The sequence below is a fragment of the Pseudophryne corroboree genome, chromosome 5, assembly GCF_028390025.1.
Source record: "Pseudophryne corroboree isolate aPseCor3 chromosome 5, aPseCor3.hap2, whole genome shotgun sequence".
NCBI lineage: Eukaryota > Metazoa > Chordata > Amphibia > Anura > Myobatrachidae > Pseudophryne > Pseudophryne corroboree.
Window position 1 is genome coordinate 75,418,336 of NC_086448.1, and position 288,358 is coordinate 75,706,693.

The window sequence follows — 288,358 nt, forward strand, 5'->3', positions numbered from 1 at the left end:
GCACTTCAAAAAAATAGTCCACAAACAGCACATGATGCAAAGAAAAAAAGAGGCGCAATGAGGTCGCTGGATGGATAAGCTAAGCGACCCAAGTGGCCGACACAAACACCTGGCCCATCTAGTAGTGACACTGCAGTGTCAGACAGGATGGCAGATTTAAAAAATAGTCCCCAAACAGCACATGATGCAAAGAAAAAAAAAAGGTGCACCAAGGTCGCTGGATGGCTAAGCTAAGCGACCCAAGTGGCCGACACAAACACCTGGCCCATCTAGGAGTGGCACTGTAGTGTCAGACAGGATGGCACTTCAAAAAAATAGTCCCCAAACAGCACATGATGCAAAGAAAAAAAGAGGCACAATGAGGTAGCTGTGTGACTAAGCTAAGCGACACAAGTGGCCGACACAAACACCTGGCCCATCTAGGAGTGGCACTGCAGTGTCAGACAGGATGGCACTTCAAAAAAATAGTCCCCAAACAGCACATGATGCAAAGAAAAAAAGAGGCGCAATGAGGTAGCTGTGTGACTTAGCTAAGCGACACAAGTGGCCGACACAAACACCTGGCCCATCTAGGAGTGGCACTGCAGTGTCAGACAGGATGGCACTTCAAAAAAATTGTCCCCAAACAGCACATGATGCAAAGAAAAAAAGAGGCGCAATGAGGTAGCTGTTGAACTAAGCTAAGCGACCCAAGTGGCCGACACAAACACCTGGCCCATCTAGGAGTGGCACTGCAGTGTCAGACAGGATGGCAGATTTAAAAAATAGTCCCCAAACAGCACATGATGCAAAGAAAAAAAGAGGTGCACCAAGGTCGCTGGATGGCTAAGCTAAGCGACCCAAGTGGCCGACACAAACACCTGGCCCATCTAGGAGTGGCACTGCAGTGTCAGACAGGATGGTACTTCAAAAAAATAGTCCCCAAACAGCACATGATGCAAAGAAAAAAAGAGGTGCACCAAGGTCGCTGGATGGATAAGCTAAGCGACACAAATGGCCGACACAAACACCTGGCCCATCTATGAGTGGCACTGCAGTGTCAGACAGGATGGCACTTCAAAAAAATAGTCCCCAAACAGCAAATGATGCAAAGAAAAATGAAAGAAAAAAGAGGTGCAAAATGGAATTGTCCTTGGGCCCTCCCACCCACCCTTATGCTGTATAAACAGGACATGCACACTTTAACAAACCCATCATTTCAGCGACAGGGTCTGCCACACAACTGTGACTGAAATGACTGGTTGGTTTGGGCCCCCACCAAAAAAGAAGCAATCAATCTCTCCTTGCACAAACTGGCTCTACAGAGGCAAGATGTCCACTTCCTCCTCATCGTCCGATTCCTCACCCCTTTCACTGTTTACATCCTCCTCCTCACAGATTATTAATTTGTCCCCACTGGAATCCACCATCTCAGGTCCCTGTGTACTTTCTGGAGGCAATTGCTGGTGAATGTCTCCACGGAGGAATTGATTATAATTCATTTTGATGAACATCATCTTCTCCACATTTTCTGGAAGTAACCTCGTACGCCGATTGCTGACAAGGTGAGCGGCTGCACTAAACACTCTTTCGGAGTACACACTGGAGGGAGGGCAACTTAAGTAAAATAAAGCCAGTTTTTTGCAAGGGCCTCCAAATTGCCTCTTTTTCCTGTCAGTATACGTACGGACTGTCTGACGTGCCTACTTGGATGCGGTCACTCATATAATCCTCCACCATTCTTTCAATGGTGACAGAATCATATGCAGTGACAGTAGACGACATGTCAGTAATCGTTGGCAGGTCCTTCAGTCCGGACCAGATGTCAGCACTCGCTCCGGACTGCCCTGCATCATCGCCAACGGTTGGGCTCGGAATTCTTAGCCTTTTCCTCGCAGCCCCAGTTGCGGGAGAATGTGAAGGAGGAGCTGTTGACGGGTCACGTTCCGCTTGGCTTGACAATTTTCTCACCAGCAGGTCTATGAACCTCTACAGACTTGTGTCTGCCGGAAAGAGAGATACAACGTAGGTTTTAAATCTAGGATCGAGCACGGTGGCCAAAATGTAGTGCTCTGATTTCAACAGATTGACCACCCGTGAATCCTGGTTAAGCGAATTAAGGGCTCCATCCACAAGTCCCACATGCCTAGCGGAATCGCTCTGTATTAGCTACTCCTTCAATCTCTCCAGCTGCTTCTGCAAAAGCCTGATGAGGGGAATGACCTGACTCAGGCTGGCAGTGTCTGAACTGACTTCACGTGTGGCAAGTTCAAAGGGTTGCAGAACCTTGCACAACGTTGAAATCATTCTCCACTGCGCTTGAGTCAGGTGCATTCCCCCTCGCAATTTTTCGGGCCACCGACAGCATCTCTTGCACGCCCCTGTCGTTTTTTAAATAATTCTGCACCACCAAATTCAATGTATGTGCAAAACATGGGACGTGCTGGAATTTGCCCAGATGTAATGCACGCACAATATTGGTGGCGTTGTCCGATGTCACAAATCCCAAGGAGAGCCCAATTGGGGTAAGCCATTCTGCGATGATGTTCCTCAGTTTCCGTAAGAGGTTGTCAGCTGTGTGACTCTTATGGAAAGCGGTGATACAAAGCGTAGCCTGCCTAGGAACGAGTTGGCGTTTGCAAGATGCTGCTACTGGTGCCGCCACTGCTGTTCTTGCTGCGGGAAGCAATACATCTACCCAGTGGGCAGTCACAGTCATATAGTCCTGAGTCTGCCCTGCTCCACTTGTCCACATGTCCGTGGCTAAGTGGACATTGGGTACAACTGCATTTTTTAGGACACTGGTGACTCTTTTTCTGACGTCTGTGTACATTTTCGGTATCGCCTGCCTAGAGAAATGGAACCTAGATGGTATTTGGTACCGGGGACACAGTACCTCAATCAAGTCTCTAGTTCCCTGTTAATTAACGGTGGATACCGGAAACACGTTTCTCACCACCCAGGCTGCCAAGGCCTGAGTTATCCGCTTTGCAGCAGGATGACTGCTGTGATATTTCATCTTCCTCGCAAAGAACTGTTGGACAGTCAATTGCTTACTGGAAGTAGTACAAGTGGTCTTCCGACTTCCCCTCTGGGATGACGATCGACTCCCAGCAGCAACAACAGCAGTGCCAGCAGCAGTAGGCGTTACACTCAAGGATGCATCGGAGGAATCCCAGTCAGGAGAGGACTCGTCAGACTTGACAGTGACATGGCCTGCAGGACTATTGGCTTTCCTGTGTAAGGAGGAAAGTGACACTGAGGGAGTTGGTGGTGTGGTTTGCAGGAGCTTGGTTACAAGAGGAACTGATTTAGTGGTCAGTGGACTGCTTCCGCTGTAATCCAAAGTTTTTGAACTTTTCACTGACTTCTGATGAATGCGGTCCAGGTGACGTATAAGGGAGGATGTTCCTAGGTGGTTAATGTCCTTACCCCTACTTATTACAGCTTGACAAAGGCAAAAAACACGGCTTGACACCAGTTGTCCGCATTTCTGTTGAAATAATTCCACACCGAAGAGGTGATTTTTTTTGTATTTTGACCAGGCATGTCAATGGCCAATATTCGTCCCACGGACAACAGGTGTCTCTCCGGGTGCCTGACTTAAACAAACCACCTCACCATCAGAATCCTCCTTGTCAATTTCCTCCCCAGCGCCAGCAACACCCATATCCTCATCCTGGTGTACTTCAACAGTGACATCTTCAATTTGACTATCAGGAACTGGACTGCGGGTGCTCCTTCCAGCACTTGCAGGGGGCGTGCAAATGGTGGAAGGCGCAACCTCTTCCCGTCCAGTGTTGGGAAGGTCAGGCATCGCAACCGACACAATTGGACTCTCCTTGGGGATTTGTGATTTAGAAGAACGCACAGTTCTTTGCTGTGCTTTTGCCATCTTAACTCTTTTAAGTTTTCTAGCAGGAGGATGAGTGCTTCCATCCTCAGGTGAAGCTGAACCACTAGCCTTGAACATAGGCCAGGGCCTCAGCCGTTCCTTGCCACTCCGTGTCGTAAATGGCACATTGGCAAGTTTACGCTTCTCCTCAGACGATTTAGATTTTTGGGTCATTTTACTGAGCTTTATTTTTTGGGATTTTACATGCTCTCTACTATGACATTGGGCATCGGCCTTGGCAGACGACGTTGATGGCATTTCATCGTCTCGGCCATGACTAGTGGCAGCAGCTTCAGCACGAGGTGGAAGTGGATCTTGATCTTTCCCTATTTTACCCTCCACATTTTTGTTCTCCATTTTTTAATGTGTGGAATTATATGCCAGTAATATATCAATAGCAATGGCCTACTACTATGTATAATGCGCACAACTGAAATGCACCACAGGTATGGATAGATAGTATACTTGACGACACAGAGATAGGTAGAGCAGTGGCCTACTGTACCGTACTGCTATATATTATATACTGGTGGTCAGCAAACTGTGCAAAACTGAAATGCACCACAGGTATGGATGGATAGTATACTTGACGACACAGAGGTAGGTAGAGCAGTGGCCTACTGTACCGTACTGCTATATAGTATATACTGGTGGTCAGCAAACTGTGGAAAACTGAAATGCACCAAAGGTATGGATGGATAGTATACTTGACGACACAGAGGTAGGTAGAGCAGTGGACTACTGTACCGTACTGCTATATATATAGTTATACTGGTGGTCAGCAAACTGTGCAAAACTGAAATGCACCACAGGTATGGATGGATAGTATACTTGACGACACAGACGTAGGTAGAGCAGTGGCCTACTGTACCGTACTGCTATATATTATATACTGGTGGTCAGCAAACTGTGCAAAACTGAAATGCACCACAGGTATGGATGGATAGTATACTTTACGACACAGAGGTAGGTAGAGCCGTGGCCTTCTGTACCGTACTGCTATATAGTATATACAGTACTGGTGGTCAGCAAACTGTGCAAAACTGAAATGCACCACAGGTATGGATGGATAGTATACTTGACGACACAGAGGTAGGTAGAGCAGTGGCCTTCTGTACCGTACTGCTATATAGTATATACTGGTGGTCAGCAACTGTGCAAAACTGAAATGCACCACAGGTATGGATGGATAGTATACTTGACGACACAGAGGTAGGTAGAGCAGTGGACTACTGTACCGTACTGCTATATATATAGTATATACTGGTGGTCAGCAAACTGTGCAAAACTGAAATGCACCACAGGTATGGATGGATAGTATACTTGACGACACAGAGGTAGGTAGAGCAGTGGCCTTCTGTACCACACTGCTATATAGTATATACTGGTGGTCAGCAAACTGTGCAAAACTGAAATGCACCACAGGTATGGATGGATAGTATACTTGACGACACAGAGGTAGGTAGAGCAGTGACCTACTGTACCCTACTGCTATATAGTATATACTGGTGGTCAGCAAACTGTGCAAAACTGAAATGCACCACAGGTATAGATGGATAGTATACTTGACGACACAGAGGTAGGTAGAGCAGTGGCCTTCTGTACCGTACTGCTATATAGTATATACTGGTGGTCAGCAAACTGTGCAAAACTGAAATGCACCAAAGGTATGGATGGATAGTATACTTGACGACACAGAGGTAGGTAGAGCAGTGGACTACTGTACCGTACTGCTATATATATAGTTATACTGGTGGTCAGCAAACTGTGCAAAACTGAAATGCACCACAGGTATGGATGGATAGTATACTTGACGACACAGACGTAGGTAGAGCAGTGGCCTACTGTACCGTACTGCTATATATTATATACTGGTGGTCAGCAAACTGTGCAAAACTGAAATGCACCACAGGTATGGATGGATAGTATACTTTACGACACAGAGGTAGGTAGAGCCGTGGCCTTCTGTACCGTACTGCTATATAGTATATACTGGTGGCCAGCAAACTGTGCAAAACTGAAATGCACCACAGGTATGGATGGATAGTATACTTGACGACACAGAGGTAGGTAGAGCAGTGGCCTTCTGTACCGTACTGCTATATAGTATATACTGGTGGTCAGCAAACTGTGCAAATCTGAAATGCACCACAGGTATGGATGGATAGTATACTTGACGACACAGAGGTAGGTAGAGCAGTGGACTACTGTACCGTACTGCTATATATATAGTATATACTGGTGGTCAGCAAACTGTGCAAAACTGAAATGCACCACAGGTATGGATGGATAGTATACTTGACGACACAGAGGTAGGTAGAGCAGTGGCCTTCTGTACCGTACTGCTATATAGTATATACTGGTGGTCAGCAAACTGTGCAAAACTGAAATGCACCACAGGTATGGATGGATAGTATACTTGACGACACAGAGGTAGGTAGAGCAGTGACCTTCTGTACCCTACTGCTATATAGTATATACTGGTGGTCAGCAAACTGTGCAAAACTGAAATGCACCACAGGTATAGATGGATAGTATACTTGACGACACAGAGGTAGGTAGAGCAGTGGCCTTCTGTACCGTACTGCTATATAGTATATACTGGTGGTCAGCAAACTGTGCAAAACTGAAATGCACCACAGGTATGGATGGATAGTATACTTGATGACACAGAGGTAGGTAGAGCAGGGGCCTACTGTACCGTACTGCTATATATATAGTTATACTGGTGGTCAGCAAACTGTGCAAAACTGAAATGCACCACAGGTATGGATGGATAGTATACTTGACGACACAGAGGTAGGTAGAGCAGTGGCCTACTGTACCGTACTGCTATATAGTATATACTGGTGGTCAGCAAACTGTGCAAAACTGAAATGCACCACAGGAATGGATGGATAGTATACTTGACGACACAGAGGTAGGTAGAGAAGTGGCCTTCTGTACCGTACTGCTATATAGTATATAATGGTGGTCAGCAAACTGTGCAAAACTGAAATGCACCACAGGTATGGATGGATAGTATACTTGACGACACAGAGGTAGGTAGAGCAGTGGACTACTGTACCGTACTGCTATATAGTATATACTGGTGGTCAGCAAACTGTGCAAAACTGAAATGCACCACAGGTATGGATGGATAGTATACTTGATGACACAGAGGTAGGTAGAGCAGTGGCCTTCTGTACCGTACTGCTATATAGTATATACTGGTGGTCAGCAAACTGTGCAAAACTGAAATGTACCACAGGTATGGATGGATAGTATACTTGACGACACAGAGGTAGGTAGAGCAGTGGCCTACTGTACCGTACTGCTATATATTATATACTGGTGGTCAGCAAACTGTGCAAAACTGAAATGCACCACAGGTATGGATGGATAGTATACTTGACGACACAGAGGTAGGTAGAGCAGTGGCCTTCTGTACCGTACTGCTATATATATAGTTATACTGGTGGTCAGCAAACTGTGCAAAACTGAAATGCACCAGAGGTATGGATGGATAGTATACTTGACGACACAGAGGTAGGTAGAGCAGTGGCCTTCTGTACCGTACTGCTATATAGTATATACTGGTGGTCAGCAAACTGTGCAAAACTGAAATGCACCACAGGTATGGATGGATAGTATACTTGACGACACAGAGGTAGGTAGAGCAGTGGACTACTGTACCGTACTGCTATATATATATAGTTATACTGGTGGTCAGCAAAATTCTGCACTGTCCTCCTACTATATACTACAATGCAGCACAGATATGGAGCGTTTTTTAGGCAGAGAACGTATAATACTGGTGGTCACTGGTCAGCAAAACTCTGCACTGTCCTCCTACTATATAATACTGCTGGTCCCCAGTCCCCACAATAAAGCAATTAGCACACTGAGCACAGATATTTGCAGCACACTGAGCACAGTCAGATATGGAGCGTTTTTCAGGCAGAGAACGTAGATATTTGCACTTGCAGCCAGGGCCGGTGCTACCACTAGGCAGCTTTAGGCAGCTGCCTATGGGCGGCGACCACTGGAGGGCGGCACTGCTTAGCCTCAGCCAAGCCAAACTCCTCCTTTTCTTTAAAAGACAGAGGAGCAGCTTGTGGGCGCCCACTAGCTCAAGGAGTGAGTTTACTATGTGTGATAGTCCCTGATTGATTCAGCAAATCTGCCCCCCCACACCTCTCTGCGACAGTGTCAGTGTGTGTGGGATGTGTTTGAATTGTGTTCAGGCTGCCGCCTGTCTGCCGCATGTTGTGATCCTGTCCTGAGTCCGGGGTCCGGGGTGGGGTCCATACCGTTATTTATCACATATGAGCTCTCACGTCTCTCACCGCAGCCTCAGGTCCGACCGCAGCTCCCCGATGGTCTCCGGCCGCCCGCGTCATGCCCCGTGCCCGGCGTCCCCCGCCACCCCCACCACCCCTGCATTTGGCCACATCGTGAAAGAGTGACTCGCGGGCTGCGGCAGCTGGCCTGGTCCGCTCCGCTCCCGCACTGTTACGGAGTGCTCCGGCGCCGCCTCCCCACTACGTTCGCCTGCAGCCGCAGGCTGCAGCTTGTCATCTGCGCTCCCCCTCCCTCCATTCATTCCCGCGACTGGCCTCTTGTGAACCGCTCCCCGGCTCCCCGGCTCCCCCGGCCCCACAGTTATATTCAGCTCCCGCTGCCCCTTCCCCCCCTCGCCTTCTGCACCTTGCCCCCTCATCTCCCCCCCCTCCCCCGCAATTGGACTCCCGGCCCCGGCTACCTGGCAACTGGTGAGCAGAGGGTAACTGATGGAGGAGAGTGTCAGGGTAGGGACAGTGTATGTGTGTAAATGTGGCTGTGTGTGTAAATATATTATATATGCGTGTGTGTATACTGTATGTGGCTGTGAGTATGTAGATATGTGGCTATGTATGTGGCATAATGTGAATTTCGGCTCATACTGTGTGCTCTAATGTGATTTTCAGCTCATGCTGTGTGGTATAATGTGAATTTTGGCTCATACCATGCGCTATAGTGTGAATATCAGCTCATTCTATGTGCTATAATGTGAATTTCGCCTCAAACCATGTGCTATAATGTGAATTTCGCCTCAAACCATGTGCTATAATGTGAATTTCGGCTCATACAGTGTGCTATAATGTGAATTTCGGCTCATACAGTGTGCTATAATGTGAATTTCACCTCATACAGTGTGCTATAATGTGATTTTCGGCTCATACCGTGTGCTATAATGTGATTTTCGGCTCATACCGTGTGCTATAATGTGATTTTCGTCTCATACAGTGTGCTGTAATGTGAATTTCGGCTCATACAGTGTGCTATAATGTGATTTTCGTCTCATACAGTGTGCTATAATGTGAATTTCGGCTCATACATGTGCTATAATGTGAATTTCGGCTCATACAGTGTGCTATAAAGTGATTTTCGGCCCATACAGTGTGCTATAATGTGATTTTCGGCTCATACCGTGTGCTATAATGTGATTTTTCGGCTCATACAGTGTGCTATAATGTGATTTTCGTCTCATACCGTGTGCTATAATGTGAATTTCAGCTCATACAGTGTGCTACAATGTGATTTTCGGCTCATACTGTGTGGTATAATGTGATTTTCGGCTCATACTGTGTTCTATAATGTGATTTTTGGCTCAAAGTGTGTGGTATAATGTGAAAGGGGCACCAGTATAGCACCTTAGTCAATTTGATTTAACCATCTGTGCTGTGCCATGGATATACCTAAAACCTGGACTGTTGGGGTGCCTTGAGCACCACGTTTGGGATCCTCTGCCTTAACACAAACTGCTAAAACAACCCTAATATCCAATCCATAAATTTTACCAGAGGGCTCTGTATTTTGGCAGGGGGGGGGGGGGGGGCTGCACACTGAGCACAGATATTTGCAGCACACTGAGCACGGATATTTGCAGCACAATTTGCAGCCCACTAAACATAGAAACTGAGAGGACGCCAGCCACGTCCTCTCACGATCATCTCCAATGCACGAGTGAAAAATGGCGGCGACGTGCGGCTCCTTATATAGAACACGAATCTCGCAAGAATCCGACCGCGGGATGATGACGTTCGGGCGCGCTCCGGTTAACCATGCAAGGCGGGAGGATCCGAGTCTGCTCGGACCCGTGCAAAAAAGGGTGAAGTTCGGGGGGTTCGGATCCCGAGGATCCGAACCCGCTCATCACTAATAGATATGGCTGGATCAGTCTCTTGTCTCCAACAGAATGCTGATTTTCTAGGCATTAACTAGAATTCTGTTCTGTGTTAGGGCTACTGTTTTGATGGTTGTTCTGTCATTTCAGTAAACTTTTGATTTTATTAGTGTGAAACCCCTAGTGGCGGGTATTCGTGTGTAGTGTGGATCACACCTTGTCTTCCTTCTGTCACGGCACGGCAGAGGAACAGAGTACTCCAAATCCCAAATATAAGGTAAAGACCAGGAAATGAAGTGATGTTTAGATTAATTAAACTGCGCCACTGTAACTGTTTAAATGTAAAGGAGCGATTAGCAGATGTAGGATAAAACAATACTTAAATTTTGCAAATCCGTATAGGCCACAGCTACTGTGATACCTTAATACTTTAGCACTGGGCCTTGTTTCGACACAAAGTGCAATGTCAATTATGCAATATTTAAAACAGTTTCTGCAGATTAATACACTTGATACTGTACGCATAGCATACATTTATTAAAGAAATATTAGCAAACGCAATAAAGGTTGAAAGTGCAATAATTCAAATGCATTCAACAAACAGTGTGAATAACATTCACAATAAACAAGGGAATGAAGGCAAACAAGCTACTCATTAACCTTATGAGTGCAATAGTTCCGTAAGGATATCTATCCATAGTCTAATTAGTCCTGGCATAATGACTGGGTTAACCTAAGAATTTTTGCTGGCCATCTCTTTCCTCAGTGCACATAAAAAGGGGGTAGGCGGTAATGGAGGATTAATGTGGCTCAGTATGGACTGAGTGTCTCTATATAGATGCAATGGCATACAATTCCAGGGATGATGCAACTTTACGGGGTATCAGTGGTGCTGACATAAAGCTTAATACAACTCTTTGAAGAAATACTGCACAAGAATACTGTTTATTTATTAATGCTTCCAGGCTGCAACAGCTTCAAAATAGGATTTTAATTACTTACCGGTAAATCCTTTTCTCGTAGTCCGTAGAGGATGCTGGGGTCCATTTTAGTACCATCGGTTATAGACGGTTCTGCAGGAGCCTTCGGCACTTTAAGACTTTTCAACAGTGTGAACTGGCTCCTCCCTCTATGCCCCTCCTCCAGACCTCAGTATAGGAACTGTGCCCGAGGAGACGGACAAAGAAGAATTTACATTAAACTAGTGGCAAGATTCACACCAGCTCACACCATACCAAAAACGTGTCACCTAACATGGCCTTTAACATAACCCATGCTAACGTGAATGTATAACATAACAGCAACTGCTGTAAAACATCTTAACACATGAGAACCTGTGTAAAAAGACAAAACGTAATTTGCAGGAAAAATGAGCACTGGGCGGGAGCCCAGCATCCTCTACGGACTACAAGAAAAGGATTTACCGGTAGGTAATTAAAATCCTATTTTCTCTTACATCCTAGAGGATGCTGGGGTCCATTTTAGTACCATGGGGATGTACCAAAGCTCCCAGTACGGGCGGGAAAGTGCTAATGTTCCTGCAGAACTGACTGACCAAATTGAAGGTCGTCAGCAGCCAAGGTGTCAAACCTGTAAAACTTAGCAAACGTGTTTGCCCCTGACCAAGTAGCTGCTAGGCAAATCTGCAACGCCGAGACACCCCGGGCAGCCGCCCAGGAAGAATACACTTTCCTTGTAGAGTGGGCCTTTACCGAGCTCGGTAACGGCAATCCTGCCGTGGAATAAGCGTGCTGAATGGTACCTCTAATCCAGCGCGCAATAGTCTGCTTAGAAGCAGGACCTCCAATCTTGTTGGGGTCATAGAGGACAAACAAAGATTCTGTTTTCCTTATCCGAGCCGTTCTTGCAACATAAGTCCTCAACGCTCTGACAACATCCAAGGACTTTGAAACGGCTGAGGTGTCAGAAGCCACTGGCACCACCACAGGTTGGTTGATATGGAAATAAGACACAACCTTTGGAAGAAAATGCTGACGCGTCCGCAGTTCAGCTCTATCTTCATGAAAAATCAAATAAGGACTCTTGTGTTACAGAGCCCTTAATTCAGACACTCGTCTGCCTGATGCCAAGGCCAACAGCATGACCACTTTCCAAATGAGAAACTTCAACTCTACCTCTTAGAGAGGCTCAAACCAGTCCCATTTAAGGAACTGCAACACCACATTAAGATCCCATGGCGCTGCAGGAGGCACAAAGGGAGGTTGGATGCGCAGAACCCCCTTCACGAACGTCTGGACCTCAGGGAGGGAAGCCAACTGTTTCTGAAAGAAAATGGACAAGGCTGAAATTTGGACCTTGATAGAACCTAATCTCAAGCCAACATCTACACCCGATAGTAGAAATAGGAGAAGACGTCCTAATTTAAAATCCTCCGCAGGAGACTTCATGTATTCACACCAAGATACATATTTTCTCCAAATACGATGGTAATGTTTGGACGTTACCCCTTTCCTGGCCAGAATAAGTGTGGGAATGACTTCATTGGGAATACCCTTATGGGCTAGGATCTGGCGCTCAACAGCCATGCCGTCAAACGCAGCCGCGGTAAGTCTTGATAAACAAACGGCCCCTGCTGAAGCAGGTCCTCGTGAAGAGGAAGAAGCTGAGGATCTTCCAGTAATAACGCCTGAAGATCTGGATACCAAGCCCTCCTTGGCCAATTTGGAGCAATGAGAATTGCTCGAAACCTTGTTCTTCTGATGATCTTGAGAACTTTTGGTATTAGTGGAAGTGGAGGGAACAGATACACCGACTGAAACACCCACTGAGTCACCAGTGCATCCACTGCTATTTCTTGTGGGTCTCTCGAGCTGGAACAATATTTCTGAAGCTTCTTGTTGAGACGTCATGCCATCACATCTGCTTGAGGAACGCTCCAACGATCTGCTCCCTCTGCAAAGACTTCTGGGTGGAGGCCCCATTCTCCTGGATGGAGATCGTGTCTGATGAGGAAGTCTGCTTCCCAGTTGTCCACTCCCGTTATGAAAATTGCCGACAGAGCTTTTGAATGTCTTTCTGCCCAGAGGAGTATCTTTGTCACCTCTGCCATTGCCGCTCTGCTTTTTGTTCTGCCCTGGCGGTTTATGTAAGCTACTGCCGTTACATTGTCTGACTGGATCTGTATGGGACGACCTTGAAGAATGTGTGCCACTTGATGAAGGCTGTTGTACACAGCTCTCAATTCCAGAATGTTTATGTGAAGTACTTCTTGACTTGACCATCTTCCTTGGAAGCTTTCCCCTTGCGTGACTGCTCCCCAACCTCGGAGGCTTGCATCTGTGGTCACCAAGATCCAAGTCTGAATTCCGAACCTGCGTCCCTCCTGGAGGTAAGAACTTTGAAACCACCACAAGAGTGAAATACTGGCTTTTGTTGACAGGATTATCCTCCAGTGCATGTGTAGGTGCGATCCGGACCACTTGTCCAGTAGGTCCCATTGGAACACCCTGGCATGGAATCGGCCAAATTGTAGAACCTTGTAGGCCTCTACCATCTTCCCCAGCAGGCGGATGCACTGATGAATCAATACGCATGCTGGTTTTAAAACTTGTTTGACCATCCTCTGGATCTCCAGAGCCTTTTCCACCGGTAGGAATACTTTCTGTGCTTCCGTGTCCAATATCATTCCCAGAAATGATAACCTCATTGTGGGTTCCAATTGTGATTTTGGAAGGTTTATGATCCAACCATGCTCTTGAAGCACCGTCAGGGAAAGTGCAATGTTCTGCACTAGTTTCTCACTGGATCTCGCTTTTATGAGGAGACCGTCCAAGTATGGGATGACTTTGACTCCTTTCTTGCGAAGAAGAACCATCATCTCCGCCATCACCTTGGTGAATATTCTCAGAGCCGTGGAGAGCCCGAAAGGCAATGTTTGGAACTGGTAGTGGCAGTCCTGCACCGCAAACCTCAGGTATACCTGATGCGGCGGGTAGATGGGAACATGTAAATAAGCATCTTTGATGTCCATCGATACCAGAAATTCCTTTTCCTCCAAGCTGGAGATCACCGCTCTCAGGGATTCCATCTTGAATTTGAACCTTTTCAAATAAAGGTTCAGAGTCTCTAGGTTTAAAATTGGTCTGACCGAGCCATACGGTTTTGGCACTACAAACAGGCTTGAATAAAACCCTTTTTCCTGTTGTGACACAGGAACTAAGAAAATTACGTTGTCTTGACATAATTTCTGTATTGCTTTCAGCACTTTTGCTCTGTCCTGTACAGAAGCTGGTAAGGCTGATTTGAAAAATCGGCATGGGGGAAGGTCCTGAAATTCCAATTTTTTTACCCTTGGGATACTATCTGCAATACCCAAGGATCCAGAGCTGAGTGAACCCAGACCTGGCTGAAAGACAGTAGACGTGCCCCAACCCGATCGTACTCCCACAGGGGAGCCCCAGCATCATGCTGAGGTTTTAGCAGAAGTAGCTGTTGACTTCTGCTCTTGTGAGCCTGATGGTGTTGTAGATGTTTTACCTCTTCCTCACCCTCTTCCTGCAGAGTAGGGGGTACCCTTTGCCTTTTCGGACTTGTTGGGCCGAAAGGATAGCATCATATGAGAATTAAATCCTTTCATAGGTGGAGCAGCTGCGGAAGGCAGAAATGCTGACTTGCCTGATGTAGTTGTTGAAATCAAGGCATCCAGCTTGTCTCCAAAGAGGACTTCTCCATTGTAAGGAAGCGCCACAATATTCTTTTTTTATTCCGCATCAGCATTCCATTGGCGGATCCACAGCGCCCTGCGGGCTGAAATCGCCATAGCGGATGATCTTGAACTCAGCAACCCAATATACTTCATAGCTTCAACTAAGTAACCTGCAGCATCTTTGATATGGCCGAGAGTTAGGACTATTTCATCCCTGTCAACTGTGTCTATGTTAACAAGCAAGTTGTCAGACTATTTTTCCACAGCGATACCTACCCACGCACTAGCAATGGTGGGCCTGAGCACCGTTCCTTTAGCCATATATATGGATTTTAGGGTTGTTTCTAATTTACGGTCAGCTGGATCTTTTAAATAGGCTGAACCAGGGGCAGGCAAAACTATTTTCTTAGACAGCCGAGAAACTGAGGTTTCTATCATTGGGGGTGTCTGCCATTTGTGCATGTCTTCCTCAGGGAAGGGGTACGCTACACGTATCCTTCTGGGAAGGGTAAATTTCTTCTCAGGGTTAGCCCAGGATTCTTCAAAAAACGCATTCAAATCCTTTGAAGGAGGAAAAGTCACAATCTTTTTATTCAATTTAAAATAATCCTTTTCCTCTGGGACCAGTGTTGTTTCAGGAAACTCCAACACTTCCTTTATAGCAACTATCATACCTTGTATGCTTTTGGCTAATTTGGGGTCTACCCCTCACAAATCCCCAGTGTCGACGTCAGAGTCGGAATCTGTGTCTGTGTCCTCTTGCATTATCTGGGCCAGAGACCTTTTCTGGGAACTGGATGGGACCCGAGTGAATGATATGGAGGGGTCAGTAATCAGTGCATCCTCCACAGACTGCCTCCAATATTTATGGGCCCTACACACTGGCTGACATCACTGCACGATATGAACGACCTCGTTCATTAATGAACGAGATAACGTTCATATCGTGCAGTGTGGAGGCACCAGAGATGAATGATGCGTGGCCCCGCGCTCGTTCATCGCTGGTGCCCTGTCGGCTGTGCATGCAGGCCAATATGGACGAGATCGTCCATATTTGCCTACATGTCTACGGAGCCGAGTGACGGGGGAGTGAAGAAACTTCACTCCCCCGTCACTGCTTCCCCGCCGCCGGGTCGCCCGTCGGCCGTATCGGCAGTCGGGCTGCTCGGCGGAACATCACCGAGTGTGTAGGGCCCATTAGTCTGTTGTTCAGACTCAGAGAATTTCTTTGCAAGCATTGACATATTCTTTTGCAACATTCTCACCCACTCCGGCTCCTTCTGAGAGGGAAGGGCCACCACATTACCCTCTTGTGCATCTAAAATGGATTCTTCCTGGGAAGAACCCTCCCCAATGTCTGACATGTTACACACTTTTACACACTTGTGTACACACACACACACACACACACACACACACACACACACACACACACACACACACCCCTATCACACAGGGGAGCTATTGGGGACAGACCCACACTAAAGTCTGTTAGAGAGACACAGAGGGATTGCCAGTCCACACACTGCGCCTTATTGTGAATTGTGTGAATTATTACCCACTTACAGCGCATATACCAATACTAGGACCACAGACCTAATTATAATGAACACTCTCTGCCCCTTCTATAACACCCTTTACTTGTATCAGCGTTGTCATGAGGAGAAACAGCGTTCAGTAGCTTCACACTGGAGTTTCTGCAGGAGAAAATGGCACCCAGTGAGTGTTCTGGCAAGTCTGAGGAGAAGCCCCGCCCTTCAGCCTCAGCAATGTAATACTGGCCGGGGATGGCACATCAGCGGCTGTACATGGATGTACCCTTTTTGCCAGTGAGAGTAAGGTTTTAAAACATGCCCTCAGAGCGTGACCTCCCCCCCCCCCCCCCCCCCCCGCTCTGCACCCTTGTACTGAAAGACATGGCGCGCAGCGTCTCGCCGCTGCACGTGTACCTGTATGCCGCCAACGATAACCAGAGGATCCACTCTCTGCAGGACTCCGGTAATATACTCACCAGCCTTCTGACTTCTGGCTCTGTTAGGGGGTGTCGGCAGTGCTGTGGGAGTGAACGCTGGCCAGGCTTGGTCTGTGTTCAGTACCCTTCAGGAGCTAATGGTGTCCTGTCTGTTTTGTTCATATGTTTGTAAATCCAGTCATAAGAACAAAGAGACATGTGAGTTCACTGCTGTGCTGTTTTATTCTATCTCCAACTCCAGGCACACTGCACACTGGACCACCCACTTCCCAGCATCCCCCTGGTCCCATGGACCATCACTGAAGATTCAGGCTTACACATGTTAGTAAGGGAGTGTCTACAAATATTAAGCATTCTAATACATTAACATCACATCCTCTTTTCTTTAAAGATAAGCCCTGTACGCTTCAATGCAACAATTAACAACGTCATATTAAGAACATTATCTAACACGTTTCAATGAGTCTCTCAAGTCTGCGTATTTCCCTTTTGGGTCTTTCATACACAGTCTGTGTTTCATCGACCATGTTGGACCTTTCTAGAATCGTGGTTTGTTCACCATTATGAGGATCATCATACATGTCAGATGAAGGGTATTCTTCAGTCATGTTGTCTTCATTATGGTTAGGTTGAGACCTTAAATCCACCCGATTTCTTCTTACTTCCGTATACTTTACGACACAGAGGTAGGTAGAGCCGTGGCCTTCTGTACCGTACTGCTATATAGTATATACAGTACTGGTGGTCAGCAAACTGTGCAAAACTGAAATGCACCACAGGTATGGATGGATAGTATACTTGACGACACAGAGGTAGGTAGAGCAGTGGCCTTCTGTACCGTACTGCTATATAGTATATACTGGTGGTCAGCAACTGTGCAAAACTGAAATGCACCACAGGTATGGATGGATAGTATACTTGACGACACAGAGGTAGGTAGAGCAGTGGACTACTGTACCGTACTGCTATATATATAGTATATACTGGTGGTCAGCAAACTGTGCAAAACTGAAATGCACCACAGGTATGGATGGATAGTATACTTGACGACACAGAGGTAGGTAGAGCAGTGGCCTTCTGTACCACACTGCTATATAGTATATACTGGTGGTCAGCAAACTGTGCAAAACTGAAATGCACCACAGGTATGGATGGATAGTATACTTGACGACACAGAGGTAGGTAGAGCAGTGACCTACTGTACCCTACTGCTATATAGTATATACTGGTGGTCAGCAAACTGTGCAAAACTGAAATGCACCACAGGTATAGATGGATAGTATACTTGACGACACAGAGGTAGGTAGAGCAGTGGCCTTCTGTACCGTACTGCTATATAGTATATACTGGTGGTCAGCAAACTGTGCAAAACTGAAATGCACCAAAGGTATGGATGGATAGTATACTTGACGACACAGAGGTAGGTAGAGCAGTGGACTACTGTACCGTACTGCTATATATATAGTTATACTGGTGGTCAGCAAACTGTGCAAAACTGAAATGCACCACAGGTATGGATGGATAGTATACTTGACGACACAGACGTAGGTAGAGCAGTGGCCTACTGTACCGTACTGCTATATATTATATACTGGTGGTCAGCAAACTGTGCAAAACTGAAATGCACCACAGGTATGGATGGATAGTATACTTTACGACACAGAGGTAGGTAGAGCCGTGGCCTTCTGTACCGTACTGCTATATAGTATATACTGGTGGCCAGCAAACTGTGCAAAACTGAAATGCACCACAGGTATGGATGGATAGTATACTTGACGACACAGAGGTAGGTAGAGCAGTGGCCTTCTGTACCGTACTGCTATATAGTATATACTGGTGGTCAGCAAACTGTGCAAATCTGAAATGCACCACAGGTATGGATGGATAGTATACTTGACGACACAGAGGTAGGTAGAGCAGTGGACTACTGTACCGTACTGCTATATATATAGTATATACTGGTGGTCAGCAAACTGTGCAAAACTGAAATGCACCACAGGTATGGATGGATAGTATACTTGACGACACAGAGGTAGGTAGAGCAGTGGCCTTCTGTACCGTACTGCTATATAGTATATACTGGTGGTCAGCAAACTGTGCAAAACTGAAATGCACCACAGGTATGGATGGATAGTATACTTGACGACACAGAGGTAGGTAGAGCAGTGACCTTCTGTACCCTACTGCTATATAGTATATACTGGTGGTCAGCAAACTGTGCAAAACTGAAATGCACCACAGGTATAGATGGATAGTATACTTGACGACACAGAGGTAGGTAGAGCAGTGGCCTTCTGTACCGTACTGCTATATAGTATATACTGGTGGTCAGCAAACTGTGCAAAACTGAAATGCACCACAGGTATGGATGGATAGTATACTTGATGACACAGAGGTAGGTAGAGCAGGGGCCTACTGTACCGTACTGCTATATATATAGTTATACTGGTGGTCAGCAAACTGTGCAAAACTGAAATGCACCACAGGTATGGATGGATAGTATACTTGACGACACAGAGGTAGGTAGAGCAGTGGCCTACTGTACCGTACTGCTATATAGTATATACTGGTGGTCAGCAAACTGTGCAAAACTGAAATGCACCACAGGAATGGATGGATAGTATACTTGACGACACAGAGGTAGGTAGAGAAGTGGCCTTCTGTACCGTACTGCTATATAGTATATAATGGTGGTCAGCAAACTGTGCAAAACTGAAATGCACCACAGGTATGGATGGATAGTATACTTGACGACACAGAGGTAGGTAGAGCAGTGGACTACTGTACCGTACTGCTATATAGTATATACTGGTGGTCAGCAAACTGTGCAAAACTGAAATGCACCACAGGTATGGATGGATAGTATACTTGATGACACAGAGGTAGGTAGAGCAGTGGCCTTCTGTACCGTACTGCTATATAGTATATACTGGTGGTCAGCAAACTGTGCAAAACTGAAATGTACCACAGGTATGGATGGATAGTATACTTGACGACACAGAGGTAGGTAGAGCAGTGGCCTACTGTACCGTACTGCTATATATTATATACTGGTGGTCAGCAAACTGTGCAAAACTGAAATGCACCACAGGTATGGATGGATAGTATACTTGACGACACAGAGGTAGGTAGAGCAGTGGCCTTCTGTACCGTACTGCTATATATATAGTTATACTGGTGGTCAGCAAACTGTGCAAAACTGAAATGCACCAGAGGTATGGATGGATAGTATACTTGACGACACAGAGGTAGGTAGAGCAGTGGCCTTCTGTACCGTACTGCTATATAGTATATACTGGTGGTCAGCAAACTGTGCAAAACTGAAATGCACCACAGGTATGGATGGATAGTATACTTGACGACACAGAGGTAGGTAGAGCAGTGGACTACTGTACCGTACTGCTATATATATATAGTTATACTGGTGGTCAGCAAAATTCTGCACTGTCCTCCTACTATATACTACAATGCAGCACAGATATGGAGCGTTTTTTAGGCAGAGAACGTATAATACTGGTGGTCACTGGTCAGCAAAACTCTGCACTGTCCTCCTACTATATAATACTGCTGGTCCCCAGTCCCCACAATAAAGCAATTAGCACACTGAGCACAGATATTTGCAGCACACTGAGCACAGTCAGATATGGAGCGTTTTTCAGGCAGAGAACGTAGATATTTGCACTTGCAGCCAGGGCCGGCGCTACCACTAGGCAGCTTTAGGCAGCTGCCTATGGGCGGCGACCACTGGAGGGCGGCACTGCTTAGCCTCAGCCAAGCCAAACTCCTCCTTTTCTTTAAAAGACAGAGGAGCAGCTTGTGGGCGCCCACTAGCTCAAGGAGTGAGTTTACTATGTGTGATAGTCCCTGATTGATTCAGCAAATCTGCCCCCCCACACCTCTCTGCGACAGTGTCAGTGTGTGTGGGATGTGTTTGAATTGTGTTCAGGCTGCCGCCTGTCTGCCGCATGTTGTGATCCTGTCCTGAGTCCGGGGTCCGGGGTGGGGTCCATACCGTTATTTATCACATATGAGCTCTCACGTCTCTCACCGCAGCCTCAGGTCCGACCGCAGCTCCCCGATGGTCTCCGGCCGCCCGCGTCATGCCCCGTGCCCGGCGTCCCCCGCCACCCCCACCACCCCTGCATTTGGCCACATCGTGAAAGAGTGACTCGCGGGCTGCGGCAGCTGGCCTGGTCCGCTCCGCTCCCGCACTGTTACGGAGTGCTCCGGCGCCGCCTCCCCACTACGTTCGCCTGCAGCCGCAGGCTGCAGCTTGTCATCTGCGCTCCCCCTCCCTCCATTCATTCCCGCGACTGGCCTCTTGTGAACCGCTCCCCGGCTCCCCGGCTCCCCCGGCCCCACAGTTATATTCAGCTCCCGCTGCCCCTTCCCCCCCTCGCCTTCTGCACCTTGCCCCCTCATCTCCCCCCCCTCCCCCGCAATTGGACTCCCGGCCCCGGCTACCTGGCAACTGGTGAGCAGAGGGTAACTGATGGAGGAGAGTGTCAGGGTAGGGACAGTGTATGTGTGTAAATGTGGCTGTGTGTGTAAATATATTATATATGCGTGTGTGTATACTGTATGTGGCTGTGAGTATGTAGATATGTGGCTATGTATGTGGCATAATGTGAATTTCGGCTCATACTGTGTGCTCTAATGTGATTTTCAGCTCATGCTGTGTGGTATAATGTGAATTTTGGCTCATACCATGCGCTATAGTGTGAATATCAGCTCATTCTATGTGCTATAATGTGAATTTCGCCTCAAACCATGTGCTATAATGTGAATTTCGCCTCAAACCATGTGCTATAATGTGAATTTCGGCTCATACAGTGTGCTATAATGTGAATTTCGGCTCATACAGTGTGCTATAATGTGAATTTCACCTCATACAGTGTGCTATAATGTGATTTTCGGCTCATACCGTGTGCTATAATGTGATTTTCGGCTCATACCGTGTGCTATAATGTGATTTTCGTCTCATACAGTGTGCTGTAATGTGAATTTCGGCTCATACAGTGTGCTATAATGTGATTTTCGTCTCATACAGTGTGCTATAATGTGAATTTCGGCTCATACATGTGCTATAATGTGAATTTCGGCTCATACAGTGTGCTATAAAGTGATTTTCGGCCCATACAGTGTGCTATAATGTGATTTTCGGCTCATACCGTGTGCTATAATGTGATTTTTCGGCTCATACAGTGTGCTATAATGTGATTTTCGTCTCATACCGTGTGCTATAATGTGAATTTCAGCTCATACAGTGTGCTACAATGTGATTTTCGGCTCATACTGTGTGGTATAATGTGATTTTCGGCTCATACTGTGTTCTATAATGTGATTTTTGGCTCAAAGTGTGTGGTATAATGTGAAAGGGGCACCAGTATAGCACCTTAGTCAATTTGATTTAACCATCTGTGCTGTGCCATGGATATACCTAAAACCTGGACTGTTGGGGTGCCTTGAGCACCACGTTTGGGATCCTCTGCCTTAACACAAACTGCTAAAACAACCCTAATATCCAATCCATAAATTTTACCAGAGGGCTCTGTATTTTGGCAGGGGGGGGGGGGGGGGGCTGCACACTGAGCACAGATATTTGCAGCACACTGAGCACGGATATTTGCAGCACAATTTGCAGCCCACTAAACATAGAAACTGAGAGGACGCCAGCCACGTCCTCTCACGATCATCTCCAATGCACGAGTGAAAAATGGCGGCGACGTGCGGCTCCTTATATAGAACACGAATCTCGCAAGAATCCGACCGCGGGATGATGACGTTCGGGCGCGCTCCGGTTAACCATGCAAGGCGGGAGGATCCGAGTCTGCTCGGACCCGTGCAAAAAAGGGTGAAGTTCGGGGGGTTCGGATCCCGAGGATCCGAACCCGCTCATCACTAATAGATATGGCTGGATCAGTCTCTTGTCTCCAACAGAATGCTGATTTTCTAGGCATTAACTAGAATTCTGTTCTGTGTTAGGGCTACTGTTTTGATGGTTGTTCTGTCATTTCAGTAAACTTTTGATTTTATTAGTGTGAAACCCCTAGTGGCGGGTATTCGTGTGTAGTGTGGATCACACCTTGTCTTCCTTCTGTCACGGCACGGCAGAGGAACAGAGTACTCCAAATCCCAAATATAAGGTAAAGACCAGGAAATGAAGTGATGTTTAGATTAATTAAACTGCGCCACTGTAACTGTTTAAATGTAAAGGAGCGATTAGCAGATGTAGGATAAAACAATACTTAAATTTTGCAAATCCGTATAGGCCACAGCTACTGTGATACCTTAATACTTTAGCACTGGGCCTTGTTTCGACACAAAGTGCAATGTCAATTATGCAATATTTAAAACAGTTTCTGCAGATTAATACACTTGATACTGTACGCATAGCATACATTTATTAAAGAAATATTAGCAAACGCAATAAAGGTTGAAAGTGCAATAATTCAAATGCATTCAACAAACAGTGTGAATAACATTCACAATAAACAAGGGAATGAAGGCAAACAAGCTACTCATTAACCTTATGAGTGCAATAGTTCCGTAAGGATATCTATCCATAGTCTAATTAGTCCTGGCATAATGACTGGGTTAACCTAAGAATTTTTGCTGGCCATCTCTTTCCTCAGTGCACATAAAAAGGGGGTAGGCGGTAATGGAGGATTAATGTGGCTCAGTATGGACTGAGTGTCTCTATATAGATGCAATGGCATACAATTCCAGGGATGATGCAACTTTACGGGGTATCAGTGGTGCTGACATAAAGCTTAATACAACTCTTTGAAGAAATACTGCACAAGAATACTGTTTATTTATTAATGCTTCCAGGCTGCAACAGCTTCAAAATAGGATTTTAATTACTTACCGGTAAATCCTTTTCTCGTAGTCCGTAGAGGATGCTGGGGTCCATTTTAGTACCATCGGTTATAGACGGTTCTGCAGGAGCCTTCGGCACTTTAAGACTTTTCAACAGTGTGAACTGGCTCCTCCCTCTATGCCCCTCCTCCAGACCTCAGTATAGGAACTGTGCCCGAGGAGACGGACAAAGAAGAATTTACATTAAACTAGTGGCAAGATTCACACCAGCTCACACCATACCAAAAACGTGTCACCTAACATGGCCTTTAACATAACCCATGCTAACGTGAATGTATAACATAACAGCAACTGCTGTAAAACATCTTAACACATGAGAACCTGTGTAAAAAGACAAAACGTAATTTGCAGGAAAAATGAGCACTGGGCGGGAGCCCAGCATCCTCTACGGACTACAAGAAAAGGATTTACCGGTAGGTAATTAAAATCCTATTTTCTCTTACATCCTAGAGGATGCTGGGGTCCATTTTAGTACCATGGGGATGTACCAAAGCTCCCAGTACGGGCGGGAAAGTGCTAATGTTCCTGCAGAACTGACTGACCAAATTGAAGGTCGTCAGCAGCCAAGGTGTCAAACCTGTAAAACTTAGCAAACGTGTTTGCCCCTGACCAAGTAGCTGCTAGGCAAATCTGCAACGCCGAGACACCCCGGGCAGCCGCCCAGGAAGAATACACTTTCCTTGTAGAGTGGGCCTTTACCGAGCTCGGTAACGGCAATCCTGCCGTGGAATAAGCGTGCTGAATGGTACCTCTAATCCAGCGCGCAATAGTCTGCTTAGAAGCAGGACCTCCAATCTTGTTGGGGTCATAGAGGACAAACAAAGATTCTGTTTTCCTTATCCGAGCCGTTCTTGCAACATAAGTCCTCAACGCTCTGACAACATCCAAGGACTTTGAAACGGCTGAGGTGTCAGAAGCCACTGGCACCACCACAGGTTGGTTGATATGGAAATAAGACACAACCTTTGGAAGAAAATGCTGACGCGTCCGCAGTTCAGCTCTATCTTCATGAAAAATCAAATAAGGACTCTTGTGTTACAGAGCCCTTAATTCAGACACTCGTCTGCCTGATGCCAAGGCCAACAGCATGACCACTTTCCAAATGAGAAACTTCAACTCTACCTCTTAGAGAGGCTCAAACCAGTCCCATTTAAGGAACTGCAACACCACATTAAGATCCCATGGCGCTGCAGGAGGCACAAAGGGAGGTTGGATGCGCAGAACCCCCTTCACGAACGTCTGGACCTCAGGGAGGGAAGCCAACTGTTTCTGAAAGAAAATGGACAAGGCTGAAATTTGGACCTTGATAGAACCTAATCTCAAGCCAACATCTACACCCGATAGTAGAAATAGGAGAAGACGTCCTAATTTAAAATCCTCCGCAGGAGACTTCATGTATTCACACCAAGATACATATTTTCTCCAAATACGATGGTAATGTTTGGACGTTACCCCTTTCCTGGCCAGAATAAGTGTGGGAATGACTTCATTGGGAATACCCTTATGGGCTAGGATCTGGCGCTCAACAGCCATGCCGTCAAACGCAGCCGCGGTAAGTCTTGATAAACAAACGGCCCCTGCTGAAGCAGGTCCTCGTGAAGAGGAAGAAGCTGAGGATCTTCCAGTAATAACGCCTGAAGATCTGGATACCAAGCCCTCCTTGGCCAATTTGGAGCAATGAGAATTGCTCGAAACCTTGTTCTTCTGATGATCTTGAGAACTTTTGGTATTAGTGGAAGTGGAGGGAACAGATACACCGACTGAAACACCCACTGAGTCACCAGTGCATCCACTGCTATTTCTTGTGGGTCTCTCGAGCTGGAACAATATTTCTGAAGCTTCTTGTTGAGACGTCATGCCATCACATCTGCTTGAGGAACGCTCCAACGATCTGCTCCCTCTGCAAAGACTTCTGGGTGGAGGCCCCATTCTCCTGGATGGAGATCGTGTCTGATGAGGAAGTCTGCTTCCCAGTTGTCCACTCCCGTTATGAAAATTGCCGACAGAGCTTTTGAATGTCTTTCTGCCCAGAGGAGTATCTTTGTCACCTCTGCCATTGCCGCTCTGCTTTTTGTTCTGCCCTGGCGGTTTATGTAAGCTACTGCCGTTACATTGTCTGACTGGATCTGTATGGGACGACCTTGAAGAATGTGTGCCACTTGATGAAGGCTGTTGTACACAGCTCTCAATTCCAGAATGTTTATGTGAAGTACTTCTTGACTTGACCATCTTCCTTGGAAGCTTTCCCCTTGCGTGACTGCTCCCCAACCTCGGAGGCTTGCATCTGTGGTCACCAAGATCCAAGTCTGAATTCCGAACCTGCGTCCCTCCTGGAGGTAAGAACTTTGAAACCACCACAAGAGTGAAATACTGGCTTTTGTTGACAGGATTATCCTCCAGTGCATGTGTAGGTGCGATCCGGACCACTTGTCCAGTAGGTCCCATTGGAACACCCTGGCATGGAATCGGCCAAATTGTAGAACCTTGTAGGCCTCTACCATCTTCCCCAGCAGGCGGATGCACTGATGAATCAATACGCATGCTGGTTTTAAAACTTGTTTGACCATCCTCTGGATCTCCAGAGCCTTTTCCACCGGTAGGAATACTTTCTGTGCTTCCGTGTCCAATATCATTCCCAGAAATGATAACCTCATTGTGGGTTCCAATTGTGATTTTGGAAGGTTTATGATCCAACCATGCTCTTGAAGCACCGTCAGGGAAAGTGCAATGTTCTGCACTAGTTTCTCACTGGATCTCGCTTTTATGAGGAGACCGTCCAAGTATGGGATGACTTTGACTCCTTTCTTGCGAAGAAGAACCATCATCTCCGCCATCACCTTGGTGAATATTCTCAGAGCCGTGGAGAGCCCGAAAGGCAATGTTTGGAACTGGTAGTGGCAGTCCTGCACCGCAAACCTCAGGTATACCTGATGCGGCGGGTAGATGGGAACATGTAAATAAGCATCTTTGATGTCCATCGATACCAGAAATTCCTTTTCCTCCAAGCTGGAGATCACCGCTCTCAGGGATTCCATCTTGAATTTGAACCTTTTCAAATAAAGGTTCAGAGTCTCTAGGTTTAAAATTGGTCTGACCGAGCCATACGGTTTTGGCACTACAAACAGGCTTGAATAAAACCCTTTTTCCTGTTGTGACACAGGAACTAAGAAAATTACGTTGTCTTGACATAATTTCTGTATTGCTTTCAGCACTTTTGCTCTGTCCTGTACAGAAGCTGGTAAGGCTGATTTGAAAAATCGGCATGGGGGAAGGTCCTGAAATTCCAATTTTTTTACCCTTGGGATACTATCTGCAATACCCAAGGATCCAGAGCTGAGTGAACCCAGACCTGGCTGAAAGACAGTAGACGTGCCCCAACCCGATCGTACTCCCACAGGGGAGCCCCAGCATCATGCTGAGGTTTTAGCAGAAGTAGCTGTTGACTTCTGCTCTTGTGAGCCTGATGGTGTTGTAGATGTTTTACCTCTTCCTCACCCTCTTCCTGCAGAGTAGGGGGTACCCTTTGCCTTTTCGGACTTGTTGGGCCGAAAGGATAGCATCATATGAGAATTAAATCCTTTCATAGGTGGAGCAGCTGCGGAAGGCAGAAATGCTGACTTGCCTGATGTAGTTGTTGAAATCAAGGCATCCAGCTTGTCTCCAAAGAGGACTTCTCCATTGTAAGGAAGCGCCACAATATTCTTTTTTTATTCCGCATCAGCATTCCATTGGCGGATCCACAGCGCCCTGCGGGCTGAAATCGCCATAGCGGATGATCTTGAACTCAGCAACCCAATATACTTCATAGCTTCAACTAAGTAACCTGCAGCATCTTTGATATGGCCGAGAGTTAGGACTATTTCATCCCTGTCAACTGTGTCTATGTTAACAAGCAAGTTGTCAGACTATTTTTCCACAGCGATACCTACCCACGCACTAGCAATGGTGGGCCTGAGCACCGTTCCTTTAGCCATATATATGGATTTTAGGGTTGTTTCTAATTTACGGTCAGCTGGATCTTTTAAATAGGCTGAACCAGGGGCAGGCAAAACTATTTTCTTAGACAGCCGAGAAACTGAGGTTTCTATCATTGGGGGTGTCTGCCATTTGTGCATGTCTTCCTCAGGGAAGGGGTACGCTACACGTATCCTTCTGGGAAGGGTAAATTTCTTCTCAGGGTTAGCCCAGGATTCTTCAAAAAACGCATTCAAATCCTTTGAAGGAGGAAAAGTCACAATCTTTTTATTCAATTTAAAATAATCCTTTTCCTCTGGGACCAGTGTTGTTTCAGGAAACTCCAACACTTCCTTTATAGCAACTATCATACCTTGTATGCTTTTGGCTAATTTGGGGTCTACCCCTCACAAATCCCCAGTGTCGACGTCAGAGTCGGAATCTGTGTCTGTGTCCTCTTGCATTATCTGGGCCAGAGACCTTTTCTGGGAACTGGATGGGACCCGAGTGAATGATATGGAGGGGTCAGTAATCAGTGCATCCTCCACAGACTGCCTCCAATATTTATGGGCCCTACACACTGGCTGACATCACTGCACGATATGAACGACCTCGTTCATTAATGAACGAGATAACGTTCATATCGTGCAGTGTGGAGGCACCAGAGATGAATGATGCGTGGCCCCGCGCTCGTTCATCGCTGGTGCCCTGTCGGCTGTGCATGCAGGCCAATATGGACGAGATCGTCCATATTTGCCTACATGTCTACGGAGCCGAGTGACGGGGGAGTGAAGAAACTTCACTCCCCCGTCACTGCTTCCCCGCCGCCGGGTCGCCCGTCGGCCGTATCGGCAGTCGGGCTGCTCGGCGGAACATCACCGAGTGTGTAGGGCCCATTAGTCTGTTGTTCAGACTCAGAGAATTTCTTTGCAAGCATTGACATATTCTTTTGCAACATTCTCACCCACTCCGGCTCCTTCTGAGAGGGAAGGGCCACCACATTACCCTCTTGTGCATCTAAAATGGATTCTTCCTGGGAAGAACCCTCCCCAATGTCTGACATGTTACACACTTTTACACACTTGTGTACACACACACACACACACACACACACACACACACCCCTATCACACAGGGGAGCTATTGGGGACAGACCCACACTAAAGTCTGTTAGAGAGACACAGAGGGATTGCCAGTCCACACACTGCGCCTTATTGTGAATTGTGTGAATTATTACCCACTTACAGCGCATATACCAATACTAGGACCACAGACCTAATTATAATGAACACTCTCTGCCCCTTCTATAACACCCTTTACTTGTATCAGCGTTGTCATGAGGAGAAACAGCGTTCAGTAGCTTCACACTGGAGTTTCTGCAGGAGAAAATGGCACCCAGTGAGTGTTCTGGCAAGTCTGAGGAGAAGCCCCGCCCTTCAGCCTCAGCAATGTAATACTGGCCGGGGATGGCACATCAGCGGCTGTACATGGATGTACCCTTTTTGCCAGTGAGAGTAAGGTTTTAAAACATGCCCTCAGAGCGTGACCTCCCCCCCCCCCCCCCCCCCGCTCTGCACCCTTGTACTGAAAGACATGGCGCGCAGCGTCTCGCCGCTGCACGTGTACCTGTATGCCGCCAACGATAACCAGAGGATCCACTCTCTGCAGGACTCCGGTAATATACTCACCAGCCTTCTGACTTCTGGCTCTGTTAGGGGGTGTCGGCAGTGCTGTGGGAGTGAACGCTGGCCAGGCTTGGTCTGTGTTCAGTACCCTTCAGGAGCTAATGGTGTCCTGTCTGTTTTGTTCATATGTTTGTAAATCCAGTCATAAGAACAAAGAGACATGTGAGTTCACTGCTGTGCTGTTTTATTCTATCTCCAACTCCAGGCACACTGCACACTGGACCACCCACTTCCCAGCATCCCCCTGGTCCCAGGGACCATCACTGAAGATTCAGGCTTACACATGTTAGTAAGGGAGTGTCTACAAATATTAAGCATTCTAATACATTAACATCACATCCTCTTTTCTTTAAAGATAAGCCCTGTACGCTTCAATGCAACAATTAACAACGTCATATTAAGAACATTATCTAACACGTTTCAATGAGTCTCTCAAGTCTGCGTATTTCCCTTTTGGGTCTTTCATACACAGTCTGTGTTTCATCGACCATGTTGGACCTTTCTAGAATCGTGGTTTGTTCACCATTATGAGGATCATCATACATGTCAGATGAAGGGTATTCTTCAGTCATGTTGTCTTCATTATGGTTAGGTTGAGACCTTAAATCCACCCGATTTCTTCTTACTTCCGTTCCACGCTCTGTACGTATAGTATAAGATCTTGGTGCTACTTGTGCTTGCACAATACCTTTCTGCACCCAAATACCTTTCTCGTGATCTCTGAGACGGACTTGGTCACCTGATTTTAGATCAGATAAGCTTTTTGCTTGCCTGTCATGGAACAGTTTCTGTTTCGCCTGTTGACGTTCCTTACTCAGTCTGACCAACGCTGAGTTATGTGTATTAAGCAGTTCATCATGTATAGGGAGATTTGCTCTAATCCTCCTTCCCATCAACATTTGTGCAGGAGAAAGTCCATTCTGTAAAGGTGTACTGCGGTAGATTAAAAGACTTTTGTAGAAATCTTCTTTACCTTCTTGAGCTTTTTTCATGAGACTCTTTACAGTTTTTACTGAACTTTCCACCAACCCATTTGAGCGTGGACAGTGGGGACTTGACATAGTATGGACAAATTCCCACTCATCAGCAAATTGTCTAAATTCAGCACTGGAAAACTGAGGACCATTGTCAGTGAACACTTCCATAGGAACACCATGCCTTGCAAAGATTGACTTCATGCAATTGATTACGGCTTTACTAGTAGTTGTATATAGTGTCTTCACCTCAGGGTAGTTAGAGTAATAATCAGTCACGACAATGTACGTTTTCCCATTACAATCAAACAAATCTGCGCCAATTTTCTGGTACGGTCTCTCTGGCACTGCGTGAGGACTCAGTGGCTCGACTTGTTGTTTCGGTCTATACGTAAGACATAATTCACATGTAGCTGTAGTCTGTGCTATGTCTTGGTTCATTCTTGGCCAATACATAACTTCACGCGCTCTCCGCTTACATTTTTCTTCTCCTAAGTGGCCTTCATGTATCTTGCACAGCATAGTTTTTCTTAGTCGTGCAGGTATGACAAACCTATTGCCTTTGTAAATAATACCATCGACAACTGTAAGGTCACTGCGGTACATCCAATAATCATGGACAGACAGTGGGCACGCATGTTTTTCTGCTGGCCAACCTTTCAGAATGATATCTTTCATCACTTTCATTGTGTCATCTGTCTCAGTTTCTTTCCTAATCTGTTCTTGTCTTGCAAGAGACACTAGTAGAGAAGCTACAATCAAATTAACATAGGCTTCTATCTCTTCATCCATTAGACTTTTGGAACCTTCACTTTTGTCCACAGCATGAGAAAGTGTATCAGCAATGTACATGTATTTGCCGGGACAGTACAGCAAGTGTACATCATATTTCTGTAGTCTGATAAGCATTCGTTGAATTATCATGGGACAGTCATGTAATGATTTAGTCATGATAGCTACCAATGGCTTGTGGTCAGTTTCCACTGTAAATGTTTGACCATACACAAACTGATGAAATCGCTCACATGCATATGTGATCGCTAGAAGTTCTTTTTCTATCTGAGCATACCTTGTTTCAGCACTTGTCAGTGCTCTTGATGCATAGATTACTGGTTGCCATGTATCCTCATGTTCTTGTAACAGCACTGAGCCTAGGCCAAATTGCGAAGCATCTGCTGAAATTCTTGTTCTTTTCGCAGGATCAAAGAATTTTAGCACTGGTTGCTCTGTAATGATCTGTTTCAGGTTTTGACAACTTTCTTCTTGTTCATGTGACCACATCCACTCGTTGTCTTTGTCCAACAACCATCTAAGAGAGGCTGCTCGTTCAGAGAGTTGAGAAATAAACTTTCCTAAGTAAGTAATCATTCCTAGGAATCTTCTGATGTCGTCTTTGTTGTTAGGATGTTCCATGTTCACTATGGCTGATATTTTCCTTGGGTCTGGTTTTACACCTTGATCCGAGACCACGTCGCCCATAAAGGTAAGTGTATTCACGCCAAATTCACATTTGTTCTTGTTTAGCTTTAGATTCACTTTCTTGACAAGTTCCATTACTTGTCTCAGTCTAGAATCATGTTCTTCCTTTGTAGATCCCCACACAATAATGTCATCGATCATTGTTTCAACACCTGGAATATGTTCAAAAATCATGTGTATCTTTTTGTGATATACTTCTGGAGCAGACAATATACCATATGGTAGTCGAAGAAATCTGTATCGACCTTCTGGTGTATTAAATGTACAAAGCTTTGAGCTGGCCTCATCTAGCTTCATTTGCCAGAATCCTGAAGATGCGTCCAATTTACTGAACCATTTTGCTCCCGCAAATTGCAACATGATTTCATCTCTGGTTGGTAGTTTGAAATGTTCTTTTTAATAGCTTTGTTTAAATCTCTGGGGTCTAGACATATTCTGAGTTGTCCATTTTTCTTTTCAACAATTACAAAGGAGCTTACCCATTCAGTAGGCTCATCAACTTTCTGTATCACACCCAAGGATTCCATGCGATTTAACTCTTGTTTCAGTTTTTCTCTCAGCGCTGTTAGGATCTCCTGCTCTGTGCTGCCACGTCGCCATGGCAACCGGGAGGCAAGTGTTAGCGAAGTAACCTGAGCGCAGCGGATACTCCGGTCCGGGTTTTTACTGTGTAGTGGTTACAGGCTCTGTGCACGGCAGGGAATCCGGCGCTGGTTTTGTGCTCATAGTCTGTGAGGTCTGAGTGGGGCGTGGACAGCACCTGCTATATAAACCATCCTCTCAGGCTAGGCAAATGCTGCTGAATCTTTGTTTGTTAGTTAGTTCCAGAGAGTTAGCTAGTACTTTATGACTTTGTATTTACTTGTTGCTTACTGCGAATAGGCCTTGGGATTCGGTACTTCATTCTGCCAATCCGGACCTAGCAGTAAGACTGGAGTCAGTTATTTGACCTGCTGGGGTTCTTTTGCTATTCTGTGAACCCAGCAGGTTTGCGGCTGTACTCTCAGACCTGCTTGCTTAATCCTCCCTCACTGTGCAGGGCGTCCAGGTGTCAGTTTAGTGGCAGTAAGCTGAACCTGTGCCCTGCAAGTGGGGGTTAGGATTGTGGCTACTCTCCTTGTGTCTATATTTCTATCTCTGACCAAGGAGTTTATTCCCACACCCGTTAGTAACCCTTTGGGGTTTTCTCTGTTGCTCTTAGCAACATCATTTCAGGTGCTCCACATGTTAAATCACTCTCTGTATTCTGTAAACATCGATTTGCAGTCATCTTCTACTTGTGATGTCACCCTAAAAAACTTTCTTTAGCAAGCTTAGTTTCTCACAGGAGCTTAATCCTAGAACTTAATCCTAGAATTGGTTGCACATTTTTATCCACAATCAGTAGAGATGTTTTAAACTGTTGTCCCTTATATTTCAGTGTCACTAAGCATGTACCTTTCACAGGAATTTCCTCCCCAGTGTACCCTATAACTTTCACTTTGGCTGGATGAATTTTAGGTTTTACTCTAAAAGTCTTATAGTCTTGAAACAATATTAAATTCACCTGCGTGCCAGTATCAAGTTTAAAGGGAATGACAACAGTTAAAGGGACAATCCATTCTTTCTTATCTGCACTGCAAAGTTCAATGCAATCCACAAAGAATTCCTCTGTTTAACAGCATGCACATTGGTTGTTCCACTTTTCATTTTACAGCATTTGGTAAAGTGATTAAGTCTACCACATTTCATGCAGGTTTTACCATAAGCCGGGCACATTTTAGGATTGTGAGCATTTCCACATCTACTACACATTTCCTTATAAGACTGTGGCTTACACTGCTTCAATCTTGAGAATGGAGGTTTGCTTGGCTCTGTTCTCTGCACTACATGTACATCAGCATCAGCTTCCTTGTGTAACTTTTTGGCTTGAAATCTAGTTATTTCTGCAGATCTACACATAGTCATTGCCTTTTCTAGTGTTAGGTCTTGCTCTCTCAGCAGTCTCTCTCTGAGTCCATTATCAGGTATTCCACAGACAATACGATCTCGAATCAGTGAATCCTTTAAATCACCAAACTCACAGGTTTTACTGAGTGATTGCAGCTCTGTAACATACTGATCAAATCCATCTACAGACTTCTGATCACATGTGAAAAACGTATATCTTTCATATGTCACATTTTTCCGTGGCACAAAGTATTCTTCAAACTTTTGCATTATAGAAGATAGCACCATATTCTGCCCCTCAGCAAACTGAAAACTATTATAAATGTCCAGCACATCCTCTCCTATCACATGGAGGAAAATGGATGCCTTAGTTTTGTCAGCCTCTGTATCAGCTCCACATGCAGCAAGATATATATTAAACCTTTGCTTAAATCTTTTCCAGTTTTCAGACAAGTTACCAGACATCAGCATGCCGGTTGGAGGAGCCAGTTTATCCATGGTTACTCACTGTTTGAAGAGAGGAGCACACGGCAGGCTTTGCAGACACTGAGTATCACAGCCTTACAGACTTCTGCAAGATTCTTTCACACTCTGAGAGCACTAGCAGTCCAAGTTAAACATCTTCTGACACCATGTTTTGTTCATATGTTTGTAAATCCAGTCATAAGGACACAGAGACATGTGAGTTCACTGCTGTGCTGTTTTATTCTATCTCCAACTCCAGGCACAATGCACACTGGACCACCCACTTCCCAGCATCCCCCTGGTCCCAGGGACCATCACTGAAGATTCAGGCTTACACATGTTAGTAAGGGAGTGTCTATAAATATTAAGCATTCTAATACATTAACATCACACTGTCAGCGGAAGCAGAACCGGCATTAACTAATTGAGAAGTTGGTTCCTATTTCCCCCCTAAGTCCCACGAAGCAGGGAAGCTGTTGCCAGCAGCTTCCCTGTAAAATAAAAAAACCTAAGAAAGTATTTTTCCAGCAAAGCTCTGTAGAGCTCCACTAGGGTGCATCCAGTCTCCTGGGCACATTTTCTAAACTGAGGTCTGGAGGAGGGGCATAGAGGGAGGAGCCAGTTCACAATGTTGAAAAGTCTTAAAGTGCCGAAGGCTCCTGCGGAACCGTTTATACCCCATGGTACTAGAATGGACCCCAGCATCCTCTAGGACGTAAGAGAAATACATTCTATGCACTTTGTGGGGTAATGAAAGTGTCTGGACTTGCTGCACAACTTGTTAACCCACTGTTTACTGTAGCTGTGTCCTTGACTGTTAGCTTAGTGTACATGTGATAGCTGGGCAGCGGCAGGTCCATCAGTGATTCTAAAAGCATTGCACGCCAGGCCGTTTCATCACATAAGCAAGCAGTTTATTCACAGTTCAGTCAGAGTTATCATGACAATAACATTTAACACCTTGTTCTCTCCAGCGTAATATTCATATGGGTTACATCAGGTTACATCTCCTTTTATTTGCTTCACTGGCAATAACAGCATAAACAATGATGTGACAGCATTACAGTACAGTACATACCAGCGCAGTCTCTGGGAATCAGTAGTGCGGCATCCGCAAACTGAGATTAATTTCAGTGTGCTCTCCCCCATTCGCTATGGGCTCTATCTAAATGGGATCTCTCATGGACACGTTACTGGGGGCCTTCCGCCAAACGTGGTTTCCTACCACTCACCCAGCTCGTCCTCTCCCGCAGACTCACACCTCCCATCCTGCTTCTTGGGTACCCCTGAAGGTGAGGATCCCCTTTATTTCTTCCACTGATTGTTCATGCTGTAGCTGCTCTCACACTGCAAATCTGGATATCTCTTGCTCTTCCTAGCAGCACCTACATGCTGTTCCATAATGCCAGGGACTGTGGAGTACCATGCTTGTTCCACAGTCCCCAGACTGCGTTTCTCCTGGACACTAGCCTGTGCCCTCCATCTCAGTCCTCAGCTCACACTGAATTCTAGCCTGTGTCTTGTTCCTTCTACTAAAACCCCCTACACTTCCTGTCCTAACTCCTTACATGTCACAGGGTCTGCAAGTAACTGGTTTTGGGGCCATAAACTCCCCCACTCACTGATAAGAATCAAAAGGCTTTTGGAACTTTCCAAAATCTGTTGTCTCCTAACATTCCAGTATGCCACATACACTGTGTGAGGTAACAGCTTAAGGGGGTCATTCCGAGTTGATCGCTCGCTAGCTAGTTTTAGCAGCCGCGCAAACGCTATGCCGCCGCCCACTGGGGAGTGTATTTTAGCTTAGCAGAAGTACGAATGCATGTGCAGCCGAGCTCTGCAAAAACACTTTGTGCAGTTTATGAGTAGCTCTGAACTTACTCATCGCTTGCGATCACTTCAGCCTATTCGTGTCCTATTCATGTCCAGCGAACGCCCAGCCACACCTGCGTTTTTTCAGACACGCCTGCGGTTTTGCAAACACTCCCTGAAAACGGTCAGTTGAAACCCAGAAACGCCCCCTTCCTGTCAATCTTCTTGCAGCCGTCAGTGCGACTGAAAACTTTACTAGAACCTGTGCAAAACAACAACGGGCTTTGTACCCGTACAATGCACGTGCGCATTGCGGTGCATACGCATACGCAGAAAAGCCATTTTTTTGCCTAATCGCTGCGCTGCAAACAACGGCAGCTAGCGATCAACTCGGAATGACCCCCTAAGATGGTTACACATGTCAGTTGGATACACATACCTGTTTACTCGTTGCTCTGTTGGTTGTTCATGGCAACTCTGCCTCTGTTGTGCTCCTGCTGTCAGCACCAGCCTGCAACTCTGCCAGCATAGCTTTACAGCTCACTCTGCTGACTTCTCTTTATGGTGCCCAGCTCTGCCAGCGCCTCACAGTGCAGCACTCCCCAGCTTCTTGGTTCCACATGTGCCTGCAAATGGGATGCTGTCAATTTATCTACAATCAAAATCCCGACGGTCAAAAACCCGACAACCACTGACCGACAGTCAAAATCCTGAAATGGTCAAAATACCGACATTTAAAATGTCGACAGGTCAAAAAGTCGACATGAGTTTTTCATTATTTTTTTTATTGAAACTGACTTGTTCATACTTTACCAACCCAGTGGAGCTGGAGGGGGAATATAATAGTGTGCCGAGCATGCGAGGGGACGTGGTACACTTATATGTTGTCCATGTCGACTTTTTGACCTGCCAACATTTTAAATGTTGGTATTTTGTCCTTGTCTGTATTTTAAATATTGGTATTTTGACCTTATCAGTATTTTGACCCAGTTGGGATTTTGACCGTCGGGATTTTGATTGTAGTTATTTCACACTGATCCCCTGCAAACAGCCTCAACTCACAACATGTCTCCCCTTGTCTAGGGATGGCCATCGACCACCGAGGATTCTTAATCATCGGTGGTTTTTGGCCGATGTAGAATACTTTTACCATCGATGGGGGAGAACCAGATGGTTTCCCTCCATCGATGGCATGGCATAACCAAATTAATAACGAGTTTTATGGTAAGAACTTACCCTTGTTAAAACTCTTTCTGTGAGGTACACTGGGCTCCACAAGTCTGGACAATGGGGTGTAGAGAAGGATCTTGATCCGAGGCACCAACAATCTCAAAGCTTTGACCTTCTTCCCAAGATGCATAGCGCCGCCTCCTATATCACCCCGCCTCCCAGCACAGGAGCTCAGTTTAGTTAACCAGCCCAATGCAGTAGCAGGAAAAGAGACGACAACGGTTAGTAGCCATATACACCACACTCTCACAACAAGAGAAGTGTCAGCGGCTAATGCCATATCAACCCAAAGAAGCTAAGTGCGTCAGGGTGGGTGCCTTGTGGAGCCCAGTGTACCTCGCAGAAAGAGTTTTAACAAGGGTAAGTTCTTACCATAAAACTCGTTTTCTGCTGCGGGGAACACTGGGCTCCACAAGACTGAACAATGGGGATGTCCTAAAGCAGTTCCTTATGGGAGGTGACGCACTGTAGCAGGCACAAGAACCCGGCGTCCAAAGGAAGCATCCTGGGAAGCGGCAGTATCGAAGGAATGGAACCTTATGAACGTGTTCCCGGAGGACCACGTAGCCGCCTTGCACAATTGATCAAGGGTCGCACCACGTTGGGCCGCCCAAGAAGGTCCAACAGACCGAGTAGAATGGGCCGTAATGTGAACAGGAGCTGACAGACCAGCCTTCACATAAGCATGCGCAATCACCATTCTGATCCACCTGGCCAGGGTCTGCTTGTGAGCAGGCCAGCCATGTTTGTGAAATCCAAACAAAACAAAGAGAGAATCAGACTTTCGAATAGAAGCAGTTCTCTTCACATAGATACGGAGAGCCCGTACCACATCCAAACACCGCTCTTTGGGAGACAAATCAGTAGAGACAAAAGCTGGAACCACAATCTCCTGATTAACTTGGAACGAAGAAACCACCTTAGGCAAATATCCGGGACGAGTCCTAAGAACCGCCCGGTCACGGTGAAAAATTAGATATGGGGAACTACAAGACAAGGCACCCAAATCCGACACTCTTCTAGCAGAGGCAATAACCAACAGAAACACCACCTTAAGGGAAAGCCACTTAAGGTCAGCTGAACCAAGAGGTTCAAATGGAGACTCTTGTAACGCCTCCAAAACCACCGACAAGTCCCAAGGAGCCACAGGCGGGACATAGGGAGGTTGGTTATGCAACACACCCTGAGTGAAAGTATGAACATCAGGTAAAGTCGCAATTTTTCTCTGAAACCACACCGACAAGACAGAAATATGAACCTTGAGGGAGGCCAGACGCAGGCCTAAATCTAGGCCGTGCTGTAGAAAAGCCAAAAGTTTGGCTGTACTAAACTTGGAAGCGTCATAATGGTTAGATGCGCACCAAACAAAGTAGGAATGCCAGACCCGATGGTAAATCCGAGCAGAGGCCGGTTTCCGGGCCCGCAACATAGTTTTAATGACCTCTTCAGAAAAACCCTTAGCTCTTAAGACGGAAGCTTCAACAGCCACGCCGTCAAAGACAGCCGGGCTAGGTCCTGGTAGACACAGGGGCCCTGAACGAGGAGGTCTGGGCGTTGTGGAAGTAGAAGTGGACGCTCTGACGATAGGCCTTGCAGGTCTGAGAACCAGTGCCGTCTGGGCCAAGCCGGAGCTATGAGAAGCAGATTTCCTTTTTCTTGCTTGAACTTCCGAATTACCCTGGGCAGGAGTGACACCGGAGGGAACACGTACGGCAGCCGAAACTTCCACGGCACTGCCAGCGCATCCACGAATGCTGCTTGAGGATCGCTTGTCCTTGCTCCGAAGACCAGAACCTTGTGATTGTGTTGAGACGCCATCAGATCCACATCTGGAAGACCCCACCTTTCCATGAGGAGTTGAAACGCTTCTGGATGGAGGCCCCACTCGCCGGCATGCACGTCCTGACGACTGAGAAAGTCCACTTCCCAATTCAGGACTCCCGGAATGAATATTGCCGATATTGATGGCGTTCTGCCCAACGTAGAATCCGTGAGGCTTCCTTCATTGCCAAACGGCGTTGAGTGCCGCCTTGATGATTTATGTAAGCCACTGTGGTGGCGTTGTCCGACTGTACTTGAACAGGATGGTTCTGAATCAAATGCTGGGCTAGGTTGAACGCATTGAAGACCGCCCGCAATTCCAGAACGTTGATCGAGAGGAGAGATTCCTCCTTGGTCCACCGACCCTGCAAGGAGTGCTGGTCCAGCACCGCACCCCAACCTCTTAGACTGGCATCTGTCGTCAACAGGACCCAGTTGGATATCCAGAAGGGACGGCCTGTGCACAATTGTTGGTCCTGGAGCCACCAGAGCAGCGACAGACGGACCTCCGGAGTCAAAGAGATCATTTGAGACCTGATCCGGTGAGGCAGGCCATCCCACTTGGCTAGAATCAGCTTCTGGAGGGGGCGAGAATGGAATTGAGCATACTCCACCATGTCGAATGCTGATACCATGAGGCCCAGCACCTGCATTGCCGAATGTATCGACACTTGCGGACGAGAAAGGAAGCAACAAATCCTGTCCTGAAGTTTCAGGACTTTCTCCTGAGACAAGAACAACTTCTGGTTGTGAGTGTCCAACAGCGCTCCCAGATGCACTATGCTCTTAGCAGGGACCAGGGAGGATTTCTTCCAGTTGATGAGCCACCCGTGGGCTTGTAGAAACCGGACCGTCATATCCAGATGACACAGGAGAAGATCTGGGGAATTTGCCAGGATTAACAAGTCATCCAGATACGGCAGTTTCCTGACCCCTTGACGGCGGAGTACCACCATCACCGCCATAACTTTGGTGAAGACTCATGGAGCCGTTGTTAAAACAAAAGGTAACGCCCAAAACTGGTAATGGAGGTTGCCAATAGCGAACCTCAGGTATTGTTTATGTGACACTGCTATAGGAATATGCAGGTAAGCATCCTGTATGTGCAGGGAGAACATGTAGTCCCCAGGTTCCAAGGCCAGAACTATAGAGCGAAGGGTTTCCATACGGAACTTGGAAACCTTCACAAACTTGTTCAGTGCCTTGAGGTTGAAAATGGGCCGGGAGGACCCATTCGGTTTCGGGACTAGAAACAGCAGAGAATAGTACCCCCGGCCCCTCTGAGCAAGAGGCACCTGTACTACCACTCGTGTGTCCAGAAGGGTCTGTATCACCGAATGCAGAGCGTTTGCCTTTGTCTGGTCCGACGGGACGTCTGTCTGGCAAAATCGATGAGGGGGTCGGTTTTTGAAGGCTATGGCATAACCTCGAGTGACGACTTCCCGTACCCAGGCATCTGAAGTGGTCTTCAACCATTCCTGGGTATACCCTAGAAGCCGGCCCCCCACCCTGGGATCCACCAGGGGGAGGCCCACCCCGTCATGCAGCAGGCTTATCGGTCTTGGCTGCTGGCTGACGGGCAGCCCAGGCTCTTTTGGGCTTCGGCTTACCAGGTTTGGAAGTGCGGGCCTGCTTATGGTACGCCTGACCTTTTGCTTTACCTGAAGGACGAAAGGGGCGAAAGGACGTGCCTTTGGCCTTCGACACAGAAGGAGCTGTATTAGGCAGACAGGCAGTTTTGGCAGTAGCCAAGTCAGCCACTATCTTATTTAAGTCCTCCCCAAACAGAATATCCCCCTTGAAAGGGAGTACCTCCAGGGTTTTCGAGAGTCCAGATCCACAGACCAGGATCTCAGCCACAATATCCTGCGAGCCAGGACTGACGTAGTAGAGGCCCTGGCTGCTAGGATACTGGCATCAGAAGCCGCCTCTTTTATATAGCGAGAAGCTGTGACAATGTAAGACAAGCATTGTCTAGCATGGTCAGAAGAGATTTCAGCTTCTAACTCCAAGGCCCATGCTTCAATAGCCTCTGCCGCCCATGTAGCTGCAATAGTGGGCCTTTGTGCAGCACCCGTGAGGGTGTAAATCGCTTTTAGACAACTCCCGACACGTTTATCCGTAGGCTCTTTTAGAGACGTGACGGTAGTGACAGGTAGAGCTGAGGAAACCACCATCCTAGCCACATGTGAGTCTACTGCAGGAGGCGTTTCCCAATTCTTAGACAGCTCTGGCGTGAGGGGATAGTGAGCCAGCATCTTCTTTTGAGGCACAAACTTCGTACCCAGGCTTTGCCAGGGTTCCTGACGTATATCCACTAGGTGGTCAGAGTGAGGTAAAACTTGTTTAATCACCTTCTGACGCTTGAACCTATCTGGTTTCTTAGGAGGAACGGATGGCTCGGGATCATCCGTAATCTGCAGAATTAACTTAATAGCCTCCAAAAGATCAGGAACATCCACATGTGAACTACCCTCCCCATCAGCCGTATCTGAGTCAGAACCTGTGGGGTCAGTGTATGTGCTGTCTTCATCAGACGAGATGTCAGTGACAGAAGTGGATTGTGAGGAGACGAGCGCTCGCTTAGAGGACCTCTTGGACTTAGGCGAGCGTTGGTCAGACTTTTTAGTAGTCAGGGACTGGTTCAACTTCTTTAATTGAGCAGATAAATCATCCGCCCACGGCGGGTTAGCTGCAGGGACCACATATACGGTTGTACCGGCATTGGGGGTCCCATAGGGGGTGTTCGTTTATGAACTAGCATATGCAGAAGCGTGGAAAAAGCGGCCCATGGAGGATCAGTATGTGCCTCCGTTGCCACAGTCCCACTGGGGGGCAAGGAGCCCCCAGAACCAGAGCCCACAGCTGCTATATTTTCCCCATATGTGCCTGTGGCTTCAGCAACACCAGCAGTGTGTTCTGCCCCAGAACCGTTACCCTCAGAAGCAGAGATGATATAACTTGCAGTATGAGGTAACACAGTACAATTATTAGCAGCACTATATCCCTAAACCCGAACCCCTGCGCAGTGTAGTCAGCACCAGCAGAGATAAAGGAGAGATATGGTGACTAAATCACAGAGAAAAATACGTAATACAGTATATCTTTGTGAAAATCCTATATTAGATAACACCTGACGCACCAAGCCCCCTCAGGTTATAGAATATAGGGATAGCAAGTTGAGTGAAAGACACAAGATGGACACCACTCAGCTATCAATGCACACACAAATAGTCACAGTTTGTACAATGCAGAGGTTATTACTGACAATAATACTGCACTGGACTAGCTTACACAGCAATATAGTCAATAGATATAACACTTCACAGTAAGAAACTGGATGTATATCACAGGGTAATTGTACTATAAACCCCTGACTAAATGCACTCTTTCTTACTAACACTGACTAAAAAGGCAGGGTGAATACTTAAGTGTCATGTAAAGGCACAGCGCTGAAAACCAGGCGGCTTTACATAGGAGGATTTGCCCAAGCAGTCCCAGGAACAGTGAGCTGAGGAGTAATGGCGCCGCTGACACTGACAGGGAGTGAGGTAAAGACAGAGATGCAGCTCCAGGGCGGGAACACTTGCTGGAAATGGCGCCCTGGAGCTGGGGGAGGGGCTTCAGGTCTAAGCCTTATCCCACTTGCTGGCAAAACCACGAGTACTGTGGGCGATATTAAAATCGGTTTTAAGAGAAAACCTGACCTGCGCCCATGCCCTGGTGATCTAGTGGGATCGCCTGTATCCACAGTGTCCACCGCCAGCGCGCGCGGCCTGCCTCCCACTATCCGGATCGCGATAAAGACCGGGTCCTGCGAGCGGGACCCACTTACCACCTCCCGAAGCGCGGCCACGCGATCCTGGAGAGCCCCAGCCGTGTGTGTCTAACATGAAGAAAACCGGAGCCTCCGCTGTAGGTACCCGGCAACCAGGGCTCGGGAGTGTACAGCGCCGCTGGGGAGAGCTGGAGCTGCAGCAGTGAATGTCACAAGACATTTACCACCGCTGCTGCCCTTGAAGTCTTTACTTTTTACCTCATAAAAAGTTTTTCTCAGGGCTGCTTGGAGCAGCCCCTCTGTTAAGTGCCTGCTTACTGCAGCACCAACTGACAAACTGAGCTCCTGTGCTGGGAGGCGGGGTGATATAGGAGGCGGCGCTATGCATCTTGGGAAGAAGGTCAAAGCTTTGAGCCTGTTGGTGCCTCGGATCAAGATCCTACTCTACACCCCATTGTCCAGACTTGTGGAGCCCAGTGTACCCCGCAGCAGAAACATATATATATATATATATATATATAAATCATACATGGTAATATATATCATACATGGTAATATACCTGGGCGAGCACCTGGGCTATATGGATTCTTTGCTGGGAGTGCCGACCAGAAAGTAGTGTGTGTATATATATATATATATATATATATTTTTTTTTTTTTTTTATCTAGGTACCGCGACATGGAGCATAGCTCTGCCCGCCGACACCCGCGAAGCCATGCCCCTTGGCCCTGATTGGCCTGCGGCTCACTCAGTGCTAATGTAGGGGGTGACCGTCGATGACTGAAACCATCAAGTGTTCCCTTACAGATGATTTCCTGCCATTGAGGTTATCCATCAATGGTACCATTGATTGTAACCATCAATGGATAACCTACCGATGGCCATCCCTACTCTTGTCTCCTGCAGTTCATCTGTGCTTCCCAAGCTCCACCCCCAACAGCCTCTCTCCAGTTTCCCTCCTCAGACTGGCAGGACCATGTGAAGGATACATGCAGGTTCCCAGAGTCCAGCAAATGAACCACTCAGATTCCAGTCTATCACACTAACAATATATTAAATATTAAAGGAGTATAAACAAGATTGACCCCACTCCCCGTACTTTACGGAGTTGCAGTGGCAAACGCAGGATTTCTAAAGGGGGGTTTCCAAATGCATTCCACAACCTCCCGCTCTGCGGAACATTGGAGCAAGTGTGGGAATCTGGGGGAGCAGGTAGCTCTAGTAATTATATAACATTGTTATTGTCATAATTTGAGCCACTTGCCAAGAGAATTGGGGTTTCCGGTTAACCGGAAACCCCTCCTGCGTTTGCCTGTGAGTTGGGGTTCCGGTGTTCCTCTTCTTTTTTAGAGAGCATTCAGATAGAAAATGAGTTGGGCTACCACAGTGGAGATATAAGTGTAATTTCCTATGACATTGTCTTTCTTAAGGCGTGAAAGCATGCTTCCTAATATGAATAGGTTCCTGATCCTGAGTTTCAGATCTAAGTGTAGAGCATTTAGGCATAGTTGGATAATGCTGTGGTAAGACAGAGTGTTGTGTCTTGCATCTTTATTTATGGCATTTGGTAAGTTATTTTTATGCATTGGTTCCTAAACTGAATTGATTAACGGAGTCTTCATACAATCTACTTTCACACAGTTATTTTCTCCAAATGTATGCCTCCTATTTTTATAGATATATCTTCATACACTGTTGCTCTAGTCACATCAAAGAGCCCCTCTCTGCACGCCAGGTCCCGGATGACTTAGCCATGCCAAGCAGCTTTCACTCAAAATGTGCATCCTATTCGCACAACTAATTAGTGGGAGCAACAAAACTGTATTGCTAATGTAGATCGCTTTGACTTCCACTAATTATGGATCTTGAATTTATGTGCAATTGTCGACAGTTTCAGCTCTTTTATAGACTGACTAGTTAAAAGCCCGTCCAAATGACGGACACCAGGGCTGGATTATATTAGGAAGGCCGGTACTACTCACACAGGAGCTGCCGGGTTTAAGGAAGTCCTGCTGCTGGGTGCTGGGGCTCTGTCAAACTGAGTGTGTGTGTGTGTGTGTGTGTGTGTGTGTGTGTGTGTGTGTGTGTGTGTGTATGTATGTGTGTAGCATCCCGATGTATGAAATCCCAACAGTGGCGAGTTATATATATGTTCCCCCCTCCACTACCCATAACCCTCCCTTCCTGCAGCCTAACCTCCCCCCAGTGGTGCCTAAACCTAACCCCCCTTCCCCGCATCCTATCCCTAACCCTCCTCCTTATTGCCTAATCCTAACCCCCATGGATGATGCCAAAACCTAATGTCCCCCTTCCCCACGGCCCTAACCCTAACCTGCCCGCTATAATTCAGGACGGTCGCGATGCCGGCTGTCGGGATTCCGGCGTCGGTCTCCAGACTCTGTCGGGATTCCGGCATCTGCATTCTCATGGCTGTTGGGATTCCGGCGTCGGGATTGCAACTGCTGGCATCTTGACAGCCGGCATCTTAATCGCATCCCATGGGTGCACTGGCGTATTTATATGGGTGCAGTATGTGTGGTGCACACAGGCTCCTGAGTCCAGGGAGATCCACTCTGCACTCGCTGCACCCATTTCTTGAATACTTACCCCTCTGGAATCCCATGCCGATGGCAGCAGTGCTGTACAAATCATATAAAACATATTAAAAAAATTAATTGCGACGTCCCATGCTCCACAGGGTGGTGCAGTTCAGATCAGGAAGAAGGGAAAGGGGGCGGGGGAGGTATCTTACCTTGCTTGATCCGTGAAGTGGGTCCCTCCTCCTATGCCAATGCCATCTTCCCAGTGATATTCCCGAAGTTGGCACTGGGAAGATGGCACTGCGGAGAAGGAGGGACCCGCTTCCTGGACCAAGGTAAGTATAATCTGTAGCAGTGCCGTAAATAAAATATTTTGCACTGTGTGCAAGAAACAGCATTGCCCCCCCAAATGTAAAATAGGGCCAGTGCGCGTGACAAAATTATAGGGGCATGGCTTCATGGGGAAGGGGGGTGGCTACAAAATAATACCAATATTACGCTGTACTGTAGGCTGCATTATACAAATGATGCCGCACAGTAGCGCCACTTACACACATTACACCAGGTAGAGTCCCCTTTTACACTATACTCCAGGCAGAGCCCCTATCACACATTACGCCAGGTAGAGTTCTCTTTTATACATTACGCAAGGTAGAGCTTCTTTTTACACAGTACGGCAGGTAGAGTCCCCATTTGCACAGTACGGCAGGTAGAGCTCCCTTTTACACATTACAACAGGTAGAGTACCCATTTACACATTATGGCAGGTGGAGTCCCCATTTACACAGTACGGCAGGTAGAGCTGCCTTTTACACATTACGGCAGTTAGAGCCCCCATTTACACAGTACGGCAGGTAGAGTCCCCTTTTAAACATTAAGGCAGCAGAGTCCTCCCTTTTTTACACATTAGGCAGGCAGAAACCACTTTTTACACATTACGGCAGGCAGAGTCCCCCTTCTACATATTACAGCAGCAGAGTCCCCCTTTTACACATTACAGCAGCAGAGTCCCTCTTTTTACACATTACGGCAAGCAGAGTCCCTGAGGGGTAATTCCAAGTTGATCGCAGCAGGAAAATTTTTAGCAGTTGGGCAAAACCATGTGCACTGCAGGGGGGGCAGATATAACATGTGCAGAGAGAGTTAGATTTGGGTGGGTTATTTTATTTCTGTGCAAGGTAATACTGGCTGCTTTATTTTTACACTGCAAATTAGATTGCAGATTGAACACACCACACCCAAATCTAACTCTCTGCACATGTTATATCTGCCCCCCCTGCAGTGCACATGGTTTTGCCCAACTGCTAAAAAAAATTCCTGCTGCAATCAATTCGGAATTACCCCCCCTCTTTTTACACATTACGGCAGGCAGAATCCCCCTTTTACACATTACAGCAGTAGAGTCCCTCTTTTTAAATACTACGGTAGGCAGAGTCCCTCTTTTTACACATTACGGCAGGCAAAGTCCCCCTTTTACACATTACAGCAGCAGAGTCCCTCTTTTTACACATTACAGCAGGCAGAGTCCCTCTTTTTACACATTACGGCAGGCAAAGTCCCCCTTTTACACATTACAGCAGCAGAGTCCCACAGTGGGGACTCTGTTCTCACTATGGGTATTGACTGGATTGGGCCAACTCTGACCCTCTAAGGGCTCATTAACCACGGGATCTAAGGTGTCATGGGGCGCTGAGCTCGATGTGGGTGGACCGCACATAAAGAGTAAGAGTTCCATGGGGTCAAGTAAGGGTATGCCCCCCGAGGGTCCCTGCCCTTCTGCCACAGGTGAATCTGCCATTTCTGGTGATACTTCGGAGGTGTAAGGCTTGAGTTGCTCTCTGGACACAACACTGACGGGCCCATCTTGACCTCGGCGGAACTCATATGTGAACCGTTCTTCCTCCAGGACAGTGATGACAACATAGGATGCGTTTTCCCACATGGTGTCCAACTTACTTATGCATTGGTTCCGTTTCTTCCAAACAAGGTCACCCACGTTTAGAGGCGTAGGCCGGATAGTTGCATTGTAATTCTTTTCTTGGTGGTGTCGGAGGGTTCCCATCCGCATTTCCACCAGTCCTCGGGCTGCTTCAATTCTCCATTGATGCTCACGGACCCAGTCGGTTTGTGGAGTGGCAGGAGAAGTTAGCGCGGGGGTAAGAATGTTCAGCATTATTGTAGAGGTAAATGAGTTCGGGTAACAAGGTCGGCCAACGGGCGCGATCTTCAGCTGGTAGACTTCTGAGCATCCCAATGAGGGTCTGGTTAGCTCTCTCGCACAAACCATTCCCCTGTGGGTGGTATGCTGTCGTCCTTGCTTTCTTGCAGCCGTAATAGGAGCACAGTTCATGGAATAGCTGTGACTCAAAGGCAGGCCCTTGGTCAGTTAGTATACATTCAGGATACCCATAGGGCCTGGCAAAGTGTTTCAGGAACAGCTCGGCCGTAGTCTTAGCAGTCAAATCTTTCGCAGGGACCGCCACTAGGAGCTTGCTATAGCGGTCGGTCCTGGTTAAGACGTAGTTATGGCTGCTGGTGCTGGGTTCTAGTTTCACGTGGTCGAGGGCGACAATTAGCAGTGGGCGTTGACTCTTGATGGGGTGCAATTGATCTTTCTGATGTGCATCCGGATGCCTCTTCAGGTTACAGGGGACACAGTCCCGGCACCATTGTTCTACGTCGTCGTGCAGACCTATCCAGAAGTACCGTGTACGTAAGATGGCTCCTGTTTTTTGTGTACCAAAATGCCCAGATTTGTTGTGGTAGGCGGTAAGTAGAAAGGAGGCTTGTTTCCTGGGAACATCCACTTGGTCCACTCTCTGGTGAGTACCAGGGTCGATGCTGGTCCATACTAAAATGCCTTGTTTCAGGTGAAGTTGTCCCAATGTCGCAGTAACTTTACTAGCTCCAGATCCACTTCGGCACGTTGTGCCTGGGTCAGCTGGTAGTTTCGTCGGAGGAGAGCTGTGAGTTCCTTCAGCACTGGGTTCTGTCACTGGATCCCTTCCCAGTCTACAGCAGGGGCTTCAGACATACCCGATCACTGTCGGTCCGTGACGGCTAATGGGTCTGAGGTGACCATCCATCCTTTCCTCGAGGACTTGAAGACTGGGGCCTTTATCTCTTCCTCAACGTCTCTTCCTTCCTCCGCCACATCGTTGGTGGGCAAACGGGATAGAGCGTCGGCATTGCCGTTGGACTTTCCACTCCTGTAGGATACAGTGTATTCAAAATTGGCGAGCCGTGATACCCATCTCTGTTCAAGGGCGCCGAGCCGAGTGGTGGACAGGTGCACCAATGGGTTGTTATCAGTCATGATGATAAATGGCGTAGCAGCCTGGCCGGGTATCGAACCCGGGTCTCGGCAAAAAAATGCCGGATCGTGACCACTAGACCACCAAGGGTTTTGGGGTTGGTGAATGGATGATGTATGAGGAGAGTGTGATAGTAGTAACCAGGCTAACACTGGGATGATACAGTAATGATGTACAATACTCTCCTTACTTTTAGCTGCAGTCCAGTATGGTGGAGTGGCTGACCTTAGCAGTGTGGTAACCTTTCAGACTGGATGGTCACTGTAGAACTGGATCAGGAAACACTCTTGAGATTACTTGGACTGGATGCAAACTGAACACTAAACAGGATGGTACTTTGTGAATAACCGGAGTGGATCCAGGGAACTGGAACAGGCTAGAATCTCAGATGCTGTCTGGCACCAGCAGTCAGGAGGTTGATGAGATTACCTGTGCAGCCAAAGGAAAGGCCTGCACAGGTGTAGAGCTGGATAACGATACTGTGCAGCACTTAGGAAAGAAACTGCACCTGCAGGGAAACACAGTTAACTTCACTCAGCTAGAGCTGAGCTAGACAATGAACTAGCGAAGACTGAGAGCCAGTAACCGGAACATATACCCCGTGGCTAGTTGGGATAGGCTGAGCAGAATCAGATGGTGCAGAGAGATCATACTGGCTAACGATTGGCTGAACCACGGTCAGGTGATTGGGACTTGGCACAGCAGTACTCTAGGTCAGGCTTTGATGTAGCTTGTGGCCTACCAGGCCGGGAAATACTGAAGCCTGTATGTCTTGTAAGTGACAGCGGACACGGGTACTTTGTGATGGAGCGAATCTGCATGCGGCAGGAGGGGTAAGTGACCCATCGGCAGGGCAAACTGGACCGGGTTGTGACACACCGTCTCTTTGAATTCAGAGAAGGTTGCTGTCGTCTCTCCATGCGCAATTGAGAGCAAATCATCTCTCCTCACGCCCCTTCCACAAACAGGTCTGTTAACGTTCTATCTGTCCCCTCGACCTCTCGTTCATCCAGGGCCCGTATAGCCTCTGCGGCTTCTTTAGGGCCAGTGCGAAGTCCCGCAGTGATTCGTTGGGTCTTTGTTTTCTCGCATAAAGGCGGCTCTTTAATTCCGCTATGGTCTGGCAGTCGAATATGGTCACCAGCTTCTTGAAGATGCATTTGACGGTCTTCTTTTCGCTGTCTACCTATATCTTCACTTCCCGTAGTGCCGAGTCCATCAATTGACACATCACGATCTCTATTTTCTGTTCTTCGGTCAGTGGGTACAGACGGAACATTGAATACATCTTGTCTTTAAATTCCTTGAAGGTACTCGAACCTGGGACTTGTTTTCCTGCATATGTTGGTAACCATGGGGCCCCAAAATAGTATGGCATAGTCAACGGTGATGCCGCCATGGTGGTTTCGGTAAGGCACATTGGCCCTCATTCCGAGTTGTTCGCTCGGTATTTTTCATCGCATCGCAATGAAAATCCGCTTAGTACGCATGCGCAATGTTCGCACTGCGACTGCGCCAAGTAACTTTGCTATGTAGAAAGTATTTTTACTCACGGCTTTTTCATCGCTCCGGCGAACGTAATGTGATTGACAGGAAATGGGTGTTACTGGGCGGAAACACGGCGTTTTATGGGCGTGTGGCTGAAAACGCTACCGTTTCCGGAAAAAACGCAGGAGTGGCTGGAGAAACGGTGGGAGTGCCTGGGCGAACGCTGGGTGTGTTTGTGACGTCAACCAGGAACGACAAGCACTGAACTGATCGCACAGGCAGAGTAAGTCTGGAGCTACTCTGAAACTGCTAAGTAGTTAGTAATCGCAATATTGCGAATACATCGGTCGCAATTTTAAGAAGCTAAGATTCACTCCCAGTAGGCGGCGGCTTAGCGTGTGTAACTCTGCTAAATTCGCCTTGCGACCGATCAACTCGGAATGAGGGCCATTATCTCATAACACTTATCAATTGCATAGTACAGATACCACAACATCAACATGAATGCTTTTCAGTGCATCAGTGTGCACACTATCACCTTAGAATGGCTGATTTAGGAAAGTTCAAACAGTGTACTAAAGAGCCGCTAGGTGGCGCTGGGGTGTCAGCAAAGGGAGTTTCTGACTTAATACACAATCCGGAGAAGTTCAAGCATAAGTGGGTGCAATTCACAAGGAAAAGTCACCTGGGTAAAGTATTGGCTTAAGGGGGTACACGGCTGAGGTACGGTGGTGACTCAGAGTCTTATCTATAATAATGATAGCGTCTATGACCGTGCAGAGTAGGGCATTTGGGAGGCACAGTATTTTTTTCAGGTGGAATAACGGCAGGCTGGGCACAAACTGTATGCTGTCACTGCTGAGGTACCATTTCACAGTGGAGCTGGGGCAGGGTTATGGCACCCCTGCAACATGTCTCCGGTCAGAGCAAAGGGGCAGAACTGGGTTGTAGGATTGGCTATGGTGTAGGTACCTGGTGGCTATCAGTGTTCTCACTGGCTTGTGCTGGCACTACTGGATGCTCCTTTCACGGCTCCCCTCTCACCTGGGCACACACAGATACACAGCTTGCCTCTCGGGTCCCGGCCGCGACTTTCCCCTTCACCTCCCTGTGTCAGTGGCAGCGCTGTCAGCTCTCCCTCTGGCCCGTGGCTCTCCTGATCACTGCAGTGGCGCAACGTGCTCCTGGGCTCTCTTCTCTGGCGCCCTCCGTCTCCCGGTCAGTGTAGCGGTGGGCCACGCTCTCCCTCTTCTCTCTTCACCACTCAACCTTCTCACGCACCAGTCCCGCCTCTTCTCTCTCCCGCCCTGTGGCAGCCAATCCCCCGGGTCTCTAGCTCTTCAGCACTGGGTCCTAGTGCCCTCCGGATAATCGTCCTGCCAGCTGTGGTTGCCTAGCAACCGGACAGTCCGTTACCCTTGCAAGTTGCTTCAGCAGGGGTTGGATGAGCAGATACTGGGCCTCACAAACCCTCTCATGCCCTCTCACTGGCGGCTTGATTGTACAATATGGGTGCAGTATGGTTTGCCGGCGGCCAGGTTCCTGGCGCCCAGCATACCGGCCCCGGGATCCCGACCACCGGCATGCCGACAGCAGGGTGAGCGCAAATGAGCCCCTTGTGGGCTTGTGCGCCACACTATTTATTCTCGTGGACCCCAAGAGGGAGAATAGGTGTTGGTATGCCGGGTGTTGGGATTCCGGCGCCGGTATACTGAGCACCAGGATCCCAATAGCCGGCATACTGACGACCATGGCTGGTATCCATGTGACCGGCGGTCGGGAGACCGACGGTCACATGACCTTCACCGACATCCTGCCCCCTCACTATCCCAATGGTCAGCATGCCGACCAACAGGGACTATTTCCACTCGTAGGTGTCCACAATACCTATAGAGTAGGAATTACCGAGCCCGCAGCGTGGTGAGCGCAGCGAGCCCACAACGGGCTTGCTGCACTTGCCTCTCCCCGCCGGAATTCCCGGTCAGACATTCTACACCCATACAATACGTGCTGAATTGCATCCTTGTGACCTCCCACTTTACGGTGGCAATAACAGTGGCATTGTGTGGCAGGGGCCTCTGTCTGCCACCCCACACCACTACTGTGTATATTTACCCTGGTCCAAGAAGCAAGTCACTACTTGTCCGCAGTGCCATCTTCCCAGTGCCAACTTCAGGAATATCACAGGGAATATGACATCAGCAGAGGAGGAGGGAACCTCTTCCCTGATCAAACAAGGTAAGATGCCTCCCCCCACCCCCCTTCTGACCTGAAAGGCACCACCCTGTGAAGCGCGTGAGCAGTGTCGGACTGGGGCATGAAGGGCCCACCGGGGGAATGCTGCTGTAGGGGCCCATGCTTAAAGGTGTAGCCAGGTTCCAGTGGGGGCGTGGCCAGCCACCACAGGCTAACCATTACATGTTCTGTGTCCCTTGGTAAATATATAATAAACCAAATTATTGTGAAGTATAATGTAACATATGTATAATGCATAAATCCAGTGCAACAGGATAGTCTGGAACTTGATCCCTAGAGGAGGAGGAGGGCGCACAGGCAGTAGGACCCACTGGTGGTTTCCCCGACCCTGCGCGTGAGGCATCGTGATTTGTTTTTTTTTATTATGTATTTTTTTCTATGGGACATAATCATACCCCCTGTTTAGGTCACGCTCCCTTGCAGTACCGGGGACCGGTGCTGCTCTCCATGGCCCCGAGTATAGCTTACATACTCATGTATTCATATGTGGACAAATGCATGTCCTTATCTGTTTCCTGTATCCGAATGTTGATGTATGCATGTGTACACTCCAGCTGTACAGTATGTTCTCATCTGTCTGCTATATTCATACCAGTGGCGTTTAACAGAGGAGGGGGGCAGTGTGGGCCCCTCCTCTGTACAGCGCAGTAGTCTGCGGCGTTGTGCTGAAGTCTACTGCACATGCGCAGGTCTCCGGAAACATGGTGCCTGTCATGTTCCAGAAACCAATTTGACTACTGCGCATGTGCGGTGGCCATTTTGGCTGCAATTTTTGCCTCGACTGCAGCGCCCAACTCTGGACTCCTGAAAGGTAAGTATTAAAATAATGGGTGCAGTGTGTGCGTTGTGGGCCCCCCTGAGGCCCGTGTGCAACGCACACATTGCACCCATTATAGAAACGCCATTGATTCATACGTGTGTATATATGAATGTGTACACTACAATTATATGTTCTTATCTGTGTCCTAAATTCATATGTGTATATATGAATGTGTACACTCCAATTGCATACCTCCCAACTTTCCCGTTCTGCGTAGCGGAGCCGCGCCCACCCAGAAATGGGGTGTGGCCTCAGGGAAAGGGAGCGTGGTCTCGAGGCAATACCGCGACCCCTTGCCACGCCTCTGTTTTCATCACAGTGGGGGCATGGCCAGCACTCTGTGAGCTGCCAACCATGCCCTCAGTCCCTCTGTCTCCTGTGAATATGCAAGCGCACAGCGTCTATTCTCCGCCGCCGCTCTGTTAAGAGCAGCAGTGACAGGGGTGTGGTATGGAAAGTAGATAGTAACTAGGTCAACAGTGTCTAGGTCGACCACTATTGGTCAACAGTAACTAGGTCGACAGGGTCTTTAGGTTGACAGGTCAAAAGGTCGACATGAGTTTTTTATGTTTTTTGGTGTCATTTTCTTCGTGGAGTGACTGGGAACTTATTAGTGCACCATGTCCCCTCGCATGGCTTGCTTCACTTGCCATGCTTCGGGCAAGATGCCTTGCTCTGCTACCACATCCCTCGGCACAGATTACTGTTCCAATCGTAGTCCATGGGGATCGTTAAGTATGAATAGGTTCAAAAAAATAAAATAATTGTGAAAAACTCATGTCGACCTTTTGACCTGTCGACCTAGAACATGTCCACCAAGAAACCCTGTCGACCTAGTTACTGTCAACCAATAGTGGTCGACCTCGATAGTGTCGACCTAGTTACTGTCGACCTAGAGACCGGATCCCCAGTGACAGAATCCTCCCAACTGCCCCCCCCCCCCCCACTGTGGGGCACTGCGGCCTGCAGATGGGACAGTCCCAAAAAAATGGGGAGGTATGCAAGTTATTATCTGCCTCATATTCATATATGTATATGCTGTATGTATGTGTACACTGCATTTACCTCCCTTTACTTGTCAGTATACACAGTTATGATTGTGATACAGGCGTTCTGGAGTACACTGTGGAATAACAAGTCACCCTGTCCGGTTTGGTATAAACGGCACGCGACCACAGTGGGCTGGTTTATGCAAGGACCCTCAATGAAGCAACCTGTACTTAGCTGGTCATGCATATTGATGGTAAACAGTAATCTAGCAGGTGTTCCTACTCCTTATAGTCTTTGTATACACATTCAAATCACCTAAGGCGAGAGGCAGGATAGAGTCTGGGAGCTCTTTACTGATTTGCCTGACAAATACAGTAGCAGCTGCTGTCTTCAGTAGTCAGTCAGAGCTGAGCCACCGTTGTCAGGGACAGGATGCTTCCATGGAGCTGCTCTCTGGCAAAAATTACTTTCTAAAGTGCAATATTTATATCATGCTATTAGGTAAGACCTGTTTCATTGTCTTTTTTCATTTCCGGTTATCTATTGTCACAAAAGTTAAGGAAAAGGCTGATTTCTACAAATAGCCTGAAGCTGGTCAGCAGTTGCGGAACTACAAGTCCCGGCATGCCCTAGTAGGTCATACTGGGACTATTAGTTGCCTAAATCTATTTTGATGGATATTTAACCTTATGTTATCATATTTATTATAACTTATTATTGTGGAACTGCAGTAAGTGCCTATTTATTACTCTATATTATACCACTTACATATAGATTTACAGGGTTTTTTTTATATAAAACGTTTACATAGCTAATATTGGAGTATGTAAATGGATGACATTATCTACAAGAAAATAATTAAATCCAATCTGAAGTTTATAATTTGTACTAAAGGCTAGCACTCAATTTCACGTTTGCATTATTTACTGAGCACATCTGTCATACATGTAGCTGCTTAGAGTATAATAATGAGTGTGTCTAGCAGCTTACAATTACTTCTGTTGTTTACTCTTACTTTTCAAAGCCTGATTTTAATTATTTATCATCTACAATTTTTTCCTTTCACTTTTATTGTCTTTTTCACGTTTGTCATGCTATTACACAAAGGATGTATTTATTGTCTAATCTATTACTCCCAAAAATAATGTTCCGCACATGATTGAACTTTGTTTTAGTCAAAACAACCGTAAGAAGGTGTTTACAATCTTTTGTGTTGTAAATACCATATGTATAATTGTCACATTAGTTACGTATTGCTGTGTTATTGATGGAAGAGAGCAACAACCAACTGGGATATTATGGACATGTTGTATATGTTTAAACGTATGTTTTTACCCTTCTGATGGGTAGGTGGCATTTTTCCACAGTCCTTGGTTATAGAAGGCATTCAAGGTCCTATTGTAGCAAAGTTCATACGTTATATTGCTATTATTATAGTGTGATGATATTTAACAGGCTCCTTATTCATTGTGAATGTTGAGACCTCAATTAATTTTCTGCCCTGGGAGCCCAGACTTACTTAACAGATTCAGTATGGGATCCCAGCGGTCAGGAGGTCGATGCTGGAATCCCGACAGCGGGAATACCGGCAGCGAGTCCCCTCGCGGGCTTGCCACACTATTCTATTCCCCCTCAGGTGGTGGCATGGTCCACCACCCACGGGGGAATACCAGGCCTCTGTTGGGATTCCGAACATTGGCATTTACATGTCTGTCAGGATTCCGGCATCAGGAACCTGAACGCATCCCATATATATATATATATATATATATATACACACACACACACACACACATATACTGTATGTATATATATATATATATATATATAGAGAGAGAGAGAGAAAGAACCGAGGCGGCACTCAGAGACTTGTAACAGCAATCATATATTTGTGCAAATAGTGCAAATCATATCAACGTTTCGGGAACCTGGTCCCCTTCTTCAGGATAGTGAAGTGTTTGTGAGTGAGTGTTTAAATAGACAAGACAAACACTTACCCCCTGACCCCATCCAATCTGCAGCTGCAGCATGTCCGTCTGGCCGCCCTTTCATGACTTCCGCCCGGCTGCTCGCGTCTCAGCGGGACCGGAAGTGACGTCGCGAGTGTGAGCCGCGTTACCATGGCTACCACTCGAGGCTTTGCTCACTGCCCGAGTGTCGTGCCCTGGCCGCGTCACTCAAGCTACCTCCAATGCGTCCGCCGATCCCGCGAGATCTGGAGCCCTGGCAAGGAAGACCTTTGCGTTACCATAGAAACGCTGTGAACTGTACAACAATACAAACAAAAACAAAAAACAATAAAATGGGTGACATGTTAAGATGACTTTTGACAGTCAATGTTACATTAAAACATCAATCTAAAAATGCTGATGCAAACTCTACAATACAAACAATTAGGGACATCTGAAAGTGCAAACGAAAAAATATACACAAACAGGTCCGATTGTTAAAAAAAAAGGAACCTGCTGGATGTGATAAAAATTCAAAAATGGGCACCTCCTGTATAGCAGCTGGAACTAATGTTAATGCCTTATATTTTGAGAAAAAACTATTAGTGGAGTACATGGAGTGCCGGAGCAGCTGTTTACTTTATATATATATATATATATATATATATATACATACATGTACAGTCTATGTGTGTGTATATATAGAATTATTTGGCTGAGTATATACTGTAGATAACAGACCCATGTAGGTTCCAACTGGTCAGTCATGTAAATAATATGTACGGGCAGGGGCATCTCTAGAGAGTAGGGGACCCGTGTGCAGACTCCGTGTGTGGGCCCCCTCCTCTCCCGTAGCCGTTGCGCCGCTGCTAGCGCTCTGAGCGCTGTAGATGCTGGCACAGTGCCAGAGTGTACAGCGCATGTGCAGGACTCTGAAAAATAGCCACCGCGCCATTTTTTCGGAGTCCTGCATATGCGCTGTAGACTCTGGCACTGTGCCAGAGTCTCTAGTGGTCAGTGCGCTAGCAGCGGTGTGACGGCTATGGGAGAGGAGGGGGCCCACACACGGTCAGCGATGGACTCCGGAAAGGTAAGTATAGGAGAAATGGGTGCAGTGTGTGCGGTGTGGCCCCCCCCCTGGACTCAGGGACCCATGTGCACCGCACACACTGCACCCATTATAGAAACGCCAATGTGTACTGGGAGGAGTCTGTCATGGCTTGAGCACCGCAGAGGGTCCATTGTAGCTGTAATTTGCCATGGCTTGCAAACTCATACCTGTCTGTTAGTTTCTTTACCTATTATATACTTTGAATTTTATTCTGAACAACTGAGGGACGATTATATATATATCTGGATGCAGTTGTAGCTGTGGAAATTATTTACAAAGCCGAGGAGTGCCTCTCAAATTGTGCTGCTGTATATTGTGCCCTAGAGGTTCGGAGGGGGCACCCAGGTACTATCTGTTACTGTTTTATGGAGTGCCGGTCAAAACTGCTGGACTATATATATATATATATATATATATACATATATATATATATATATATATATGTGTGTGTGTATAAGGTTACACACATGCGGGGAAGGGCGCCAAATTACTGCCATGCCCTGGGTAACAGAAATCATAGTTTCAACCCAGCCCTGAGTAACATTATATCAACTGAACATTGAGTACCGTGTATACCTATGGAATATATATATATATATATATATATATACATACACACACTTGTGGTCAGTGCTGCACTCCTAACACGATAAATGATGTTGCCCAGGTGCCATCCGTCACATGGTATGGACACAGGAACAGAAAAAACAGCGGAACTCCAGGACTTTTAGAATCAAAAACTTGTGTATTACAGCATTACAAACATGCAGGTGCCAACGTTTCGGGGCCCTGAAACATTGGCACCTGCATTGTTTGTAATGTTGTAATACACAAGTTTTTGATTCTAAAAGTCCCGAAGTGCCACTGTTTTTACTGTTCCAGTGTGTGTGTGTGTGTGTGTGTGTGTGTGTGTGTGTGTGTGTGTGTGTGTGTGTGTGTGTGTGTGTGTGTGTGTGTGTGTGTGTGTGTGTGTGTGTGTGTGTGTGTGTGTGAATAGCTGGTACTCCTGGTGGAAAATTTACTAAAGGCAGATTTTAATCAAATTCAAATCGATCTTACTCAATGTTGGGCTTGCAGGCCTAAAACACATAATTACTAGCAGTCAGGGTCGTTTTAAGAGAGGAGGGGACCCGCGTGCAGCCTCCGTCACGGGCTCCCTCCTCTCCAGCATGCGCAGGTCTCCGGGAACATGGCGCCCATGCCTTGTTCCCGGGGACATCTACAGTGCTCATGCGCAAATCACTCGGAAATGGCCACAGCGACCATTTTCCGAGTGATTTATGCCCGCATTAGAGTGCAGTCACCGTAGGACTCCGGAATCGTAAGTATGTTAAATGGGTGCGGTGTGTGGGCCCCCCTGGACCCAGGAGCCCGTGTGCACCGCACACACTGCACCCATTATAGAAACGCCAGTGCTAACAGTTGATTTTTTTTTATATTCATTTTTAAATGTTAGTAAATGTGTGTTTTAGCCCTGGAAGCCCAACATTGAATAAGATTGATTTTAATCGTTCTGAAATTCATTAAAATTGATCAAAATCGACCTTTAGTAAATATACCCCTGGATGTTTTGAGGATTTGAGTTACAATTCTGCTGTTGGAACAATTTGTCATTTCAGCTCTGTGTTGCTGTGTGTTATATACAAAGTTATTTTTATATGGTGATTCTCATATCAGCAGGTTCTTTTGTTCCTCTTTTTCGGTCAGTTAATTCTGTTTTTTAAGGAAATTAACTGGCAAGTGGACAGGGCCTATTGTTTAGAGATTACCGTCAGACAGAAGTAGGCAGCAGAATAGCTGTATCTTACCTGTAGGGATTTGCAGCTAAATGCTTTAATAATGACAATATTAGAACTATTTGTTCTAATTTATCATTGCATTTCCGTTTTAACCACTTTTGTTTTAACCACTTGCCTGGCTTAAACATATGGAATAGGACCACAGCAAGGAGTGCGTTACCTGACCATGGGCCTTTTTCAGACCTGATCATAGCAGTACATTTGTTAGCAGATGGGCAAAACCATGTTTTGCCTGCAGGGGGGGGGGGGGGGGGTGTGTCAGATATAACATGTGCAGAGAGAGTGGGTTATATTGTTTCTGTGCTGGGTAATACTGGCTGCTTTATTTTTACACTGCACAACCCCTCCCAAATGTAACTCTCTCTGCACATGTTATATCTGCCCCCTCTCCTGCAGTGAACATGGTTTTGCCCATCTGCTAACTCATTTGCTGCTACGATCAGGTCTGTATTAGGCCCCATGTCGTATCCCATACGTCCTTGAAGCCCGCTGCTTCCTGCGACTGTTGTGGAGGAAATCTATTCTGCACAAGTGCAGAATAGACTTCCTACTGCTGCTGTGGCCCCCTGGGAGTGATGTGCAAATTGGGCGCATGCGCCTATACCCATACTTGCCTACCCTCCCGGAATGGCCGGGAGGCTCCCGAAAATCGGGTGACCCTCCCGGCCCCCCGGAAAGGTGGGCAAGCCTCCCGCTTTCCCCCTCGGCCGCACGCAGCAGAGAACAAGCGGGCGGCCCGAGGGGGTCCGATGACGCGTTTCGCACTGAATCGCGTCATCGTAGCTCTGCCCCCCGCTATGCAGCGGCTCGTTTCTTGGCACAGCACAGCGGGGGGCGGAGTCACGATGACGCAACCCTGATGTTACGCCCCCGGACCGCCCATCCTGCTGCCTGCCACACCCCCGGACCGCCTATCCTGTGCCGGCCACGCCCCCCATACACCTACAACGCTGCCTCCTCCCGGAAGAGGAGGCAGCAAAGTAGGTAACTATGCCTATACCAAAAGTGCAAGGAGGGGAACATAGTTCCCCACTGAGCACAAATATGTTTCTTTCTGCGTGTGCAGAGATCAACTGCAGCAGGGGGATTGATAATCAGTTCCCCCTGACCCACGCTCCACTGCTCTGTCTGTAACAAGGTGAGGTGAAGCATACTTACCTACTTCAGGTTTCTCCTCGCCGGGAGAGGAGACGCAGCAAATCACTTTGGGGGCGGGACCGGACTGCCATGTCATTACCCGTGATTTGCAGATCCATTTGTAGGGGTGGGGCTAAAAGCCGTGATTTGCATATTTGCATATTAAGCCCGCCTCCTATCCACTGCTGGTGAGGTTTTCGTGATTTTATCTCTGTCCTGCCCCCTTCACTAGGAAGCGGACAGGATGCGAGCAGGTTGCTGGAGACTCACACACCCTTCCGTGGGCTGTGGGGGATTCTCCTAAAAATCATGGGGGGGTTATAATATGAGGGGATGGCATACCTACCAACTGTCCCGATTTTCGCAGGACTGTCCCGCTGTCCCACCCGCAGGCCGCAGTGTCTCACGGTGGGGGGGGGGGGGCAGCACAGCGTCTATTCACAGGAGACAGAGGGAGAGAGGGCATGCCAGCAGCTCACAGAGCACTGGCTATGCCCTCTCAGTGACCGAAAACGGGGGCGTGACAGGAAGTTGCGGCATTCCCGCGAAGCTATGCCCCCTTTTGCCGAGGCCACGTCCCCTTTTCGGATGGGCGCGCCTTCACCGCGAAAAGGAATCCCGCTTCAGCTTAATTCAATGTTGGGAGGTATGGGATGGGGTGTAAATATGGGTGTCATCTTTTGGCACTAGAGGGGGGGGTTATGCTCCCCCATAAAAATATTTTTGGGCAGAGAGGGGTGGGGGATTAATAATGAAAAAAATACAAGTAAGTAAAATATTTTATATCTACCTGTATGTAAAAATACTTTTTAAAATTTATTAAAAAAACATTTTTTAAAACAATACGGTTTTGGAAAACATTCTATGTAGCAGTCAGCCAGCCCCCGTACACAAGTGCCATCAGCAAGAAGAGGGTGCGGGGGGCCACCGCTGCTGCTGCACTGTCTATGCAGCAGTCGGCCAGCCTGGTACTACGGAGGCGAGGGCACCCGGCTGGTACAGCATATATTTTATCCCGGCAGGGGAAGGGGTGCGGGTGTACGGCGCTGCAGCCAACCAGCCCCTGGTGATTGTGCTTACAGCTGCGGGGATGGCGTACAGATGCCAGCGGTGGCATTTGCAGTATGAGGAAGTCCTTATGGATGCCTCAGCTGCAGAGGGGAAAATATCACTTTCACAAAAAACTGCTTTTCAAAATTAGCAGTTTTTTCGGAGGTGATATTTGTATATGGGTGGCATGATGGATAGTGAAAAAATTGTGGAATTAGAGGGTGAGAATTGAAAACTAAAAATTCTCATTTCACAATTTTTTCATGATGAATATGCCCCCAAGGGAGCCATTTATTCATTAAATATTTGTGTCTTATTTCCCCTTAGTGTCACCTTGATGTATTACAGAAGGACTGCAGCAGATACTGTATCTCCGATACCTGCTGAGATCCCTCCATTCCCACCTGCAGGTTTCTATGGGGGATACGATGTTGTCAGATTTATCAAGCCCGGGATGCAAAACATTCTGGAGATTGGTATCTGCAGCTAACGCCATCTGAAAATTGCGTTAGGCTACACATTGCATAATTAGTCAGGGCTCCTGTGTATGTGCGGTCAGCGGGGTCATGCAAGAGCCCCGCTTCCACTCAGAGCACATACTCTAACAGGGTGGACACATCGGAAGGGGTAAAATAAATGATTGAGGATCTGCTGTAGGTAGACTTGATGAATGGTCACGAACGTGGCAACTACAGTTTAACACTAAAAAAATGCAAAGTCATGCACTTGGGACTCAAAAACCCAAAGGCCAAATATCAACAGTACGATAACGGAAACTACTGAGGAGGAAAGGGATCTAGAAAGGAGTCACTATTTCAAGTGACTTAAAGGCTGAGAAGCAATGAGGAAGGCTAGACAGATGCTTGGTTCCAAAGGGAGAGAAATCAGCAGCAGAAAAAATAAGAATTTACTTACCGATAATTCTATTTCTCGGAGTCCGTAGTGGATGCTGGGGTTCCTGAAAGGACCATGGGGAATAGCGGCTCCGCAGGAGACAGGGCACAAAAAAGTAAAGCTTTACTAGGTCAGGTGGTGTGCACTGGCTCCTCCCCCTATGACCCTCCTCCAGACTCCAGTTAGGTACTGTGCCCGGACGAGCATACACAATAAGGGAGGCATTTTGAATCCCGGGTAAGACTCATACCAGCCACACCAATCACACCGTACAACTTGTGATCTAAACCCAGTTAACAGTATGACAACAGAAAGGGCCTCTTAAAGATGGCTCCTTAACAATAACCCGAATTAGTTAACAATAACTATGTACAAGTATTGCAGATAATCCGCACTTGGGATGGGCGCCCAGCATCCACTACGGACTCCGAGAAATAGAATTATCGGTAAGTAAATTCTTATTTTCTCTATCGTCCTAAGTGGATGCTGGGGTTCCTGAAAGGACCATGGGGATTATACCAAAGCTCCCAAACGGGCGGGAGAGTGCGGATGACTCTGCAGCACCGAATGAGAGAACTCCAGGTCCTCCTTTGCCAGGGTATCAAATTTGTAAAATTTTACAAACGTGTTCTCCCCCGACCACGTAGCTGCTCGGCAGAGTTGTAATGCCGAGACCCCTCGGGCAGCCGCCCAAGATGAGCCCACCTTCCTTGTGGAGTGGGCTTTTACAGTTTTAGGCTGTGGCAGGCCTGCCACAGAATGTGCAAGTTGAATTGTGTTACAAATCCAACGAGCAATCGACTGCTTAGAAGCAGGTGCGCCCAACTTGTTGGGTGCATACAATATAAACAGCGAGTCAGATTTTCTGACTCCAGCCGTCCTTGCAATGTATATTTTTAAGGCTCTGACAACGTCCAACAACTTGGAGTCCTCCAAGTCGCTAGTGGCCGCAGGCACCACAATAGGTTGGTTCAGATGAAATGCTGATACCACTTTAGGGAGAAAATGCGGACGAGTCCGCAGTTCTGCCCTATCCGAATGGAAGATTAGATAAGGACTTTTATAAGATAAAGCCGCCAATTCAGATACTCTCCTGGCAGAGGCCAGGGCTAGTAACATAGTCACTTTCAATGTGAGATATTTCAAATCCACCTTTTTCAATGGTTCAAACCAATGGGATTTGAGGAAATCTAAAACTACATTTAGATCCCACGGTGCCACCGGAGGCCCCACAGGAGGCTGTATATGCAGTACTCCCTTGACAAAAGTCTGGACCTCAGGGACAGAGGCCAATTCTTTTTGGAAGAATATTGACAGGGCCGAAATTTGAACCTTAATGGATCCCAATTTGAGACCCATAGATAATCCTGATTGCAGGAAATGTAGGAAACGACCCAGTTGGAATTCCTCCGTCGGAACCCTCCGATCCTCGCACCACGCTACATATTTTCGCCAAATGCGGTGATAATGTTTCACGGTGACTTCCTTCCGTGCCTTAATCAAGGTAGGAATGACTTCTTCTGGAATGCCTTTCCCTTTTAGGATCTGGCGTTCAACCGCCATGCCGTCAAACGCAGCCGCGGTAAGTCTTGAAAAAGACAGGGACCCTGCTGTAGCAGGTCCCTTCTCAGAGGTAGAGGCCACGGTTCGTCCGTGAGCATCTCTTGAAGTTCCGGATACCAAGTCCTTCTCGGCCAATCCGGAACCACTAGTATTGTTCTTACTCTTCTTTGCCGTATGATCTTCAATACCTTTGGTATGAGCGGCAGAGGAGGAAACACATACACTGACTGGTACACCCAAGGAGTTACCAGTGCGTCCACAGCTATTGCCTGTGGATCTCTTGACCTGGCGCAATATTTGTCCAGTTTCTTGTGGAGGCGAGACGCCATCATGTCTACAATTGGTCTTTCCCAACGGTCTATTAACATGTTGAAGACTTCTGGATGTAGACCCCACTCTCCCGGATGAAGATCGTGTCTGCTGAGGAAGTCTGCTTCCCAGTTGTCCACGCCCGGGATGAACACTGCTGACAGTGCTATCACGTGATTCTCCGCCCAGCGAAGAATCTTGGCAGCTTCTGCCATTGCACTCCTGCTTCTTGTGCCGCCCTGCCTGTTTACATGGGCGACCGCCGTGATGTTGTCCGACTGAATCAACACCGGCTTTCCTTGCAGGAGAAGTTCCGCCTGGCTTAGAGCATTGTAGATTGCTCTTAGTTCCAGAATGTTTATGTGAAGAGACTTTTCCAGACTCGTCCATACTCCCTGGAAGTTTCTTCCTTGTGTGACTGCTCCCCAGCCTCTCAGGCTGGCGTCCGTGGTCACCAGGATCCAATCCTGAATGCCGAATCTGCGGCCTTCTAATAGGTGAGCCTTCTGCAACCACCACAGAAGTGACACCCTTGTCTTTGGTGACAGGGTTATTCGCAGGTGCATCTGCAGAAGCGACCCTGACCATTTGTCCAACAGATCCCTTTGGAATATTCTTGCATGGAATCTGCCGAATGGAATTGCTTCGTAAGAAGCCACCATTTTTCCCAGGACTCTTGTGCATTGATGTACTGACACTTTTCCTGGTTTTAGGAGGTTCCTGACCAGATCGGATAACTCCTTGGCTTTTCCCTCTGGAAGGAAAACCTTTTTCTGAACCGTGTCCAGAATCATTCCTAGGAACAGCAGACGAGTTGTCGGGATTAAATGGGATTTTGGAATATTCAGAATCCACCCGTGTTGTCTTAGCACCTCTTGAGATAGTGCTAAAGCTGTCTCCAGCTGTTCTCTGGACCTTGCCCTTATTAGGAGATCGTCCAAGTATGGGATAACTAATACGCCTTTTCTTCGAAGAAGAATCATCATCTCGGCCATTACCTTGGTAAAGACCCGAGGCGCCGTGGACAATCCGAACGGCAGCGTCTGAAACTGATAGTGACAGTTTTGAACAATGAACCTGAGGTACCCCTGGTGTGCGGGGTAAATCGGAACGTGTAGATACGCATCCTTGATGTCCAAGGATACCATAAAGTCCCCTTCTTCCAGGTTCGCTATCACTGCTCTGAGTGACTCCATCTTGAACTTGAACTTTTTTATGTAGAGGTTCAAGGACTTCAGATTTAGAATAGGCCTTACCGAGCCATCCGGCTTCGGTACCACAAATAGAGTGGAATAATACCCCTTTCCTTGTTGTAATAGGGGTACTTTGACTATCACCTGCTGAGCGTACAGCTTGTGAATGGCTTCCAACACCCTCTCCCTTTCGGAAGAGACGGTTGGTAAGGCAGACTTCAGGAAACGATGAGGAGGATCCGTCTCTAATTCCAACCTGTACCCCTGAGATATTATCTGCAGGATCCAGGGGTCTACCTGCGAGTGAGCCCACTGCGCGCTGTAATTTTTGAGACGGCCCCCCACTGTCCCCGAGTCCGCTTGAGAGGCCCCAGCGTCATGCTGAGGTTTTTGCAGGAGCCGGGGAGGGCTTCTGTTCCTGGGAAGGAGCTGCCTGTTGGTGTCTCTTCCCTCTTCCTCTGCCTCGTGGCAGGTACGACAAGCCCTTTGCTCTCTTATTTTTGTAGGAGCGAAAAGGCTGCGGTTGAAAGGTCGGTGCCTTTCTCTGTTGGGGAGTGACTTGAGGTAAAAAAGTGGATTTCCCGGCAGTAGCCGTGGCCACCAAGTCTGATAGACCAACTCCAAATAACTCCTCCCCTTTATACGGCAAAACCTCCATGTGACGTTTTGAATCCGCATCGCCTGTCCACTGTCGTGTCCATAAGGCTCTTCTGGCTGAAATGGACATAGCACTCACCCGAGATGCCAGTGTGCAAATATCCCTCTGTGCATCACGCATATAGATAAATGCATCCTTTATTTGTTCTAACGACAGTAAAACATTGTCCCTATCTAGGGTATCAATATTTTCAATCAGGGATTCTGACCAAACTACTCCAGCACTGCACATCCAGGCAGTTGCTATAGCTGGTCGTAGTATAACACCTGCATGTGTGTATATATTCTTTTGAATAACTTCCATCTTTCTATCTGATGGATCCTTAAGTGCGGCCGTCTCAGGAGAGGGTAACGCCACTTGTTTGGATAAGCGTGTGAGCGCCTTGTCCACCTTAGGGGGTGTTTCCCAGCGCGCCCTAACCTCTGGCGGGAAAGGGTATAATGCCAATAACTTTTTTGAAATTATCAACTTTTTATCAGGAGCAACCCACGCTTCATCACACACGTCATTTAATTCTTCTGATTCAGGAAAAACTGTTTGTAGTTTTTTCACACCATACATAATACCCTGTTTTACGGTATCTGTAGTATCAGCTAAATGTAACGTCTCCTTCATTGCCAAAATCATATAACGTGTGGCCCTACTGGAAAATACGTTTGAATTTCTACCGTCGTCACTGGAATCAGTGCCCGTGTCTGGGTCTGTGTCGACCGACTGAGGCAAAGGGCGTTTTACAGCCCCTGACGGTGTTTGAGGCGCCTGGACAGGCATTAATTGATTGTCCGGCCGCCTCATGTCCTCAACTGACTGTTTAAGGGAAGATAAACCATCACGTAATTCCACAAATAAAGGCATCCATTCTGGTGTCGACCCCCTGGGGGGTGACATCTGCATATTTGGCAATTGCTCCGCCTCCACACCAATATCGTCCTCATACATGTCGACACCACGTACCGACACACACCGCAAACTCACAGGGAATGCTCTAATGAAGACAGGACCCACTAGCCCTTTTGGGGAGACAGAGGGAGAGTCTGCCAGCACACACCACAAAGCGCTATATATACAAGGGATATCCTTATATTAAGTGCTCCCTTATAGCTGCTTTAATATATATATATATAGCCATTAATGTGCCCCCCCTCTCTGTTTTACCCTGTTTCTGTAGTGCAGTGCAGGGGAGAGACCTGGGAGCCGTTCTGACCAGCGGAGCTGTGACAGAAAATGGCGCCGTGTGCTGAGGAGATAGGCCCCGCCCCTTTTTCGGCGGGTTCTTCTCCCGCTATTTTTCCAGTCAGGCAGGGGTTAAATATCTCCATATAGCCCCTATGGGCTATATGTGAGGTATTTTTAGCCTTGTATAAGGTTTATATTTGCCTCTCAGAGCGCCCCCCCCCAGCGCTCTGCACCCTCAGTGACTGCCCAGTGAAGTGTGCTGAGAGGAAAATGGCGCACAGCTGCAGTGCTGTGCGCTACCTTATGAAGACTGAGGAGTCTTCAGCCGCCGGTTTCCGGACCTCTTCACGCTTCAGCATCTGCAAGGGGGTCGGCGGCGCGGCTCCGGGACCGGACTCCACGGCTGGGCCTGTGTTCGATCCCTCTGGAGCTAATGGTGTCCAGTAGCCAAGCAGCAAATCCACTCTGCATGCAGGTGAGTTTACTACTTTCCCCCTAAGTCCCACGTTGCAGTGATCCTGTTGCCAGCAGGACTCACTGTAAAGAAAAAAACCTAAACTAAACTTTCTCTAAGCAGCTCTTTAGGAGAGCCACCTAGATTGCACCCTTCTCGTTCGGGCACAAAATCTAACAGGAGTCTGGAGGAGGGTCATAGGGGGAGGAGCCAGTGCACACCACCTGACCTAGTAAAGCTTTACTTTTTTGTGCCCTGTCTCCTGCGGAGCCGCTATTCCCCATGGTCCTTTCAGGAACCCCAGCATCCACTTAGGACGATAGAGAAAAGTAATAATGCTACTGTATAGGTCTTTGGTACGGCTTCATCTAGAATACTGTGTTCAGTTAATAATTATAATAATAATTTTATTTATATAGCGCTCTTTCTCCAATAGGCAGTTCTGGAGACCATCGGAGGGATGTAATGGAGGTGCGGGATGTTGGCCGAACTCGGACGTTTTTTTAAAGGGGCGATCACTTACAAGCCCACAGTCACCTATCTACACCTACTGTCATGCTTTTCACGGACTGTCCTGCCATCCCAACCATGGGCCACAGTGTCTCAGGGAGGGGAAAAGTTGGGGTGGGGGCAGGAACGCATGCACATGGCATCTGCTCATTGTGCAGGGAGAACCTCGGGGTAGCTTCGGGTATGACGGCACAATCCCAGAGAGAGGAAAACAAGGGCATGTTGTGAGGTCACGCCCCTTTCCATAGGCCACACCCCTTTTCCAAGCCCCGCAATGCAACTTAGAAATGTTGGGAGGAATGTATATGCAATAGATATATATTACACACATCACATCAAGATCTTCATAAAAGAGAGCTGACAGATATCACTGTAACACAGACAGTGCCACTCCCCTCTCCACACGTGATGTCGGCATTCCCTTTTTCCCATTGATCTCTGTGTAGCCATTGCGCGCGCAGCATGAACGGGGTGGGGTCATAGACCAGTGGTAGTGACCAGTGAGCCACAGAGGGGACTTTAACTGGGTATCCATCCCTGGGTCTGGGACTCTCCCCCTCTTTAGCTATAACATGGGGCTCTTACACCTTCTCTCTACAACTGGAATCATGCCCCCTTTTCATGGGCAATTCTTCCCTCTTCCTGCAGTATATGGGCTGTTGCCCCTGCTTTGTGTGCTATTTCCCCCCTCACAACATAATTGGGGGAGACTCCCCATCAGTTCAGCCATTTAGACCACCTGGGGCCCCGGGAACTTCTGCCATCCTCAGTGGGGCCCTGGCTGATATGTCCCTCCATTCTCGCTCATTGGCAGGAATCACCACAGCTCTGCCTCACCACAGCTCTGCCCCCTTTCTCTGACAGGGTAAATCACACAGAGCTGTATCACTCCGCCTCTCTCTTCTCTAACATATCGCTCTCAGAGCACTGTATCACTCCACCTACTGTCACAGCAGGGGAGGGGGGGGGGGGGGTGTTGCTCTGTTACACGTTATAAACAGTAATGTTGGGATGGGTAAATAAACATTGTACCGAGTATCAAAAGAAAGCTCCACTGAACTTTGCACTTAAGCTAATGGTCATCTATAGTCAGTAAACATAGATGCGGTTTAATGCTTCATATTTCATTGCACTGTGCAACTTCAGGCTGGATCATTTTAACATCATCCACATGTGCTGATTGTCATAATGCATACCCTCCAACAGGTTTGGTACGGGATCCCGGCGCTCAGAATACCGACGCTGGGATCCCAACCGCAAGAATGCCGGCAGGGGGGCGAGCGTTACGAAGCCCCTTACAGGCTCGCCACGCTGCGGCCTCGGCTCGCTGCGCTCGCCACAGGTTCTATTCCCACTCCATGGGTGTCGTGGACACCCAGGAGTGGGATTAGCTGTGGCAGCGCCGCTGCCGGCATTCTGGCCATCGGAATCCCGGCGTCGGTATTCTGACTACATACCCCTCCACCCCTTCCAAACAGTGCACACTGCCCTGATCCCCAATTTCTCACTTCATTTACATTTGAAATTATTTGGGCTGCATGCATTGATGAGAACAGTATGCTTTGTAATATTATTTAATTAAATTAGCCAAATAAATGGAATAGGAAATAAAGGGGGATTAGGGGGCTCAAGACAATTTGCATAGGCTGGAAGAGGTCACGTCGGAGGTCTGCTAATGACAATGATATGACGATGCCTTTGCTGTAACATGCAGGACACGCATGCCAAATCATAAAACAGAATGGAAAAACAGAAACAGGAAAAGTCTGGATTAAAATTGATTAGAAAAATAGATAAATAGAGAAATAAAATACAGTACAGGTTGAGTATCCCATATCCAAATATTCCGAAATACGGAATATTCCGAAATACGGACTTTTTTGAGTGAGAGTGAGATAGTGAAACCTTTGTTTTCTGATGGCTCAATGTACACAAACTTTGTTTAATACACAAAGTTATTAAAAATATTGTATTACATGACCTTCAGGCTGTGTGTATAAGGTGTATATGAAACATAAATGAATTGTGTGAATGTACACACGCTTTGTTTAATGCATAAAGTTATAAAAAATATTGGCTTAAATGACCTTCAGGCTGTGTGTATAAGGTGTATATGTAACATAAATGCATTCTGTGCTTAGACTTAGGTCCCATCACCATGATATCTCATTATGATATGCAATTATTCCAAAACACGGAAAAATCCGTTATCCAAAATACCTCTGGTCCCAAGCATTTTGGATAAGGGATACTCAACCTGTATTAGTTTTATAGTCATACCTGTATCTCTGTAAGAACTAATGTACTGTAGGTAATTATAATTGTGATGAACTGGCCTGCTTTGAACCAGTATCATTAATGGATGGTAGAAAAACAAAACAAGATACTAAGGAGTAAATGTACTAAAGGTTGATTTTAATCGATTCCAAATAGATTAAAATCAATCTAAATTAATGTTGGACTTCCAGGGCTGACTGAAACCAGTACCTGGCCTACATTTTTGGGGCCCTGAAGATTGAACTGTTATGGAGGCCCCTTCACAAACAGCAACAATAGGGCAACATCCAACAAGGTCCAAAGGGCCTTGCTGCCCTTGCAAGGACCTCGAGGCCTTAAAGGTGTAGAACAGGGTGGTAGGGTGTAGCCCTTGAAAATGGGCCATAAAGTGAGCCCCTTCCCACCAGCCTGTGTCTGCGGGGACAGGTCAGGTATTTGGCACGGTGAGAGAATCTGAGGGGGCAGATGTGGTGGGTGAGAGGGCTCGAGTCTGTGGGGCAGGTCTGCTTACAGCACCCCTCCTTCCCCCCCGGCACCATTAATGTCTACCTCTCACAGCACTCCCCCCTTCAAAACCACCTAACTGCACCCCCCTTCAGTAATTACCTCACAGACTCCCCCGCTTTCATTAATCACCTCACAGTACTTCATTAATCACCTCACAGAACCCTCCCACCTCTCTTCAATAAATACCTGACAGCACACACCGCTCAACACCAGCAAAATTACCTTATTAGATGCCCCCCTGTCCCGGGGTGCTTCTCACCTTTCATTGCTCCCAGTCTCCTACTTAGGACGGGTCCTCTCAGGTTCCTCCATTCCTCAGAATATCACAAAGAGAAGTTCTGCAGGCTGTTCGGAATTGTAGTATAAAACAGAAACATGTTTCACGCTATTTACAGAGAGCAAGTCATAGAGCTAGACTACAACTCCCAGCAGCTCCCGCAGTATTAAGCGACGTGCATCAAAGCTTTAATAGCAGCTAAGCTTTACTAGAAGCCTGGCTGTCACTGTGGTATTGGTGAAGAAGTGTAACCATACGGTACATGAAATCAAGAGGAAAATGGGCCCCTCCAGGATTAGGGGCCCTGAAGATTAAGCTTCATTTGTTTCATAATAAATCTGCCCATGACTGAAATACATATTTACTAATATTTAAAAATGAATATTAAAAAAATCATCTGTTAGTAAATGTGTGTTTTAGCCCTGGAATCTCAACACCAATGGAGACTGCTTTTCATTGGAGTGAAATAAATAAATAAAAGTCGACCTTTAGTAAATATGTCCCTTAGAATTACACCTTCTGCGCCATCTCCACTGGCAGAAGTCTTTTGGTGGTCATTCCGAGTTGTTCGCTCGGTAATTTTCTTCGCATCGCAGCGATTTTCCGCTAACTGTGCATGCGCAATGTTCGCACTGCGACTGCGCCAAGTAAATTTGCTAAGAAGTTTGGTATTTTACTCACGGCATTACAAGGTTTTTTCTTCGTTCTACTGATCGTAGTGTGATTGACAGGAAGTGAGTGTTTCTGGGCGGAAACTGGACGTTTTATGGGTGTGTGTGAAAAAACGCTACCGTTTCTGGGAAAAACGCGAGAGTGGCTGGAGAAACGGAGGAGTGTCTGGGCGAACGCTGGGTGTGTTTGTGACGTCAAACCAGGAACGACAAGCACTGAACTGATTGCACTGGAAGAGTAAGTCTCGAGCTACTCAGAAACTGCACAGAGAAGTCTTTTCGCAATATTGCGAATCTTTCGTTCGCAATTTTGATAAACTAAGATTCACTCCCAGTAGGTGGCGGCTCAGCGTGTGCAATGCTGCTAAAAGCAGCTTGCGAGCGAAAAACTTGGAATGAGGGCCTTTATGCATATTTTGGATTATATTTTTCTTTCATGCTCACTCCTCCTCCAGATGTTTTTTTCCCGATCTTATCGCCCCCTCTCCAGCATACAGCACCTGTGCCCTGGCTCCAGCCTGTTGTGCCCACCCCTAATTATACCTCTGCTAGTTAGAGAAAATTGGATAGGACCTGAACACAGAACTGCTCATTTCTGATCTATACTTTCAATGAATCATGTTAAATCAGTGCTGCTAGATGTATAAATACATAAAACTCAGATCCCAGTGGGTGAACTGTACATGAGTAGTTGCCTTCAGAACAGAACATGCCTGTGCTATTTTCTATGTGATGTTGCAGGAATATGAATGAACATGATAGAATTATGTGTATTGTTCATATAATGGAGACAGCGAGAGAACATTGACATTTATATCTCAAATTCTGTATTACGTGCAGAAGTATTTGCTTATTATAATGGCCCACTTGGTAACGTCACCCTTGTTTACCAGCGGGGGTTTCCTCTATATAAAACGACATTCAAACATATTACACTGCATGACGTTGCTCTCAGTATGGTAGCACTTTTTGCCTGTATTTTATGTTGGTGTTATATTTCAAAAAGATTCAGTTTGTTCCAAGCTTCTACAAATTGTCTGATGTTGTTGTCTGATCTTTTCAGACTTTCACTTGACAACAAATACAGGATAATTATTCCTATATTGTAAGGCTATTCCCTGAATCTCAGGTATACTTTGGAAAAGTTTTTTGCTCTCCTGATAGAGCAATCTTAGAAATACTTTCAAAGTTTCCCTGTATTTTTTGTAGCGCAAGATAAAAGTACTTGTGGGGGTAAATTTACTAAGTGCTTCTCGGTGTGTTGAAGCAGGAAATTTAAAACATCAGTATTATTCAAACAAAATACATACTGTGGGGTAAATTTACTAAGGTGGGAGTTTTTTTTAGAACTGGGGATGTTGCTCATTGCAACCAATCAGATTCTACTTAACATTTATCTATCTGCTTCTAAAAGATAATAGATAGAATCTGATTGGTTGCTATGGCCAACATTACCAGTTCCCTCCCTACTTAGAAAATTTACTCCACAGTATTTTGTTTGAATAGTACGGGTTGAGTATCCCTTGTCCAAAATGCTTGGGACCAGAAGTATTTTGGATTTCGGATGTTTCCGCATTTTGGCATAATTGCATATCATAATGAGATATCATAGCTATGGGACCCAAGTCTAAGCACAGAATGCATTTATGCAGTGGCGTTACAAGGCGGGTGTGGGGGGTGCGGTCCACACCCGGGTGTGACACCTCGAGGGGGGTGACAACAACACATGTCAGCTCCTCCGCAGTGTCAGGAGCCAGGTGCTGCAGTGAGAAAGTCTCCTAAAGCACCCAGCTCCTGTTATAGAAGAGGAGCCGACAGCGCACGGAGACTGTCTCTGGGGGAAGCCCAGCATCTCCCGAAATGCTGGGCTACCCCCAGAGTGACGATTCTGGGATCCCTGCGAAGCCACGCCCCCTATGTGTAAGACCATGCCCCTTTTTGTCCGCGAGTGGTGACACCCGGTGATGCCTCTGCATTTATGTTTCATATACACCTTATACACACAGCCTAAAGGTGATTTTAGGCAATATTTTTAATAACTTTGTGCATTAAATAAAGTTTGCGTACATTCACACAATTCATTTATGTTTCACATACACCTTATACACAGCCTGAAGGTCATTTAATACAATATTTTTAATAACTTTCTGTATTAAGCAAAGTTTGTGTACACTGAGCCATCACAAAACAAAGATTTCACTGTCTCATTCTTACTCAAAAAATTCCGTATTTCGGAATATTCTGTATTTCGGAATATTTGGATATGGGATACTCAACCTGTATTGCCGTTTTAAACGTCTTCCTTGAACACACCGAGAAATGGAGGTTTTTACAAGTCAGCTCCCTTAGTACATTTGGGGTCAATCAGATCTGATCGCTGGGCTGCTAATTTTGCCGTCCTGCGATCAGATAGTCGCCGCCTCCAGAGGGAGTGTAAATTCGCCGTGCAAGTGTATGATCCTATGTGTACGCCAAGCTGCTAAAATCCACCATGTGCAGTCTCTGCGCAGTCCAGGACTTACTCCTACAGTGCGATGAGAACAGGCTGATCGGGGGCCGGAGCTGACGTCACACACCCTCCCTGAACACGCTTGGGAACACCTGCGTTTTTCCAGCTACTCCCAATAAACGGTCAGTTACCACCCACAAACGGTTCCTCCTGTCAATCAACTTGCGAACGCCCGTGCGATCAGATATTTCGCACCATCCTGTTGCTGACCGGTGATGCCCTTTGTTGCTGTCCGATGCGCATTGCGGTGTATACGCATGCGCTGTTAGGACCTGATCACCCGCTGTGTGTGATAACGCACAGCGGCGATCAGATCTGAATGACCCCCATTTATCTTGTAGCCTTTTATATTATAATCAATGAATTTTAGTGTTCTGAAAATTTAGGCTCCATGTTATATTTGCATTTTTGTACTTTAAAGGTGTGTTTATGTTACATCTAAAACTTATATGCCGGATCCCACCCGGGAACTGGAAACGGGTCATTCCCGGGTGGGATCCGGCATTGGAGACTCTCCTACCTCTTTCTGATGGCTTCCAGACTCGGCAATATGCTGGGTCGGTTGCCATAGCGGCGGGATGCGGAGCCGGCAGTGGGGACGGAGGCGGCGCTGGGAGATGAGCTCATCTTAGCGCCGCCTCTACCTATCTTGTATACGGGTCCCGGAACGGCTTGACCTGGGAATCCATTTACAGAGCCACTGACCCGGTATTCAACCCGGGAATAACACTGTTTATAACCCGGGTTGAATAACCGGGTCAGGCGGTCCAGGAAATCCGTCATGGCGCCTTCACACCGCACACTGACCTGTGTCGAGCCGGCAATATGCCGGGTCGATACCGGTTATTTGTGCGGTGTGAAAGGGGTATAACTTTCAGCTATTGACGGCCTTCTGGTTACCAGGTAATCTGCTTGCACTTTGATTTTCTTACACGTTATAGCATCTTGTTTTCAAAAACATTCCAAAATGTTTCTTCTCAATCATTTTGTTTGCATTGTTCAAAGTTAAATATTATATTTGAAACACAACAAAGAATAAAATGATACAGTGCAATAATTAGTAGCGTAGTGTACAGTGGAAGGGAGTGTCTTTGTTTTAGTTCAATGAAATGTTTCCATAAAAAGTGACATGCTACAGTATTTTGATGTTAAAGAGAAAGTATACAGATATTAAAACAATCACATTTACAGTATATGACCAGGTGAGAAAATGGCTGCTTAGTATGCTAGTTAGTTGATATCCAAATTTCTTATTGGTGGAATTTATCAAAAATATGCTCATCTGCCCAGGGCAAATAGAGAGATTGCCCGGGCACCGGTTAAGCAGAGGGCGTGGCCTAATCACAAGGGGTAGATCCAGGGGGGTGGGAGGTTCCCTGGACCCAGTGCAGCTCAGCACACAGCGGCGTGTGCTGGGCTGGGGAGAGAGGCAGCTGCGACTGGTTGACAGGTAAATACATAGGGGACCTGGGGGGGGGATCGCAGACCCAGGCCCCTCTAACATAGAGATGTCTACTGAGCAAATGTTTTAACACATAGATTTGGCTCTTGTAGATGTTTGAATGATTGGAATAATAAAAAGTTGTTGTGTTAAAACATTATACTGGACACATGATACATGACACACTGGCACTGCTGTGTGCTCACTGACTGCACTAGGCTGGGGAGGCCTCCTTCGTGATTGGTGCCTGCCTGGGCAGGGAGGGGAGTTATTGCATCCCCTGCCCCCCCCCCCCCCCATATCTGAGAGTGAATAGGCCACGATACAGTAAAGCAACTGCTGTATCAGCTCACTGATGCACTGTGCTTGCTATGTAGTAATTGTAGTTATACTATTTGCAGTACATAACCACAGTTGCCAGCTACCACACAGCAAGCACAGTGCATAACAGCAGCCCCCCCATGCACCGTACATAGCGGCCTACCCACTCCTAGGCAAAGCTTAAAGTGGTCCTGAAGAGGTGACGGAACTCATCTCCAACCACTCCACTGAGCTGAATCACATGGCTCGAGTTCAATTTATCTCTTTGTCCATCACTACTCAAACAAGCTCAGGCCTGGGTAACTAGTACCTGCTCCCCCCACCCCCTCTGAGCCACTGCATCTGCCCCAGAGCTGTAGAGTCATGGCCATCCCTAACCATTCTATAGTTTGCTACCGATGGTTTTCTCACCGATGGAAGATATCTCGTTGTTCGCCATCAATTGCCCTGAGGCAATATTCGTTTTTTCCTACACAGGGGCTCAGAAATAAACTCTGCCCCCACCGCACTAATCAGCCTCACCCCTTCCCTGATTGGACCATCATGTCCCACAGCAGAGATGCAGTTCAAACCATTGATATTTTCATACCGTTGATGCTAAGCACCTATTGCACCATCAATTGAGATTATGAATGGTTAGCGTTTCGATGGCCATCCCTAGTAAGGGTTAATTTACTGCTTTGCTGTGTTGGTCTTTGCATGCGTGAGCTGGCTTACAAGTTTACACTTACACAGTGGAACTGAAAGCCCATTAACACTTCAGTTCGGGGTATTGAATAAGGACTTGAATGAACTAAAGTTAATTTTATTTTTCTTCCATATCCCTCTTCCCACTCCTCCTCCCCCAGTGGAGTATGCCTACATTTTATGACAGCCTACGAAACATATTTCAAACTCCTCTAGGGTTTATTTGTTCCCATCCCTTCTCGTACACCGCATTCAAAACATAGCACAAAGGTTTTTATTTAATCTAAACCTGCAGCCTTTATTGTCTGTCAACACTGCCGTGTTTTGGTATTACCTGGCTGGAATGATTGGACTCACATTTACATGATTGTTTTGCATACCTCAAAGAGGTCAGCTCAGCAAATAAACGTGGCTAGTAGTTTATCCCAGGCTGCCACATTGATCAGGCATACTGTATCATATTTACCCTCCAGCTGTACCTTTTTAATAGGTACAGTACCTTTTTTTTTATGGTCTGTACCGATTTTTGGCTTTCCAAACTTCCATTGAAAGTAATATAGGAAAAGGGGCGTGGCCACGCCCCCTTTACCCGTGGCCACACCCCCTTTTACAATTTGTACCGGTTTTTGGCCCCCATTTATCAATGAGTTTCCTTGCTGGAAAGTGGAAACTCGTTTTTGGAGTTAACTGAGACCAATCACTTTTTAACACGGCTAATAGCGCTGCTAACTAGCAGCACTATTGGCCTTTCATATTCCCCATACTGCGTCACTCTAAACTGTATTTAAGAACGAGCGCTATTTCTGAAATAGCGCTCGCTTACCTGTAATGGCCTTGTCTGCTCCGGGCAGACGTTAGGACATCGCTGCAGCGGAGTCCGTCCTGCGCTCCGGCTCCCCCTTCCCGCAGCAATCCCGCCTGCCGGGTTGCTATAGAGACAGGAAGCCTGAGGAGTCCCAAATGGCCGCCGCGTCCGGAAATCACTACTGCGCATGTGCCAGAAATTACCATATTCCGGCACATGCGCAGACTCTCCCTACACAGATCATTCGTCAGCGCTGATGTAAGGTAAACATCAATACTGATGCGGCAAATACCACTTTCGCTCGCCGTGGCATAGGCTCTTCTTAAATAGAAGAGCGCAATGCCACTATACCACGGCGGGGGAAAACGGTATTTTGCAATTCGTATTTTTCATCATGATAAATGAGGGCCTTTTTGTGTAAAATGTTGGAGGGTAGGCTGTATGGTTAAGGTGTCAGACAGGGACTTGTTCCAGTTAATAAATGGTATTCGTGGTAATTCCGAGTTGATTGCAGCATCAAATTTGTTAGCAGTTGGGCAAAACCATTTGCACTGCAGGTGTGGCAGATATATCATTTGCAGGGAGAGTTAGATGTGGGTGGGGTGTGTTCAAACTGAAATCTAAATTGCAGTGTAAAAATAAAGCAGCCAGTATTTACCCTGCACAGAAACAATATAACCCACCCAAATCTAACTCTTTCTGTACATGTTATATCTGCCACACCTGCAGTGCACATGGTTTTACCCAACTGCTAACAAAGTTCCTGCTGCGATCAACTCGGAATTATCCCCATAGGGGGTAATTCCAAGTTGATCGCAGCAGGATTTTTTTTAGCAATTGGGCAAAACCATGTGCACTGCAGGGGAGGCAGATATAACATGTGCAGAGAGAGTTAGATTTGGGTGGGTTATTTTGTTTCTGTGCAGGGTAAATACTGGCTGCTTTATTTTTACACTGCAAATTAGATTGCAGATTGAACACACCCCACCCAAATCTAACTCTCTCAGCACATGTTATATCTGCCCCCCCCCCCCCCCCCCCCTTGCAGTGCACATGGTTTTGCCCAATTGCTAACAACAATCCTGCTGCGATCAACTTGGAATTACCCCCATTGTTCATAGCATTCATACAGTGTCCCTGCCCTGTCTCCTCATAGATGGATGTGAATGGGTCACAGTCACACACAGGACATTCAGAAGACGCTACATGCCATGTTTTCTGAAAGTAAACCCACTCCTTATGGGACAAGGAATGAATATGCCAATTAGTTTCAATTGGTCACTAATAACTACAGAAGATGACAAAACAGGAAATTAAAACAGTTTATTCAAAATAAAACAAAGATTACAGTGTTTTTTTCCACCTTTACCTGACATTGGTTTCTTTTATAAAGGGGGGTACTCACGGAGAGATCCATGCTTAAAATCTTAGCAATCTGACTAGATTGCTTAGATTTTAAGCACAGATCACTTGTGTGTACCCCCCACAGCGATAGCATGCAGGCCAATCTAGCACGTCGCTCATTTCACCCGCTGGGTGAAATGAGCGGCCCCCCGTCCTCCCCTGCATCGCTCAGCACACATCTCTCCCGTCTATATGGGCCTTTAGGGACCTGGCAATCTTTACTAGTGCATAGCTATGGGTTTGTTTGTTTGTTTGTTTGTTTGTTTGTTTGTTTTTGTGTGTGTGGGGGGGGGAGTGCTTTTCTGACATTAGTTAATGAGGTGAGGAAGAGTGATGTGAGGGTGTTTTTTCTCATTAGTTCCCCTGTACTACAGCTCCATAACTCCCAACCCATACATTTTTAAATCATGGTTGCATGATGTTAGAAAGGCGTGTTACCATATCTACAGGGTATGTCTAGCACTTCTGAAGCAGGTTGAAAACCCACACCCCTCACCCCCGTCTTGTGGAGACCCCTGTCCAATGCTGCCGGCAGCCATTCCCCACCGCCTTGGTGTGCACAGAAGTGTGCGAGACTAAGGGTGGACTGGATACACGCTAGAAGGATGTGTATGTTGGCCGACGGGACAAGATGTCGGTTGTCCGTACACACTGAATGATATAGCACGTGATCGCATGATATATCGTTCATTAGCCGCAGACAACAGCATGGTGTCAGGTGCCGGGTAGTCCCACCGGCCATGGACCTCTGATATCAGCAGACGGGAGTGCGTGGTAGTGGGTACATACTACATACTTTATGATGTGAACTATATGTCGGTTCGATCTGCGGGATCAGACAACATATCGCCTAGTGTGTACCCAGCCATATCTTCCAACATTCCCAATCGGGATACTGGGAAATTTCATCAAAAACCGACTAATTTGGACAACTAGGAGTTATATAGCTCTGTTCGGGATACGGTCATTAGGTCGACCCAATTTAGGTCAACAGTCATTAGGCCGACCACTGAAGGTCGACATTGGCATTAGGTCGACATGTACTAAATCAACAATTCAAAAGGTCGACATGAGTTTTTCACATTTTTTTTAATTTTTGGATTTTTTCATACTTAACGATCCACGTGGACTACGATTGGGAATAGTAACCTGTACCGAGCACAGCAAGGTACCTTGCCCGAAGCATTGCGAGCGAAGCGAGCCATGCGAGAGGACACGGTGCACTAATTGGGGTTTCCCCGTCACTTTACGGAGAAAACGACACCAAAAACAGTCCAAAAACTCACGTCGACCTTTTGACCTGTCAACCTATTACATGTCAACCTAATGCCAATGCCGACATTCAGTGGTCGACCTAATGAGTGTCGACCTAAGTTGGGTCGACCCAACGACCCATATTCCTCTGTTCTGGTATCCAAGAATACGCTAGCAAAAAGCCTTCAAATTACCTGGGAAAGGCAGCTGTCTATCAATATGACATCTGTTCCTATTATTAACATCTGAGCTCTTTAAGAAGGCCAGAAACGCCTCCACATGACCAGACAATAAGAGATGTCATCAGAGACCTTGTCTTCATAATGCAAAGAAATTAATTTAAATGTAATAATAAGTTTAATTCAGTTAGAGCAATAATCTTAAATTCTAATGACAATTAAGGTATAATTACTGTTTAACAATACAAATACATCAAATGGAAGACGTACAGTAAAGCCTTAATTATTCACTGTTACTTCCACCACAAGTCTGTTTTCATGAAGTACACTATCACACACTGTGGAAGCAGACATTTTGTGGGCTGGATCTGCATTCTTGAAAATCTAATTTATTAAATAACTACGAACGAGTCCCTGATTCTGTTGAAAGAGGAGTGTGTTACTGCGTATTCTACAATCTCCCTGTTATCTGGGAAGGCTCCATGCCCTATCCTAAGATGGCCACCAAGATATCTGCTGATCTTGCGCAGGGGCCATCTTGACTTGACTGTGTGAGACTGTATAATGTTACATGGTGGAAGACAGTCTTCTGCTAAGCTCCTATGAGAGGCCTGGTACCAGTTCTAAGCTGTACCAGCACCCCGCACCACTACCCATTTGCAGCATACTCTTATCAGGCGGTGAGCTGTATGAAAGCCAGCTCTACACAAGGTACACCCCATCACCAGTGTGCATGTAACAGTGAGTACAGCTGTACCTATTTTTCAATAAACCAACACCACTGGTTTAATACCTGGTCTGTTCATAGTTTGAGTATTCCGCAGGTGTGTGCCTATATAACATTGCAATATCAACACCTTCACACACATCATTTCCAACAGACTCATGTACTAAACAGTGCAGTACAGTGGTTGCTGCAGTACCTAATATGAGTTGTTCTTGCATGGTACCTGATGCCTCTACTCATCAGCAGAACTCCTACAAATATAATTTTATTAAACCTGTACATACCTAAGTGGTATTTGTAGATGCAGCCCTACAATGGCCTTTATATTTTGAATCCAGTACAGTCAGTTATTTGTCATAGCAGGATTACCTCGTTAGCTGTAATGGCAATAAAATGTTGGTAAATAAATATTTCTCAATGTTTAACAAATAACAATATATCTCTCTATGACAGATCTCCCAAGACACTGCTGAATGAGGAACCACACCCAAAATAAATGATGTTCAACTAATATTTCTGTATATTGATACATAACTCATTTATTACATTTTGGAATTTGAGGGGTCATTCCGAGTTGATTGCTCACTCGCAACTTTTTGCAGCGCTGCGATCAGATAGTCTCTGCCTATGGGAGAGTGTATTTTCGCTTTGCAATTGTGCAAACGCTTTTGCAGCTAACGGCACAAAAAAGTTTGTTGCAGTTTCTGAGTAGCTCTGGACTTAGTCAGCTGCTGCGATCACTTCAGTCTTTTTGGTCCCGGAATTGACGTCAGACACCCATCCTGCAAAAGCTTGGACACGCCTGCGTTTTTCCAAACACTCCCAGAAAATGGTCAGTTGACACCCATAAACGCCCTCTTTCTGTCAATCACCTTGCGTTCGGCTGTGCGAATGGATTCTTCGTTAAATCCATCGACCAGCACCAATCCTCTTTGTATCCGCACGACGCGCCTGCGCATTGCGGTGCATAAGCATGCGCAGTTTTGCCTATATTTAACCTGACTGCAGCGCTGCAAAAAGTTGCTAGCGAGCGATCAACTCGGAATGACCCCCTTGTTTAATAGACTGTTGACAAGAGCAATAATATGTTGTTACCCATAGCAACCATCAGAAAGTAGCCTTTAGGATTATTTATACATGTTATTTGGAAGGATTCAGTATGGATCTCAGCGGTCAGGAGGCCGAGGCCGGGATCCCGACATCCAGAATGCTGGCAGAGAGCGCAGTGAGTCCCCTTGCGGGTCCGGCGTGGACCACCACCCGAGGGGGAATACTGGGAGTGTGTAGGGCAGGCATTCCCAACCGCGGTCCTCAAGGCACACCAACAGTGCAGGTTTTAGTGATATCCAGGCTTCAGCACAGATGGTTAAATCAAAAGAACTGAGGTACTAATTAAGTCACCTGTGTTCAAGCGTGGATTTCACTAAAACCAGGACTGTTAGTGTGCCTTGAGGACCGTGGTTGGGAAACACTGGTCTAAAGAGCAGACCACAGGTTCTCAAACTCGGTCCTCAGAACCCCACACAGTGCATGGTTTGCAGGTCTCCTCACAAAATCACAAGTGAAATAATTAGCTCCACCTGTGGACCTTTTAAAATGTGTCAGTGAGTAATTAATACACCTGTGCTCCTGCTGGGTTACTTGCAAAACATGCACTGTGTGGGGTCCTGAGGACCGAGTTTGAGAACCACTGGAGTAGACTAAAGAAACACAGATAAAACATTTTCAAGTAAGATACTAAAATGTAATTAAAACACAATAGTGTGACAAAAAACACAGGTTATAAAATAAACCAAAAAGCTAAAGCATACAAGTAGATTCTGAATGTCATTTTCAACATGCAGACAGCATTCCAAATGGGATGCATTTAATTTCCCGGCGGTCAGGATATCGACGCCAGAATCTCAACAGCGGGTAACATGCCAGCGCACGGAATCCCTACACCAGGCATTCCCAACCGCGGTCCTCAAGGCACACCAACAGCGCAGGCTTTAGTGATATCCAGGCTTCAGCACAGATGGTTAAATCAAAATAACTGAGGAATTAATTAAGTCACCTGTGTTCAAGCCTGGATATCACTAAAACCAGGACTGTTAGTGTGCCTTGAGGACCGCGGTTGGGAAACACTGATATATAAAATTTAAACCTTGAAGCATACTTGCTTACCTGACCCTCTCCATGAGGGAGAAAATGCTCTGTTCCTGGACTTTCCTGGTAATGTATGATTGCCATCACCTGTGGTGAAACACCTTTCTTATCAATTAACTAGGTCACCACAGGTGATGGCAATCATACATTACCAGGAAAGTCCAGGAACAGAGCATGTTCTCCCTCATGGAGAGGGTCAGGTAGGCAAGTATGCCTTGAAGCACAGTTTGAATTTGTCTCTGATGTGATAGCAATGGCATACTTGCCCAACTGACCCTCTCCATGAGGGAGAAAATGCTCTGCTCCTGGACTTTCCTGGTAATGTATGATTGCCATCACCTGTGGTGAAACACCTTTCTTATCAATTAACTAGCTCACCACAGGTGGTGGCAATCATACATTACCAGGAAAGTCCAGGAACAGAGCATTTTCTCCCTCATGGAGAGGGTCAAGTAGGCAAGTATGAGCAATGGGCAGGTTTTAAAAGTCAAGGTGATAGAGTAGGACTTGCAGTGAGATGGGGTCCCATGAAGTTGGGCTGCAAGCTTAAATGTATTGTACAACCCATGAACTAAAACCCCATTATTTATTTATGTTCTGATGTATTGAGGTGAATGAACGTAGTAAGGTGAGTGCTGGGCTCTCGGTGTAATATTATTTAAGCAATGTGATCACAGGCCATTGCAGGCCTGGGGGTGGTGAGTGCAGGTGTGCACCCTATTTCTGGGTATGGCGAGTGCGGTGGTTCCCCATGCCATTCCTCCCAACATGACCCTCTCCAGGAGGGACACAATGCTCTGCTCCCGGACTTCCCTCTTAATGTATGACTGCCATCACCTGTGATGAAACACCTTTCTTATCAATTAACCTGTTCAAAACAGGTGCCGGCAATCATACATTAAGAGAAAAGTCCAGAAGCAGAGCACTCTGTCCCTCCTGGAGAGGATCATGTTGGCAGGTATGGTTCCCTGTATATATATATATATATATATATATATACAGGACCAAAGACGTGGCACTCACAGCACAGTTACAACAGATCAGAAGGACATCAGTCGCTGTTTTTTTAGTAAGTACTTTTTAAACAACACAGGTCGCCGGTACCCCTATCCCCCACTTTTTTCTATATATATATATATATATATATATATATATACACTGCTAAAAATAATAAAGGGAACACTAAAATAACACATCCTAGATCTGAATGAATGAAATATTCTTATTAAATACTTTGTTCTTTACATACTTGAATGTGCTGACAACAAAATCACACAAAAATTATCAATGGAAATCAAATTTATTAACCCATGGAGGTCTGGATTTGGAGTCACCCTCAATTTTAAAGTGTAAAAATACACTACAGGCTGATCCAACTTTGATGTAATGTCCTTAAAAAAAGTCAAAATGAGGCTCAGTAGTGTGTGTGGCCTCCACGTGCCTGTATGACCTCCGTACAACGCCTGGGCATGCTCCTGATGAGGTGGCGGATGGTCTCCTGAGGGATCTCCTCCCAGACCTGGACTAAAGCATCCACCAACTCCTGGACAGTCTGTGGTGCAACGTGGCTTTGGTGGATGGAGCGAGGCATGATGTCCCAGATGTGCTCAATTGGATTCAGGTCTGGGGAACGGGCGGGCCAGTCCATAGCATCAATGCCTTCATCTTGCAGGAACTGCTGACACACTCCAGCCACATGAGGTCTAGCATTGTCTTGCAGTAGGAGGAACCCAGGGCCAACCGCACCAGCATATGGGTTCCCTGCACTGACCCCCTGCCTATTTTTGAGTTAAGTCGGATCTCCTACCTCACAAGGGGTCTGAGGATCTCATCTCGGTACCTAATGGCAGTCAGGCTACCTCTGGCGAGCACATGGAGGGCTGTGCGGCCCCCCAAAGAAATGCCACCCCACACCATTACTGACCCACTGCCAAACCAGTCATGCTGGAAGATGTTGCAGGCAGCAGAACATCCTCCTTGGCGTCTCCAGACTCTGTCACGTCTGTCACATGTGCTCAGTGAGAACCTGCTTTCATCTGTGAAGAGCACAGGGCACCAGTGGCGAATTTGCCAATCTTGGTGTTCTCTGGCAAATGCCAAACATCCTGCACGGTGTTGGGCTGTAAGCACAACCCCCACCTGTGGACGTTGGGCCCTCATACCACCCTCATGGAGTCTGTTTCTGATCATTTGAGTAGACACATGCACATTTGTGGCTTGCTGGAGGTCATTTTGCAGGGCTCTGGCAGTGTTCCTCCTGTTCCTCCTTGCACAAAGGCGGAGGTAACGGTCCTGCTGCTGGGTTGTTGCCCTCCCACGGCCTTCTCCACGTCTCCTGATGTACTGGCCTGTCTCCTGGTAGCGCCTCCATGCTCTGGACACTACGCTGACAGACACAGCAAACCTTCTTGCCACAGCTCGCATTGATGTGCCATCCTGGATGAGCTGCACTACCTGAGCCACTTGTGTGGGTTGTAGGGAGGTCATATGGGTACGTGGAGGCGACACACACTACTGAGCCTCATTTTGACTTGTTTTAAGGACATTACATCAAAGTTGGATCAGCCTGTTGTGTGTTTTTCCACTCTAATATTGAGGGTGACTCCAAATCCAGACCTCCATGGGTTAATAAATTTGATTTCCATTGATAATTTTTGTGTGATTTTGTTGCCAGCACATTCAACTATGTAAAGAACAAAGTATTTAATAAGAATATTTCATTCATTCAGATCTAGAATGTGTTATTTTAGTGTTCCCTTTATTTTTTTGAGCAGTGTATATATATATATATATATATATATAGAAAAAAGTGGGGGATAGGGGTACCGGCGACCTGTGTTGTTTAAAAAGTACTTACTAAAAAATGCAAATTTATGAGCCAAAAAATATATATATAAAAATAAACCAGTTTAATAAGGTATAAAAGCTAATAGATAAAATGTACAATAATATAAGAGATCTATAGTGTAAATAAAAGTATATAAAATCTCAATATAAGGTAGGAGATCCGACTTAACTTAAAAATAGGCAGGGGGTCAGTGCAGGGAACCCAAAACGTTTCGTCACATATGACTTCTTCAAGAAGTCATATGTGACGAAACGTGTTGGGTATATATATATATATATATATATATAAAATAATATCTCAGGGATGCGGTGAGGTAAATGGCTGGGGGGGGGGGGAGTATGGGCTTTATTGGTTAGTGAAAGGATTGCCCCTCTATTCTTTAACCCTCGATGTGATTGTCTCATAGACGTCCGTGAGTGTAAACCTTTATGCTACGAGTAACATGCAAAACACAAGCAGTAAAGATTCACACTGTTTATTGTTCGTTTAACAAAAGTATATAAAAGAAAGGATTTAGGGCGTGTATATCCCAAGTCAATAACTAATTGGACAGAACACAAAAGGGGCTAACATAACATGATTGGCTAGGAACTGCCGCAGTGGAAGGATATGCATATATGGGCAAGTTTGTACTTCAAATAGGAAGGTTGTTCACACGGTATAAAAAAGATAAGAGACAAGGACAGTAGCAAGAAATGTGCTGGAACATTAAGTTCTATAACACAAGCAATTCTATGACATTGAAGCAGAGACGAGCTGTAACCCTTTCAATCCCCTCTTAGAATCATTATTGTTATACTATATGATTCTTGCAAAGCTTACGTCTTTCTGCACGCCAATGGCGCAATTTTTAGCCTGAGCGGGAGTTGCAGTAATTGTTGGGCATTTTAAGAAGGGTTAATCGTTGAGTTAATGATGTTCCGTGTTTATCCTTTTCATCTAAGGCTTCAGCGGGCTTATAGCCCCATGGGGTACCTGTGTTCCAGGCAGCCGCGGACCATGAGCTGCAATCATTTCCCCAGTTATGGCCTGTAACGCAAATATAAGGTACCTCGGGGCTTAGGTTGTCTGTGGTGTCAGCGCGGATCTGGTAGTCAACAGACTTTTGGACAGCAGCTAGTTGGGGGAATTGGAAATAATCTAGTATGTAGGTTGCGGTGTATGTGGTGGAAGAGTTATACCATAGTGTCAGTTTCCCTTATTCTGAGTTATATCAACCTCAGTCATTGAGAGGGGAAAATGGGCCAGTAGGGCTATCAAGATAGTCCCCAGGGTAAAGATAGGGGGCATTTTCTTCATCCTCCTCTGGTCTTCTGTCTTCGCTAGGTGGGAGGTCAGGGCTGTCCGCCCCTGTTCGTACCTCACTGGAATCACCTGTTTCCTCCTCTAGGTCCGGTCTAGGAATTTTCTTTACTCGGGAAGCATGGATCCAGGTGGGACTCTCTTCTGTCAGGACTGCGGTTCGGGTTACAGCAACGACTTCCGCCTCTGGGCCGTAGGTGAAGTCTCCTGGGCTCTTGCTGCGGGGGAGGATCTTCACCACTACTCTGTCTCCGACCTTAAAAGGGTGTGTTGGTTCCTGTGGATTCAGAGGGTTTTTTACAAGCGACATCATGTTCAATCTCATCAAGTTTGGTTATGAGGGCCCTGACATACTCTTCCCTTATAAATTCTAGATCTCCTTCCTGTATCATCAACGGTTTCTTAGCCCAGGGTGTGGGGAAGGGTCTACCCATTAGTATTTCAAAGGGTGAGTATCCTAGAGTTTTCTGTGGGGTCATTCTGATTTCTGCTAGGATAATGGGAAGGACCTGCTTCCATTTGTGGAAGGTACCTCCTGTGGCCTTCCTTAGTTTGTCTTTGAGGGTCCTATTCATTCTTCCTACGACCCCTGAACTCTGCAGGTGGTACGGGATGTGAAACTTCCACTCCACCTGCAGAGCTTTTACTAAGGCCTGTGTGATTTTGGCTGTAAAGGCTGAGCCTTTATCACTATTTATTTGCAGGGGGCACCCCCATCTAGGGATGATTTTCTGTGTTAGGATTCTTGCTACTGTCTTGGCATCCTCTGACTTAGTTAGGAATACTTCTGGCCAGCGAGAGAACATATCTACAATGACCAGGGCATATTCTTGTTTACCTGTACCAGGGATATGGGTAAAATCAATTTGTAAGTGTGTAAAAGGGGTGGTGGGGTATTCAAGATGCTGGTGTTTAGCTTTATTAGGGTTGTTAGGGTTGTTCCTGAGGCAGGTGATGCATCTGCTAACATATTGGTCCACAAGTGATTTGGCATTAGTAACATAAAAATCATTGGTTAGTAGGAGGAGTGTTGTGGCTTCACCACGGTGACCAACACCACGGCAATGGGCAACGAGCAAAGGGGCACCGGACCGGGGCACACAGGGTTTCCCCTCTTTGCAGATTAATCCTGATTTAGGATTTCTCTGCAGAATTGGGTAAGTCCAGTCGGAGAGATCAGTATTAGTCGCAGCAGCTTGAAGTTGAGTGAGCAGATGGACGTTGTCAAGGGAGGGACATGCTCTAGTGAGTGCAATGAGTTCTGCAGCTTGCGCGGACTGATAAGGTATTGGCAGGGTTTCCAACACAGTGTCAGGGAGGGTGACAATGGCATAGCCAGCCTGGTATGTATTGTCATTGGGCCTACTACAGGAGCCGTCAACAAAAACTATGTCTGCGCCTGGTATGGGAACGGGAGACATGTCAAGTCTGGGAGAAGTTTCAGCTTCAATGGAAGCAGCACAGTCATGTAGGTCGGGTGGTTCATCCTCGGGACCTTTCAAGCCTAAAAGGGCATTGAGAATGGGTGCAGGGCCAGAAGAACTAGCAGTGTACTTAATGGTAAGGGTAGGGTTACTCAAAAGGAGTACTTCATATCCACTAAGGCGTTGTGCTGACATGTGCTGTGTGTGTAAGCCTTTAAGTATTGCCAGGACATCATGTGTGGTGTGGAGTACTGTGATGTGGCCTAAAGTGAGGGTAGTGGCCATTTCTGCAACCATTGCACAGGCTGCCAAAGCCCTGAGGCAGGCAGGCATACCTTGCACAGACACTGGCATGACTTTGGAAAAAAAATGCCACGGGGCGCAACTTCCCTCCATGAAACTGTGTGAGCACCCCCGCCATGGTTTTACAATTGTCCCTTGCATATAGATGGAAAGGTAGTACATAATTGGGGAGGCCAAGTGCCGGACTTTTCATCAACATACATTTTAAACTTTCATATGCAGTTAACATTTCTTGTGACCATTGTACAGTTTTAGGTTTGTCCTTCAGTGTGGCTTGTCTCAAAATGTTATCATAATAAGAGCAATCAGAAATCCACTGTCTGCAGTAATTTACCATACCCAGGAAGGACAGTAGTTCCTTCTGGGTAGTTGGGGTGACCAGGCCCAATACAGACTGTATGCGTTGTGGACTGACTTTCCTCTCTCCCTGAGTGAGCACAAAACCTAAGTAATCAACATGCTTTTTACATCATTGCATTTTTGTTTTGGACACCTTGTGTCCACATTCACAAAGCCAGTTTAGTAATGAAACACCATCCTCTCGGCAGGCCTCCTCAGTTTGACTACAGAGCAGCAGATCATCTGCATACTGTAGCAGGACTGAACCATGGTGAGGTTGCCAGGGCCCCAATGTGGCCTGGAGACAACAGGTGCGTCAATAATCTGCACCAGGTAAGTTGTTTACCCTCAAAAGAAAAGGCAAAAAGTAATTGTGTCTGTGAATCTACAGGTATGCTGAAAAAGGCATTCTTCAAATCAATTACAGAGAAGAACGCAGCATCTGCAGGGATTGCAGAAATGAGTGAGTTTACATCTGGAACAATTGGTGCAATTGGGACAATTAACTGATTGATCGCTCTGAGATCCTGTACAAATCTTATACTGCCATCAGCTTTGGCAACAGGGTTCACAGGAGTACAGTATGGTGATACAATATGTCTGAGAATACCCTGTTGTAAGAATTGCTGTATGAGACCTTCTATAAACAGGTTGTGAGTCGGGTTTGAGATTGGCCTTATATGGTGTGCATGAGATTAGGCCAGTGTCATATGGACCTTCCGACCAAAGAGCGGGGTTTACTTGAGCTAAGTCAGGCATTGATGGGTATCCCATTGACTCCCATTGAAGGAGCAGTCTTTTCCAAATCACCATCATATAGGTCAGAACACAAAACACTGGTTGTTGCACCGCTGTCCACAAAAAAGGGAACTTTACTTCCATTTATAATAAGTGGCAGCAGAGGTGAATCTTTCCCTGACTGCGGGGTTGGTTCTGTCTGTCAAAGCGTCTGGAGTTCTGATAGTTATGAGTGAGTGCAGGTTTCTTTACATCAAAACACCCTGCAGCCTCTTTCTCATACAGATGTTTTTTTAAAATCTATCGTACTATCAGAAGTCCAGGAAGAGACGCTTTGCTTAACAGAAACTATGACAGAAGGTAGAAGGTTGTTAATGAAGGTGGAAATGAGTAAGCTTTCTGAGTTAAGCAAAGGTAAGCCAGCGTCATCTGTCCAGCAGTCCTTAAACCTTTTCCAAAACTCAGTAACAGACTCCGAAGGTTTCTGTTTACAAGCTACAGCGACAGGCAAAAAAGCACAGGCAAAGGAGCACGGGTTTTAAAGACTTCCTTCATATGTGTATAGCTGCGTCCTTTGCAAGCTTTGCGCAAATAAGATATACAGCCATCGAGGGTAATAGTGGGCTTGGGACAGTGTTTTACTATTATCTAAACTCTGGGTTACTGGTGCGTTAGGGATAGAGCTAGTGGACGCACCCTCCAGCAGTGGAGTTGGAGGCGATCCCATCTGGTGTGAAAGGGTTACTGCTGCCAAGAGATCTGTGTCCTCAAGCGCAGGATACATTGGAATGCAAGGGGGAGGCGAGAGGGATTTCAAAGATTTACAGTTTCTCACTTCTTCGCTTCTGTGCTGTTGGGAACTGATATTTTTTAATCCTCCATATAGAAAGGGTAATTACTGCCTTCCCGTAGGAATGGGTCCTGTCCTGCTTTCTCTGTCTACCCTGCTAAATTATCCACCCAGGGATCAATCAAATAATAATCAGAGGTAGAACTACGGGCCACGTATTCTTTACATGTCTCGGAGGGGGGTATACAGTTTTCTTACGCTGACCAGAGCCCATAGTAAAAACACAATTTCCAACAACTTTCTATGCATGCATCAGCTAACCAGTTAATTAGTTATTGACAATATCACAATATCATATGCATAGTACTTTAACAAGCAATCGATAGTAATAATCTGTACGTTTACTCACCACTCGTACAGGGACTTGGAAATGCAGCGTATTGTGATAGGAAGCAAGAAAGTTATAAGGGTATTCAACAGACGTATACTTACCACCCGTCAAGCTGAATACATGAAACTTATACTCTAATATCTATTATGGCCATAACATAATAAGTAGACAATCAAATCGAGGTATAATCTACGTTATGTATAGACTCCCAGGTCTATTTTAAGTATCCCAGATACTAACGTCTCGTTATGTATAGACTCCCAGGTCTATTTTAAGTATCCCAGATACTAACGTCTTTGGAGAGTTGCGCTTGGACCCCCGGTCCCTTCTCAGACGTATCTTTAAGTCCCAGACATTAAAGATGTTTGGTCACGTGTTCCCAGAACACTGACACGGATTCAGCTTCAGTGTATGACCGCAATCCCGTATGGCAAAGACAGACAATAAATTCTCTATCTTACCATCCGGGGACGACCAACTGAATCGCGGACGGAGCCCCCACTTGAAAGGATTGCCCCTCTATTCTTTAACACTCGATGTGATTGTCTCATAGACGTCCGTGAGTGTAAACCTTTATGCTACGAGTAACATGCAAAACACAAGCAGTAAAGATTCACACTGTTTATTGTTCGTTTAACAAAAGTATATAAAAGAAAGGATTTAGGGCGTGTATATCCCAAGTCAATAACTAATTGGACAGAACACAAAAGGGGCTAACATAACATGATTGGCTAGGAACTGCCGCAGTGGAAGGATATGCATATATGGGCAAGTTTGTACTTCAAATAGGAAGGTTGTTCACACGGTATAAAAAAGATAAGAGACAAGGACAGTAGCAAGAAATGTGCTGGAACATTAAGTTCTATAACACAAGCAATTCTATGACATTGAAGCAGAGACGAGCTGTAACCCTTTCAGTTAGTACCAGAGCCTGATTTGCACACTTACTTTATGAGCCCAAGGGTTCATGCAGGGGGGCTAACAGCTATGCTGGGCCCCGGTAATGGGAGAGTGTGTGGCCTATGGGGGAGGTATGGCCAGGCTGCCTCCTTATAAAGCAGCTGCACCATGGAGGGCGGGCAGAGCCGGCCCTAACTAATATGATGCCCTAGGCAAGATTTTGTCTAGTGCCCCCTAGCTCCGCCTCTGACCCTGCACCCCTTTCCCATCACCCCTCACCCATAGCAGTCCTCATTTTGGTGCTCCTACCTCCTATATTTTAAATAAGAACAGTATACACATTCAGCGCACAGCCCAAAAAGGGGAGTGTTCTTGCTGGGAAGGGGCATGACCACACAATAGTACCCCCAATTCATATTACGCCACACAGTAGTGCAACTTTATTCACATTTTATCAAGCAATAGTGACCCTTATTCACGTTACATCACACAGTAGTACCACTTTACCTTATAAACATTACTTCTCACGGTAGTGCCCCTTATTCACATTGCATCACACTGAATTGCTCCTTATTCACAGTACACCACATCATATTGCTCTTTATGCACATTAGACCACACAGTAGTGCCCTTTTTATGCATTACTTCACACAGTAGAGCACCTTATACACATAGGCCCTCATTCCGAGTTGATCGCTCGCTAGCTACTTTTAGCAGCAGTGCAAACGCTAGGCCGCCGCCCTCTGGGAGTGTATTTTAGCTTAGCAGAAGTGCGACCGAAAGGATCGCAGAGCTGCTCCAAAAAATGATTGTGCATTTTCTGAGCAGCTCGAAACTTACTCCTAACTAGCGAAGACTTCAGACTGTTCAGTTCCTGTTTTGACGTCACAAACACGCCCTGCGTTCGGCCAGCCACTCCCCCGTTTTCCCAGCCACTCCTGCGTTTTTATCGGGCACGCCTGCGTTTTTACACACACTCTTCGAAAACGGCTAGTTTCTGCCCAGAAACACCCACTTCCTGTCAATCACTCACCGATCAGCAGTGCAACTGAAAAGCGTCGCTAGACCTTGTGTGAAACTGCATAGTTTTGTGTGAAAGTACAATGCGTGTGCGCAGTGCGCACTATACGCATGCGCAGAAGTGCCGCTTTTTCAACTAATCGCCATGCTGCAACCGAAAGCAGCTAGCGATCAACTCGGAATGGGGGCCACAGTGCCACACAGTAATGCCCCTTACACATATGACACACATTATTAATGTCCTTATAAACATAATGCGCCTTACACATATGCCTCACATTATTAATGCCCTTATACACTTAATAACACACATACACACATAATGTCCCTTACACATATGCCGCACATTATTAGTGCATTTATACACATGACACACATAATGCCCACACATATGCCAAACACTATTGCACAGCTAACCCTCCCACACACAACACTCACACGGCTGCTAACACTGTGACCTCTGTATTTGCTTGGATACAGATGTGTCCTCATACATCTTGCCTCAATACGCCATGCAGCAAGAGATGCCTGGCATGAGCCAGCTGGTAGCTCTGCTAACATTGGGAGCCTCTTTTGCCGAAAATGCATCTTATTTGCATTGCTGTGTGACTAGGATGCACAATCAGCTTCTGCTGATAAAAATTATATGCGGCATGCCTATATTCTATGCGACTGTGGCTGTATCTGCATACGAAATGCTATGATACAGTGATTTCCAGGAATACACTGTAACTTGCCACTTTGAATGCAGATGCAGCCACAGTCACACACAGAATATAGGCATGCCGTATATCATTCTAATCAGCAGTTTGCCTAGTTTGCCTATGCCTAAGGCGGCTCTGGGGGTGGGGCAGGTACGTGTGCTGCTCTTGGGAAAAAAGGCTGCTGAAGCAGTCAGCTTCCCTCCCTGCCTGCCTGCTGTCTGCAGTGGGGAAAGGGGGGGGGGGGGGGAGGGAGAAGGAAGGGCAGCAGGACCCAGGTCCGGGTAAGGAGTACCCGCTCCGCCACTTGGTGCCACTGGGTTCATGTGAGCATTATACAAAGCAAAGGGATATATATATATATATATATATATATATATACAGGGGCATCTTCAGAGAGGAGAAGGCCCACGTGCAGTCTCTTTCTGGGCCCCCTACTCTCTAGCCGGCTCTCCAAGGTCTGGGCACCAGGGTCGCAAGGGGACCCTGGTGCTGTCCCAGAGTCTAGTGCGTATGCGCAGAACTCCAGGAAAATGGCTCAGCGGTCATTTTCTCAGTGATTTTTCTACTGTGCATGCATGAAACACCAGGAAAATGCCCACCACTTCATTTTCCCAGTGATTTCTAAAGCACTGCTGCTACTGCGACACGGGACTCTGGAGGGAACATATTGAAAAAATGGGTGAAGGGTGTGTGATATGTGCAGCGCATACACTGCTCCCATTATAAATAAGCCAATGTGCATATACATATATATACACTGCTCAAAAAAATAAAGGGAACACTAAAATAACACATCCTAGATCTGAGTGAATGGAATATTCTTATTAAATACATTTGTTCTTTACATAGTTGAATGTGCTGACAACAAATCACACAAAAATTATCAATAGAATTCAAATTTATTAACCCATGGAGGTCTGGATATGGAGTCACACTCAAAATTAAAGTGGAAAAACACACTACAGGCTGATCCAACTTTGATGTAATGTCCTTAAAACAAGTCAAAATGAGACTCAGTAGTGTGTGTTGCCTCCACGTGCCTGTATGACCTCCCTACAATGCCTGGGCATGCTCCTGATGAGGTGGCGGATGGTCTCCTGAGGGATCTCCTCCCAGACCTGGACTAAAGCATCCGCCAACTCCTGGACAGTCTGTGGTGCAACGTGGCGTTGGTGGATGGAGTGAGACATGATGTCCCAGATGTGCTCAATTGGATTCAGGTCTGGGGAACGGGCGCGCCAGTCCATAGCATCAATGCCTTCATCTTGCAGGAACTGCTGACACACTCCAGCCACATGAGGTCTAGCATTGTCTTGCATTAGGAGGAACCCAGGGCCAACCGCACCAGCATATGGTCTCACAAGGGGTCTGAGGATCTCATCTCGGTACCTAATGGCAGTCAGGCTACCTCTGGCGAGCACATGGAGGGCTGTGCGGCCCCACAAAGAAATCCCACACCATTACTGACCCACTGCCAAACCGGTCATGCTGGAGGATGTTGCAGGCAGCAGAACGTTTTCCTTGGCGTCTCCAGACTCTGTCACGTCTGTCACATGTGCTCAGTGAGAACGTGCTTTCATCTGTGAAGAGCACAGTGCGTCTGTGGCAAATTTGCCAATCTTGGTGTTCTCTGGCAAATGCCAAACGTCCTGCACGGTGTTGGGCTGTAAGCACAACCCCCACCTGTGGACGTCGGACCCTCATACCACCCTCATGGAGTCTGTTTCTGATCGTTTGAGTAGACACATGCACATTTGTGGCTTGCTGGAGGTCATTTTGCAGGGCTCTGGCAGTGCTCCTCCTGTTCCTCCTTGCACAAAGGCGGAGGTAGCGGTCCTGCTGCTGGGTTGTTGCCCTCCTACGGCCTCCGCCACGTCTCCTGATGTACTGGCCTGTCTCCTGGTAGCGCCTCCATGCTCTGGACACTACGCTGACAGACACAGCAAACCTTCTTGCCACAGCTCGCATTGATGTGCCATCCTTGATGAGCTGCACTACCTGAGCCACTTGTAGGGGTTGTAGACTCCGTCTCATGCTACCACTAGAGTGAAAGCACCGCTATCTTTCAAAAGTGACCAAAACATCAGCCAGAAAGCATAGGAGCTGAGAAGTGGTCCGTGGTCACCACCTGTAGAACAACTCCTTTATTGGGGGTGTCTTGCTAATTTCCTATAATTTCCACCTGTTGTCTATTCCATTTGCACAACAGCATGTGAAAATGATTGTCAATCAGTGTTGCTTCCTAAGTGGACAGTTTGATTTCACAGAAGTGTGATTGACTTGGAGTTACATTGTGTTGTTTAAGTGTTCCCTTTATTTTTTTGAGCAGTGTATGTATATATATATATATATATATATATATATACTTACCATATTATATCTTTGAACCGGGAAACTCATGGATTACACAGGTTCTGTGGCTGATTAAGGGGTATATTCAATAAGAGTCTGATCCATTCCGACATGCATTTGTCGGAATGGATACGACAATCCCTATTCAATAGAGTAACCAAATCCGACTGTCGGATTTGGCCGGTGTCCATGCAGCTGTCAGCAGCTCCCCGTGTGTGAGAACACAAGGAGCTGCTGGAGCCGCACATCACGGCCGCCCAGTGCCGCGCTGCAGGGAGAGAGGTGCCTGACTGGGGGACGGCCGTCAAGGTACCTGCCAGCCCTGCTCCCCGTAGCCCGCCGCACCGATCCCCGTAGCCCGTCGCACCGCTCCCCGTAGCTCGCCGCACTGCTCCCTGTCTCCTCACCTAAATCCAACTTTTTTTAAAGTCGGATTGAGATTGTCGAAAAGGGGGCCAAAACCTGTCAGATTTGACCCCGTTTCCGACAGAAGCATGCGGATCGGTGACTATTCTAACGATCCACGTGTTTTCCGACAAGTCGGGAATTCCCGACTTGTCGTAAAAAAACTGCTCATATTGAATAGGTCGGAACCCCTTCCGGCCAAAATCTGTCGGAAGCTGCCATCTTTCCGACAAGACAGCAGATTCCGACAGCTATTGAATACACCCCTAAGAGGGTAATTCAGATCTGATCGCAGCAGCAAATTTGTTAGCTAATGGGCAAAACCATGGTGGTCATTCCGAGTTGTTCGCTCGCTAGCTGCTTTTAGCAGCATTGCACACGCTAGACCGCCGCCCTCTGGGAGTGTATCTTAGCTTAGCAGAATAGCGAACAAAAGATTAGCAGAACTGCTACTAAATAATTCCCTGCAGTTTCTGAGTAGCTCCAGACCTACTCCTAGACTACGATCAGCTCAGTCTGTTTAGTTCCTGGTTTGACGTCACAATCACGCCCTGCGTTCGGCCAGCCACTCCCCCGTTTCTCCAGCCACTCCTGCGTTTTTACCTGGCATGCCTGCGTTTTTTTAGCACACTCCCTGAAAACGGACAGTTTCCGCCCAGAAACACCCACTTCCTGTCAATCACACTACGATCACTCGAGCGATGAAAAAACGTTGCTCGAGATTGTGCAAATCTCCAAAGTTTTGTGTTAAATTAGTGAATGCATGCGCGCTGCGTACCGTGCGCATGCGCATTTTCCACCTAATCGCTCCATTGCGAAAAACGGCAACGAGCGAACAACTCGGAATGACCACCCATGTGCACAGCAGGGAGGCAGATATAACATGTGCAGAGAGAGTTAGATTTGGGTGGGGTGTATTTAAACTGAATGTAAATTGCAGTGTAAAAATAAAGCAGCCAGTATTTACCCTGCACAGAAACAAAATAACCCACCCAAATCTAAATCTCTCTGCACATGTTATATCTGCCCCCCACTGCAGTGCACATGGGGGTCATTCCAACTAGTTCGCACGCAGCTGTTCTTCGCTGTGGTGCGAATGGGTCGGAACTGCGCATGCGCTGCGGGCGCAATGCGCACCTGCGTTGTTGCCGCTAGAACAAAGAAGAAAGTGATCGCTAGTGCGATCGCAAGAAGATTGACAGCGGGGAGGCGTTCCGGGGCGTCTACTCACCGTTTTCCGGGCGTGGAGATCCGAACGCAGGCGTGTCCAGGCGTTTGGAGGGCGAAGTCAGACGTCAATCCTGGGACCTTCCTCGCTGGATCCGTCGCACAGGGTAAGTAGGTCTGACCCTGGTCTTGTTTTGCAGGAAACCTTTTAGCATAGCAGGGCTGCACAAGCGATCGCACTCACACTCCCCCATAGGCGGCATCAAGTTGATTGCACCAGCAGCAAAAAGTTGCTATGTGTGATCAACTCGGAATGACCCCCATGGTTTTGCCCATTAGCTAACAAATTTGCTGCTGTGATCAGATCTGAATTAGACCCTAAAATCAGTTGAAAAGCAGGCTTGAAGACGGGTATGGGTTATTAGGTCGACCACACTTAGATCGACAGTCATTACGTCGACCACTATTGGTCAACGTACATTAGGTCGACATGGTCACTATGTCAACATGGTCACTAGGTCGACATGTACAAGAACGACATGGAAAAAGGTCGACATGAGTTTTTTTTACTTTTTTTGGTGTCATTTCCTTCGTAAAGTGACCGGAAACCCCAATTAGCGCACCGTGTCCCCTCGCATGGCTCGCTTCTCTCGCCATGCTTTGGGCAAGGTTACTATTCCCAATTGTAGGCCACGTGGATCATAAAGAATTAAAAAGTAAAAAAAAAGTGGGAAAAAAGTGAAAATGCATGTCGACAGTTTTTCCATGTCGATCTAGTACATGTCGACATGGTGACCATGTCGACCTAGTGGTTATGTCGACTTAATGTATGTCGACCAATAGTGGTCGACCTAATGACTGTTCACCTAAGTCTTGACCTAATGCCCGTATCCCCTTGAGGACAGCCAGCAACAGAACCTGTGTGATTCATTAGAGTCCCAATTTAAAGGGATGGTATGGTAAGATTACATATAAATATATATGTGTGTGTGTATACATGCAACCATATTTTTTGATGAAATCAGTCACCCATACAAGCTTCTCAGTAGTAACCAATGAGTTAAAGTTGCAATGTGTTATACAAGCATTTAAGCCTGTTTTCAATACACAGCAAGTGCTTAAAAACACTATTACCATTTTCATACTGACAGAGCCGGGTCACAACGGGAAATGTGTTCCGGAACATATCCCGGGATTGACCCCTTTCAGACTGCACTTAGACCTGGGACAGCCCCATTCACACTGATCCCGGGAAATCCCTACAAATGCATATGTATGTAATTAGAAATGGACATTTTTCTGGCCTAGCTCACATACAGATGTAGCCACCTTTATCTTGACTGTTTCTCCGCCGAGACGGGCGTTTAGTCACGCTAAGGCGATAGCTGAGTTTAATCACAGGTAGGCGCGTTGAGGCGATCTAGATACTCATCATGCATTACACATCTCCACCACTGTGTGGCTAATGCTCCACTAATCCAGTACTTTCGATCGTACAGTATAGCGGCGGATTGATCTACAGCTCTGGCAATACTGTAGGCGTAACGGGAGGCGGTGGAAAAAGTATGGAGTACTGTATGTGTATGGAGACGCAACTACAGTAATTGTGTAAAAGGAAGAATGTACAGGACAATGTATAAACACCGTGCTTTTAAAATACATGAGCGTCTGAGATTGGAGGGCTACAGTAGCTAGCAGGAGGCGGTGGAAAATACCGTGCTTTACAAATGCGAGCGTCAGAGTCCTCTAAGGCATAAACCAACACCAATGGGGTGGGGGCCGGGCGCTGTTTGCAGTACTTTCACACATGAAATTGGGAGTCTCTCATGAGGCGTCGTGGGCTAGGGGTGAAGGCTCCCACCTCCCACGCTGGGGGTCCTGGGTTCGAGACGTGATGTGCCTTCTTTTTTTTTTTTTATTGTAATAATACACTGTATTATTTTATCTACATTGTAAGACAGTCAATGGAAAGGTGTACACAAGTTACATATAAATCAGAGTACATCTGCAGGAGCGATTCTTTACGCTAAATGCAACTAAATAGCGGGAATGAAATGAGGGTATTCTGACGCTACTAACTGAGCAAAACAGTACTGTAGATCTTCAGCGTTTGTGTATTGTACATGACCTGAATTCCCTCCCTGTGCAGGCTCCCAGGGGGGAAGGGCGATGGGGGTAGGGGGAGACGATGGGAAATACTATACTGTGCCTTTGAAATGCAATTACATGAGCGTCCGAGTCCACTACGGCATACTGTAAACCAACACCAATGGGAAGGAAATGCCAACCATTTTTTTTATGTGTTCCCGTGACATTCATTTAAAAAAAAATTTTTTTCTCTCTAATACATCCAATGGAAGGATGCACACAGGTTTCACATAAATCAAAGTACATCTGCAGGAGCGATTATTTACGCTAAATGCAACTGCACAACGGCAATGAGTAAAAATGAGTGTATTCTGACGCTACTAAGTGAGCAAAACAGTACTATACAGTAGATATTCGGCGTTTGTGTATTGCACATGACCTGAATTCCCTCCCTGTCTACTGCATGATCTGTGCAGGCTCCCAGGGGGGAAGGGCAATAGGCTAGCAGGAGGCGGTGGAAAATACCGTGCTTTACAAATGCGAGCGTCCGAGTCCTCTAAGGCATAAACCAACACCAATGGGGTGGGGGCCGGGCGCTGTTTGCAGTACTTTCACACATGAAATTGGGAGTCTCTCATGAGGCGTCGTGGGCTAGGGGTGAAGGCTCCCACCTCCCACGCTGGGGGTCCAGGGTTCGAGACGTGATGTGCCTTCTTCTTTTTTTTTTATTGTAATAATACACTGTATTATTTTATCTACATTGTAAGACAGTCAATGGAAAGGTGCACACAAGTTACATATAAATCAGAGTACATCTGCAGGAGCGATTCTTTACGCTAAATGCAACTAAACAGCGGGAATGAGTAGAAATTAGTGTATTCTGACGCTACTGTGAGCAAAACAGTACTATACAGTAGATATTCGGCGTTTGTGTATTGCACATGACCTGAATTCCCTCCCTGTCTACTGCATGATCTGTGCAGGCTCCCAGGGGGGAAGGGCAATAGGCTAGCAGGAGGCTACTGGGGACTCAGACTCATACAGTACTTGCATTTCAAAAGCACAGTATTTTCCACCGCCTCCCGCTTGCCCATCGCCCTTCCCCCCTGGGATCCTGCACAGGTCATGCAGTAGACAGGGAGGGAGTTATTCACGTAAACTAGGGCAAAGCTGCAGGAGCAGTTGTACTGTTTAGGGTCTATGCACCATATGGTATACATACAATTCTATAGCAGGGCAGACTCAATTGAAATGGCTACCGCCTGTGTCTCCTCGCCCAATGGAGGCCCTCGGCTATGGAGCAAGTAACAGCACAGATTTGGTAGGTCACGGGGCAATGCTGAAGGAGCGTCAGAATCCCCTAGCTAAAATACACAGGGGTGATAGGGATAAGTGAGGTCTTTGCGCATAACGATACACCGCAAAGTTCCCCATGGTTTTGATTATGCCTTTTCTTTGAACACGGTATTTTCCACTGCCTCACCCTACACCCATCCCACTTTCCCCTTCCCCCCCTGGGAGCCTGCAAAGTACATGCAGTAGACAGGGAGGGAGTTCCGATCAGGTTACAAGACATGTGCAACAGTATACTACTGTATCTAGGAAAATCCACCGCCCACTCTGATTTATGTGAAACCTGTGTGCACCCTTCCATTGAATGTATAACAAAGAAAAATAATAATAATAAAGTGAATGTTACAGGAACACATTAAAAAAAGGTTGGCACTTCCTTCCCATTGGTGTTGGTTTATGCCTTAGGGGACTCGGACGTTAATACTTGTATTTCAAAAGCACAGTGTTTTCCACCGCCTCTCCCTACCCCCATCGCCCTTCCCCCCTGGGAGCCTGCACAGGTCATGCAGTGGACAGGGAGGGAGTTCAGATCAGGTACAATACACAAATGCTGACAATCTACAGTACTGTGTTGCTCAGTTAGTTGCGTTGGAATACACTAATTTATACTCATTACCGCTGTGTATTTGTATATAGCGAAATGAATCGCTGCTGCAGATTTACTTTGATTTATGTGAAACCTGTGTGCACCCTTTCATTGAATGTACAACAAAGAAAAACAATAATAAAGTGAATGTCACGGGAACATAGAAAAAAAAAGGTTGGCACTTTGTGACTCTCAGCATGGGAGGTGGGAGCCTTCATCACTAGGTTGGTATGGAAGGGGAGACAATTAGCTACCGGAGGGTACCAACCCCAAGTTTCTGTGACCCCCACAAAGCTCATGGCAAGCGTCGGAACCTATGGTGGGTCTGAATTAACGGTCCCATTATAGTCTATGGGAAAATGGGTCCACTTTGCGTACTGATATATCTGGTTCTGGGTGTCCCAGAGACTCAGGACTGGTACCATACAAAAGAGGAGACTCTTGGCTTTCGGGTCAGACCAACCACTAGTTTATGTGACACTGGAAAAGGAAACGGGAAGCAACCGTGTTTCGGGTCCCCTCCAGTTGTCCGCCTAGCTTGCACAGGATACAGGGTTTCTGGCTAGATAGGAAATACTGTACAGAAATGCTAAGCATGGTAATTTGACATCCAGGAACATAGGGAGGAGTTTTTATCTCACTCCATTATACTTAGAAAAATTACACTTGCCACTGTACGTTACAAGCTGTTTGTGCTAATTAGTACACTAGTAGAACATACTGTACAGAGATACTAAGGACAGTGATTTGGCATCCACGAACTTAGGGAGGAGCTTTTATCTCTCTCCATTGTAATCTTTCTAAGTATAATGGAGAGAGATAAAAGCTCCTCCCTAAATTCCTGGGTGCCAAATAACCGTCTTTAGTATCTCTGTATAGTATTTTCAATTAGGGTACTAATTAGCACGGACAGCTTGTAAAGTACAGTGGAAAGTTTAATCTTTCTATGTAAAATGGAGAGAGATAAAAGCTCCTCTGGAAGTTCCCAGATGCCAAATCACCATTCTTAGTATCTCTGTACAGTATGTTCTACTATTATACTAATTAGCACGAACAGCTTTTAACTGGATGCCAAATCACCATACTTCGTATCTCTGTACAGTATGTTCTATTAGGGTACTAATTAGCACGAACAGCTTGTAACGTACAGCGGCAAGTTTAATCTTTCTATGTATAATGGAGAGAGATAAAAGCTCCTCAGTAAGTTCCTGGATGCCACATCACTATACTTAGTATCTCTGTACAGTATTTTCTATTAGGGTACTAATTAGCTGTTCGTGCTAATTAGTACCCTAATAGAAAATACTATACAGAGATACTAAGGACGGTGATTTGGCAACCAGGAACCTAGGGAGGAGCTTTTATCTCTCTATATTATACATAGAAAGATTAAACTTGCCACTGTACGTTACAAGCTGTTTGTACTAATTAGTACACTAGTAGAACATACTGTACAGAGATACTAAGTACAGTGATTTGGCATCCACGAACTTAGGGAGGAGCTTTAATCTCTCCATTGTAATCTATCTAAGTATAATGGAGAGAGATAAAAGCTCTTCCCTAAATTCCTGGATGCCAAATTGCTGTCCAGAGTATCGCTGTACTCTATGTTCTACTAGTGTACTAAATAGCACGAACAGCTTGTAACGTACAGTGGCAAGATTAATCTTTCTATGTATAATGGAGAGAGATAAAAGCTCCTCAATAAGTTTCTGGATACAAAATCACCATACGTAGTATCTCTGTACAGTATGTTCTATTAGGGTACCATTTAGCTGTTTGTGCTAATTAGTACCCTAATAGAAAATACTATGCAGAGATACTAAGGATGGTGATTTGGCAACCAGGAACTTAGGGAGGAGCTTTTATCTCTCTATATTATACATAGTAAGATTAAAATTGCCACTGTACGTTACAAGCTGTTCGTGCTAATTAGTACCCTAATAGAAAATACTATGCAAAGATACTAAGGATGGTGATTTGGCAACCAGGAACTTAGGGAGGAGCTTTTATCTCTCTATATTATACATAGAAAGATTAAACTTGCCACTGTACGTTACAAGCTGTTCGTGCTAATTAGTACACTAGTAGAACATACTGTACAGAGATACTAAGTACAGTGATTTGGCATCCACGAACTTAGGGAGGAGCTTTAATCTCTCCATTGTAATCTATCTAAGTATAATGGAGAGAGATAAAAGCTCCTCCCTAAATTCCTGGATGCCAAATTGCTGTCCAGAGTATCGCTGTACTCTATGTTCTACTAGTGTACTAAATAGCACGAACAGCTTGTAACGTACAGTGGCAAGATTAATCTTTCTATGTATAATGGAGAGAGATAAAAGCTCCTCAGTAAGTTCCTGGATGCCACATCACTATACTTAGTATCTCTGTACAGTATTTTCTATTAGGGTACTAATTAGCTGTTCGTGCTAATTAGTACCCTAATAGAAAATACTATACAGAGATACTAAGGACGGTGATTTGGCAACCAGGAACCTAGGGAGGAGCTTTTATCTCTCTATATTATACATAGAAAGATTAAACTTGCCACTGTACGTTACAAGCTGTTCGTGCTAATTAGTACACTAGTAGAACATACTGTACAGAGATACTAAGTACAGTGATTTGGCATCCACGAACTTAGGGAGGAGCTTTATTCTCTCTCCATTGTAATCTTTCTAAGCATAATGGAGAGAGATAAAAGCTCCTCCCTAAGGTTCCTGGATGCCAAATCACTGTATGTAGTATCTCTGTACAGTATGTTCTACTAGTGTACTAATTAGCACGAACAGCTTGTAACGTACAGTGGCAAGATTAATCTTTCTATGTATAATGGAGAGAGATAAAAGCTCCTCAGTAAGTTCCTGGATGCCACATCACTATACTTAGTATCTCTGTACAGTATTTTCTATTAGGGTACTAATTAGCTGTTCGTGCTAATTAGTACCCTAATAGAAAATACTATACAGAGAAACTAAGGATGGTGATTTGGCAACCAGGAACTGAGGGAGGAGCTTTTATCTCTCTACATTATACATAGAAAGATCAAAACTGCCACTGTACGTTACAAGCTGTTCGTGCTAATTAGTACACTAGTAGAACATACTGTACAGAGATACTAAGTACAGTGATTTGGCATCCACGAACTTAGGGAGGAGCTTTAATCTCTCCATTGTAATCTATCTAAGTATAATGGAGAGAGATAAAAGCTCCTCCCTAAATTCCTGGATGCCAAATTGCTGTCCAGAGTATCACTGTACTCTATGTTCTACTAGTGTACTAAATAGCACGAACAGCTTGTAACGTACAGTGGCAAGATTAATCTTTCTATGTATAATGGAGAGAGATAAAAGCTCCTCAGTAAGTTCCTGGATGCCACATCACTATACTTAGTATCTCTGTACAGTATTTTCTATTAGGGTACTAATTAGCTGTTCGTGCTAATTAGTACCCTAATAGAAAATACTATACAGAGATACTAAGGACGGTGATTTGGCAACCAGGAACCTAGGGAGGAGCTTTTATCTCTCTATATTATACATAGAAAGATTAAACTTGCCACTGTACGTTACAAGCTGTTCGTGCTAATTAGTACACTAGTAGAACATACTGTACAGAGATACTAAGTACAGTGATTTGGCATCCACGAATTTAGGGAGGAGCTTTAATCTCTCTCCATTGTAATCTATCTAAGTATAATGGAGAGAGATAAAAGCTCCTCCCTAAATTCCTGGATGCCAAATTGCTGTCCAGAGTATCACTGTACTCTATGTTCTACTAGTGTACTAAATAGCACGAACAGCTTGTAACCTACAGTGGCAAGATTAATCTTTCTATGTATAATGGAGAGAGATAAAAGCTCCTCAGTAATTTCCTGGATGCCACATCACTATACTTAGTATCTCTGTACAGTATTTTCTATTAGGGTACTAATTAGCTGTTCGTGCTAATTAGTACCCTAATAGAAAATACTATACAGAGAAACTAAGGATGGTGATTTGGCAACCAGGAACTGAGGGAGGAGCTTTTATCTCTCTACATTATACATAGAAAGATCAAAACTGCCACTGTACGTTACAAGCTGTTCGTGCTAATTAGTACACTAGTAGAACATACTGTACAGAGATACTAAGTACAGTGATTTGGCATCCACGAACTTAGGGAAGAGCTTTAATCTCTCCATTGTAATCTATCTAAGTATAATGGAGAGAGATAAAAGCTCCTCCCTAAATTCCTGGATGCCAAATTGCTGTCCAGAGTATCGCTGTACTCTATGTTCTACTAGTGTACTAAATAGCACGAACAGCTTGTAACCTACAGTGGCAAGATTAATCTTTCTATGTATAATGGAGAGAGATAATAGCTCCTCAGTAAGTTCCTGGATGCCACATCACTATACTTAGTATCTCTGTACAGTATTTTCTATTAGGGTACTAATTAGCTGTTCGTGCTAATTAGTACCCTAATAGAAAATACTATACAGAGATACTAAGGACGGTGATTTGGCAACCAGGAACCTAGGGAGGAGCTTTTATCTCTCTCCATTACACATAGAAAGATTAAACTTGCCACTGTATGTTACAAGCTGTTCGTGCTAATTAGTACACTAGTAGAACATACTGTACAGAGATACTAAGTACAGTGATTTGGCATCCACGAACTTAGGGAGGAGCTTTATTCTCTCTCCATTGTAATCTTTCTAAGCATAATGGAGAGAGATAAAAGCTCCTCCCTAAGGTTCCTGGATGCCAAATCACTGTATGTAGTATCTCTGTACAGTATGCTCTACTAGTGTACTAATTAGCACGAACAGCTTGTAACGTACAGTGGCAAGATTAATCTTTCTATGTATAATGGAGAGAGATAAAAGCTCCTCAGTAAGTTCCTGGATGCCACATCACTGTACTTAGTATCTCTGTACAGTATTTTCTATTAGGGTACTAATTAGCTGTTCGTGCTAATTAGTACCCTAATAGAAAATACTATACAGAGAGACTAAGGATGGTGATTTGGCAACCAGGAACTGAGGGAGGAGCTTTTATCTCTCTACATTATACATAGAAAGATCAAAACTGCCACTGTACGTTACAAGCTGCTCGTGCTAATTAGTACACTAGTAGAACATACTGTATAGATATACTACAGACAGTGATTTGGCATCCAGGAACCTTAGGAAGGAGCTTTTATCTCTCTCCGTTGTAATCTTTTTAAGTATATTGGAGAGAGATAAAAGCTCCTCCCTAAATTCCTGTATGCCAAATCACTGTCTGTAGTATCTCTGTACAGTATGTTCTATTAGGGTACTAATTAGCACGAACAGCTTGTAACATACAGCGGCAAGTTTAATCTTTCTATGTATAATGGAGAGAGATAAAAGCTCCTCAGTAAGTTCCTGGATACCAAATCACAGTCCTTAGTATCTCTGTACAGTATGTTCTATTAGGGTACTAATTAGCACGAACAGCTAATTAGTACCCTAACAGAAAATACTGTACAGAGATACTAAGTACAGTGATGTGGCATCCAGGAACTTACTGGGGAGCTTTTATCTCTCTCCATTATACATAGAAATATTAAACTTGCCACTGTATGTTACAAGCTGTTCGTGCTAATTAGTACACTAGTAGAACATAGAGTACAGCGATACTCTGGATGGCAATTTAACATCCAGGAATTTAGGGAGGAGCTTTTATCTCTCTCCATTATGCTTAGAAAGATTACAATGGAGAGAGATTAAAGCTCCTCCCTAAATTTGTGGATGCCAAATCACTGTACTTAGTATCTCTGTACAGTATGTTCTACTATTGTACTAAATAGCACGAACAGCTTGTAACGTACAGTGGCAAGTGTAATTTTTCTAAGTATAATGGAGAGAGATAAACTCCTCCCTATGTTCCTGGATGTCAAATTACCATGCTTAGCATTTCTGTACAGTATTTCCTAGCTAGCCAGAAACCCTGCATCCTGTGCAAGCTAGGCGGACAACTGGAGGGGACCCGATATACGGTTGCTTACTGTTTCCCTTTCCAGTGTCACATAAACTAGTCGTTGGTCTGCCCTGAAAGCCAAGAGTCTCCTCTTTTAAATGGTACCAGTCCCGAGTCTCTGGGTTACCCAGAACCAGAGATATCAGTACGCAAAGTGGACTCATTTTCCCATAGACTATAATGGGCCCGTTAATTCAGACCCACCATGGGTTCCGACGCTTCCCATGAGCCTTGTGGGGGTCACAGAAACTTGGAGTTGGTACCCTCTGGTAGCTAATTGTCTCCTCTTCCATACCAACCTAGCAATGAAGGCTCTTACATCCCACACTGAGAGTCCCAGCTTTGAGTCCCAAAGTGCCAACCTTTTTTTTTTATATGTTCCCGTGACATTCACTTTATTATTGTTTTTCTTTGTTATACATTCAATGAAAGGGTGCACACAGGTTTCACATAAATCAAAGTAAATCTGCAGCAGCGATTCATTCCGCTATATACAAATACACAGCGGTAATGAGTATAAACTAGTGTATTCCGACGCAACTAACTGAGCAACACAGTACTGTAGATTGTCGGCATTTGTGTATTGTACCTGACCTGAACTCCCTCCCTGTCCACTGCATGACCTGTGCAGGCTCTCAGGGGGGAAGGGCAATGGGGGTAGGGAGAGGCAGTGGAAAATACGTGCTTTTCAAATACAAGTATTTGCGTCCGAGTCCCCTAAGGCATAAACCAACACCAATGGGAAGGAAGTGCCAACCTTTTTTTAATGTGTTCCTGTAACATTCACTTTATTATTATTTTTTTTCTTTGTTATACATTCAATGGAAGGGTGCACACAGGTTTCACATAAATCAGAGTGGGCGGGGGATTTTCCTACATACAGTAGTATACTGTTGCACGTCTTGTAACCTGATCGGAACTCCCTCCCTGTCTACTGCATGTACATTGCAGGCTCCCAGGGGAGAAGGGGAAAGTGGGATGGGTGTAGGGCGAGGCAGTCGAAAATACTGTGTTCAAAGAAAAGGCATAATTAAAACCATGGGGAACTTTGCAGTGTATCGTTATGTGCATATACCTCGCTTAGTCCTATCGCCCCTGTGTATTTTAGCTAGGGGATTGTGACGCTCCTTCAGCATTGCCCCATAGCCTGCACAATCTGGACTGTTACTTGCTCCGTAGCCTAGGGCCTCCGTGGAGCAAGGAGTCATAGGTGGTAGCCATTTCAATTGAGTCTGCCCTGCTACAGAATTGTATGTGTACTGTACGGTGCATAGAACCTTAACAGAACCGCTCCTGCAGCTTTGCCCTGGTTTATGTGAATAAAAAAATAATAAAGTGTCTGGAAAAAACTAACATGCATTCGTACTTTAGAAATCTAACTCGGGACTCTGAGTATAGGAAGCGGAACACTTCACCACTTCGCCGCAGACAGATGAATAAATCCATTGGTTTTGATTATGCTGTAATGGCTATGGGATTAGGACGCTAACATACTGTACAAAATTCCTAATCTCAAGAGGCAATAGTGAACTTCTAACACGTCCATTTGCGACAGTGTAAACTACTGGTTTTATGTTGTTTTGTCTGCGGGACTTGGACGCTCACATATTCATAAAGTACTGTAGATGGATCATATACTGTATGCTGTACTATTTGCGTCTGTACCGTATATACTGTATTAAATAATGCAGCATAATGAGTATTTACTGTATTAAATAATGCAGCGTAATGAGTATTTACTGTATGCAGCGTAATGAGACGCTTAGTAAAGTAGTCCTTATTATATATTTCAGTATTGTATTTTACGGGAGACCACACGCATGCGCAGTGGTGATTGTAAAAGGCGACATCTGGTGGATGATCGCAGGTATTACACGTAAAGGTAACGCCAAACGCTCTGTCTGCCTCCGTGCGATTAGGTACGCCTCTCTGTGACTAGGCGCGCCTCCCTACGCTGCGTATGCTCGATCGGGACAAACGCCTCAGCCAGTCAAGATAAAGGTGGCTACATCTGTAGATGAGGTCACAATAGAAAAGCAAAGGGAGTGGTGGGGCCTGCTCACAGCATTGCATGCACCTTCAAGAACTGCTTCTTTAGACTCTTCAGTTTATTTACAGCTTGCTGTTGTGTACGGATAATGCCTCTGGCTTCAAGCAGCTTTGCAATATTTTTATAAGTGACTGCATCCTTCACTGTGCCTGTGATCTGGTTTTAATCTCCTCCTCACCCCTTATGCTGAGCAGCTCTCTCACCTCCTGATCTGTCCAGGTCGCCATGACTGTCTCCTCCGCTTCCTGGACACTTCCCCGGGCTCTGGATGATGACATCATCTTTTCTGAGCCGGGGAAGCTCCAATGAGAGTCCTTTTAACAGTCCCGGGTACTGAATACCGGATAGGGCCCATTCACACTACACTGCATCCCGGAACGATCCCGGATTCAACCCTGGTCGAGACCTGGGATGAAATCCCGGGATATTATTCCTGTACCCTTTCACACTGAGTAATTTCCCGGGTTGATGTGCGTTCATGTGCAATAACCCGGGAAATTTTTGTCAGTCTGAAGGGGTATAAATGATTGCAGGAACAGGTAACTGTGTACAGTGAGTAGTGTTCTCAGAAAGACTTGATGGATTTTATAGCCTTTGTTCCACTTATATGACTTTACTGCATAAATTGCTGATATATTTTAATATACAGTATGTTACAAATATACCTCCCTTCTGTCCAGAGTTTCGCGGGCAGTCCCAGTTTTTGGGCACTGTCCCGCTGTCCCATTTTTGGGCCGCAGTGTCCCGTGGTGGGGGGCAGTTGGAAAGCCTCCTGTCCTCCATAGGTTCTAATCACGGTTGACAGAGTGCTGGGCATGCCCCCTCAGTGACGAAATCGGGAGGCGTGGCTTGTCAACGCAGCATCCCTGTGAAGCCATGCCTACTACGCCAATATTGGGAGCTTTGTATAAAGGCTTTGTAGGGGTTAATGTCTGTCATCCAATTTTGATAGCTAGGCTGTGGAGAGACAGAACCTTTCATCAATCTCTATGGGGAGACATCCATGCAGTGTTTAAGGCAAGATTACTTAAACGGATGATGAAACAGACAAAGGAAAGTGAAACCTGCTGTACTTTTAGCCAGTCTTGGTCCGTCATACCATAGTGCTGCACAAACATGGTGAAATGTGTCAAATTGGCCTTTTTTTGTGTATCACACAGACTGCAGAGAGCTGAGCTGGGCCCGGGTATTGGGGCATCACCAAATCCAAGAGGCGTGACCACGCCCTATCCGGAAAAAATAAATCCTATGCATGGCGCCACTGGTCCAGACCCCGATCCTGGCTACTTTGTGGACACATGCAAGAGAACCATTTCCTGGGAGGATCGTGGGTGTGCAACCAGAGTTCCGTGCTAAGCTGAAGTGTGTGTATGTTAAATAACATCTGTATCAGGCATATCTCTTCTACCCAATGTGTCCCATTAAAATGATAGGAGGAGAGCCAATCTGTCAGTCTACTAAGTGTCCTCTTATGGAGTGAAACTGGCCACATGCCTCTCTTCTCACATAAGATTGGAGCTAAAACTACGCCATCTCCACCCCATTGTAATCTTGCTCTGCAAAATGATATTTCATTTTTGTAATGCTGAAGTGGGTACTCTTCTCTGTACTGTGAGAAATGCCTTTACTCCTGACCAACTCCCCCATCGCATCTGAGGTAATAGCCAAGAGATGAGCAAAGTTGTAGCAGAATTTCACAGGAATTCAAGTTCCAGCGAGTCAGTATTCCACTTGCAATGTTATCATATATCATTAGGATTATGGCCCTCATTCCAAGTTGATCACTCGCTAGATACTTTTTATAGCTGTGCAAACGTATAGTCGCCGCCCACGGGGGAGTGTATTTACACTTTGCAAGTGTGCGATCGCATGTGCAGCTGAGCGGGACGAAAAAGTTTTGTCCAGTTTCTGAATAGGTCTGAACTTACTCAACCCTTGCAATCACTTTAGCCTGTCCGGTCCCGGAATTGATGTCAGACACCCGCCCTGCAAACGCCTGGGTTTTCCCTACCACTCTCAGAAAACGGTCAGTTGACATCCATAAACGCCCTCTTTCTGTCAATCTCCTTGCGAACGGCTGTGCGAATGGAATCGCCACTAGAAGCATTGCACAGCAACTATGCTGTTTGTACCCGTATGATGCGCATGCGCATTGCGGTGCATACGCATGCGCAGTAGTAACCTGACCGCTGCGCTACGAAAATCGTCAACGTGCGATCAACTCGGAATGAGAGCCTATATACTCACTATACTGTGTAACATCATTCTGCACTTTTTTGGTAAATTTTGATGTATTTATATTCTATAGATAAATCGGGGGTCAAAGACGCGTGTGGTATCGAAGGGTCAACATTGTTAAGGTCGACAGTCAATAGGTCAACCCCAAATGGTTGACATGCATTACGTTGACAGGTACAAAGGGTCAACACAGTCAAAAGGTAGACATGACAATGGTTGACGCAAATATGGTTGACACAAGTGGGTATTTGGGGGTTTGTTTTTTTTTGGGGGGGGGGCAAATATTGTATATTTACCATCAGTACAAATGTAGACCCTCGCAGGTACGCTTCACATGCCACTCTTCGCAAGTTTGCTATTTGCTGTTCATGTGGATAGTGAATCATGCAAATGCTGGGAAAACATGTGTTGACCATATGTGTGTTGACCATTGTCGTGTTGACCTTTTGAACCTGTCGACCGTAAGCACTGCCGAACTTTTGTACCTCCTGACTAATGCATGTTGGCCATAAGGGGCCGGATGTAAAGACGCCTGAGTTCAGCGAGCATGCGGGATGCCGGCCGAACTCAGACTTTTTTTTAAAGGGGCAATCACTTACAAGACAAAACCATACCTTGTAACTTGTAAGTGATTGACCCTTTAAAAAAAGTCCAAGTTCGGCCAGCATCCCGCACAGCCGCTGAACTTGGGCATTATTACATCCAGCCCTAGGTATCACCCTATTGACTATCTACCTATACATTGTAGCTTTATCATCTAGAAACCATCAAAGACAGTGTCAGTGTAGCTCATTCTGCTCTGTGGTGTGGCCGGGGGTACAATAAGTGAAAGGGAACAAAGGGGCAGATTTATTAAGCTCGGTGAAGTGATAAAGTGGAAGGTGATAAAGGACCAGCCAGTCAGCTCCTAACTGTCATTTTTCAAACCCAGCCTGTGACATGGAAGTTAAAATCTGGTTGGTTGGTCCTTTATCACCTTTCACTTTATCACTTCACCAAGCTTAATAAATCTGCCCCACAGTACCATAAGGGGGTGTGGTATGAGTTGCCGGCAGCCGGGTTCCCAACGGCCAGCATACCGGTGCCGGAATCCCAACCTCCGGCTTGCCGACAGCAGGGCGCGCGCCACGCTATCTATTCTCCCTTCAGGGGGGTCGTGGACCCCAAGAGAGAGAAAAGGTGGCGGTATGCCGGTTGTCGGAATTCCGGCACCGGTATACTGTGCGCCGGGATCCCAACAACTGGTATACTGAATACCACCCCTATAGGGGCATTTCACGTAGAACAGTCAGGTTACATTTCTTTTGGAGAATCCTGCTCCCAAGTACAGAATAAGGTGAATATGTCAGTGGATGATTAGAGATGTCACTCATCTGTAGTACAGTCTGATAACTTGCCTAACTACTCGCTTAATGTCATATTGTGTGGACATACTTAGCTCCTAATTAGTGCAGACAAGAAAGTGCTAATTAGGAACATGTTGTACTAATGACTCAGACTTTATGTCAACACTGGTTAAGTTGTATGTTTTTTTTTTTTTTTCAGATGAAAAGTAATTAGATTGCAGGAAGTAGCCTAATGTTTAGGAAAGTGCAAAAATGTGCAAGGGCGTATTAACACCCGAGGGGTCCTTTGTGGAGCAGCCCACCCACCCTACCATCTCCAGCAATAAGATCACCACTCCTTTACTGCACCATTTTCCCAGTGATATTTGGGAAGATGACGCACAAGATAGCATAGATTCTGGCACAGTGCCAGAGTCCTTGCTTTTACTGTGTGGCACCATCTTTCTGAAGATATCACCAGGTGCAGGGGCCCTGCACCGTTTATAGAGTTTTAGAGCCTATAATAATATGAGAGGTTGTAGTTCATTTGTATTCAACCTGAAATGTACTCTAACTCTACACAAGTGCCTTTGGCTAAGAAACATCAGATTGCTGTTAGAATTGTTGGAAATGTGTGTACATGTTTAGCAGAGTGACTGTCTCCTGGATGTGGGTAGCGATAACTTTTTAGTCTGATACAGTGTGATTTCACAAGGGGAACAGTAGTGATGGAGGTTGCAAATTAGTTTTACTGCTGATTATTTGACGCAGACTTCCCATAGTGCTCTGTGATTAGCAGTGCTATGTATCAAGGTCATACAGTGCTGGCGTCTTGTGCCTGTAGTCATGATTGTTCCATTTCTGTTTCTCACAATGTACTTTTCTCTTAAAAATTGAACTCTGTCGCCTCTATGTCATCTTTGCTCTAGGGTACTAATTCGCAATGAGATTTGATTGTCCCACTTTTAGGGCATGTCAAAGTTTTATTGACAATTCCTTTGTTTGTGATAGGGTCACACTCTTTTTATCTTGGTGAACCACTCCTCATTGCAGCTGAAAGGTCTTAGTGCACCTGGATCAATATACCAAGAGTCTTTTCTGTGGTAATTAGTTACACCCAGTCCCACCTGATACTTGCCATCATATTTCTGGTTCTGCACTGGATCCATTTTTTGCTGCTTGCAATTAATTCACTTGTGACCTATCTTGTGACAATTATATCATTTAAACTTCTCAGTTCTTGCTTGCAATGTTGTCTCAGCATAACATTCACAGGGAACACGTTCTTGAAACTGAATAGTTTTGCTCTTACTGTGTCTGTCATTAACTTTGCACTGTTTGCTTCTCAACAGCAGTTGCAAGTACCAATGTGTGTAGTATAGGTGGGAGTACAGTAGGTATGAGGTGTGCATGGGGGGGGAGCGGATTAGCACATATGAACATACATGCAAGGATGTATGTAACATGTGTGCTGGCTGCAGGTTTCCGGGGATCGGCAGAGCTGCGTGTCGTCTTACAGCTGCTGCTGAACCCGGAACTCGGCATTCCGCATACCTCCTACGCTCTCCGGCTAAGTCGTCCCCAGGCTCCTATTGGCTAGTTTTCACAAGAATCTGAGGGCGGGCTTTGAAGGAGAGTGGAGCCGAATGCAGCATACCTGGTCCAGCGGTGGCTGTAAGACATGGGGACCTGCAGCCTGCACATATGTTACATGCATCCCTGCATATATGTTCATATGTGCTAACCTGCTTCCCCCTGCGCGGTGTGGTGTGAGCTGCAGCCCAAGGGCTGCAGTGGCCACTGGTTGTGAGATATTGTCTATAGAAGTCTTGTCTAAGGCTGTGAATGTAGGTAAGGTAGGAAGAGTAGAAGCATTATTTAATGTGAGATTATTGGATGGAGAGCTCTAGTTGCCACTGTGCGTGAGTAGCCACTGTGTGTGTGTGTGATTGGGTGCAGTGGCGAGGGGGGGGCAGAGAATGAGGAATGGTGAAGCTGCAAAATGGTTGGTTGTAGTCAGCGAGCAGATGATCAAGAAACTGTAGACATGGAACAGAAGTGAGAGAGAACAAGGTCAAGGGAATGTCCATCACAATGTCCGGGTGGCAGAGTATACAGGGATAGACCCAAGGAGTTAGCAGAGACAAAGGGGTTGTTAGAATATTGAAACCACTCAGTATGGGAGTAGACAGGGTGAAGACTGGAAAGTAGTGTATGTGAGCCAGGTAGCAAAGTTGTCAAAGAAGTATGAGACTGGACCTCGCGGGACATAAGAGACAGCAAGATGAAGGTGGGGTGGAGAACGTGGGCTGATAATGAAGAAAAGTACAGAGAGGGTTCTGAGAGCATGACGTGGAGAGGAGGGTAGTGGGGAGATGCTGATCTGGGGGCAAATTTACTAAGATGGGAGTTCTATTTAAGATGGGATGTTGCCCATAGCAACCGATCAGATTCTACTTCTCATTTATCTAGCACCCTCTAGAAGATAATACATGGAATATGATTGGTTGCTATGGGCAACATCCCATCTTAAATAGAACTCCCATCTTAGTAAATTTACCCCAGGTTGGAGAGATTGGAAGTTTGAGGTGGATGGGAAGATTGGGGGTGCAAAGAGCAAAATGATGGATGATTCATCACAGTAAATGCAGAACTAAAGCAGGATAAATATAATATGTTACAAAATAGACCAATAGAATAGTATTTATTTCCCACTTGGCCATCTAATCGGAAGCTCAGGGATCTTGAATATGACAGCAGGAAGGGACATACTGTAGCAGTAGCCAGTGCTACACACAGACTGAGGCAGGGAGAGAGGTTCTGTTTGTAAAATACAAATGTGCAATCTGATTCCAGGCTGATTAGTGTTTGCTGCGGTTAGTGTACACTGGCATGTCACAGGAAAACGCTGCCTGGAAGTAAAGTGAGGGTGAACAGAAACAAGGTGAAACATTTCATTGTTACTACTGTAAAATGTGTCTGCTGCTTTCTTGTGGCTTATCTATAAGCTACAAGAAATAGGGCTAGGGAGCACAATATGCACTTGGGTCAGTAATTGGTTAGATAATAGGGAGCAGAGCGTTGTGGATAATGGATCATTTTCAAATTGGACTAACGTACTAAGTGGTGTGCCACAAGGGTCTGTACTAGGACCACTATTGTTCAACATTTTCATTACCGACCTAACAGAAGATCTAGAGAGCATGGTGTCAATTTTTGCAGACGATACCAAATTGTGTAAGGTTATACATACGGATGAGGATGCTGAGTCTCTTCAGAACGATTTAGGTAAACTAGAAGCATGGGCAGCCAAATGGAGAATGCGCTTCAATACAGACAAGTGTAAGGTAATGTACTGTGGTAGCAAGAATAAAAATAACACCTACATATTAAATTGGGTAAAATTAGGGGATTCTGTACTGGAAAAGGACTTAGGTGTTCTCATAGATAGCAAACTAAGCAGCAGTACCCAAAGTAGGATTGCAGCAGAGAAGGCTAATAAGATATTAGCATGCATAAAACGGGGAATTCATGCTAGGGACGAGAGTGCAGGGCCGGCGCTTCCATTAGGCAGCTTTAGGCAGCTGCCTATGGGCGCCGGGACCTGTGGGGGCGGTACACTGAGGCTGCCAGGAGCATTTTGGTCATTTTGACAGTAAGCCGCCCCCTCCCTCCCTCCCCCCCCCACTCGGCCCTGTAGCCATGCAATAGCAGCAGCAGGGCACCCGGCGGCATGGACACACATAGCAGCGCTGCGGGTAGTCCTGCAACGCTGCTAAGCTGACTGACAGGCAGTTGATGCACTACCCACGTCCCGGGATCTACCAGTGATTCTTTTTTAATTCACCACCGCACCGCTGTGCAGGAGAGCAGAGAGGTGGTTTCCCCCTCGCCCGGTCCCGTGTCCCCTCTCTGCAGGGCCGGCTCCATGCTGCTTGATGCTTTTTTGTTTTGTTTTAAAGGGGCGTGGCCACACCTCCGTGATTAGGCCACGCCCCCCAAGTATGCCAGGTCCTCGACTGTCTGTCTGTGGCTCTGCTGCCTGGCATGCCTGCTCTTTCAGAGACTGGCTCTTGTGACTTAAGCTGGAGATAACTACTGTGGTAGAGTATCTGTGTGTCTCAGTATGAGTGTCTGAGTGTCTGTGTGTGTGTGTGTGTGTGTGTGTGTGTGTGTGTGTGTGTCTCTCAATATCAGTGTGTGTGTGTGTGTGTGTGTGTGTGTGTGTGTGTGTGTGTGTGTGTGTGTGTGTCTCAATATCAGTGTGTGTGTCTCAGTATGTGTGTGTGTGTGTGTGTGTGTGTGTGTGTGTGTCTCAGCATCACTGTGTGTGTCTCAGCATGTGTGTGTGTGTGTGTGTGTGTGTCTCAATATTAGTGTGTGTGTCTCCAGTATGAGTGTGTGTGTGTGTGTGTGTGTGTGTGTGTGTGTGTGTGTCAGCATCAGTGTGTGTGTGTGTGTGTGTGTGTGTGTGTGTGTGTGTGTGTGTGTGTGTGTGCCTCTACCTCAGTATGAGTGTCAGTGTGTGTGTCAGTATGAGTGTCAGTGTGTGTGTCTCAGTATCACTGTGTGTGTGTGTGTGTGTGTGTGTGTGTGTGTGTGTGTGTGTGTGTGTGTGTGTGTCAGTATGAGTGTATGTGTGCCTCTACCTCAGTATGAGTGTCAGTGTGTGTGTGTCAGTGTGTGTGTCTCAGTATCACTGTGTGTGTGTCTCTACCTTAGTACGAGTATCAGAGTGTGTGTCAGTATGAGTGTATGTGTGCCTCTGCCTCAGTATGAGTGTCAGTGTGTGTCTCAGTATGTGTGTGTGTGTGTGTGTGTGTGTGTGTGTGTGTGTGTGTGTGTCTCTACCTTAGTATGAGTATCAGAGTGTGTGTCAGTATGAGTGTATGTGTGCCTCTGCCTCAGTATGAGTGTCAGTGTGTGTCTCAGTATGTGTGTGTGTGTCTCTACCTTAGTATGAGTGTCAGAGTGTGTGTGTCTCTCAGTGAGTGTGTGTCTGTCTCTGTATGAGTCTGTGCCTCTGCCTCAGTATGAGTGTCAGTATGTGTCTCAATATCAGAGTGTGTGTATGTGTCCCTCAGTATGAGTGTGTGTGTGTGCCTATTCCTCAATATAAGTGTCAGTGTGTGTCTCAGTATGAGTGTGTGTGCCTCAGTATGTGTGTGTGCCTCTGCCTCAGTATAAGTGTGTACCTCAGTATGAGTGTGTGTGTCTCAGTATGATGGTATGTGTGCCTCTGCCTCAGTATGAGTGTCTCTGTGTGTGTGTGGGGGGATCTCAGTATCACTGTGTGTGTCTCGGTATGAGTGTGTGTGTGTGTGTGTTTGTGTGTGCCTCTGCCTCAGTATGAGTGTCAGTGTGTATGTGTGTGTGTCTCGGTATGTGTGTGTGTGTGTGTGTGTGTGTGTGTGTGTGTGTGTGTGTGTCTCTGCCTCAGTTTGAGTGTCAGTGGATGTGTGTGTGTGTGTGTGTGTGTGTGTGTGTGTGTGTGTGTGTGTGTGTGTGTGTCTCAGTATGAATGTGTGTGTGCCTTTGCCTCAGTATTGGTGTCAGCGGGAGTGTGTCTCAGTCTTAGTATAAGTGTATGTGTTCCTCTGCCTCAGTATGAGTGTCAATGTGTGTGTGTCTCAGTATCACTGTGTGTATGTCTCAGTATGAGTGTGTGTGTGGGCCTCAGTGTGAGTGGTTGTGTGTGTGTACTACAGGGCTCATTGTGATACATCCAGTAGCTGTATTGCCATACCTCACACTCTGTTAGTTAAAGAAGTTCCCAGCACACATACTGTATCACTAGAGGCCTGCAGTTGGGGAGAGTATAAGCAGATTCAGTGGCAGCACCGAGCAGCACTGACAAAAAGTATTTGTCAGTTTGTCATGATCTATTTTTTTGGCCATATATTAGTACTGAAATCTAACTGCACACACTAAAAACGTGCTGCTCGACATCGCTCAGAATCCCAATGCCGGAATCCCATGAGTCAACATACCAAATGTAAGTATGCTGGGGAGGGTTTCAGTTAGGCTGTGGGGGGTATGGGGAGGGGGATAGGGTTAGGAACCAGGGGAGGTTTAGGGTTAGGTTGTAGGAAAGGAGGGTTAGGCTGCAGGTAGGGGAGGGTAGAGGGTTAGCATACTTTCCTACAAGGTGCTGGGATTATAAGCAGCAGGATGCTGCTGTCATTCTCCTAAATGCCAGAATCCCTTTCCCAACCTGCTGTATTGTGTATTCTCCATACAGCCTGCAACATTTTTTATACGTTAGAATCCAATCGGTGGCTCAGTGGCATAGGGTAAGCATTACTGCCTCACAGCACTCAGGTCATGAGTTCCTGGTCATGGCCTGTCTGTGTGGAGTGTGCATGTTCTTTTTATGTTTGTGTGGGTTTCCTCTGGGTATTCCTGTTTCCTCCCAGTCTCACACACTCCAAAAACATATGTGAAGGTTATGTGGATGTGTGTGTGTGTGTGTGTGTGTGTGTGTGTGTGTGTGTGTGTGTGTGTGTGTTTGCATTTTAGGGACTATCACTCCCATTCCAGTGGAACAGGGAGTGATATGAATTCTGATGTTATGTGTACAGCGCTGTGCAAATTAGTGGCACTATATAAGTAAACAATAATAATAATTTTGATACTTTAAGATAGGGCCTTGCGCATATGTTGGAGAAGCCATCACATTTCCCCTTTGTACTTAGCAGGAGCACATTAATTTGCTGTTCTGTCAGTAATAAAGGGGTAAATGCTAATTATGTACTGGGGAGCATAGTGTGGGGTTTTCCTGTCAGGGCAAATGTGTGTGTTTTTTTTACCCTGTGGAAGCCAAAGTGTTTTTTTCTTTTTTCCTGAAAGGGGCCAATGTGCTTGTCATTATTTTTCCTGTGGATGCCAATGTGTTTTTTTTAAAATTTCCTGTGTTGGCCAATGGGGAGGGGCGTGGAGGGGGAGGGAGGCTGAAGTTTTGCCTAGGGTGCTGAGAAATCTTGCACCGGCCCTGCGAGAGTGTTATACTCCCGTTATACAAATCACTAGTGAGGCCACATCTTGAATACTGTGTACAATTTTGGGCACCATACTACAAAAAAGGATATCCTGGAGCTAGAAAAGGTTCAGAGGCGGGTGATCAAACTACTTAAGGGCATGGAGACACTGGAATACGAGGAAAGGCTTGCAAGGCTAGGCATGTTTACACTGGAAAAGAGGAGACTAAGGGGGTCATTCGCTCGAGTCGGCGTGTCAACATAGGTAAGTATGTGTGTGTTGGTGTGAATGTATGTAATAAAGTTTTTACTTTTTTGCAGTAGAACTACAGGTACCAGCAGGCCCGTTTCTTCCCCACATGCTGGTACTTGTGGTTCTCCAAGTACCAGCTTGCGGGGGAGGCTTGCTGGGTCTTGTAGTTCTGCTACAAAAAAACAATATTCTTTATATTTGTCACTTGGCTATCAGCCTCCTATCCGCAGCCCTTGGATAGGGGGGGGGGGGGCAGCCTCGGGCTTCACCCCTGGCCCTTGGGTGGCTGGAGGGGGGGACCCCTTGATTTAAGGGGTCCCCACTCCTCCAGGGTACCCCGGCCAGGGGTGACTAGCTAGTGATTTAATTCCACGGCTGCAGGGACCGATATAAAAGTGTCCCCCGGCTGTGGCATTATCTCTCCGACTAGTGGAGCCCGGTGCTGGTGTTAAAAATACGGGGGACCCCTACGTTTTTTGTCCCCCGTATTTTTGGCACCAGGACCGGACACAGAGCCCGGTGCTGGTTGTGAAAATATGGGGGATCCCCTGTCATTTCCCCCCCCGTATTTTTACAACCAGGACTGGCTCAAGGAGCCCGAGGCTGTATATGCTTAGGAGGGGGGACCCCACGCATTTTTTTTTTCAGGGTTTTTTACACCTTCCCACCCCTTCCCACTGAAAAACATGCTCTGATCTCTCCATATTATTTTAGGCAGTAAAAAAATAAAATATTATTTTAAAAAATATATAAATAATACTTGTGGCTCCTAATAGACAAACCAAGTACATAATCCCTTCTAATATAAATAGATATGCTATTAGCAAAAAAAAAAAAAACTAAAAAAAAACACGTTTTTAAAAAAAATTATTAGATCCCGCCAGCAAAATGAGGCGGACTGAACTTGACGAAATGACTGTCGAAAAGCACTGTTGGCGAATTGACATTCTTCAATTGAATATACTTTTGTCGAAAAGCCACATTTTTACAATTGCAAAAAGTCGAATTTGAAACGGCGTTTTTTTTGGCGAAAAGTACTGTATTGCATTGTCTAATCATATTTTTGTGTCGAAAATGCCCCGTTTTTCGACATTTGCGGCAATTCGACCGCAATTGCATATACCCCTATGTTACTTATTTACTTTGATAAAAAATTATAATAAATACTATTAGAGCCTGTTTTAGATCTCCTTGATCTCCTAAGCAAATTCTGGTTTGGCCAACCATTCCCCCCAAAAAAACACATAAAACAGGTTTGAGGGTCCTCCATAATCAACAAAGAAATTTCTCTAACGTCCTAGTGGATGCTGGGGACTCCGTCAGGACCATGGGGAATAGCGGCTCCGCAGGAGACAGGGCACATCTAAAGAAAGCTTTTAGGATCACATGGTGTGTACTGGCTCCTCCCCCCATGACCCTCCTCCAAGCCTCAGTTAGGTTTTTGTGCCCGTCCGAGCAGGGTGCAATCTAGGTGGCTCTCCTAAAGAGCTGCTTAGAAAAAGTTTTTTTAGGTTTTAAATCTCAGTGAGTCCTGCTGGCAACAGGCTCACTGCATCGAGGGACTTAGGGGAGAGATTTTCAACTCACCTGCGTGCAGGATGGATTGGAGTCTTAGGCTACTGGACATAGCTTCAGAGGGAGTCGGAACACAGGTCATCCTGGGGTTCGTCCCGGAGCCGCGCCGCCGACCCCCCTTACAGATGCTGAAGATCGGAGGTCCGGAAACAGGCGGCAGAAGACTCTTCAGTCTTCATGAAGGTAGCGCACAGCACGGCAGCTGTGCGCCATTGTTGCTACACACTTCTCACTGACCAGTCACGGAGGGTGCAGGGCGCTGCTGGGGGCGCCCTGGGCAGCAATATTAAATACCTTTAGTGGCAAAGAATACATCACATATAGCCATTAAGGCTATATGTATGTATTTAACCCAGGCCAGATTTCTCAAAACCCGGGAGAAAAGCCCGCCGGAAAAGGGGCGGAGCTTATTCTCCTCAGCACTCAGCGCCATTTTCCTGCTCAGCTCCGCTGTGAGGAAGGCTCCCAGGACTCTCCCCTGCACTGCACTACAGAAACAGGGTAACAAAGAGAAGGGGGGCATAAATTGGCGATATTTATATATTAAAAGCGCTTATAACAAAAACAACACCTTTTAGGGTTGTTTATATACATTTATAGCGCTTTTGGTGTGTGCTGGCAAACTCTCCCTCTGTCTCCCCAAAGGGCTAAGGGGGTCCTGTCTTCGATTAGAGCATTCCCTGTGTGGCTGCTGTGTGTCGGTACGTGTGTGTCGACATGTATGAGGACGATGTTGGTGTGGAGGCAGAGCAATTGCCGGTAATGGTGATGTCACCCCCTAGGGAGTCGACACCGGAATGGATGGCTTTAGTTATGGAATTACGTGATAATGTTAGTACATTACAAAAGTCAGTAGACGAAATGAGACGGCCGGAAAACCAGTCAGTACCGGCTCAGGCGTCTCAGACACCGTCAGGGGCTGTAAAACGTCCCTTACCTCAGTCAGTCGACACGGGTACCGACACAGATGAATCTAGTGTCGACGGTGAAGAAACAAACGTATTTTCCAACAGGGCCACACGTTATATGATCACGGCAATGAAGGAGGCTTTGCAGATCTCTGATACTGCTGGTACCTCAAAAAGGGGTATTATGTGGGGGGTGAAAAAACTACCTGTAGCTTTTCCAGAATCAGAGGAATTGAATGACGTGTGTGATGAAGCGTGGGTTAACCCAGATAGAAAACTGCTAATTTCTAAGAAGTTATTGGCATTATACCCTTTCCCACCAGAGGTTAGGGCGCGCTGGGAAACACCCCCTAGGGTGGATAAGGCGCTCACACGTTTATCAAAGCAAGTGGCGTTGCCGTCTCCTGATACGGCCGCCCTCAAGGATCCAGCGGATAGGAGGCTGGAAACTAACCTGAAAAGTATATACACTCATACTGGTGTTATACTGCGACCGGCAATAGCCTCAGCCTGGATGTGCAGTGCTGGGGTAGTGTGGTTGGATTCCCTGACTGAAAATATTGATACCCTGGATAGGGACAGTATTTTATTGACTCTAGAGCAATTAAAGGATGCGTTTCTTTATATGCGAGATGCTCAGAGGGATATTTGTACTCTAGCATCAAGAGTAAGTGCGATGTCCATATCTGCCAGAAGAAGTTTATGGACGCGACAGTGGTCAGGTGATGCGGATTCCAAAAGGCATATGGAAGTGTTGCCATATAAAGGAGAGGAATTATTTGGGGTCGGTCTATCGGATCTGGTGGCCACGGCAACTGCCGGCAAATCCACTTTTTTACCTCAGACCCCCTCCCAACAGAAAAAGACACCGTCTTTTCAGCCGCAGTCCTTTCGCTCCTATAAAAACAAGCGAGCGAAAGGACAGTCTTATCTGCCGCGAGGCAGAGGAAAGGGTAAGAGAGGGCAGCAAGCAGCCCCTGCCCAGGACCAGAAGCCCGCCCCGGGTTCTACAAAGCCATCAGCATGACGCTGGGGCTTTACAAGCGGACTCAGGAGCGGTGGGGGGTCGACTAAAGATTTTCAGCAATCAGTGGGCTCGCTCACAGGTGGACCCGTGGATCCTGCAGATAGTATCTCAGGGTTACATGTTGGAGTTCGAAAGGTCTCCCCCTCGCCGGTTCCTAAAGTCTGCTTTACCAACGTCTCCCTCAGAAAGGACGACGGTATTGGAAGCCATTCACAAGCTGTATTCTCAGCAGGTGATAGTCAAGGTACCCCTCCTACAACAGGGAAAGGGGTATTATTCCACACTATTTGTGGTACCGAAGCCGGACGGTTCGGTAAGACCTATTCTAAATCTGAAATCCTTGAACCTGTACATACAGAAATTCAAGTTCAAGATGGAGTCACTCAGAGCAGTGATAGCGAATCTGGAAGAAGGGGACTTCATGGTGTCCCTGGACATAAAAGATGCTTATCTGCATGTCCCAATTTACCCCTCACACCAAGGGTATCTCAGGTTCGTGATACAAGACTGTCATTATCAGTTTCAAACGCTGCCGTTTGGTTTGTCCACGGCCCCTCGGGTCTTTACCAAGGTAATGACCGAAATGATGGTTCTTCTACGAAGAAAAGGCGTATTAATTATCCCTTACTTGGACGATCTCCTGATAAGGGCAAAGTCCAGAGAACAGCTGGAAGTCGGTGTAGCACTAACCCAAGTAGTGCTTCAGCAACACGGGTGGATTCTGAATCTTCCAAAATCTCAATTGACCCCGACAACACGTCTGCTGTTCCTGGGAATGATTCTGGACACGGTTCAGAAAAAGGTGTTTCTCCCGGAGGAGAAAGCAAGGGAGTTATCCGAACTGGTCAGGAACCTCCTAAAACCAGGAACTGTGTCAGTACATCAATGCACAAGAGTCCTGGGAAAGATGGTGGCTTCTTACGAAGCAATTCCATTCGGCAGATTCCATGCACGAACATTTCAGTGGGATCTGCTGGACAAATGGTCCGGATCGCATCTGCACATGCATCAGCGGATAACACTGTCACCAAGAACAAGGTTGTCTCTCCTGTGGTGGTTGCAGAGTGCCCATCTGTTAGAGGGCCGCAGGTTCGGCATACAGGACTGGGTCCTGGTGACTACGGATGCCAGCCTACGGGGCTGGGGAGCAGTCACACAGGGAAGAAACTTCCAGGGTGTATGGTCAGACCTGGAGACGTCTCTTCACATAAATATACTGGAGCTAAGAGCGATATACAATGCTCTAAGCTTGGCAAAACCGCTGCTTCAGGGTCAGCCGGTGTTGATCCAGTCGGACAACATCACGGCAGTCGCCCACGTAAACAGACAAGGCGGCACGAGAAGCAGAAGAGCAATGACAGAAGCTGCAAGGATTCTTCGCTGGGCGGAAAATCATGTCATAGCACTGTCAGCAGTGTTCATCCCGGGAGTGGACAACTGGGAAGCAGACTTCCTCAGCAGACACGACCTTCACCCGGGAGAGTGGGGACTTCATCCGGAAGTTTTCCACATGATTGTGAACCGTTGGGAAAAACCAAAGGTGGATATGATGGCGTCTCGCCTCAACAAAAAACTGGACAGATATTGCGCCAGGTCAAGAGACCCTCAGGCAATAGCTGTGGACGCTCTGGTAACACCATGGGTGTACCAGTCAGTGTATGTGTTTCCTCCTCTGCCTCTCATACCAAAGGTACTGAGAATTATTCGGAAAAGGGGAGTAAGAACAATACTAGTGGCTCCGGATTGGCCAAGAAGAACTTGGTATCCGGAACTTCAAGAGATGCTCACGGAGGATCCGTGGCCTCTACCTCTAAGAAGAGATCTGCTTCAGCAGGGACCTTGTATGTTCCAAGACTTACCGCGACTGCGTTTGACGGCATGGCGGTTGAACGCCGGATTCTAAAAGAAAAGGGCATTCCAGAGGAAGTTATTCCTACCTTGATTAAGGCTAGGAAGGAAGTGACCGCACAACATTTTCACCGCATTTGGAGAAAATATGTTGCGTGGTGTGAAGCCAAGAAGGCCCCAACGGAAGAATTTCAATTGGGTCGATTCTTACATTTCCTGCAGGCAGGATTGTCTATGGGCCTCAAATTGGGGTCTATTAAAGTTCAAATTTCGGCCTTATCAATCTTCTTCCAGAAGGAATTGGCTTCAGTGCCTGAAGTACAAACTTTTGTCAAGGGTGTACTACATATACAGCCCCCGATTGTGCCCCCAGTGGCACCGTGGGATCTAAACGTAGTTTTGGATTTTCTCAAATCTCATTGGTTTGAGCCTCTCAAATCTGTAGATTTGAAGTATCTTACATGGAAAGTAACCATGCTACTGGCCCTGGCTTCAGCCAGGAGAGTATCAGAGTTGGCGGCTTTATCGTACAAAAGCCCATATCTGATTTTCCATTCGGACAGGGCAGAACTGCGGACACGTCCTCATTTTCTCCCTAAGGTGGTTTCGGCTTTTCACTTGAACCAGCCTATTGTGGTGCCTGCGGCTACTAGCGACTTGGAGGACTCCAAGTTACTGGACGTTGTCAGAACATTAAAAATATATATTTCAAGGACAGCTGGAGTCAGAAAATCTGACTCGTTGTTTATATTGTATGCACCCAACAAGATGGGTGCTCCTGCGTCTAAGCAGACGATTGCGCGTTGGATCTGTAGCACAATCCAACTTGCACATTCTGTGGCAGGCCTGCCACAGCCTAAATCTGTAAAGGCCCACTCCACAAGGAAGGTGGGCTCATCTTGGGCGGCTGCCCGAGGGGTCTCGGCATTACAACTTTGCCGAGCAGCTACGTGGTCAGGGGAGAACACGTTTGTAAAATTTTACAAATTTGATACTCTGGCTAAGGAGGACCTGGAGTTCTCTCATTCGGTGCTGCAGAGTCATCCGCACTCTCCCGCCCGTTTGGGAGCTTTGGTATAATCCCCATGGTCCTGACGGAGTCCCCAGCATCCACTAGGACGTTAGAGAAAATAAGAATTTACTTACCGATAATTCTATTTCTCATAGTCCGTAGTGGATGCTGGGCGCCCATCCCAAGTGCGGATTGTCTGCAATACTTGTACATAGTTATTGTTACAAAAATCGGGTTATTATTATTGTTGTGAGCCATCTTTTCAGAGGCTACTTCGTGTGTTATCATACTGTTAACTGGGTTCAGATCACAAGTTGTACAGTGTGATTGGTGTGGCTGGTATGAGTCTTACCCGGGATTCAAGATCCTTCCTTATTGTGTACGCTCGTCCGGGCACAGTACCTAACTGAGGCTTGGAGGAGGGTCATGGGGGGAGGAGCCAGTACACACCATGTGATCCTAAAAGCTTTCTTTAGATGTGCCCTGTCTCCTGCGGAGCCGCTATTCCCCATGGTCCTGACGGAGTCCCCAGCATCCACTACGGACTATGAGAAATAGAATTATCGGTAAGTAAATTCTTATTATAAGCAGGCGCTGGTGTACTGGCTATGAGACAATGATAATATTAATACTGACTGCAGCTTCACTTATTTGAGGTGCTGAACCTCAAAAAACACAAAAATGACACAAAAAAGCTTGTCAAGTCTGGACGGCATCATTGGGAACTAAGGGCTAATAGGGATCTCACAAATAATTGAGCGGATGATATCAATGTGAATAATTCCTATATACACCACGGATGAACTTTCAAACCCTCTACCAATATATGGTCTCAAGTGTTTCTATCAGCCCACGCGTGGAGCTCATTATAAGACATTCCTTTCAATCATAAGAGTTACTATATATTATATAGAGGGTAGATTGATACATTGTTTCAAAGGAGGCCTCCAGTGAGGAATACAAATTGTTACATGTTTTGATGTGTTGCTGCTACAGTATTTCTTAAAGTCACAGGATGTTCAGGTTTTCTCATAATTCTTAAATGTGATTAAGGTCATTTTAATAAAATATATTAATAATTTTAGTGATAGCGCTTCTCTCTGTGGTTCCTCCATAATCAAGTAGCCGTAGGGGGAAGCAGTTAGCTTCCCGACTAACGGGATTCCGGTGATCGATACACCGAAGCTGGGATCCCGAAGGACGCCGCAATCCCGGCATCTATTTACGGACGCTGGACAGGATCCCGGCGTCACAATACTGACAGCCAGAATCCTGAACGTCCATCCAAAGGGGGGGGGGGGTTGGCTGGGTTAGGTTTAGGCAGGAGAAGGGGTTAAGGGTTAGGGTGCAGGGCCGGGAAGGTTAGGGTTAGGAACAGGGGAGGGAGCATTAGGCACATAGAAGGGGAGGTTAGGGTTAGGCACCAAGCAGGCATGATTAGGTTTAGGCCGCGGGGAATGGAAGTTTAGGGCTAGACGCCACCCGGAAGGGTTAGGGTTAGGCACTACCAGGGAGGAGGGTTAGCTTTTGGCAACCACAAGGGAGGGTTTGGGTAGGGGCAGAGTAGGGTTAGGGTACTTTAGAGGGGATATCAGGATTCTGATGAACGGGTTGCCGCTGTCGGTATCCTGACCGCTGGCATCCCGTCCATCTGGAAATCATACTGAACCCACCACAGGCAGTAGTTCTGGCTGGGCAGTGGTGCCAAGGGGGGTACTAATTAACTGTACTGGGGTTGTTGGAGGGGCCTCGGATCACACTCACCCACCCCACACTCTTACTTATCAGCCAGCCACAGCCTCTATACCTAGCCCAGCACACCCTGTGGTGGGTCCAGGGAGACTGCTGCCACTGGGTGCAGGAGTCTCCACTGCCTGCAGGAGGGTGGGGAGGGTTACAATCGCAACTATCAGTCTACTTGCCCCACACTGCCTCTTCCCCCCCCCCCCCCCCCCCCCCCCGTTTAGCTCTGTGGCACACAAATAGTAGTTTTTACCCCCCACAGATTTCTAAGGGGGCGTGGCCACACATTAGTGATTGGGCCACTCTCCTCGACTTTACCCGGTTCTATGCAACCTCTCTGCAGCCCTGTTTCTGGATACTCAGAAACCCCACTGCATACGCCACTTGTTTCTCTATAAGGCTATAAGAACAGAATAGGATATTATAAAAGATACTTATACAATCTTGAGCAACTGAAAATTGTGGTGTTATTAATAGAAAACAAGCAAATTGTATTAGTCCAAACTCCTTCCTCAAGGTATTTTAACAGTCCAGATTTTAAGGACATCCATGTTTCAGTGCAGGTGACTTTTTATTAGTACAGTATCTCAGTCATTTGATTTAACCATCTATTCTCAACCATGAATATCCATGAAACTAGGTCTGTCATGGCGCCTTGAGGACTGGGTTGGGCAACCACCATATCAAGGGCATTTTACCAGAGCCTGTGAGCTGACTGCAGGTGGGCCCCCTCCTCACCACGGCACTGTAGGCATTGTGCCAGAGTCTACTGCGCATGTGTAGGTCTCCGGAAACATGGTGACTGCCATATTCCGAAGACTAATTACTACTGTGTATGCGCGGTGGCCATTTTGGCTGTGATTTTTGCTGCAGTGCCCGATGCGGGACACTGGAAAGGTAAGCATTAAAACATGGGTGCCGTGTGTGTGGTGTGGGCCCCCCCCCCTGGACCCAGGGGCCCGTGTGTACTGCACAGATTGCACCCATTATAGAAATGCCAATATAACATGCTCATCATTTTACCACCATAATATAGAAAGTGAAAGTGAATATTTTATAGGTTAGAAATGGAAATTACTATCTTTTTACACCAGTTTAATAAAATAACCCGCTACATTTAATTAATAAATTGGTGCCAAGAACAATTGTGCGCTGTAACCCAATAAATCTGAACTTGTCAATCATTAGTTCACACTTACTACACTAAGGGGTCTATTTACTAAGCCTTAGGTGGAGATAAAGTACCAGCCAACCAGATCCTAACTGTCATTTTTGAAACCCAGCCTGTGACATGGTAGTTAGAACCTGATTGACTGGTACTTTGGGGGTCATTCCGAGTTGATCGCTAGCTGCTTTCGTTCGTTGTGCAGCGATCAGGCAAAAAACCGGCAGTTCTGCACATGCGTATGCGCCGCAATGCACACGCGCGACGTATGGGCACAACGAACGATGTAGTTTTGCACAGGGTCTAGCTAAGCATTTCAGTCGCACTGGTGGCCGCAGAGTGATTGACATGAAGTGGGCGTTTCTGGGTGGCAACTGACCGTTTTCAGGGAGTGTTTGAAAAAACGCAGACGTGCCATGAAAAACGCAGGCGTGGCTGGGCAAACGCAGGAACTGAACAGTCTGAAGTGATCGCAAGCGCTGAGTTAGGTCTGAAGCTACTCTGAAACTGCACAAAAATATTTTGTAGCCGCTCTGCGATCCTTTCATTCGCTCTTCTGCTAAGCTACAATACACTCCCAGTGGGAGGCGGCATAGCGTTCGTTTGCACGGCTGCTAAAAACTGCTAGCGAGCGATCAACTCGGAATGACCACCTTTATCTCCATGCACTTTATCTCCGTTCATTGCTTAGTAAATAGACCCCTAACTACTAGAACCTTCACAGATGGATCAGCGTATCAGTAATCACATGTTAATGTATTATTACTTTTATTATCGGAGAATAACCTGAAAGTTCACTGTTACTTCTATAAATGTATTTATTTTTCCCTTAGGAAGGGAATGCTACTTTAGTCTGTGTGATTTCAGTGGAGCAGTCTGTGCAGACACCTGTCAGCTACTGAACGAATGAGGCTATTTTAAGAGTTTATAAAAAACCCCAGCAGAACAGATCATTTTAACCATCATTAAGTAACAGAGGACGCTGGAAATAAGATGGAATTATCGAGCGAGATAGAGAAAACAGGAACAGGCCTATATTTTGTGTAACCGTCAGAGCGAAGGCTCCCTGTCAAGACGTGATTATCTTGTGAACCGTTTGCTCTTTTGGACTGTCAAATGTCTACTGTAAAATAAATCTGTGAAGAGCCTAAATTCCAGAGATATGAAACATTTCTTCAAACTTGCCAATTCTTGAATATTTGGGGGAGTCATGACTTTTCTGGAGTCCTCCTTAACGCGTGGTATTGTAGGCCAAGCCACATGGGCATATGTATAAGTGTGTACAATTCACACATGCTGCTGGGTGCAGGGGGGCCCACACTGCATATCCTGCACCCATGCTGGAAATTAGCACAAGTGCAGTAGACTGTTGCACTCATGCATCAACTTAGTCACAGTTGTACACATGACCGACAGCGGCATCCCAACACTGAAGATCCCGACAGCTAACCCGCAGCAGGTGGTGGTTATGGTTAACCACTCCATTAGCACCTAACCCTAACCCCCCCTCCATGCCCTAACCCATACCCTGATACTTACCTTGGGTCTGCTGAGTGATGCTGGGATTCTTGCGCCGGTTACTTACCTATGGTGTTACTTTTGCGATTTAAAAACGGAGGGAGATATCGGCTATGGTCACCCCTTCATGTACTTGAGGGATACTAATATCTGTGGGAAACATGAGAAAACCATTATTTCTCTTACGTCCTAGAGGATGCTGGGGTCCACATTAGTACCATGGGGTATAGACGGGTCCACCAGGAGCCATTGGTACTTTAAGAGTTTGAGAGTGTGGGCTGGCTCCTCCCTCTATGCCCCTCCTACCAGACTCAGTTTAGAAAATGTGCCTGGAGGAGCCGGTCACAGCTAGGGGAGCTCTACAGAGCTTTTCTGGTAAAGTTTTATTTTACAGTTTATTTTTTTACAGGAGGCTGTTGGCAACAGCCTGCCTGCAGCGAGGGACTAAGGGGGGGAGCAGTGTCCGCACTGCGGGGGCTGAGCCACTGACTCCGCTGTCTGGACACTGAGCTCCAGATGGGTCTGATCGTTCTCCACCACAGGGAACCGCTCGCCCAAGCAGCATGCCGCCAACCCCTTACAGAGCTGAAGAAGTGATGAGTGAGTCACCGACCCCCCTAGGAAGCGGTGGGCCGGTGTGAAGATGGCGACAACGGGGAGGGAGCGCAGTATTAACTGCGCTCCTGGAAGGTACCAGAGGCAAATAGTGCGGCACTGTGAGGGGCGCCCTGGGCCAGTGCTTACCCCCCCCCCCCCCCCCCCCCCACTGGTCAGCAAGCCTGTCGGGGTCCGCGGATATCAGCCAGGAAAAGTCCTCGGGCCAGTATAATCATCTGAGGAGTGGGAAGACAGTGCCATTAAGGGGGCGGAGCTTCTCCTCAGAGCAGACCCAGCAGCGTTCCAGCGCCATTTTCCTGCCTGCACAGCACTGCGAGGAAGAACTGGTCCCTCCACAGCAACTCCAGCTTACTGTACACGGTACCAGGGGGATGTAGAAGGGAGGGGAGACTGTAATTAGACTGTGTGTCCTATTAAGGAGCACAGTCAGTGCTAACAAAGGGTCTCCCTTTGCTAGAAAGCGCTGGATGTTGGGTTGGCTCCAATCTCTGTCTCTCTCTTGCCATTCTTGGGGGCGAAACTCTGTCTGCCCCCACCTGTGTGTGTGTGGAGTGTTTGGTGGTCTCATTTTGTCCGGGGACACTGTGTCATATGCTGCAGAGGATTTATCCTCCCAGGATGATCCCATTCCATGTAATCAGGTTAGCACTGGTTTAGCACAGATACCAGCAAGGGAACCAGAGTGGTTTTCCTCTATCAAAACTTGGATTTCTCAGATTTCTGACAGGGTTGCTAGTAATGAATCTGCAACCCAGGTATTGCAGAGCTCTATGTCTGCTACCTCAGGACACCCCGCTATATACCCCCACAAACGTTCGCTTGTGCATGTCACACAAGACGACACGGATACCGATTCTGATACTACAGATGGTGATGGGGATGTGTTGCGGGGGTCCGCATTTCTTGTAAGGGGGGTGCAAATGTTGATAGAGGCTATCAGGGATGTGTTAAATGTTAATGATACCACACCTGAGCAGGTTGAGGAGGCTTTTTTCACTGAAAAAAAGAAAGCCTCACTAACCTTCCCTGCGTCAAAGGAGCTGAATGCTATATTTGAAAAAGCATGCGTTAACCCTGAAAAGAAGTTTCAGATCCCCAAGAGGGTTCTGGTGGCTTTTCCTTTCCCTGAAGAGGATAGGAAAAAGTGGGAAAACCCGCTGATTGTTGACGCATCTGTATCCAGACTCTCAAAAAAGGTGGTTTTACCTGTTCCGGGATCTACCGCCTTGAAAGAGCCGGCAAATAGGAAGATTGATAACAAGCTAAAATCAATGTACACTGCTTCAGGGCCCATATTACGTCCCACTATTGCTAATGCATGGATTGCAAAGGCAATAGTGAAGTGATCGGCTACCTTGCTTGAGGATTGGGATACAATGGATAGGGATGACGTTGCATTATATTTACGCAACATACATGATTCTGCAGGTTTTATGGTAGAATCCATGAAAGACCTGGGTTCCATGGCTGCAGGAATTTCTTCCATATCTGTTTCAGCTCATCGGGGATTGTGGCTGCGCCAGTGGTCGGCCGACGCGGAATCCAGAAGAAGCGTGGAGTCGCTACCCTACACAGGTCAGGCTCTCTTTGGGGAAGCTCTTGACGCGTGGATATCCACCGCTACAGCGGGTAAGTCTCTGTTTCTTCCCTCAGCAGCACACCGATAAAATCCTTCTCCTCAGCTGTGCAGCAGTCCTTTCGGCCTAACAAGCCTAGAAAGGCCAGATCATCCAATACCTTCTTTAGGGGAGGTAGGGTTAAGTCCAAGAAACCTGCCGCTGCAGGTTCCCAGGAACAAAAGCCTGCTTCAGGTACCGCAAAGTCCTCCTCATGACGGTGGACTGCACGGCCTGGTGGTGGGGCCTGTGGGAGCGAGACAGTTCAGTCATGTCTGGGTATCGTCCGGCCTGGATATCTGGGTAGTAGATATTGTGTCTCAGGGATACAGGCTCATCGTTTTTTCAAGTCGGGCTTACCAACTCTGTTGTAAGACAGCGCAGTGCTTCAGGACGCTGTCCAAAAGCTGTTGGAGGCACAGGTCACTGTGCCAGTGCCACCTCACATGCTGACCAAGGGTTACTATTCGAACCTTTTCGTTGTACTGAAACCGAATGGTTCGGTCAGGCCCATTCTGAACCTAAAATCATTGAACCCCTTTCTAAAGGAGTTCAAGTTCAAGATGGAGTCTCTCAGGGCGGTGATATCAGGTCTGGAGGAGGGGGAATTCCTGGTATCACTGGATATCAAGGATGCTTACCTTCGAGATTCCGATCTGGCTGCCGCATCAGGCTTATCTCCACTTCGCATTGCTGGACTGTCATTTTCAGTTCCAGGCCCTGCCATTCGGCGTCTCCACAGCACCGAGGGTGTTTACCAAGGTGATGGCGGAAATGATGATACTACTCCGCAAGCAGGGTGTGAACATCATTCCTTATCTTGACGATCTCCTGATAAAGGCAAGGAGAGGCTGCTGCAGTCCATTGTTCTCACGAATCGACTGCTCCAGAGTCATGGTTGGATTCGGAATTTTCCAAAGTCACATTTGGAACCAACCCAGAGATTGTCATTTCTGGGAATGATCCTGGATACGGAAGTGCAGCGGGTGTTTCTTCCGTGGGACAAGGCATTGATGATCCAATCCATGGTCTGGGATGTCTTGAAGCCACCCCGGGTGTCGGTTCATCAATGTATTCGCCTATTGGGAAAGATGGTGGCCTCTTACGAGGCTCTCCTGTACAGGAGATTCCATGCTCGGACCTTCCAACTGAATCTCCTGGACAAGTGGTTGGGTTCTCACCTCCACATGCATCAGAGAATTTGTCTGTCACCAAGGGCAAGGATCTCACTCCTCTGGTGGCTCCATTTGCCTCACCTCCTGGAAGGCCGCAGGTTCGGAATTCAGGACTGGGTCCTGCTATCAATGGATGCGAGCCTCCGGGGCTGGGGAGCAGTCACTCAAGGGGTGACCTTCCAAGGACGGTGGTCAAGCCTGGAAGCCGGCCTGCCCATCAACATTCTGGAACTAAGAGCCATCTACAACAGTCTTTTTCAGGCGGCCCCTCTTCTAAGAAACCGGGCTATTCAAGTTCAGTCGGACAACGTAACAACAGTGGCTTACATAAACCAACAAGGCGGAACGAAGAGCAGAGCGGAAATGTCAGAGGTGACAAGAATACTCCTCTGGACAGAAAAGCATGCAGTGGCAGTGGATGCCCTGGTGTCTGCGTGGGTGTTCCAGTCAGTGTACGTGTTTCCACCACTCCCACTCATCCCCAGAATCCTAAGGAGAACAAGGGTTCAAGAAATCCTCACTGCCCCAGATTGGCCAAGAAGGGCTTGGTACGTGGACCTTCTGAATCTACTGCAAGAAGAGCTGAGGCCTCTTCCTCTTCGGGAGGACCTGCTGCAGCAGGGGCCGTTCGCCTATCAAGACTTACCGCGGCTACGTTTGACGGCATGGAAGTTGAGCGCCTGATTCTTGCTCGGAAGGGCATTCCGAAGAAGGTTATTCCTACCCTCATACAGGCTAGGAAAGGGGAAATGTCTAAACATTACCATCGTATTTGGAAGAAATATGTCTCTCGGTGTGAGTCCAAGAAGTTTCCTATGGTGGAGTTTCAACTGGGACATTTCCTCCTCTTCCTGCAAGCAGGAGTGGATATGGGTCTGAGGTTGGGATCTGTGAAGGTCCAGATTTCAGCCCTATCCATTTTCTTTCAGAAACAATTGGCTGCCCTCCCTGAGGTTCAGACCTTTTTGAAGGGAGTTCTGCATATCCAACCTTGTGACAGCATCTGCAAACTGGCATAGGTGCCTACGGCACCTTGGGACCTTAACGTGGTGTTGCAGTTCTTCCAGTCGTATTGGTTTAAACCTCTACAGGAGGTGGAGGTCAAATTTCTTACATAGAAGGTGGTCACTCTGTTGGTATTAGCTTCTGCTAGACGTGTGTCCGAGCTGGGGGCTTTATCATGTAAAGGCCCTTACTTAATCTTCCATGAAGATAGAGCTGAGCTACGGACTCGTCAGCAGTTTCTTCCGAAGGTTGTGTCGGCATTCCATATCAACCAACCTATTGTGGTGCCAGTGGCTACTGACTCCTCAATTACTTCAAAGTCCTTGGATGTTGTAAGGGCTCTGAAAATATATGTGAAGAGAACTTCTTGTCACAGAAAGTCGGACTCTCTGTTTGTCCTGTATGATCCCAAGAAAATTGTGTGTCCTGCTTCTAAGCAGACTATCTCTCGCTGGATTAGGTTCACTATCCAGCACGCTTTGTCACGATCCGGGTTACAGGACACCATTACTTACCTTTCAGGTGTCTCCTGAGGCTGGCTCAGCGTTCCAGGGCCGGGTCTCAACCATAACACTAATCATCTTTACTTCATATCTCCTCTATGCCAGTTTGCAGATGCTGTCACAAGGAACCCTTATGAGTGGAATGGCGTTTCTAGCCCATCGCGGCCTCCGCCGCCATTACTGCACTCTCAGCACTTGGACAGCTCTGCATAGCGTCTCCTGTCTGTCGCGGCCTCCGCCGCCATTGCTGCGCTCTCAGCGCTTGGATGGATCAGAGTGTCGTCTCCTGTCAGCTGCGGCCTTTGCCGCTATTATTACAGTTCAAAACACTAACAGATCTGTGCAGCGCCTCTCACCCGCTGTGGTCTCTGCCGCCGTCTCTGTGAGTTTCCTGTGCAGCTTGGCGTCCACTGTTCCCTGCGCCCGCTGCCGCCATTACTGTAAAAGCTCCATATGGGATTACAAACCAGGTTTTCCTCCAAAGGCCAGTATGGGCGCAGCCATGTTGGTTCTGATCACATGATACTATTTCCACCAATCTACAGCATCACTGAGCTCTGCCTGATTACTGATCCAATCCTTGCACTGCTGAGGGTATAAAAGGACTGATCCTAAACCAGGAAGTTGTCAGTGCTTTGGTTGTCATTACCAGTGTATCCTGTCTCTGCTCTCTGTGATTACTAACTGTGTTCCAGGTATTCCAGCTCCTGAGTCTCCAGTTCTTCAGAGACCCGCACCAATCACCACCCTGCGGTGCCTGCCTGACTCCATAGTATCCTCATTGCCTTCTGCTATCGGCAGTGCTCTGAAACACCGGCTTCCAGCATTTGGCTCCCAGCGGTGTTCAGCTTCCTGTTACCGGTGCTCCGCCATCGGTGTTCCTAATATCTTCAGTGTTCAAGTCTTCTGTTCTTCAAATTCATCGAGCTCTAGCATCACCAGTGTCATTCAACTCCTCTGCTAACACTGGTTCATCTGCACTTCATCCACAGTTCTCTGTTACCGGTTCCATCCGGCAAAACCGGCAGTCTACGTGTACTACTCACTCTACAGTACGTTCAGCCTCTGTACAACATCTGCTGACCAGTTCCAGCCTTCATCTACCATACAGCACCTAGGTGATGGTAAAAGGACTCTCCATCTCCTAATTTCCCAAGCTAGCCTTGTGCGGATACCACACCTAAGGGAATACTAACTATTGCTACTTCTTGTGGAACTGTGTACTGTTTTTAATCATTTCTCATATCATATCTTTGCAACTGCCGATGTACCATCAGAACTGTGTTCAATAAACAAACATTCATTTTATCCTTGTTGTCGTGGTCACACCTTCGGGCACTGGTGGCACAAGTCATCTGTATGTCTAGGAGTCCTATTCTGCCGCCCAGATTTACATTCACACCAGCCCCTACAACTGAGGCCATTTCAGGTCAACACCAGCTCTCAGTTGTGACACGCTTATTCTACAGCAGGACCTGCCGTGTCCAAAATCTGTTAAGGCCCACTCTACTTGTAAAGTGGGGTCTTCTTGGGCGGCTGCCCAGGGTGTCTCGGCATTGCAACTTGGTCTGGGTTGAACACGTTTGCAAAGTTTTACAAGTTTGATACTTTGGCTGCTGATGATCTGAAGTTCAGTCAATCAGTTCTGCAGGAGCCTCCACGCTCTCCCTGCCATTCTGGGAGCTTTGGTACATCCCCATGGTACTAATGTGGACCCCAGCATCCTCTAGGACGTAAGAGAAAATAGGATTTTGGTACCTACCGGTAAATCCTTTTCTCGTAGTCCGTAGAGGATGCTGGGTGCCCGCCCAGCGCTTCGTTTTCCTGCAATTGTTATTTGGTGCAGTACAACTTCGTTTTAGTTGAGTACTGCATTGTTACTTGGTAAGTAATGTTTCAGCAGTTGCTGAGTAGTTCAAGCTAGTTGACTTGACGTGCCTTGTATGTGTGAGCTGGTATGAATCTCACCACTATCTGTGTAATATCCTTCTCTCGAAGTATGTCGTCTCCTCGGGCACAGTTTCTAGACTGAGTCTGGTAGGAGGGGCATAGAGGGAGAAGCCAGCCCACACTCTCAAACTCTTAAAGTGCCAATGGCTCCTGGAGGACCCGTCTATATCCCATGGTACTAATGTGGACCCCGGCATCCTCTACGGACTACGAGAAAAGGATTTACCGGTAGGTACCAAAATCCTATTTTTAGAAGATTTCTCTGGCGAAAGCTGTTAATAAATAGGCCCGATAGGGTGGCAGCCTTATGTGTGTATGTTAAGCTGCATGCGTCTTTAGACATATTCATTGCGAGTCCTAAAGTGGGTGCAGTGCGATAGCAAGCAGTGCTTTATGAGTGTTTGGCTTATGTCAGCGCATGTATTCATACTTAAAAACTGGTTGAACTGTAGATGATGTGGGTCGGGTTGGACTAACCTGTAAACACCTGGCACAGAGTATTTCAGCTCAGTTATCTCCTACATGTCATTGTGTTAGCACATTTTAAATAAGAGAGCCTTGGACAAAATGTAGCCAATCTCAGCAACTAAACGTGAAACACAGGGCAGAGCGGAGATGTGAAGACTGCTGGTGTGAAAAGAACTGTTACTTGAAATAAAGGGGCAGATTTATTAAGCTCGGTGAAGTGATAAAGTGGAAGGTGATAAAGCACCAGCCAATCAGAGCCTAACTACCATGTCACAGGCTGGGTTTGAAAAATGACAGTTAGGAGCTGACTGGCTGGTCATTTATCACCTTCCAATTTATCACTCCACCGAGCTTAATAAATCAGCCCCAAAGTTCCTACGTCCAGCTTGTTTCACTGTTGCAAACCATGTGGGTCTGAGTGACAGCAACACACAAGAGCGCTATGAAATGTCTCTGTGGGATGTGTTTTGAATTTAGCAGCAACGTAGATAATACATTTTTGTAACATTTTTTTTTCTTTATCTCTTTTAATTTTCTAAAGCATGTGCCACCTGTACTGTGCTGAAACTTGTGGTACCATCTCCGACTATTCATGGCATCAAGGGACAGCCTCTTATCCTGCCCATTCACTATGACGTCGATACGTCTGTATCCGGAGTCCAAATCATATGGCTGCTTGAAAGGCCGCGGGACCTGGCGAAATTGCTGATAACGTCCTATAATCAGTCAGTTTTCCCAGATATGGAATTACGACACAAGTTTACACTGAATCCACCAAATGCTTCCTTGCTGATCAATTCCTTACATGTAAGTGATGAGGGAAGCTATACTGTGAAAGTTAACGTAGAAGAAGAAATCACTGTGTCAGCCACTCAGAAGATCGAAGTCACTGTAAATGGTAAGTAAAAAAAAATATATATATATATATATACTAGGTGCTTCATCGCGCCCTACGGGCGCTCTTCACACCGTCGCAAGGGGCTACGCCCCCTTAACCCTTGCATGCCTTTCTGGGGTTCAATATTTGTGTTATATGGAGTATCACCTGCATTCCTTTGTTAGTGGTTAAATATTGCACAATGAAAGGGTGTGCGATGGTGAAGGAGGCGCAGCCCCTTGCGACGGCGTGAACAGCACCTGCAGACCACAATGTACAGAATGTAGCGGGTGCGGGGGGTACTGCGGATGGTGTCTGTAGATGCTGCGGATGGAGGGGGGGCGGAAGTGGGGGTGGGGCCCGGATGGGGAAGGGTTGGGAGGTGCTGCGGGTGGGGGAGGGGCAGAGGAGTGGGGGATGCAGATGGGGAGGGGTCCGGAGGCACTGCAGGTGGGGGAGGGGCAGGGGTGCCATGGGTGGGGGAGGGGCAGGTGTGGGGATGTTGCAGATGGGTGAAGGGTTCCGGAGGTGCTGTGGGATGGGAAGGGGCGGGAGTGCCACTGGTGGGGTAGGGGTCCGTAGGCGCCATTGGTAGGGGAGGGGCAGGTACGGGTGTTGCGGCAGATGGGGAAGGAGGTCCGGAGGTGCTGCAGGTGGTGGTGGGGCAGGTGCGGGGGTGCCATCGGTGGGGGAGGGGTGGGTGAGGGGGGGACCGCGGATGGAGGAGGGTGTCTGCAGATGCTGCGGGTGGAGGGGGGCAGGTGTGGGGGAGACATATAAGGGGGGTGAATGGTGGAGGGGGCCTGGAGATTGCTGGGGGTGGTGAAGGGGCGGAGGAGTGGGAGCCGCGGGTGGTGTAGGGGGTCTGGAGGCACAGCATGTGGGGGAGGGGTGGAGTGCCGCATGTGGTGGAGGGGAAGGTGCGGAGGTGTGGTGCATTGGGGAGAGGTCTGGAGGTGCTGCGGGTACTGTACCTGCCAAAAAGGTAGTTGGAGGGTATGCAGTAACAGGGCCAGGACAGGGGTGACAGGGTCAGAACAGGGTTGACTGGGCCAGGACAGGGGTGACAGGGTCAGAACAGGGGTGACGGGGCCAGGACAGGGGTGACGGGGCCAGGACATGGGCGACGGGGCCAGGACAGAAATGACAGGGACAGGATAGGGGTGACAGGGTCAGTGTAGGGGCGGCAGGACCAGGACAGGGGTGTCAGGGCCAGTATAGGGTTGACAGGGCAAGCACAGGGGTGACAGGGCCAGGATAGGGGTAGCAGGGCCAGCATAAGGGTGACAGGGCCAGGATAAGGGTGAAAGGGCCAGGATAAGGGTGAAAGGGCCAGGATAAGGGTGGCAGGTCAAGGCCAGGGGTTACAGGGACATGACAGAACACAGGGCACGGGAGAGATTGGTATTAGGGACAGAACAGTGGTGACAGACAGATGTGTCTTACCGGAGTCACTGCTGCTGGCTGCTGCTGTTCCACTCCAACCTGTTGGCATCTGCTGCTGGTGGAGACTTGGCATGGCTGACTCTCTTAGGCTGTATTCCTGCTTCCTCTGCCCGTCCGCATCACTCCCCCCCTCCTCAGTCACACACCGCAGACCTCGCGCAGCTGCCGGGCACTGTGGTAAGGTGAGACTGGGAGTGACTGGTTAGCCCCCAGGAGATGCTGCGGCTGGAGGGAGGAGGGGGTCATAACATGCACGTGGCGCGGACCTCACGGCTGCTGGGCACTATGGTAAGGGGAGACTGGGAGTGACTGGTTAGCTCCCAGGAGACGCTGATGCTGGAGGGAGGAGGGGGTCAGAGCCTGCAAGCAGCGCGGACTTCTGCAGCGCTACCCGCCGGCTAAAGTGTGTGAAGGAGCTGGGCGCAACTCACTGCGGGTGGCAGCGCTGCAGCTAGCGGTGGGGTCGCAGGGGCTGGAGATAACAGAGGCAGTACGGAAAGTGCACAGCGGCTGGTGACCCACAAAACTACAGCTAAGAAGCGTGGAGTGTGCCAGAATGTGACGCTCCTCCCTGCCAGAGAGACCCTGCTGAGTATGCTGATGTGGGGGTCAAGTATGGCATACCCCCTCACACACCCCCATACCTCCCAAATGTTCCAATTTTCGCGGGACAGTCCCTTTTTTGGGGTCTGTCCCGCTGTCCCACCCGCGGGTCGCAGTGTCCTGCGGTGGGGGGGGGGGGGGGGCAGTTGGAAAGCTCCTGTACTCGCTGTTCTGCTTAGCAGAGCAGCGGTGAATAGTGGAGACAGAGGGAGAGGGGGCATCAGGGGGTACGGATTAAGGGGGGGTTCCAGCAGCAGAGCCGGATTAAGGGGGGGGGGGCAGGCGGTACGTACCGTTGGCCCCACAGTTTTAGGAGGCCCCCTGGCTGGAGTAGCTCTGTCCCAGCTCAGAAGCTCCCCCGTCCTGCCAGCAACAGCGGCAGCATTGTGCTACAGTCAGCACACGCTGCTGCGTATTGGCAGGTCTGTGGTGTTGCAGGGAGGCAGCAGTCTCCCTGCTTTCTTCTGCCTGTGCGGGTGTGTAGGGGGGAGCGACCACCTCCTCTGGATTTACCTCTAGCTGAGGGGCCAAAATACCATTTAAAAAAAAAAAAAAAATCCCGGAATTTGCATAATGGGGCGTGGCCTCGCGTCCCGCGATTAGGCCACGCCCCCAACCCACAGCAGGCACAGCAATGAGATAGGGCTCCCCTGTCTCATGTACCCTGTGCCCCCCCTCCCCTGTCTCAAGTACCCTGTGCCCCCCGGACTCATAATCAGCCCCTGGGGGCATGCCAGCAGCCCACAGAGCGCTGGGCATGCCCCCTCACTGACGAAAACGGGGGCCCTCCCGCGAAGCCACGCCCCCTTTTCGCCGTGTGTGTGTGTGTGTGTGTGTGTGTGTGTGTGTGTGTGTGTGTGTGAGAGAGAAAGCTGGGAGGTATGCACCCCTGCCTGTGCCATGTCCATACTATCTGCTTCTGCAGCTGCTCCTAGTGTCCTATAGATTTGGCCAGATCTGTGACTCATTTGACTAACTCCGCCCACTGTTGTGACTCCGCCCAGCGTTAGCAAATGAATCACAAGATCACAGAATAGGGCTATTATATAGGAGATGCCAAAAAATTTCCTTTTATGTTGCGCAAGCTGTATTAACCATAAATAATTCCATGGCTCATGCAGACATGACAATGTCACAGGTCCAGCAAACGAGTCGTGAGAGCGGTCTGAGACTGGGACATGGTCCATATTAGACTCTGATGTTTTACTATAATGCGCTTATTGTGATATTCTTCTGGATATCACACATGTTCTATGTGAGTGATTTTAATTGTCTTGAGTAAAGCCTGCATGTATTAATACACTTCACTATTGTGCGCCTCCTATAGAGTGTTCGGCACTCTTATCATCAGTTTTAAAACGGCTTGCTCCGGTGCCCAACCTGTGAGATAATATACCATACATGCAGCTGGACGGCACTCACTGAGACTTATAACAACAGAATAAACAGCTCAGAGGCGGTTAGAATGTTGTCAGTCTTTCAGAGAATACTCTATTATTTATGGAATTCAGTCCACTGGTTGAATAGGAAAATCCTGCAGTGCGGCTGTGGGAAAAACCCTGCCTCGGTTTTTTTAAATGCCCGTCCTCAATTGAATTCCCATCTAAGACTGAGCTGATCATTTTTCCACCCTCCTGCATAACCTCACCTCCCCACATTTTTTATATCTATTGATGGAACAACTATCACTAGCCTGCAAGTGTGTTGTCTTGGAGTTATCCTTAACTCATCCCTCTCCTTCAAACACACATTCAAAACCTTTTGCAGCCCTGTTGCTTCCATCTTAAAAATATTTCCAGAATCAGACCCTTTCTCATCTGGAAGCTACTAATACACTCATCCACTCACTGGTCATCTCCAGATTGGACTACTGTAACTTCTTCCTATCTGGCCTTCCTGACTACCACCTCTCTCCACTCCAAACTGTCATCACTGCTGCAGTCCAACTCATGTTCCTCTCCAAACACACTACGTCTGCCTCCTCTCTCTTACAAGCCCTACACTGGCTCCCCTTCCCCTTCAGAACCCAATTCAAGCTTCTCACCCTCACTTACAAAGCACTCACCAATTCCTCTCCTGTTTACCTTATTTATTTATTATTTATTGACCTTATTTATTGACCTTATTTCCCTTTACGCTCCCGCTCGCCTTCTTCGTTTCCAACTGATTACTTCCTCCCACTCCCACCTCCAAGATTTTGGTTGTGTTCCTCCCTACCTCTGGAATTCTCTTCCTGTCCCTATTAGACTCTCCATCTCTCTACAAAACTTCAAATGGCTCTCAAGACCCACTTCTTCATCAGCCTTCTCTCCTCCTAACCCTCTATTCCGTGCTCACTGTCGACCCCATCTGTGTCACCCCTGTCTGTCTGCCCCTCCCCTCTAGAATGTAAGCTCTGACAAGCAGGGCCATCTCCCCTCATGTGCTTTGTCTTCCCTTACTTATACTTTCATCTACTCCATACACTCTACAAGGCACCTAAACCTTGGTTTCTGCCCACGTGCGGCTTATTTGAATGTTATGATCACCACTGCAGCAATGTTTATAAATCTTGTACTTGTCTTGTATTATAAGTCACTGTTTCTTGTGTGCTCATTTGTTTATGTATTTTGTTAGGCTCTGTAGAACCCTTGTGGCACCATATAAATAAAGGATAATAATAATAATAATAATAATAATATCACTCAGAATTATAAAATGGCAATTGTTATCACATTAGAATTAAATCTAACACATGCTTCCAGGTTTGAGACTCATTGATATACTGCACTTGCCACTCCTAGATCTGGGGTGCAATATGGTATGTGACCACAATGTTTAAATAATAAAAAGGGGGCTCTGCACTCACCATAAAAAAATACATGGGGATTTAGTTAATATTTTCACTGCAGCTTATAACGCCAGTATCCTATATGATCTCTCCATACTATGAGGTGCCTGTTCCTATATGATCTCTCCATATTAACTGTACTAGGTTAGGGTCCCAGTAGAGCCTCATGGTAGAATGCACCGGACAGAACTTTGACCAAAGTAGCCTGGTCCTAGGCCTGCCACTGGATGGATTTGGAAGAAAACATCACACAGTGGAAACATTGCATCCCATAAGATATACTAGTGGGTTGTGGTCGGTCGGACCTCATGGCGGAATGCACCGGCCAGAACTGTGACCCAGGGAGCCTGTTCACAAAGTGGTATCAATGGATCCCAGAAAACATACTAGGGGGTTGGGGTCCTAGACGGACCTCCCGTTGTACAATGGTCAGAACTTTGACCCTGGGAGTCTTTTCTAGTCCTGCCTCCAGATGGATTTGGATGAAAATTTCACAGAGTGGAAACATTGGATCCCAGAAGACACACTGGGGGGTCGGGGTCCAAGTCGGACCTCCCGTTGGTATACGCGGGGCAGAACTTTGACCTAGGCAGCCTGTTCTGGACCTGCCACTGGATGGATTTTGAGGAAAACTTCACAGAGTGGAAACACTGGATCCCAGAAGACATACTAGGGGGTTGGGGTCCCAGTCAGACCTCCCGTTGGTATACGCTGGGCAGAACTTTGACCTGGGGAGCCTGTTCTGGGCCTGCCACTAGATGGATTTTGAGGAAAACTTCACAGAGTGGTAATATTGGATCCCAGAAGACATAATAGGAGTTTGTGTACGCTGGGCAGAACTTTGACCCAGGAAGCCTGTTCTAAAGCTTCCACTGGATGGATTTGGATGAAAACTTTAATGAGCTGTAATGACTGACAGAAATATCCATAATTCAATGACCTGAAATAACTGACTGAAATAACCAGTAATATGTTGACAGTTACCTCCAACTCATTGATAACTTAATAACTGGAAAATTTATTCCTGGGCAATGCCAGTTACTTTAGCTAGTATATATTTATTTACAGTATATAATATCTGGAGGAAATCTTTTATTCTGTATTATGTTTAAAACTGGTAACCATCATATTATTGTTTTTCTTTTGGCCTTATTCTCTGTCACAACAATTAACATGTATAATACCGTAGGTTGATAGACCTATGTCCTGTTCTAAAACTTTATTATATTACTATGTAAGTGAGTGTGCGTTTGTTTTTTACATCAGCCGCATTAACAATCTGTTCTTGGAAGGAAGTGGTGTATTGTTACATTATATTTGCAAGGCGGTTGCTTTTAGTTTCAGGACCTGCTGTAAAATGAGTTGTTGTTCTACAGTTCGACTTTTGCTTTTCCTGAAACTGAATGTTCTGCAGAGGTACCAGGAATTGTTTGGCTTATAAATGCATAATATATCAAGTAATAGTTTATTATCTAGAGGAACCTGAAAACGTGGCCTGGGCAGATTGTCTCTGTATGAACTAGAATAATGTATCACTTAATAACATCTTGGCTATCCTTTCCCAAGATGTTATTTTGGAGTGCAATAAATAGCTCATACCACTTTGGTTCTGCAACCTGGAGCCTCTCTCCACCTAATGCTTTCCTTTTATTGTGCTCTAGTGTATTTGTCCTAGAGCCAAGAGCGGCAACCTACCATAATACACATAGGGGGTCATTTTGACCCGTTCGCTCGCTGCTTTTTTTCGCAGCCGAGCGAATGGGTCCCTACTTCGCATGCGCCGTAGTGCGCCGGCGCATGCCAGACACAGAAGTCCGTAGCAGGGCTGCGATCGCCTCTGCCTGATTGACAGGCAGAGGCGATCGCTGGGCGGGAGGGGCCGGAACGGTGGCGTTTGGCTGCCGTTTCGTGGGAGTGGTCCGGCCAATGCAGGCGTGGCCGGACCGAACGGGGGGCGGGCCGCAGCGGCTGCGCGACGTCACACGCAGCCGCTGCGGGCTGGGGAGCGATGAGTAGCTCCCGGCCAGCACGCTAAAGCTGCGCTGGCCGGGAGCTACTCTAGAAGTGCAAAGGCATCGCCAGTGCGATGCCTTTGCACTTCTGCAGGGGTGGGGGGGCACTGACATGCGGGGCGGACTAGCCCTGTGCTGGGCGTCCCCCCGCTTCTCAGTGTGAATGATCGTAGCTGTGCTAAATTTAGCACAGTTACGATCAACTCGGAATGGCCCCCATTATCTTGGCTTGAAGAAAAAATGTATTGAGACTCCTTATCTCTGTAGTGCAGTGCAAGCAGGATCCCAGGCTTTGTCTGAATCTGGAGGTTGTGATAGAGTAGTAGGTTATGCAGCAGTGGTAACACTTTCCCTGTTTGTTAAAAACCGCTTCCGCTTGCTTTGTTTTATATTGATGTTGAGACATGTTCTGCTTTCCAGAGCTTAATGCATGCGGCCATATCACAGCCCCATAGAATCCTATGGGGACTGCTGTGCCGTGAGACTGCAGCAGAGATCTCTTATATATCGGACCTTTTAATACGTATGGGGATCCATATGTAAGAAAGAATTGAAAATAGTGCTGTATTACTGTTTACACACCTACAGTATGTAGTGAATGCCGTTACTGTACAGTTGTATGGGCTACTAATAGTCACAGCATACTTGCCTACGCTCCCAGAATTTCTAGGAAACTCCAAATTTGGGGAGTCTTGTGCATGTCTGCTGGGTAGATTACACCAGGGGTGTGTGGCTTATTAGATCTAAACTAAAAAGGTTTACAGTCAATACGTCAACCACTAATGGTCAACATACATTACACACCTGGTTGACATGGAAATGGTAGACACAATTACTTTTTTTGTTTTTTGGGGTGTTTTGTCACATTTCTGCCACAAACAAGCTCCATTGGTGTACCACGTCTACTTGCTCACCATGCTTCAGACAGGTTACTATTCCCAATCATCGTCCATGTGGATGGTAGAGTATTAAAAAGTTTGAAAAATGAAAAAAAAATGAAAAACAAAACTTGTGTCGACCATATGTGTGCTGACCATTGTCATGTCAACCTTTTGAACCTGTTGGCCTTTTGAACTGTATACCTTTAACATGTTGACCTTCTGACCCTGTTGACTTAATGCACGTCGACCATTAGTAGTTGACCTATTGACTGTAAACCTTTTTAGTGTAGATCTATAGACGAATACAACACCAGAGATGGAGAAAGACTGTAAATTTGCATTCACATTTAGTTCTCTTGACTGGATACAATTGCCATCTTGGTGAACTCAGGATTTACCAGGGTTACGGGAACAATCAGCTCTGTACAATAAACCGTTGCATACAATCAGCCTGGTCACAGACAGTGGCGGATCCAGCAGGGGGCGATGAGGGCGATCGCCCCCATAACACACCGACCCAGCCCCGCATATTCCTGCGGGCAGCAGAGCCAGAGGTTAGGGGAGCTGTGCACGACGTCCGGGACCTGGCCGCGCTGGCCACATTCATGCAGTGCAGCTGAGACGGCCCCGTGTTTGACCACCCAGTGTGACTACCCTCGGAGCCCAGCTCCAGACCGGGAACTGCATGGATGGATGCCAACTCCATACCGAAGGCCCGACAGGTGAGGGGCGTGGAGATGACAGGAGACGAGTGGCTGGTGATGAGAGCGCGGCCGGTGTGCTGTGCTGAGCCAGCGCACAGATGGAGGAGGAGGGCTGGGTGGACTGGACTCTTGTGTGCTGTGTATCACTAGTGTTTGTGTGTATGTATGTATGTATGTATGGTGTATCACTAGTGTATGTATGTGTTACTAGTATATGTATGGTGTATCACTAGTGTCTGTGTATGTTAGTAGTGTATGTATGGTGTATCACTAGTGTATGTATGTGTTACTAGTGTATGTATGGTGTATCACTAGTGTCTGTGTGTGTTAGTAGTGTATGTATGTATGTGTTACTAGTGTATGTATGGTGCATCACTAGTGTCTGTGTGTGTAAGTAGTGTATGTATGGTGTATCACTAGTGTATGTATGTGTTACTAGTGTATGTATGGTGCATCACTAGTGTCTGTGTGTGTTACTAGAGCATGTATGGTGTATGTATGTGTTACTAGTGTATGTATGGTGTATCACTAGTGTCTGTGTGTGTTAGTAGTGTATCTATGGTGTATCACTAGTGTATGTATGTGTTACTAGTGTATGTATGGTGTATCACTAGTGTCTGTGTGTTAGTAGTGTATGTATGGTGTATCACTAGTGTATGTATGTGTTACTAGTATATGTATGGTGTATCACTAGTGTCTGTGTATGTTAGTAGTGTATGTATGGTGTATCACTCGTGTATGTATGTGTTACTAGTGTATGTATGGTGTATCACTAGTGTCTGTGTGTGTTAGTAGTGTATGTATGTATGTATGTATGTGTTACTAGTGTATGTATGTGTTACTAGTGTATGTATGGTGTATCACTAGTGTCTGTGTGTTAGTAGTGTATGTAGGGTGTATCACTAGTGTCTGTGTGTTAGTATATGTATGGTGTATCACTAGTGTCTGTGTATGTTAGTAGTGTATGTATGGTGTATCACTAGTGTATGTATGTGTTACTAGTGTATGTATGGTGTATCACTAGTGTCTGTGTGTGTTAGTAGTGTATGTATGTATGTGTTACTAGTGTATGTATGGTGCATCACTAGTGTCTGTGTGTGTAAGTAGTGTATGTATGGTGTATCACTAGTGTATGTATGTGTTACTAGTGTATGTATGGTGCATCACTAGTGTCTGTGTGTGTTACTAGAGCATGTATGGTGTATGTATGTGTTACTAGTGTATGTATGGTGTATCACTAGTGTCTGTGTGTGTTAGTAGTGTATCTATGGTGTATCACTAGTGTATGTATGTGTTACTAGTGTATGTATGGTGTATCACTAGTGTCTGTGTGTTAGTAGTGTATGTATGGTGTATCACTAGTGTATGTATGTGTTACTAGTGTATGTATGGTGTATCATTAGTGTCTGTTAGTAGTGCATGTTTGGTGTATCACTAGTGTCTGTTACTAGTGTATGTATGGTGTATCACTAGTGTCTGTTACTAGTGCATGTTTGGAGTATCACTAGTGTCTGTTACTAGTGTATGTATGGTGTATCACTAGTGTCTGTTACTAGTGTATGTATGGTGTATCACTAGTGTCTGTTACTAGTGTATGTATGGTGTATCATTAGTGTCTGTTAGTAGTGCATGTTTGGTGTATCACTAGTGTCTGTTACTAGTGTATGTATGGTGTATCACTAGTGTCTGTTACTAGTGCATGTTTGGAGTATCACTAGTGTCTGTTACTAGTGTATGTATGGTGTATCACTAGTGTCTGTGTGTTAGTAGTGTATGTATGGTGTATCACTAGTGTATGTATGTGTTACTAGTGTATGTATGGTGTATCACTAGTGTATGTATGTGTTACTAGTGTATGTATGGTGTATCATTAGTGTCTGTTAGTAGTGCATGTTTGGTGTATCACTAGTGTCTGTTACTAGTGTATGTATGGTGTATCACTAGTGTCTGTTACTAGTGCATGTTTGGAGTATCACTAGTGTCTGTTACTAGTGTATGTATGGTGTATCACTAGTGTATGTATGTGTTACTAGTGTATGTATGGTGTATCATTAGTGTCTGTTAGTAGTGCATGTTTGGTGTATCACTAGTGTCTGTTACTAGTGTATGTATGGTGTATCACTAGTGTCTGTTACTAGTGCATGTTTGGAGTATCACTAGTGTCTGTTACTAGTGTATGTATGGTGCATCACTAGTGTCTGTGTGTGTAAGTAGTGTATGTATGGTGTATCACTAGTGTATGTATGTGTTACTAGTGTATGTATGGTGCATCACTAGTGTCTGTGTGTGTTACTAGAGCATGTATGGTGTATGTATGTGTTACTAGTGTATGTATGGTGTATCACTAGTGTCTGTGTGTTAGTAGTGTATGTATGGTGTATCACTAGTGTATGTATGTGTTACTAGTGTATGTATGGTGTATCATTAGTGTCTGTTAGTAGTGCATGTTTGGTGTATCACTAGTGTCTGTTACTAGTGTATGTATGGTGTATCACTAGTGTCTGTGTGTTAGTAGTGTATGTATGGTGTATCACTAGTGTATGTATGTGTTACTAGTGTATGTATGGTGTATCATTAGTGTCTGTTAGTAGTGCATGTTTGGTGTATCACTAGTGTCTGTTACTAGTGTATGTATGGTGTATCACTAGTGTCTGTTACTAGTGCATGTTTGGAGTATCACTAGTGTCTGTTACTAGTGTATGTATGGTGTATCACTAGTGTCTGTTACTAGTGTATGTATGGTGTATCACTAGTGTCTGTTACTAGTGCATGTTTGGTGTATCACTAGTGTGTGTTACTAGTGTATGTATGGTGTATCACTAGTGTCTGTTACTAGTGTATGTATGGTGTATCACTAGTGTCTGTTACTAGTGCATGTTTGGAGTATCACTAGTGTGTGTTACTAGTGTATGTATGGTGTATCACTAGTGTCTGTTACTAGTGCATGTTTGGAGTATCACTAGGGTCTATTAGCAGTGCATGTTTGGTGTATCACTAGTGTCTGTGTGTGTTAGTAGTGCATGTTTGGTGTATCACTAGTGTCTGTGTGTGTTAGTAGTGCATGTTTGGTGTATCACTAGTGTCTGTTAGTAGTGCATGTTTGGAGTATCGCTAGGGTCTATTAGCAGTGCATGTTTGGTGTATCACTAGTGTCTGTGTGTGTTAGTAGTGCATGTTTGGTGTATCACTAGTGTCTGTGTGTGTTAGTAGTGCATGTTTGGTGTATCACTAGTGTCTGTTAGTAGTGCATGTTTGGAGTATCGCTAGGGTCTATTAGCAGTGCATGTTTGGTGTATCACTAGTGTCTGTGTGTGTTAGTAGTGCATGTTTGGTGTATCACTAGTGTCTGTGTGTGTTAGTAGTGCATGTTTGGTGTATCACTAGTGTCTGTTAGTAGTGCATGTTTGGAGTATCGCTAGGGTCTATTAGCAGTGCATGTTTGGTGTATCACTAGTGTCTGTGTGTGTTAGTAGTGCATGTTTGGTGTATCACTAGTGTCTGTGTGTGTTAGTAGTGCATGTTTGGTGTATCACTAGTCTCTGTTAGTAGTGCATGTTTGGAGTATCGCTAGGGTCTATTAGCAGTGCATGTTTGGTGTATCACTAGTGTCTGTGTGTTAGTAGTGTATGTTTGGTGTATCACTAGTGTGTGTGTGTGTGTTAGTAGTGCATGTTTGGTGTATCACTAGTGTCTGTGTGTGTTAGCAGTGCATGATTGGTGTATCACTAGTGTCTGTGTGTGTTAGTAGTGCATGATTGGTGTATCACTAGGGCCTAGCGAACTGGAAAGGGGAGGAGTCCGGATTAATTTTAAAACTCCCCCCCTTCCATAGGAGAAGTCTAGATCCACCCCTGGTCACAGATGAGTCCGGTAGTCAGGTATGACGGTGTTTATCTACTAAAGCCAAATATAATATTTTTTAATTGTGATCCATCAAAAACCATCACCTCAGTTGGCAATCATTTGCTACAGCCTTCCAGAAATCAACAACAGGAGCAATACTTTTAATAATGACTGACAGGTGGTAAAAGGGAATGGATGGAAGTGATGAGTGAGCTATACAGACAACTGTTAGTAGTGTATGTATGTATGTGTTACTAGTGTATGTATGGTGTATCACTAGTGTCTGTGTGTTAGTAGTGTATGTATGGTGTATCACTAGTGTATGTATGTGTTACTAGTGTATGTATGGTGTATCATTAGTGTCTGTTAGTAGTGCATGTTTGGTGTATCACTAGTGTCTGTTACTAGTGTATGTATGGTGTATCACTAGTGTCTGTTACTAGTGCATGTTTGGAGTATCACTAGTGTCTGTTACTAGTGTATGTATGGTGTATCACTAGTGTCTGTTACTAGTGTATGTATGGTGTATCACTAGTGTCTGTTACTAGTGTATGTATGGTGTATCATTAGTGTCTGTTAGTAGTGCATGTTTGGTGTATCACTAGTGTCTGTTACTAGTGTATGTATGGTGTATCACTAGTGTCTGTTACTAGTGCATGTTTGGAGTATCACTAGTGTCTGTTACTAGTGTATGTATGGTGTATCACTAGTGTCTGTGTGTTAGTAGTGTATGTATGGTGTATCACTAGTGTATGTATGTGTTACTAGTGTATGTATGGTGTATCACTAGTGTATGTATGTGTTACTAGTGTATGTATGGTGTATCATTAGTGTCTGTTAGTAGTGCATGTTTGGTGTATCACTAGTGTCTGTTACTAGTGTATGTATGGTGTATCACTAGTGTCTGTTACTAGTGCATGTTTGGAGTATCACTAGTGTCTGTTACTAGTGTATGTATGGTGTATCACTAGTGTATGTATGTGTTACTAGTGTATGTATGGTGTATCATTAGTGTCTGTTAGTAGTGCATGTTTGGTGTATCACTAGTGTCTGTTACTAGTGTATGTATGGTGTATCACTAGTGTCTGTTACTAGTGCATGTTTGGAGTATCACTAGTGTCTGTTACTAGTGTATGTATGGTGCATCACTAGTGTCTGTGTGTGTAAGTAGTGTATGTATGGTGTATCACTAGTGTATGTATGTGTTACTAGTGTATGTATGGTGCATCACTAGTGTCTGTGTGTGTTACTAGAGCATGTATGGTGTATGTATGTGTTACTAGTGTATGTATGGTGTATCACTAGTGTCTGTGTGTTAGTAGTGTATGTATGGTGTATCACTAGTGTATGTATGTGTTACTAGTGTATGTATGGTGTATCATTAGTGTCTGTTAGTAGTGCATGTTTGGTGTATCACTAGTGTCTGTTACTAGTGTATGTATGGTGTATCACTAGTGTCTGTGTGTTAGTAGTGTATGTATGGTGTATCACTAGTGTATGTATGTGTTACTAGTGTATGTATGGTGTATCATTAGTGTCTGTTAGTAGTGCATGTTTGGTGTATCACTAGTGTCTGTTACTAGTGTATGTATGGTGTATCACTAGTGTCTGTTACTAGTGCATGTTTGGAGTATCACTAGTGTCTGTTACTAGTGTATGTATGGTGTATCACTAGTGTCTGTTACTAGTGTATGTATGGTGTATCACTAGTGTCTGTTACTAGTGCATGTTTGGTGTATCACTAGTGTGTGTTACTAGTGTATGTATGGTGTATCACTAGTGTCTGTTACTAGTGTATGTATGGTGTATCACTAGTGTCTGTTACTAGTGCATGTTTGGAGTATCACTAGTGTGTGTTACTAGTGTATGTATGGTGTATCACTAGTGTCTGTTACTAGTGCATGTTTGGAGTATCACTAGGGTCTATTAGCAGTGCATGTTTGGTGTATCACTAGTGTCTGTGTGTGTTAGTAGTGCATGTTTGGTGTATCACTAGTGTCTGTGTGTGTTAGTAGTGCATGTTTGGTGTATCACTAGTGTCTGTTAGTAGTGCATGTTTGGAGTATCGCTAGGGTCTATTAGCAGTGCATGTTTGGTGTATCACTAGTGTCTGTGTGTGTTAGTAGTGCATGTTTGGTGTATCACTAGTGTCTGTGTGTGTTAGTAGTGCATGTTTGGTGTATCACTAGTGTCTGTTAGTAGTGCATGTTTGGAGTATCGCTAGGGTCTATTAGCAGTGCATGTTTGGTGTATCACTAGTGTCTGTGTGTGTTAGTAGTGCATGTTTGGTGTATCACTAGTGTCTGTGTGTGTTAGTAGTGCATGTTTGGTGTATCACTAGTGTCTGTTAGTAGTGCATGTTTGGAGTATCGCTAGGGTCTATTAGCAGTGCATGTTTGGTGTATCACTAGTGTCTGTGTGTGTTAGTAGTGCATGTTTGGTGTATCACTAGTGTCTGTGTGTGTTAGTAGTGCATGTTTGGTGTATCACTAGTCTCTGTTAGTAGTGCATGTTTGGAGTATCGCTAGGGTCTATTAGCAGTGCATGTTTGGTGTATCACTAGTGTCTGTGTGTTAGTAGTGTATGTTTGGTGTATCACTAGTGTGTGTGTCTGTTAGTAGTGCATGTTTGGTGTATCACTAGTGTCTGTGTGTGTTAGCAGTGCATGATTGGTGTATCACTAGTGTCTGTGTGTGTTAGTAGTGCATGATTGGTGTATCACTAGGGCCTAGCGAACTGGAAAGGGGAGGAGTCCGGATTAATTTTAAAACTCCCCCCCTTCCATAGGAGAAGTCTAGATCCACCCCTGGTCACAGATGAGTCCGGTAGTCAGGTATGACGGTGTTTATCTACTAAAGCCAAATATAATATTTTTTAATTGTGATCCATCAAAAACCATCACCTCAGTTGGCAATCATTTGCTACAGCCTTCCAGAAATCAACAACAGGAGCAATACTTTTAATAATGACTGACAGGTGGTAAAAGGGAATGGATGGAAGTGATGAGTGAGCTATACAGACAACTGATACATTTTTATTAAATGCGCTAACAAGTGAAACAGATAGAGTTTGGCGTGTTCATTGTTCCTTTACATTTCTCTGAGGATACAGAAGCATTAAGTTATCACAGGGTATGTACTGTTCCTAGTATAGTATCTGCCAGACATTTCTGTGGTGTTTGCTCTACATTCTGCTTTTATACTTGGCTTTCAGACTTAAGTTTGGGAACAATAGTTAAGTAAATAAAAGCTATAAACATCTGTTACTCCCGTCATAGCCCATGAACAAACATAGCACACTGTAATAAATACATCATTTACATGAACTCTGTACCAGTACTGTCAGATACAGCCAGAAGATGATTTACTTTGCAGCTTGATAATAGATAGATGACGGGGAAAAAAAGAACATAATATTTATAAATAACATACTAATCTCATGATTACTTTATTTCATAGCATAATAATAATAATAATAATTATTATTATTATTATTAATATTATTATTATTATTAAAGCTGAAAGCTTTATCATTAATATTATTATTATTCTTGTATATTATGATAGTACCAGCACTCACCATATCAGTGCCGGAGCAGGGAAGTACCGCGCCATGTTCCGGCCCTGCCCACTTAAAACGTGATGTCATGATATCACACCGAGAACACGGTGCCACCAGAACCAGGAAGATCCGAGTGCTGCGTCTGAGGATGCATCATTGGATCAGTCGCGACTTGTGATGTTAGCAGACCATGGTCAGTCTGTGCAAGCTGAAACTTACTCAGACAGGCCATAGGATCCTGACAGCCGGGTCTAGGAAGCCTCCGTCTGACAACAGACTCTGGGCTCCACTCGCCTACAAAACAGGGTAGATGCGCCCCCGTTTTTAACAATGGTGCGGGTTGCAGACACCGCTTCACCACCCTAATGCCACAGCGTGTCAGTCATACTGCGGCCAAGAAGGGACTGCGAGCGATATTGCAAGCAGGACAGATCTTGCAACTGCGCAGACCCACAAACAACAGATTTGTACGTAAACCATCGGGTTTTCATACAAATACAAATCAGTCCCTCAGCCAAGAAATTATCACTAGGCCGACTGAGAAATACTCCGCGTCCTCAGTGACACTGCTTCTGTATAAAGTTATCTTACTGCTTGGATGGGCAAGTTTCAAGGATTATGGGGGTCATTCCGAGTTGTTCGCTCGCAAGCTGCTTTTAGCAGCTTTGCACACGCTAAGCCGCCGCCTACTGGGAGTGAATCTTAGCTTATCAAAATTGCGAACGAAAGATTCGCAATATTGCGAAAAGACTTCTCTGTGCAGTTTCTGAGTAGCTCGAGACTTACTCTTCCAGTGCGATCAGTTCAGTGCTTGTCGTTCCTGGTTTAATGTCACAAACACACCCAGCGTTCGCCCAGACACTCCTCCGTTTCTCCAGCCACTCCCGCGTTTTTCCCAGAAACGGTAGCGTTTTTTCGCACACACCCATAAAACGGCCAGTTTCCGCCCAGAAACACCCACTTCCTGTCAATCACATTACGATCACCAGAACGAAGAAAAAACCTCGTAATGCCGTGAGTAAAACTCCTAACTGCATAGCAAATTTACTTGGCGCAGTCGCACTGCGGACATTGCGCATGCGCATTAGCGACTAATCGCTCCGTTGCGAGAAAAAAATAACGAGCGAACAACTCGGAATGACCCCCTATGTCCAAGCATTACTCTGATTGCCCAGGATTACTTTACAGTTCCAATCAGAGAACAAAAACAAAATTGTTACAAATATTATTAACAGTAATAACAAACATATTTTCTATGATTTTTTTTACGCATAGAATAAAAAAAAATTTCTTCAAAAAATTTTATTTTATGATTTTATTCTATGATTTTATCTTTATTCTATGATTTTATCAGAATCTTGAGACAGCAATAACATTATACTAATACCGCTGTTATCTTTGTCAAATAGACTGCCCCGCGCTTCGCTATCACAGACGGCAGCTGCTTGATAAATAGGACAAAGCTTTTCACCCTTTAGTTTTGTGTACACAACACATTACTCCTCTAGCACATTACTCTAAAAATATCCATAAAATGTAACAACAAAGTTAAAATAGTTTATTATAGTACAATTTAACAAACATCTAAAAAATGATTCATAGAATAAACCTTGATAGAAACATCTAAAATGATCCATATATTATTATTATTATTATTATTATTATTATTATCTTTCATTTATATGTGGCACCACCAAGTGTCCATAGCATTATACAGGGCAAAATGAAAACACTAATAATTCAGTATATAAAAAACAAAACAAAAAAAAAACCTTAAGGTGGGTACACACTGGCCGATATATCGGCCGTTCTCTTGAACGGCCGATATATCGCGGGTCCGTCGGCCAGTGTGTACGGCCCCGCTGCACAGCCGACGGCCAATATATCTACCAATATATTGGCGAGTCGCTGTGTGTGTACGGGCGGACATGCTGCTGCGGCCGGCGGTGATTGACAGCTGAACTGGGTGGGCACGTGTACACGCCCGCCCAGTTCATGACGTCAGTCCCCGACGGATCGGACAGTGTGTATGCTCAACACACTGCCCAATCCGTCCATAGATATATCTGCCAATCAATTGATCGGCAGATATATCTACCAGTGTGTACCCACCTTAACCGTATAAGGTGTAAATTAAACAGTAAAGTATTAAGACAACAAAGTTTGTGATAGTTAAAACACCATCAATCGGTGACCCAATGATTTGTTATATTGAGATGCTCTAAAACTGTTAAGTACAGGTTGACACAAAATATCCAGTAATTTTAACATAATACACTGCTCAAAAAAATAAAGGGAACACTAAAATAACACATCCTAGAACTGAATGGAGGCCACACACACTACTGAGCCTCATTTTAACTTGTTTTAAGGACATTACATCAAAGTTGGATCAGCCTGTAGTGTGTTTTTCCACTTTAACTTTGAGGGTGACTCCAAATCCAGACCTCCATGGGTTAATACATTTGATTTCCATTGATAATTTTTGTGTGATTTTGTTGTCAGCACATTCAACTATGTAAAGAACAAAGTATTTAATAAGAATATTTCATTCATTCAGATCTAGGATGTGTTATTTTAGTGTTCCCTTTATTTTTTTGAGCAGTGTATAATAAGACAACATATGTATATTTTTTCCAAACATAAAATAAACCATCTAAAATTATACATTAAACAAAATGAGACAAAACAACAACAAATTATATAAGTTGACGTAAACATCTTAAATTCTTAATTATAATATAAGGTGACTAAAATATCTAAAAATATTCATGCATCAAAAACATTTACAGTAAAGTTATCCATGTTAATGTAACAATAGTTATATCGATATACTCAGTAATTTTGAAAAAAAATAAGATTTTACTTACCGATAAATCTATTTCTCGTAGTCCGTAGTGGATGCTGGGACTCCGTAAGGACCATGGGGAATAGCGGCTCCGCAGGAGACAGGGCACAAAATAAAAGCTTGAGATATCAGGTGGTGTGCACTGGCTCCTCCCCCTATGACCCTCCTCCAAGCCAGTTAGGATACTGTGCCCGGACGAGCGTACATAATAAGGAAGGATATTGAATCCCGGGTAAGACTCATACCAGCCACACCAATCACACCGTACAACTCGTGATCTGAACCCAGTTAACAGTATGATAAATTTAAAGGAGCCTCTGAAAGGATGGCTCAACAATAATAACCCGAATTTTTTGTAACAATAACTATATACAAGTATTGCAGACAATCCGCACTAGGGATGGGCGCCCAGCATCCACTACGGACTACGAGAAATAGATTTATCGGTAAGTAAAATCTTATTTTCTCTAACGTCCTAAGTGGATGCTGGGACTCCGTAAGGACCATGGGGATTATACCAAAGCTCCCAAACGGGCGGGAGAGTGCGGATGACTCTGCAGCACCGAATGAGAGAACTCCAGGTCCTCCTCAGCCAGGGTATCAAATTTGTAGAATTTAGCAAACGTGTTTGCCCCTGACCAAGTAGCTGCTCGGCAAAGTTGTAAAGCCGAGACCCCTCGGGCAGCCGCCCAAGATGAGCCCACTTTCCTTGTGGAATGGGCTTTTACTGATTTTGGCTGTGGCAATCCTGCCACGGAATGTGCAAGCTGAATTGTACTACAAATCCAACGAGCAATCGTCTGCTTTGAAGCAGGAGCACCCAGCTTGTTGGGTGCATACAGGATAAACAGCGAGTCAGTTTTCCTGACTCCAGCCGTCCTGGAAACATATATTTTCAAGGCCCTGACAACGTCCAGCAACTTAGAGTCCTCTAAGTCCCTAGTAGCCGCAGGTACCACAATAGGTTGGTTCATGTGAAATGCAGAAACCACCTTAGGTAGAAATTGAGGACGAGTCCTCAATTCCGCCCTGTCAGAATGAAAATTTAGGTAAGGGCTTTTACATGATAAAGCCGCCAATTCTGACACACGCCTAGCTGAAGCCAAGGCCAACAGCATCGACACCTTCCACGTGAGATATTTTAAATCTACCGTAGACAATGGTTCAAACCAGTGTGATTTTAGAAATCTCAACACAACATTGAGATCCCAAGGTGCCACTGGAGGCACAAAAGGAGGCTGTATGTGCAGCACCCCTTTCACAAATGTCTGAACTTCAGGTACTGAAGCCAGTTCTTTCTGGAAGAATATCGACAGGGCCGAAATTTGAACCTTAATGGACCCTAATTTTAGGCCCATAGACAGTCCTGTTTGCAGGAAATGCAAGAAACGACCCAGTTGAAATTCCTGTGTAGGGGCCTTCTTGGCCTCACACCACGCAACATATTTACGCCAAATGCGGTGATAATGTTTTGCGGTTACTTCCTTTCTGGCTTTTACCAGAGTAGGGATGACTTCTTCTGGAATGCCCTTGTCCTTCAGGATCCGGCGTTCAACCGCCATGCCGTCAAACGCAGCCGCGGTAAGTCTTGGAACAGACAAGGCCCCTGCAGTAGCAGGTCCTGTCTTAGAGGTAGAGGCCACGGTTCGTCCGTGAGCATCTCTTGAAGTTCCGGGTACCAAGACCTTCTTGGCCAATCCGGAACCACGAGTATAGTTCTTACTCCTCTCCTTCTTATGATTCTCAATACTTTCGGTATGAGGGGCAGAGGAGGGAATACATACACTGACTGGTACACCCACGGCGTTACCAGAGCGTCCACTGCTATTGCCTGAGAGTCCCTTGACCTGGCGCAATATCTGTCCAGTTTTTTGTTTAGACGTGACGCCATCATGTCCACCTTTGGTCTTTCCCAACGGTTTACAATTTGGTGGAAGACTTCTGGGTGAAGTCCCCACTCTCCCGGGTGAAGGTCGTGTCTGCTGAGGAAGTCTGCTTCCCAGTTGTCCACTCCCGGAATGAACACTGCTGACAGTGCTATCACATGATTTTCCGCCCAGCGAAGAATCCTTGCAGTTTCTGCCATTGCCCTCCTGCTTCTCGTGCCGCCCTGTCTGTTTATGTGGGCGACTGACGTGATGTTGTCCGACTGGATCAACACCGCCTGACCCTGAAGCAGAGGTTTTGCTTGAATTAAGGCATTGTAAATGGCCCTTAGTTCTAGAATGTTTATATGAAGAGATGTTTCCATGCTTGACCACAAGCCCTGGAAATTCCTTCCCTGTGTGACTGCTCCCCAGCCTCTCAGGCTGGCATCCGTGGTTACCAGGATCCAATCCTGAATGCCAAATCTGCGGCCCTCTAGTAGATGAGCCCTCTGAAGCCACCACAGGAGAGACACCCTTGTCCTTGGCGACAGGGTTATCCGTTGATGCATCTGAAGATGCGATCCGGACCATTTTCCCAGTAGATCCCACTGAAAAGTTCTTGCATGGAATCTTCCGAATGGAATCGCTTCGTAAGAAGCCACCATTTTTCCCAGGACCCTTGTGCACTGATGCACTGAGACCTGTCCTGGTTTTAGGAGGTTCCTGACTAGCTCGGATAACTCCCTGGCCTTCTCCTCCGGGAGAAACACCTTCTTCTGGACTGTGTCCAGAATCATTCCTAAGAACAGTAGACGTGTCGTTGGAATCAGCTGCGATTTTGGAATATTTAGAATCCATCCGTGCTGACCTGAGATAGTGCCACTCCGACTTCTAACTGTTCCTTGGTTCTTGCCCTTATCAGGAGATCGTCCAAGTAAGGGATAATTAAGATGCCTTTTCTTCGTAGAAGAATCATCATTTCGGCCATTACCTTGGTAAAGACCCGAGGCGCCGTGGACAATCCAAACGGCAGCGTCTGAAACTGATAATGACAGTTTTGTACTACAAACCTGAGGTACCCTTGGTGAGAAGGATATATTGGGACGTGGAGATAAGCATCCTTGATGTCCAGCGACACCATATAGTCCCCCTCTTCCAGGTTCGCTATCACCGCTCTGAGTGACTCCATCTTGAATTTGAACCTTTTTATGTAAGTGTTCAAAGATTTTAGATTTAATATTGGTCTCACCGAGCCGTCCGGCTTCGGTACCACAAATAGTGTGGAATAATACCCCTTCCCCTGTTGTAAGAGGGGTACCTTGATTATCACCTGCTGGGAGTACAGCTTGTGAATGGCTTCCAGAACTGCCTCCCTGTCGGAGGGAGACTTTGGTAAAGCAGACTTCAGGAACCGATGAGGAGGAAACGCCTCGAATTCCAGTTTGTACCCCTGTGATACTACCTGTAGAATCCAGGGATCCACTTGCGAGTGAGCCCACTGCGCGTTGAAATACTTGAGACGGGCCCCCACCGTGTCTGAGTCTGCTTGTAAAGCCCCAGCGTCATGCTGAAGACTTGGCAGAAGCAGGGGAGGGCTTCTGCTCCTGGGAAGCGGCTGCATGGTGCTGCCTTTTTCCTCTTCCTCTGCCCTTGGGCAGAAAAGAGTGACCTTTTGCTCGCTTGTACTTATGGGAACGAAAGGACTGAGTTTGAAAAGACTGTGTCTTTTTCTGTTGATGTGAAGTAACCTGGGGTAAAAAGGTGGATTTTCCAGCCGTTGCCGTGGCCACCAGGTCTGTTAGACCAGCCCCAAATAACTCCTCCCCCTTATACGGCAATACTTCCATGTGCCGTTTGGAATCTGCGTCCCCTGACCACTGTCTGGTCCATAATGCTCTTCTGGCAGAGATGGACATTGCGCTTACTCTTGATGCCAGGGTACAAATATCCCTCTGCGCATCACGCATATATAGCAATGCATCCTTTAAATGTTCTATAGTTAACAGAATATTGTCCCTATCCAGGGTATCAATATTCTCAGTCAGGGAATCCGCCCATGCGACTCCAGCACTGCACATCCAGGCTGATGCGATTGCTGGTCGCAGTATAACACCAGTATGTGTGTATATACTTTTCAGGATATTTTCCAGCCTCCTATCAGCTGGTTCTTTGAGGGTGACCGTATCAGGGGACGGTAACGCTACTTGTTTAGATAAACGTGTGAGCGCCTTATCTACCCTAGGGGGTGTTTCCCACCGTGCCCTAACCTCTGGCGGGAAAGGGTATAGTGCTAATAACTTATTAGAAATTAGCTGTTTTTTATCGGGGGAAACCCACGCTTTATCACACACCTCATTTATTTCCTCAGACTCAGGAAAAACTATTGGCAGTTTTTTCACACCCCACATAATACCCGCCTTTGAGGTATTTGTAGTGTCAGAAAGGTTTAATGCCTCTTTCATTGCCGTGATCATGTAACGTGTGGCCCTACTGGACATTACGTTTGTCTCGTCACCGTCGACACTAGATTCAGTATCTGTATCTGGATCCGTGTCGACCCACTGAGGTAGCGGCCGTTTTAGGGCCCCTGAGGGTGTCTGAGACGCCTGAACAGGCACTAATTGATTTGCCGGCTTTCTCATGTCGTCAACAGTTTTTTGTAAATTGCTGACATTATCACTTAATTGCTTAAACACAATCATCCAGTCAGGTGTCGACTCCCTAGGGGGTGACATCACTAACACAGGCAACTGCTCCGCCTCCACCTCATTTTCCTCCTCATACATGTCGACACACGCGTACCGACACACAGCACACACACCGGGAATGCTCTGATAGAGGACAGGACCCCACTTAGCCCTTTGGAGAGACAGAGGGAGAGTCTGCCAGCACACACCCAGCGCTATATATATACAGGGATAACCTTATATAAGTGTTAATCCCTTATAGCTGCTGTTAATCTAGTTATTTGCTGCCAAAATGCCCCCCCTTCTCTTTTTTACCCTGAATCAGATGCAGTACTGCAGGGGAGAATCAGGGAGCCGTCCTTCCAGCGGAGCTGTGAGGGAATAATGGCGCCAGTGTGCTGAGGAGATAGGCCCCGCCCCTTCACGACGTCCTTAACTCCCGCTTTTTTGTGTAAAATGGCAGGGGAAAAAATACATCCATATAGCCCTGGAGCTATATGTGATGTATTCCTTTTGCCAGCTAAGGTATATGTGTGTTATATTGCGTCTCAGGGCGCTCCCCCCCAGCGCCCTGCACCCTCAGTGACCGGAGTGTGAAGTGTGCTGAGAGCAATGGCGCACAGCTGCGGTGCTGTGCGCTACCTTAGTCTTGAAGACAGGATGTCTTCTGCCGCCGCTTTCACCGGACCTTCGTCTCTTCTGGCTCTGTAAGGGGGACGGCGGCGCGGCTCCGGTGACCCATCCAGGCTGAACCTGTGATCGTCCCTCTGGAGCTAACGTCCAGTAGCCTAAGAAGCCCAATCCACTCTGCACTCAGGTGAGTTCGCTTCTTCTCCCCTTAGTCCCACGATGCAGTGAGCCTGTTGCCAGCAGGACTCACTGAAAATAAAAAAACCTAACTAAACTTTTATTCTAAGCAGCTCTGGAGAGCTACCTAGTTTGCACCCTTCTCGGCCGGGCACAAAAATCTAACTGGCTTGGAGGAGGGTCATAGGGGGAGGAGCCAGTGCACACCACCTGATATCTCAAGCTTTTATTTTGTGCCCTGTCTCCTGCGGAGCCGCTATTCCCCATGGTCCTTACGGAGTCCCAGCATCCACTTAGGACGTTAGAGAAATAATGACATAGATCCAACTTTTCTTAAACTCTTTTTGCGTTCTTAAAGAACTCATTCCTATATTCGTAGTGAAACTGTCATTCTTACATTGGGGCCAATTCAGACCTGATCGCTAGGCTGCGTTTTCTCACCGCCTGCGATCAGATCTGAACTGCGCATGCGTATGTACCACAATGCGCAGGTGAGACGGACCGCAGCAACTGGGATCGCCAGTCAGCGACGGGATGGTGCGAAATTTCCGAACGCACGGGCGATTGCAAGGAGAATAGCAGGAAGAGGGCGTTTGTGGGTGGCAACTGACCGTTTTCTGGGAGTGTCTGGAAAAACGCAGGCGTGTCCAAGCGTTTGCAGGGAGGTTTCCTGACGTCCAATCCGGACCCGGACAGACTGAAATGATTGCAGCGGTTGAGTAAGTCCTGGGCTGTGCAGAGACTGCACAAATTCTGTTTGTACAGCTCTGCTACACAAGCGTTCGCACACTTGCAACGCGAAAATACACTCCTCTATGGGCGGCAACTATTCGATCGCAGGGCTGCAAAAATCACTGCTCAGCGATCAGTTCTGAATTACCCCCATTGACATCACTGCCGAGCTTATATGCGTAAAGGACTGTCATATTGGGTAGTGAGTGCAGAGTATATACAAGCTAGCTCCAGTTGGGCAACTCCATATTACACGTTCTAAGCCATCTATCTTCCACCAGACTATAACACCTTACCCGGTTATTTCAACATACAGTACCTTTGGAAGCAACATATCAGCTACATTTTAGAGTGAGATCTAAGCAATAATTTGGAGATATTTTCCACTACTAATCAGAATTTGTGTACGGATATTTCCAATCTGCGATTTTGCGAAGTGCCTGGTAATTCTAAATACTCGCATGATATCAAACACTGGGTATTGTGGTTATATGCATGGCATAACTGCAGATAGTAATTTTATTTTAGATATCACTGTATGTTTTTTATATATATGTTTGATTAACAGGTTCAATAAATTGTTTTAAATTATAAGAGAAGTCATTTTACTGTTTTCTCTACCAACAGATATATTGGGGGTCATTCCGAGTTGATCGCTAGCTGCCGTTGTTCACAGCGCAGCGAACAGGCTACAAATTGGCATTTCTGCGCATGCGTATGCATCGCAATGCGTACGCGCGATGTATGGGTACAAAGACCTTTGTGGTTTTGCACAGGTTCTAGCGAAGCTTTAAGTCGCACAATGCAAGAAGACTGACAGGAAGGGGGCGTTTCTGGGTGTCAACTGACTGTTTTCAGGAAGTGTTTGGAATAACGCAGGGTGCCGGGGAAAACGCAGGCGTGGCTGGGCGAACGCTGGGTGGGTGTGTGACGTCAAAAGCCAACCATCCAACGTTAGAATCAACGCACACAAAGAGTAAGTCCAGGGCTGGTCTTGTTTTGCACAAAATGTTTTTGCAGGTGCTCTGCTGCACAGGCGTTCGCACTTCTGCAAAGCGAAAATACACTCCCCGGTGGGCGGCGACAATGCGTTTGCACGGCTGCTAAAAACTGCTAGCGAGCGATCAACTCGGAATGACCCCCCATTATCTTAGTTTTTGTTAGTAATATTATTTCCTACTGGTGCAATCTATATTTGAGTAATTCTGTAGTTTTTTCTTCTCCTTTGGAACTACTGGCAAGGGGTCCTTTTGGATGTGCTGCAAATGAAGATTAATACATGATATTATAATGTATAATTTATAACGCTAAATGTAATTCAGCGCCGGGATATTATTATTATTATCCTTTATTTATATGGTGCCACAAGGGTTCCGCAGCGCCCAATTACAGAGTACATAAACAAATGATCAAACAGGAAAACAGCAACTTACAGTTGATGACAGTATAGGACAAGTACAGGGTAAATAAACATAGTTACATCAGCAGATGACACTGGAATAAGTATCAGGTGGCAGAAGACTGCTGGAATTGGTGCAGTTGAAGATTATTAAAGTAAGAAAGGATAAGCACATGAGGGAAGAGGGCCCTGCTTGTGAGAGCTTACATTCTAAAGGATATGTGACACACATATATATATATATATATATATATATATTTTTTTTTTTTTTATATATATCCCTTGTGTGAGCATTTTCTACCTGCCTCCCATCCTGCAGCCAGATAGTGAGTGGCTTTCAGCATTCTGATTGGGGGGATAGCTGGAGCTATCCACCAATCAGAGTGCTGACAGCCATTCACTGTATGAAAAGCCTGTGGAGAGGTGTAGGCTACAATTTTTTTTTTTTTTTTATTGGTTCCCGTGAATGGTCCCCAGTGCATTGCTTTGCTCTGGCCCTACAATGCTGTTAAGACAGCCCTGCTTACATGCCATCAAAAACAGACGACATTCAGTTTTTAGATCCGAGATCCAACCCTAAAGTGACCCAAGGTTGGTCTCGACACCTCAAAGTTCGGGTGTGCTCGGTTTTCAACAAAACCGAATCGCGCATCTCTAATATATTATGACAAAATAAATTAAAATAGCCATGGTAATGTGTACTAAATGGCAACAAAGAAATAAATCTATAGTGCACATTATATGTTACTGTTATTATATGATAGCGACCGGTAACTTTTACTACGCAACTATTATCTTCTATCTTAATGTTTCAGTTCCAGTTTCAAAGCCCATTGTGAAAAGTGAGCCATCTTACGGGGCCGTGGAGTATGTCGGCAACATCACGTTCAGATGTTTGGTGTTGATGGGAAATCGAATATTATATCAGTGGCTAAAAAATGGGAACCCCCTGCAGGGCAGCTCCAGGTATTGGTTCTCCCAAAGTAAAGACATGTTCACCATTTCTCCTGTCATGAAGAGCGATATTGGGAACTACAGCTGTTTCGTCAAGAATTATGTCAGTGAAATGGAAAGCGACAGGATCACACCGACGATCTATTGTAAGTACCGTGCGCCTCACAATGCATGGGGATCACAAATTCTTGCAAATTCTTTAAATAGTATTATGTACTCGGATTTTAGTGATTGTGGCTATTGGAGAATTTCCCTAATTATTTTAATTTGAGCTTTTTAGATATTTCATGAGGACTGGTTTCAAAGACAGATCACCCGTAGGATGTAATGGAGTCCGAAGTCGCTGGAGGTGTGGGATGTCGGCTGATTTTGGATGTTTTTTTTAAAGGGGCAAACACTTACAAGGCAAAACCATGCCTTGTGATAGCTCCTTTAAAAAAATGTCCGAAATCGGCCAGCGATCTCGGCCTCCATTACATCATGTTGCATGTATGTTACATTAATATAAAAAAAATGCTCCATCCTGCTGTGCCCCCATCTTCATGGGGATGTAGTTATGTGACCGGCAGTCAGGAGACCGCTGGTCCCAATACCGTCACCTACATCCCGAACCCTCACTGTCCCGATGGTTGGCATATCGACCAACAGGGACTATTCCCATACAACCTGTGACAAGCGCAGCTCGGCACCGAGCCTGCAAGGGGCTTAGTTGCGCTTGCAAACCCTCCCCCCGGCGGTCAACTAAATGCCGGGTCCCCGCCGTTGGTTTTGTGACCGCAGGTCATACATACCCAACCCTCTTCACATGCCATCCTGCTCCCACATTTATTCCATACTCGGGGGCACCAGCAGGTCTCCCTTCTTTCTGGCTAGGTCTGTCCCGTATCCATAGCAGTAGTAGCCGTTAGACGGGTGACATGCATGTTGGAGATAGGACAGACCTTAGAGAATTATTACTGTATATAGATTATTTTTTATGTTATTGTCTTTTTAGTGTAACCATTTCAGACCTTTTACAATATTTATGAATTCTAACATATATAAAAGGCAATCATAAACAAGACCTCCCAAAAAGCTCACCGATATATAGATGTGGTAGAATTTCATATAACTTGATGTGGCAGAGCTTAAATAAGCAACAAATCAATATCAGTTTTCATGGCTGTTGCCGTGACATGCTGTGCCCGTTCATGTTGAGTTCACATAGAACAGTTGAGTACACTGAAGTCTGCTTCATCTCTAGTAACGTCTATATCCATCCTGCCCTAAAATAGTTTAAAACTCTCTAAAAGAGTCTTCCAATCTCCATAAGCAACGGAACAATCATTCACACTGTATCGCCACCTTTTGGCAGCAAGTATTATTGCATCTTTGGTTTACTACTCCAGCCTTATTGCGAATCAGAACGGAGAGGACCGGGAGTCCTGTAATCCCGGATGATAATTGCTTAACCTTTACATGAACTAAAAATAGGTATATAATGCCACAAAGAGGAACTAATCGCATTTGTACTGCAGGGCCACCATTTTCCATGCTTGTTAAATTATGTGTGTATAATGAGTGCTTGCACGATCATGACACATAATTTCTGTAAGGGCAGTGACAGACTAAGGGAGACATGTATTAAGCAGTGATAAAAGTGGAGAAGTGAGCCAGTGGAGAAGTTGACCATGGCAACCAATCAGCTGCTCTGTATATTTTTATAGTATGCAAATTATAAATGTTACGTCAATGCTGATTGGTTGCCATGGGAAACTTCTCCACTGGCTCACTTCTCCACTTTTATCACTGCTTAGTACATGTCCCACTTACACACAATTATATATGAATGATGTCAGATGTATGTACATGAAATTGAGCCATAGCTACTGACAAAGGTCTTTGGAACTGGCAACTGGGCTATAGTTACAATGTGCTGCCGCCAGCTGTGAAACAGTTAATGTCTTTCACACCCATCTCACGCCGAATATGTCAGCAGCGATCTTGGCTTCGGGAAATTTCCATCTATAAATTGTCAATAACATGTTTATAATACCTCCGCTAGCTCGCAGGGTTTCCGTGTGCCATATGCTGAGACTGCGGGGGCGTGCAATGATAAAAAGGTCCCTAGCACTAAGTACCTACCATCTGCTCAGCGACAGAATGGGCGTCCTGGTGCTGCTGACAGCACCAATCAGCGCCGCACCCACAGCAGGAAAGTCTCAGCGAAACAGGTGATTTATTATTTTACAAGCCAGTCAGCAAACAGCAGTTGTGAGCTACAGTAATATGCTCAGGTCTTCATGGAGCTGATCTGGTGAGAGAGACCACAGGTAGACGATTGGTATTAATGCTATGCCAGTGTTCCTGCAGCAGCATGACATCAGAGAAAGTTGTCATCTGCAGCTATGTTCCCCCTTACTGCAGTCATCTAACACATATTTATACAGTATATATATATATATATATATATATATATAGTCCAAAAAAAGAAAGAAGGCTGCGGCACTCCGTAAGCAGAAAATGAATGTATTGGTTTAAAAAATCATGACAGCAGTATTAATGTCAGCAACGTTTCGGTACTCGTAGGTACCGTTTTCAAGCTGTGTGCTGCTGCAAGATGAAATCAAAGTAAACAAGAATCACTGAAGTATACTTACTTAAATAGCCCCCCGCTGCTGAGAGAAGCCGGTGCACGGCGGCGTCCCGCATGGAGTCCGTCCATGACGGGCGCTTGCCGATGACGTCACTCCACACAGCGCCGGGAGGTTCCAGGGGAGCGTGATGCGTTGCCTGGAAACCAGACGCTGGGGATTGAGTTCTCTCGCCGGCCTCCCGCAGCAGCTGAAGGAGACACAAAACTAGACATTTTAATTGAAAAAGTAATACATGTATAAACAATGAATCAATATAAGAAAATATAAGAAAATAAGAGACACATGTACAATGCAGTGAGGTCACAGGCTATGTATCTGAACACTCACTGCTGAGAGCAGCAGATAACCATAATGGTAATGGTAACAAAACGACATGGCCTGGAAAAAATTAAATAAACCTACAACAAAACAATAGAGGAACAGAAGCCATAATTACGGGGCCTGGATGTTCTAATACTATCATGGGCCTCACGTAATGAATATAGAAGGTGGAGGGCAAACTAGTAGCCCGTAATTAGACATTAATTATAAATGAGCTGCATGTAAGCGCAGCATATCACAGGTATCAAATATACAAAATGTTACTGTATAATAGGATGCCCTGTTACAAAAAAGTGTTCCAATTATAGCGTTCATTCAATCCAGCTGGTGATACTGTATTGAGACGGTGTATCCACGACATCTCACACTTCAAAAGCTTTCCATTGCGATCACCACCACGAAGTGATGGCGGAATGTGATCAATTAACATGTGTTTCAGCGAGGATAACGGATGCCCAAACTGTTGGAAATGTCGGGCAACGGGTTGATCAGAGCTTCCACTGGCAATGGCTTTTCCAATGGAAGATCTGTGGAGTGCCATACGTTCTCGTGCTGTACGAATTGTTTTGCCCACATAATACAAATTGCATGGGCAAATAATAATGTAGATCACATGGGTGGAAAGACATGACAGAGTATGCTTCAAGAATATATTTTTTGAAGTGTGAGGATGTTGAAATGATGGACCAGTAAGCATATGGGAGCAGGTGGTGCATCGCGGGCATCTGTAGCAGCCTGGTAACTTTGTCATGAAGTGAGGCACCGGAGGCGGTCTATCAAAGCCAGTGATGTCCGTGTGGACAACCATGTCCTTAATGTTTCGTCCTCTTGTGAAACACGCCATGGGCCTTTTTGACTTGAAACAAGGTAGAGCTTCATCGGATGCTACAATGAGCCACAGGGTACGACTCGCTCTCTGCACCACTTGACTGGATGTGGAGTATTCCATCTTCCAAGGAATTGTTGCTTGGGTGTCCTTCACTTTGGGAATTAGCAATTGGGACCGGTCCAATGCTAAAATTTCCATTTTTAGTTTCTTTAACTCAGTGAAGTTGTATCCTCTGGCCACAAATTTATCGATAATAGCATCGATGCTGTTGGCTGCTATTGATTTATCGCTTGCTATCCTTGCTACCCGCATCATTTGTGATTTGGGCAGGCCTCGTTTGAGGGGTTTGGGATGAAAACTGGAGGCTGATAGCAAAGTGTTCCGGTCGGTGGATTTGGAAAACACCTCAGTCCGTAATTTGTGGTCTATGATGGACACTTGGACATCCAAATAGTGGATTGAAACTGTGCTATAATTAGCCGTGATCCTGATGGTGGATGGTCGGGAATTGATGGTTTCTATAAGATTCAGCAAGGTTTTTTCATCACCCAGCCATAACATGAATAGATCATCGATGTAGCGCATGTATATAGAAATATAACATGCACTTTCTGGGGCAGTGAAGAACATGGATTCTTCTTCAGCAAACATAAATATGTTAGCGTAGCTAGGTGCTACATTACTGCCCATGGCACATCCTGCCAGTTGCCGATAGAATGTGCCGTTGTAAATAAAGTAATTGCGTGTTAATGTAAGTTCAAGCAACTGCATGAATACATCGATGTCAAGATCTGAAATATTTTCTTCTATGTAGAACGCTCTAACTGCTGCAAGACCCTGTGCATGGGGAATCGATGTGTAAAGACTATTGATATCCATGGTGACTAAGAATGCATTTGTTGGGATATCGGTGATGACTTCCAATCGGTTGAGAAAGCTTGTGGTATCCTTGATTAATCTTGCATGTCGAATCACATGAGGTTGTAAAATCTGATCAAGATACATCGCTATAGGCTGGTACAAGGAGTCGCGAGCCGAGATGATTGGGCGCCCTGGAGGAGACACGGGGTCCTTGTGAATCTTAGGGACAGTGTAGATTATCGGACTCACTGGGAATGGTTGTTGTAAAGCCTGTAAAAGAGAATCATCCAGTTGGCCATTGGCTTTGGCCTGCTGTAGGATACCTGTAAGTTCAACTTGATACTGGTAAGTCGGATCGCCATCGAGCTTCTGATATACAGCTGGATCAGCTAGTTGTCGTTCGATTTCCGCCATGTAGGCCCCCAGGTCCTGGACCACAATGGCGCCCCCCTTATCTGCTGGGCGAATTACAATGTCTCTGTAGTCGGACAGATTTTTGAGGGCAAGATGTTCATCCCTACTTAAATTCTGATGTGGTCGCGGTTGAGCGTTCACAAATTTTTGTACCGAAGCATCCATCAATCGGGAAAACGTTTGTATGGAAGCGTTCTGTGAAACAGGGTCAAACTTGGAACGGCTTCTCTTCCTTAGGAATTGTTGTGTAGGTGTTGTGGTGGAGACTTCCGGGGAATTTTGGAAGTGCTCCTTTAGTCGGAGCGATCTGGAAAATCTGTAAAGATCGATGTTCCAGGTGAGGTCGTGATGTTTGTTGGTCGGCACAAAGGAGAGGCCCTTGTTAAGGACTTTCTCCTCTGTCTCGGTGAGCACGCGGGAGGAGAGGTTGTAAATCATTTTTTCTTTAGGGAGGGAACTTCTTTTTTGCCTCGAGTTTTGACCCCCGCGGCGGGTGGCTTGGACTTTACAGCCTGGTCTTTTGTTGTTTTCTTGATCTGACCGCTTGAGGGCAGAGAGATCCCTTCTAAAGGGTCATCAGAGTCCCGTATCTGGAAGTCACTGTCGCTATTGGAAGTGGCAGTGCCTCGTGCCCTGTCCTCACGGCGTTGCCGCCAACCTTGGCGAGATCCTCCCTTATGTGATCGCATGGGGGGACGATCGCCACCCATTAGCCAATGGTAGACTCTGTTGGTCTCATAGTCTTGTACAACTGTGTCATATTTTTTAAGCTTAAATTTGGACAATTCCTTCTGATAGGTCTCAATAGTTGATTTAATTTTGGAAAGCCAATCGGTGCCCATGTCAGCAGATAGAATAGGGGCATTGGTCGTTTGAAATTTGTTGATCTTCTCTCTCACCAAGTGGAGTTCTTTATCAGATTCTTTAATCACAAGTAACATGAGATCAAGTCCACATTTGTTGACAATCCCTATCCACTGCTGACAAAATTCCGGGCTGTATCGACCGATGGTCGGTGCATTGCGGCAACGGAAGCCGCGTGGTATCATCTTCTCCTTGTAGTATTTGGTCAAAGTGACTCCATGCATAAGGTAGTCGGTTTCACGTTTTTTTTGTTTAACTAGCTGTTGAAACACTTCTTCAGCTGAGAGCTCTGATGCAAAGGAGGGCCATGGTTCTTTAGATAGGATACCTTCTGCTTCCTCGTCGGTGAAACTGCATAATAATCCTTTGGTTCGGGGCATACTACGGCAACCTGCCGCAAAGCCACCACCATCGTCTGACTGGGTTTCCATGATGGAATGTGTCAATGTTCCAAAAGGGGTGAAAACAATACAGCTGGTGGTGCAGGGTTCCGTGCGGAGTCAAATGACTCACAAAAAGACAGTCCCAGGAATGAACCCGCACTCTGGTGCTGGTGTATCTGAATACAAAGAGGGTGCCCTCAGCAAATGTAATTGCACAAAAAAAGAAAGAAGGCTGCGGCACTCCGTAAGCAGAAAATGAATGTATTGGTTTAAAAAATCATGACAGCAGTATTAATGTCAGCAACGTTTCGGTACTCGTAGGTACCGTTTTCAAGCTGTGTGCTGCTGCAAGATGAAATCAAAGTAAACAAGAATCACTGAAGTATACTTACTTAAATAGCCCCCCGCTGCTGAGAGAAGCCGGTGCACGGCGGCGTCCCGCATGGAGTCCGTCCATGACGGGCGCTTGCCGATGACGTCACTCCACACAGCGCCGGGAGGTTCCAGGGGAGCGTGATGCGTTGCCTGGAAACCAGACGCTGGGGATTGAGTTCTCTCGCCGGCCTCCCGCAGCAGCTGAAGGAGACACAAAACTAGACATTTTAATTGAAAAAGTAATACATGTATAAACAATGAATCAATATAAGAAAATATAAGAAAATAAGAGACACATGTACAATACAGTGTATATATATATAGAGAGAGAGAGAGGTAGAGGGATCTAAACTAATAGAATATACACGGTGCATGCAAACAATAAAATGCAGATGTAAACGCAGCTGTGGCAATAAATAGGAGCAGCACCTACGGTTCAGTTGATATAATGTTGCAATTTATTTAAACATGAAAAAAAAAGGTGTTTTTTTTCCCCACGCACGCCAAGGGCTGTTAGTAACAAGACCTGTACACTATATGGTTATAGAAAATGTAGAGATCTTGGTTACATATATTTTGAATATAAATATAATACTGAGATTTTGAGATTTTGTAGCAGCTCATTTAGGGGAAATTATAAAAATTTTAGAGAAGAGCGTTTTAAAAACATCTATGTATGTTTTGTTATTATATGTAGCACCTGTGGAAACAAAACTTGTTAGTAAACAATGTTTACACGCATGGGTCTTTAACCTGTGGCCCTCCAGCTGTTGTGGATCTACACATCCCAGCATGCCCTGCCACAGTTTTGCTATTAAGGCATATTAAAACTGAGGCAGGGCATGCTGGGAGGCTTATCATATTTTTTGCAAAATATATGTAACCAAAAATCTCTAAATTTTCTATTACCATACAATGTACAGGTCTTGCTACTAATGACCTTGTTGCTAATATATGTAACTAAAATCCCTAAATTTTCTATTACCGTATAGTGTACAGGTCTTACTAATTGGGGTGCATGGGGAAAACCCTTACATTTTTTTCTTGTCTAGAAACTCCCCCCCCCCCCCCCCCCCCCCCTCCTGCAACACCGGAGGAATGTTAGCAGTTTGATTTGAGCAGTTTGTAACATTACATCAGCTGAACAAAGTGCCATCTATTTCTTGGAATATAAATATTCCGTGGAAGGGTCGGCTCTTCTGGAGATTGCAGTATACATATTAGTTTATTTATATCCCTTTCACACAGAATGTGAAATTACTGTGTGAAGAAGTTCCACCCGGTAATTTGATGATTATCATGGGTCCTTTTTCTGTGTGAAAAGGCCAACTCGGGTTGACCCTTCGACCCTGGAATTCAACCCGGGTTGACCCTTTCACACAGACAAAATACCTGTGTTGCAGTGACATGCGGTGGGGTGAGGCAGAGCCTTTCCTGTCATATTAATGTGTCTGCCCGAGTTTTAACTGTATAAAGTATATGAAAAATACATATAATTTGTTTACAATATCTTCTTTGCATTATTCTAATAATTTTTATAACCAAAACTCTGGAGTAAAAAGTCTATGGTTGCCTATCTTTTCAGCACATCTCTGATCAAAACTCACCAAATTTACAGGAGTTTATACTGCTGCACCTGTGTATAATGCCCAGATGTACCCTTTGGCTCATATATTGTGTGTAATTCTGGCTCTGGGGCAAGCCAGTGCCTCCTGAGTCCTTTACCTCACCACACGTTCCTGCTGTGTTGATCCGCAAATTGCCGGGTGGAAATTCTTGACCCGGTAATTTGCTTGTCTGTGTCAGGCAGGGTCCAGCAAAAGCTGTGACTTTCAGATTTTCTGTCTGAAAGTGGCATTAGTTGCAGAAGCAACATTTCAGATCCTGCTGATCCCTGTCCTGGTGAATTTTGCAATCTGTAGCCCAAAGGAACCACTTGGCCCATCTAGTCGGCCCATGGCCCTTCTTGCCACTTGGCCCACTAGTCATACACACGCTTACTGAACACACTAGGATACATTTTCGTCATGAGCCAATTAACCTACCAGTATATTTTTGAATTGTGGGAGGAAACCGGAGCACCTGGATGAAACCCACACAAGTACGCAGAGAATATACAAACTCCACACAGGGTCGTGGCGGGAATGGAACCCATGACCTTAGTGCTGTGTAGCAGTAATGCTAACCGTTACACCATCCATACTGCCCCCCCCCCCTCCCCCGAAAATGGGAGATATCTAGGAAATATTTTTTTATAAATTTGCCTCTAACTACAGTTACCTGTGTCATTTCCATTACAAAAATACTGATGTTTGTTAGTTTGTGTGAAGGGTAGGTAGAACACCTTTCAGTTGACACCTGAGGAAGCAGAATGACTCAGCAAAGTAGTATCCACACTAGGGTTGTCTATCGAAGAGGTACAGAGGTTTGGGGCCACGCATGTGCAGAGGCCAGAGGCCACAGCTGCACATGCTTAAAGCAGAAAGTAAGGAACTTTTCACCATTGTAGCACAACCATTGAGGGTGAAACCATCAGTCCATGCCAGCAGACCATTGGTGGTCGACGGCCAACCATAATAGATACTACAGTAGTATTATTATTATTATTATTATTATTATTATTATTACTACTACTACTACAGAGACTTGCTTGTTATGCTGTTTTATTCTGTCTGACTTGACACATTAACATGCATTTACTATCTAACAACAGATGGACCTTATGGGCTGCGAGTGATCTCAGATAAAGGACTCCAGGTCGGGGAGGTCTTTACCATTGACATTGGGGAATCTGTTCGTTTTGACTGTTCTGCTGACTCAAACCCACCAAACACATGTGCCTGGATCCAAAGGCGTAACAACTCCACCGAGATCATCAACTATGGACCATACTTTAACCTTCTCTCCGACAAAGTCAGACAAAAGACTGTGGATTACTTGTGCCGGGCGTACAACAATATCACCGGGAAAGGAGAAGAGGCCCAATTTACTGTCATCATTACACCCATCGGTAGGAAAAGTCACATATGGTCTAGAATAGATGAACTAAAGTATAATGCTTATAGCCCTCAATACCTTTTTCCTTTACTTTTCAAAAAAGTCTATATTTTCTTGCTGATTTTCCTAAATACTCACACGCCAATTTACTACTGAAAAGGCCTTTTTTTTTAAAACAAAAAATGTTTTGGTTGTAGCTGCTATAAATTATCTTTACGGGATGTGGTTAAGATGCCGGCTGTTAGGATCCCGACAGCCAACATCCCAACCAAAAGTATAGCGTGCAGTTAGGGTTAGGGCCGTGGTTTAGGTTTATGTGCCACCCGGGGTGAGGGTTAGGCTGCATGGGGGGGTGTTGGGGTGTGCGGTGTTAGGGTTAGGCACCACCAGGGCAAGGTTAGGGTTAGGCACTACTGGAGAAGGGTTAGAGTTAGGCTGCGGGGAAAGGGGTATTACGTTTAGGCAACACTGGGGGGAGTTTAGGGTTTGGCACTAAGGGGGAGATTACGGTTAGGCTACGTGGGGGGGGGTTAGGGTTAGGCTGCGGGAAGGGAGGGTTAGGGTTAGACACCACCGGGGGGAGGTCAGGGTTAGACACTCAGGGGAGAGGTTATATTTAGGCGGTAGGAAGGGAGGGTTAGGGGGTAGGGGAGAGGGGATAAAATACTTCCCTCTCCCCATGAGGATTTCAAATATCAGGATTCCGGCGTAAGTATTGTGATTGCCGGCAAACATACTGAACCCAACTTTACAATAATTTGCTACGGTCTGTCTTGTCTCATGCATGCGAAACGGGAGCTGGCGGAAGGGGCCTCAACAGCTCCGTCTGCTAGGAAGATGGAACAGACCTAGCCTAGGTGGAGGACCCAGCTGGCTTACAGGAATGTGGTAAGCAGTTATGTGTGGTCAGGGTAGGCAGCGGAGGCAGTGTCTTACCTGTCATACTCCAGTACACTCCAGAGATTTGACTATGAAAAGTATTAGAATATTACAAAGAAGATATTTATAGCTTATAAATAGCATATTTTTATTATTTATATAATCTATTATTGTATTCATTTTTATAGTTAAACTCACCATCAAATCATGTATGGGTGAAGATCTGGCTCTTAAAGGCCAGTTTCTTCCCATCCACTGACCTCACCGCACCTCACTGGTGATAAGTATGGGAGCAGGATGGAGAGCACGGGGGAAGGCGAGTCCAGGTAGGGGGACCGAGGAGGGCACAAGCGGGACAGAGCAGGGGAGAAGCAGTGGATAGAGGGGGTGGAGCCTGTTACTGGAACTGCAATAATTAGAACCACTAGTGGCAGAATTTGAGTTTGTTCATGGACAATTTTACGTTTATTTTGCTGATGGTTCACCTTGATGTGGTAGACGGACTTTCGTATTTGACCAAATTTATACATCAAGGACCTAATTTATACTCCATGTTCATTGTTGATCTAATCGTGATTGTTTATACGGACAGTGTTCTTAGTGCTTAGAGTGTGCACCTGCATTTTCCTTTTCCAGCCCTGTGCAGCACAGAGCACCATCATTGTTATTCAACAGCTTGGCCAGGGATGATCTTAGGGGGTGACCCCAAAGCAGGTGCATGAGAAGGAACTTTTTGTATCTTCTCAGCAATAAATATAGTTATGAATGGCAGTTTACATATATGTTCCTCTGCAAATAGTTTGTAATCTGTTATTGTAGTTTGTTCTCAAATAGTATGGGCGTCCTGAGGCAGCAAAAAAAGACCTACAGTACACAGAGGTCCACTAATATAGATGCTAGTGCATAGCGTGACCTACAGTAATAATTGGATAATGGCATCCTATCAGAACCTGCACATACAGCAGCCTGGATGGGATTAAAAGGACGTCACCCAACACCCATATCAAGCACAAAAAATAGATATATTTGAAAAGTTCCTCAAATGTCAACAATCATATAATCCTTTGTTCCGGAGTAGAAATCGCTCATTTCAGCTGTGTCCAATCATATGAAGAACATAATCAGATTTTTTTCTAGTAGTTTTCCTCCACAAACTCTCTCTCTGTAACTGGTGTTCCTCAGGAGTATTCCCAAAGAGAAAGCAATAATATTATAATACAGGGTAGTATTTTTCACTTAAATCACATACACCTGGCGACAAAGGTTAAAAATAATGATGTGCATAGAATTAAAACCTTAACCCTTATTCATTATTATAAATATAAGTAGGATAATGTAACTTCTCCAAATGGAAATGGTAAAAATACAGTTTTTATATTATCCTACAAAGTTCTTGTTTATAATAATGCAGGTCGCACTGCTCACACGTGTCAGTTTCATCCTCACTGTGCACTGTGCACTAATGTGACCATTATTTGGCTCAGCATGACACCTGTCTGGTTTATTATATGATACAATACATTATATATATAATGTATGGTATCATTTAGCATGCCCCTATGTTATAGTAAAGTGAGGTGGGACACACAATGTATAAAGTACAGATCTGGCAGGAACTCTTATCTAAACTCTAACTATATGGCCAGTCCCCACCCTTTTAAAACATTTTGACAACTGTTCTGTATGTACTATAGAATCAACTATAAACCCTAAAGAATGTACTGTGTAGATTACACTATTGATGCTACACATAGTCACTATTTTCTGTAAACAAGTAAAAACCATTAAAACGTGTCTGGTTAGGCTAAGGGCCCATTTATCAGGAGTCGCATTTGCAATGTGATCTCATCTTGGCGCAATATCAGCGCCCAGAATTGCACTGCAGGATGCAAAACTTATGGTGGGATGTAAGAATCTACACCCGCAGGTACAGGGGCTCCGAAAAGGATGCCCGGCTGCAGTCGTAATGGAGGGCTCGCACAAGGGGCCTAATTCAGCATGGATCGCTAAACTGAAAAATCGCAAATTATCAAACGACTGTGCACGCGTAGCGTTCGCATTGCGTGCTCATGAGAGGTAATAGCGACAGAAATTGTGTACAGATCCTAATCGCAATGTAGCCGCTGTTTGACTGGCAGGAAGCTGGCATTTCTGGGCAGAAACCTGCCGTTTTGTGGGTGTATCAGAAAAAAACGTGCCCAGGAGATTTTGGGGAGGTACTCGGACGTCAGCGCAGACCACTTCTGGTCTCAGTCGCAGATTGCTGGCAGTCTCCGACCTACTCACATTTGCTCATATGGCAAAAAATCTTCGATGTTCCAGAAATTGCATATGCATCTGCGAATGGATTGCGATCTGCGATACATTTACAAACTTGCAGGGGGTAGGGGGGGGCAGGGCATTTTTTCTTTCTGCTGGCACGGCGCCTTTCTACTCGCAGACTACTGCAATTTCTCAGATTAGTGATCCATGCGGAATTAGACACTAGATATCGAAAATATCTGCTGCGGTCACTCAGTAATACATTTGTGTGATAGTAAATATTTGTGGTTACCCCCCAAAAATGGGTGTTTTTGAGAAAGAAGCTGCAAAATATTTAATGATAAATGTGCCCCTAACTGTGTTAACTTTTAATAAAGGACCCTGTTATTTTTAAAGGGAAGTAGGGGGTTGGCTAGTAAAAAACAGGAAGTGCAGTATTTTTCATGTCTGCTGCAGGTTAGTATATAGGGTCTTATTCAGGTTTGTTTGCAAACCATAAAAGCACACAACTGGGGAAAACCATGAGGGTAATTCTGAGTTGATCGCAGCAGGAATTTTGTTAGCAGTTGGGCAAAACGATGTGCACTGCAGGGGAGGCAGATATAACATTTGCAGAGAGAGTTAAGTTGCATACATACACACGGAGAGATTTTGACTATGAGAGATTTTGACTGAGAGATTTCCCTTGAACTGGCAGTAGGAGATTTTGACTAACTTTTACAGCGATTTTGATTAACTTTACCAGCGATTTTGGCTATGGGCGATTTTGGCTAACTCATTTAAGCAAGGGGATGCTTTTTTTTTTCCAGAGACCTAGCCAAAATTGACTTGCCTGCAGTCTATTTTTAGCAGCGATAGCGACCTGGCGGGGACGCGCATCGCTATCGCTGGCTGTGTACACACGGAGAGATATGCACTAACTTTCTGAGCGATTTTGACTATCTAGTCAAAATTTCTCAGCTATATCGCTCCGTGTGTATGGACCTTTAGATTTGGGTGGGTTATTTTGTTTCTGTGCAGGGTAAATACTGGCTGCTTTATTTTTACACTGCAATTTAGATTGCAGATTGAACACACCCCACCCAAATCTAACTCTCTCTGCACATGTTATATCTGCCTCCCCTGCAGTGCACATGGTTTTGCCCAACTGCTAACAAAATTCCTGCTGCGATCAACTCAGAATTACCCCCAATGTGCACTGCAGGAAGGGCAGATATAACATGTCCAGAGAGTTAGATTTGGGTGGGGTTTGTTCAAGGACATAGCTACCATAGGTGCAGGCAGTGCAGCTGCTATGGGGCCCAGAGCTGAGAGGGGCCCATCTTCCCTGTCAAAGTTACATGTGTTACTGTATATACATTTTTTGCCATTGGGTGGTATGTAGGGGTACTTTCAAACTTTTTCCTTGGGGCCTGCAATATACTGTATCTAGGTATGCCCCTGGACCTGCTCATTGTAGTATGGTATAAAATGAACCGTAGGGCATTTTTATGTTATATAATATGAACCGGGGCTCTGTAATGAGGCACAATATGAACGGGGAGCACTATATATAATAATGTGAATTGGGGGTACTGTGTGGCATAATGTGTACTGGCAGCTCTGAAATGTGACAAACAATACTGTAGGGTGAACTTATTCACTACTACGATTCATAAAAGAAACTAGGGTACTACTATGGGGCATAACATTAAATAAGGCTCTACTATGGTATGCTTTAGGCAGCTGCCTATGGGCGGCGACCACTGGAGGGCGGCACTGCACACTGAATGAATCAGACAACGCTTTATCACCCTGCTGACAATTGTTCAACATGAGTTCAACGTGAGTGGGTCATCCCCCGCCCCCGTCCACCCGCTCCCCCGCTCCCCCGCTCCCGAATGTTACCTCCAGTGTACGCAAATACGTGCCAGGGTGGGTGGGTCCCCTGGCACACGCTGCACGGATATTGGTTTGTTTTAATGATTGAAGTCTCCCTTGCCCGACTGCAGAAGTGGAGGAGGAGCCAGCCTGCGAGGGGGACAGCAATCATTAAAATAAACCAATATCAGTGCAGCGCGTCCCAGGGGAGTTTGTACAGCCCTCCCTCCCTCTCTCTTCCCTCCTCCCCCGAAACTAAGGAACAGCAGCGCTGACGTTCTTCACATCACCCTCCAGTGATGGTTACCTACGATGCTGTTCCAGCACAGCACACAGAAGAAACGTGCAGTGCAGAACGATGTAAGGTAACTCACACTGGCTCTGTCTGTTCTGCTGTGACATACACTCACATTCAGGCTGAAGCACCAGGCAGCGCTCTCCGTCTCCAGCTCCGGCTGACCGGTCACTGCTCCCTGCTGCACATGTACAGAAACACTGACTGAAGCAATTCATACACAGTAGTGTCTGCCACAGCTTCTTGGAATGTGCTACACTGCCCCCCCACCCCCTCCCGCGATTGTGCTCCCAAATGTTACCCGCTGCCTCCCCACCTCCTGCATCTTGTGCCTTGTGCTGCCAGGGCCAGGCTGAGGAGGGTCAAGACCTCCCCTTTGCACTAAAAACACAGCAACATTAGGACCCGGGACATCCTCAATGACCATGCGCCCTCCCGCCCCCGGCTGTTGCTGCTGTGTGGTTGATCCTGACATTGAGCTGCCCTGAGCCGCTGAACAGCTGTCACACCAGCTGCAGCTACTGTACCACACTTTTCCAGTTATCTGGCAAGACACATAGCGGCTGTGGATGACAGCTGCCTCCCGGGCTCCTCCCAGCCAGCTGCGCAGTGCAAGGTGGCACTAGGTGAGCACTACTGGGTGCATTGTTTGTGTGTGGGTGACATTGTGGGTTACATTGGGTGAATGCTGTATATGGGTGCCAGTGAATGACTGCTGTGTGTGGGTGACATTGGGTGACTGCTGTGTGTGAATGTGTGCGACAGTGGGTGACTCCTGTGTGAGTGACTGTGCTAAGTTTAAATTGCCACCATATCTGCCGTGGTGCTCCTGATTTGAGAAGTCTATGTTGGGAAAGGAGCTGCATTGGATGAGAAATTGCATTGGGGAGAGGGGCTAGGGGTTAAAGAAAAGAAAGCTAGTAAGAGGTGTGGGGCTGAGAGAAGGAATCAGGTAGGCAGTGGGGCAAGGATGCAGGCAGGGAGTGAAACAAGCAATGAGAGGTGCGGGGAATGAGGGTGGAGAAGGGGTTGAGAGGGAAGAAGGAGCTGAATGGGTAGCAGGCAAAATGCGAGGAGTAAGTAAAGGTGAGAGACACAGGCATTCAGACACCAAGGAGAGCAAGTGTTTTGTTTTGTTTTGGGGTGGGGGTGGGGGTGGGTTAGGCTGAAGTTTTGCCTAGGGTGCCGTGACACCTTGCACCGGCCCTGGGTAGGCCCTGGGTAACACTGGGGTGTAAGTTTATACCAGGAGCCCAAGGCAAGATAGTTGTGCCCCCTCCACTCACATTCACTACCAACACCACAGCAGCACCCAGTTACACCCACCCCACATTCACTACCAACACCCCAGCAGCACCCAGTCACACCCACCCCACATTCACTACCAACACCCCAGCAGCACCCACCCCCACATTCACTACAAACACTCCAGCAGCACCCAGTCACCCCCACCCCCACATTCACTACCAACACCCCAGCAGCATCCAGTTCCACCCACCCCCACATTCACTACAAACACCCCAGCAGCACCCAGTTACACCCACCCCACATTCACTACCAACACCCCAGCAGCACCCAGTTACACCTACCTCCACATTCACTACAAACACTCCAGCAGCACCCAGTCATCCCCACCCCCACATTCACTACCAACACCCCAGAAGCACTCAGTTACACCCACCCCGCATTCACTACTAACACCCCAGCAGCACTCAGTCACACCCACCCCACATTCACTACCAACACCCCAGCAGCACCCAGTTACACCTACCCCCACATTCACTACCAACACCCCAGCAGCACCCAGTCACACCCACTCCCACATTCACTACAAACACCCCAGCAGCACCCAGTCACACGCACCCCACATTCACTACTTACACCCCAGCAGCACTCAGTCACACCCACCCCACATTCACTACCAACACCCCAGCAGCACCCAGTTACACCTACCCCCACATTCACTACAAACACTCCAGCAGCACCCAGTCACACGCACCCCACATTCACTACTAACACCCCAGCAGCACTCAGTCACACCCACCCCACATTCACTACCAACACCCCAGCAGCACCCAGTTACACCTACCCCCACATTCACTACAAACACTCCAGCAGCACCCAGTCACACGCACCCCACATTCACTACTAATACCCCAGCAGCACTCAGTCACACCCACCCCACATTCACTACCAACACCCCAGCAGCACTCAGTCACACCCACCCCACATTCACTACCAGCACCCCAGAAGCCACATTCACTACCAACACCCCAGCAGCACCCAGTTACACCTACCCCCACATTCACTACCAACACCCCAGAAGCACTCAGTTACACCCACCCCGCATTCACTAATAACAGCCCAGCAGCACTCAGTCACACCCACCCCACATTCACTACCAACACCCCAGCAGCACCCAGTCACACCCACTCCCACATTCACTACCAACACCCCAGCAGCACCCAGTTACACCCACCCCCACATTCACTACAAACACCCCAGCAGCACCCAGTTACACCCACCCCCACATTCACTACAAACACCCCAGCAGCACTCAGTTACACCCACCCCACATTCACTACCAACACCCCAGCAGCACCCAGTTACACCCACCCCCACATTCACTACAAACACCCCAGCAGCACCCAGTTACACCCACCCCTACATTCACTACAAACACCCCAGCAGCATCCAGTTACACCCACCCTCACATTCACTACTAACACCCCAGCAGCACCCAGACACACCCACCCCACATTCACTACCAACCAGTGTTTAAAAAGTGGTCCTAAAGAGATGGTGAAACTCAAAGCCCATAGACTTCTATATGGTAGCGTCATCTAAAGATGATATTGCCCACCGCTTCCAGGCCCCGGAATGTATCGCATTCCGGAGCTTGGTGCATGTGAGAAAGATGGGACTTTCTGAGGTTTGGCCGCAGTGTTAGTATTGCAGCATCCCGCTCCTATAGCTCTTATTCCTCCAACTAACATATTTCTGTTCACCAGAGGAGTCCTGGTCAGTGCAGATGTGATGTAGTAGCTTCATAGGAAACTGAACAAACTGGTCTTTCCAGAATGCTATGATCAGTCATCTGTTATTAAAGTAAACATGTGCAACAGAAGCTGTTTGCTGACAGGGACACAGTATCAGTTCTCATACAATATTCTGCCTTCAGCAGCTTGTTGAGTAGAGTGACAGTCCCTATAATAGCAAATACAGTTCTGATTAACAATGTAATACAGCCACCAGATGCACTGACTATCACACCATTTTTCATAATACTAGCAGTGGGATATATACAGTAAGTATATATATATATATATATATATATATATATATATATATATATTTGGAGGAATTGGTGAAAATAAGCGCCCAAGAGTGTAGATTTAAACAATCAGGTGAGTATAATGAAGGTAACAAACGGTGGGTATGATAACACCAGTAAAAACTTATCTGAACGACCAGAGTAGTTAGATTCAGGTGATGCTCCTTTTGATGTTCAAATACATGTTAAAAGAGAAGAAGAACGAACATAGTGTGTACTGTTTTTTTAGGGAATATATCTAAATATACTACTGACTTTGTGATTTTAGGCTTAATTAGGGAAATAGCGTATTCCCAAATACGTAGTCAATATAGCCTAGGCAGTGTATATAAACAAAATACAGTATTTAATACACAAAAATGACATAAAAGAACGTAAAAATACGTAAAAACATAAAATGGCTGTATAGCATGCGTACAGAATAAAAGATTATATCAAGCTTATCTGTCCATAAATAACTGGAGTGCATGCGTACAGAGTTCAGGATGATAAAAGGCTTATCTGTCCATTAGAGGAATGTCATCAGGTGGTCCCAACGCGTTTCGTCCGTCATCAGCAGGACTTCATCAAGGGGATGAAGTCCTGCTGATGACGGACGAAACGCGTTGGGACCACCTGATGACATTCCTCTAATGGACAGATAAGCCTTTTATCATCCTGAACTCTGTACGCATGCACTCCAGTTATTTATGGACAGATAAGCTTGATATAATCTTTTATTCTGTACGCATGCTATACAGCCATTTTATGTTTTTACGTATTTTTACGTTCTTTTATGTCATTTTTGTGTATTAAATACTGTATTTTGTTTATATACACTGCCTAGGCTATATTGACTACGTATTTGGGAATATGCTATTTCCCTAATTAAGCCTAAAATCACAAAGTCAGTAGTATATTTAGATATATTCCCTAAAAAAACAGTACACACTATGTTCGTTCTTCTTCTCTTTTAACATGTATTTGAACATCAAAAGGAGCATCACCTGAATCTAACTACTCTGGTTGTTCAGATAAGTTTTTACTGGTGTTATCATACCCACCGTTTGTTACCTTCATTATACTCACCTGATTGTTTAAATCTACACTCTTGGGCGCTTATTTTCACCAATTCCTCCAAATTCATATGTGTGCATGCCAAGCACATTTCTTTGTATTTTAAGCTGCCGCTCATAGTTTGAGAAGTGTTTCTATCGTTTTATTTTTTATTGATACTTTATCGACACAAAGGGTTATTCTAACTATAAAGGTACAGAAAGCACATAGGTACATCCAAGCGCCGTAGACTCTATTTCTATATATATATATATATATATATATATATACCAATAACCAAAATCAGAGGCGGCACTCAGAGACTTTGAAAGCAGTGAAAAAACTGTATTAGTGACCTCACTAATACAGTTTTTTCACTGCTTTCAAAGTCTCCGAGTGCCGCCTCTGATTTTGGTTATTGGTACATGTCAGGGATAGGATCCCTGGGGAGGGCACCGGAGCGAGGCACACCCTGAGGGGGAGGACTGGAGTGCCGGAGTTTATCTGTGATATATATATATATATATATATATATATATATATAAATTATAAGTATATATTATAATAAGTGTTGACAAGTGTTTGAATCTCCAGAGGGAACGTGGGGTGTGATGCTGATGGGCTGTCAGTAATGGGCTGAAGTTGATTGAATGGTGCTGTTGGGGTGTAGGTGATAAGATGGTTCTGAGTCTGACTGGTTGGAGGTGATGGGGTGGTGCTAATAACCTGATGATGGTGGGGTGGTGCTGATGACTTGGTGGTGATGGAGTGGTGCTGATGGCTTAATGGTGATGGGGTGATGCTGATGGTTTGGTGTTGATGGGGTAGTACTGATGGCTAGGTGATGATGGGGTGGTGCTGGTGGCTAGCTGGTGATAGGTTGGTATTAATGGCTTGGTGATGATGGGGTGGTGCTTGTTGCTAGGTGGTGATGGGGCAGTGCTTCTGTATTGGTGGTGATGGGGTGGTGCTGATGTCTTGATGGTTATGGGGTGGTGTTGATGGCTAGGTGGTGATGGCTGGTGCTGATGGCTAGGTGGGGATGAGGTGGTGTTGATGGCTTGGTAATCATGGAGTGGAACTGATGACATGTGGTCATGGGGTGGTGCTGATGTCTAGGTGGTCATGGGAGTGTGCTGATGGCTTGGAGGTGAAGGGGTGGTGCTGATGTCTTGGTGGTCATGGGGTGGTGCTGATGACTTAAAGGTGAAGGGGTGGTGCTGATAGCTTGATGGTCATGCGGTGGTGCTGTAGTCTTGGTGGTCATGTGGTGGTGCTAATGGATTACTAGTCATGGGTGGTGCTGATGGCTTAGTGGTCATGGGGTGGTGCTGATGGTTTTGCGGTGAAGTGGTGGCACTGATGGATTGGTGGTGAAGGGGTGGAGCTGATGGCTTGGTGGTCATGGGGTTGTGCTGTTGGCTTAGTGATGAAGGGATGTTGCTGATGGCTTGATGGTCATGAGGTGATGCTGAGGTCTTGGTGGTCATGGGGTGGTGCTGATGGATTAATAGTAATGGGTGGTGCTAATGTCTAGGTGGTCATGGGGTGGTGCTGATGGCTTGGTGGTGAAGTGGTGGCGCTGATGGTTGGGGGTCATGGGGTGGTGCTGATTTCATAGTGGTGAAGGAGTGGTGCGGATGGCTTGATTGTCATGGGGTGGTGCTGATGTCTTGGTGGTCATGGGGTTGTGCTGATGGATTAATAGTCATGGGGTGGTGCTGATGGCTTGGTGGTGATGAGTTGATACTGATGGCTTGGTGGTGATCGGCTGGTGCTAATGGGGTGGAGTTGATAGATTGTTAGTCAAGTTAGACTGCATAGTTAATATCTTAAAATAGCATTGCCTCTGTCCTTTTGCCATTTAGTAGGAGTTTTTACTAGGGAGTTGGTAGTTTATATATAAGGTCTGCCAAACAGATCAGGTTTTTTTAATATATGTAAAGGTGAAAAATTCTCTTTTGATCATTTGGCAGAGACATTTACTTATCAGTGGGTGCTCTTATGCCATGAATAAGAACCCTAACAAATATTATCAGAGAAGTCCCAGCATGGGAGAAGAACTGGAGTTTCCATAGTAAAAAAATAAAATACATCTAATAATGTATTTTCCATAGCATTTTTCTTGTAGGTTCTAGCTACTTAAGGTATAGCTTGTAGAACAAGAGCTGTTACCTCAAGAACAGGCATAGAGGGCCATAAATATGTATTTTAAATTTTTTAAAGACATTGGCAATATATACTGTGCCAAAAGAAGCCACCCCAAATTTGTCCTTAACATAGATGGCAACATCACCAGTGCTTATTGATATTGGTGGAGATTGACCATGGGGGTAATACAGACTGGATTGCTGCAGCGGCAGCGATCGCAGTCTGAATTATTTTGTGGAGTGTGCGTGCGCAGCCGCCGCACTGCGCATGCGCACCCCGCCGTCGGGGCGGGGTCTGGACAACAGAGGCGTGTCCGGACCATTGGGGGGAGCGGGCTGCGGCGGCGGCTGCGTGACATCACACGCAGCCGCTGCAACCCGTAACGCGGCCGGTAGCTCCCTGCCAGAGCGCAGGAGCTGCACAGGTAGGGAGCTACTCGCCAGGTACAAAAGCATTGCCGCCGTGCGATGCTTTCGTACCTGTGCGGTCGGTGAGGGGGAGGTAGGACCTGACATGCAGGGCGGACTAGCCCTGTGCTAGCGTCCCCTCGCATGTCAGAGAAACTGATCGTAGATGTGCTAAATTTAGCACATCCACGATCAGGTCTGAATTACCCCAATGTTTAGTGTGGATGAGCTAAATCAGGATTCAAATATGACAAGTACACCTGGTTCCAAGACGTCAGCACAACTCGGTATTGACAGGAGGTTCTCGAGAAGGCGACATAAATTAACATGCATGAAGCACATCTTAATATAGTTCCTGACTTTGGCCAGAGAAGTAATTACTTGAATAGGACGCCAGTTAGGTTTCACATAACCTGGCCATAGAAGTAGAGTGCTACTACCCTTAGGGCAGTAAGTTTAATTTACTGTAGAAGAACAAAATATTATTTGAACATTGACAACACTCATAGAAATCCTTGGATCTGTTCTTTGTGTCCGAATAATAGACCTCCTTGCTCTATAGACATCTGTAGATAATTGTCCAAGAAGGTTATATTCCTGGGGTAGATAACAAGATGCTGGGGCTTTGAAAGGTAAACTATGAAAATTTGGGCCACAGCATGCATTGTGTCAACAGGTATTCAAATTTAAGGATTGTAAAAGTTAATGATTCTGAGGAGAGCATAATGAGTAATACAAACCAACAGGTGGTTATTTTTCATCTTGACATGTTCTGTAAAATGGCCATGGAACCTTTCCCAGTTACTTCCTCTTGGCTTCTGGGAATGAGGAACTGAAAATCTGAGTAACTATATTATTCATTCTTAGATCAGTGATTTCCAACCAGGGTTGGGATACATTAACATGTCACAATACCAGATTGGAGTTAACTTAATGTAGTTTATTTATATAATAAAACAGGGCTCATAAAAATGAAGCCAGCACGTCAATATTACTGCCCAGACTGACGAATATAGCACTGGAACCAGGCTGCGTGGGAGGGGGAGGGGAGAAGAGAGAAAGAGAAAGCTCGGGAGAAGAAGGGGAGGGGGTCCGGACACATGGAGCACCGGAAAGCAAAGAAATGAGAGACACTGGGGATATGGAGGACGAATTGGGGAGATAGAACACAGAAAAAAAAAACACAAACTGGGCTAAAGGTTAGTACAGTTAGTAATTTGTGAGGTTAAACAATCATAGGTCAAGCTGTATGTTTTATAAGCCTAGTTATGTTGACCTAAAGATAAAAACAAAATCATCAAGAGAAAGCTACCAATTTAAAGTGCAGCCTCTGGATATACAGTGCATCTGGAAAGTATTCACAGCGCTTCACTTTTTACATTTTTGTTATGTTACAGCCTTATACCAAACTGGAATAAATTAATTTTTTCCCTCAAATTTCTACACACAATACCCCATAATGACAACGTGAAAAACTTTTTTTTGAGATTTTTGCAAATTTATTAAAAATATAAAAATATTAAATCACATGTACATGAGTATTCACAGCCTTTGCTCAATACTTTGTTGATGCACCTTTGGCAGCAATTACAGCCTCAAGTCTTTTTGAATATGATGCCACAAGCTTGGCACACCTATCTTTGGGCAGTTTCGCCCATTCCTCTTTGCAGCACCTCTCAAGCTCCATCAGGTTGGATGGGAAACGTCAGTGCACAGCCATTTTTAGATCTCTCCAGAGATGTTCAATCGGATTCAAGTTTGGGATCTGGCTGGGCCACTCAAAGACATTCACAGAGTTGTCCTGAAGCCACTCTTTTGATATCTTGGCTGTGCTTAGGATCTTTGTCCTGCTAAATGATGAACCGTCGCCCCAGTCTGAGGTCAAGAGCGCTCTGGAGCAGGTTTTCATCCAGGAAGTTTCTGTACATTGCTGCATTCATCTTTCCCTCTATCCTGACTAGTCTCCCAGTTTCTGCCGCTGAAAAACATCCCCATAGCATGATGCTGCCACCATGCTTCACTGTAGGGATGGTATTGGCCTGGTGATGTGCGGTGCCTGGTTTCCTCCAAACATGACGCCTGGCATTCATGCCAAAGAGTTCAATTTTTGTTTCATTAGACCAGAGAATTTTGTTTCTCATAACCTGAGAGTCCATCAGGCGCATTTTGGCAAACTCCAGACGGGCTGCCATGTGCTTTTTACTAAGGAGTGGCTTCCGTCTGGCCACTCTACCATGCAGGCCTGATTGGTGGATTGCTGCAGAGATGGCTGTCCTTCAGCCATCAGAGCAGTCCTCTCTCCACAGAGGAATGCTGTAGCTCTGACAGAGTGACCATCGGGTTCTTGGTCACCTCCCTGACTAGGGCCCCCGATCGCTCAGTTTAGACGGCTGGCCAGCTCTAGGAAGGGTATTGGTAGTTCCAAACTTCTTCCATTTATGGATCATGGAGGCCACTGTGCTCATTGGGACCTTCAAAGCAGCAGATATTTTTCTGTACCTTTCCCCAGATTTGTGCCTCGTGACAATCCTGTCTCGTAGGTCTACAGACAATTCCTTTGACTTCATGCTTGGTTTGTGCTCAGACATGCACTGTCAAGTGTGGGACCTTATATAGACAGATGTGTGCCTTTCCAAATCATGTCCAATCAACTGAATTTACAACAGGTGGTATCCAATTGAGCTGTAGGAACATCTCAAGGATGATCAGTGGAAACAGGATGCACCTGAGCTTAATTGTGAGCTTCATGGCAAAGGCTGTGAATACTTAAGTACATGTGATTTCTTTGTTTTTTATTTTTAATAAATTTGCAAAAAACTTTTTTCACGTTGTCATTATAGGGTATTGTGTGTAGAATTTTGAGGGGAAAAAATTAATTTCTTCCAGTTTGGAATAAGGCTGTAACATAACAAAATGTGGAAAAAGTGAAGCGCTGTGAATACTTTCTGGATGCTCTCTATGAGGTATCATTTGTGAACAGTATATTTTGTCTACTAAATTAATTGTACTTAAAAACATTGGCGTAAATTTACTAAGGTGGGAGTTTTCTATCTATTATCTTCTAGAATCAGCTAGATAAATGTTAAGTAGAATCTGATTGGTTGCTATGAGCAACATCACCAGTTCTAAAAAAAACTCCCGCCTTAGTAAATTTACCCTATTGTAGCAGGTAGCAAAGTGTATTGTTGTTTGTCAACGTTGCACTAACTTTGCAGTTGGGCCACAAGATCAATTTTTGGGGCACAAGGTAGAATTCACCTCAGAAAATTTTCTAACAATATAAAAAAAAATATTTTTTGTTAAGACAAAAATAAATTTGTATCCTGCGTATTTCCTTCCTATGAGCAAAATCAGTTTCCTGAAGGTAATAAAAAGATGCTGCAGAAATGACTACAAAACAACTTCTAGTCTCGAGAACCTAGAAAATAGACAATAATTAATGTTTTTGTTTTTTTTTCATTTTTAATACAGACGCAGAAAAACTCTCCCAGGTTTCCAATTCCTTGTCGCCGTTGGCAGCCATAACAGGAGTGTCGCTATTTGTAATCCTGTTCATTAGTCTTCTGTTTGTGTGGAAAAAATATCGGCTTCATAGAGGTAAGAGGCTGCATGTGCTTCTCCATCAGTATGTTTAGCCACATGTGAGATCTACAGTGGGCAACCAGACAGTTTCCCTGTTAGGTAGTCACTGCATGTAATGCGTTATCACCTACATCAGGCATAGCCAGGCGATACTATGCCTGAAGTTGCATATTTCTGAACAATAATAACAACAACAACAGACATTCCTATTCTTACCCCAGTAAAGTAACCACACAGCATATGATTGGTGGTTAAAGGTCATTCATTTATTAAAAGACAGCTTAAAGAATGGAGAGTAGCTGAGAAAGAATTGGTAACCATCAACACGGCAGGAAGATAGATGTACTATAAGGGCAAACCTCCACCCTCACATGGCAGACCGGATTGCAGAAAATATATCACCTGCCTACAGGGCTCGACTGAAACATTCCACAAAGGCCAGTGACAGATACAGGGCGGAGCGATAGGGGCGATCACCCACCGTAGCACACACACCTTCTCCAGATTAGCATTTTGGACAGCTTCTGTCTCCTCCCCCTAGCTGAGCTCTCAGTGATGATCAGTGAGTGAGGAGGTGGAGCCGGCTGAGAGGTTCCTGTCCGGACTATGCGATTCTATGGGGGGAATTCAATTGTTTGAAAAGTCTGTTGGGTGTCTGTTTTTTCCTGTCTATTAGATAGGAAAAAAACAGACACCCAACTGACTTTTCAAACACATGAATATCCCCCTATAAATCCCCATCCTCTCCTGGAAGGCCTTACAGACATAACGAGGGTCATTCAGATGTGGTTGGAGTTGCTATCACTGCTGCTTCATTGGAAGCTTCTATTACAAGCAGACGCCTCCTGCTGCAGTAGTGATCCACAGTGGCGTCAGAAGGCGGGAGCGGGGGGTGCGTACCGCACCCAGGTGTCCCCCTCGGAAGGGGTGACACCAAAGTGCCAGCTCTTCTGTAGTGACAGGAGCCGAGTGCTGCAGTGAGATAAACCCCTGCAGCACTCGGCTCCTGTTACAGAGAAAGGCCAGCACTGCACGCCGAGCAGTCTCCGGTGGCAGCCAGCACCTTCGGAGAAGCTGGACATGACCCCGGAGTGAAGAAAAAAAAGATCAGTGAGGCCACGCCCCCTTTTTAATTAGGTCACACTCCCTGTTTGGACGCCCGCGGCACACGCGGAATGGGTCCTGCACATGTGCAAAGTACTGATAATCCGTACTCTGCTGCAGCTCCAACAACATCTCAATAACCCCAGCCTGTCTAATAATGGCATGTCCTAAACTTTAACCCTTGGTATCTAAATCTCTAGAATTCTCGCATCAGCGATGCGATCGTATAATGATGATTTTCCACCCACTGCGCACATGCAGGAGCCGTACTGTGCGTGCGCATGCAGGGAGGTGCGATCGCATCTCAGTAATGTGACAGGCAGAGGCATAAGCGGGGCGGCGACGCGGTGTTGCAGCAAAAACGGAGGTGGGTTGGGGCCGTTGCGGTGAAGAAAATGGTGGCAGCCTGACCACCTTCTCAGCTAGGCTGAGCAGGCAGGTGGGCTTCCCTTAATCAGTGATGTGATTGCAATTGATTTGGATCGCATCGCTGGCCGCCATTAACATGCTGGACGGCCTTGCCCTGTGCTGGGTGACCCACAGCATGCGATCGCAAGCAGTTGTAGGTTTGCTAATGTAGCAAAACTGCAACTGATGAATGAGGGCCGCTATTCTGCTTCAGTTGCAGTTTTGCAAAAATAGCAAAACTGCAACTGCTATCACTCGCATGCCGGGGTCCGCCAGCGATGTGATTGCAATTCATCACTGATTTAGGGTAGCCCACTGCTTGGCTACGGAGGCAGTCGGACCTCCGCCATTTTCCCCATCGCCCGTACCTGCCCCTGTTTTCGCTCCCGCAATGCCGCCCCGCAAACCCCTCTGTCTGTCAGGGCCGCACAAGTACAGAACGGGACCTGCGTGTATGCGCTGGTCTAGGGGGCGGGAGAATGCGGTCGCATTGCTGATGCAATATGACCTGAATAAGGCCCAAGGTTAGATACATCTAAGCAAACCCCCCTAGTGCAATGTACTACTGGAAGTAAATTTCCCCAGACACTTCCTAACCCTGCTCTTTATTTTTCCAGCCATTCACTGGAAGCTTCAGCCCAGAAGGTATTACTTTAAAAAATATATATATATATATTTTTTTTATTTTTTTTGTATATAATAAGCTTTTACTTATCTGTTTATAATGATTAATGCACGATGTCCTATTTTTCCTCCCCACTGCAGGTCTTCAGCAGAATGTAGACGGACACCAATATTTTCAGGTAAAGCTACTTCAGAATACAGACAAATAATACCCCTTTCACACCACACAAATAACCCGGTATCGACCTGATATATTGCCATGCCGACACGTGTCTCTGTGCGGTGTGAAAGGGTCACTCCAGAAATCCCAGCCTGCCTGACCCGGTAATTCAACCCAGGTTATAAGAAGGGTTATTCCCGGGTAATTAACCGGGTCAGGCGCAGTGTGAGCAGGTTACCCGGGTCGATGCAACCCGGTACCCGTTCACTGCATAGGGAGAGGCAGCACGGAGATGATGTCATCTCCCAGCGCCGCCTCCACACCCGTCCCCGATGCCAGCTCCGTCCCCGCTCCCAGATGGCATCCCGACACGCATATTGCCCGGTCGGGATATCGGTGTGTAGGGTCCAAAGTCGGGTCCCACCCGGGAAGGACCCGTTTCCAATTCCAGGGTGGGACCCGGCATTGCGATCTGAAAGCGGTATTAGTGTAAAATGAACAATGCTTACAGGTGTCACTTCTCTGTGGTGAAGAGAGAATACTGGAGGCCTATTGTGTGTAACGTCTTTGATCTGCAGATTTTGGAAGTTTGTAAAGAAAGCAATTTAGTTCTGTACCCTTATTAGGTGGAATATCCAACATCCCCATCAGTGGTTGTTATTAAAATAGTCAGAAATAAAAGCCATATATCACTAACCTTAAGGGCCCCATACACTAGGGAGATGTATCTCAGCAATGACTTGCATGCAATTTTCCTGCAATCTGGCCGGGAGCTCCCGGGAGGCCTGCAATTGCGATTTCAAACTTGAGTGTATTTTTACATGTGATTTATCTCAGGCAAACTAATGTTATTAAACCTATTTCCATGCAATTGAGATAAATCTCACGTGCAGCACGTGTGATCTGTGATTGCGATGGGTGACACACGGGAGCGCGCAATCGCAAGAAAAGTACATGCAATTTGACGTTTTTCATGCTATCCATCTCAGGAACTCATCGTAATTGCATGAAAACGTGCAATATCGCACTAGTGTATGGGGCCCTTAACAGCAGTGTCATGTTGCAGGGGCCTCAGCTAATCTACATGCAAACAGCCATGTAACCTGATATTTGCAGAACACACACACATTATATACATTGTGACAATTCTGCAGTAATTAGCTCGGTAGAGTGTTGAAGTGGTGTTTACTCAGGGTATCAAAATATCTGTTGGGGACAGATACATTTGATGTAACTTTCCACCTGGATAAACCATGTTGCAATGCAAGGTGGAAAATGCATTTATTTATTTTTTCCATGCAGGGTAAATGCTGGCTGCTTTTGCATGTAGCCCACAAATGCTGGACATCTATGGGGTAAATGTACTAAGATGGGAGGTCTATTTAAGATGGATGTTGCCCATAGCAACCAATCAGATTCTACTTCTTATTTATCTAGCACCTTCTAGAAGATAATATCTGGAATCTGGTTGGTTGCTATGGGCAACATCCCATTTTAAACAGAACTCCCATCTTAGTAAATTTACCCCGAAATCTGTCTGCCCCTTCATTGCAGAATGATTTTGCCAAGGTGAGAATTGTCTCCTTTGTTTGGCTTTGCTTCCAGCTCATGAGCCTGTTTGTGTATATTTTGCACATTGTCTATTCCCTGTAAAAAAAAAAAAAAGCAAAACAAAAAAAAATCCACCTTAGTTAGTGAACAGAATGTTCATTAGGTAAATGTCTAGGTGGTGCACTAATTATCTTCCCCCTCTAGAGGGCATCTTGTAATCCAGACAAAATGACTGAAAGAGTAATAAAGATGTCTCCTGAGAACGGGATACGGTCATTAGGTTGACCACACTTAGGTCGCCAGTCATTAGGTCAACCACTAATGGCCGACATGCATTAGGTTGACATGGTCACTAGGTCGACATGGAAAAAGGTTGACATGCGCTTTCACATTTTTTTTTTTTTACTTTTTCATACTTTCCGATCCACACGGACCACGATTGGGAATAGTGTGAACACGGTGCACTAATTTGGGTTCCCCGTCACTTTACGAAGAAAACGACACCCAAAAAAGTTTTTACAAAATCACATCAACCTTTTTCCATGTCGACCTTGTTCATGTCGACCTAACGACTGTCGACCTAAGTGTGGTCGACCTAATGAGCCATACCCCTGAGAACACAATGATTTGAATTGATGAGATGTATATCTACACCTGAGCACATAAATTATTTGCAGTCACCGGTTGAAGGCACCTACTGCTCAGTTTAGCGACAAGTATCGTTAGTTGTCTACGCTACTGTGCGTGGAAGAAAATAACTGAATGACATACGTAATGGTGGTACCTACACCTATGTTATATCTATGTAACACAACCGCCACACTCACTACAAAGAAGGAAGCAGATGAACTTCAGTTTGTACTATTATAGGTGTACCACGTCCTTTAGAGGTTACAGAGGTTGTGTTTACCATAACAACCAGTAATCTGTATAGTGACACGTTCTAGCTCCATCCAACATGACATCATTTTTGCACGAGCGCGAGAGGAAGAGGATAGGACCGCGCGATAGGGGTTTGGTGGGACCGTGGGAGTAGACTGGTCTTTGACTTGTCTGTGGTGTAATCAGAGCTGTATACAAGGGTGACTGCACCGGCCAATAGCTTCTGATTGGTTCCTGCAGTCACAGCCCAGAAGTGACAGCATAAACATGGAACATTTAAATGTATAGGTGCACAATGTGTATATTGCTGCATAAATAAGCTGAGCTGTACTGTCTACAGGGGATCAGTACTAAATCCCGCTGGACGGGATCCCGGCGGCAGAAATACTGACGCCGGAATCCCGACCACACAATCCCGACAGGGGTGGTGAGCGGAACGCAGCCCCTTGCGGGCTCGCTTCGCTTGCCGCGCTCGGCACACTATTATATTCTCCCTCTATGGGTGTCGTGGACACCCACGGAGGGAGAATATGTCGGGATTGTGCCGGTCGGGATTCCAGCGTCGGTATTTCGACCTCCGGGATTCCATCCGGCGGGATCTTAACCGCATCCCGTCTACAGTCAGGACCGTACAGGTATCAGGGCTACATAAGTCCAATTTAGATGCATTAATGATTGTTTCATTATCTGTTTCTTCCAGGGCACGAAGACGCTATTAATGATTTTGGGATATATGAGTTTGTTGCCTTGCCAGATGCTTCTACTCCTCACCGTGTATGTACATCTTCTGTTTTACAGTTATTCATTTCCATGTTTCTAGAACTGCTTGTTTGGCTCACACGACTACTTGTGCCTAAGAAAATAGCCCTATCCATTTATATTACCAGTCCAGGACTAACAGAACTGTAATTTGGCAATGTGAGTAGTCGTCTCAGACCATAAAATCCACCTAAATGCCCTTTCTGGTGCTAACAAATAAAATCACACCTATCAGCCCAGACAACAAGCATACAGCCCTGACCCATGAGCAATGACCTATCTAGTATAAAACTAAGAGGTTGAACATCAAAGGGTGAAAAGCTCTTTTTCTACAGAAAACAGGTGTTTTCGCCAACAAAAGGGTTTATTTTCACTTTGCCCAATATATTATTAGGGATACCATGGGTGATGAGATGACCCAAGGTAATGGAGCCTATTTATCATACCAGAGGTGCCTTTGTGTTCTAGTAGAATGTCAGGAATGCCTGTGGGTTCTAGTAGAATGTCAGGAGTGTCTGTGAGTTCTAGTAGAATGTCAGGAGTGTCTGTGGGTTCTAGTACTTATATCTTGATCATTGTTAATCAGCCTAAGAGTGCACCCACAAAAGAGTCTTACTTCTTCTCCATTCACGTTCTACAGTACTATTGTTGACTCAAGGTGCACCGCCATAGAGACTTTATCTGGGAATATTCCCCCTGATTGTCCTAATTTGGTTCTTCATAAATTTTGTAACTGGTGCGGAATCATCCCTCTTACATGTTTGTTCTAGTAGAATGTCAGGAATATCTGTGTGTTCTAATAGAATGTCAGGGGTGTCTGTGTGTTCTAGTAGAATGTTAGGGGTGTCTGTGTGTTCTAGTAGAATGTAAGGAGTGTCTGTGTGTTCTAAGCACATAAAACACATAAAAAGAAATGCACAATTTTAGTGACACATTTGTAAGAACTTTTCCTTACGCTTAGCAATACAAAATGTTGCACTGGTAGTGCATATATGTGGATAAAAAAATGTGATGTCACAAAAATTTTAAACATGGCAATAAAATTTAATAATACAATCACGGCAAGGAGGCCATAGAAAATAATAATTTTTACGGTAATATTGCTTTTAAATGTTAGTTGCTAAAAAGAGCATTAATACCAAACACGGTACTTATGTAACTGATTTTTAGATTAAAAAAATCTTTAAAAAGGTTTGAGCGAGTCACTTCTTCTATGTGGTCTGGTATAATTCTGCCCCATCTCAAAATGGCTTAATTCAGTCACCGCCAGGCCAGGAGTTGTATAAAGCTACCATAGGTAAAACTGCTTTGGGGCCCACAGCTGGAGGGGGGGGGGGGGGGGGGGGGGGGTCATTTGGGGATTTATGGGTCCTGTCTCCTTGTCTGTCCCATGGTGGTCATTCCGGGTTGATCGCACATTGCCAATTTTCGCAGCTCAGCGATCAGGTTACTACTGCGCATGCGTATGCAGCGCAATGCGCACGCGCATCGTACGGGTACAAACAGCATCGTTGCTGTGCAATGCTTCTAGCGACGAATCCATTCGAACAGCCGATTGCAAGGAGATTGACAGAAAGAGGGCGTTTATGGGTGTCAACTGACCGTTTTCTGGGAGTGGTTGGGAAAACACAGGCGTGTCCAGGCGTTTGCAGGGCGGGCGTCTGACGTCAATTCCGGGACCGGACAGGCTGAAGTGATCGCAGCGGCTGAGTAAGTTCTGAGCTACTCAGAAACTGCACAAAACTTTTTCGTACCGCTCGGCTGCACATGCGATCGCACACTTGATAAGCAAAAATACACTCCCCCGTGGGCGGCGACTATACGTTTGCACGGCTGCAAAAAGTAGCTAGCGAGCGAACAACTCGGAATGACCCCCATGTTTCTGTGGGAGTTTTTTTGCCCATTACATTGGGTCCGTACAAATGTTTCTATGGGGACCACAAATGACTAAGTACACCCCTGCATACAGGATATTGGTGTTATAAATGTAAGCTTTTATTTTTCAATAATAATGTCATTGTTTACATACAGTATAATACAAAGCAAACATGACATTGGATTACATATAACTAGAGATGAGCGGGTTCGGTTCTCCGAGATCCGACCTTCCCCCGAACTTCACCTATTTTACACGGTTCCGAGGCAGCCCCGGATATTCCCGCCTTGCTTGGTTAACCCGAACGTGCCCGAACGTCATCATCCCGCTGTCGGATTCTCGCGAGATTCATATTCTATATAAAGAGCCGCGCGTCCCCGCCATTTTCACTCGTGCATTGGAGATTGAACGGAGAGGACGTGGCTGCGTTCTCTCCCTGAAAAGCTCCGTAATCTGTGCTCAGTGTGCTGCAAATATCTGTGCTCAGTGTGCTGCAAATATCTACGTTCTCTGCCTGAAAACGCTCCATATCTGTGCTGTGTGTGCTGCAAATATCTGTGCTCAGGGTGCTGCATTGTGGGGACTGGGGACCACCAGTATATAATTATAGTAGTACAGTACAGTAGGCCATGGCTGTATCTTGTGTCAAGTATACTATCTCTGTGCTGCATTATTGTGAGCAGTATATAGTAGGACAGTGCAGCATTTTGGTGACCAGCAGTATACATATATAGTACAGCACAGTAGTCAATTGCTATTGATATATTACTGGCATATAATTCCACACATTAAAAAATGGAGAACAAAAATATGGAGGGTAAAATAGGGTAAAATAGGGAAAGATCAAGATCCACTTCCACCTCGTGCTGAAGCTGCTGCCACTAGTCATGGCCGAGACGATGAAATGCTATCAACGTCGTCTGCCAAGTCAAATTGAAGCTGTCAATGTTGAAGTACACCAGGATGAGGATATGGGTGTTGCTAGCGCTGTGGAGGAAATTGACAAGGAGGATTCTGATGGTGAGGTGGTTTGTTTAAGTCAGGCACCCGGGAAGACACCTGTTGTCCGTGGGATGAATATGGCCATTGACATGCCTGGTCAAATTACAAAAAAAATCACCTCTTCGGTGTGGAATTATTTTAACACAAATGCGGACAACATGTGTCAAGCCATGTGTTGCCTTTGTCAAGCTATAATAAGTAGGGGTAAGGACGTTATCCACCTAGGAACATCCTCCCTTATACGTCACCTGGAGCGCATTCATCAAAAGTCATTGACAAGTTCAAAAACTTTGGGTGACAGCGGAAGCAGTCCACTGACAACTAAATCCCTTCCTCTTGTACCCAAGCTCCTGCAAACCACACCACCAACTCCCCCAGTGTCAATTTCCTCCTTAGACAGGAACGCCAATAGTCCTGCAGGCCATGTCACTGGCAAGTCTGACGAGTCCTCTCCTAACTGGGATTCCTCCGATGGATCCTTGAGTGTAACGCCTACTGCTGCTGGCGCTGCTGTTGTTGTTGCTGGGAGTCGATTGTCATCCCAGAGGGGAAGTCGGAAGACCACTTGCACTACTTCCAGTAAGCAATTGACTGTCCAACAGTCCTTTGCGAGGAAGATTAAATATCACAGCAGTCATCCTACTGCAAAGCGGATAACTCAGGCCTTGGCAGCTGTGTTGGTGTTAAACGTGTGTCCGGTATCCACCGTTAATTCACAGGGAATTAGAGAATTTCTTGAGGTAGTGTGTCCCCGGTACCAAATACCATCTAGGTTCCACTTCTCTAGGCAGGCGATACCGAGAATGTACACAGACGTCAGAAAAAGAGTCACCAGTGTCCTAAAAAATGCAGTTGTACCCAATGTCCACTTAACCACGGACATGTGGACAAGTGGAGCAGGGCAGACTCAGGACTATATGACTGTGACAGCCCACTGGGTAGATGTATTGTCTCCCGCAGCAAGAACAGCAGCGGCGGCACCAGTAGCAGCATCTCGCAAACGCCAACTCGTTCCTAGGCAGGCTACACTTTGTATCATCGCTTTCCATAAGAGGCACACAGCTGACAACCTCTTACAGAAACTGAGGAACATCATCGCAGAATGGCTTACCCCAATTCGACCCTCCTGGGGATTTGTGACATCGGACAACGCCACTACTATTGTGCGTGCATTACATGTGGGCAAATTCCAGCACATCCCATGTTTTGCACATACATTGAATTTGGTGGTGCAGAATTTTTAAAAAAACGTCAGGGGCGTGCAAGAGATGCTGTCGGTGTCCCGAAGAATTGCTGGCCACTTTCGGCATTCAGCCACCGCGTGCCGAAGACTGGAGCACCAGCAAACACTCCTGAACCTGCCCCGCCATCATCTGAAGCAAGAGGTGGTAACGAGGTGGAATTCAACCCTCTATATGCTTCAGATGATGGAGGAGCAGCAAAAGGCCATTCAAGCCTATACATCTGCCTACGATATAGGCAAAGGAGGGGGAATGCACCTGACTCAAGGGCAGTGGAGAATGATTTCAACGTAGAGCAAGGTTCTGCAACCCTTTGAACTTGCCACACGTGAAGTCAGTTCAGACACTACCAGCCTGAGTCAGGTCATTCCCCTCATCAGGCTTTTGCAGAAGCAGCTGGAGAGATTGAAGGAGGAGCTAAAGCGGAGCAATTCCGCTAGGCATGTGGGACTTGTGGATGGAGCCCTTAATTCGCTTAACCATGATTCACGGGTGGTCAATCTGTTGAAATCAGAGCACTACATTTTGGCCACCGTGCTCGATCCTAGGTTTAAAGCCTACGTTGTATCTCTCTTTCCGGCAGACACAGGTCTGCACATGTTCAAAGACCTGCTTGTGAGACACTTGTCAAGTCAAGTGGAACGTGACCCGTCAGCAGCTTCTCCTTCACATTCTCCCGCAACTGGGGCTGCGAGAAAAAGGCTAAGAATTCCGAGCCCACCCACTGGCAGTGATGCAGGGCAGTCTGGAGCGAGTGCTGACATCTGGTCCGGACTGAAGGACCTGCCAACGATTACTGACATGTCGTCTACTGTCACTGCATATGATTCTGTCACCATTGAAAGAATGGTGGAGGATTATATGAGTGACCGCATCCAAGTAGGCACGTCATACAGTCCGTACGTATACTGGCAGGAAAAAGAGGCAATTTGGAGGCCCTTGCACAAACTGGCTTTATTTCACTTAAGTTGCCCCCCCTCCAGTGTGTACTCCGAAAGAGTGTTTAGTGCAGCGGGTCACCTTGTCAGCAATCGGCGTACGAGGTTACTTCCAGAAAGTGTGGAGAAGATGATGTTCATCAAAATTAATTATAATCAATTCCACCGTGGAGACATTCACCAGCAATTGCCTCCAGAAAGTACACAGGGACCTGAGATGGTGGATTCCAGTGGTAACGAATTAATACTCTGTGAGGAGGGGGATGTACACAGTGAAAGGGGTGATGAATTGGACGATGAGGAGGAGGTGGACATCTTGCCTCTGTAGAGCCAGTTTGTGCAAGGAGAGATTGATTGCTTCTTTTTTGGTGGGAGCCCAAACCAACCAGTCATTTCAGCCACAGTCGTGTGGCAGAACCTGTGGCTGAAATGATGGGTTTGTTCAAGTGTGTCCTGTTTCTACAACATAAGGGTGGGTGGGAGGGCCCAAGGACAATTCCATCTTGCACCTCTTTTTTATTTTATTTATCTCTACATCATGTGATGTTTGGGGCTAATATTTTTAAGTGCCATCCTGTCTGACACTGCAGTGCCACTCCTAGATGGGCCAGGTGTTTGTGCCGCCCACTTGGGTCGCTTAGCTTAGTCATCCAGCAACCTCGGTGCAAATTTTAGGACTAAAAATAATATTGTGAGGTGTGAGGTGTTCAGAATAGACTGGAAATGAGTGGAAATTATGGTTATTGAGGTTAATAATACTATGGGATAAAAATTGCCCCCAAATTCTATGATTTAAGCTGTTTTGAGGGGTTTTTGAAAAAAAAACCCACCTGAATCCAAAACCCACCCGAATCCGACAAAAATTTTTTAGGGAGGTTTTGCCAAAACGCGTCCGAATCCAAAACACGGCCGCGGAACCGAATCCAAAACCAAAACACAAAAAATTTCCGGTGCACATCTCTACATATAACTGAATTATTTTACATCTGATATGCTTGGTGTTGGGAACACGGAGATTTATGGCAGTGTGGAAATGGGACAACAAGGAATACCTAGGTAAATAGTGCAAATCCAGGTCTGTTCACCCTACTCCTACCCTGATGAGGTATATGCATCACCACCATACACTATAGGTGCACGAGGACAGCAGTAAGATCCGGAATTGAGGTGATAGCGGGGAGTAAAGTAGGACACATAGGGACCCTGTGTGTGATTCCAATAAAAGCTAAGCACGCAGATGGAGGCATAAACTAAGATTCCATAATATGGATAATTTGTTTTCTTTTTTCATGCAATGACGGACTTGAGAAACATTACACCATATGGTCCAACTTCTCTCTGAAGCTACGATGCATCACACGCTGGGATATATATAACCATAGAGCTGCTTCAAAATAAGTTACATATTTCTGCATGTCACTTAATGATAAATAATTTGCAAGATTAAGGGGCCTATTTATTAAGCAATTCTGCCCTTAGAATATGCAAATGTTGTGTCTGCAAATTTAAGTGCAGAATTAAGAATTAATCTGATAGATTATTTGTAGCTGTGCAAGAAAAGAGGTGCTGCTGCTGTGCAGTGTATTTAGACAGTATCAGGAAGGTGGTGAAAAGTGGTGGGCGGTGACTGGGAGGTGGCTAGTAGTGCACGCACAATTAGCCCATTTAGTAGGCATATTATTAGAGTGTTGTGGGTGTGTCAGCGCAAGGGGCTGACACACAGCCACAAGCATAGTTTCAATGATGTGACTGAGGGTGATGTATAAGGATGCATCAAAGACGATAAATGTGGGCGTCTCAGTCTTTACACATTCCAACGCACACAGATGTACACAGAGAGGCAGATGTATTAACCTGGAGAAGGCATAAGGAAGTGATAAACCAGTGATAAGTGCAAGGTGATAAACGCACTAGCCAATCAGCTCCAATATGTAAATGAACAGTTAGGAGCTGATTGGCTGGTGCCTTTATCACCTTGCACATATCACTGGTTTATCACTTCCTTATGCCGTCTCCAGGTTAATACATCTGCCCCACTCTCTGTAGCGGCATTTGCATGAGCTTGCAGACAGGCGACCTCCTACAGACACCGCTGTATGTGCTTATTGCATGCGATTCAGAATTAAAGCCACTTGCGCCAGGTGTACAGTACTTTATTTTTTGAGAAGGTCATGGTTGCAGATTAAGGTAACACCCCCACCATCACCAGTGAAAAAAAGTGATGAAAAGTAGTGTGATGTAAAAACATATTGAAATATTTTATTTATAAAATATCTCTAGGAATGACTAGCACCCCGTCCATTGCCAATATGCCCCTATTGTAATATAACCCCTCACTGGAAGTTGATCCGCCCAAGGCAATTGATCCCCCAGTGGCATTACTCCACCGCCCCACATACCACACCCCCAGTGATACCACATACCCCAGAGCCACTACCTCCCACTTCGTCTCTATAGGCCCAATGGGCGGAACAAATCTCCTTTGACATCGCTGGCAGATGGAGTAGTAGAAAAGTTTGCATGGGATATGACAGTGTCAGTGAAAGCCCAGCTAGCTGTGGTCAGATCACATGCAACCATACCAGGTAAGGGCTTAGGCAGTAGCGGATCTTGCCACGGGCAAGCAGGACTTTTGCCCGGGGCGCCGCCTTCCGGAGGGCGCAGGGCGCCATCCGGAGGGCACCGCACCAGGGCAAGATCCGCTGCTGCTGTGTGCCCCCAGCTGCCCGCTGCCCCCCCCCCCCCCCCCCCCCGCTGCCGCTGTGAAGGGAAACTAGACGCGTACGCGTCTAGTTTCCCTTCGTGGAGAGGTCCTTTACTGTGCGGTGCGCGATGTCGTCATCGCGCACCGCACATCATTTCAGTCTGTACAGGGGGCGTAAATGACCACGCCCCCTGTACGAAGCCACGCCCCCTATTGCCGCCCGGGGCGCACAGAGCGCCAGAACCGGCCCTGGGCTTAGGTTTTGTGTAAAGGTTAAATTGATATCAGGTGTTAGATGACTGATGGCACCATGTGCAGCATGATTGGCACAGTGGTTAGCATTGTAGCCTCACATCCCCGAGTACATGAATTCAGTTCCAAACTGTGGCACTATCTGTGTAGAGTGATGCAGAATATGCGTGTGCTATATAAATAACAGTAATATATGCTGATCTGAGTCTGACTGTTGCTAATCCTAGATCTGTATACAGTATCCTACATAATAACACCTTTTCCCATATTTCATCCACTGCACAGGTGTCAGGAGCTGCTCCTAATACTTTGCAAGTCCAGGATATAAATGGCACAGTCTATGAAGTTATACAGTACGTCCCAGAGCAAGCACAAAGTGATCCGCAATCGTAAGTGTACGCAGGTTTTCTGTAGGGGATCAGTAAGAGATCCCAGCGGTCGGGAACCCGGCGGTCAGGAGACGGACACTGGGATTCCAGCGGCGATCGCAGCATGTCCCCTCGCGGGCTATGGCTCTGCCTGCGCACAGGTGCTGTAGTATCTCCCTGTGTTTCCCTGACTGTCAGAAGCAATATTTATTCAGAAACAGCAAATAATATTGTTACAGTCATCAGGGACTATTTGTAGTAGCTGAATAAATATAGCTTAGGGCTGCCGAGTAAATAACAGGATCTTTTATCATCCGCAATAAAAGAGCAGATCGCATATCCTGTAATGTGTACTCAGAGAAGAAATGTAACTTATTCAGTGCTAGAAAAGAACTTTTCCCTGTGACACAGAATTACAAGACACATGACACATAATATACTGTACAGAGTAATATGCCCAATTAGCTGCAATAAACCCAATTAACATACTGTATGTGAATAAAAATGTGATCGTGTGCAGACTACTGTACATTCACTAGTTTCTATCTCTCATGTCTACAGTATCTCTTATACAGTATGTATCTACCTCATGTCTGTCTGTCTGTCTAGGAATCCAGTGTCGGACTGGAGCACCAAGGGCCCACTGGGGAAATGCTTAGGGGTATATTCAATTAAGGTCGAAACTGCTGTTTTGTCGAAAAGACGGCAGTTTTTTACTTTTTCAGATCGGAAGGGTTTCCAACCTATTCAGCCCCCAGCATTTTTATTCGACAAGTCAGGGAATTCGACTTGTGGAATAGTACGTGAATGGCGGTATAGCTGCCGATTCACATGCTTCTGAGGTAAACGGGGCCAAATTCGACAGGTTTTGGCCCCGTTTCCGACCATCTCAGTTCGACTGTGAGGAGGAGATGGGGGAGAGTCGCGGGCAGACGGGGGACAGCAGCGCTACAGCACAGCGCTGCAGGAGGATGTGTAATAGCCGCTGCTCACGGCAGCATCCACCCGGCTCCAGCAAGTGAGGTCCCGCTTGCTGGAGCCGTGTGGACGCTGCCGTGAGGTCTGGCGGCTGTGCCACACTGCAGCGCTTCTGTTCCCCGTCTGCCCGCGGCTATCCCCCGTCTGCCCACGGCGCTCTCCCCTCTCCGGTCCCTCATCTCAATTCGACTTTAAAAAAGCCCTCAATTCGCTTTTTTAAAAAGTCAGAATAGCCCTTGTTGCATCCATTCCGAAAAATGCATGTCGGAATGGATCCGACCCTAATTGAATATACCCCTTAGAGGCTTGGCTAACTCTTAGTGTATGGTCTTAGCCCTTCGAAAAAAATATACAGTATTTAGTACATACTAAGGGGTATATTCAATTGATGTCAGATCCTTTCTGACGGAAAGGATCCGGCATCTCCGTATTTGTTCACGACAATGCCAATCCAACTTTAATTAAAGTCGGATTTACATTGTCGGAAACGGGGCCAAAACCTGTCGAATTTGGCCGCCGCTTCTGACAAAACACGTGGATCCGCGGCTATTCCGCTGATCCACGTGTTTTCTGACAAGTCGGAATTCCCTACTTATCGGAAAATCTGAGGGGGGATTGAATAGGTCAGAACCCCTTCCGACCTAAAAAAGTCGGAAACTGCTGTCTTTCCGACAAGACGGCAGTTTCCAACAAGAATTGAATACACCCCTAAGGGGTAAATTTACTAAAGCTTCTTAAACAGAGAATTGGTGATGTTGCCCATAGCAACCAATCACGTTTTCTATCATTTTTCTATTGCCTTTTAGAAAATGAAAGATAGAGCAACCAATCAAATGCTGTCTGTCTATCTATCTATCTACAGTATCTATCTATCTATCTATCTATCTATCTATCTATCTATCTATCTATCTATCTATCTATCAGCATTTTTCGGGCATGTCTATCAGCAATTGTACTGTATATAATCTCAGTGCTTGTTACGTCCTGCAACTTGTACTGTGAACATTACAAAACGTTGGGATTGCAACTTGCAGAAACATGTTTCAAAATGGCAACTTTCTGCGATTTTTGGGGGCAAGTTTTGCTCTATAACATACAGTATAGTGATTTGCAACTTGCCGTAAAATCACAATTTTTGCAACACTGGAGGCTATTAAATTCATGCCTAAGGGGCAGATACACTGCAACGCCACCACTCATCGGAGCCAAACCCCAGATTTACTCTTTGGTGGTTTGTGTCACGATCCGGGTATCTGGACGCCATTTCTTACCCATCAGATGCCTCCTAAGGCTGGCTCAGCGCTCCAGGACCGGATCCCATCTGTTATCCTAATGTTCACATTCCTGCATCCTCTCCTGTCTCTCTGAGACGCTGTCACAGTAACGCCTTATTACATCTGGCATGGCGTCTCCCGCGGCCTCCGCCGCCGTCCCTGAGCTTCTGCATGCAGAGTGTCAGAGTGGCGATTACGTCAGCCGCGGCCTCCGCTGTGTCCGCGTGGTTGGATGTGCACTTGTCAGCCTGGCGTCTCCTGTCTCCAGTGGCCGGCGCCGCCATTACTGTTTTCATTACCACATGGATTACAAACCAAACTTCCCTCCAAGTGTCTGCATGGGCGCAGCCATCTTGGATTCTGTCAGCTGATCATTTCCTCCAATCTGTTGTCAGTATTGTTAATCTGCATAATTGCCTAGCCAATCCCTTCCTTGCTGCAGGTATAAATACACTGTGCCTGAGCAAGGAAGGCGTCAGTGCTTTGGTTGTCAAACCTAGTTCCTGTTTGTCTCTCTCCTGTGATTGTCTTCCAGGTTCCAGCTCCTGTCTCAAGACTTCCACCATAGAGACCCGCACCAGCATTCCACCTGCGGTGTAGCCTGACTCTCCAATCCATTGTGGATTCATCTGTTTCCAGCTACAACATTACCTGCTTCCAGCTCAGCTTCCAGCAGAGTACAGCTTCCCTTAAAGGGCCGGTGTCCTTTCTACACTTTACCACTCTCCACCGGTATTATTATTTCTCCGCTCTCAAGTTCTACATTTCAGTTCATATTTCATCGCTCCCAAGTTCATTTATTATTTAACTGGTTCCAGCCAGTATCCACTCCGTGCTAACAACAGTCTGGTTCCAGCCAGTATCCACAGCAGCTGTTTTACCTTCAGCAACCCAGCTTTTCCTGGAACACCAGCTGGCACAATCCTGGGTTATCTCCATTGCTACAGTCGGGCCTGGTAAGGACTTTCCATCTAGAAGATCATAAGAACTATCTCACACTACCAGTGCCCTGTGGCTCCTGCCATCCTGTAGTACCCAGGAACTGTATTTATTATTTGCTGACTTTTACGTTTTCTTTTACTGCTGCTGTGTTGCGGAGTTGTCATAATAAACATCATTGACTTTTATCTAAGTTGTCGTGGTCACGCCTTCGGGCAGTTATTATTCATGTTACTTACATGTCCAGGGGTCTGATACAACCTCCCAGGTTCCGGTACATCTCAGCCCCTACAACTGAGGCTGCCTCCCGTCAGCTCAGGCCCTCAGTTGTGACAGTAAGCACTGACCTAATGAATCCAGCCGGAGACCAGGATCAAGCGGCCAGGCCGATGCAAGAACTGGCAGCCCGACTAGAACATCAGGAGGCTGCACAGGGCCACATCATCCGCTGTCTCCAGGATCTCTCTACTCGGCTGGATGGGATTCAGACAACTCTCCGTGGATCAGGCGCATCTGGTGCGTCAACCACAGTGACTCCAGCTATAACCCCACCCACCTTACCCATTTCTGCTCCACGTCTTCATCTTCCAACGCCAGCAAAATTTGACGGATCTCCAAGATTCTGCAGGGGATTTCTCAACCAGTGTGAGATTCAGTTTGAGCTACAACCTGGCAATTTTCCCAGTGACCGTACAAAAATTGCCTACATCATCTCTCTTCTCAGTGGCTCCGCCCTTGACTGGGCATCACCGTTATGGGAGAGGTCCGACACCCTGCTATCTTCTTACACTGCATTCGTGTCAACATTCAGGCGCATCTTCGACGAGCCAGGCCGGGTAACCTCAGCTTCATCCGAGATTCTCCGTTTACGCCAGGGGTCACGTACTGTAGGACAATATCTGATACAGTTCCAGATCCTGGCATCCGAACTGGCATGGAACGACGAGGCCCTGTATGCTGCATTCTGGCATGGCTTATCTGAGCTTATTAAAGATGAGTTAGCTACCAGAGACTTACCTTCTAAGTTAGATGAGCTAATCTCACTCTGCACGAAAGTTGATTTACGTTTCAGAGAGAGAGCAACTGAGCGTGGAAGATCATCTGCTCCAAAATCTTCTGCTCCTCCTCCTCGTCAACTGTCACCATCTAAAGATGAGCCCATGCAAATTGGCCGTTCCCGTTTAACTCCTGCTGAGCGCCGAAGACGTCTCTCTGAGTCTCTTTGTCTTTACTGTGCAGCTCCGTCTCACACCATCAATGCCTGTCCCGAACGTCCGGGAAAACTCCAAACCCTAGCTCGCCCAGGAGAGGGCCGGCTAGGAGTAATGATCTCCTCTCCATCTCCTCATGATTGTAATCTCCCAGTCTCGCTTCAAGTTGCTCAACGTTATCGGAACGTCATTGCTCTCCTTGATTCCGGAGCAGCTGGGAACTTTATTACTGAAGCCTATGTTAAACGGTGGTCCCTACCCACCGAGAGACTTCCTTCCTCCTTTTCCTTAACTGCCGTGGATGGCAGTAAAATTTTTGATACTGTTATTGCTCTAAGGACTCTACCAGTTCGTCTGAGAGTGGGAGTTCTTCATTCCGAACTTATTTCACTTTTAGTGATTCCAAGAGCCACACATCCTGTGGTCCTGGGCCTTCCATGGCTCCGTCTTCACAATCCTACAATTGATTGGACGACTACGCAAATCCTGGCATGGGGTTCCTCCTGTGCAGAGACATGTTTGTTTAAAGTATTGCCTGTCTGTTCTTCCTCCCCCAGGTCGTCTGATGTTCCACCTCCTCCATATCAAGATTTCACGGATGTGTTCAGTAAAGCTTCTGCTGATATCCTTCCTCCTCATAGAGAATGGGACTGCCCGATTGATCTCGTTCCAGGGAAGGTTCCACCTCGAGGCCGAACTTATCCGTTGTCTCTGCCTGAGACGCATTCTATGGAGGAATACATTAAAGAGAACCTAGCAAAGGGGTTCATTCGACCTTCTTCTTCCCCAGCCGGCGCAGGCTTCTTTTTTGTAAAAAAGAAAGATGGTGGTCTGCGGCCGTGCATCGACTACAGAGGTTTGAACGACATTACCATCAAGAACCGTTATCCTTTACCCCTGATTACTGAGCTCTTTGACAGAGTTAGCGGAGCTACCATCTTTACAAAGCTGGACTTGCGAGGTGCATACAATCTCATCCGGATCCGTGAGGGTGACGAGTGGAAGACCGCCTTTAACACCCGTGACGGACATTATGAGTACCTCGTCATGCCCTTCGGATTGAGCAATGCTCCAGCTGTCTTCCAGCATTTTGTCAATGAGATTTTCAGAGACATTCTATACCGTCATGTCGTGGTCTATCTAGACGATATCCTCATTTTTGCCAACGATTTAGAGGAACATCGTTTTTGGGTTAAAGAGGTTCTGTCCCGTCTCCGTGTCAATCATCTCTATTGCAAATTAGAAAAATGCGTCTTTGAAGTCAAGTCCATTCCGTTTCTAGGGTACATTGTGTCCGGTTCCGGACTAGAGATGGATCCTGAGAAACTACAAGCAATTCAGAATTGGCCGGTACCCTTAACCCTCAAAGGGGTCCAGAGGTTCTTAGGGTTCGCCAATTATTACCGAAAGTTTATACGAGACTTTTCCACCATTGTGGCGCCTATTACTGCTTTCACCAAAAAGGGTGCTAACCCGTCCAAGTGGTCTGAAGAAGCCATGCAAGCTTTTCATCTTTTAAAACAGAGGTTCATCTCTGCGCCTGTCCTGAAACAGCCTGACATCGACTCTCCTTTCATCCTAGAGGTGGATGCCTCCTCCGTTGGAGTAGGAGCGGTGTTATCTCAGAGGGCTAAAGATGGCCATTTACACCCTTGCAGTTTCTTCTCCCGGAAGTTCTCCCCAGCTGAGCGCAACTATGCCATTGGCGACCAGGAGTTGCTAGCCATCAAGCTCGCTCTAGAAGAGTGGAGGTATCTGTTGGAGGGAGCTTCTCATTCAATCACCATACTTACAGACCACAAGAACCTTTTATACCTGAAGGGCGCACAATGTCTCAACCCTCGTCAGGCCAGATGGGCACTTTTCTTTTCCAGGTTCGACTTTAAACTCCAGTTCTGTCCGGGCTCTCAGAATCGCAAGGCCGATGCCCTTTCCCGCTCATGGGAGCAAGAAAATGAGTCAGAGTCTTCAGACAAGCATCCTATTATAAATCCGTTGGCATTCTCCACGGTAGGGATGGACTCTACGCCCCCATCAGGGAAAAGTTTTGTGAAGCCGATGCTAAGGAAGAAGCTCATGCATTGGGCCCATGCTTCCCGTTTTGCCGGACATACAGGTATCCAAAAAACCCTGGAGTTTATCTCTAGGTCCTATTGGTGGCCAACTCTGAAAAAGGACGCCTTGGAGTTTATTGCATCTTGCCCAAAGTGTGCCCAACATAAAGTATCCCGCCAGTCGCCTGCGGGGCAACTGGTTCCACTATCCGTTCCCCGTCGACCATGGACCCACTTGTCGATGGATTTCATTACAGACTTACCCATGTGCAACAAGTTCAATACCATCTGGGTGGTAGTTGACCGGTTCACCAAGATGGCACACTTCATTCCTCTCACCGGTCTTCCGTCAGCTTCCAAGTTGGCTCAAGTATTCATACAAGAGATCTTCCGACTCCACGGTCTTCCTGAAGAAATTATCTCAGATCGAGGAGTTCAATTCACAGCCAAATTCTGGCGAAGTTTATGTCAAGTCCTCCAAGTCAAGCTAAAGTTTTCCACGGCTTACCATCCTCAGACCAATGGTCAAACCGAGAGGGTGAATCAGGAATTGGAGGCCTTCCTCCGCATCTATGTGTCCTCCTCTCAAGATGACTGGGTTCAATTACTTCCCTGGGCCGAGTTCTGTCATAACAACCAGTATCATTCTTCATCTGCTTCAACACCATTCTTCACTAACTTTGGATTCCACCCTAAAGTTCCTGAGTTCCAACCGCTTCCAGCAACTTCTGTTCCCGCAGTGGATATCACCTTGCATCAGTTTGCCAATATCTGGAAGAGAGTACGATCAGCTCTGCTCAAGGCATCGTTCAGGTACAAGAAGTTTGCGGATAAGAAGCGTCGAGCAGTTCCTGCTCTCAAGGTGGTGTTAGGCGCCGGGGTCCGCTCGGCCGTGCGGCCCGGCGCCTAGCAACCAGGGACGCCGTGCGCGTTCAGCCGCCGGCTCCCTGGCAACGCTAAGACGCCGGGCGCACGGAGCCGCTCTGACCTTAGCAACGGGGACGCCACGTTCAGCCGCGTTCCCCGTTGCTGGGTCTATTCTCATTACCCTGATTATGTGCTGGCCGTGCAGCATGCAAGCTGCACGGCATTTCTATTTGATTGTCCTGTCTGGATCCTGATTGGAGGGTGCCTGAATAAAGGCACCCTCAGGACTTCTTACAGACGCCGGTGATAGCTTCCTGTTTGCCTGTGTCTGCTGCAGAGAGTTCCCAGTCCCGGTCTTTTCGGTTGTTCCTGTCCTCAGAGATCCTGTACTCGGAAGTTACCATCTGTTCCTGGAGTCTGACCGAGCACCTTTAACATCTGGTGGTGTTCGTGAGTCGCGGCGCAGCCGTGTGTTGCGGCTTGTCCGCTTCTGTTTATTATTTTGTTTAATTGTGTTCTGGAGCTTTGCGGAGGATTCCGCTTCCACAGATCCACTCTGGTGTCCGGCGGTGCCGGATAGGAGTGTCGGATCAGTGGATCCTTGGTTGTCCTTTTTCCTGGCGGCTAGTCCGCACATACCTTTTGATTTAGTTAGTTAGCTTGTAACCCCTGGCCTGGTTGCTTAGTCAGAGGGCCCCTTGTTATCACCCTGTCTCGGACTTCCCCTTGTCTCCCATTAAGACCTGCGGGGGCATCGGGGTTGGGCAGACATAATCCGCCCTTCGAACGCGGCTGCCATGGGCTCAAGCAACCATAGTCTCGCAGGGGATTTCTGATAACACGGGCGAGACAACGGAGTTAGGACGCCAGGGGTTACTAGGCTATCCAGCTCCCACAACCAGCTTATTTTCCTGTACTCAGATCCCTGCCATAAGATCTCCTCCGGTCTGGAGTACAGGAATCATAACATTATCACCGGCCTACAAAAGAAAAGATTTAACTTACAGTAAATTTTTTCACTTTTTAGTTGGGAGATTTTTGTCGGCCTTATGAATCCCACCGGTGTTGGGCCAAACCCTGGCCAGCTTCTTGTTAGTCAGATTCAGGAACTTACTCAGATGGTTCAGGATCTGTCCCTCCGGGTGAGGTCACAGGAAGATCTGTTACGGACTTCCCCGAGGGTCATCCCTGAACCAAAAATGCATCTGCCTGACCGTTTTTCTGGGGATAGAAAACAGTTTTTTAATTTTAAAGAATCTTGCAAACTGTATTTTCGTTTAAGACCAGTTACCTCAGGTACAGAGGCTCAGCGGGTTGGGATTATTATTTCTCTACTTCAGGGGGATCCTCAGACCTGGGCTTTTGGTTTAAAGACAGACGATCCGGCCTTATCGTCTGTAGACGCCTTTTTAAAATCTTTAGGGCTATTGTATGACGACCCTGATAGAGAGGCGTCCGCAGAAAGTCAGTTGCGTGCTCTTAGACAGGGTAGGAATCCCGCAGAGAATTATTGTACGGAGTTTCGCCGTTGGTCGAACGACTGTGGCTGGAATGACCCAGCCCTGCGCAGTCAGTTTCGCCTCGGCTTATCGGAATCTATAAAAGACAGTCTCCTCCAGTATCCCGCTCCTGAGACCCTCGATAACCTCATGGAGCTATCTATTAAAATAGATCGTCGGCTCAGAGAGCGGAGGGCTGAAAAAGGGGCATCTGTCGGGTCCTCTCCCTGGGTTCCTTCCATTCCTGTAGACATAGAGGAGCCTATGCAGATTGGTCTCTCCAAATTGTCTCCGGAAGAAAGAACCAGGAGGCAAAATTATGGTCTGTGTTTATACTGCGGAGGTAAGGGACATTTTGCCCGTAGTTGTCCAAACAAGTTGGGAAACTTCCTGACCAAGTGAATTGTGAGGGGGTTCACTTTGGTCTGCAGCTCATCTCCTCAAATAATTCACTGTTGGTTCCTGCTAAAGTTTCCTATGGCAGCCTCTGTTCCTCGGTCTCTGCTTTTGTGGACAGTGGAGCTGCAGGAAACTTTATGGATTTAACATGGGCCAAGGCCTTAGGTATTCCTCAGCTAACCTTAGGTAGGTGTATCACCATGCATGGTTTAGATGGGAGTCCTTTATCCAATGGGGTTATTTCTCTATGTACACCTCCTGTTTTGCTCTCGGTGGGAGCTCTGCATTCTGAAAAAATTGAGTTTTTCCTTACCCATTGTCCAGCAGTTCCTGTGGTTCTGGGTCATCCTTGGCTGGCCTTTCATAATCCCGTCATTGATTGGCAGTCTGGGGAGATCCTACAATGGGGTACCATCTGCGATAAAGAATGTATTACGCTTCCTATCCGAGTAGCTGCCGCCAGTTCCGCACATATTCCTGGGGAATACCAGGATTTTGTTGATGTGTTTTCCAAGGGCAATACGGATATTTTGCCTCCCCATAGGCCTTATGATTGTGCCATTGAGTTAATTCCTGGTGCCACGTTGCCTAAAGGAAGGTTATATGCATTGTCTGGTCCTGAAACTGTGGCCATGAATGAGTATGTGAAAGAAAGCCTTGGGAAAGGGTTTATCAGGCCATCTAAATCCCCTTTAAGTGCAGGTTTCTTCTTCGTAGAGAAGAAGGATGGTTCACTCAGACCCTGCATTGACTTTAGAGCTTTGAATAAAATCTCAGTAAAGAATACTTACCCTCTGCCGCTGATCTCTGTCCTCTTTGATCAGCTACGTTCGGCTGTTATTTTTTCTAAGATTGATCTTAGAGGAGCATATAACCTCATCAGAATCAGGTCAGGAGATGAGTGGAAAACGGCATTTAGTACTCAGTCGGGCCACTATGAGTATCTGGTCATGCCATTCGGCCTATCTAACGCTCCGGCAGTTTTCCAGGATCTCATTAATGATGTGCTCCGTGAGTTTCTGGGAAGATTCGTCGTGGTCTATTTAGACGATATTTTGATATATTCTGACTCCGTGGAACAACATGTTACCCAGGTGCGTCAGGTGCTAAAGAGATTACGTGAAAATCACTTATATGCCAAGCTGGAGAAGTGTGAATTTCATGTCACGGAAGTATCCTTTTTAGGGTACATTATTTCCCCTCGGGGATTCCGAATGGAACCAAAAAAGCTCCAAGCCATCCTTAGTTGGGCGCAACCCACCAATTTAAAAGCAATTCAGCGCTTTTTAGGGTTTGCAAACTACTATAGAAGATTTATTCACTCTTTCTCTGACCTAGTTGCTCCCATTGTGGCACTTACTAAGAAGGGAGCAGATCCTACCAATTGGTCATGTGAAGCGGAGTTATCTTTTCAGGCCTTAAAACAAGCCTTTGTCTCAGCCCCTGTCCTTAGACATCCCAACCCAGAATTACCTTTCATTATTGAGGTGGATGCCTCGGAGGTTGGAGTAGGGGCTATCCTTTCTCAGAAGGATCCAGATTCCCTTGAGTTACATCCTTGTGCCTTTATGTCCAGGAAATTCTCATCTGCAGAATCCAACTACGATGTTGGTAACCGGGAATTGCTGGCTATTAAATGGGCTTTCGAGGAGTGGAGACATTGGCTTGAAGGAGCTACCCACACCATTTCAGTTTTGACTGATCACAAAAATCTTCAATACATTGAATCGGCTAAACGACTGAATGCCCGACAGGCTCGTTGGGCTTTATTTTTTACTCGTTTCAAATTCATTATCACCTTCAGACCAGGTTCCAAGAATACCAAGGCAGATGCCCTGTCACGCAGTTTCCTTCCGGTTCAAGACAACAGTCCTGTTACTCCCATACTTCCGCCTTCAGTCATTCAGGCAGGTCTCACACAGGATGTATTTTCCCAATTAAAGCTGCTTCAACATCAAGCTCCGGGAAATACTCCTGCTAGTCGTCTTTTTGTTCCTGAGTTTTTGAGAGCAACTGTTTTGGCGGAATTTCATGATAGCAAAGTTGCAGGGCATCCGGGAATCGCTAAGACTTTGGAATTAGTATCCCGCTCAGTATGGTGGCCTGGTCTTTCCAAAGACATTAAAGAGTTTGTTTTTTCGTGTCAGGTCTGTGCACAGCATAAAGTTCCCCGTTCTTTGCCTATTGGTCAACTTATGCCCTTGAAAGTTCCTCTTAGGCCATGGTCGCATATCTCCATGGATTTTGTGGTGGATCTCCCTCTGTCAGCCGGATGCCGAGTCATATGGGTGGTAGTGGACCGTTTTAGCAAGATGGCCCATTTTATTGCTCTTCCCCGATTGCCATCTGCCCAGGGATTGGCAGTCTTGTTCCTCCGTCATGTTTTCAGACTCCATGGGTTACCCACTGATATTGTTTCTGACAGGGGTCCACAATTCATTGCGCAATTTTGGAAGTCTTTTTGTGCTTCATTAAAGATGAAATTATCATTAACCTCCGGCTATCATCCACAATCCAATGGACAGACTAAGCGAGTTAACCAATCTCTAAAACAATATTTGCGTTTGTACTCGGCCAAACTCCAAAATGACTGGTCTGAGTTTCTTCCATTGGCGGAGTTTGCTTATAATAATGCCTGTCATTCCTCCACCAATGTGTCTCCATTTTTTGCAGTTTTTGGTTTCCACCCCAGAGCTAATTCATTTTTTCAACATTCCTCTGTCTCCTCTCTGGCCCTGACCTCTCATCTTAAACTTATTTGGAAAAAAGTGCACCTGGCTCTCAGAAAAGCAGCTTTCCGGGAAAAAAAAATTTCTGACAGGCTCCGGCGGCCGTGCACTTTTAAAGTAGGAGACAGGGTGTGGTTGTCGACTCGCAACATCAAACTTCGACAAACCTCAGCCAGATTGGGTCCTAGATATATTGGACCATTTCTCATTATCAAAAAAGTCAATCCAGTTGCTTTCCGGTTACGTTTACCAAAGACTTTACGGATCGGAAATACCTTCCATTGCTCATTGCTTAAACCATATGTTTCGTCCAGCAGATTTCCTCGTAAAAAATCTCAGGGGAGATCACCAGTTAATGTACAGGGTCAGCAAGAGTTCTTGGTTGAGAAGGTTCTCGATTCCAAGTTGTCCCGGGGTCGGCTTTATTTTTTGGTGCATTGGAGAGGTTATGGGCCAGAGGAAAGGTCGTGGGTCCTGGATGAAGACCTTCATGCCCCAAAGCTCAAAAGGGCATTTTTTCGTGAATTTCCTCGGAAACCTGGCTTTAGGGGTTCCTTGACCCCTCCTCAAGGGGGGGTACTGTTAGGCGCCGGGGTCCGCTCGGCCGTGCGGCCCGGCGCCTAGCAACCAGGGACGCCGTGCGCGTTCAGCCGCCGGCTCCCTGGCAACGCTAAGACGCCGGGCGCACGGAGCCGCTCTGACCTTAGCAACGGGGACGCCACGTTCAGCCGCGTTCCCCGTTGCTGGGTCTATTCTCATTACCCTGATTATGTGCTGGCCGTGCAGCATGCAAGCTGCACGGCATTTCTATTTGATTGTCCTGTCTGGATCCTGATTGGAGGGTGCCTGAATAAAGGCACCCTCAGGACTTCTTACAGACGCCGGTGATAGCTTCCTGTTTGCCTGTGTCTGCTGCAGAGAGTTCCCAGTCCCGGTCTTTTCGGTTGTTCCTGTCCTCAGAGATCCTGTACTCGGAAGTTACCATCTGTTCCTGGAGTCTGACCGAGCACCTTTAACATCTGGTGGTGTTCGTGAGTCGCGGCGCAGCCGTGTGTTGCGGCTTGTCCGCTTCTGTTTATTATTTTGTTTAATTGTGTTCTGGAGCTTTGCGGAGGATTCCGCTTCCACAGATCCACTCTGGTGTCCGGCGGTGCCGGATAGGAGTGTCGGATCAGTGGATCCTTGGTTGTCCTTTTTCCTGGCGGCTAGTCCGCACATACCTTTTGATTTAGTTAGTTAGCTTGTAACCCCTGGCCTGGTTGCTTAGTCAGAGGGCCCCTTGTTATCACCCTGTCTCGGACTTCCCCTTGTCTCCCATTAAGACCTGCGGGGGCATCGGGGTTGGGCAGACATAATCCGCCCTTCGAACGCGGCTGCCATGGGCTCAAGCAACCATAGTCTCGCAGGGGATTTCTGATAACACGGGCGAGACAACGGAGTTAGGGCGCCAGGGGTTACTAGGCTATCCAGCTCCCACAACCAGCTTATTTTCCTGTACTCAGATCCCTGCCATAAGATCTCCTCCGGTCTGGAGTACAGGAATCATAACAGGTGGGTGATCGGGTATGGTTATCCACGAAGAATTTGAGGTTAAGAGTTCCCAGTATGAAGTTTGCACCTCGCTATATCGGTCCTTTCAAGATTGAACAAGTCATCAATCCTGTTGCTTACAGACTCCAGTTGCCTCCCTTCTTAAAAATACCCAGGACATTCCATGTTTCCCTGTTGAAACCGCTGATCTTGAATCGGTTTCATTCCTCACTTCCTCCAACTCCGAAAGTCCAAACTCAACGAGGCGTTGAGTATGAAGTGGCCAAGATCCTGGACTCACGTCACCGTTACGGTCAACTACAATATCTTATTGACTGGAAGGGTTATGGTCCTGAGGAACGATCATGGACCAATGCTTCTGATGTCCATGCTCCTGCCTTGGTCCGGAGATTCCATTCCAAGTTTCCTCAAAAGCCAAAGAAGTGTCCTGGGGCCACTCCTAAAGGGGGGGGTGCTGTCACGATCCGGGTATCTGGACGCCATTTCTTACCCATCAGATGCCTCCTAAGGCTGGCTCAGCGCTCCAGGACCGGATCCCATCTGTTAACCTAATGTTCACATTCCTGCATCCTCTCCTGTCTCTCTGAGACGCTGTCACAGTAACGCCTTATTACATCTGGCATGGCGTCTCCCGCGGCCTCCGCCGCCGTCCCTGAGCTTCTGCATGCAGAGTGTCAGAGTGGCGATTACGTCAGCCGCGGCCTCCGCTGTGTCCGCGTGGTTGGATGTGCACTTGTCAGCCTGGCGTCTCCTGTCTCCAGTGGCCGGCGCCGCCATTACTGTTTTCATTACCACATGGATTACAAACCAAACTTCCCTCCAAGTGTCTGCATGGGCGCAGCCATCTTGGATTCTGTCAGCTGATCATTTCCTCCAATCTGTTGTCAGTATTGTTAATCTGCATAATTGCCTAGCCAATCCCTTCCTTGCTGCAGGTATAAATACACTGTGCCTGAGCAAGGAAGGCGTCAGTGCTTTGGTTGTCAAACCTAGTTCCTGTTTGTCTCTCTCCTGTGATTGTCTTCCAGGTTCCAGCTCCTGTCTCAAGACTTCCACCATAGAGACCCGCACCAGCATTCCACCTGCGGTGTAGCCTGACTCTCCAATCCATTGTGGATTCATCTGTTTCCAGCTACAACATTACCTGCTTCCAGCTCAGCTTCCAGCAGAGTACAGCTTCCCTTAAAGGGCCGGTGTCCTTTCTACACTTTACCACTCTCCACCGGTATTATTATTTCTCCGCTCTCAAGTTCTACATTTCAGTTCATATTTCATCGCTCCCAAGTTCATTTATTATTTAACTGGTTCCAGCCAGTATCCACTCCGTGCTAACAACAGTCTGGTTCCAGCCAGTATCCACAGCAGCTGTTTTACCTTCAGCAACCCAGCTTTTCCTGGAACACCAGCTGGCACAATCCTGGGTTATCTCCATTGCTACAGTCGGGCCTGGTAAGGACTTTCCATCTAGAAGATCATAAGAACTATCTCACACTACCAGTGCCCTGTGGCTCCTGCCATCCTGTAGTACCCAGGAACTGTATTTATTATTTGCTGACTTTTACGTTTTCTTTTACTGCTGCTGTGTTGCGGAGTTGTCATAATAAACATCATTGACTTTTATCTAAGTTGTCGTGGTCACGCCTTCGGGCAGTTATTATTCATGTTACTTACATGTCCAGGGGTCTGATACAACCTCCCAGGTTCCGGTACATCTCAGCCCCTACAACTGAGGCTGCCTCCCGTCAGCTCAGGCCCTCAGTTGTGACAGTTTGTAGCGGGTGTACTGCTATTGATTTTATTTTTACGTTGAGAACGGCTCGTTTTTCATTCAGTACCATGAGCACTATTATTTCATTTCATTTATTAAGGTGCTATAACATTTTTCTATGGCTGTGGACTCTAGCTTTTTGTTGGGGTGGTGGCACTCTAAGTGCAAGTATTCAGTTGTTTTCATAAAGATGCTGGCATTTGTAGTGCCATTGGAGCATGTACTATTTTTCCGCACTAATTCAATGATACGCAAGGCTAGAGGTAAAGCATTACTCAACAATGGACTTTCTAGGTGAAAGGAATATTTGCCTAATAACCTAGAAATTTAAGGAGCCGTCAAGGATTCCCTATAGGGAAGATCACACTCCTAAATTTAGTAGGGAAATGGATGGGCCTCGATAAAGTGATTCAATGTTAAATGAAGCATCATGACTGGGCCCAATAATGAGTAGGCAGGAGTCTTGCAGAATGGAAGGGACGGTCACGGGACATTTTCTTCAGGTCTGAGAAAAAAACAGCAACAACAACAGTGACATCTAGGGGCGAAAAGAGAAAGCACTGCATCAAATTAAGAGGCAAAAAATGCTACACTAGGGGGGTATAAAAAATCACTGCAAATCACCATCACAAATCTTTTCTTTATGTTTTGAATACAAATGATCCTATTTAGTGAGTTGCAGCTTCATAAACCGTCAGCAATTATAAATTCCCTCAATGAAAGTGTTTCTGGCAGGCGTTCGTTCATCGTTGGTGTCGGGTCGTTTATACATGCATGCCAATATGGACAATATCGTCCATATTAGTATGCAGGGCTGTGGGGCCGGGTTACAGGGGGCAGTAAAGAAACTTCACTCCCCCCGTCAGCCCCTCCTCCCACCGCTGGGGCGTCCGTCAGCCGTATCGGCCGTCGGGCACCTCCCCGACAATCGGCAGCTGTGTAGGGCCTATTACAGTATCTGTCTGGTCAGAACATAATAAAGAGGCATATTAAACAAATATATTACCTTGCCACTCATTAATACTGGGTCACAATTATATAATGATGTTATTGTTAGGGGCAATTCAATAATACATGTTAAGCAATAATAACATTTTAATTACGTTGGCAATATAATAGTTGATAAATATTAAGGGTCAATATTACTTATTATCTTACACACATACAGTGTGTCTGGTGTCAGGATGCCGACCTGACTCTCCCCAGGCCCCCATGTCACAACTAATCTCAGAACTTTAGCACAGGCTGTCCTCCTACTCATGCGTAAACCATCGATGCTTAGGTAGGGCTAAATGGTTTGTTATCATCAGAGGTACATTACACCATTGCCATCAATGGTAACCATTGATGGAAGGTGTTCCAATGGCCACCCGTAGCTGAAAGCCAGCTATCTGTCTAACAGGCACCTGATCTATGCTCACTGGTCACTGGCCTCCTCTGCTCTGTCCCAGCCTCACTAAGTTATTAATTTTATTTATTTATTAGCAGTTTCTTATATAGCGCAGCATATTCCGTTGCGCTTTACAATTAGAACAACAATTATAGAACAAAACTGGGCAAAGACAGACAGACAGACAGACAGAGGTAGGAAGGCCCTGCTCGCAAGCTTACAATCTACAGGGAAATAGGTATTGATACACAAGGATAGATGCTACTTGTCACATAATGGTTCCCCAGATTGCTAGGTTCTTAATGGGTTGTATATGATATGATCACCCAGCAATGTTGGAAGACAAAATGTGAGTTTATGTGGACTGTACAGAGGGGATGTAACTTGATAGGGAAGCTGTGAAGGTTATGTGTGTGGGTCTGAAATTTGGTAGGCTTGTCTGAAGAGATGAGTTTTCAGAGAACGTTTAAAGGTTTGGAGACTAGAGGAGAGTCTTATTGTGCGTGGGAGTGCATTCCACAGAGTGGGTGAAGCCCGGGTAAAGTCCTGTAATTTTGAGTGGGAACAGGTAATACATGTGGATGAGAGACGCAGATCTTGTGCAGAGCGGAGAGGTCCGGTAGGGAGATATTTTGAGATGAGTGAGGAGATGTATGATGCTGCAGTTTGGTTAATAGCCTTGTATGTAAGTAAAAGTATTTTATATTTGACATGGTAGAATACCGGTAACCAATGGAGGGACTGACAGAGCGGATCAGCAGATGAAGAACGTCTGGCGAGGAAGATTAGCCTTGCAGCTGCATTTAAAATGGATTGAAGTGGTGATAGCCTATGTTTGGGAAGACCAGTAAGGAGACTATTACAATAATCAATGCGGGAGATGATGAGTGCATGGATTAGAGTTTTTGCAGTGTCTTGTGTAAGATAAGGGTGTATTTTGGATATGTTTTTAAGGTGCATGATTTAGAGACAGATTGAATGTGTGGAACAAAGGACAGTTCAGAGTCAAGGGTGACACCTAGGCAACGAGCTTGTGGGGTGGGGTGGATATTTGCATTGTCAACAGTTATAGAGATATCAGGTTGGTAACTACTCTTAGCTGGTGGGAAAATAATTAATTCGGTTTTGGAAATGTTGAGTTTGAGGTGGCGAGATGACATCCAAGATGAAATGGCAGACAGGCATCCAGTGACACGAGCCAATACTGGTGGTGACAAATCTGGGGAGGATAGGTAGATTTGAGTATCATCAGCATACAAATGATACTGAAATCCAAAGGAGCTGATTAGTTTACCAAGAGAGGAGGTATAGATTGAGAAAAGCAGAGGACCTAAGACTGAGCCTTGCGGTACTCCAACTGATAGAGGTAGAGAAGAGGAGGTAGAATCAGAGAAGTGAACACTGAAAGAGCGATTAGATAGGTAGGATGAGAACCAAGAAAGGGCTGTATCCTGAAGACCTAGGGATTGTAGTGTTTGTATGAGAAGAGAGTGGTCAACAGTGTCAAAAGCAGCAGAGAGATCTAGAAGAATAAGTAGTGTGTAATGGCCTTTGGATCTAGCAGTGACTAGATCATTCACTACTTTGGTCAGTGCCGTCTCTGTGGAGTGTTGGGCACGAAAGCCTGACTGAAGTGGATCCAATATGTTGTGCGAGTTAAGAAAGTGTGTAAGGTGAGTGTAGGCAAGCCTCTCAAGTAGCTTGGAGGGACTGGGTAGCTGGGAAATGGGACGGTAGTTAGAGAGTGTGTTTGGGTCAGAGTTGTGTTTTTTTAGAATGGGAGTAATGACTGCATGTTTAAACAGAGAGGGAAAGATACCAGTAGAGAGAGAGAGATTACAGATTTTAGTTAAGGTTGGGATAAGCACAGGAGACAAAGTTTTACTGACCTGTGAGGGTATAGGATCAAGAGGAGAGGTAGTGGAGTAGGAGGATGAAAAGAGTGTTGATACTTCATCTTCACTTGTGGGATCAAATGAAGAGAAAGTGCCAGAGGGTTCAGGTAGGGAATTGAGCAGGTCACTGGCTGAGTTAGAGCATACCATTTCATCTCGGATTTTATCAATCTTATCCTTGAAGTAGGAAGCAAGTTCTTGTGCATGGATAGTAGCTAGTGGGGGAGGTGAGGGAGGGTAAAGAAGTGATTTAAATGTATTAAAAAGTCGCTTGGGGTTGTTGGCATGATAAGAGATGAGAGATTGGAAATATGTTTGTTTGGCAGTGTCCAGGGCCTGACGATAGGAGTGGTAGGTAGTCTTATATGTGAGAAAGTCACTTGGATTCTGAGATTTCCGCCACTGACGTTCTACTTTACGTGACAGTTTTTGTAGGTGTCTTGTTGATTTAGAATGCCATGGTTGGCATCTAAGCCTACGTGGAGTGTGATGGGTAGCTGGAGCCACTTCAACAAGGGCACTCTCTATGGTCTGGTGCAGGTGTGATACAGCAGTGTCAGGTGTAGTAAATGTAGAGATTGGTGAGAGCAGTTGTTGCAGAGAAGTGGAAAGTTGATGAAAATGTATATTGTTAGTATATCTGCGGGTTAGAGGAGGCTTGCTTGGTTTTAGTGTCCTAGAATTTAAAGTAATAGAAGAGATTGTGAAGGTGATCAGGTTGTGATCAGAGAGAGGGAAAGGAGTGTTAGTGAATTCGGAAACTGAGCAGAGCCTGGTGAACACAAGATCAAGGCAGTGGCCCTCATGGTGAGTAGAGGAGTCGGACCATTGGGTTAGGCCAAGAGAGGAGGTTAGAGAGAGGAGTTTGGATGCATGAACAGATTGTGGACTGTCAAGAGCTATATTGAAATCGCCCATAATGATGGTGGAGATGTCAGAGGATAAGAAGTGTGGGAGCCAGGCAGAGAAATCTTCTAGAAATTGTTGTTTAGGTTGCCCAGGAGGGCGATAGATAGCTGCAACACGCAGAGAGAAGGGGGTGAAAATCCTGATAGAGTGAACTTCAAATGAGGTGAATGCGAGTGATGGAACCTGAGGTAGAACAGTGTATGTGAAAAACTGTGACAGTAAGATTCCGACCCCACCGCCTTTACTATTATTAGGCCTAGATGTGTGTGAGAAGTGGAAACCACCATGTGACAGTGCTGCAGGGGAGGCAGTGTCTGATTGTGTGAGCCATGTTTCTGTTATAGCCAGCAGATTAAAGTTGTGAGATATGAAGAGGTCATGGATGGATGTTTATTTGTTACAAACAGAGCGTGCATTCAATAATGCACATTTTAGTGATTTGGAGGGGGATGGGAGACACGTGATATTTATGAGGTTAGATGGATTTCTATGTTGTTTTGAGACAGCAGAGTGTGAGAGGGAAAGGTGGTTGGGGCCTGGATTTGGTGATATGTCCCCAGCTAATAAAAGTAGAAGAGTGAGATATATATTGGTGGATGTTTGCGAGTGTTTGTACTGGTGGCCAATTGCGGTTGTCAAAGTACTTGCAGAGAGGAAAGTATAAATCTCATGAGTGTTTAGAAGAGGGGAGTGGAGAATAGAAGCTGTAATGTGTACAGAGGGGTGAGTTTCAGGGTGAGTGTAGAATGTGTTAAATTTGGTGAGAATTCCATGAATTGAAATTAGACACAGTAGTTTGATGAACATGCTGTGGTTGTTTGTGTTTTCTTGAGTTAAGTGGAGTTAGAGTAAGTTGTTAAAGTAAGTTACCTTTTCTTGTTTTTTTCAATGTTTGTTGAACTGTTTTTTTTAACTGTTCGGATAACACACTTATTAATTCCACACTTAATAAATTCCAGCAAGCTGACCCCTTAACTGACTCTAAGGAAATACTGTCTCTGATTAGGAACAGGCCTATCTCTGAACATTTGGTCACCTGATTGAAATGCTAATTGATCATAGAACAAATTGCACAGGGTGGGTCAACAGACTAAAACTACTCTAGCCATTCACAATAAATTCAATCACATACATAGGAAATTACAAGAAAAACTTCACATACATTCAAATATAAGATGTGGTTTGTACGCAGCATTTGTGTCAGTCTGAGCCTGGTAGCATAGTAGCAATGAATTCACATACATTCAAATATAAGAAATTAATGAATGTTAGCCTTCATATATGTCACTTTATAGCCTAAACTTTTAGGATAAGGGAGACTTTTTATATATAAGTAGGCCGGCACATGCTATGTGGTAATATATTCCTTGCTGTGATTCCTCCTAGGGTCTAATAGATAAGGATGGAGTTTAGGCGGCACTCTGCAGACTTGTATAAAGTTTAAAACATGGGGAGTAATTCAGAGTTGATCGCAGCAGCAAATTTGTTAGCAGTTGGGCAAAAACCATGTGCACTGCAGGGCGGGCAGATATAACATGTGCAGAGAGAGTTAGATTTGGGTGGGTCATTTTGTTTCTGTGCAGGGTAAATACTGGCTGCTTTATTTTTACACTGCAATTTAGATTTCAGTTTGAACACACCCCACCCAAATCTAATCTAATTTAGTATAATTTGCAATTTTGTAAGGGGGTGCCAAACATTCTAGTACAGGCCCTGTGTACAATATTGTTGTATCACACTGAACTGTAAGTCAGGCTTATTATTTCATGCTTTTGTATACAGTATGATGGGACAGATGTACAATTGTATATAACTGCATATTAATGTTTATGTATATGTTTCTTTTCCAGGTAAAGATGACAACGTGGCTACATAAAAAGCACCATGAATGTTATACTTCGTGTCATTGTACAGTGAAATGACTTGCAGTTAAATACCTCACTCTTCTGCCAGTAACTGACACATATTACCCCACAGTCCTATGGTTTGTTGTAGATACTATAATAATACAATAACATCTGCATGCCATCCAGATAAATATTTCATCCCTTTTATAAGGGACACAAATGTTTTATACAGTGTATGTGACATGCTGACTAGGGTCCGGTTTGATGTTGCGATCAGACTTGGAGTAATTATCTCATGTGGTCTCAATCATCCAGTCACAAAATATGTATAAATCATAATTATCCTATAAAGTATGAGTTGTCAGTCCTTCTGCCAACAGTAACAATTTCCAATGGGCAAAACCTGCCTGACATACTGTACCAGAAAAGAGTTGTGGCCTCTCTAGGAATGAGCGTGGCAAATACTTGTCTGCCATGGTTCGGGTGGACCAAATTGTGGCCTAAGACTGTGGTTCTCATGTTTTCCTCCTTAGCTGGCACCTACTGTAAGTATCAGCGTGCCATTGTGCTGGGACGCCAAGTGCCAATATATAATTTACCCTGGAATACAATGTATTGTATCTGCCAATTAGGGGACCCTAGAAAAAGATTCAGTGTGACCTGACCCACACACGTGGCTAATTTGTCCTAACTCACCAGTTGTGAATGTTGGGAGATACGCATGATATTAGATTGTAAGTTGTAGGGAGCAAGCATCCCTCTTTCATGTCCTAATTCATTCTTATAATCATGGCACTACATTAATCATTGTAGAATTAAGGTACACGTTGACATTGTGGACGTTTGCCATCTTGTGGGCTGAACCAGTGGATATGAATTTGCTGCCTATCAATTCACTAGGAACCAATGACATCACTGGGGCATGAACTGTAAAAAAATATATAGGGTTATGGTTCAGTGATGTCACCAATTCCTAATAACATCAGGCTGCATTCTGATTGGTTCAGCCTACTAGGCAGTTAGGTATATTTATTGCGCATTGGCAGCTGGCACACTTCAATAGTGAACTGATATTATGTGAATAGAGCCGCCATAGAGATGGGCAGGTCATTATGCTGTATGGTATTGTTGGGGTAGGACTGGGAAGACTTAAGACCTAATTCCACCCGCACTTCAACATTTTGAGGCCGTTTGTGTCATAAAGCAAACATTTCACTAAATAACTTGCGAACACTAGTATCTTATAATTTGCCCAGCAAAAGGCGACTGCACAAATGCCTTCCCTGACTGAAATCCATCCTCAAACAATTAGAATATATGATTATATTTATTTAAGATTCTTTAGAAGGGGTGTGCACTGTAAGATAACTTTAATGAATTAGCTTGTACAAGCTCATCCTGCAATCTTTACTGAATACATTGCTTTCTTCTTGGGCCTCCTTCTGTGCTTTTCAGCCACGCAGGAGCGTAGCTAGCAATTTATGGGCCCCATAGAAATATTTGTGAGATCCCAATGGCTCACACAGAAACATGATAGAGACAAGAAAGAAATGACACCCATCAGATGTAGGCAGTGATGCAAGTAGAAATATTTTCTTAGTGGTACTGAGTGCCGAAAAATGGGCGTGGTCCAGAGCCGGATTAAGGGGGGTGCCCCGGGTGTCAGTACCCCGGGCCCCCCTGTCTTAAGGGGCCCCCCGGCCGGAGCTCTGCACCGCTCTACAGGTTGGCGGGGCAGGAGGGATCCACGCTGTGCATGCGGCTTCCTCCCCCCTCCTCTCGGGCAGCACGGTTGGGGACTGAGTCAAGCAATCTCCAGCCTTCGCTGCTGCCAGGAGAGATGCTGCTGGCGGCAGAGGCTGGAGATTGCTTGACTCAGTCCCCGACCATGCTGCCCGAGAGGAGGGGAGAGGAATCCGCATGCACAGCCACACTCCTCCCCCCGCAGCGTGGATCCCTCATACCCCGGCAGCCTGGTGTCACTGTCTTCTCTTCTCCCCCTGCTGCAGCGCGGCTCCCGTTGCCTGTGACCGCGGGAGGTGTGCAGCGGGGTGGAGGTGGGGGGGTAACTGTGGGGGTTGGTGGTCTGCAGGGGGGCCCTGCTGTCTTGGCTGCCCTGGGGCCCCCGAGGGCTTAATCCGGCCCTAGCGTGGTCATGTGTTGTGAGGGTGTGTGGCCACATGCTGCTAGTGGGAGTAGCTACATGACACTAGCAGTGTGGCCACACGACAGCCTCTTTTTTGGGGGGAATCTGGAGGCAAGGCTAAAAATATATAGTAATGCCTCCAGTATAATAGAAATATATAGTAATGCCCCCAATTTAATGACAATATATAGTAATGCCTCCATTATAACAGAAAAATACAGCCACTGTCACGCTCCCAGTAACCGTGACAAAGTGGGAGGAGCCGTCATGCTGCCAAGCACCATGGTCTTGTTGCTTTGTGATGCATTATAATTGTGGTAATGGCAAAGTGTGTGCCAGGTGGTACTGCGTACCCGCTGGCAAATTCTTAAGGGTACTCCGTACCCGAGCGTACCCGCATACTTGCACCACTGGATGTGGGTCTCATAGCAGATGCCCTTGTAGACACGTCTTTGTATCATCAGGCAGAGTTTATTGTATGTTATTGGAAAATAACAGCTTCGTATGAACAGTAGGCATCACATAATAACATTACTATTAACACTGATACATCTATAGACAACGCTGAAAAGCACAGACACATGTTCCTGAGACAAATCAGTATGTTTAGTAACAGCTTTAGGATAACATGTCAAGTTAATCAGCTAAAGTTATTGTAATGTTTTATTAAGATAAAATGTAAGAAAAAAAGTAATATTTTTATGTAGATATTTTGTAATACAGTGAGATAAACATACATAGTCCTATATACTGTATGTACATATATAGACCTTTTTTACATGTTATTAAATATGTGTGGTGTCACAATGTGTTTATTGTATTCTTTTGTTGTAAAGGGGTAATTATTAGAGATGAGCGGGTTCGGTTTCTCTGAATCCGAACCCGCACGAACTTCATGTTTTTTTCACGGGTCCGAGCAGACTCGGATCCTCCCGCCTTGCTCGGTTAACCCGAGCGCGCCCGAACGTCATCATGACGCTGTCGGATTCTCGCGAGACTCGGATTCTATATAAGGAGCCGCGCGTCGCCGCCATTTTCACACGTGCATTGAGATTGATAGGGAGAGGACGTGGCTGGCGTCCTCTCCATTTAGATTAGGGTTGAGAGAGAGAGAGAGAGATTGACCTGAGGCTGTGATACTGTAGAAGAGAGTGCAGAGTTTAGTGACTGACGACCACAGTGACCACCAGACAGTGCAGTTGTTTGTTTTATTTAATATATCCGTTCTCTGCCTGAAAAAAACGATACACACAGTGACTCAGTCACATACCATATCTGTGTGCACTGCTCAGCCCAGTGTGCTGCATCAATGTATATATATATCTGACTGTGCTCAGCTCACACAGCTTATAATTGTGGGGGAGACTGGGGAGCACTGCAGTGCCAGTTATAGGTTATAGCAGGAGCCAGGAGTACATAATATTATATTAAAATTAAACAGTGCACACTTTTGCTGCAGGAGTGCCACTGCCAGTGTGACTAGTGACCAGTGACCTGACCACCAGTATATATAATATTAGTAGTATACTATCTCTTTATCAACCAGTCTATATTAGCAGCAGACACAGTACAGTGCGGTAGTTCACGGCTGTGGCTACCTCTGTGTCGGCACTCGGCAGCCCGTCCATAATTGTATATACCACCTAACCGTGGTTTTTTTTTCTTTCTTTATAGTCATACTAGTTACGAGTATACTATCTCTTTATCAACCAGTCTATATTAGCAGCAGACACAGTACAGTGCGGTAGTTCACGGCTGTGGCTACCTCTGTGTCGGCACTCGGCAGCCCGTCCATAATTGTATATACCACCTAACCGTGGTTTTTTTTTCTTTCTTTATACATACATACTAGTTACGAGTATACTATCTCTTTATCAACCAGTCTATATTAGCAGCAGACACAGTACAGTGCGGTAGTTCACGGCTGTGGCTACCTCTGTGTCGGCACTCGGCAGCCCGTCCATAATTGTATATACCACCTAACCGTGGTTTTTTTTTCTTTATTTATACATACATACTAGTTACGAGTATACTATCTCTTTATCAACCAGTCTATATATTAGCAGCAGACACAGTACAGTGCGGTAGTTCACGGCTGTGGCTACCTCTGTGTCGGCACTCGGCAGCCCGTCCATAATTGTATATACCACCTAACCGTGTTTTTTTTTTCTTTCTTTATACATACATACTAGTTACGAGTATACTATCTCTTTATCAACCAGTCTATATATTAGCAGCAGACACAGTACAGTGCGGTAGTTCACGGCTGTGGCTACCTCTGTGTCGGCACTCGGCAGCCCGTCCATAATTGTATATACCACCTAACCGTGGTTTTTTTTTCTTTCTTTATACATACATACTAGTTACGAGTATACTATCTCTTTATCAACCAGTCTATATTAGCAGCAGACACAGTACAGTGCGGTAGTTCACGGCTGTGGCTACCTCTGTGTCGGCACTCGGCAGCCCGTCCATAATTGTATATACCACCTAACCGTGGTTTTTTTTTCTTTCTTTATACATACATACTAGTTACGAGTATACTATCTCTTTATCAACCAGTCTATATATTAGCAGCAGACACAGTACAGTGCGGTAGTTCACGGCTGTGGCTACCTCTGTGTCGGCACTCGGCAGCCCGTCCATAATTGTATATACCACCTAACCGTGGTTTTTTTTTCTTTCTTTATACATACATACTAGTTACGAGTATACTATCTCTTTATCAACCAGTCTATATTAGCAGCAGACACAGTACAGTGCGGTAGTTCACGGCTGTGGCTACCTCTGTGTCGGCACTCGGCAGCCCGTCCATAATTGTATATACCACCTAACCGTGGTTTTTTTTTCTTTCTTTATACATACATACTAGTTACGAGTATACTATCTCTTTATCAACCAGTCTATATTAGCAGCAGACACAGTACAGTGCGGTAGTTCACGGCTGTGGCTACCTCTGTGTCGGCACTCGGCAGCCCGTCCATAATTGTATATACCACCTAACCGTGGTTTTTTTTTCTTTCTTTATACATACATACTAGTTACGAGTATACTATCTCTTTATCAACCAGTCTATATATTAGCAGCAGACACAGTACAGTGCGGTAGTTCACGGCTGTGGCTACCTCTGTGTCGGCACTCGGCAGCCCGTCCATAATTGTATATACCACCTAACCGTGGTTTTTTTTTCTTTCTTTATACATACATACTAGTTACGAGTATACTATCTCTTTATCAACCAGTCTATATTAGCAGCAGACACAGTACAGTGCGGTAGTTCACGGCTGTGGCTACCTCTGTGTCGGCACTCGGCAGCCCGTCCATAATTGTATATACCACCTAACCGTGTTTTTTTTTTCTTTCTTTATACATACATACTAGTTACGAGTATACTATCTCTTTATCAACCAGTCTATATTAGCAGCAGACACAGTACAGTGCGGTAGTTCACGGCTGTGGCTACCTCTGTGTCGGCACTCGGCAGCCCGTCCATAATTGTATATACCACCTAACCGTGGTTACGATTACGGACATGTCGTCTACTGTCACTGCATATGATTCTCTCCCCATTGAAAGAATGGTGGAGGATTATATGAGTGACCGCATCCAAGTAGGCACGTCACACAGTCCGTACTTATACTGGCAGGAAAAAGAGGCAATTTGGAGGCCCTTGCACAAACTGGCTTTATTCTACCTAAGTTGCCCTCCCACAAGTGTGTACTCCGAAAGAGTGTTTAGTGCCGCCGCTCACCTTGTCAGCAATCGGCGTACGAGGTTACACCCAGAAAATGTGGAGAAGATGATGTTCATTAAAATGAATTATAATCAATTCCTCCGTGGAGACATTGACCAGCAGCAATTGCCTCCACAAAGTACACAGGGAGCTGAGATGGTGGATTCCAGTGGGGACAAATTGATAATCTGTGAGGAGGGGGATGTACACGGTGATATATCGGAGGATGATGATGAGGTGGACATCTTGCCTCTGTAGAGCCAGTTTGTGCAAGGAGAGATTAATTGCTTCTTTTTTGGTGGGGGTCCAAACCAACCCGTCATATCAGTCACAGTCGTGTGGCAGACCCTGTCACTGAAATGATGGGTTGGTTAAAGTGTGCATGTCCTGTTTATACAACATAAGGGTGGGTGGGAGGGCCCAAGGACAATTCCATCTTGCACCTCTTTTTTCTTTTCTTTTTCTTTGCGTCATGTGCTGTTTGGGGAGGGTTTTTTGGAAGGGACATCCTGCGTGACACTGCAGTGCCACTCCTAGATGGGCCCGGTGTTTGTGTCGGCCACTAGGGTCGCTTATCTTACTCACACAGCTACCTCATTGCGCCTCTTTTTTTCTTTGCGTCATGTGCTGTTTGGGGAGGGTTTTTTGGAAGGGACATCCTGCGTGACACTGCAGTGACACTCCTAGATGGGCCCGGTGTTTGTGTCGGCCACTAGGGTCGCTTATCTTACTCACACAGCTACCTCATTGCGCCTCTTTTTTTCTTTGCGTCATGTGCTGTTTGGGGAGGGTTTTTTGGAAGGGACATCCTGCGTGACACTGCAGTGCCACTCCTAGATGGGCCCGGTGTTTGTGTCGGCCACTAGGGTCGCTAATCTTACTCACACAGCTACCTCATTGCGCCTCTTTTTTTCTTTGCGTCATGTGCTGTTTGGGGAGGGTTTTTTGGAAGGGCCATCCTGCGTGACACTGCAGTGCCACTCCTAGATGGGCCCGGTGTTTGTGTCGGCCACTAGGGTCGCTTATCTTACTCACACAGCGACCTCGGTGCAAATTTTAGGACTAAAAATAATATTGTGAGGTGTGAGGTATTCAGAATAGACTGAAAATGAGTGGAAATTATGGTTTTTGAGGTTAATAATACTTTGGGATCAAAATGACTGCCAAATTCTATGATTTAAGCTGTTTTTTAGGTTTTTTGGAAAAAACACCCGAATCCAAAACACACCCGAATCCGACAAAAAAAATTCGGTGAGGTTTTGCCAAAACGCGGTCGAACCCAAAACACGGCCGCGGAACCGAACCCAAAACCAAAACACAAAACCCGAAAAATTTCCGGCGCTCATCTCTAGTAATTATTCAATATTTCTGTATTCATGACAAAAATGTTTTTAACAAAGTTTATCTTATATAATAAAAGGCTATGGTTGCTCCTCACCTCTGTTATGTGCACCAACTGCCACTAGAGGCTGCCACATGGACCAGATGACTCACAGCTGAAAGTGAAAGTGAAACTGAAGGAAGATGTTACAGCCTTCTACTCTGCTGCTGTTAATATTAATAATACCATATCTCCCAAATGTATGGCTTCGGGGGTCAGGAGGCCGCGCGTGACCCAATAAGGGGGCGTGGCCTTTGCTGTAGTGGGCATGGCCTCTCCCGAGTAGGTATGGTCTCGTGGCAGTGACCCGTGGTGCAGCATTTTGGGGGCGTGCCCAGCACTCCCGGAGCAGCTGGGCAGCCCCCTGTTCACCTCCCAGCAGTGAATACATGCCGTGCGCATGCATTACTTTATTGTAGCCCCGTCCCCTACCTGCAGACCCGCAAATAACAGCATTTTGCCATGGTGGAGGCTGACAGGAGAGCATATCCTCCAACTGTACCTTTTTAGCAGGTACAGTACCTTTTTTTATGGTCTGTACCTGCCAAAAAGGGCTTTGTACCAATTTTAGACTCTCCAAATTAACATTGAAAGTATAGGAAAGGGGGCGTGACCATGCCCCTTTTACCCATGGTCACGCCTCCTTTCCTAATTTGTACCAGTTTTAATGTGTAAAATGTTGGAGGGTACACAGGAGAGTGCTTACAGAGGATGCACCATGGAACAATTCCATTCCAAGAAGCTACTGTCCACAGTTACACCCAAGCCACCACATTTCTGTCTGTTTTGTTCTCTCCTTATTACGCATTGTGGAACTATGGGGTAATTCAGAGTTAATCGCAGCAGCAAATTTGTTAGCAGTTGGGCAAAACCATGGAGGTCATTCCGACCCGTTCGCTCACTGCAATTTGTCGCAGCGGTGCGAACGGGTCGGAACCGCAAGGCGCGTCGGACGCATTGCGCACACGTGTCATTGCCTGGCAATGGTTGTCGTCGGGCAGCGGCGCCGCCAGCGGAAAAAGTGATCGCAGCGGCGATCGCAAGAAGACTGACAGGCGGGAGGTGTTCCGGGGCGTCAACTGACCGTTTTCCAGGCATGGTAAGGCGAACGCAGGCGTGTCCAGGCGTTTGGAGGTCGGATGTCTGACGTCAATTCCGGGACCTTCGTCGCTGGATCCCTCGCACAGGGTAAGTAAGTCTGACCCTGGTCTTGTTTTGCAGGAAACTTTTTTAGCATAGCAGGGCTGCACAAGCGATCGCAGCCCTGCTATGCTAAAATACACACTCTCCCATAGCCGGCGTCAGGTTGATCGCACAAGAAGCAAAAAGCTGCTACGTGCGATCAACTCGGAATGAGGGCCCATGTTCACTGCAGGTGTGGCAGATCTAACATGTGCAGAGAGAGTTAGATTTGGGTGGGTTATTTTGTTTCTGTGCAGGGTAAATACTGGCTGCTTTATTTGTACACTGCAATTTAGATTTCAGTTTGAACACACCCCACCCAAATCTAACTCTCTCTGCACATGTTATATCTGCCCCACCTGCAGCGCACATGGGCCCTCATTCCGAGTTGTTCGCTCGTTCTTTTTCATCGCATCGCAGTGAAAATCCGCTTAGTACGCATGCGCAAAGTTCGCACTGCGACTGCGCCAAGTAACTTTACTATGAAGAAAGTATTTTTACTCACGGCTTTTTCTTCGCTCCGGCGATCGTAATGTGATTGACAGGAAATGGGTGTTACTGGGCGGAAACACGGCGTTTCAGGGGCGTGTTGCTGAAAACGCTACCGTTTCCGGAAAAAACGCAGGAGTGGCCGGGGAAACGGTGGGAGTGCCTGGGCGAACGCTGGGTGTGTTTGTGACGTCAACCAGGAACGACAAGCACTGAACTGATCGCACAGGCAGAGTAAGTCTGGAGCTACTCTGAAACTGCTAAGTAGTTAGTAATCGCAATATTGCGAATACATCGGTCGCAATTTTAAGAAGCTAAGATTCACTCCCAGTAGGCGGCGGCTTAGCGTGAGCAACTCTGCTAAATTCGCCTTGCGACCGACCAACTCGGAATGAGGGCCATGGTTTTGCCCAACTGCTAACAAATTTGCTGCTGCGATCAGCTCTGAATTAGGCCCAATATGTTCCAGTAGTTCAACGAGCCTCACAACGCTCTGGCACCCATGAGCATGGTGGCAAATTGTAATTCCGCAAGTGTCATCAAGGCCTTGCTGGAACTTTCAGGCCCACAATATTATTAAGCATCATTTTCACTTTACACTACAGGTTGAGTATCCCATATCCAAATATTACGAAATACGGAATATTCCGAAATACGGACTTTTTTGTGTGAGAGTGAGATAGTGAAACCTTTGTTTTTTGATGGCTCAATGTACACAAACTTTGTTTAATACTAGAGATGAGCGCCTGAAATTTTTCGGGTTTTGTGTTTTGGTTTTGGGTTCGGTTCCGCGGCCGTGTTTTGGGTTCGACCGCGTTTTGGCAAAACCTCACCGAATTTTTTTTGTCGGATTCGGGTGTGTTTTGGATTCGGGTGTTTTTTTTCAAAAAACCCTAAAAAACAGCTTAAATCATAGAATTTGGGGGTCATTTTGATCCCAAAGTATTATTAACCTCAAAAACCATAATTTCCACTCATTTTCAGTCTATTCTGAATACCTCACACCTCACAATATTATTTTTAGTCCTAAAATTTGCACCTAGGTCGCTGGATGACTAAGCTAAGCGACCCTAGTGGCCGACACAAACACCATGCCCATCTAGGAGTGGCACTGCAGTGTCACGCAGGATGGCCCTTCCAAAAAACCCTCCCCAAACAGCACATGACGCAAAGAAAAAAAGAGGCGCAATGAGGTAGCTGTGTGAGTAAGATAAGCGACCCTAGTGGCCGACACAAACACCGTGCCCATCTAGGAGTGGCACTGCAGTGTCACGCAGGATGTCCCTTCCAAAAAACCCTCCCCAAACAGCACATGACGCAAAGAAAAAAAGAGGCGCAATGAGGTAGCTGTGTGAGTAAGATAAGCGACCCTAGTGGCCGACACAAACACCGGGCCCATCTAGGAGTGGCACCGCAGTGTCACGCAGGATGTCCCTTCCAAAAAACCCTCCCCAAACAGCACATGACGCAAAGAAAAAAAGAGGCGCAATGAGGTAGCTGACTGTGTGAGTAAGATAAGCGACCCTAGTGGCCGACACAAACACCGGGCCCATCTAGGAGTGGCACTGCAGTGTCACGCAGGATGTCCCTTCCAAAAAACCCTCCCCAAACAGCACATGACGCAAAGAAAAAAAGAGGCGCAATGAGGTAGCTGACTGTGTGAGTAAGATAAGCGACCCTAGTGGCCGACACAAACACCGGGCCCATCTAGGAGTGGCACTGCAGTGTCACGCAAGATGTCCCTTCCAAAAAACCCTCCCCAAACAGCACATGACGCAAAGAAAAAAAGAGGCGCAATGAGGTAGCTGACTGTGTGAGTAAGATAAGCGACCCTAGTGGCCGACACAAACACCGGGCCCATCTAGGAGTGGCACTGCAGTGTCACGCAGGATGTCCCTTCCAAAAAACCCTCCCCAAACAGCACATGACGCAAAGAAAAAAAGAGGCGCAATGAGGTAGCTGACTGTGTGAGTAAGATAAGCGACCCTAGTGGCCGACACAAACACCGGGCCCATCTAGGAGTGGCACTGCAGTGTCACGCAGGATGTCCCTTCCAAAAAACCCTCCCCAAACAGCACATGACGCAAAGAAAAAAAGAGGCGCAATGAGGTAGCTGACTGTGTGAGTAAGATAAGCGACCCTAGTGGCCGACACAAACACCGGGCCCATCTAGGAGTGGCACTGCAGTGTCACGCAGGATGGCCCTTCCAAAAAACCCTCCCCAAACAGCACATGACGCAAAGAAAAAGAAAAGAAAAAAGAGGTGCAAGATGGAATTGTCCTTGGGCCCTCCCACCCACCCTTATGTTGTATAAACAGGACATGCACACTTTAACCAACCCATCATTTCAGTGACAGGGTCTGCCACACGACTGTGACTGATATGACGGGTTGGTTTGGACCCCCCCCAAAAAAGAAGCAATTAATCTCTCCTTGCACAAACTGGCTCTACAGAGGCAAGATGTCCACCTCATCATCATCCTCCGATATATCACCGTGTACATCCCCCTCCTCACAGATTATCAATTCGTCCCCACTGGAATCCACCATCTCAGTACCCTGTGTACTTTGTGGAGGCAATTGCTGCTGGTGAATGTCTCCACGGAGGAATTGATTATAATTCATTTTAATGAACATCATCTTCTCCACATTTTCTGGATGTAACCTCGTACGCCGATTGCTGACAAGGTGAGCGGCGGCACTAAACACTCTTTCGGAGTACACACTTGTGGGAGGGCAACTTAGGTAGAATAAAGCCAGTTTGTGCAAGGGCCTCCAAATTTCCTCTTTTTCCTGCCAGTATAAGTACGGACTGTGTGACGTGCCTACTTGGATGCGGTCACTCATATAATCCTCCACCATTCTTTCAATGGTGAGAGAATCATATGCAGTGACAGTAGACGACATGTCCGTAATCGTTGTCAGGTCCTTCAGTCCGGACCAGATGTCAGCATCAGCAGTCGCTCCAGACTGCCCTGCATCACCGCCAGCGGGTGGGCTCGGAATTCTGAGCCTTTTCCTCGCACCCCCAGTTGCGGGAGAATGTGAAGGAGGAGATGTTGTTGACAGGTCGCGTTCCGCTTGACTTGACAATTTTCTCACCAGCAGGTCTTTCAACCCCAGCAGACTTGGGTCTGCCGGAAAGAGAGATCCAAGGTAGGCTTTAAATCTAGGATCGAGCACGGTGGCCAAAATGTAGTGCTCTGATTTCAACAGATTGACCACCCGTGAATCCTTGTTAAGCGAATTAAGGGCTTCATCCACAAGTCCCACATGCCTAGCAGAATCGCTCCGTGTTAGCTCCTCCTTCAATGTCTCCAGCTTCTTCTGCAAAAGCCTGATGAGGGGAATGACCTGACTCAGGCTGGCAGTGTCTGAACTGACTTCACGTGTGGCAAGTTCAAAGGGCATCAGAACCTTGCACAACGTTGAAATCATTCTCCACTGCGCTTGAGACAGGTGCATTCCACCTCCTATATCGTGCTCAATTGTATAGGCTTGAATGGCCTTTTGCTGCTCCTCCAACCTCTGAAGCATATAGAGGGTTGAATTCCACCTCGTTACCACTTCTTGCTTCAGATGATGGCAGGGCAGGTTCAGTAGTTTTTGGTGGTGCTCCAGTTTTCTGTACGTGGTGCCTGTACGCCGAAAGTGTCCCACAATTCTTCTGGCCACCGACAGCATCTCTTGCACGCCCCTGTCGTTTTTTAAAAAATTCTGCACCACCAAATTCAAGGTATGTGCAAAACATGGGACGTGCTGGAATTTGCCCAGATTTAATGCACACACAATATTGCTGGCGTTGTCCGATGCCACAAATCCACAGGAGAGTCCAATTGGGGTAAGCCATTCCGCGATGATCTTCCTCAGTTGCCGTAAGAGGTTTTCAGCTGTGTGCGTATTCTGGAAACCGGTGATACAAAGCGTAGCCTGCCTAGGAAAGAGTTGGCGTTTGCGAGATGCTGCTACTGTTGCCGCCGCTGCTGTTCTTGCGGCGGGAGTCCATACATCTACCCAGTGGGCTGTCACAGTCATATAGTCCTGACCCTGCCCTGCTCCACTTGTCCACATGTCCGTGGTTAAGTGGACATTGGGTACAGCTGCATTTTTTAGGACACTGGTGACTCTTTTTCTGAGGTCTGTGTACATTTTCGGTATCGCCTGCCTAGAGAAATGGAACCTAGATGGTATTTGGTACCGGGGACACAGTACCTCCAACAAGTCTCTAGTTGGCTCTGCAGTAATGATGGATACCGGAACCACGTTTCTCACCACCCAGGATGTCAAGGCCTCAGTTATCCGCTTTGCAGTAGGATGACTGCTGTGATATTTCATCTTCCTCGCAAAGGACTGTTGGACAGTCAATTGCTTGGTGGAAGTAGTACAAGTGGTCTTACGACTTCCCCTCTGGGATGACCATCGACTCCCAGCAGCAACAACAGCAGCGCCAGCAGCAGTAGGCGTTACACGCAAGGATGCATCGGAGGAATCCCAGGCAGGAGAGGAATCATCAGAATTGCCAGTGACATGGCCTGCAGGACTATTGGCATTCCTAGGGAAGGAGGAAATTGACACTGAGAGAGTTGGTGGGGTGGTTTGCGTGAGCTTGGTTACAAGAGGAAGGGATTTACTGGTCAGTGGACTGCTTCCGCTGTCGGCCCAAGTTTTTGAACTTGTCACTGACTTATTATGAATGCGCTGCAGGTGACGTATAAGGGAGGATGTTCCGAGGTGGTTAACGTCCTTACCCCTACTTATTACAGCTTGACAAAGGGAACACACGGCTTGACACCTGTTGTCCGCATTTCTGGTGAAATACTTCCACACCGAAAAGCTGATTTTTTTGGTATTTTCACCAGGCATGTCAACGGCCATATTCCTCCCACGGACAACAGGTGTCTCCCCGGGTGCCTGACTTAAACAAACCACCTCACCATCAGAATCCTCCTGGTCAATTTCCTCCCCAGCGCCAGCAACACCCATATCCTCCTCATCCTGGTGTACTTCAACACTGACATCTTCAATCTGACTATCAGGAACTGGACTGCGGGTGCTCCTTCCATCACTTGCAGGGGGCGTGCAAATGGTGGAAGGCGCATGCTCTTCACGTCCAGTGTTGGGAAGGTCAGGCATCGCAACCGACACAATTGGAGTCGGACTCTCCTTGTGGATTTGGGATTTCGAAGAACGCACAGTTCTTTGCGGTGCTACTGCTTTTGCCAGCTTGAGTCTTTTCATTTTTCTAGCGAGAGGCTGAGTGCTTCCATCCTCATGTGAAGCTGAACCACTAGCCATGAACATAGGCCAGGGCCTCAGCCGTTCCTTGCCACTCCGTGTGGTAAATGGCATATTGGCAAGTTTACGCTTCTCCTCCGACAATTTTATTTTAGGTTTTGGAGTCCTTTTTTTACTGATATTTGGTGTTTTGGATTTGACATGCTCTGTACTATGACATTGGGCATCGGCCTTGGCAGACGACGTTGCTGGCATTTCATCATCTCGGCCATGACTAGTGGCAGCAGCTTCAGCACGAGGTGGAAGTGGATCTTGATCTTTCCCTAATTTTGGAACCTCAACATTTTTGTTCTCCATATTTTAATAGGCACAACTAAAAGGCACCTCAGGTAAACAATGGAGATGGATGGATACTAGTATACAATTATGGATGGAATGCCGAGTGCCGACACAGAGGTAGCTACAGCCGTGGACTACTGTACTGTGTCTGCTGCTAATATAGACTGGTTAATAAAGAGATGTAGTATGTATGTATAAAGAAGAAAGAAAAAAAAACCACGGGTAGGTGGTATACAATTATGGACGGACTGCCGAGTGCCGACACAGAGGTATCTACAGCCGTGGACTACTGTACTGTGTCTGCTGCTAATATAGACTGGTTGATAAAGAGATGTAGTATGTATGTATAAAGAAGAAAGAAAAAAAAACCACGGGTAGGTGGTATACAATTATGGATGGACTGCCGAGTGCCGACACAGAGGTAGCTACAGCCGTGGACTACTGTACTGTGTCTGCTGCTAATATAGACTGGTTGATAAAGAGATGTAGTATGTATGTATAAAGAAGAAAGAAAAAAAAAACCACGGGTAGGTGGTATACAATTATGGACGGACTGCCGAGTGCCGACACAGAGGTAGCTACAGCCGTGGACTACTGTACTGTGTCTGCTGCTAATATAGACTGGTTGATAAAGAGATGTAGTATGTATGTATAAAGAAGAAAGAAAAAAAAACCACGGGTAGGTGGTATACAATTATGGATGGACTGCCGAGTGCCGACACAGAGGTAGCTACAGCCGTGGACTACTGTACTGTGTCTGCTGCTAATATAGACTGGTTGATAAAGAGATGTAGTATGTATGTATAAAGAAGAAAGAAAAAAAAACCACGGGTAGGTGGTATACAATTATGGACGGACTGCCGAGTGCCGACACAGAGGTAGCTACAGCCGTGGACTACCGTACTGTACTGTGTCTGCTGCTAATATAGACTGGTTGATAATGAGATGTAGTATGTATGTATAAAGAAGAAAGAAAAAAAAACCACGGGTAGGTGGTATACAATTATGGATGGACTGCCGAGTGCCGACACAGAGGTAGCTACAGCCGTGGACTACTGTACTGTGTCTGCTGCTAATATAGACTGGTTGATAAAGAGATGTAGTATGTATGTATAAAGAAGAAAGAAAAAAAAACCACGGGTAGGTGGTATACAATTATGGACGGACTGCCGAGTGCCGACACAGAGGTAGCGACAGCCGTGGACTACTGTACTGTGTCTGCTGCTAATATAGACTGGTTGATAATGAGATGTAGTATGTATGTATAAAGAAGAAAGAAAAAAAAACCACGGGTAGGTGGTATACAATTATGGATGGACTGCCGAGTGCCGACACAGAGGTAGCTACAGCCGTGAACTACCGTACTGTGTCTGCTGCGACTGGATGATAAATAATGATATAAAAAATATATATATATCACTACTGCAGCCGGACAGGTATATATTATATAATGACGGACCTGCTGGACACTGTCTGTCAGCAGAATGAGTTTTTTATAGAATAAAAAAAAAAACACCACACAAGTCACACGACGAGTGTTTAACTTTTTCAGGCAATCACAATATAGTATACTACTAACTATACTGGTGGTCAGTGTGGTCAGGTCACTGGTCAGTCACACTGGCAGTGGCACTCCTGCAGCAAAAGTGTGCACTGTTTAATTTTAATAATATGTACTCCTGGCTCCTGCTATAACCTATAACTGGCACTGCTCCCCAGTCTCCCCCACAATTATAAGCTGTGTGAGCACAGTCAGATATATACATAGATGATGCAGCACACTGGGCTGAGCAGTGCACACAGATATGGTATGTGACTGAGTCACTGTGTATCGTTTTTTTCAGGCAGAGAACGGATTATATTAAATAAAACTGCACTGTCTGGTGGTCACTGTGGTCAGTCACTACTAAACTCTGCACTCTCTACAGTACTCCTAAGCTCCAGTAAATCAAGTGTCTCTGTTTAAAATCAATCTCACTCTCTCTCTTCTAATCTAAATGGAGAGGACGCCAGCCACGTCCTCTCCCTATGAATCTCAATGCACGTGTGAAAATGGCGGCGACGCGCGGCTCCTTATATAGAATCCGAGTCTCGCGATAGAATCCGAGCCTCGCGAGAATCCGACAGCGTCATGATGACGTTCGGGCGCGCTCGGGTTAACCGAGCAAGGCGGGAAGATCCGAGTCGCTCGGACCCGTGAAAAAAAACATGAAGTTCGGGCGGGTTCGGATTCCGAGGAACCGAACCCGCTCATCTCTATTTAATACACAAACTTATTAAAAATATTGTATTAAATGACCTTCAGGCTGTGTGTATAAGGTGTATATGAAACATAAATGAATTGTGTGACTATAGATACACTTTGTTCAATGCACAAAGTTACAAAAAATATTGGCTAAAATTACCTTCAGGCTGTGTGTATAAGGTGTATATGTAACATAAATGCATTCTGTGCTTGGACTTAGGTCCCATCACCATGATATCTCATTATGGTATGCAATTATTCCAAAATACGGAAAAATCCGATATCCAAAATACCTCTGGTCCCAAGCATTTTGGATAAGGGATACTCAACCTGTATTACTCTGCCACCCTGCCAACATCAGGCTCCCTCACCAGCTGCTGAAACCACTTAGCTCTGATTGGAGTTTGTAGCTCTTTGTTGGTGCCTGTGGCTGGCTGCTCCTGAACGCTTATACCCCTTTTACATCATGCTTTCGACCCAGTTTATTGCAGGAATAACCTGGGTCACAGCTCAGTGTAAAAGGGTAAAAAAAAAAACAATCCGGGTCCAGTGACCCGGAATCCATCCTGGGTAGCTTGCTGGGTAGGACCCAGGGGCGGATTGGTCCACCGGAATGTCGGATCAGTTCCTGGTTGGCCGGGCTGTGCTGTGCTACACGCGGCCGGCCTGGACCCTCCTGCCGGCCAGTACATACTGTATATGTAGCTGCCATCGATTCGGGAAGCGTTTAGAGCTTCTGCACATGCATAAAGGAAATCACCGGTGGTGCAGCTAGTCAGCTGACAGCTGTGCCGCCGTACAATACAGCAGACAAGTCTCGGCAGCAGGGCACTTTATGTTTCACAGCGGCTGGTTTCTCCTCTGCCTGCTCCTCACTAATTGCATCTGCATGTGCTGTGGCCACATCCTACAGTCCACTGTGACTGTCCATGTCCGGGCTCCCTGCATACCCTCCAGCTGCACCTTTTTGGCAGGTACAGTATCTTTTTTTTTTATGGTCTGTACCATACTTGCCTATCTGACCCTCTCCATGAGGGAGAAAATGCTCTGTTCCTGGACTTTCCTGGTAATGTATGATTGCCATCACCTGTGGTGAGCTAATTTCACCACAGGCGATGGCAATCATACATTACCAGGAAAGTCCAGGAACAGAGCATTTTCTCCCTCATGGAGAGGGTCAGGTAGGCAAGTATGGTCTGTACCGATGTTTGGCTCTCCAAACTTCCATTGAAAGTATAGGAAAAGGGGCGTGTACCAATTTTTGTGTGTAAAATGTTGGAGTGTATGGCATATGTGTGCACTGGGGGGGTTATGTCATATGTGTGTACTGGGAGGGTCAGTCATATGTGTGTACTGGAGGGGTCAGTCATATGTGTGTACTGGAGGGGGTCAGTCATATGTGTGTACTGGAGGGGGTCAGACTCGGTCATATGTGTGTCTCTGATCAAAACTCACTAAATTCCCGGGAGTTTATACTGTTGCACCTGAGTATAATGACCAGATGTACCCTTTGGCTCGTATATTGCGTGTAAATCTGGCTGTGGTGCTAGCCAGTGCCTCCTGAGCCATTTAGCTCACCACATGTCCTTGGTGTACTGGAGGGGGTCAGTCATATGTGTGTACTGGGGGTTATGTCATATGTGTGTACTGGAGGGGGTCAGTCATATATGTGTACTGGAGGGGTCAGTCATATATGTGTACTGGGGGTTATGTCATATGTGTGTACTGGGGGTTATGTCATATGTGTGTACTAGGGGGTCAGTCATATGTGTGTACTGGAGGAGGTCAGTCATGTGTACTGGAGGGGGTCAGTCATATGTGTGTACTGGAGGGGTCAGTCATGTGTACTGGGGGGTCAGTCATATGTGTGTACTGGAGAGGGTCAGTTACATGTGTGTACTGGGGGGGCTGTGTCCCCAGCCTCATGCGTTGCATGGCAACCAGCACGGCGCTCCATAGACAGCGTGCGCCATGCCCCCCAGCCTTCCGCCCGCCCGCTGGACACTGCAGTTCAGGAGGTCTGACATGCTGTAAATGGGTGCCGGCTCGGATGACCTGGCTTACCCATTTACACGGCCTCTTACCCCAGGTCTTAACCGTGTACAACCCTGTTTGCAAGCCAGCATTTTAAATAAGGTTTCTCGTGGCCACTTACAGTATATGGGGGGTCATTCTGACCCGATCGCATGCTGCAGTTGCGCCGCAGTGCACCGGCGCATGCCAGACGGCCGAAGGCCGTTGTTACCTAGCGATCGCCTCTGCCTGATTGACAGGCATAGGCGGTCGCTGGGTGGGAGGGGGTGGCACGACGACGCTTAGCCGCCATTTTTGGGGTACGGTCCGGCCACGCATACGGGGGGCGGGCCGCAGCGGCTGCATGACTTCACACGCAGCCGCTGCGACCCGGGGCAGCGACGAATAACTCCCGGCCAGCCACAGGAGCTACACTGGCCGGGAGTTACTCTTCAAGTACAAAAGCATCGCCGCTGTGCGATGCTTTTGTACTTGTGCGGGGGGGGACTGACATGCGGGGCGGACTAGCCCTGTGCTGGGCATCCCCCCGTGGGTGGTCTTCAGTATGCCGGCTGTCGGGATCCCGGCGCACAGTATACCGGCGCCGGGATCCCGACAGCCGGCATACCGACACTTATTCTCCCTCGTGGGGGTCCACGACCCCCCTGGTGGGAGAATAAAATAGTGTGGCGCGTGTAGCGCGCCACCGTGCCCGCAGCGTGGTGAGCGCAGCGAGCCCGCAAGGGGCTCATTTGCGCTCGCCACACTGTCGGTAAGCCGGCGGTCGGGCTCCCGGCGCCGGTATGCTGGTCGCCGGGAGCCCGACCGCCGGCAAACCGTACTACACCCCCCCCCCCGCATGTCTGGCAAGATGATCGTAGCTGTGCTAAATGTAGTACAGCTACGATCAACTCGGAATGACCCCCATGGAACCTCTTATAAAACACAATACATGAACAAATCCTGAAAAATATCAGAGTCTTTTCTTCAACATGTAGATCTTACTGACTTTGGGGCTCATTTACATTTGGATGTAAGTCATTTTCATGACACACCTCTCCGATGTAGCAGTACACGCCCGCGCTGATAGGTGTTACCTTCACAATCTCCCTGAAATGCTTTTTCCAAAGTAGGTAAGTGTTACACATTACAGAAAGAGGGTGATGACCCAATTAGACACACAGATGAGTTACACACTTTACATGAGGCTTTGCAGTATTTTTATGCACGGTTGGCAGGGGGAAAGTCAGGCCCCTGTCTATGTAACCAGTGTAGTCTCGCTTTCCTTGCATGTAAGTCAGCCTGCTCTGTACCCAGTTCCATTCCCCTGTTAATGCCCTGATACGGTGAGAGGGAAAATACTTGAATATGAGAATAAATTCAACACATTTTTCATTGGTAAAATAGATCATATTTTTTAATATTTACACTATTACCACTATTTGGGTATCACTCATACTTAAGTAAATGAGCCGGGTAGATATTTAAAAAATCTGTCTTTAAAGGTTCACAATGTGGCCAGTGACTGAGCATTATGGGATATACAGGTAAGCCACAGATGAAGTCTCCATGATTGCCCACTGACGCACCAACCACAATGTTTCCTAATGAGTTGATTATATAAATGTGGGATTCCACTGACATTATGACTGGCTTCTATGTGTGAAGGTGACTTGCACACTTTAACCATTCAAATGATCTAAATGACCAGCGGATTGTATGAATGATTCATTCTGAGAATATAAATATGTGCTTTAGGTGGTTACATAAAGATAATGTGACGTATCACCTTATGTAGCTTGCCATCTTTTCTCTGTCCCAATAAACAAGTGCCAAGCCTGAGGGGGAAAGAGTGAATAATTAATAATGTTAGGGTGAAAAAATTATTGAAACAAAGAGTTGCGATATTATCATTGACGTGTGGATAACCCTGCTGACTGCCAGGGAGAACAAATTGCTTCTTGGTGCCGGAAGCCATCTTTTTACTTTTAAATATAATGAATAGTGAAGGCATCGTTATTTAAAACGGTTAAACTGCTAAATGCAATATCATTTATTCTACCTACATTTGCTTGTGTCGAATATATGAAATAAAAAGGTCAAAGAATTTAAGCGCTAGACCTGTAGAGTCTCTTCATCAGGCAGAGTACGTAAATGCAAGCCTTAAGTTCCCTCTCAAACCCTCTGTATATGGGTTTCTTGTGTACTCACTCATATCAGCTGGAATGTTGGGTTATATTGTAGATGTTCTCTACCAGATTTTTTACCTTTTCTCTTTTATCTATTACACCTTATGTATTATGCTTCATTTATTGATATTATTGCATTTGTGCTTTTTAAATATGCTGCTGTTTCTGTGTTTTAGTGACAGTACTTAGGTGCACAGAGGCATAACTCTGGGAGGCAACGGAGTCATCTGCCGCCGGGCTCCTGCTCAGAAGGGGGGCACCTCTCTTCTCATTCAGTGAAATCATTCAATTAAGTTAATTGATAGCCGCCGCTATCTCTTCAGTGGGCGACTTCCTCACTGTTACCTGCACCTTACAAGTCACACCCTTTTTATTATAGATATACATTTTACAAGTGTCATACCCAGGATGAGAACCCACAACCTATTACACTGGAAGCAGACACCTTACTGATGAAGCTGTTTGCTCCTGTATAGGAAGTGTGAGAATTCTAACTATATGAAGTTACTTCTCTGACAATTACAAGTAACTTCATATAGTTATAATTCTCATGCTTCCTCTACAGGAGCAAATAGCTCTATGAGTAAAGTGTCTGCTGTCAGTGTAACAGGTTATGGCTTCTAATCCTGGTTATGACTGCTAAGAAATTTGTGATTTTAAATAAAATACAATTAAATGTATATCTACAGTATACATTTTTATTTAAAAACACTCTATTTTTATCTAAATTTAGGGGGGGCACCAATATTTATCTTTCCTCCGGGCAACTGGGAGGAACTATTTATGCATATTTATTAATTATCACTGCCGGCAGTTACCAATCTTCACATCCATGGAGCCCTCCCCTGTGATGTGTAAAATCCCTGTGATTACTTTACTTCTAGGTTTGGGTCGCACTACTGTCATCAGACTGCACATGTGCTAGTCTACATTGCCGGTCACAGTTGCTTCACATTCTGGAACTTGGTACATTTGGCTTTTTTGAGTGAAAACAGTTGGGGTCGGATGTAATGAAGTCCGAGTTGGCCGGAGGTGCGGGTTCCCGGTCGAAAACCAATGTTTTTTTAAAGCGGCAATCATTTACAAGGCTTGGTTTTGCCTTATACATGCTTGACACTTTAAAAAAAATGTTTGAGTTTGGTCTGGAACCTGCACCTCCGGCCAACTCGAACTTCATTACACCCGGCCCTTGATATCTGATGGTTTCAGCTTGTTAGGTAAAATGTCTGTCGTCTGACAGCGTATGCCTCATCTGACCAGCGTATACCAAGCACTGCAAATAGTTCAGTCTGTGAATCAATTGTAACTGTAATTCTCTGTGAATTTCAGTCCAAGCCTTGAGCTTCCCTCTGTTACAGACAGTCTCCCTCCCTCTTCTGGGACACGGCAGCAGGCCGCAGCACCTGCTGTTATCCCAGGTGTGGTTACTCTGTGCGTGAACAAAAGAAAGGTCTGGCTCCCATAGAGATCACTGTATCTCTTAGATAAGACTATGTTTATGAATTATGGACCCTAGTCAGGGATGCAGTTAATTTGCCGGCTGCCGGGATCCTGGCAGTCAGGATACCGACGGTGGAATCCCGACAGCCGACAATTGTTGCCTTATAGGTAATTGTCTGCACTTAGTCTAATATTAGGGCAATAGATGTTGTCTGAATCAAAATATAATTCATTATAAATAGGCGATGTTACCATAGTGGACAGTATAGTGGATATATATAGTAAGGAATAGATATGAAATAAGTTTGAATGTATGAGGTAATGTTTAGCTGATTTAAGAAATTAGGTTTGTGTATGTGTTTATATAGATATACTGTATATTTGTGTTTTACAGCAAGATGGTAAAAAATAGTGTAGGGAACAGGTTTATTCTGCTCTAGTCATAAATAAGGCCAGAGAGGTTACAGTAAGATCAAGAGTCATTGTAGAGAAAAGGTATTAGGCCATAAATGATAATAGGTATGTGACAGAGCTCTGTTGGTCATTGGAATTCACAGGTGTGCTTACAGTAGATCAGAATCTACTGGTTTGTCTATTGTCCAGTGAAGGTTAAAAGCTAGGGAGTATAAATTAACTACTATGAAAAGAGATCACATCCATTGATAAAACATTGTGTAACCGACCCCAGGAAAACTTGTCAATACAACAGAACTTTGGATGAAAAGACATTCCAGATTTTACAATACTATACTTGCTTAAGGCAGTGTGGACACCACACTTTTATGACACCATGCCTCCGTGAACAGGACACGACAGCCCAGTTCAATGTTTGTTTTATTACACCTTGGAATCTGACAAACCTATAATTACCTATTCCATTGGAAACTATGAGAATATGATAGTTTGAATTGGTAAAATATGAGATAAAAGGACCAGACTTGTAGTTAGGAGTTAGAAGGAAGAGGGAGAGGGAGAAGAAGAAGGAGAAGGAAGGAAGTCAGTCAGGAGGAGAAGTCATGGAGAACATGCAGAAGGAATGATTCTTGGGATGGCAATCTTTAACTTGCAAGTATACATTTTATGTTAGCAATTGAAACTGTTTGTGAAACTTATGTCATGTTGTTTTATGTTATGTAACGAAGGAAGCATATATAATTATAATTAGTATATATATCACTACTGTGTATATCTTATTCTGTACGATTTGATCTGCCTGTAAATAAAGAATCATATAAAAAGAGCGGTAATATTCAAGCTTGAACTCTCTTTAAGGAATCTTAACTTAATAACTTCATAAGTCATATGTATAAGGACTGCATATATGTATCAGCCAATTAGTTTGTAAGCCTGACATAATATATTTGCAGATATATATGATAAATGCATATTAATTGAAATATATCCATATATTAAATACCATATATGATATATTAAATATTAATATTCATAAATATGATTCCATAAATCAATATTGGCGACCACGAATTGGACTTGTTATTACTGAATCTGATTATCTGATCTATAATATTTATGAGGAGTAGCAGATGCTATAAGCTGGCTACCAAATCTGCAGAATCACGGTGGGGATGTATCTATGAAAATTTATTACCATTGTGTAATGTCAATTTTGTATTCTGTATAACCTAGGATAAATGTGTTAGTGCAATATACGTTATTTTAACTAACATAATATCTATTAGGAAGCAGCACCAAAGGCTATAAGCCTGCTGGCAAAATACAAGATCACAGTGGAATAGGTTACAAATGAGAATAAAGAATTTAAAGGCCTAGAATAGAAAATGTGCACAGTGGAAAAGAGTATTTCCAAATAAATGTATAAATGTACCAGGTATTAGAGTTTAACCTTAAGACACCGGTCAATCTTAAGGAGAGGATACCTTCAGTACTAAAAACAAAGAATATATAAATTTAGCATTGAAATGTTAAAAATGCAAAAGTTTTCTGTAGCATTTAGAAAAATGCGCAGAACTGCGGCTCTAGAAGCCAAACAGAAATGTAAAGAAGAATCAGGTTCACGTCTTCGTAAGGCGTGCCTGACCATTAATGCAAAAATGCATTCGTTATTTAAGTCCCTTAAACAGAAAAATAAACAGAAAAAGTTTGGGGCAGAAGCGAAAAGCCTGACAGTTTGTAATCAAATTGTCAAGATCTCTGATGAAGAGATAACATCCAGCAAGCAAGCTGAGATAGAAACACCAAACAGGAATAGTGTTGAGGTATGTGAAACTCTGTACACAGAGTCTACAGGAGTCAGAAATGACTTAATCAGTCAAGATCCTAAAATTAAGGAAAGTTACATGTTGCAGGACTGCATCAATGTGCAGCGCATGGAGTCTGCTATGGTCACACAGACCACCAGCAGAACAGCCTCTGTGGTAAAGGAAGAAAGTAGCAATGTGCCGGATGTGTCTATCATCAGACAGCACATTAATGTAAAGGAGGTAGCAGCAATAGGAGATGTCCCCTATACTGTGTCTAGTAAGGGGGAAGATCATTGTAACTCAGATTATGAGTATTCTGCTGAATACACTCTCAGAGTTCCCAATGTAAATGAAGAATTTGTTATGCCCTTAGGCAAAGGTGAATTGTCAGCAGATTTAAACACTGATAGCAGCAGTACAGTGCACACAGGGGTGGGGAAGTTCCCCATGGTGAAAACTCCCATGGCAACCAGAGTTGCAAACCTTGAAATGTATTCACCTGGAAACATGTTTAAAGGGAAAATCCATGAAATTAATTCAGGAATGCATGTTTACAAACAAAGTTCCCAAACTTATGTAACCCCCACAGAGCACTCAGAGACTTCTAGTGATGGTGCAAATGTTTGCATGCTCTCAGAGAGACCACATGCAGAGTGTCATTCTGCAAACCACACACCAATTAACAATGACAAAAAGGATCACCAGGATGAAAATGTTTTTATGCCCTGGTGCCATAACCATTTTATTACAGGTGTGGAAAGACAGAAAGCCCTGGGACCTGCAATACATATTTGGCAAAGTTTAACAAGTTTCTCTCCCCACAAAAGTAGGTTTTTTCAGAAGCTCCAAGATTCTTCCAAACTAAGGAGCCACACCAAGCAGCAAACGCTATGGTTAAAGACAGTCTGGGACCAGGCTGCATCACAAGGGAGTATGGTCACAAGTGAATACGGTAGTATCATTCCTTTACTTGTTAGATCCAATGAAGCCATTGTTTGCTTTGATGTTCAAACAGCCACAGTTTCCAAATTAAACCTGCATCATATCTGCAGCGACAATTGTGCTGTCATTGACACACAATGTGACAGGAAAGATTGGCACAGGCCAGAAACAATTGTTTGTTTGTTATTCAATCGTTAAAAGACACATTTGTAAATTCTGTACCTGATAACATGCAGCAGATAGGACAGAATGCATAGCAAGCTATGTTAAATCACTGTATAAATATCTGTGATAGTCATTGTATGTATTTTTGTTTGATTCATAGTAATCCTGGCAACCTGTATACAGAATGGTGCAAGACTCCAAAAAGACTCCAATTTACAAGGGAAAAGGTCTTCATTAACCCTTTCATCGCTGCTATCCAGCAAAATCTACATAGCATCCCTAAAGACTGATATATGGACAAATCCTCAAGGAGTTTTCTAGTTTCACAAGAAAGGGGAATGTTTTCATTAACCTTTTTCATCACAAGTAATCATTACTTGTCTTTCAAACTACATGTACACTCCCAAAACAGTGTACAGCACATCTCATCACTGTGATTATACAGAACTGTCTCATCCCTTCATATACCTTAATCACATATATGTAAACATTTGTCTGATATATATATATATATTATGTAATTGTATTATATACCTTGTAAATATTTTATGTTTTTTTTAATATTACACAGTAGATACTACCTATGCTTCCTTCGTAAAAGCTTCAAAAGTAATTAAATATCTAATACAGGATGGTATACCGCGTTATAACAAATTGGGCCGAGATTATTAAGTGGGATGAATAATTCTCTTAATAAAGACTGTCACAAGTCTAAGATAATTATTTGTAGCATAACAGGGTCACTGTATATGCACATGGCTGCATATAAAATAATATTGGATGGAATTAGATATATTTAAAGCCATTCCTAAATGATATTTAATATCTGTTTGAAGCAAAATTATATTCATTTATTGTATTGATAGGATGTTACTATATACACATCAAAAGCATTTTAAATAATTATTAGTCAAAATATAGGTAGGATAGAAAACGCCTTTATATGGGTTAAACTGGTATAAGTTTATGTAAGATTGAGATGTATAAATAGGTACAAGGTAGAATAAGGAGATTTAAGACTGCATGGTAATTTATTCAGTGAGGAAATACAGAACAGAGTAGGTGTACTACTCACAGCCATTTGTGGTACTATTGCCCGAAGACAATTAAGACCTACTATTAACAAGCAAGGAAAGAAAGAAAGAAAGAAAAAAAAAAAGACTGTTTCATATATGCCTGTTCTATTCAAAATCACAACCTGTTTGTGCAAAAGCAATATGGACACTGGTCACAACTGCGGCATTGGATAAACGCAAAGGAAACAGAACTGCTAAAGACTGTATAAAGACTATTACTATTACTGAGGGTCGTCACAAGTACTGAATGTTCAAGACACAGCACTCGACGTACACAGCCCTCTGCCTCAAACAGCGAAATGGCAAGCAAAGGAGCAGCTGCTACGAAGAATTCTACTTCTAGTAATGGTGCAAATGTTGCAAACACAAGGCCATAATGCAAACGCAAGGCATCTCCAATTGCAAGCAAACCACGCAGATGACAGTCTTATCCCAGTAAATTGCTACATACAAGAACAGCAAAAATGTCCAAACGTACTGATCCAGATACAGAAAAAAGGTCTACAATTGGGCTATGGTATTCCAAATGTCTGTAGAAATTAGTTTTCCTCATGAATACTGAATAAAAACCTCAGTTTTGTCTGCTTTAGTTAAAAAGTAGAATAAGGTTAGGTAAGCTAAGAATTTTTATAGATTTTTAAAATCACAATGGTTATTATTATTACACTTATGGTATATATTATGGTTACAACGAAAGTTATGTTTGAAGGAATATTTTGAAACGTATTTGGAGGCAATTACGCTAGTTTAATGTGTGGCCAATCAAAATAATTTCTCATGGCCACAAGGGGGCGACTGTTGCCTTATAGGTAATTGTCTGCACTTAGTCTAATATTAGGGCAATAGATGTTGTCTGAATCAAAATATAATTCATTATAAATAGGCGATGTTACCATAGTGGACAGTATAGTGGATATATATAGTAAGGAATAGATATGAAATAAGTTTGAATGTATGAGGTAATGTTTAGCTGATTTAAGAAATTAGGTTTGTGTATGTGTTTATATAGATATACTGTATATTTGTGTTTTACAGCAAGATGGTAAAAAATAGTGTAGGGAACAGGTTTATTCTGCTCTAGTCATAAATAAGGCCAGAGAGGTTACAGTAAGATCAAGAGTCATTGTAGAGAAAAGGTATTAGGCCATAAATGATAATAGGTATGTGACAGAGCTCTGTTGGTCATTGGAATTCACAGGTGTGCTTACAGTAGATCAGAATCTACTGGTTTGTCTATTGTCCAGTGAAGGTTAAAAGCTAGGGAGTATAAATTAACTACTATGAAAAGAGATCACATCCATTGATAAAACATTGTGTAACCGACCCCAGGAAAACTTGTCAATACAACAGAACTTTGGATGAAAAGACATTCCAGATTTTACAATACTATACTTGCTTAAGGCAGTGTGGACACCACACTTTTATGACACCATGCCTCCGTGAACAGGACACGACAGCCCAGTTCAATGTTTGTTTTATTACACCTTGGAATCTGACAAACCTATAATTACCTATTCCATTGGAAACTATGAGAATATGATAGTTTGAATTGGTAAAATATGAGATAAAAGGACCAGACTTGTAGTTAGGAGTTAGAAGGAAGAGGGAGAGGGAGAAGAAGAAGGAGAAGGAAGGAAGTCAGTCAGGAGGAGAAGTCATGGAGAACATGCAGAAGGAATGATTCTTGGGATGGCAATCTTTAACTTGCAAGTATACATTTTATGTTAGCAATTGAAACTGTTTGTGAAACTTATGTCATGTTGTTTTATGTTATGTAACGAAGGAAGCATATATAATTATAATTAGTATATATATCACTACTGTGTATATCTTATTCTGTACGATTTGATCTGCCTGTAAATAAAGAATCATATAAAAAGAGCGGTAATATTCAAGCTTGAACTCTCTTTAAGGAATCTTAACTTAATAACTTCATAAGTCATATGTATAAGGACTGCATATATGTATCAGCCAATTAGTTTGTAAGCCTGACATAATATATTTGCAGATATATATGATAAATGCATATTAATTGAAATATATCCATATATTAAATACCATATATGATATATTAAATATTAATATTCATAAATATGATTCCATAAATCAATATTGCCGGCTGCCGGGATCCTGGCAGTCAGGATACCGACGGTGGAATCCCGACAGCCGACAATGCAGCCAGCTTGAATCCCGCCGAAAAAATTTTTTGTCCCACCTGTGGGTGTCTATGACACCCATAGAGTGAAATAGAACCTGTGGTGAGTGCAGCGCAACACCAAGCCCGCAAAGGGACTTTTTGCGCTTGCTCCGCTGCCGGCATACTGGCAGCCGGGATGCCGCTGTCGGTATACTGACGGTAAATCATACTAATTCCCCTATTCAGCTTCAGTTGCAAAACTGCAACTGCTTGCGATCGCATGCTGGAGGCCGTCCAACACAGAGCAAGGCCGTCCAGCATGCTAATGGCTGCCAGTGATGTGATCGCAATTCAATTGTGAACGTATCGCTGTCTACGCAAAACAAGGGTAACCCCCTGGCTGCAAATGCAGGTGCAGCGTGGCCATGTTTTGCTTCGCACTGGCCACGTTTGATGTTATACAACCGCCCCAAAAATTACCCCTGTTCCCGGTGCCACCCCCACAACATCAAATCACCGCCTCCGACCGCCCCGTGAATGCCTCTGCCTGTCAATCAGGCAGAGGCGTTTTCATTACTGAGATGCCGTCGCATCTTCCTGTCCGTGTACAGGCAGTCTGGGCCCTGCACATGCGCACTGGGCCAATAGTCGGGAGTATGCGATTGCATCTCAGATGTGAAGTATACTGAATAAGGCCCCATGTTTGCTCTTGTTCTGTGACTTTTTAGGCAGTTTCCTTATACACAGTAGTATAAGCCGCAAGGACAGATAATAATATACACTACATAGTTACTAGTGCAAGAAAGTGATGTGTATGAAACTTGGATATACAGAATTAACACTACATTATCCACGTTTGTTAACCTATGGCTACTTTACAGTGGGGAAAAACCAAAATTTGATATGGTATATCTAGGAAACAATACCAAAATACTATTCATACCAAACACACATTGGTGAATGTCACAGTCACTTACAAGGGAAGCGTAGTTGGCAATTGGTATTAAACCATTGCTTCAGCAGGTGCTTTATAATATGAACAGCGTAACACAGAATCCAGGGTGAACCCGATGGACAAGAGTTGGGAATTATGGAGTCAGAGAAATAGAGATAAGATAGAAGGGGGGGCGGGTAGCCAGTCGAGGTGTGTGCGCCGCATTAAAGTAGTTTAGTAGTCCACAAAGTGAGATCAGATAGTTGACAAGGGAGGTTTGGCGTCATTGTAAGCGGTCCAAGGTGACCAGACGCGAACAAATTGAGTCGGGTATCATGGATAACTGAGGAGATTCACTCCAATCTGTATGTCGACCATATGGCATTAATGGTAGCAGGGAGGGGAGAAGGGCCGTAGATTTCCAATGTGCTGCAATTTGACATTTAGCGGTGTTAAGTATATGATTAATCAGTTTATGTGTGGGTTGTGAAAGGTTGGGGATTGGTCTAGCTGAAAGAGAGTAAAAAGGTGAAGAGGGCATTTCAAAGTCAGTGACATTTTTTAATAATTTGTATATTTCCTTCCAAAATTGGCTTATACTAGAGCATGTCCACCAAATGTGTAGTAAAGACCCCTCCTGGCCATACTGTCGCCAACAGAGATCCGAAGCATTAGGGTAAATGACACGGAGTCGGGTCGGAACTAGGTACCAGCGAGCGTAGAGCTTATAAGCATTTTCTTTAATACGCACTGAACATTTCGAAATTGCTAGCTTAATTTGAGATCATTCGTTAGGAGTAAGAACCTCCCCAGTGTCATTTTCCCAGGCCAGTTCATGAGTTACTTTAGAGGGTTGATTGTAAGATAGTAGAATTTGATAAATTGACGAAATGAGGCCTTTAGATAATTGGTGTGAACGACAAAGGGATTCAATAGCTGAAATCGGTGTAAAGGGTGTGCCCGGAATGGGACGATTAAGTGAGTGGTAAAAATGTTGGATTTGTAAAAACTGATAGAAGACTCTGTGAGGAAGATTAAAGCGAGATTGTATGTTAGCAAAGTCCGGAAAGATGTGTAGGGGAGCTATGTCCATAGGAAATAAGATATTATGGGCAGTCCACAGTGGGAATTGACAGTGGTCCATACCAGGAATGAAAGCGGGATTGTTCCATAATGGGACCAGAAAGGGGTGAAGCGAACGAAGTTTATAAAAACGTGTACAGAAATCCCAGGTGGATAGTGTGAACCGTATCGTAGGAAGAAGGGACGAAGTCAGTGGACGATGTTGCGCGGAAGCACCATAAGAGGGCAGAAGGGGAATAAACCGACAATGCGCGGGGTTCAATATGCGTCCAAACTTTCTGGTTTGGAGAGGCATGCCAATGAATACAAGAGGCCAGATGGACAGCTCAATAGTATTTAATAAGATCAGGGATGCTCACCACTCCTGAAGCCTGATGTTTTTGCAATATTCGCATCTTAACTCTTGGTTTCTTAGTTGCCCATATAAAATTTGAGATGTCCCGCTGTAAGTTCTTAAGAATTGAGGTGGGAATATGAATTGGGAGTGTCTGCCATAGGTATATTAAGCGGGGTAAAACGTTCATTTTAACCGTTGCCGTGCGACCGAACCAAAATATATATTGGTTGTCCCATGTTGAGAGATCTGATTTGATAGAGGCCAGTAACCTCGGGAAGTTAGCAGCGTATAACTGGGGATATGATTTGATTAGATATACCCCCAAATATTTGAGTTTTTCGGGTTGCCACCGAAAAGGAAATTCAGTTTGAAGCTGTGTCAGATCTGAGTGTGGAATATTGATATCTAAAAATTCAGTTTTATCTGTGTTGATGTTATAGTTTGAGTGGTAGCCGTAAGTGCAAGCTTCAGCAAACAGGGTCAGAAGGGAGATAGTGGGATTGGTTAATGTCAGTATTACATCGTCCGCATATAGTGCTATCTTATGGTCCGAGTGTCCCACCTTGATGCCCGTGATACTGTCATTAAGTCTAATCTGCGCGGCAAGAGGATCCATAACGAGAGCAAACAAAAGGGGAGAAAGGGGACAATCTTGGGTACCGTTCTTAATTTGAAAGGGTTCAGAGGAGAGGCCATTTACCAGTACGGAGGCTGAGGGGTTATGATAGAGAGAGTTAATCCCATTGAGAAAAGCGCCTTGAAATCCCATATGAAAAAGGGTTTGTGTTAAAAATGGCCAGGCGACCCTGTCGAAGGCTTTTTCAGCATCAAGCGCCCCCACCAGGGTCGACAGCGAGCGGGTTGTCGCTATATGAATAAGATTGATCATTCGCCTCGTATTGTCGGAAGATTGCCTGTTGGGGATGAAGCCCACCTGATCCAGATGGACCAATGACGTCAGTATAGGGGTTAATCGCATGGCAAGAATCTTAGCGAAGAGTTTTAAATGAACATTTAGGAGAGAGATAGGCCTGTAATTGTCCATCTTTAGAGGGTCTCTCTGTGGTTTAGGGATAATTATAATGTTGGCCCTGGTGGTGGCATCATCAAGCGAACCGCTCTCCAGTAACGAATCAAAAAGGGGGCGAAGCATAGGCAGCAGCGAGTCAGTAAATTTTTTATAGTAAAGGGCTGTGAAGCCATCAGGGCCTGGTGCTGCAGAGCGGTGCTATTCTAATTTCCTCATCAGTGATCGCTGCATTAAGGGTTTGAAGTTGAGTCACGGATAACGTGGGCAAAGAGCATGAATCTAGGTAGTGGGTAAGAGAGGTGGAATCTGGGAGCGAGGTGGCGGGGCTATGCGAGAGATTGTAAAGTGATTCAAAGAACTGACGGAATTGCCTAGTCATTACTTGAGGATCATGAGTGGCAGTGCCATCGAGACATTTCAGTGTAAGGATGCGGTTACGAGTGCGTTTAGCGCGAAGCTTACGAGCTAAGATGGTGTCAGCTTTGTCAGATTTTTCGTAAAAAGTTTGTCGAACCCACAATAGAGTCTGCGCTGCCTTTTTAGACAAAATTTGCGACAATTGTCCCTTAACAGCGAGTATTTTTAAGAAAAGTGCGTCTGATAGGGTGCTTATGGTGAAGATCTGTTAGGAAGGCTAGTGACTTTTCAAGCTCTACTATTCCTGCTTTTTTAGATGCAGCCGCTAAACTGATAAGGGTACCCGAAGAGTAGCCTTATGAGCTTCCCATAGGGTGGGTGGGGGGATACCAGGGGTGGCGTTGAGGGCAAGGAAATCCATGAGAGCTGTGGTAATAGCCTCAATATTGGCTTGTTTCAAGAGGAGGGATTCATTAAGCCGCCAGTGGCGAGTAGGGCGAGGACCTATATGAGTAGAGATTTCCAGTTCTACAGCTAAATGATCTGACCATGGGATAGGGAGGACCTGAGCGCCGAGAAGAGTTTGGGAAGTAGTACGATCAACAAAAAAATAATCTATGCGAGTGTGCAGGTCATGGGGAGGAGAGTAATGTGTGAAGCCTCTCGCAGTGGGGTATTGTATTCTCCATGCATCATATAGATATTGAAGAGCTAGACGTGAAAGAAGCATCTTGGACAATTTGGCATGTTTGAGGGTGTATCAGAGAAGCGAGATTTTGTCGCCTTTGGAGTCTTTGATAGTATTGAAATCCCCTCCTATGATGGTGAGTCCCCGGGGTAGCTGGGCAAGTTGATTAAAAAAGGTGGCATAGAGAGATCCCTGTTGGCCATTAGTGGCATAAACTGAGGCTAATATGATTGGGGCTTGTTAGTACGTTCCCGTCAGGATAAGAAAGCGGCCCAGTGGATCAGAAACAGAATCGTGTATAGTGATAAGCGTGTTATGATGGATCAGTACAGCAGTGCCTCGATGTTTAGCATTCATGGAGTAGTGAAAGACCGTGGGATATTGTTTGGATGTGAGGGAAGGATGGGGAGTTTTAAGATGGGTCTCTTGCAGCATAATAATATTAGATTTACGTCTATGGAAATATTGAATGGCCATAGCTCTTTTGGTGGGGGAGTTGAGGCCGTTTACATTAAGAGTCAGAACACTCATCTTCATGGTCATGGTGGATCAGAAAAAAATGGGCTTAGCAGTAAACAGGGCCTACACCTCAACTGGCAGGAAGAGCAGGGGAGGAGATCAAGAAGGGGGTTAAAGATAAAGAGAAAGGAAGTAAGAATTAGAGAAAAGAGAAGGCGACCTACTCCTACAGCGGGGACAGGTCCGGGGTGGAAAGAGAGAGTCGCTAAGACACATCCATCTTCTGGAGACATGAGTGAATAAGAACAACAAAATTAGCAGCAGATGAAGTATAATGAACATACTAGGTAATAACAAGAACGAGATGACCTAAGGGAGAAAAAGTGCATGCATTGACACAATAGCGCATGAAATAAGAACGGGTGAAAACATAAAAAATGTAAATCCAATGTATATATTGACAGCCAAAAAAAAAAGGCAGGATTGAAAGAATAGACAACATTGAAATAGAGAAGAGCAAGAGTGACAGGTGCAATTGATCAGATACTTCCCTATAACAAATAGTAATTAAAGAGAGAATAAGAGCAGGTAGCTGGCGCAGCTAGAATCAATAGAAGAAAAAGAATTACCATTCAGTGTGCGGGTAATAGTATTCCAGTAGGGGAGCCTAACTTGTATCAAGAAAGCGTCAAAGCTGTCTAAAGAGCTAATATTAAGGAAACATTAAACATAACCTTTCGTAACAACAGAAAAAGAAGAGCTATTATTCATTGTAGGGTGAAAAAAACTATAGATTAGAACAGTGCTTCCTATAGAGCAGAAAGATAAGAGTGCTCCAGTAGGGGAGCCAAACATGTATCTAGAGAGCGTCAAAAGTGTCTAGAGAGTCAACATTAATAAAATGTAAAGCATAACTTCCATAACAACAGAACAAGTACAATTAAGCCGTGGACCAGTCTCAGGACAGCGCCACGGGTCTATGTGGTGAAGCAGACTGTTGTTGGCATATTTCTGGAACGTCTTCTAGGAGACCAAACAACTTCAGCAAGTCATAACCTTGGGCTGGAGTCTTAACAGTGTGAGTCGCACCATTTCTGGTAACCAATAATTGAAAGGGGAAGCCCCACTTATATTTTATAGAGTGGGTTCTCAAAGTCTTGGTGACATTCAGTAGATCTCTCCGTTTCTTAAGTGTCGACAGGGCCAAATCCTGAAAAAGTTGGAGTTGAGACCCAGAGTAGGAGACCATTGAGAGCCCTCTAACGGCAGGTCATGATCTGCTCTTTCGCTTTAAAGTAATGAAAGCGGAGGATAAGGTCCCGTGGTGGTCGAGGGCGGTTTGGGGCGGAGAGCCCTATGGGCCCGGTCAAGATGGAGAAGATCCACAGAAATGTCAGGGACTAGTTGAAGAAAAAGGCCCTCTAAGTAGGCAGGGAGTGAATCTGCAGTTTCCGGGATGTTGCGTATGCGGATACTGTTCCACCTATTTTGATTTTCAATGTCCTCGAGATGGTCTCTGTATGATTCCAAGTCAGCCCAGCGATCCGTAAATTCTTGGTCCATCACGCTCTGACATTGACAGATTTCATCTACCTTCTGTTCGAGAGTGTCCGTTCTGGAACCAAGATTAGCAAGTTCCAATTTAAAATCTGCAAGGGCCGACCTCATCTCTGATTGTATCGTTTTGGTAACTATAGAGATCACATCATTAGCCGGTAGAGGGGGGTCAGCAGGAGATACGCCGCCCATGGTTAGGGTACCTTCTTCCACAGGCAGTTGTTTCGGGAGAGAACCGGCTTTTTCCCACGCCCTAATGATACTGGGTTTGGATGGAGCAGGGGCCTTCCGGCGCCTTTGTGGCATACCATGCAAAAGACCATACACCAGAGCAAAAAGTAAAAAATAAAAATAATTTTTTTTTTAGCAGGGTGAGACAGATATTATGGGGCTTCCCTTAAAAGAATGGTAGTCACGGTCACATGAGAACAATTCCAATGGAAGCAGTAGGCATCAGTAACAGAGACGTGCAGTTAGGCCCTTGCTCGGGTCAGGTCATTTCGTGAGTTAAAGGAGAAACATCATCATGCGAGTTGAAGAGAGCACATGAAATGAGGAATTAGCTACTGAAGTATAGGAATGGAGGACATAGGTGACCAGCACTACATGGAGAAGCACATGACAGTACCCCTAAGCAGCTGCGTCGAATATCTATCAGTAGGTCAGCCAGGGCCTTGAGAGTTATCCGATCAGGTGAGACGTCTCCTGCGTGCACTCCTAATAATATACTGTGGGTAAATTGGGAGCAGGAGCGAGCCTTCAGCCACACTGGGTGACACAGTAGACCTGGCAAACAGTAGTGGTACCTTATTGTGTAGGTCTGGTACCTCCGGGCAACAGAGCGGCCCTCAGGTGATGTGTCAGGCCAGTGTGGGGGGGAGTAGGGAATTGTTGACGGAGATAGCAGGGCACAGGAACAGTCAGCAGTAAAGGAGAGAGAATGGGAGCAAGTCACACCTCACGCTCACTCACCAGCCCAGTGGAGGTATGCAGTACCCGGGATGCGTCTTGCAGGGTCCACTGAAGGGGAGTGTGGCCCTGGGGATGCAGGCAAAGCGGGTCCCGCAGTTTAGAGAGGTGAGCCGGGTCAGCCGTCCCCTCTGCGCAGGCAGCGGTGTGTAGCGTGTAGTGGGCACACGGCACTCTCCAAGATGGCCGCCAAACCACCCATGCCATGGATGGTGCGCACAGCGCCGGCGGGGCGGGCGAGCGGAGACAGCGGTGGGGGCCAGTGTAACAAGTTCAGCAGGTCCGGCGGTGGTTAGAGCGCACAGTGGCTGGCCAGGTCGTTTTACCCGCTGTGAGCAGGGCGCCAGAGAGTTGCGCCGGGTCCAGCTCAAAATCGAGGCCCCGGTCTGGAGGGAGTGGACAGGCCGCAGTCCGCAGGAGCTCCAATAAGTTGCTCCCCAACTCCGCAGCTGCTGTCCGGGCACCCCACTGGATGATACAGGGGCGAGACTGTAAGTAGGGGTATTTTATGGGCTGAGGTAGGGAGAATAAGGGTTAATTAGTCCTCTGAGAGACGGAGCACAGGACAAATGTGTCCTTTCCTCTTAGCAGCCAGGCCACGTCCCGGGCATTTTGCCTCTTTTCAACCTCACTTACTGTGTAACTATGACTCCGAGATCGCCGGAAGTGCGAGATGCCAACTGATCTCAGATGTTTTTTTTTTTGTTTTTTTTAATTCTTTATTTTTCATTTTGTAATATAAAACATTTTCCAAAAATGTCAACATATATATCCAAAATAGAACGCATATAACAGTCATATGACTTATCAGCTGTAATTATAGACATCAGTAAATGTTTGCAGCAAAAATAAATCAGCAGATTCATTTATATTATCTGAAACCGTGTAACGTTCAATAGAATTTGCAAAATCTAAAGTCAAGAGCAGCCCCATGACATTACCGCTTAATAACATAGCATTGATATAATGTGTGAGGCATTCGACATTTGGAACAAATAGATAAAGAAAAGGACAAGGGGAAGAAGGGAGAGAGGGGGGAAGAAGAGTGGGGAGGGAAGTAAGTGGGCCACATATGTAGAATATATTGAAGCTAGAGCGGAGGCCCTAAGAACCTCCGTCAGCAGTGTATAGTCAGGGTGCATGATCAGCATAAGTCTTAGTAGTCTTGAATTCAATCCAAGGAAGCCAAGTAGCTATATAGTCTGAGTATTTGTCTAAGGCGGCAGAATAAATATCCTCCATATGCATGTAAAAATCAATGCGTTGGAACCATTCCCATAATGTCGGTGGGTTTGTGGATCTCCAATGCACTGGGACTACAGCTCTTGCTGCGTTGTTTAAGTGTTTAATGAGGGATTTCTTGTAGCGAGAGAGGGGTATACCTGAATGTGATAATAGCCAAAAGTCTGGGCCCAGCGGGACTGGGCCACCCAAAATCTTTGTGGATAGATCCATGATCGTTTTCCAGAATGGGGCGATTGACGGGCAGTTCCACCATATATGGATCAGTGTGCCCGTATCTGTACCACATCGCCAACACAGAGGGGAAACCGAGGGGTAAAATTTATGTAGAAGTGACGGGCATCTATACCATCTCGTCAGTAATTTGTATTGCGTTTTCACAACGTCCAGACTAGTGGAGCATTGTGCCATAACTTTGCAGTGTGTGTCCCAGTGGATCTTGATTCCCCGGTGTATTAAGTCTTTGTCCCATGTGTCACAAAAGGAGGGGACAGTTGGAAAGGAGCCCTGTTGAAGAATTTTGTAGATACCGGACACTACGTGTGAGGGGGTTATCCCTTGACTACACATGGATTCAAAGGGAGTAAGAGCTTTATGAAAGTCTATCGCCTCTCGTTGCGAGGTAACAAAATGGTGTACCTGAAGGTAAAACCAATAATCTTTAGCGGGAATATCGCCCGCACTCTGTATTTCAGAGAACGTTTTGATTTTGCCATGTGCAAGCAAGTGACCCACCCTAGTCACACCCGCCCCCTCCCATCTAGAAGCAATCTTACTGGACCCTCCCGGGGGGAACAATGGATTGTCGAAGATAGGCCTAAGGGTTGTTCGTCTAGATGAAATTCCCATCTTGTAGCGAAGCGTCCGCCATAACGCTAAAGTGGGCCCCACTGTGGGATGTGATGAGCGGCTAAATCTAGGAAGCCAGGGTACTGTCTGTAGGTTAAGATTGGTAGTGGACGATTCCAGTTCAACCCACTGCTTTCTATGTGGGATGGGACGGGACCAGTCCACCACTCTATGCAGTAACGTGGCGTGGTAGTATGCGGAAATCATAGGCAATTGTTGTCCGCCTTGAGATTTCAGTCTAGATAAATGGCTATGCTTGAACCTAGGTTTCCGGCCACCCCATATAAAGTGGCTTATCGCCTTGTGTGCTTCAGCTAAAAATTGAGAGGGAAGTTTCAAAGGAATGGTTTGAAAAAGGTATAGCAACCTGGGAAGAATGTTCATCTTTACTATATTTATACGGCCTAGCCACGAGAACCTCTGTGTGAGCCAGTGCCCCATCTCCTGTTTCAGTTTACGAAGTAGAGGAGTATGATTAATAGCAATCATAGTGGTAAGTGTTGATGGAATCTGAATTCCCAGATATGTAATATGGGATTTTTGCCATGTGAATTGGAACGATTGCGATAAGAGGGATGCCGTGGCAGATGGAAGCGTGATATTCATCGCCATGGATTTCGAGTAATTGATTTTAAAATTCGACATATCTCCGAACCGTGCAAATTCCTTCACAAGGTTGGGTAGAGAGATCAGAGGATTCGTTATGACCGCTAATAAGTCATCAGCAAAGAGGGCCAGGCGATGGTCAGTCTTACCTACCCGCAGTCCCGCAATGTCAGGGTTGCGTCTAATCGCACGCGCCAGGGCCTCCATGCATAAAACAAAGATTAAGGGTGACAGCGGACAACCCTGGCGCGTGCCGTTAGAGATTGAAATGGACTCGGAAAGGACGCCATTCACCCTGACCCGCGCAGACGGGGCCCTATATAATGAGAGAATCTTTTGTAGAAAAGCATCCCCCAGACCCAATCGCCGAAGCACTGCCTCCATAAAATCCCAATCCACCCGATCAAAGGCCTTTTCTGCGTCTGTGGAAAGGAGCATGAGAGGCGTATCAGTCATCTGCGCGTGTGCTATCAGATCAATGACTCTAATAGTATTATCTCTGGCCTCCCTGCCCATAACAAAGCCGACTTGATCAGGGTGGATTATATCTGGTAACAGTGGCTTAAGGCGATTAGCCAATTAGCCATGAGCTTTGCAAATAATTTAACATCTACATTTAACAGCGATATCGGCCTATAGCTAGAAGGGAGTGTCGGGTCTTTAGAGTCTTTTGGAATGACAGTAATATGGGCTCCTAAGGACTGGCTCGAAAAAGGAGCCATTGATGATATGGCATTGCAGGCCTGTAGGAGAAGGGGGCTGAGTTTATCCTGAAAGGCCTTATAATATGTGACTGGGAAACCATCCGGTCCCGGGCTTTTACCATTGGGAGACGCTTTTAGGGCAACCATCAGTTCCTCCTCAGTAAAGGGGTCATCTAGTGCCCGAGTAATGTCCGGTGGAAGGGTCGGGAAAGAGATCTCATCCAAAAATTCTTGTATTTTATGTTTGTGGTCAGCGCGTGCAGTTGTCGTCTGTTTAGAGGTCAGGTTGTATAAGGCTGAGTAATAAGTATGGAAGATCGCCGCTATTTCCGTATCGGAGGCCCGGGATATCCCGTCAGCACCTGTGAGCTTAGGTATGTATGTCAACGATCTCTGAGCTCTAAGAGCACGCGCCAGAAGCTTACCGGGTTTATTTCCCCATCTATGATACTTATGTCGACATTTACGGAATGCCCTACGGGTACCGTCACTGAGTAAGTTGTTAAGGGCTTGCCTCGCTGTTTGGAGTTCAATATAAATATCCGACGCCAGCGTGGATTTATGAGTCAGTTCCAGTATTTTGATTTTCTCTAATAAGGCATTTCTACACTTAGCCTTCTGTTTTTTCAGACGTGAGCCCATTTGTATGCACTGGCCTCTAACCACACATTTGTGTGCCTCCCATAATACAACCGGAGATATATCTCCAGTCGCGTTCAAAGAGATGTAGTCGTCTATTGCTGTCTCAATTTGGCCTCGATAAACAGGGTCTCGAAGGAGTTGTTCATTGAATCGCCAGCGCCAATGTTTGGGGGGGGGATGACGGAGAGCGAGGGTTAGCGTAATCGGTGCGTGGTCTGACATTGTTATTTGGCCGATAGTTGCATCAACCAATAAATCTAGATGGGCATGGCTCACACAGAGGTAATCTATTCGAGAATATGAGTTATGTGGGGGTGAGTAAAAGGTAAAATCCTTATCTGAAGGGTGTAAAAGACGCCAGGCGTCGACCAATTGAAAATCGTGTAAAACAGTCCTAAATCTCCTGGACTCTCTAAGAGTGTTTCGTGGGGACCCAGAGGAAGAATCCAAGCGAGGTTCAAGGGCCCAATTAAGATCCCCACCCACCACCAGAGTACCCAGTATGTTTTGCTCGATTAGTTCCAACGATTCTCTAAGGAACCGGGTTTGGCCTTGATTGGGAAGGTAGAGGTTTACGAAGGTGAATGTCTGATGGGCTACGGAAGCTCTAACCAGAATCCCCCTCCCGTCACCGATCAGCGTTACGGAGACATCCAGCATTCTCAAATGTTTGGCGAAAAGAATGGCAACACCCCTAGCCTTCGCCCCAGAATAGTCGTTAAAATAACCAGTGGGAAAATGACGAGAGCAAAGGCCGGGGGAAACCCCTTGCTTGAAATGGGTTTCCTGCAGGAAGACAACTTCCGCCCCATCAGTATGTAAGGTATGTAGTAGGCCTGATCTCTTTTCAGGGACATTCAAACCCTTTACATTGTATGAAACAATTTTTAAGCTAGCCATATAGAAATGAAAGCAGGGATCGACTTATTGAATGATACATCTCGACTATGATTCTGACACATTGCTGTACCATGAGATAACTTAAAGTGGTAGTGGCACAGGGGGGGGGGGGGGGAAGGCGGGTAGACACATGAGGAAGGAAAGGGGAGACATAGGAATTGTAACATAGAAAAAGAAATGGAAAGAACACAAAAAAAAAGAAAACATAGACATTAACATATAGTAGCAGTCTCTGCATTGATAGCCACGGGTATAGATTAAGCCTCCCATGGTCTAAAAAATATACAGCAGTGAGGGGGGGGTTCAAAGGGTGATAACGGGCCCAACAATTTTTTAGTAAGTAAGTAAATAAATAAAGTAACAATCCCAAGGGATACATCCTGGTCGGTAAGGAAGTGGGTAGAAGGAGACAAAACAGCCACCTCCTCCCACTCCATCACCTAATCCCACACAGCCCACAGGAAACCGCCCTGGTTAATTACGGAAATAATTTCTAATATTAAGAAAAAAGCATGTGCTCACAGGGCAGTTGAAGCTCACATATTAATCGACCAATAACAAGATCAATGTGAGCATGCAGTAGGGTAACCAGGGAAAGTAAGAAGAAAGATAACACTGTTTAGGCTGGTCGACGGAATTAGGAAATTCCCGATGTTTCGTCCGGTTTCCCATTCCGATTGCGTCGTCTGGAGACGCCTACTGTTTTCCAAGGCTCCCTGCGGGGCAGTGCCGATGTGGGAAGTTGCAGGGGGTCCATCCAATTTGGCAATGAGATCAGCGGCAGACCCAATGCGGTACAAAATGATGGGACACCATCATAGTCCTCAAGGACATGTCTGTTCCCGTCTCGGGTGACTTGGATGCTCAAAGGGAAGCCCCAGCGGAATCTGATATCCTTCTTCCGAAGAGCTTCCGTGAGGGGATGGAGGAGACGCCTTTGTTGTAGGGTCGTCCAAGAGAGGTCCTGGAAGATCTGTATATGGTGGCCATTAAAATCTATGGTCGAGGTCTGCCTTGATTTCTGTAGTATAGTCTCTTTCACTTGAAAATAGTGCAGCCGGCAGATGACATCTCTAGGCCGCTCCGTGGGTGCTCCTCTCGGTCTTAGTGCCCGATGTGCTCTATCAAATTCTATCTGGGAGCTGGGATCGACGCCAATGAGGTTGTTAAATATTGTAGTCAGTGTCGTCACTAGAGCCTGGGGCTGTACATCTTCAGGTAAACCCTTGACCCTCAAGTTGTTCCGTCTACCTCTGTTGTCTATATCATCCAGCCTACGCCTCATTTCAGTGGTGGTACGTGAGTATCGGGATACTAGATCGTGGAGGTCGGCGAGTTTAGAGTCTGTTGCATCTCTGTGTTCCTCCAGGTCGACCACTCTGTTTGCTACTTGCGTGAGGTCAGACTGGATGGTGGATAGGCTCGCTTGTAGGGAGTCATGGATTCTTTTTTCCATATTAGACAAATCTTGTTGAATGTCTTGGCGAGTCGGAAGAGAGCGTAGTTGTGTGAGGACTGCCGCCATATCCGCAGAGTCTCTGCCCACAGGCCCGGTTTGTCGGTGTTTCGGAGAGGACGGGGCCCCGGTCTCCTCCATTATGGTTGGCGGCGGGGAGTTAGGTAGAGGTGTAGAGATCGCGGGGTCAGGAACGGGGGCGCCAAATAAAGTATGAAAGGCTGCAGCTCGCGTAGTCGCGGGTTTAGCTTTTGATGCGTTGCCAGAGCGGCGTCGTCTTGTCATTTGTCTGAGTGAAGAGAGCAGAATCCAGAACGGTGCCCCGAGGAAGAAAACATTTAGGATATATCCCAATCTGAAGTAGAACCCGTTATCCCCTCTGCGTGGTTTGGCCTTTTTATAGCATAATATACATCAGGCAAGCTCCTGCAAACGCTGGGGTCTGCAGCATGGCATCATATAGAACACGGTGATTTATGTTCCGCTGTTGGTACTTACATAGCTCCAGTGCGGAGGACGCACCGGCACCCGCCGTTATCCGGGGAGTGGTCACCGCGGGGCCGCGAGGGCCGCAGGTCAGGTAATGTGCCTCAGTTGGGCTTTGCGAATAATTCGCGGTTCGGAGGGGACCACCGCAGATAGGAGGATCAAGGCGGCGGGCAGTCGGCAGGAGGCCGCAGCGGCCCGCAGACGGATGGAGGACGTCCAGAACCCAGCACGGCCGAGTCCCACCCGATCCAGCGAGAGGCCACGAGTAGTTGCGTGGCCGCTTCTCAGTCCCGAGATTGTGCGGGGCCCTAGGCTCTCCCCCGCCCCCGGCACACCAGAGTGGCACCGCCGTCCGGAGGCCCCATTCGTTCTGCCCCGACAGGCCGCAGCGGCGCAGATGGGCTTCGGAGGCGAGGAAGGGGCACAGAGAGATGAGCCCAGGTACACAGACCTGCCGAAGAAGGTGGGGGCAGCCCCCTCTTGTCTGAGGGCAGCGTCAGAGTCCGGTCCCCGGTTTCCGCCAGGTGAGAGGGTCCAGGCGCGGGGAAGCGAGGACTGAGGTATGTGTGCGGGGGTACAGGGAGTCTCCGGGAAAGCAAGGGAGGGCAGTCGCAGGGGTAGAGGTCGGGACCAGTGTAGGCCCGAGAGGGCACCTCTTACCTCCCTGCCGTCGGTCTCCGTCCCAGCTCACCAGTCACCCGCCGTGGGTATCCAGGCCGCCAGGCGCCGCAGTGTCCAGGGGCTGCGGCGTTGATGAAGAGGACGCCGGGTCAGGTGTCGCGCGTCCCCGTCCCGCCACTCACCCGGAGTCCTAGCAAGATGGCGGACGCTCCCGCCGCGGACCTCGCCGCCCGGGTTCCCAGAGGCCGACAGCGCCGGGCGCTCCCCGAGACAATCAGCATGAGGCAAGGACACAGCTCAGGTATCTAAGGGCGCCGGGGAGGGCATCAGCACGTCCCCCACAGCAGAGGTCGAAGCCCGCGTTTTTACTCCAGGTCCCGGCTTCAGTCTGGGGGGAGGGCCGCAACCCGCAGGAGCGCTGAAAAGCACTCCCCGATTCCGCGGGATCCCCCCAGAATACTCCAAGCCGGTTTGTGGGCAGCAAGGTAGAAGGGTAGGAGCGGATGGGTGAGTTTCAGCGCACCAAAACGGTATTTTAGTTAGGTGTCCTGCAGGAGCTCTCAGGCTACACTTCTTTCCCTTTCAGTAGCCTAGCCACGCCCCCTCAGATGTATTTTTAAAGGGGCAATCACTTACAAGGTAAAACCATGCCTTGTAAGTGATTGCCCCTTTAAAAAACGTCCGAAATTGGCCAGCATCTCACATCTCCGGCGATCTCAGACTCCATTACATCCCACCCAGTGCAGACTTATCACAAAGGGAACATGATTTTGACAATACATTTTTAATTTTTTTTGCTGCTTTAAATCTAGTGGCTGCATTGCTGAAATCTTGCAGCTGCTCACAAATAGCAGGCCATTACATATGAGGCTGCAGGTGAGACTATACTCCAGAACTAGACACATGGCACATATAAGGTGAGGATTAACCTACTGGACTTCCATTAATTATCTGATTCATACAGACATATTATATTTAGTGATGTGCACCGGAAATTTTTTGTGTTTTGGTTTTGGATTCGGTTCCGCGGCCGTGTTTTGGATTCGGACGCATTTTGGTAAAACCTCCCTGAAAATTTTTTGTCGGATTCGGGAGTATTTTGGATTCGGGTGGTTTTTTTTACAAAAACCCCTCAAAAACAGCTTAAATCAAAGAATTTGAGGGTCATTTTGATCCCATAGTATTATTAACCTCAATAACTATAATTTCTACTGATTTCCAGTCTATTCTGAACACCTCACAATATTATTTTTAGTCCTAAAATTTGCACCGAGGTCGCTGGATGGCTAAGCTAAGCGACCCAAGTGGCCGACACAAACACCTGGCCCATCTAGGAGTGGGACTGCAGTGTCAGACAGGATGGCAGATTTAAAAAATAGTCCCCAAACAGCACATGATGCAAAAAAAAAAAGAGGTGCAATGAGGTAGCTGTGTGACTAAGCTAAGCGACCCAAGTGGCCGACACAAACACCTGGCCCATCTAGGAGTGGCACTGCAGTGTCAGACAGGATGGCAGATTTAAAAAATAGTCCCCAAACAGCACATGATGCACAGAAAAAAAGAGGTGCAATGAGGTAGCTGTGTGACTAAGCTAAGTGACCCAAGTGGCCGACACAAACACCTGGCCCATCTAGTAGTGGCACTGCAGTGTCAGACAGGATGGCAGATGTAAAAAATAGTCCCCAAACAGCACATGATGCAAAAAAAAAAAGAGGTGCAATGAGGTAGCTGTGTGACTAAGCTAAGCGACCCAAGTGGCCGACACAAACACCTGGCCCATCTAGGAGTGGCACTGCAGTGTCAGACAGGATGGCAGATTTAAAAAATAGTCCCCAAACAGCACATGATGCAAAAAAAAAAAGAGGTGCAATGAGGTAGCTGTGTGACTAAGCTAAGCGACCCAAGTGGCCGACACAAACACCTGGCCCATCTAGGAGTGGCACTGCAGTGTCAGACAGGATGGCAGATTTAAAAAATAGTCCCCAAACAGCACATGATGCACAGAAAAAAAAGAGGTGCAATGAGGTAGCTGTGTGACTAAGCTAAGTGACCCAAGTGGCCGACACAAACACCTGGCCCATCTAGTAGTGGCACTGCAGTGTCAGACAGGATGGCAGATGTAAAAAATAGTCCCCAAACAGCACATGATGCAAAGAAAAAAAGAAGTGCACCAAGGTCACTGGATGACTAAGCTAAGCGACCCAAGTGGCCGACACAAACACCTGGCCCATCTAGGAGTGGCACTGCAGTTTTCTAGCGAGAGGATGAGTGCTTCCATCCTCATGAGAATCTGAACCACTTGCCATGAACATAGGCCAGGGCCTCAGCCGTTCCTTGCCACTCCATGTCGTAAATGACATATTGGGAAGTTTACGCTTCTCATCAGACGCTATGAATTTTGATTTTTGGGTCATTTTACTGAACTTTTGTAGTACACTTGACGACACAGAGGTAGAGCAGTGGACTACTGTACCGTACTGCTAGATATATATACCGGTGGTCAGCAAAATTCTACACTGTCCTCCTACTATATACTGTGTACAACTAAAATGCAGCACAGGTATGGATGGATAGTATACTTGACGACACAGAGGTAGGTAGAGCAGTGGACTACTGTACCGTACTGCTATATACATATATATATATATATATACTGGTGGTCACAGCAAAACTCTGCACTGTCTTCCTACTATACTGCGCACAACTAAAATGCAGCACAGGTATGGATGGATAGTATACTTGATTACACAGAGGTAGGTAGAGCAGTGGACTACTGTACCATACTGCTATTTATATATATATATACTGGTGGTCACAGCAAAATTCTGCACTGTCCTCCTACTATACTGCGCACAACTAAAATGCAGCACAGGTATGGATGGATAGCATACTTGACAACACAGAGGTAGGTAGAGCAGTGGACTACTGTACCGTACTGCTATTTATATACTGGTGCTCAGCAAAATTCTGCACTGTCCTTCTACTATACTGCGCACAACTAAAATGCAGCACAGGTATGGGTGGATAGTATACTTGACGACACAGAGGTAGGTAGAGCAGTGGACTACTGTACCGTACTGCTATATATATATATATACATATATATATATATATATATAAACACATAGAATTGACCGGCACTCTCAGGACTTTAACAAAGAACGGGTCCTCAGCCCATCGTAAGTTTGCAACGTTTCGGTAATTTTATTTCAACCGTCGTCAGGCATAATAACATATAAGCAGACATTCTTACCTTTAAATAACACACAGAAAACACGTGAACTGGCCACAGTCCGTCAGAGTTGACCTCACCTATTAACATCAATAAACATCAATTAACACTTAACCCTTCACCGTGAGATAAACGGAACACTGGAGAGAAAAAAAACAGACATAAAATCTATATGAATGTCAGTGAATCCAGCAGATACGAGGAGACTTGCAAAAATACATCAGAGCAATTAATGAAACAATGATATCAATTATGGATATATAGAAAGAAAAACAGTTTTATAAATTCATAAAAAGCTGCTAAAAGATAATGACTCATTCAATCCGTTAGGAGTAAGAGTGTTCAGCTGATAAATCCAATGTGTCTCACGTTGTAATAATTTTTTATTTCTATCTCCACCTCTTTTATTTGCTGGGATGTGGTCAATCATTTTATAACGTAAACTGGATAAAGAGTGATTAAATTGTTTAAAATGTTTGGCAACAGGCTGGTCTATTGATTTACCTTCAAGGATTTGCTTAATTGCACTACGATGTTGTGTCATGCGTTCTTTAAACGTGCAGGAAGTCTTGCCAATATAAAAAAGCCCACAGGGGCATCTGATGTAATATACAACAAATCTAGAACTACAGGTTAAACTGTGAGTGATCTTAATAGCTTTACCAGACTGGGGATGATAAAAAAGTGTCTCCCGTCTCCATGTACCTGCAAGGGATGCAGTCACTTTACCTCCAATCATAATCCCGACGGACTATATACCGACACCCATTGACCGATGGTCGAAATCCCGACAAGGTCTAAATACCGACACGGACTAAATACCGACATGTAAAATACCGACAAGGTCTAAATACCGACATGTAAAATGCCGACAGGTCGAAATACCGACACAAGTTTTTCATGATTTTTTTCATTAAAACCGACTTGTTCATACTTTACCGTCCCAGTGGACCTGGAGGGGGAATATAATAGTGTGCCGAGCGCAGCGAGGCACCGTGCCCGAAGCATGGCGAGCGCAGCGAGCCATGCGAGGGGACGCGGTACACTTTATATGGTGTCCATGTTGATTTATGTCGACATACACACAAAAAAAACATCAAAAAATGCATGTCGGTATTTCGACCTGTCGGCATTTTACATGTCGGTATTTAGACCTTGTCGGTATTTTACATGTCGGTATTTAGTCCGTGTCGGTATTTAGACCTTGTCGGGATTTCGACCATCGGTCAATGGGTGTCGGTATATAGACCGTCGGGATTATGATTGGCGGGATTTCATACCGATCCCACATGCAAGTAGTACAACCAAGGCAGCGAAAATTACCTGGTTTCCTGCTAAGAAAATGAGCTGGTTTAGTGGATTTAAAATCCGAGATGTCAGAGTGCACTAATAGATCACGTAGATTACGTCCTCTACGATAACAAGGTGTTAAACCTTTGGACGAAAGAGAGGTCAGAGCTTGATCAGACTGTACTACAGGCCAATATCTCTTAGCACATTTAGTTAACTGTTCACTTGCTGTGGAAAATTGGTTGACAAAGATAATTTTATCATTTGCTTTTTTAGTACTGACATCATGTTTAATTTTTGGGGCTGCTAGTGCTCTTTTCTTAGCATCCTGTAGTGATTTATTAGAGTAGCCTCTTTCCAAAAATTTGGAAATAAGCATTTCCATCTGCACTTGTTCTTCTGATGAATCACTGCAAATGTTCTGTGTTCTATACCTTACCCAAGTTGCACAAGAATGTTCATAAACCACCGGGTCGCCCCATTGTTGCGGCCAGAGATTCACTGTTTAGTCATGTTGCTCGTTATCTAGATTTCTTGTTGCAACCAGTCATTCAGCATGAAAAATCTTATTTGAAGGACACATTTTGCTTTTTAGATAAACTGAGGGCTTTGTCATTAACCACCAATGAATTCTGGTTATGCACGGCAGATGTTGTGAGCTTGTATACGAATATCCCCCATGAGAGAGGTATATCAGCTGTTAAAGAATTGATCTGTGACAATATGTACTATACTGGTTTCTCTTTAGATTTATTTTTTGACTTATTACGACTGGTTTTGACTCGTAATTATTTTCTATTTAATAATGAATTTTTTTTGCAAGTACACGGCTGTGCGATGGGATCCCCAGTCGCTCCGGCTTACGCTAACGCGTTCATGTTTAATGTGGAACAAAATCTATTTTTCGATGTACCAGAATATAGTGAGAACATTGCCTTTTTTACTAGGTACATAGATGATGTGTTCCTGATTTGGACTGGTACCCAGGAGGCTTTTATCACCATGATGGCTGATATTAATTCCCGTGATGAGAATATTAAGTTCACATTTAATATACAAAAGGAAAGTATACACTTTTTAGATGTGAATGTTACCCGCAACTCTGTAGGTCTTAAGACCTCTGTCTATACTAAACCTACAGATTGCAATAAATTTGTCATGGCCTCTAGTCACCATCCTCCATCTTTAATTCAGGGTTTACCATTCTCACAATTACTGAGAGTACATCGCATTTGCAGTGATTCATCAGAAGAACAAGTGCAGATGGAAATGCTTATTTCCAAATTTTTGGAAAGAGGCTACTCTAATAAATCACTACAGGATGCTAAGAAAAGAGCACTAGCAGCCCCAAAAATTAAACATGATGTCAGTACTAAAAAAGCAAATGATAAAATTATCTTTGTCAACCAATTTTCCACAGCAAGTAAACAGTTAACTAAATGTGCTAAGAGATATTGGCCTGTAGTACAGTCTGATCAAGCTCTGACCTCTCTTTCGTCCAAAGGTTTAACACCTTGTTATCGTAGAGGACGTAATCTACGTGATCTATTAGTGCACTCTGACATCTCGGATTTTAAATCCACTAAACCAGCTCATTTTCTTAGCAGGAAACCAGGTAATTTTCGCTGCCTTGGTTGTACTACTTGCATGTACATGGAGACGGGAGACACTTTTTATCATCCCCAGTCTGGTAAAGCTATTAAGATCACTCACCGTTTAGCCTGTAGTTCTAGATTTGTTGTATATTACATCAGATGCCCCTGTGGGCTTTTTTATATTGGCAAGACTTCCTGCACGTTTAAAGAACGCATGACACAACATCGTAGTGCAATTAAGCAAATCCTTGAAGGTAAATCAATAGACCAGCCTGTTGCCAAACATTTTAAACAATTTAATCACTCTTTATCCAGTTTACGTTATAAAATGATTGACCACATCCCAGCAAATAAAAGAGGTGGAGATAGAAATAAAAAATTATTACAACGTGAGACACATTGGATTTATCAGCTGAACACTCTTACTCCTAACGAATTGAATGAGTCATTATCTTTTAGCAGCTTTTTATGAATTTATAAAACTGTTTTTCTTTCTATATATCCATAATTGATATCATTGTTTCATTAATTGCTCTGATGTATTTTTGCAAGTATCCTCGTATCTGCTGGATTCACTGACATTCATATAGATTTTATGTCTGTTTTTTTTCTCTCCAGTGTTCCGTTTATCTCACGGTGAAGGGTTAAGTGTTAATTGATGTTTATTGATGTTAATTGGTGAGGTCAACTCTGACGGATGTCAGAGGAAGTCCAGGGCTCTGGGCATCCTGTGGCCAGTTCACGTGTTTTCTGTGTGTTATTTAAAGGTAAGAATGTCTGCTTATATGTTATTATGCCTGACGACGGTTGAAATAAAATTACCGAAACGTTGCAAACTTATGATGGGCTGAGGACCCGTTCTTTGTTAAAGTCCTGAGAGTGCCGCTCAATTCTATGTGTTTATACAGTGGATAACTCTGCAAGAGAAGGCACCAGGTATTATATTCATTTAATCAGGAGTGCCGACCACTTGGACATCTATATATATATATATATATATACTGGTGGTCACAGCAAAATTCTGCACTGTCCTCCTACTATACTGCGCACAACTAAAATACAGCACAGGTATGGATGGATAGTATACTTGACGACACAGAGGTAGGTAGAGCAGTGGACTACTGTACCGTACTGCTATATATATATATATATATATATATATATACTGGTGGTCACAGCAAAATTCTGCACTGTCCTCCTACTATACTGCGCACAACTAAAATGCAGCACAGATATGGATGGATAGTATACTTGACGACACAGAGGTAGGTAGAGCAGTGGACTACTGTACCGTACTGCTATATATATATATACTGGTGGTCAGCAAAATTCTGCACTGTCCTCCTACTATACTGCGCACAACTAAAATGCAGCACAGGTATGGATGGATAGTATACTTGACGACACAGAGGTAGGTAGAACAGTGGACTACTGTACCGTACTGCTATATAATACTGGTGGTCAGCAAAATTCTGCACTGTCCTCCTACTATATACTACTCTATAATGCAGCACAGATATGGAGCGTTTTTCAGGCAGAGAACGTAGATATTTTCAGCACACTGAGCACAGATATTTGCAGCACACTGAGCACAGATATTTGCAGCACACTGAGCACAGATATTTGCAGCACACTGAGCACAGATATTTGCAGCACACTGAACACAGAAACTGAGAGAACGCCAGCCACGTCCTCTAGCTATCATCTCCAATGCACAAGTGAAAATGGCGGTGACGCGCGGCTCCTTATATAGAATACGAATCTCGCGAGAATCCGACAGCGGGATGATGACGTTCGGGCGCACTCGGGTTAACCGAGCAAGGTGGGAGGATCCGAGGCTGCCTCGGAACCGTGTAAAATGGGTGAAGTTTGGGGGGGTTCAGATCTCGAGGAACCGAACCCGCTCATCACTAATTATATTAATATTATTTTTACTAAAAGAATGTGAAAAAGGGTGTTTTCACAGGTTGGATATGAAATCCTGGCAGACGGGATGCTGGCTGTCATTATCCCAACCGCAGCATCCCACCCGCTAGAATACCGGTAGTGGGCCGAGCGCACGGTGGCCTACTGCGAGCTTGCTGCACATGCCACACTGCGGGCACTGTGGCTCTCTGTGCTTGTCACAGGTTCTATTCCCACTCTATGGGTGTTGTGGACACCCACGAGTGGGAATAGCCCTGGCAAGGCTGTGGCCTTTCTCGGCTGTTGGGATTCCGGCGCCGGGATCCTGAACGCAGGGAACCGTCAGCCGGGATATTAACTACATCCCGTTTTCACACCCTTTTCACGTTATTTTAGTTTCACTAAATTGTATTAAAGGGATTTTTGAGCAATTTTCTACTCCAACTACTCCAAACCCTTTAATTCACATTTAAAAAAATAATCAGATGAGGGTGTTGATCGCACTTAGCAACTTTTTGCTGCTCGTGCGATCAACTTGACGCCGCCTATGGGGGAGTGTATTTTAGCATAGCGAGGCTGCGAACGCTTGTGCAGCCCTTCTATGCTAAAAAAGTTTCCTGCAAAACAAGACCAGCCCTGGACATACTTACCCTGTGCGACGGATCCAGCGATGAAGGTCCCGGCTGTGACGTCAGACATCCACCCTCCAAACGCCTGGACATGCCTGTGTTCGCCTTACCACGCCCGGGAAACGGTGAGTAGACGCCCCGTTCCTCCTTCCCGCTGTCAATCTTCTGCGATCGCTTTCTTTGGTCCTGTCGTCGTTGCCCAGTGACTGCCGTCGCTGGGCAAAGACGCGTGTGTGCAATGCAGGCGCCGCGCACCCGCAGTTCCGACCCGTTCACACCGCAGCAAAGAACCGCTGCATGCGAACAGGTCAGAATGACCCCCGAGATCTCTTGTAATGGGTAATGCGATCTGTCTAAAAAAAAATAAAAAAATACTGGAGGCAATAATAACGCTATCTTCAGACAGTGTTATCTACAGGTTCCCTCTGGTTCCTGGCTCCATTCTCCGCCCTGACAGGCAGAGGCGGGAGCTGGCTCCTGAGATCAGCTAAAAGTTTATTTTTTAATTTACTTACAGCCCCGGTGCAGAGATTGGTGACCCTGTTGAGCTCCTCTGTGCCTCCGGTCATCTGATCGCCGGCTTCCTGCACTCTGACCCAGGTCATATGATGTCAGCTGTATATTGATGGGTTACATACGTAATCCTGCTGGGCGGGATGACGACTGTTAGTATCCTGACAGCGGCATCCAGCCCGGCAGAATACCGGCAGCGGGGCAAGCGGTGCGAGTCCCCTTGCGGGCTCACTGCTCTCACCACGCCGCGGGCTCGGACAGGTTCTATTCCCACTCTATGGGTGTCGTGGACACCCACCAGTGGAAATAGCCCCCGTGCGCCAGTATTCCGGCCGGCGGGATTCCGGCATCGGGATCCTGACCATCGGGACACCAACAGCTGGCAAATGGAACAGATCCTATATTGACATTTACAGCAGCTTACAGCAGACATCAGATGACAGGATCAACGAGTTAGAAGCTGGCGATCAGGTGGCTGCTGCTGGATGAGGGAGGGTACCCGACGGCAATGGGGGTTTCTGCACATGCGCAGCACATATTCGGGGTATTTTTGGTGAAAAATACCCCGAGAAGGCTGTGGAATGCATCCGCAGGAACAGAGCTTTCTTGAAAGAAAGCTCTGTCCCTGCATGCAATAATGGGTCTGGGACTCCAGGTCGACAACAAAAAGGTGGACACACCTTAGGTCGACACCAATTGGTCGACACACCTTAGGTTGACATGGACAAAAGGTCGACATGAGTTTTTAATGTTTTTTTGGTGTCATTTTCTTCGTAGAGTGACCGGGAACCCCAATTAGTGCACCGCGTCCCCTCGCATGGCTCGCTTCGCTCGCCATGCTTCGGGCATGGTGCCTTCGCTCGGCACAGATTACCGTTCCAATCGTAGTCTACATGGATCGTTAAGTATGAAAAAGTTCCAAAAAAGAAAAAAATTGTGAAAAACTCATGTCGACCTTTTCCATGTCGACCTTTTGTCTATGTCGGCATTTTGTCCACGTCGACCTAAGGTGTGTCGACCTATTGACGTCGACCTAAGGTGTGTCGACCTTTTTGTTGTCGACCTGGAGTCCGGATACCGCAATAATTGACACATTCATGCAATATATTCAATTATCGCATTGCGGATTGGGGCGATTTTTATCACATCACATCTGGATCTGAGATGCAGAATGTGATAAATGTGTCCCATAGAGAGCTACAACCAGGGGTATGGTGCGATAAGCTCTGTCTTTACTTGTGTATCTATTTATTTTATGTGCAACAAACGCATTCGCTATTACTCATCAATTCCACTTAGCAAACCTTTGTAATACAGCAGAAACAACTCCTGTCCAATGTATGAAAGGAAAAGTTTGCTTAAACTCACACACAGCAACATATATGCCCACATAGGTGTGCGCAGGGGGGGTGCCTGGTGCGCACAGGCACCCCCTAATGTCTGGCACCCGATCTCACATGCCTGATGCAGTGATTGCCGAGCAGGCTGATTACTGTCCCCTCTGCGCTGCACCCTGCAGGACTGCATTACTGACCAGACGCCTGGGTTAATCAAGGGTGCCACTGCCACCGGCTTTCAAATTCCCAGCTCCACCTCCATGTACAAAAACAGTGTGATGTGATGTGATTACGTCATGCTGCTCGCACGCCCATCCGTCACACGCCCACCTCTCTCCTTCTATGCTATGCCAACACCAGCCACTGATGAGCAGCAGCATGCAGCCAGCATTCCTCTTAGGAAGACAAATTCAATACTGGCAGACGGTCGGCAGCAACATTGACACGTCAGCATGCAGCCAGCATTCCTCTTAGGAAGACAAATTCAATACTGGCAGACGGTCGGCATCAGCATTGACAAGTCACTTGTTTTTCCAGCAGCAGCAGTAACTAGTCTGTGACTGTCAGTGTCAGTGAGTGACTGACTTGTAAGTAAGCTGCTGCAGCTTGCAGGGTAAAGAGAGGGGGAGCCAGACCAGGCTAAGGAGGAGCAGTGTAATTGCATGAGTGCCATCAGGGGTGTTTGGTGCACACCACAACATCTGACAATGGCCCTCATTCCGAGTTGTTCGCTCGTTATTTTCCTTCGCATCGGTGCGATTTTCCGCTAACTGCGCATGCGCAATGTTCGCACTGCGGCTGCGCCAAGTAAATTTGCTAAGAAGTTTGGTATTTTACTCACGGCATTACAAGGTTTTTTTTTCGTCCTGCTGATCGTAGTGAGATTGACAGGAAGTGGGTGTTTCTGGGCGGAAACTGGCCGTTTTATGGGTGTGTGTGAAAAAACGCTGCCGTTTCTGGGAAAAACGCGGGAGTGGCTGGAGAAACGGGGGAGTGTCTGGGCGAACGCTGGGTGTGTTTGTGACGTCAAACCAGGAACGAAACTGACTGAACTGATCGCAGTGGCAGAGTAAGTGTTGAGCTACTCAGAAACTGCTTAGAAATTCTATTCGCAATTTTGAGAATCTTTCGTTCGCAATTCTGCTATGCTAAGATTCACTCCCAGTAGGCGGCGGCTTAGCGTGTGCACTGCTGCGAAAAGCGGCTAGCGAGCGAACAACTCGGAATGAGGGCCAATGTATCTGCTTTATTAGGATTGGTACAAAGGTGGATATTTTATATGCGTTGACCATCAATAGATGGTGCTAGACACGCCCAAAAGGCGGTGCTAGACACACCCCTCCGACGGTGCACCCCCTAATAAAATGTGCTGCGCATGCCAGTGTATGCCCAGGCAACAAAGAAGTCACCAATTGGTGACAATGGAGCATCTGCAATCAGCCAATCACAAGTGGTTTGCTAGAGCTATAACTATAATCATCATCCTGGCACTCTTGCACATAATGGGCCTTATTCTGAGTTGATTGCAGGTCCATGTGTGGATACTTTGCAATGCAGCTGTACCATACTTACCTACATTGTATTTCTCCTCTCCGGGAGAAGCCCGGAGAGGAGACGCTGCAGGTGTCTTCGGGGGGCGGGGCCGGACTGTGACATCACTAAGCCCCGCCCCCGCATCGGGAAATGCCGCAATTCGCGGGTCCGCGGGAAGGGGGCGGGGCTAAAATGACGCGATTTGCCTCATTTTAACCCCTTCTCCACCCGACGGACCCGCGAATGCGGGAGGTTATCTCTCCATCCTGCTGGCATCACTAGGGTGCGAGCAGGATGCGGGAGACCTGCCCACTCTTCCGGGGGTGAAGGGGGCTACCCCAAAAAACGGGAGCCTCCCGCAGCTTCCGGGAGAGTAGGTAAGAATGAGCTGTACGCACGACTTCTGCCTACCGGTGTAGCTGTCATCAAATAAGTGCACTTATACCTACTCTGTGCTGGGTGCAAGCAATCCTTCTGAAACAGGTTTCCCCATGGCGTATGCACAACTCTGAATAGGATGCAACTCTGGCTACACGGTCCTGACACTCTCATGAGACGGTTCACATACACCCAGTTAACACCCTGATACAGTGTATGGGGGGGGGGGGGGGGGGGGCGGGAATGGCTGAGATTCATCCAGCTCAGAGTCGCAGAGAGATATGTAGAGGTGGGTAAGGTCGTTACTATGTATGTGCAGTTTGCGAAAGTCCACCCAATGTGGTCACATACAGAGCTGTGTGCGATTCAGACTCCGGTCCAATACGGTGTAAATGCATCATCTGCAATGTCTGCATGTGTTTGCAACTGTACAGTATCTGACCTTTTCAAGTGCAAGCAGGCATAAGTGCACTTGCCCAAGGGCCCCAGGAGTCTAAGGGCCCTAGACTGATAGCTGAGTGTCCCCTCTTTCAAGGAATAGCAGATTTTAGAAAATTGGCCCTGCGGAGCCGGAGATATCCGACTTCTAAGCAGTGGTCCCCATCCGAGCCTGTTAATTGCTCTTCCCAGGCAGATATCTTGGGTTCTGTCTGACTATTACCCCTTTCAGACTGACAAATATTTCCCAGGTTATTGCACATGAACGCACATCAACCCGGGAATTTGCTCAGTGTGAAAGGGTCCTGAAAGAATATCCTGGGTCGGGCGTCCCGGCGTTTCATCTCAGGTCTTGAAGCCGGAATCGACCCAGGATGCAGTGCAGTGTGAACGGGCCCTACCCGGTATTTAGTACACAGGACTGTAAAAAGGCCTCTGATTGGAGCTTTCTTGGGCTCAGAAAAGATGATGTCATCATCCAGAGCCCAGAAAAGTGGAGGAGAAGCCCTGGAAGCGGAGGAGACAGGCAATATGGCGACCTGGAGAGATCAGGAGATCAGAGAGCTGCTCAGCATAAGGGGGGAGGAGGAATTAAAGAGACAGATAACAGGCACAGTGAAGGATGCTATTATTTATAAGAACATTGCTTGAAGCCAAAGGAATTATCCGTACACAACAGCAAGTTGCTAATAAACTGAAGACTCTGAAAAAGCAGTTCTTGAAGGTGCATGACAACAACCGTAAAAAGAGTGGGGCTGGCCAGATCGAGTGGCAATACTGTGATATCTGCGCAAATGTGTTTGCACACATAGCTATCTGCAATCCGGTGAGTCTGTCTTCCAGTTCCCAGTACACTGCTACAGAAGGCAGTCAAGGTCCTGAAGATACACAGACAGCCAGTGACGTCTGTCCGCCATCACCCCTGTTAATTGAGGACACACCTGAGAACAGCAAACATGAACATGACACATCCACCCACCTGTCCACGCATACATCTAGCCATGGTGACAGCATAACTGACACCATTGATGAGGTCGTGGAAGCTCAGTCAAGTGACAGTGGGACTGTGCAAAGTGCCGTCGCCGTCACAATAACTTTGCAGAAAAACAGTAAGTATATTTTTTCAATTTTAAACACACATAGCACAGTATAGGGTTAAATATGAGCCAGTGTTGAAGGTAGGTGGCCATTTTCTCCACTGCTGCACTTCCCCAATTTTTTCACAACATGTGGTGACGATACTGGCAGCCAGGATCTTGAACATCTGACCACGGGAGTTGAGTATGCAGTCAGCGAAGGGGGGTTAGGGTAGGGAGGGAGGGGGGATGCTTAGGGTTAGGCTGTGAGGAGGGAGGTTATCCACCACCCAGGGGGACTAAAGGCCCATACACATTAGACGATGTCGCTCTGTGAGCGACATCGTCTAACGTTTCCCCCTCCCTGGCCGGCCGGTCGGCGGCCGCCTGTACGCACTGAGCGATATGACCGCTCATATCGCTCAGTGACGTCACGCCCCCGCCAGCCCTGCATGAAGGTCGTGGACGACAGTCCACATCCTTCATGCATGCCCTACCGACAGCGACGATCGTTGCCGACCCGCGGGGCCGCACATCGGTCGTCGCTGGCGGCATACACGCTTGACGATAAAATGAGCGACGTCGCTCAAGGAGGGGGAAAATGAGCGACGTCGCTCATTTTATCGTTAAGTGTGTATGGACCTTTAGAGTTAGGTACTTACCAGGGAGGGTTAGGTTTTGGCTGTGGGGAGGAAGGATTAGGGTTGGTGGCAGGGTAGGGGGGTGCCATAATGACCAATTATGGTCAGGATTGCCACGCTCAGAACGCCTGCATTGAGAACCACGGGATATAGTTTTCACTGCTTTATATATAGATCAATGTAACTTGTTGCGGAGGTAAGCTGGTGTGTAGGAGGGTTAATGCCACAAACACGTTTGCTAACGCTGCTATTTTTATGTACGCTCATTTTTTTTTATCTTATCTTCACAGTTTTCAACGTTCCACCTAGAAGGAAGAAACTGAACAAATCGGAGCAAGTAGCTAAAGCCATGACAAATGTCCCTGTTGAACAACTCAGAGAGATGGACACTGCTATGTCCGCACAGGAGGATGCAAGGCTCGACAGGTTTATAGAGGCCGAGCACCAAATGCAAGACTCATTTATTACCCAAGCGATGATAATGCAGGAAAGCATAAATAGAGAGCAGCATGAGCGTCATGGGGAATTGCAACAAATGAACATGGCGTTCTCTGAACGTTTGATCAATACTTTTGAGAGCTCCAACACAACCCCACAGCTCACAATACCCTGAGCAGGGTTTTTCCGCATTTAATCCTGGCCCATACTATGTCCCAAGTACTGCAGCATCTAACGCACAAAGGGGCCAATTCAGTAAGGATTGTAAAAATTTGCAAAAATTGCGAGCAATCGTAAAATTGCGAAAGCACGCCAAAACGGAAAAACTGCAACACTAATTTAATGTTACAAAAAGAAGGTGGGCTTGTGAAATGTGCAAATATTGCGAAGACCTAAAAAAATATGCATTATTTGCGTATCAATTTACAATTTTACGCATTTTTTGCTTGCATGTTTCTGATGTTGCAATTTTTGCAAACAACTGTGGCCCTCATTCCGAGTTGTTCGCTCGCAAGGCGAATGTAGCAGAGTTACACACGCTAAGCCGCCGCCTACTGGGAGTGAATCTTAGCTTCTTAAAATTGCGACCGACGTACGCGCAATATTGCGATTACAAACGAGTTAGCAGTTTCTGAGTAGCTTCAGACTTACTCTGCCTGTGCGATCAGTTCAGTGCTTTTCGTTCCTGGCTGACGTCATAAACACACCCAGCGTTCGCCCAGGCACTCCCACCGTTTCTCCGGCCACTCCTGCGTTTTTTCCGGAAACGGTAGCGTTTCCAGCCACACGCCCCTAAAACGCCGTGCATCCGCCCAGTAACACCCATTTCCTGTCAATCACAATGCGAACGTCGGAGCGAGGAAAATGCCGTGAGTAAACTTACTTTCATCATAGTAAAGTTACTTGGCGCAGTCGCAGTGCGAACATTGCGCATGCGCACTAAGAGAATTCTCACTGCGATGCGATGAAAAACTCCGAGCGAACAACTCGGAATGAGGGCCTGTGTTTTAACCTCAAATATTGCACTACCTACTTTCCGGACCAAAAAAATAAAAATGAAAATGGGGTTGCTGTTTTTGAACATATGTTTGTGTGTGTAGCGATATAAAAAAAATAAAAAAATAAATAAATAACCAAATGTATGTGGGTATGTTTTGTTAACAAAAAAAACGTGTTGGTTGCTTAAAAAGCATTTAAAAACTGTTATGAAGCTAAAAGACATTAAGCAGATCCTACAAAACAAAATGCTTGGAAATGTTAATTAACGTTTGCTTTTAAAAAATAGTGTGGTTGTCAAACATCGATTGTTAGTAAGTTTAAAAACAATTAGGTTCCTAACCTATATTTTATAAAGAAACGTGCTACAGAGTTTAAAGCTTGCTTACATGTTTAGAAGTTTCAATACAGCTGAATGAAGTGTGTTGTGGTCTGAGATGTGAGCTTCTTCAGCTGGGTGTACATCGAACATTGGCCCTCATTCCGAGTTGTTCGCTCGGTATTTTTCATCGCATCGCAGTGAAAATCCGCTTAGTACGCATGCGCAATGTTCGCACTGCGACTGCGCCAAGTAACTTTACTATGAAGAAAGTATTTTTACTCACGGCTTTTTCTTCGCTCCGGCGAACGTAATGTGATTGACAGGAAATGGGTGTTACTGGGCGGATACACGGCGTTTCAGGGGCGTGTGGATGAAAACGCTACCGTTTCCGGAAAAAACGCAGGAGTGGCCGGGGAAACGGTGGGAGTGCCTGGGCGAACGCTGGGTGTGTTTGTGACGTCAACCAGGAACGACAAGCACTGAAATGATCGCACAGGCAGAGTAAGTCTGGAGCTACTCTGAAACTGCTAACTCGTTTGTAATCGCAATATTGCGCGTACGTCGGTCGCAATTTTAAGAAGCTAAGATTCACTCCCAGTAGGCGGCGGCTTAGCGTGTGTAACTCTGCTACATTCGCCTTGCGAGCGAACAACTCGGAATGAGGGCCATTCTACAACTGAGGTCAGCTTGTGCAGTTTTT

General features: G+C 46.0%; 1 protein-coding gene across 1 annotated transcript; it reads left to right on the forward strand.

Annotated features, from left to right (window-relative positions):
* The first annotated feature begins 54,463 nt into the window (after window positions 1-54,463).
* HEPACAM2 (HEPACAM family member 2) lies at window positions 54,464-229,523 on the forward strand. Its single transcript, XM_063921390.1, has 10 exons — window positions 54,464-54,579; window positions 139,304-139,660; window positions 166,676-166,960; window positions 176,211-176,507; window positions 192,189-192,314; window positions 194,429-194,456; window positions 194,577-194,614; window positions 197,729-197,802; window positions 206,086-206,189; window positions 227,482-229,523. Exons 1-10 carry the CDS (start codon window positions 54,519-54,521, stop codon window positions 227,483-227,485), a joined length of 1,374 nt encoding a protein of 457 aa, XP_063777460.1. The 5' UTR covers window positions 54,464-54,518; the 3' UTR covers window positions 227,486-229,523.
* Window positions 229,524-288,358: the final 58,835 nt, after the last annotated feature.

What these genes read in the sequence shown, in the direction of transcription:
- HEPACAM2 (XM_063921390.1), top strand. Translation starts at nt 54,519, where the DNA reads ATGGAGCTGCTCTCTGGCAAAAATTACTTTCTAAAGTGCAATATTTAT. An exon ending in TATTTATATCATGCTATTAG is followed by an intron (nt 54,580 to 139,303) that starts GTAAGACCTGTT and finishes AATTTTCTAAAG; the next exon opens with CATGTGCCACCTGTACTGTG. An exon ending in GATCGAAGTCACTGTAAATG is followed by an intron (nt 139,661 to 166,675) that starts GTAAGTAAAAAA and finishes TTAATGTTTCAG; the next exon opens with TTCCAGTTTCAAAGCCCATT.